Below are 236462 nucleotides of genomic sequence, written 5' to 3' on the forward strand. Positions count from 1 at the left end.
CCAGAAACAACATCCACTTGGTGGAAATGCCAAGGGTTTGGATGTGGAATAAGAATTCAGGAGGGGATAATGGGGGAAAATGTGGTGGGGAAAACCTGTTTTGTTATGGCTCCTGTCTGGGTAGGGACAGACAAGGCAAAAATAATGAACATTACTGCCGTAGAGAAGATGATGCATCCGGGATGGTGCAGGCCCCTCCGAGAGCTGACCTGGTCTCGCTGCAGCTACACAGAAAGCCTGTTGACAATTCTTATCAAGCTCTTCCAGGGATGGAGCTGCCTTCTTTTTAAGACAATGGAGGTCAAGGAGGCCAGGCGAGGGATGTTTGATTCCTTGCCATCCAAACAACCCTTGTCAACTCTTTGGCTCCGCTTCCTGCCTCCCAAATTCTTGGCACAGACAGAAGGTGAAACCTGTGAGAAATACCTTACCTTGGAGAGAGAGCTGGAGGCTGATGTGGCTGCGAGAGGCTAAGATAGACCGGGGTGGAGGACCTGTCAGCCTAGGACCACATGTGGCCAATCTGGCCTTGTGGGCTTCATCAATGGCCGCTCCTCTTTCGCTATCCCACCATCATGGAGCAGTGTCCTTAGTTTTTGCATGGAGTTCTCCCACCCATTCCAAAAGGTCTAGTTCCTGGCACTGCTGATGCCCAGCCAGACACTTCTGCTGTTCATTTGGTACTTCTGGTACATGTAAGCACTTCTGATGCATATGATATAAATTGAGCATTTCTGATGTGCATTGGCAACTTCCTTCTGTTGCATGGGGCACTTCTGATGTTCTTCTTTCCCTTCTCAGTACTTCCTCACACCCTGTCATGACCATGTTTGAATACTTCAGGTCTTCTGCCCACAGCTATGGCCAACTCCAACACCTTCCTGATAGCCCCACTTTCTGCAACAGACTCTGCTGTACCTCCACAGCAGGAATTGTTCTCTGCAGGGAGACAAAGACACCAGATAAGGCAGCCCCACTGATCTTTGCTTCCTCTGTTGATAACAGAGTGCTCCGGGCTGCACACAAGCAATACCAGCACCACCAGTGACTCCCCAGGGAAAGGTACAATTATTATTTGCTAACACCATTAATAATTTTTGCAGTAAGACTAGGAATGGGAAGGACGGCTATGAAAGAACTAGACAAGATCCTAAAGTTCAAAGATATCATAGAATCATAAAGTTGGAAGAGACCCTAAGGACAATCCAGTCCAGTCCTATTCTATCATGCAGGAAGACACACTCAAAGCACTCTCAAGAGATGGCCATCCAGCCTCTGTTTAAAAGCCTCCAAAGGAGGAGACTCCACCACAATCCAAGGCAGTGTCTTCCACAGCAAACAGCTCTTACCATCAGGAATGTTTAGGTGGAATCTCTTTTCTTGTAGTTTGAATCCATTGCTCCATATCCTGGTCTCTGGAGCAGTATATAAAACTGAATGCTAAAGTTATGATTGCCCAAGCCATCATATTCCTCATCACCATGTATGGATGTGAGAGCTAGACACTGAAAAAGGCTGATAGAAAGCAAATCAACTCATCTGAGATGTGGTGCTGGAGAAGAGTGCTGAAGATACAGTGGACAGCCAGAAAGACATACAAATGGGTCCTTGTGTAGATCAAACCTGAACTATCCCTAGAAGATATGATGATGAAAGAGAAGCTGTTTTACTTTGGCCACATCATGAGAAGACAATAATGCTAAAAAATGTAGAAGAAAGTAGAAAGAGTGGAAGACAACATGCCATATGGTTAGACTCAGAGAGGTCACTGGCCTGAACCTGTAGGTCCTGAGCAGAGCGGTTGATGATAGGAGGTTTTGGAGTTGTCTTATTCACAAGGTCACCATGAATTGAAGTCAACTCAAAGGCAGTTAATAAGAACATCAAGAAGGGCCATTCTTGGGGCTGAGTGTCATGCCAGCCAGGACAGGGTGGTGCCCTGCCCTTCTGCACTGTCCCATCTCGTGCCCCAAAATGCAGAGACATGGTACTGGAATCCCTTGGGGGATATATAGAAATATTGGCTGGAATTCAGTACTGCAGTTATTGATGCATAATCTAGAGTTATGGCCCTGTAGTTTCTTCATATCCACAAAGCCAATTGTGGCATTATTGCCATGATTGTAAAGGTCCCCCAGTCTTGCTATAATGGGCACCAGCCATTGTGAACGATGGAGATCTGTCAATTGTGGTGCAGCACACTGGTATGCCACTCCTGCTGGAGATCTTTGGTGTGAGGAGGAATTGCCACAGTAATTCTTGCTTCTGATCGTTGCACTGGGGGTTGCTGGTAATGCCAACTTGCTGTGTACCAATTGAAGGAGAACAGACCTCTGTCGCCCACAGCTGCTGATGCCTAGTGAAGGAGGATAGGAGGGTTCAGACCAGGAGACACCACTTAGTTAACTACTTAGTTAAGTACAACTGAGTAACTATGTAGCTGATCTAGGATCTTTGATCTAGGTCCCTCTTTGTTCTGACCCATTTATCACAGCAGATAGCATGTTCAATGTTTGTGAAATTCAATCTGCAGGAACTTTGGGTTGTTTGCATAAGATCGTCTGTCATTTCCAATGAGGAATGTAATCAAGGAATGTAATTAACAGTTGTAAATCAAGAAGGAAGCTCTCTTCCTCACCTATGGATTAAAACATAGGGTGTATATCTGCATGATCCTCCCACATCTGTGGAAAGGAGCTCTCAGGGCTCTGAGCCCAGCTTGGAAAAGGGACATTTCTAAACTAGGATTGAAGGTGGTATTATTATTATTATTATTATTATTATTATTATTATTATTATTTTAGATTTGGAAGGGACCCTAAGGGCCATGCAGTCCAACCGCCTTCTGCCATGCAGGAATACAAAATCAAAGCTCTCTTTGCAAATGGCTTTCCAACCTCCAGAGAAGCAACTCTGACAAGCTTTGAAACATCTGTCCCCAAACCCAATGGGCAACATGCTGAGTTACTTGTTTTAAGACTACAACTCCCAAGACCCCCCACCCAACCATGCTCTCTGGGGCACTTGGAGAGTTGTAATCCAAAACATCACTTCTTCAAGCCAACCATGCTGAGTGGGGTGAGGAATCCTGGGAATTGCAGTCCAAGAAATCAACATTTTCCAAGCTTTGAAACATCCTTGAGGGCAGCAGGCTATCTGAACAGGACTCAAAGCCGGCCGTATGTGACACACAGAGAACTCTACCTCTGCTCTCCATCCCTCAGCATCCACTGCCTGAGGCACCTGCCTCACCCCATTAATGATAGGACAGGCCCAGTGCCTGTTTGCCTTTGAAACCCAGCCCCAAGCGGAAGAAAGAACTCTAAAATTGCCTTTGTTTTAAATCACAAAATTTATCCCAATAGAAGTGTCTGCAGTTTAGAAATGGGGAGTGAAGTCTGGACATGAACTCCTGTGATATATACATTGTGTGATGTTGATTATTTGTCGGCTATTTTCTCCCTTGTAACGGGTTGACTAATCAGGCTTAAGGTGTGGCACTCAGACCTGTATTTTAATGGATGGAGGCTTGCCCCAAAGTGGCATGAGGAGGCACAGCCATATTTGTGTATGTATGTGCGTCACCTTGTCTGTGGATGACCCAAGATGGAGGGTGGCATCCTGTTAGTGGCATAAGTAAGTGTGTTTGCACATGTGGCTGCCTCTTTCTGAATGGGCACAGAGGCATTGTCTAATTCCTCACGGTCCAAACTCAAATCTGTGGGATTTGTAGCCAGAGCTCTCTAGCGGAGACAGATAAATAACTCACAAAACTACAGATCCCAGACTTCCCTAGCATGGTGCCATGGCAGATAAAGCAGTGTCAAACGGCATTATTTTTGCAGTGTGGTTGCACCCCTCATCCCCAGTGAGTGAGCATATTAGTGTCTTTGGAGCAGAAGGCTGGAGCAAGAATAGGGTACCTTTTGCGTGTGCAGTATGTGTGTGTCTTTGTGTGCAAAGAGGAGGGGGAAGAGAGGGAGAGGGAGGGAAAGAAGGAGGGAGACACTCCTGAGGCATTCGCTCAGCTTGTGTTGCAACAATGATGGAGGCCAAGTTTCTACTCGCCCTTTTTTTCCAGCTCAGGGGCTCGATGGGGGAAGATAAAGCATCAAGGTGGGATGGCCGGGCAAGTCCCAACACTCCTGCCCAGTGCCTGGTGCCAGGAGCCGAGCGTGAGAAAATACCAGGATGGGGCAGCTCACAGATGTATCAACATGACTGACATTTTAATGGCCACGCAAGGAACTGGGGTGGGGTGAGCAGGCGACTGTTGTTTTTAATTTCCCCCTCTCCTTATTTTCTTCTTCATCCATCCATCCATCCAGTTTCCAAACTGACATGCCCTCTGTGGAAAGAGGTCTTGTCACACCTTTGGAACTAACTGGAAGAAAGAAGTTGGCAGCATGAGCTTTTGTAGGCTTCAGTCTACTTGCTCAGATGCATTTGGTGGCACGGAAAGCCAGGGACAGACCTATAAGTGTGCTAGGTGTGTGAGAATGTCAATTCAAATTCAAAATACTTTGTGTATGGAAATAAAGTGGCAAGTTTAGTTCGTGGGGATTTGCCTCACTTCATCGCAATTGAAACTGATCACAATAGGATCGGAACTGGTTTCAAATGGGAACAAGAGCCATATAACCCGATCAGCAATTCGATTTAAATCATAGTGGGAACGCAGCCTCCATGTGAAAAGATCTGCAGTCCAAATGTTGGGAACTACAGCTATAATTTAGTGGGGACTCCCTTTTATTGAAAGTTTCTAAACCAATGCCACATGGCCACCTGCCATGGATGCTTTTGCTGTGGATTTCCCTGCTTTGGACTGGGTGGCCTTTTGGGAGTCCTTCCAGCGCTGTAATTTCTAGTGTCTACGATAACATTAAAAAGAGCAGCTTGCATTAAAACAATGTTTGTTTTTGCATACTTTGCTTAACAGCAACATTTTAAAGGAATGCCCTGTGTTTAAAAATAACAAGCACATCAGACTTATATGTGTCCATTCTAATTTCCTGCAAAATAGTAAGAGAAGGGGAACATGGGATCATGTGGGGGGAATGTGGGGCCGGGAGGGACTCATTATCTAAGGCATTCACCATGGCATCCCAACAATGTAGGATTATAGTTGGCTTCAAATGAAAACAGATGTTATTTAAAACTATTTCTAATACTTGTATGATCCCATTAGCGTCCCATGCAAGAGACGAGTTGGCTGAGTGTCAGTAATTCTGCAACACCAATGGTCTCCCAGATTGGATCACTCCTTGCTTGAAAAACCAAGCTATTGGAAAATATGTGGTCAAAAGGGTTGAAATGTATATTATTTTATGAGCTTAATGAGAATTTTTATAAACCGATGCATCGTAGGTATATGATGTCAGAGAAATTGGTTGGAATGTATAAAGGGGAATTGAGCGTATGTTGGAAATGTGAACAATATGAAGGAACATTTTACCATATGTAGTGAAAAAGCTAAAACAAATAACAGAATTCAAACACACATCATTGATGCAGACTTTGCAGAAAAAACCTAAATGACTTGGGAACATTTGGGTTTGATCATCAGAAAGAATAGGCTGTTGAAAGAAACGCATATGTTCTAGTTTTGGAGAGAGAGAGAGAGGTATGAATACATACACATAACTACCAGAAGGAAGATCGGAAGTGGTGGAGTCTCCTACTTTGGAGGTTTTTAAACCAAGGCTGGATGGCCGTCTGTTAGGAGTGCTGTAATTGTGTCTTCTGCATGGCAGAATGGGGTTGGAATGGATGGCCCTTGGAGTCTCTTCCATGAATTCTAGCTCTTATTTACTAATGCATGCAAGATTGGATCCCAAGACATCTCTGAACCCAATAGAAAGATGTACTAGAAAATGCTGCTCTGAAGGTTTTCCTGATGGCACAAGTAGCCCAAGAGGGCCGCACTATTTTGCAGGAAAGGACACTGAGGGAGGCAGGAACTATGTGCTAACAAAATAAAATACATAAATTTCATTTTCATTCCACCATCTGGGAACTACATTTTCTCACTGTGTTTTGGCAGGCCTTTTCTCTGGGCCACTGACCTTGGGTGAAGCATCCTCTGCAGAATTTCCTGCTGGGGTTGTTTTTCTTTTTGGTCAGAAAGCAGACACAGATCTAACGCTAACTCAGGGATGCGGATCCTAAACTGACTTACAGACACAGATCTAAAACTGACTTAACAGACAGACGCAGTACACAGACTAGGCAGATTAAAGGACAAAAAACACAAAAGGGTCTCCCAATAGGTAGCCATCCAGCTTCTGTTTAAAAACCTCCAAAGAAGGAGAGTCCATCACTCTCCAATGTCAAACAGCTCTGTCAGAAAGTTCTTCCTAATGTTTAAGTGACACAACAAATTACAAGTCCCAGGATCCCGTAAGATGAAGCCATGACAGTTGAACCGGTATCAAACTCCATTAATTTGGACATGTGGCAGCAGTTTAGGTCTATTTCTTCAGATGCATCTGACGAAGTAAACCAAGGCTATGAAAGTTTATGTTACAACCTCTTCCACTCAGTTAGTCTCAAAGATGCTATGAGATCCCATTGCATACTGATCATTGAGTGAGTGAGATAAGGTTTAACTTTCAGGGACAATTGATGGTCATGCTGGCTAGACATTATGGGAATCGTAGTGCAAAATGTCTCTCCCCCCAACTCTGGGTTAGGGCAGCATCTAGTTTAGAGTCAGTGGTTTGAGTATTGGCCTACAACTCTGGAGACCAGGGTTCAATTCCCAGCCCAGCCATGAAACCCACTGGGGTCACACTTTCTCAGCCCAAGGGGAAGCCATCACCAAACCTCCTCTGAAGAAATCTTGCCAAGAAAACCCCACAATAGGTTCACTTTAGGTTCGCCGTGAGTCAAAAATGACCTGAAGGCGCCGTACGACAATCACCACCACCACAACTGGTTTGAAACGGCACTGTTTGGATTTCCTGCTATGTCCATCCTGTATCTCCTCTCTCCCTGTTTATTTTGCTTAATGACCCTTCTTGATGAAGAATTCTAAAGAATCCAACATTTCCTCTTTACTGGCTGAGGCTTAGTTATTGCTCCTAAAGTCATTGCTCAACACTTGGATTTCTCTCTCTCTCTCCCTTTGCAAAAAGCAAAGTCTTTTCTATTCCGACAGGCATCTGATGAGTGATTACATAAGATCCATCGTACACAATGTCCTGGATATTGCTAATTGGTTTGAGTGTGTTTTAATGATGTATGTTTTAACCTGTTATTTAAATTTGTGTTTTAACGTGTATATTTTGTAGATTTTAAACATTTTTTTTTAATTGTTGTAAGTTGCTTTGAGTCTCAGTGGTTTGAGTGTTGGACTATGACTCTGGAGACTGGGCTTCCATTCCTGTTTGGCCATGAAACTCACCTGGTGACCTTTAGCAAATCACATGCTCTCAGCCTCAGGGAAAGTGATGGCAAACCTCCGCTGAACAAATCTTAAGTCTTTTCTGACTTATGTCGACCCTAAGGCAAACCTATCATGGGGTTTTTGTGGCAAGAGTTGTTTCGAGGAGGTTTGCCATTGCCTTCCCCTGAGGCTGAGAAAGTGTGACTTGCTCAAAATCACCCAATGGGTTTCATGGCTGAGTGGGGAATCAAACCTTGGTCTCTAGAGTCATAGTCCAACATTCAAATCACGACACCACCCTGGTTCTCACAAAAGCTGTGCCTTTGGGGACGCAGCTCAGGAATTTTGTTGAACAGCATGCAATGTCCAGATATTGCTGAAGCTCAGCACCTTTCAGATCAAGACCTATAATGGGGTTTTCATGGCAAGAGTTGTTAAGGCAATGTTTGCCATTGCCTTCCCCTGAGACTGAAAGCGTGTGACTCGGCCAAGGTCCCCAGTGGGCTTCATAGCTGAGCAAGGAATCAAACCCTGGTTTCCAGAGTCATAGTCCAATACTCAAACCACTACGCATGCTGTCTCTCACATTAGTGTAACCGATGGATATTGAGGTGGGCTTGGGACGGGGTGCATTTATGATCATGACAATGGTTTGTTGTTGTGTGTCTTTGTTTCCAGCTAAGGTGAACCTATCATTGGGCTTCCTTGGCAAGATTTGTTTAGTGGGGTCAGGAGGCAGTTCGTCTTTGCCTCTCTTTTAGGTTGAAAGAAAGTGAGTTGCCCAAAGTCAGCTAGTGGGTTTCCATGGCTGAGCTGGGATTCAAACACATCTCTGAAAGCTGTTGTATGTGCCTCTCTCCTTACCAGCTATTGTTGAGAGCCTAGCAAAGAGTTATGCCCGGGCATGTCCCTTGAGAAGGTTGCTCTTGCTGGCAACTGTGCAGAAAATGAAAATTTTGCCCCACTGAACCAAAGGGAACCAAACCAAGGGAGCCAAATCAGGAGTAGCATCTGGTGACTTTCCATGCCAGGGGTTTTCTAAATCCACACTGGGGCCTCATTCCCACTACGTTTTAAACCGGTTCACAAATTGGTTTGAAGCGGTTTAAATGACCCTGGTTCACACTTGAACCAAAAGCAATTTGGAGGGGGGGGTGTGCTAGGCCCATTTAACCCGTGTCTTTTTGACACTGATTTTTTCTGCGTCTTTTTGGATAAATAAATTCTGCACAAATGTGAACCAGATGCAGATCGGAATCGATTTAAATTAGCCCTATGGCCAGCTGGAGTGGCTCCATTTTGAATCGATTCATTCGACAATGTGAACCACAAGTGGGTTGTTTTATTTTATTCCTCAGCAAGAAAATGCAATTGGGGTAAATGCAGTGCAAACCACGCTCCACTGTTGAATCGATCCATCGATTCGGACTGCAAACCGCTTTTTTGAAGCATGCCACCTCTTCCTGAGAATGGGATTTTTGTGCATATTCCACAACCGTGGTCCAGGGTCGGGGATGAAATCATCCGTCTTTGGTGTTCCTTCTCTCCATATAGAAAAGCTCTTCAGGAGGCACCTGCACCCAAAGAATGAATTCATCTATGAATGTAAAAATTAAAATAAGGATCCCTGGCTGTAAGCCAGAGCATTTGTTTGGATCCACGAGCCAGCTCTTCTCCAGCAGGAAGAAAGGGCCATGCGTGGCGTCGGTTTGCCTCGCGAGGGACTCGTGCCCTCTGCAAGGCTCCAAACTGGCTCTACAGCCTTTTGCCAGGCACCCTTCCCACCGCCACCCCACTGACCCCACCCCTACCCCAGGGCCTGTATTCCCAAGCATGTCACACATTTCTCTCTCAGCTGACACAACTGGCGTGCGTCTTAGCCCAGGGGCTGAGAGAGCAATGGGCGGCATGGGTGAAGAGGAGGGAAGAAGATGTCCCTTACAGGAGATGCATATCTAGTGAAAGAGGCACATGCCAGGTTCCAGAAAGTAAGGCTAATGGCCCATGCAAAATGCCTATGGCCCAGGTCTCACCAAGCCAAGCTGGGCTTCTTTTTGCATGGGAAGTCATGGTGTCCAGATATCCTCCCCCCCCCCCCCCCCAGACATCTCCTACATACATGTCTGTGCCTGGCTTCCACTCCACCAGATGCATCTGAGGAAGCAGACTGAAATCTACAAAATCTCGTGCTTCCAGTTCCTTTCTTTCAGTTAGCCTCAAAGGTGCTACAAGATCTCTCTATGTACTGATTCTACAAACTAACATGGCTGTATCTTTGATTTCAATCTTCAGTCCTGGAGGAATTCCAAAATGTCCTCCCTTAGGAGCATGACTAAGAAGCATGAACTGACATTTACATGAGTGTCTTGACCTTTTTATCGAATGTCCTACATTTTGCGGTGCCTTGTCCCCCTGGGAGGTTAGGACATACCATCACCCTGCAGGATGTTCTTGGGCCAGACTTGCAAAGACTGGGCTTCAACCATCCCTGGGTGAGCGATGGCACGCTCTTCAACTTTTTCCAAGTAAAAAGTGAGAAAGTTGCATTGTTGTTGTTGTTGTTGTGTGCCTTCAAGTCACTTCTGACTTATGGCAACCCTAAGGTGAACCGATCACAAGGTTTTCTGGGGCTGAGAGTATGTGACTTACCCAAGGTCAACCAACCAGTTTCCGTTGCTGAACAGGGAATCGAATTCTGGTCTCCAGAATCATAGCCCAGTGCTCACACCACTACGCCATGCAGGATCCTCGAATCTTGCATACCCTCTCCAATATTTCACAGGTCAAAACCAGGAGAGGGGTGGCCAAGCAACATTAGTGCATGGTCAAGATGGCGAAAATTATGAATGAGCAAGTGCACACAAGTGAGGAGGAGCAGATGTAGTTATCTTTTGCCTGAGCCGACTGGGAAGAACAAGGCTGCATCACTTCCTTTCCTCTGTAAACTGCTGAGTTAACTCCTTTTGTACTTTGAACATAGTTTGCAGCAATTGAAACAAACTGAGGACGAAGGTCAAAAGTTGGAGAAAGAGAGAAGAACTGGAACATTTTAAAAGTAGCTGAAAAAGATGCCAAACTGGGACTGTTGGAGGTTGTGCATGTTGGCTGAAAAAACATCTCCTGCACAAAAAACAGCATTTTCTGTACAGAAAATAATATTTCTAGGGAGAAATTTTATTCCCTGTGTCGAAAAAGCTGTTTCCTGATCAAACAATGCTCCAGTTAGGGACTCTCTCTGCCCAAAATTTGCAAGGGAGTCGTTTACAAAGAAAATGGCATTTTCTGTACAGAAAATGGTACTTCTACACAGGTATATTGTTTTCTGTGCAGAAAAGGCTGTTCTGTGCACAGAAAACACAATTTTCTGCACAAAACAACCACATGTGAATTTTGCACAGAGTATGTGCCGAATTGCAAACCGTTCGATACTGCTTTAACTATCACGGAATCCTTGGATTTGTAGTTTGTTGTGGCACCAGAGTTCTTGGACAGAGAACATCTCACTAAGCTACAAATCCCAGAACTCTATAGCATTGCACCATGGCAGTTAAAGCTATGTCAAACTGCTTTATTTCTGCAGTAAGACACAATCATCAATCTGATCAGCTTCTGTTCCTGAACCGCTCCATCTTGTCCATAACAATATAACTCAGGTTGGCCCTGAAGGTAAGGTGGAAGCAATGGTGAGCCCCCCGTTCCAAATAAGAAAGATGTTGCATCATTCTCCTCCACAAACGGTTCTTCAGGCCTCGACCTGCTGGGTTTTTGAATCTCACGAGTATTTGATTACTCGAGGGAAGCAAACAAGGAGAAATTAAACGTAAATACGAAGGTGTAGGGGCATGTTGGAATGACTCATAACTTGCTGGTGTATGAGCCTGTTTAGAGCTCACCTTTGCACCTGTTCTGACACAGCAAACTGATCTCTCTCTGTTGTGTTGTGCGGTGTTGTGTTTAGCTGCACAACATTTTGGTGGTATGCTTACCTGTTGGGTTTCTTGAATGATGGGGATGAAAAACCCATGGTTGCTTATAGCCCAGGATGGTTTCACATGGTTCCAAGGAATGCCTCAGTGGAAACGTGATGGTAACTTTAACCCTAGCGCTACCCCGTGTGTGTGTCCATTATGTGCCTTCAGGTCACTTCTGACTTATGGTGACTCTAAGGCAAGCCTATTATGGGTTTTTCTTGGCATGATTTGTTCAGAGGAGGTCTTGCCATTGCCTTCTTCTGAGGCTGAGAGAGTGTGACTTGCCCAAGGTCACCCAGTGGGTTTCATGGCCAAGGAGGAATTGAACCTTGGTCTCCAAAGTCATAGTCCAATGCTCAATCCACTACACTAATGTATGGCAAGCCCATCATAATGGGTTTCTTGGCCTGATTTAAGCAGAAGTTTGCCATTGCCTTTCTCTAAGACTGAGAGAGTGTGACTTGCTCATGATCACCCAGTGGATTTCCATGGCTGAGTCCTGGTTTCCCAGGGTGCAACTGTGTTGTGTGCCTTCAAGTCATTTCCAACTTATGGAAATCCTATCATGGGGTTTTCTTGGCAAGATTTCTTATGAGGAGGCTTGCCATTGACTTTCCCTGAGACTGAGAGAATGCGACTTGCCCTAGGTTACCCAGTGGGTTTCATGGCCAAGCGAGAATCGAACCCATTGTGCCAGATGTTATCATATTACTATGTTTCATGTTCTGCTTTCCCCCCAAAACTTGGACACAGACCACATCTGCACTACAGAAATAATGCACTTTGACACCGCTTGAACTGCCTTGGCTCTATCCTATGGAATCTTAGAATTTGTAGTTTGTGGCACCAACAAAGAAGGCAACGTATCTTACCAAACTACAAATCCCAGCAATCCAGAGCATGGAGCCATGGTAGTGAAAGTGGTGTCAAACTGTATTACCTCTGCTGTGCAGCTGCAGCCTAATAGACTCCATTCCCTTTTTGCTTTGCCCTTTTTGGAGTGTACTTGAAGACCAGCGCTTAAGGCCTCGAGGATCTTTCACGATAAGCTGGAAAGGGAAGGAGGGAAGGGGTATGGAGCAGGAATGGGCCCCACTTCTACTTTCCTTGCCCCTGAGGTAAAATTCTCAGACCTGGGAAATGACAGCGAATTGTTCACCTGCCGAAGGAAGGTGCCAGGTTCCCACAGGATCCCGAACGAGAGGAATCGGAGCCAAGTTTCTCGGCACGAAGATTTGTGGCTTCGGGGCATCTTTGGTACGTTGGAGGGCGTGGGTGGTAGTCGGGGTATGTGTATATATGTGTGTGTGTCTTACTTCCCTTTCATTCAAAAAAAGTGAAAAATAATAATTATTATAATTAAAAAGAAATCCAGGTGAGCTGCAGCCAAAGAACATTTTCCCAAATCATTTGCTGGGCTTGCGTCAGATGGTGTGATTAGATAAATGTGTCTTCCCCCATAGCAGCCCCCTAGAAGAGGCTTGGTTTCCCCCCCATGGCAAGAAAGGGCTTTAAAAAGCTAGCCAGTAGGTTGCTGTTGTTACTTGACTTCAAGCCGACTCCAACGTATGGCAAGCCTGTTGTAATGGGTTTCTTGGTGTGATTTAGCCAGAGGTTTGGCATTGCCTTCCTCTAAGACTGAGAGAGTGTGACTTGGCCATGATCACCCAGTTGATTTCCATGGCTGAGTCCAGGGTGCATCTCTCTCTCTCTGTGTTATGTGCCTTCAAGTCGTTTCTGACTTATGGCGACCCTATCATGCCATTGCCTTCCCCTGAGGCTGAGAGCATGTGAATTGCCCTAGGTCACACAGTGGGTTTTGTGGCCGAGATGGGAATGGAAGCCTGATCTCCAGAGTCGTATACCAACATTCAAACCACTGCTCCATGCAATGAATCCCAGGTGCTGTAGGCTATGTTTCAGATGAAGAAACTGTCAAAACCACCTCTTGAGTATTCCCTGCCTAAGAAAACCCTAGGAAATTCATAAGGTTACCATATGTCAACAGGTGACTTGGAGGTGCATACACACCCAAGGCACCAGATTCCATCTGGTCTTGGAAGCTAAGCAGAGCCAACCCTGGTCAGTTGGAGCCCTGGTGGCGCTGTAGTTAAATGCTTGTACTGCAGCCACTCACTTACTAACCACAAGGTTGTGAGTTCAATACCAGCCAAGTGCTCCGGGTCAACTCAGTTTTGAATCCTTCCATACGTGACTAAAATAAGTACCCAGCTTGTTGGGAGCAATTAGTCTACACTTTGTAAACCGCTTAGTACATTGGTAAGCGGTATAGAGATGTACTTGCTATTGATATATCATCACTTGGATGGGAGACCAGCAATGAATATCAGCTACTGTAGGCTACATTTCAGAAGAAGAACTTGGCAAATCCACTTTTTGAATATTCCTTGCTTAAGAAAATCCTGTGAAATTCACAGGGTCACCATAATTGGACAGGCAACTTGAAGACACGTGCAAACACATGGGAATCTGGAGGTGTTAACCCTCTTGGAGGGTGGTGGACATTGCCCACCCCTGCTATAAAGCATGGCAGTGACTAGTGTCTCCCATGCCAGCGGGGCACTGAATCTGCTCCAGGTTCTAACATTTTTAAAGGAGGCACGCAAGAGTCAACCTGACATAGTGGTTGGAGTATTAGACTACAACTCTGGAGACCAGGGTTCGATTTCCAGCTCAACCATGAAACCCACTGGATGACCTACGACAGGTCACACTCTCTCAACCTCAGAGGATGGCAATGGCAAACCTCCTCTGAAGAACTCTTGCCAAGAATATCCCTGTTTTCCTCTGCAGAACTTCTCAAAATGATGGCAGGAACTGAAGGTGCATCTCTTCTTGTCACCATTTTGAGAGTGATTGAAGGATAAAACAGAAGCGTTTGGAGCTAAGGCAGAGTTCTGGGGGCTTGTGAGTTTTGTAAGTTTTAATTCATTTGGCGAGGATTTCTGAATGGTTGTTGGCAAAAAAAAATGCAAAACTGGGGTCTTTGGAGGATTTCTGGGAGACCTCAAAGGCTACAAAGTGGAATCCAGGGCCTACATGTGGCCCATCACTCATACCTTGCCCAGCCCTGCTGTAAACTGATACCTGTTTCACAATCATTCCTGTCATCCTCCTGGCATGAGACTCCCTGATACTGTCTATGTATGAGAGATACCCAAATTTTTCCAGCTGACTGGCCAACCTAGTGATGTAACGCCTTTTGCCAATTCCAAACATTTCAAACCTCTCCAAGCAGCTCTACCTGGGCAAACTTGTTGTACCACCAACAAATTGTTGCTTGAACTCTGGTGCAGGTGGAGGTGCTGTTGCTTCATGGTAGAGGCTTCTTTGCCTTCCTTTTGGGGCTGCTGAGATCTCCCACAAAGGACATTTTGAGAGGGGGGGAAGAACCGTCTGCTCCAGACAACATGGAAAAGATTGCAACATTGGTCGAGGTCAGACTTTCCCCTCTGTTTTCTGCAGACACTGATAATAGCTTAGCATTGAATCATAGAAAAATATTAGAATCATAGAGCTGGAAGAGACCCCAAGGGCCATCCAGTTCAATCTCTGCCATGCAGGAAGACACATTCAAAACATTCCTGACAGATGACCATCCAGCCTCTGTATAAAAACCTCCAACGAAGAAGACTCCACCACATTGGCCTGTTACAGACTGCCAAAATAAAGCTGCTTCGGGTCTCTTTGGAGGTATGCTATTTAAATGATGTATGGGTCCTAAGAGTCCGGAGGTCGCACCAAAGCCACACTCCATTCCTAAGCACTGGAGTGCAGCTTTGGTGCAGCTTCCGGATCCTTAGGATGCATGCATCATTTAAACAGCATACCTCTAAAGAGACCCGAAGCAGCTTTATTTTGGCAGTCTGTAACAGGCCAAAGCAAGGCAGTGTATTCCACTGTCAAATACCTCTTACTGTTGTGAAGTACTTTCTAAAGCTTAGATGGAATCTCTTTTCCTGTAGTTTGAATCCATTGCTCCCTGTCCTAATCTCTGGAGCAGCAGAAAGCAAGCGTCCTCCATCTTCAATATGACATTCCTTCAGATACTTAAACATGACTATCATGTCACCACATAGCCTTCTCTTCTACAGGCTAAGCATACTCAGCTCCCTATGCCTCTCCTCATAGGACTTGGTGGTTTCCAGACCTTTCACCACTTTGGTTGCTCTCTTCTGAACATGCTCCAGCTTGTCAATATCCTTCTCGAATTGTGGTGACCAGAACTGGACACAATATTCCAGGTGAGGTCTGACCAAAGAAGAGCAGAGGGTTGTGCCTTTGGACAGCAATAGTCTACTCCATAGGAGAACTTCTTCCCCATAAAGCTCAGGCCCAAGTTACCTGAAGGGCGATATTTTTCCCATTTGACCGCTGCAGGTTTTATGATCTTCTGGAGAGGCCCTTCTTTCAGTCCCACAAGCTTCAGTGCCACCTCTCATGGGAACAGAAAAGAGGATGAAGGCTGCCAGATCTCAGGGCTTGGCCCTGAGTCTCCAGTGTTCATGGGTCATCTCTGGGCATGTGATGAAAATACAGATTCTCCAGTGTTGGTGGGTTCTGCTCCAAGAAAGCAAAACTCCAGCCCAGCTAGTAGCTCAGCAGCTTGCTACCATTTGCAAGGCATAAATGATTTGCTACTGCAGCTTGCTAAGATTCACGAAGGGGCCTAGATACTGTATTTACTTAGTTGTACTTTCCTCCCAGTCATTGCTGGGCTAGGACTCACTTTCCACTCTGCTCTACATCCAACTTCTGCCTAGAAGCAAATTAGCTGTATTCAATGATTAAAACACTAACAAGAAATGACTATTCCTTTGGATGTGGATTTGGCCGGGCGTTAGGTTCTGCATTTGGCTGTGCAGCTGGTTGCACAATCTTGCTGCTCCACACAACAAAAGTGTCCCTCCGCGTGCAGAGGTTTATACTATACCAACGTAGGATCTGTCTGTAAATGATGGGCCCACGACAGGATGTATTTTTATTTTCATCTATTAATGAAAAGTCTCACGTGACCCAGCCGGCGTTCCCTTTTGTGGGGAGTCAGGCACGCTGGAGAGCTTAGTTACCTAATCCAAAGGTGTGTCTGATTCTCCTTCTTTCTTTCTTAACCGAAGGGAAAGTCAATAGTTTATTACAGAGCCCTTGAATCAGTGCTCTCTCAGCCGTGCCATGTTGACTCAACAGTCCACATCATTTTCACTCCAAATGTCTTTATTTGTCTCTTTCTCTTTCCTGCTTCGTTTCGCTCTGGCACTGGGGAGGTTTTTTTTTTTGGGGGGGGGGGCAAACCTTCAAACCGTTCCCACACCTCTCCCACTCATGAATCATTTCAGGAGTCACTCCTTTCCTGACTTCTGATCCAAGCTGCTTCCAAAGGGGAAAAAGGGGGAAAGTGATAACTCTGAGGTCTGCTTCCCCATGAGCTCTTAATTTTAGATTTCTTTTTGGTGTGAAACAGCTTGGCTGGAAATAGACAATCTCTACAACTTACCCCACCCTGATCTACACATGCACACAAACACTGAGGATTAAAACACATGTCTATGGATTTTGATTTCTTTGAACAGCTTGGAAATGTTACTTTTTTTGACCCGGTGGTGTCACTAGGGTTGGTGTCACCCAGTGGAGTACCAGCTCCAGTGCGGTCCACACCCCCAGCACCCTCCTAGTGATGCCACTGGTGTCACCCAGTGCGGGTGCCCAGAAAGGACTGCTGGGAGGTGGCAAGGAAAGCAGTGGGAAGCGGATGGAAGGGGCATGTGCTCGCCCCTCTTTCTCTGGTGCCTTGGCTCCCTTGGCCAAAAGAACCAGGGCAGTGGAGAAGCCAGGAGAAATATGTGCCCACCTCAGCTTAAAGGGCCACAGAAGTGGAGAAGATGAATTCTATGATTCTAAATGCCCAGTTCACATCAGAAGTATCTGTTATGTATTGGAGCACTCTTCCCATGTCTTGGATGTGCACCTTTGCAATTTACTATCAGGGTTCTCTTTCATTTCTGCAATTGGATATCGTGACTGAATTGAAACAGAATTACAGAGCGCCCTTGGCATACGCGCCCTCACTGTATGCAGTTTTAAGCTTACGTGGATGGCAAGGGATGAGGGACAAAATGGTGCATGCGTCAGAGGCAGGAGCATGCCGCCATTCAACTCAATGGGACTCCAGCATACGTGAAATTTGCCTTATGCGGGGGGGGGGGGGGAATCCAGAATGGATCCCTTGTGTATGGCAAGGGCAGACTGTACATTCTATGATCCCTCTCCTTTTCACATAACGTTGTCACTCATTTGTTGCTGATCTGTTGCTGATCTGTCACTATACCATTATTATTGCACAATTTCACATTAACAAGAGATACCTGTCAATGCGAAATTTCAGGGTAATACCAGTATAGCAATGGATCAGCGACATATGAGTGATGACGGCATGCGAAAAGCAGAAGAATCGTACGTTATAATTCCACTTCAGTTCCATTACTAGCACCTTGTACAGTAATCTCCTTGGTTGTGAATTTGTAAAGTCATGAAACACGGACTGCAATGTAAGATCTCAGCCATTATTAAATTATTAGTTATTTGCATTTCTATCATGCTTTTCCTCCAACAAGTAGAAGATGGTGTGAACTGCTCTTTTCCTCCCTCTTTCGGCATTATGACAACAGCCCTGTGAGGTTGGTCAGGCTGAAAGAAAACAACTCACCCAACATTACTCAATAAGTATATTTGTGTAATAATTGCTGTACCGTGGCATTAGGTGGCACTGCAGTGTGGTGCATAGGGGTTGTTGTGACTCTCATGCAACATTAAACAGTCTGTTTTTTGTTTTGTTTTACAGTACTTTACTATTTTAGTGTACTTTTAAATTGCCTGAAAACAAAGGTTCTCCAGGCAGTGTGTACAAAACATGAAGGAACTCTATAAGATAACCAAGTGACACTGTAAAATCAAGATAAAACCAGTTGTCAACAACCAAACAACAAAAAGAAAACAGCGCAACAGATGTAATAAAAGTTAAACCAACTGCAAAACAGAAAAGTGAAATGATATGATACACATGGGGAAAGTGAGATTGAATCTGACCCTCTTGGGTTCACAATCTGGTCCTCCGGTGTTCACAAAATGTCCCACCTTTGTGTGATACGATAGTTTGGTGGCTTCCCAACTTCCCAAACACCTAGAATATGACATAAGTTACTTTTTCCAGCCAGAAAAATCAAGAGATTGCATTTTAAAAGTAACTTTTAAAAAGTAACTTTGCAACCTGTGGTCTCGGTGGTCTAGGACTAGCAGCTGCACCAACAGACCCGGGATGTTGCCTAGGCTCGTCTCGTGACAAATCCGTGACCCTGACAAGCCTTTTGCAACATTTTTTGGTTTGCGTAATATCTTTTGCAATCCGAGACACAAACAACAACCTTCTCCCCTCAAATGGCGACAATGCTGGTTTTGACAGCAGAGTTATATGAAAGCGAGAGAGATGCGGAGGGAGAGAAAAACCACAATTTCCCCTTTTCGTCACAGGAGGCTTGTGCGATCAAGAAACATATTTTTAGTTTTTGTCAACTGGACGGAAGACGGACAGAGCTCCAATGGGGCAAATACTGGCGGCAGGGGCATCACTACAGGGGTGCGGAGGTATAAACCATACAAATGACAACCTAATGGGTTGCTCCCCAATATCTTCCTTTTGGCAGAAGTGGGCAATGGCATTTGCCTGCATCCCTTTCAAACCCTGGAGCTCAATGGAAGAGAATGTATGAGTGGGCAGAGAAAGGAAAGGCCTCGGGTTTTTAAAATCGCTTTTACTCTTTTTAAATTTTCTTTAAAAACATCACATCTTCCCAAATTTTCACTCAGATCACACGAAACCCTATACCGTATATACTCATGTATGAGTCTAGAAATGTTGGTAAAAAAATGGACCCAAAATCCCTGGGTCAACTTATCCATGGGTCAATAAATTCCCGGCCACCAAAAGAAAGGAAATCCAACTTCTGGCCCAACCTCACTATAGCCACTGTTTATTGTTATTTGTGAATTTTAAGTATGTTTTAATTTTAATCTGTTTAATTGTATTTTAAGAGGGTTGGGTAGGAATGATGGTTTGGGGATGTATATTTTAATGCTGTAAGCTGCCCTGAATGCGTTTCGTAGAGGGGCGGGATATAAATAATTTATAATTGTTGTTGTTGTTGTTGTTGTTGTTGTTGTTGTAAGTACTGTATGCTAACTCTTATCAAAAAGGAAAGCATTCCCTTCACTGACAAAAGGGACCGCACCAAGTGATGCCAACCCTAGTGATGCCACTGGCTGAGGGTCTTCCACTGTCCAGATCCTGTATTCAAGCCACTACACCAAGCTGGAAAAGTAGGGTTCCTGAATCTCAGAGCATGGTCCCACTTCGCCAGTCAGGACAAGAGGAATGAATCTCAGGGTGAGAATGCTGCCTTGAAAGATGTGTGTGTGTGTGTGTTTCTCACTGGTTAGGCTTGGTGGTTTTTCTTTGAATAGCTTACTTTGTGTGTCTGTTGTATGAACACTGGCCATAAACAAAACTGTTGACAAAACAAAATGTCCTGGCAATAAAAGAGGCAGTTAACATATGATAAGCATCTGTTATCTGATACAAAAAGCAAAAGTTAACAGTGTGGTTTGCCTCTGCAATAGTAAAACAATAGCTGGAATCCTGTTGGCGTCTTTGTTGTTGTTGTTCTTAATTGCCTTCAGTTAATGGAAGACTGCCAAGTTGCCTTGATCAGCTCTTGCAACCTCAGTGCTCACTACAATTCCCACCTTTCTATAGCATTGAGCCATGGCAATTAAAATGGTATCAAGCTGGATTATTTCTGCAGTTTGGATGCAGCTCTTGACGGAGTCTATCCACCTGGTACATAATGCACCTTACCAAGCATTATTGTCTTTTATAATGAATCATGCCCTTTCATGTGTCCAAAGTACAGCAGCCTCAGTTTAGTCATCTTGGCTTCTAGGGAGAGTTCAGGCATGATTCATCTATTGGATCCAGGAATCGTTTATTGGTCGCACTGGCACTGTGTGGTCCACATTTGAATTGAGTTGGCTTTCTTCCTATCAGCTTTCTTCATTCTGTAGCTTTCACAATCTTACGTAGACATCAAAAATATGATGGCAGGGACAATCCTGACTTTGGTATTCAATGACATATTTAAACGTAAAGATCTTGTCTAGTTCCTTCATAGCCTCCTTCCTTCCTTTGTAGCCCTTCCAAGTCTTGCGGCTTTATCACACAAGGATAGAAAAGTGGAATTGTAGCAGAATAGTTGGCCTGTACTTGTCACACAATGTCATGCCTTAAAGTCACCATAAGTCAGAAGTGACCTGAAGGCACAGAACAGTCCCCATTCACACTATAAAATAACCTGGTTTGGAAACCGGGTTATTTCTCTGTCATTCAGACTTGCACCAATGGTACTCAGTGCAGTTGGGAGAGGCAACTGAAAAGCCCATTTAAACTGGTGCATTGGGCACTGGATCCCTTAGCGGTTCTTTTTTTAAGAACCGCAACAATCCGCATCTCCGATAATGTGAGTAAGCTCTTGGATCGATTCGGATTGCGCAGCCACTGTTAAGGAAATGGAGGTGCCTCCCATTTGATCCAGAACCGTGGTGAATGGGAACTTCGGACCAGATTTTAAATGCCACTGAGATATTTGCTGCCTTAAAATATAATGGGAATGGTGAATTGATTTTGAATAGATTCACAGATGCAAATCTCTCCGTGTAAAAATGTACGTATGACTGACCCCAACAACAATGTCTAAACACTGTTTCTGTGAAAGTGAACATTTTGTGTGTTTGTGACTGCTTAGCGATGGCTGAAGCTATTGCATGGGTACGATTGTCAGAAGAAGCTTTTTTCAAACACTTGGCATCTTCATCTCCTTAACGGCTGTAGCATCTTGGCAGTGTGCCCCTTCTCCTTTCAGACTCCCCACTATCTCTACAAGTTGCTGCCCATAAACTGGAGAGAACTAAGGTCTGATATCAGTTTATTGCTGACAGATGCCACTGATGTTGTTTTCTTTTCAACAAAGAATTGTGGCCTGGAACTCACCAATCGCCAGCCAGCGATATTTGAAAAGAACCAATGGAGAGCCGAACCTGTTTCTCTGTGTTGCCTGGATGAGTAACTTACCTCTGCAACAGGTTTAGTCTTGCTACTCTGAGCTCCCTTGCACTATCTTATGAGATGAGAGAACAGGGCAGGGATGCCATGCCTGACTATAAAAACAGAACGCTTGCCAACTTACCCGCCTCCATGCAGCCAGCCAGCCTGGGTGGGCGGGTAGATGCAATCCAAATGAGCAAAGAGTGATGCTTTCATATATATATATATATATATATATATATATATATATTAAAGTGCCAAATGGATACGTGCCGACCGGTTTGCCAACACACACCTTGCCTGCCGCTATCATTTCCAGGCCCTTTAAATGGGCACGTGATGCATGCTATTAAAGATAATTGTTTTGCAGAAGGGTGTTGCCTCCCAAAAGAAATAGAAAAGGCAGGTGCTCCTCTCCCACAGGTAGAAAAATTGAGGAACTTATGTTCAGGGGAAAGGTGACGACGAGTTGAACCCAGGCCAGAAATGGAGGCAAATCTTTTTTTTTTTCCCCTCCTTCCTTTTTTGCAAGAGAGATAAGAAGAAGGGAACCAGTTGCTTTCCCCGAGGGAGAGAATAGCTATGATGATGACCTCTGAAGGGACAAGGTTTAGACTCTCTGGGCACACCTTGAAAACCTGAGCTAGAAACCAAGTTGACTGACTGGCCACCCCTTTCACCCCCAGCACTTGCCCTCTGGAGTACCTAATGCAATGTCCATCATTTAGGTTTGCCAGGTGTCCCTTATTATAAGGCCTAGCAAGTGTCCCTTATTATAAGAGATGTCCCTATTTGAGGGCTAGAAGGCTTACTGGAAGGTATACCTTATTATAATAGGCCTTCAAATAAGGAACCAGCCTAATAGCATGTTCATGTCCTACCTAATAGCAATGAGAATATGCAAGAGAGTCGGCAATAGAGGAAGATTCACTCCCTCAGTTCATTCCCAGACCCCATATCTTTTTGCAGCTGCAGACTACCAAACAAATTCAACAGCCACAACAAAAATACCCTTATCTGAAGCCTGGAAAACTTGTCCCTTATAGACCTTATCATAAGCCTTAGTATCCCTTGTCATATGGGGTTTCTCTTATTTGAAAGCCTGAAAGCTTGTCCCTTATAGGTCCGGCTGCTGTCTATTTTTATATAGGATGTACTTTATTTGAGGAGAGGAAATCTTATCACTTATAGGACTTGCAGGTGGTTCTTATTATAAGGGATGTCCCGTATTTGAATATCAGAATGCTTGTCCTTTGTAAAGCTGTTAGATGTCCTTTATTTTATACGTTTACAGACACAAACAGACAAACACACATTTTTCAGAACCAAAAATTAACTTTTGGAAGCTTGTTCCTGTCTGTCTTCTTTCTGGCAATCTATTTGGTCTTTGGAGGATCCCTCAGCCCAGAATTGGGTACAGTTCTAGGCCTCCCCAAAACATCTTTAGTACCAAACATATTACAAATGTTACTACTATAAGATTTATTGGTGGCAGATAAGACAGCAGATGATACGCAGGGGAGAAGCATGTCAGCCTTTTTGCTCTTGTGGTCCAGACTCTTGCATCCTTTGTTGTTTATTACAAATCCTAGGAAGGCCATGACCAACCTCCTTTGAACAAATTGCCAAGAAAACCCCATGATAAATTTGCCTTAAGGTTGCCGTGAGTCAGAAATGACTTGAAGGCACACAGTGACAACAACAAGAAGGATTGGTAGGTGTGCTCCGTTATATGTGCCTTGTGATATTGGTTGTAAATGGGTACTTTTCCTCCCCCCCTCTTTTCTCTTTTTGTGCCTAGCTTGCATTTCGAGTTCACAGTCACCTTCGTGCTGTGAAATCAGAAAGGAGATTCTGTTCCAGAACTGGAAACTGTCAAGAACAGGAAGGAAATACTGACAAAGAAAAACTACAAAGCACAAATGAGAAGTGCAGTTCCCCAGCTCTTGGGAGCAGACTGAGTTGGAGAGTGCACTGGTTTTTAAAGAGCAAATGATTTCATCCCCACCCCTTAAAAAGAAAACATTAAACAATTGTGGAGAAGGCTGGCATTTTCATTGCTGTTATGGTGGGAGGTAAAGGGTGGGATGGGGAAAGGCTATACAAAAGGTAAAGAGTGCCAGACTGTCACTCTGTTTGCTATCAGTTTGATAAGAATTAGATTTAGAAAACTTAATACAATCTACTATATGGTGTTGGTGTTGTTTGCCTTGGGGTTGCCAGGAGTTGGTTCCAACTTATGGTGACCCTAAGGCCACAGGGTTTTCTTGACATGTTTCTTCAGAGGGGCTTTGCCATTGGCATCCTCAGAGGCTGAGAAAGTGTGACTTGCCCAAGGTCATCCAATGGGTTTTTTACGCTTGAGCGGGAAATTGAACTCTGATCTCCAAAGTTGTAGTCCAACACTGAAACCGCTACACCATACTGACTTTAAATGTCATGGCCTCATCCTATGGAATCCGGGAATTGTAGCGTATTGTGGCACCAGAGCTCTCTGAGATAGAAAGCTAAATATCTCACCAAACTACAAATCTCAGAATTCCACGGGATTGAGCCATGGTAGTTAAAGCTACTGTCACACTGGATTACTTCTGCAGTGCAGATGCAGTCCTAGTTAAGTACTGGATAGAGTATACTGGCCCAGAAGAGTAGCCCCCACTTTCTTGTCTCTCACTGGGACAGTCTCTGGAAGCTGGAGTAGGGCAGGGAGAGGTGTGAAAACTCAGGATTTTCAATAAGGTTGACACTTGCTCTCCCCAGTCCATGAAGCAAACTGGGATGTAGCTTTTGGATGCCTCTTAATCAGCTGTTCTGTTTTGCGTTTGCATGTGTTCTGCAAGAGGATGCAAAATGCTCCCTCGGGGCAGTGTGGTGATGGAAGTCGTGCGTCTATAAAAAGTCATGCATCGGCTGTGGTCTGAGACATGTGCATGCCCACCCCCACACCCATCACACTGGTTGAGCCACTTTAAACCTGATTCATCCTTGAATAAGAAGAGACCTGCTAGAGCCGAGCAAGAAACACCCAGGACTTGTATCACACCTGCCTGCTCTCCTGCCACAATTGCAATAGTTTAAGAATGGAAGCAGACCGGTTTGGCGTAATTTCTTATCATATTTTCCTCCATGATAGTGCTTTGTTGATCCATGGTCTTGTAATCTGTTTTCCACACTGCCAGATGCCACTTTCCTGGAAGAAGGATGGAAACGAGTGATCACGGTTGCCAACTGCCTCCCAATGCTGACTGGTGTGTGAATATATGCACAGCAGCCATCTTTGGGAAGGTTTTGGCGACCGCGGTCATTGCGAGGGAAAGGAGGAGGGGGAAAGGAACAGAATCATGGACATTCACACCACATGATGGCCTGAGAAGCCGAACTGCAGCAGAAAGGACCTATCGTACAAAGGCAGTGCTGGAATAGCAGTGAGACTGAGAGCCTATTGACAGGTTTTGCCCATCAATGAAAAGGTGCGCTACATTAATGAATGAAATGCAAGGCAGCAGGAAGATGGATATGATGTCATCACATGGCTGGCTAAAGATGGTTTTATCCTATTAAAATTCTGCTTTTTACCCCTGCATGGTAAAGTCCCCACCCATCCCTAGCATCCTGACACCAACTGAGGGCAGCCAGAATCTTCTAGGAAGCCCAGAATCCAGTGCCAGGCCATGACATTCGCTGCTTCCTTCTTTGCAAATATTAGTCTGTGGCCTCCACACCAGAGCTCAGGAAAGTCCTTGCTTTGGACCGTAACTCCCAGAATCTTCCAGTGGGTATAGTGGTTGGGGGATACTGGGAGCTGCAGTTCAAAACACATGAACAATTTCCCCAAGCTCTGGCTTTGAGATATAACAGCTTGGAGTGATGACTGGTTCAAGTGAAAATTTGGTAAAATGTGATGTTTGAAAAAGTTAAAATATTTTTTAATATTTCTAAAAAAATTAAAAACCTGGGGGCTTTGTTTTCTCTTCCCACTGAGCCTCACTCCACTCATATCATCTCTTCAGCATTTCAAAGGGATGCAGGTGAATGCCACAGACTGTTTCTGCCAAAAGGCAGATGTTTGGGGAGCAGTGGTGTCACCCCCTTAAGGGGTTCACCTGGTGCGGTCCGCCCTCCCCACGCACCCCTAGTGATGTACCTGACTACTACGATTGTGTTAGGGTTGCCATAAGTCAGAAACATCTTAAAGGCACGCAACAACAGCAACTCAGATGTGGGATCTGAGTCCCTGACTTTCCCTCTGTCCATTCAAAACAGCCACGCAGAATTAGGGCTGTGGCTTGTCTGATGACTATAAATAGCCCCATGGATAAATAAGTGTGTAGGCGTAAATGCCTCCATTTATATAATCCCAAGAAGGGGGAGATAGAATGAGGGATAGAAGGAAAGATAGAGAGAGAAGCCAATGTCCAACATATGGCACACACTTCCTGATGGAAGCGATCCAGGACAGCAGAATACTGTCCCTTTTGAGAAGCCATCAGGATGCGTTCATAATCAAAACCTTGTCTTCGTGGCTTGGCAAAGATAATGGGTGGTCATATCTTTTTTTTTTTTGGTAGGGCGCTCACATCTGTTCTAGTTCAATCACCTTCCTTCACGGGAGCGACGGGATGCCATTTCCTCAGTGACTGCCAAAGAAAAGCCTCCACCCACTGCCTTCACGTTCCCACCAGAATCAGCTTCTTCCTGCGGAAAATGCGCAATCTTCTTAAAACGTTCAGGGCTGGAATCCCGTCAGAGTCTTACGCATGCGTATGTTCTCCTACAGAAGCAGTTGGCCATTTTTGTTTCACACGGTATATGGCCACATTTGGTTTGAGATCGTGGGAGTGGAGTTGCATGTGCTGCTCCATGAACACATATGGCAGATTGCACACAGAGAGGCATTGTACATGGATGGGCATAACCCATGGAGGTCCACCGCACATTGTGCATGGTGTGCTTTCACTTTTGGTTGTGCATTCAGTTCCACAGCTGATATCTAGCGACTTTATCACATGACCCTCGGTCGCACCTTGGTCTAGTTGCAATCCCTTTTTAAAAAAGAGAGAGGGGGAGAACAGAATCATAGAGTTGGAAGAGACCTCAAGGGTCATCAAATCCATGCAAACAAAGAAACAAAATGCTCCCAACAGATGGCTATCCATCCTCTGTTTAAAAACATGCAAAGAAGGAGACTCCACCACTCTCCAAGGCAATCTATTCCACATTTGAACCTTTTATCATCACACCTCTCTTAAATAACACAAGGGGTCATTTGGTGCCATTGATGGTCCTGTGCATCTTGATCTTTGCCCTTTTGGGGCTTTATTTCTGGATGCACCCCAAGAGGTATCCATCTTTCTGAAAAACAGCTATAAACTAGACTCATTAGTTTTCGTTTCTCTGATTCAGGTTTCCAACATTCAGGAATTCAGAGATGATGGTCCTCCAGGTATTTTGGGCTTCAGCTTTCAGAAGCCTCAGCCATCTCGGCCAATAGTTTGGGATTCTAGGAGCCAACGTCCAAAACATTTGGAAGGCCAGAGTTTGGGAATCACTGATTTACATCATCCGAGGAACTCCTGAGAGAGACCAAGTCATATCTGGCAAAGCCAGTGGTGAAGGGCTGGAATTTCCCCAGCATCCCTCACCCCTCCATGGATCACTTTTACCTCCTTCCTCCCTTGGAAGGGGACAAAATGAAGAGCTGGATGTGAGACTGATTTGAGCATTTCCCAAAGGCAGCCCACCCCCCTCTTTTGTGGCTGGGAGGATGAGGGTATGGATAGCAGTGACAAATCCTTGTTTCAATTAGAGAATTGGAACATGCGGTTTCCCACAGTGCCTTTGGGGCGGAGGGAGGTGGGTTGCTCAGCAAGAGGCTGTCTGGGATTTCTCAGGCCTGAGCAGATGGAGGAAGGACAGGCGGGAAGTTCAGTCGGATAGACCTCCAGTGGGCCATATCAATGGCAACCCTCGGAGGAAGTGCCTCGAAACGGGCCCAGAGCTCTCTCTGGAGAAAGGCAGGCCGGAAAAGAAGAGGCGTCGAGAAGCCAGAGTGGGAGGGCTGCAAGCCAGGCAGGCCAAAGGCAGAGAAAGGCCAGGCTTTTCACATTCCACAGGGGCGTTCTTAGAATCATAGATTCCTAGAGTTGGAAGAGACCCCAAGGGCCATCTAGTTCAACCCCGTTCTGCCATGCGGGAACACAGAATCAAAGCATCCCCGACAGATGGCCATCCAGCCTCCGTTTTAAAACCTCCAAAGGAGGAGACTCCACCACTCTCCGGGGGAATGTGTTCTACTGTTGAACAGCTCTTACTGTCCGGAAGTTCTTCCTAATATTTTGGTGGACTCTCTTTTCCTGTTGCTTGCATCCAATGCTTTGGGTCTTATTCTCTGGAGCAGCAAAACTCAAGCTTCCTCCATCCTCAATATGTTACCCCTTCAAATATTTAAATAGGGCTATCATTTCACCTCTTAACCTTCTTTTCTCCAGGCTAAATGTACCCAAATGCACCCAAAGAAAAAGGGCGGGCAAACTTATGAAAGAAATGCAAACACAGCAAATATAATTCTACATCTGAATGATCTTTACAGCGCTATACAATGCTAGATAATTGGAGTTTTCAGGGGGGGAAAATCACTGGAGAGGTATAGCTATTGTGGTGGGGCATCATCCACCATCAGATGTTGTTACTCTTCTGGACTACAGCTCCCAGAATTGCTTGCAGTTCAGACTTGAAAGGAACTGTCCAAAGTGCTTAGGACTTTGGGGGAATAACATTCAGCACCTTCGCTAATTTTTTGAGAGGTTTGGCTAAAACCTGCTAGTCAATCGTTCAAGCGAGCAGCAATGCAGCCTTGGCCACCCAGGTTTTTTTTAACTGGCCTTATAAGAAGATGAATATTTTGCACTGCTTGTTTCAGCTGCTGGGAGATGGTTGAGTTGACAGGCCACTGACACAAAGGCTGCATCTGCACTGCAGAAATAATGCAACTTGACACCGCTTTAACAGCCATGGGCTCCATCCTATGGAATTTTAGGATTTGTAGTTAGTTGTGGCACCGGAACTCTCTTGACACAGAAAGCTAAAGATCTCACAAAATTGCAAATCCAAGAATTCCATCACATCGAGTCATGGTAGTTGTAAAGTGTCGTCAAACTGCATTAATTCTGCAGTGTAGATGCAGCTGCAACTCCCAAATTTACATTGGGCTCCTCCTCCGCTCAGCCTGACTTTGCTCATATGTTCTTTCAATCCCCCAGGCTCAATCCCACTCTCCTTTCAGAAAGAGTCCCTCCTAAGGGACCAGAGCTAGGAGGATGGAGGTGTTGATTCAGCTGCAGCGTTTGTATCTCCTGCGTTGGGTTGTATTTTTCTTGTTTAAAGGTGCCTGGGAAAGGAAATGATTGCGAGGGAGCCGATCTTGATGGCTCCAGCCAGCCACCGCTTCTGGAAGATTACAAACCCATGAACCACGTGTCCCCCTTCAGCCAGGAGAAAGTTACTCTAGTGGCTGACAAGTCCCTTTGAAATCAGGGAGAGGCCTTTAAAAATTGTACCCACCTATCCGGAGAGTTCAACAGATAGTCATTACCAAGTCTAAAAGTCTATTTTTTTTTTTAAAGGAATAAGTAATGCAGTAGGCAGAGCTGGAGCTACGCAAGGAAGGAAGTTGTGGGTCTCCATCCTCTACACCAGTGGTTCCCAAACTTTAGTACTCCAGCTGTTTTGGACTTCAGCTCCCAGGAGCCCCAGCTACCTTGGCCAACAGTAAGGAATTCTAGAAGCTGGAGTGAAAAACACCTGGAAGAACCAAGTTTGGGAATCATTGCTCTACAGCATGCCTTCACACATTTCACACACGTGCTCAAGCATCATCGGAATGTGGTCAAGATAGCAAAAGCTATGAATGAGGAAGAACACCCAAGTTAAAAGAGGCTGCAGCGGTTTGCTTTTGCCTGAGCCCATTGGGAAGGGCACGATTCCAGCCTTCCTCTCCTCTCTGCCCTGCAGAGTTATTTGAATGCAGATTATCTTTGCACTTTGAACTCCGTTTGCATCAGCACAGGAATTAATGAATGAAGACACATGAGATCAGCTGTGTTCAAGGGAGTATGGAAGTATGCATTCAGTAGCAATGATATAAGCTAAATAAGTAAATACATCCCACCTTGGGTCACCTTGATTCTTCTATTACAGTGGAAAATCTGCAAATAATATATATATATATACACACACATATATATATAATTTTTTACTTCTCTAGGAATCTTTAGGTCCTCCTGCACAGTCTGCCAGAAGATGACCACAGAATTGTGCTGGAGGAGCTACAGATGCCTAGATAAGTGTTCTCTGTAGTAATCTCTAGTGTCACATTGGATGGCAGTTGAGCACAAAGTCACACTGGAAGATCTAAAGATTCCTAGAGAGAATATTAATTACAATCCGCGAATAACCAAATCTGCAGAAGTCAAAGCCGCAAAGGTGAAGGGCCGAGTGGCCGACTCTATTTCAGTTTCATCATTGTCTGGGTTGAATCTGTGTAGATCTTCCATGCTCATTATTTTTGTTTTTCTTTATGTTGATCAGTAAGCCTGCCTTTGCACTTTCTTCTATGATCTTTCTTAGTAGTTGATTCTACCATTCTATAAATGTACCGTTCCATTCTGTGTCATCATCCGATCTCAAGCCCCCACATTCTAGAGTGTGGAAAAGAGACTCTTCCTCACTGAAAAGAGGAGGCAGAGAAGACCCTTGGTCCCAGAAAGCTCTCAGCCACATCTCCACTGTGGTTTGTTTGACCTCTGCTCTTTCAGTCGAGCAGCTCTGGCACAGATCCATCATCTGCCCCAGGCTTGCTCCCTTGCTCCTGATTCTCAGCCCTCTTAGGGCTGCCTTGCCACCTGTGATTCCTTTGGTGGTATTTATTTGCTCAAGCCGCTGTTTCACTCCTACATCAAAGCTCCCATTCGCCTCGACACTCCGGAACTGTTTACTCAAGCAATGGAGGTAAACAGTGATTTTGGAGAAAGCCCTGGGAAGTTTAGAGATTAAACAAGACAAGCAGCCGTCCCAGTTGCCATTCCTTCCTCCTCCTCTTATGGACATAGAGCTGTCTGAGAGTATTTCCCATCCTTCTCCCATGCTGTCAGCCACAGCTGAGTCTCTGTGTAAAGCCAGGAATGTTCCCCACCACCAGAGGTTAAAGCACAACAAAGTTGTAACACATGCTCTCTTCCAAACTTCTCCAGAGTTAAAGCAGGGGAGGGGGGAAAAGCAGGCCAGGGCTCCACTGAACACAGTTCCAGCACAAGTCAAGGTGCTGATGCAGAATACTGGCCCTAGTTTCTAAGTGGTGATCAGTATGCATCTCTGATACCTTCAGGACTGTATTATCACAGCCTTTTGCAAAATACAATTGGCAGACTGTATGCCACATCAATGATATTCTTCCGCAGTGTTTGATTGCAAGAAATGTTTGTTTAAAAGAAACAACCACTGAGTTTTTCGCCACAGATTGGGACTTGTACACCCACCTCTCCACGCCAATTTGGATTCCATGGGGGAGACTGGATACACTGCCTCTGGCCTCCTGTATCGCCCAATGACAGCATCCAGACTTCCTCCATCTTGTGGCTATCAGTATGATGCCATGACAAGGTCTTCCTGCAAACATGTTGTCACAATGGATGCCTATCGCTGGTACAGAATGGAATTTTAAGGGCTCTGATATGCAGTTTCCTCTGGGAGACTCGAATCCAACAGTGACTTCAGGGGTTCAGAAGGGGGTGGACAACACAAAAGGAGCATTTGTTTCCAACATGCTTCCTAAAGGTTTGGCAAAGCACAAAACGAAGGAACCGCTGAATGACACCAGGGTCTCATGTTTTAACGGAAGGCTTTTTCTCCATGAATGCATTTCGTCCCTGGCCTTTTAAAGTCTCCCTTTTGCTCCGTGATCCTGTCGTGTTTAATGGTTTAATCTCTTGACTCCTTCAAGGAACAGCCAAAAACCTCCCTAAATCCCATTTCGCAGATGAAAACTGGGACACATGTGGCTAAGCAACCTCCGAGTACGGTCAAGATGACAGAAGTTATTAATTAAAATACATTTTATTTTACTGACCTATAAATTCACATAATTACTAAACAACATAACATACAAACCTGTTTACATGTAAAACATACTCCCACCACCCACTACACCTAACACCCAACTACCGCAACACAACCCACCTTGGGACATTTTAAAATGACTTCCCATTTGCTATCTTTTGCTTTAATTTGCCCCTTTGTTACACTTCTTCTTGCAATATACCTCTACACCTAAGTAAATATAGACTATTTATAATTCAAAACCTACAAATGCTGTCAATCCTTCTGTTTCTTGCAAATACTCAAAATGGATTCCATTCTTGTATAAACTTGTCTATTGATTTATCTTTAAGTAGCAAAGTTAACGTATCTATCTCTGCTAGTTCAAATATTTTCACAGTCCAGTCCTGAGTCATAGATGGCACAAGTTATTACTGAGGAAGAATAGACATTCTAGGAAATGCTGCAACAGTTTGCTTTTGCCTGAATCTATAGCATAAGTTTTGGTAGGCTTGGTCTGCTTCCTCAGATGCATGGAGTGAACTGCCTGCAGCAGCGATTCTGAGACTCTGGCCTTCCAGATGTTTTGGAATGGATCCCAGAATCCCAGACCATTGGCCAAGATGGCTGAGGCTTCTGGAAGCTGAAGTCCAAACTACCTGGAAGACCAGAGTTTGGGAATTGCTGGCCTACAGCATTTGAGAAAGTAGACCAAGGGGCTGTATAGACAGACGGCAAGATGCCGCCCCTTTTCACCCCAGATTGGGGCCGTGGCAACCGCATGCTGCGGCCTCCGAAGGGAGCAAAAAGAAGCCTCAAAAAGTGGGTTCTTTTTGCGTCCTGGAAGGGACGTCATAGGTGCAGCGGCACACTCTCCTGATGCCCCTTCTGCGTTGCGCCATTTGGGTGCTGTGCTGGAGGTACGTCATCATGGTGCATGCCATGTAGAAGGGTGCATGCCAAAATGGCGCCCGGCAGCACCATTAGTGCTGGGAGCATGTGGATGTTCAGCCCTCACCCGCCCACAGGCCACCACAAAGTACTGGTCTGTATAGCCCCCAAGTCTACAAAAGCTTGTTCTACAACTCCTTTTGCACAGTTAATTTCAAAGGTGCTGCAGGATTCCTTCCCATACTGATATTCAACAGTAACACAGTTGTGTCTCTGAATTATACAGCTGTTACAGGTACAAGCGACCTCTCCAGTTTTCAGTCTGGCAACCATATTTATAATTCAAAACCTAATTCAAAACATCTCCTTGCTTTTCTGGAGCCTCAACATTAATTACAAGCGCAATTCAGTGTGCTGTTTCAATTAATTTGCGTGTGCGCTTGTGCGTGTGTCGACGACTGCCTTTGAGTTTTGGAAACACCCGTCTCATTAGGGGGAACTTTGCTCGGGGCAACCATTCCAGTGATTCAGGCAGCCAAGTGGCTGACACCAAGCCTGGCTTCCTCTCTCCTTCCCTCTTCCACCCACTCCATGCTCCAAGCTATACCTGCGCGTGTTGAGAGATGCTCTGATGGGGCCGGGAGCCCATCGGCAGGTGTTCCTTCCAGGTTCCACCTGTTTACTCATCGCTCCCTCCAAGAACACACTGCCTGGAGCCACAGACTTGGAAGCATAATGGTGGGAACCTTCTCCTCGCTGCGATTCCACAGTGCTCCCGGGATACGTCTGGGCAGATGCTGGCTGGCGAAGAATATTTGCCCTCCGGAGGACTTGTGGGTTTCAAAGCAACAGCCCCGAGAGAGAGAGAGAGAGAGAGAGAGAGAGTGGGCCAGATTTGGGAAGTGCTGGCTCATGCTGCCACCTGCCTACATGCTTGGGGCAGTTGTTGGAGGACTTTGCAACAAGTCCGGAGATCATTTGGGCAGGGAGTGTGGGATGTGGGGGGAAAATGCATCACTCCCTTGGTAGGGAAAGCCCAGAGGGGTGGAAAAAAGAGAAAATATCCAAGTTTATCCCTTGCCTTGGGTGCTGTAGTTGAGCTTGGGAAACTGAGGCCCAAAACCTCACACCTCCACAGTCTTAATGTGTGGCCTCCATTGTATTCCTCTTTGCCAGGTGTTCAAAACAGCAATAACATTCATGGAACAGCAACATTCATGTCAAGCAGAATTGAAAGTCAACAAGTAGTTATTAATAAGTCTGCATTCTGTCTAAATATCACATGAAAGTATTGATTTTAGTTATCACACCCATGTGTCTCTGTCAAATTTTCCTATTGGGCATATCCATAAATTACACGATGCCCACATTTCTGTCTTTATGGAGAGCCTATGCCCATACCCAGATTATGGGATGGCCTGCCGGATGAGATCCGTCATATTGCCATCCTAAATAGCTTTAAGAAAGCCGTTAAGACGGATCCCTTCCAGCAGGCCTTTCCTGAATAAATTCCCAGCCACCAAAAGAAAGGAAATCCAGCTTTGATTCGACTTCGCTATAGCCGCTGTTTATAGTTATTTGTGATTTTTAAGTATGTTTTAATTTTAATCTGTTTAATTGTATTTTAAGGAGGGTGAATGGGAATGATGGTTTGTGTATGTATATTTTAATGTTGTAAGCTGCCCCGACTGCATTTTGAAGAGGGATGGGACATAAATAAATTTTATTATTATTATTATTAAATCTCAGAATTCCATAGCATGGAGCCATGACATTTAAAGCAGTGTCAAATTGCATTAATTCTGCAGTGTGGCAGCAGCCTTAGTTAAGGGCACAAGTATATCCCAATAAACTATGGGCCCATACAGACAGGCCAAAATAAAGCTGCTTCAGGTCACATTGGAGGTATGTGTTTAAATGATGCATGCGTCCTAAGAGACCTGAAGCTGTGCCAAAGCTGTGGTCCAGTCCTTAGGACTGTAACATGGCTTTGACATGGCTTCTGGCCCCTTAGGACACATGCATCATTTAAACAGCATACCTCCATGTGACCTGAAGCAGCTTTATTTTGGCCTGTCTATATGCTCTCAACTTCAGTGGAAGGCAATGGCAAACCTTATTTGCCAAATCTTATTCATTTTTAATGGAATTTATATTCCACCTTTGTCCCAAAATGGGATTCAAGGCGGCTTGCCAAGAAAATCCCATGGTAGGTTTGCCTTTGGCTCACCATAAGTTGGAAATGACTTGAAGATACATAAAGAACAACTACAATGGCCACAGCATTTTTGGGGAGTGAAGGAAAATTTCATTGGGGCAAATTCATTTTGGGGGGTGCAACGATTTCCTTTTATTCCCCCCAGATACATCCATGTCCACCCCTCCTAACACAGACATGTTTGATCCTGGTCACTCATAAAGGAGAAGAAAAGGAGAAGGCTGAGTTTAATTGCCTCCTGGTCTTCCAGAATATAATAACCTAGATTTGGATTTAATGAAGTTAGCTGAGCCCTTTTTGGCTGGCTAATTGGCTGGGCAACAGGCTGGCAGCATCTTCATCCCGCAAGCCAAAGAAAGAAGACAACGGCGGCAGGAGAAGACAGACAATGGTTGCTTTTGTGTCTCTTCTCTGGCTGCTGAGGCTGTGAATAGGATGCACTCCCACAACCGTGGCTTGTTGGTTTCTTTGTTTAAAAATATTTGGATCTCTCATTTCAGCCTATGCCAAGAGCAGCTTACAAAGACCAACTCCCACGATTTAACTGGAATACCACTACCACCGAGCTGGCATGGTTTGGCTCTGCAGTACAGAGTTCAAATCCTTGCTTGGGTGTGGAAACTCAAATTATGGTGACCCAAAGGCTTCATGGGCTTTTCTTGGCAAGACTGTTCAGAGGGGGTTTGCTATTGCCATCCCTATAAGGTCTTCCCTATCTGAGCAGTGATTTGAACTCTGGTCTTCAGAACCTTCTAATGTTCAATCCACTACACCAGGCTGCCTCTCCTGCTTGTTTTATACTGTTCTAAATTAGTGGTGTTTATTCAGATTTTTTTAAGACCAAGGAGGGTTTTTTTTGAAAGCTATATTTGTTTTAATTTATGCTGTAAGCTGCCTTGGTTCCCATGTGGGAAGAAAAGAGGATCATTCATCCAGTGCTTCCACAATGTTTTTACAAGCTGAACGTCAGGAATGACATGTTGTAAATGTCAATGCATGCAGGCGGAAATGTCACTACATTTAGTGGAGTTTAGGAATTCAGAAGGACGCCATCCAGAGGAATGTAGTCATGCTCCATAACCTTAACTGTGTGGTTATACTGGTGGTTTGCTTCCTTCCTTGCTTGGATGTCTTGCATGTTTGTGTCTCATGATGGCATTTTTAGCCAAAGCAGTTTCAGCTAGTGTTCGCGGGGCAGAACTTTAAAGGAATTACCAAAGATGCTGAATCTTATTTTGGGGAGTGGAGTTCAACACTTTGGACAGCTCTCTTAAAGTCTGGATTGAAATCCAGAACAGTTTCACGGCTGCACAGATGTGGAAGCCATTCACTGAGGCCTGAACAAACAGGCCAAAATAAAGCTGCTTCGGATCACTTTGGAGGTATGCTGTTTAAATGACACAGACATCTTAAGAGGCCAGAAGCTGCGCCAAAGCTATGCCGCAGTTCTTAGGACTGGAGTGTGGCTTTGGCATGGCTTCCTAACTCTTAGGACACATGCATCATTTAAACAGCATACCTCTCTAAAGTCACCCAAAGCAGCTTTATTTTGGCCTGTCTGTTTGGGGCCTGAGTTTTTTAAAACAGAGGTTGAAATACCATCTATCAGCGAGGTGCTTTAGTAGAGGATTCCTTCACCAGCAGAGGGTTAAACTGGATAATCTTCAGTGTTCCTCCTACTCCATGATTCAATGGCCCTAAATCAAAAACAGTCCTTCACTGGCCAAGACCTTGGAGAGGTCCTTGCCTGAGTTAATGGACAAGACTGAGATGGGTGGACTAAGGGCCTGAATCCCAGAGCTTGGTAGGGGGAGTTTCCTTTGGCTTATAACAAGGAAAACATGGGATGGCAGGGGGGATCCAGCAGAACCTTTAAGACTTTGGAGGTATGGCTGTTTAAATGACACATGCATCTTAAGAGGCCAGAAGCTGCGCTCCAGTCCTTAGGACTGGAGTGTGGCTTTGGCTGTCATTCGACCTTTTAGGACGCATGCATCATTTAAACAGCATATCTCCATAGTGACCCAAAGCAGTTTTATTTTGGTCTGTCTGTTCAGGCCCTAACTGATCTATTTTAGCATGAGTTTTCATGGCTATCAATCCACCTCTTCAGATGCCCTGATAGAGTGATCTAGTGAGATTAAATATTAAAGTGACATTAGAGTAAGACAAGAAAAGAGATTCCACCTAAACATTAGTGAGAACTTCTTTACTGTAAGACTGCCATCAGGAAATCAGAAGGAGACTAGGAATGGGAAGGGCAGCTATGAAAGAACTAAGCAAGATCCTAAAAGTTATAACTCTGAACATTAAAATGAGGATAGTCCAAGCTATCACATTCCCCATCACCAGGTATGGATGTGAAAGTTGGACAGTGAAGGAAGCCAAAAGAAGGAAAATCAAGTCATTTGAGATGCTGTGCTGGAGAAGAGTGCTGAAGATACTACAGATGCCCAAAAAGATGAACAAATGAGTCATTGAACGGATCAAGCCTGAACTCTCCTTGGAAGTTGAGGCTGTCGCACTTTGGCCACAACACAAGAAAAGACAATGATGCTGGGAAAGATAGAGGGCAGTAGAAAGAGAGGAAGATCACATGCCAGATGGATAGATTCATACAGGGAGGTGATGGGCCTAAGACTACAGGATCTGAGCTGAACAGTTGAGGACAGGGAATCTTGGAGATGTTTCATTGACAGGGTTGCCATGAGTTGAAGTCAACTCGAGGACACCTAACAACAACAAACTACTTTTGTACTCTGAATTAATTTCGCAGCTGCTAGAGTGCAAACAGCTTTTGAACTTTGATCTCAGTTTGCAGCAATGGAAATAAGCTGAGGACAAAAGGGGGAAAGTGGGAGGAGGAGAGAGAAACCGAGACTTGTTAAAAGCAGCTGAAGAAGTGAGAGGACAGAGGATCCATCGGGGCTGTCCAACTCCCAGCATCCCGCAACTAGTGAGACCATGCTGGCTGGAGATCTTGCAACCTGAAAAGGTCCTGCCCAGTTCTAGGGTGCTATGAAAGAAAAGGGGAAATGGAAAGAGCTTCTTCTGCATGAACCGCACCCTTCCTATTTTCAAAGATGTCTTTCGTTTTCACTAGCTGGAGAAGAGGACAACAAAGGCACTCCGCCCTGGCTGCACTGCTGCCGGCTAAGGCTGCTTCAAGAAAAAAGCCCTCATTGTCTTCCACAAATGTCAGCTGTGGGGAGGTGCCGCCAAAGTGAGCCCTCGGGCCATGTGGCTGGATGGGCAAGCGCCACTAAAGCAGGCGGCGGTGGAACGCCACACGAAGGAATGCAGCCAGGCCCAGGCGGGCAGCAAGCTGGTCTTGTGAGAGTCGCACTATGCCGGCCGCCAGCCGGGCTCCTGACTTTGGGGCAGAACCTGGGAGTTAATTTTCAAAATGATAGCTGGTGTTCTACATCGGACTTGCCAGTGTAGCATAATGGTTTGAGTGTTGGGCTATGACTCTGGAGACCTGGGTTCAAGTCCCAGCTCAGCCATGAATCTGACCTTGCGCAACTCAACCTCAGGGAAGGCAATGGCAAACCTCCTCTGAATAAACCATGCCAAGAAAACCCCATGATAGGTTTGCCTTAGGGTTGTCATAGGTCAGAAATGACTTTAAGTCACAAAATGACAACAACAACAACAACAACAACAAATTCTACATCAACTAGTTAGTTAAGGACCCAAGTATATCTCCATTAACAAAACAGAATATGGCTGCCACCACACTACAGAATGAATGCTGTCATGGCTCCATCCTATGGAAGCATGGGATTTGTAGTTTGTTGTGGCAACAGAGGTGTCTCACATAAAAAAGCTAAATAGCTCACAAAACTACAAATCTCAGAATTCCCTAGCATCCAGCCATGGCAGTTAAAGTGGTGTAAAACTGCATTCATTCTGCAATGTAGATGCAGTCTTTTTTCTTGGGCCTCATGTCTTTAACGGACAATTTGGCAACAAAGGCAGGAGTAACATTGAAAGGGTAGGGATGGATTCTTCCACCACCAGAAGGAATTGCAGTTCAGCATGTTTCAGCAAGTTTCTTTTTATTGGAAACTAACAATATGCACATGTCAAAAGAGACAACCTGGGGTGTATCCACACTGGGGAAGTAGGAAGGAGGGAGTTGAAAGGAGATGTTGCTTTCTTGCCCTCCTTGCCAAGTGAAATAAATCATTATAGATTGTAATGGATGGCTTCCATGTAAACGGAGAGGAGAATCCACTCTACATTTTAGACTGAACCTAAAAGGAGCTGTCCACCATGCTGAACTCAAATAGATTCTGCAGTCTGGGTGGCGAATTGAAAATCTGGATTAAGACCCAAAGTGGATTCGCTGACATAGTTGCCATTGGTACCCATTTGTTACTTTGTTTGAAAACATGGAGAGAGGGACCAGTGGGACAGGATGGCAAGTGCTGAGCTCATTATAGGGAACAGCTATGCTAACTGGGGGATTTCTAGTTTGAAAAAAGTAACAGATAAGATTCTATATCACGGTTTATGTTTCATAAAAATGCAAGAATGCAACAAAATCCTGTTAGTGAATTGCAAAGATACATGTCTGGGCACTGGCAAGCATGTTCCTATGTGTATTGTGTGCTTCTGAAGTTCATTAGGTCCTCTTGATGCACATGATGTACTTCTGGTGTGTATTGGGCACTTCAGATGTGTATCAGGCATTTCTTTATTATTTTTATTATTTATTTCTGATGTGCATCGGATACTTCTGATGTCCATTGGGCACATCTGATGTCCACTAGCAACATCTGATGTGCATTGGGCACTTCTGGTGAACAGCAGGCACTTGAATACTGGACACTTCGAGTGCACGCTGGACACTCCTGTTGTATTCTGGTACTTCCTAGACAGTGTCTTGATGTGCATCAGGAATCCCCCAATGTGCTTCATTGCCCATTGCACATTGCAACTGAGAAAATAGACCTATTCCGTGAAAGCTTATGCTACAACTTCTTTACCTCGGTTAGTCTCAAAGGTGCTACAAGATCTCATTGCATTATGGATGCATCATGTGCATCAAGAGGACCTCATCGGGACCATGATGCATCACTCACTCCACTGGCTACTACTGCACAATGGATGGCTGTTTACTGTTACATAACAGCAGTCTCTGGGTGAACGCAGACATTGCAAGATGACTCAGTTCTACTCCTCTCACACTTATGTCCCTTGTGTATGTTGTGTGCCATCAAGTCATTTCCGACTTATGGCGACTCTAAGGCGAATCTACCATGGAGTTTTCTTGACAATATTTGTTCAGAGGAGGTTTGCCATTGCCTTACTCTGAGGCTGAGAAAGTGTGACTTGCCCAAAATCACCCAATGGGTTTCATGGCTGAATGGGGAATCAAACCCTGGTCTCTAGAGTCATACTCCAACATTCAAATCACTATATCACACTGGTTCTCACAAAAGCTGTGCCTTTGAGGACAAAGGACCCGAACAGACAGGCCAAAACAAAGCTGCTTTGGGTCACTTTGGAGGTATGCTGTTTCAATGACACACGCATCTTAAGAGGCCAGAAGCTGCGCCAAAGCTGCGCTCCAGTCGTGTGGCTTTGGCGTGGCTTCCAGCCTCTTCGGACACATGCATCATTTAAACAGTATACAGTGGAACCTCGCCATACGCGCGCTCGCCATACGCGGCCTTGAGCATATGCGCTCAAGCCGCGGCGCGCACGCGGGGCGGAAGGGGCGGCGCATCCCATTCAATTGAATGGGCGCCTGCCTGCGCCGCCGCACACGAGCCCCATTGTTTACAATGGGGCTCGAGCATAGGCGGAAATCGCCATATGCGGCGGGATCCGGAACGGATCCCCCGCGTATGGCGAGGTTCCACTGTACCTCCAAAGTGACCTGAAGCAGCTTTATTTTGGTCTCTCAGGCCTGTTACAGACTGCCAAAATAAAGCTGCTTCGGGTCTCTCTGGAGGTATGCTGTTTAAATGATGCATGCATCCTAAGAATCCGGAAGCTGCACCAAAGCTGCACTCCGGTGCTTAGGAATGGAGTGTGGCTTTGGTGCGACCTCCGGACTCTTAGGACCCATGCATCATTTAAATAGCATACCTCCAAAGAGACCCGAAGCAGCTTTATTTTGGCAGTCTGTAACAGGCCTCTGTTTGGGCCCATAGTTCAGGAATTTTGTTGGACACCATGCGATGTCCAGATATTGCTGAAGCTCAGCACCTTTCAGATCAAGATCTCAGGCAAGACACTTGCTGGCTGGTCAAAGTTGTCCTTGGCTGGTGGCACACTTATCATAAGGTTTTCTAGGCAAGATTTCTTCAGGGTAAATTGCCATGGCCTTTCTTCTGTAAGATTACGACGCTTGAAGTTTACAAGCCCACATTGCCGCCTTTCCCAGTGAGTTGCCTCTGAGCTTCCCACCATCCGCTGGGGAGGAATTGAGGATGTTGTTAACAAAATCCTCTTCTATGTGTTGTTCTTCCTCCCTCTCTCACTTACATGCCAATGGCATGTCTGTTTCCTGTCATTTGAAGTCTGCCAGGCATCAGTGGTAGAGACTAGTACCAAGGGTTATTGGGCATTCTGTCCCGCTGCAAGTAGGTGACACCTGGGAGGTGTGAAAGGCCCCCTTAGAAAGTTGGCCAGGAAGTCTAAAAGACAAAGGAGAGAAAGACTCGGACACTTCTCAACTTCCAGAGCCACGATGGGGGATGGATTCTTCCAAATGGAGTTGCCATGTTGAAGCGCTCAGAGAATTATTTTTACAAACTGTTTGCTTAACAAATCCAATAACATATTGTTTGACGGTATTTGGATCTGATGTTATTGGATTTGCTCTATGGCCAACACGACTATCCCTAGATGTTTTTATTTTATTACTTAACAATATGTAAAGAGATCTTGTAGCACCATTGAGACTAACTGAAAGAAAAGAGTTGGCAGCGTGAGCTTTCGTAGACTTAAATCTACTTCTTCAGATGCATTTAGTCTACAAAAGCTCATGCTGCCAACTTCTTTCTTTCAGTTAGTCTCAAAATCTGACCCTCCTCATTCTTCCAGACATATGGCAGTTCCCTCACACTTTCCAACATTTCATAGTTAAAAACTGGGACACTTGTGGCCAAGCAACTTCAGAGTTTGGCCACAATAGAGGATGTTATGAGGAAGAACACATAAACTAGGAGAGACTGCAGCCGTTTGCTTTTGCCTGAACCTTCCGGGAAGGGCAAGACTCCATTCCCTCATCTCCTCTTTCTCTCTCTCTCTGCTGAGTGAATTGAGTGCAAACTACTTTTGTATTTTGAGCTCAGTTTGCAGTAACTGAAGTTAAGCAGAGGACAAAGTGGGGAAATAGAAGACGAGGGAAATTTTAAGTGCAACCAAAAATGTGAAATGACAGAGGACTAGTGAGGCCTGTCCCTGGCAAATCTGGACAGTTGGGGGCTGTATGAATCACTGGATCATAGTTCCCACCCCCACCTTTTTCACATGATCCCCCCAACACACCCCACATCCCAGTGAGAATCTGTGATGCATGCAACAGAGAGCCATAGAACAAGTGCTCCAGGTTAATTTATGGCTAGTCTCCCCCTCTGGAGAAAGAAAACAAGGAGGAAATCCCTTCTGGTCCACAGTTGTGAAATGAAACAAAACACAGCATCTTGTTTGTTTCCTGGTTTAATTGTGTGGGGCGGCGAAAGGGGGCAGGGTTGGGAAAGAATGGGACAAGAGAGGTTTCCCTGGGTTAACTCTTTCTGGCCTTGTCTCCCTTTCCTGTAATAGGAGGACCTCAGCATGGAGGCGAAGTGCCTTGGCGCCCGCTCCTTCTCCTCCCTTTCCTGATTTATGTCCAATATGAAAACCTTGAGGGTGGGTCATAAATAAAGTCCATTGGCATGGGAAGTCTGGGAACCAGGAAGCCAGTCCCTATACCCTTCCCTCCTCCCCCATCATCCAACAAGACTCTTATGGGAAGGAAGAGTCAAGAGGAGGAATTCAAATCCTCCCTCTGCAAGAGAGAGCAAAAACAGAAAAACTGTCCCCAGTGGTCTTCTCAAAACTGTCCAGATGTGGTTTGCCAGTTGTCATCACTCCCAGCAAACAGGACCAGGGTCCATGCTGAGTAGGGATTATGGAAGCTGTGATCAAACACACCCAGAGCATGCCGGGTTGAGGAAGAGTTTGCAAACCGTTCCCAGTGAAGTCCAAGTCAGACATACAGGGGCGTGAATGCATTTTAGCTTCTGCTGAAGTACTTCCCAGCCAAGGAGTCCTATCCCCGGCCCAAAAGTAGCTTTTGCAAGCTCTGATAATTAGGAGCTGCTAGTTACTTGCAATTAATTACTTTTTTGCAACAACTAAGGGGTAATTCATGGGGTGTGGTGGCTTAGTTCTTAAGATGCCAGTTCTGATGATGGGAAGATTGGAACGTTGGCAGTTCGAGGCCTAGGTGCTGCATGATGAGGTGAGCTCCTGCCACTAGCCCCAGCTTCCACCAACCTAGCAGTTCGAAAGCATGCAAATGCAAGTAGATAGATAGGTACCACTTCTCAGTGGGAAGGTAACAGCGTTCGGTGCAGTCATGCTGGCCACATGACCACCAGAGCAATCCTCAGACAACGCTGGCTCTTTGGCTTAGAAACGGAGATGAGTATTGCCCCCTACAGTCAATTACGACTAGATATTCATGTCAAGGGATTACCTTTACCTTGAAGGGATAATTAGTAGGATCAGCATGGTGTTGTGGTTTGAGTGTTGAACTATGACTCTGGAGACCAGGGTTCAAGTCAACGCTCAGCCATGGAAACCTACTGGGTGATCTTACGCAAATCACATTTTCTTAACCTCAGAGGATGGCAATGGCAAGCTCCCTCTGGAGAAACTTGCCAAGAAGCCCCTGTGATAAGGTGACCATAAATCAGAAATGACTTGAAGACACACACCTACAGCAAACAGCAGCACAACTGCCTATTGCGCACGAGTGCCCACTGCACATTTGGTTGTGTATTCAATTCCATATTTGGTGTTTTAATCCAGTTGTGCAGCACTGCCATTCAACATAAAGTCTGGGCTGGACAATTATGGTGTCCCTTTGCTTGCAGAGATTTACACTTCACAACCCAGTGGTTGTGACTAAATGGACCAAACCAAAATGGTTCCCTGAGAGTCTGGAAAAACAATGTTTTGTACTATGATGCCTAGACTCCCCTGCTTAGCATACCTACTGATCAGGCTGGCTGAAGGATAACCTTCCCAAAGTCTGTGTTTCCTTGTGGTGTGGGGATCTTCCAACATTTCGCAGATGAAAATTGGGACATGTGGGGCCAAGCAACCCGAGTGTGGTAAAGATGCCAAAAATAATTAATGAGGAAGAACACACAAGCTAGGAAATGCTGCAGCAGTTTGCTTTTGCCTGGGCTGACTTGGAAGAGGAAGACTCTACACCTTCCTCTCTTCTTCCTTACTGCTGAGCAAATTGAGTGTCAAATACTTTTGCATTTTGAACTCAGTTTGCTGCAGCTGAAATAAGCTGAGGAGAAAGGGGTGAGAGGAAGAGAGAGAAACTGGGACATTTTAAAAGCAGCTGAAAATGGAATGAGAAAGGATTAATCAGGCTTGTCCCTGTCAAACTGGGACAGTTGGGAGATATGGCGCAGTTTCATTTCAGGGTGTCCCCTTGGTGTTTTCCGAGAGGCCCTTTGAGGGTTGACCAGGAGCCTTTCAAACTCCCCTAGCAAAATGCCTACAGTTAAAGAAGCACCCTTTTGTTCTGCCCTTCAAAGGGGCTTTGAGAAGTTTTATCTGTTGGGCAGCGAATGCAAGAGGAGGAGAAGGGAGGCCTCTGGGTTGGCAGCGACTCCAAGAGGTTTGGTGACAGAGAGGGAACAGCGAGAGGCAGCCCAGCCAGGCAGGAAGGTGGTTCATGCCTCCCGGTCATGTGAAACAGGAGCCGAACCATCAGATAAGCCTCTCCATAATAGACAAAGATCGTTCCAGGCATTCCTTCTGCAGATAGAGAAGTCCTTAGAAAGCTACAAGAGTCAGAGAGAATTTTAGAAGCCAGCTCGGATTGCAACATACACAGTGCTTCTGCTCCCAGACAAGACTGCTTGCTACACGTAAAACAGCAATGGGAATTATGTAGCTCTCCAGATGTTGACTGGCCACAATGTCTAGTAGTTCCAGCCAACGTGGCTTATGGTGAGGAATGTTGGGAGTTGCAGTCCCAAACAGTGGCCTCACTAGGTTTGGTGTCACTCCAGTATGGTTACTCACACTATTACCCCCAAACTTGGAGCCACCAGACCAATGGTTCCTCAGGAGTAGATTGGGCCACTATGAAACTTGCAAAGAGGTCTACACTCGTCCCTTCACATTTCCGGATTTGGCTTTTGTGGATTCAATTATCCACAGATTTTAATATGTGCTCTCTAGGAATATCTAGATCCTCCAGTGAAACTCTATGGCCAACTTGAACCAAAAGTTGCACCGAAGGACCTAGAGGTTCCTAGAGAGAACACTCCACTAGACATCAGTAGCTCCTCCAGTGCAGTTCTATGGTCAATGTCTGGCAGATGTTGAGCACAGAGTTGCATCAGAGGAGCTAGAGATTCCTAGAGAGGTGTTCTCTTAGGTAAAAACATAGTGTTTTGTTATTTGCAGTTTTCCCCACATTCACAGGGGTCCTGTGCCACTAACTAGGGGCATTCCCTCAGCCTCAGAGGAAGGCAATGGTAAGCCTCCTCATAATACATGAGGCCAAATGACAGGGTCATCGTAAGTTAGAATCAAATGGAAAGCACCTACCAATAGTTAAGTAGTTCTCATCACTTACCTTATTTTTTTTTTTTTAATGTAGCAATATCGGCATTCATCTGTCAATCTGGTTACGTCCATGAGTAACCCTTGGATAATGCAGCCATTGAGCGCAAGCCTATCTCATAGGTATAAAATGACAGAAGACACCATCCATGAAGTCTGAGACTTCACAAGATCTCAAAGCCAACTAAGTCATCTGAAGCCCTCAGAGGAACGTCACTGCGGTGCACTGTCTGCTCGTGTTAGAAACCGATGTCTCAGTTCCTCTTATTTTGCTGGCAAGGGTTTGGATGAAGGTCATGTCCTCTTCCACCCTTTGAAATTGTTGGGAACCCTGCCACAGGCCACAGTGAAGCAATGACATACCCTCCAACATTTGACAGTCGGATACTGGGACTCGAGTGATCAAACAACATCAGTGTGGCCAAGGTGGCAAAATTTATTAATGAGGTTTTTGATTTGGGATGTTTAATTTGGAAAGGGACTCAGGATTCTCTTCTACAGAGCTCTGCCCATTAGTTATTCAACTCCAAGAAGCACTGGCCATTATGGGCAATGGCCAAGGATTCTGAAAGTTGAGGTCCAAAACACCTAGATGACCAAAGTTGAGAATCAGTGTGTGCTCTGTTATCACAATTCATGAAGAATATTGACAAGCTGATGTGTGTCCAGAGGAGAGTGAGCAAAATGGTGAAAGGTCTGGAAACCATCAAGCCCTATGAGGAGAGACCTGCGGAGCTGGGTATATTAGGTCTGGAACGGAGAAGGTTAAGAAATAAGATGATGGCCATGTTTAAATATTTGAAGGGATACCATATTGAGGATGGAGCACACTTGTTTTCTGTTGCTACAGAGACTAGGACAAGGAGCAATGGATTTAAGGTACAGAAAAAAAGATTCCACCTAAACATTAGGAGGAACATTCTGATGGTAAGAGCTATTTCACAGTGGAAGACGCTGCTTTGGACTGTGGCAGAGTCTCTTTCTTTGGAGGGTTTTAAACCAAGGCTGGATGGCCATCTGTTGGGAATGCTTTGATTGTGTATTCTTGCATGGCAGGGGTTGGACTGGATGACCCTTTGGGTCCAACTCTATGATGCTAGGATTCTAGTTTACTCTATGATACTAAGGTTCAAGTTAACTGTCCTATACTACAGTTTCCAAGGTACCCAGAGAAGAGTGTGACTGAGGAACAAGTCAGGGTAATCAGCACCAGAGGTTTCCAAGTCTCTCACTAAACTGTAGCTTGAAGCCAGAGTGCTTCAAGTGGTATTAAATTTCTACAACTGTGCAGCATAGGTGCAGTCCTTCTCCCTTCAAGCATGGTGGGAAATGCTCTCTCACTTCACTTAATCCCAAAGAATCTCTCGGCTTCCAAGTACAGTTGGCTTGTGTATGCAGGATGGACAGAGGTCCCCAGCGGCAACAAATTATTGGAATCTGTGACATAAATTCATTGAATCATAGAATCTTAGAGTTTGAAGGGACCACAAGGGTCATCCGATCCAACCCCCTGTGATGCAGGAATACACAACCAAAGCATTTCTCAGAAATGCTCATCCAACCTCTGTTTTAAAAGTCTGTTCTGCTGTCAAACACTTCTTACAGTAAAGACAGTCTTCCTAAAGTTTTAACATTAATTTAAAAGCAGCCCTACTGTGTGTGCTGTAAGACATGTGTGCTTAGTTTCCTATTTGTCTTTGCCGTGTGCCTTCATGTTGTTTCTGACTTATGGTGACCCTAAAGCAAACCCTGTCATGGGGTTTTGGGGGCAAGATTTGTTCAGAGGAGATTTGCCATGGCCTTCCTCTGAATCCGAGAGAGTGTGAGTTTCATGGCCAAACCCCGGTCCCCAGAGTCCTAGTCCAACACTCAAACCACTCCTCAAGTTCATCTTCTCCTGTCTCACATTGCATTAGCTTTCTGAAATAAATTTTGGCTGTCTGTATCTATGATGCTGACAAACCTGTTCCCCTAATTGAAAGGCATTTCTGGGGTTGGAGGGGGAAGGCATGGAGCAGCTGGAGCACATTCCAAATGGGGACCAATGGAAGACACATGGAAGATCTAGAGGTCAACACAGAGCAGGCGCCACATCCTACAGCCTGGGCTCAAATGTCTGCAAATTTAGCTGGGCCAACCCAGCTGCCGATGGCATCAATTAATGGGGATCTATAGCACATGCACGCCCTCTTTGTGATCTGGTGCCACCATGAAGCAAAACAGCTGCTGCATTGAGTGGGAACTGGAAGATAGCATTTGGCCAGGTCAGGTTTGAGGCAGCTGATGTGCCTTCCATCATCCAAGGTTAGAGCGAAGGATCTTCTGGTTCCAGTACTGAACCTACATTCTCCCACAGACTTAAATGTCGGGTAAGAAATCTTCAGGATTGACTAGTATGAGGTTGGAGATCAATTACTGGTGGGTAAGTGATAGAGAGGAAGAAGGTGTGGGGAAACACTATGATTTCCACTTTAACTGCTACGGCTACATCCTATGAAATCCTGGGACTTCCAGTTTAGGCCAGGGCATTCAGTCAGAGCACTCCAGTGCTTTCCCAAATTTTAAACTCTAGGATTTCATTGGATGGAAACATGCAAGTTGGTAGAATAATAGCACAATATAGTAATTGTCTAATATGAATGGGCCGAAAGAGAGACAGAGGACAATATCACAGTACTGTATACTGTTACAGTGCTATTAGTCCACTGGAAATGGTATGGCTGCCTCTTGTGGAATCCTGGGATTTGTAGTTTAGGGAGAGGCACTTAGAATTCTCAGCCATTAGCACACTCCTGACATAAGCAACACGCAGCGACATCTGTATAGTGCGTGTCGCTTATGTCATCATGGCGGCAACCATGTGGACGGGATGCTGCCATGATGCCGCTGCCGTCACATGCTAGGGTTCCGGAGCGTGTGGATGCTGCACGCTCCAGAACCCTAGTATCATTTGCAGCACGCTGCATTTGGCCCGTCTGTCCCAGGCCTAAATGGATACAATAGGTAGGTAGGTAGGTAGGTAGGTAGGTAGGTAGGTAGAGAGAGAGAGAGAGAGAGAGAGAGAGAGGACCTATGACAGCCCTATGGATGAGACATCTCCAGGCCCCCCTGGAGCTCTCACATCCATACATGGAAATAAGGAATACAATGGCTTCTATGATTCTGACTTTTGTGCTGAGTTGTACGTCTTTGCATTTTAGGATCTTTTCTAGCTCTTTCAGGTGGATAGGCTTAGTCAAAGAAGCCATGGTTGGCCTGGGTTTGCAAGACCTGAGCAGGGCTGTTGATAACAGGGTGTCTCGTGCATAAGGTTGTCCTAAGTTAAAATTGACTTGATGGCAATTAGCAGCAATAATAAAGGTATCACCTTAATGTGTTTGGTTTGGATTATCCTATATATAACTGAACTGGATTTAAATTAGATCCTCTGCTTTGCATGGAATGGGATTTCCCCACATTCAGCGTGTTCCCAAATGCTCACTGTGATCCAAATGCATGTCGGATGATGAGATGGAACTTAAGCCTCCTCCTCGTCCTCCCACTCATTTGACTGAATGCTGTGGGTGAAAGTGGGCACTGAACCAAGCTATGAATTTCCTTCCAACAGTGACCCAGGGCAGGAGCCAGAGTCGATAGGTGTAAATTGGAGCAAGTGTTCCAATTTGTAGAGCAGCCACGGACTGTAACAGATGACTGGGAATAAAGTATTTCAGGAATGTCTTTTGAACACAATAATCTTTGGGAAGCTAGTGCCCAAGGTCAACACAAACTGGTTTCGTTAATCCTTGCTGAGCCTGCATTTTTAACTTTCTTTTGCCTGTGTGTATGCTATTCTCTCTCTCTCTCATACACACCATGCCTACCAGTGTTTCTCATATGAAGACAGGGATACCCATGGCCACGAAATATCAGTGTGTGGTCAAGATGGCCAAAGTTGTTAATGAGGAAGAGAGCTGCAGCAGTTTGCTTTCGGATGGCTAGAGTAAAGACTGGAGATGGTCCTTGTCTCTTTAAGGGTTGTGTAGGCAAGACAGTGTGGCATAGTAGTGTGAATGTTGGATTATGACTCTGGAGACCAGAGTTCGATTCCCAGCTCAGCCATGAAATCCACTGGGTGATCTTGGGCAAGACACATGCTCTCAGCCTCAGGGGAAGGCAAGGGCAAACCTCCTCTGAACAACCCCTGCCAAGAAAACCCCGTGATAGGTTTGCCTTGTTGTTGCTGCATGCCTTTGAGTCATTTCTGACTTATGGCGCACCTAAGGTGAACCTATGATGGGGTTCTCCAAGATTTGCTCAAAGAAGGTTTGCCATAGCCTTCCTCTGGGGCTGAGGGAGTGTGACTTGCCCAAGGTCTCCCAGTGAGTTTTATGGCCAAATTGGGGATCAAACTATGGTCTCCAGGGTTGTAGTCTAAAACCCAAAGCACTATCCTATCCTGGCTCTCAGAGACTAGAACACAAAACAATGGATTCAAATAAATTGGACATGACTTGAAGGCACATAACAACAACAACAACAAGGCATGTTTTCACTCTGGTAAACCTAGTTTGCTTTTGTCCACATCTACAGGGAAGGGTAAGATTTTCCTTCTCTTCCCTCTGCTTAGTTAACTGAGTGCGAACTACTTTTGTACTTGAGCTCAGTTTGCAGCAACTGAAATACAAAGGGGAGAAGGTGGGAGAAGGACAGAGAAACTGTGATGTTGCTGGTGCAGTTGTTGAATTTTAAAAGTATTATTACAAAGAATGGAGCAAGCCAGAAAGGATAAAGAAGGAAAATAATAGATAGTGACATGAGATGGGGAAGGTGATGGAATCTGCAAGGCAGTAAGGTAGATCTACATTGTCAGAATAATGCAACTTTAAGTACTGTAGCTCCATCCTATGGAATCCTGGGTTTCGGACTTTTGCAAGTCCTTTAGCCTTCATTGCCAAAAATGCTGGTGCCTCACCAAACTACAGATCTCGGGATCCATGGCAGTTAAAGTGCTTTCAAACTTCATAATTTTTACAATTTAGCTGCACCCCAAGAAGGAATTTATAGTTTGTTGTGGCACCAGCACGCTCTGACAGAGGCGGCCAAATATCTCACAAAACTGCAGATCCCAGAATCTGACAGCATTGAGCCATGGCAGTTAAAGCAGTATCAAAGTGCATTCGTTTGCAGTGCAGGTGCAGCCATGCTTGTGACCTGGGAGAAGCAGGTGAGCTCTTCAGGAGTTTACTATCAAGGTTAGGCAAGCAGGCTTGCAGCTGGATGGAACAAGCAATGCCACTCTCTCGCCTACTACCCGCACACACACCCAGGAATCTGTGCCAGTTTCGGTGGGTGCCACTTATGAGGCACTGCTGAGCAATGTTAACTCTTCCCCTTTCTTGAACCGTTCAGCTACACAAAGCAACACCTACTAACCTTCCCGTGGCAGGATTTAAAAACAAAACAAAACAACAGCATGGAGTGACATCTGGGATATTATCTGATTCCAGTGGTTAGCAGCAGAATTAGTACTGTGGTTAGGGAGAAGGTTGGAGTTAAGATTTCACTTTTGTCCTGCTGTCGTGCATGTTTTAAGTGGCCTTGGGTACCATCTAGACATGGAGGGGCTAGGATAGAACAGAATGAAATAGATTAGAATACAGACAGGCCAAAATAAAGCTGCTTCGGGTCACTTTGGAGGTATGCTGTTTAAATGATGCATGTGTCCTAAGAGTCTGGAAGCCATGCCAAAGCCACGCTCCAGTCCTAAGCAGCTTTGGTACAGCTTCTGCCCTCTTAAGATGCATGGGTCATTTAAACAGCATACCTCCAAAGTGACCCGAAGCTGCTTTATTTTGGCCTGTCTGTACAGGCCTCCAAATTAAAAGAAAGACCATTCCAGCTGAACAATAGGAGGAATGTCATACCTTCACATTGTTCCAGTTTGGCAGACACAGTCCCAATTAATCCTCTGTCATTCCAGTTTCTCAACTGCTTTAAAATGGTCCAGTTTCTTTGTCGTCCTCCTCCTTTGTCCTCAGCTTACTTCCATTGCTGCAAACTAAGTTCAAAATGCAAAACTAGTTTGCAGTCAATTAACTCAGCAGGGGAGAGGAAAGACAAGGAGGCAAAGGAGCTTGTCACATTTTTAAATAAGCTGATTTACCTCTTCCGTTTTAAAGTTGAATGCGGGATGCAGCCGGGAGCTTCCCGATTTTGAAAATCAGCCATCTGAGTGTGGCTTCTAGCCAGGTTTTAGGTGGGATGCAGCTGGGTGGCGGTATCGGTGGCATTTTCTGTTTAATAATACCTGGCTGCATCTCGCATTCAATTTTAAAATGGAAGAGGTAAGTCATCTTATGTAAAACTGGGATAAGTTTCATAATCGCACCCATCTCAGACAGATCAGGCAAAAGCAAACTGCTGCAGCTTCTTCTCACTTGTCTGGTCCTCTTCATTTATAACTTTTCCCACCTTGACCATACTCTGAAGTTGCTTGGCTACATGTGTCCCTGTTTTCATCTGTGAAGTGTCAGTGAGCATGGAAACTGATATGAAAGAGCTCTTTGAAAGTGGAATCGTTTCTCTCTGGAAGTGGCAGGTGTTCCTTTGTTTGAAGGTTTTAAAGAGAGGTTGGACAGCCACTTCCCAGTAGTGTATTCCTAAGCTAGCAAGGGGTTAGACTAACTGGCCCTTGGGATTCCCATACAACTCTGTGATTCAAATTTTATAGAATGTTTCATTACATTTTAACAACAAACGTTTTGTAGGTTTGTTACTTCGGTTTTTAAGTCCTGCGCCTCTTTTAATTTGGTAAGCCACCTTGAATCCTTGTTCTGACACTAAATAAATAAATCAAATGAACAGAAATACATTTTTAAAAAAGTAATGCAACGCTAGGGTCTGTTCCAAACTTTTTTCTCTCCCTTTGTCTCTCTCTGCCTCTGCACTTCCTTCATCCTAAGAGTCAACCAAGCTCAGTCATTTCATAATTGGATTATGCAGCCTTCATTCCAACCTCCAGGTCAGGAGTTTTAATCTTGTCAGAAGTATAAAAGTCAAATGGGCGGGAAAAAAATAGAGGTGGGAGAGGAAACTGTCTTTTCCCGCCCACCACTTCCATGCAGACAACAGACTTCTCCTACTCAAATGCCCATACCTCCCCATCCTCCATCTAACCATGATGGGAAGGAAAGGAATCAATGGTTATTACCCATCTTGTGTAATCCTTATGATCATAAGTTGCTCCCTTCTTCACATGCACATCCTAGAGTTGCTGTTTTGCTTGGAGAGGATGCCAGGACCTGAACAGAAGAAAAAAAGAAAGGCAGGAAAGAAGTTGAAAGAAGCGAACATCACTGAACTGTTGCAGAACTTCTACACAGCTGGTTGTAGTGGTGTTGTGCCTTCAAATCGTTTCTGATTTATAGCAACCCTAGAGCCAATGTGGCGTAGTGGTTTCAGCATTGGACTGCAGCTACGGAGACCAGAGTTTGATTCCATGAAACCGACTGGGTCACCTTGGGCAAGTCTCATACTCTCAACCTTAAGGGAAGACAATGGCAAACCTCCTCTGAACAAATCTTGCCAAGAAAACCCCATGACAAGTTTGCCTTAGGGTCACCATAAGTGTCCACCGCCCTCCGAGGCAATATCTTCCACTGTTTTTTGTGGGTTTTTCGGGCTATGTGGCCGTGTTCTAGAAGAGTTTCTTCCTGACGTTTTGCCAGCTTCTGTGGCTGGCGTCTTCAGAGAATGTTGGCATAGAAGAGAGCTGGATACATATATACTGTAAGGAGAGCTGGATATATTATCCAGCTCTCTTCTATGCCAACATTCTCTGAAGATGCCAGCCACAGAAGCTGGCGAAACGTCAGGAATAAACTCTTCTAGAACATGACCACAGAGCCTGAAAAATCCACAAAAAACTATGGATGCCGGGCATGAAAGCCTTCGACTTCACAATATCTTCCACTGTCAAACAGGACATTCTTCCTAAGTCAAGATGACTGAACTGAGACTGTCATACTGTGGACATTTCATGAAAGGACATTGCTCACCAGAAAAGACAATAATGCTTGGTAAAGTAGAAGTCAATAGGAAAATAGGAAGACCACATTACAGATGGATAGACTCAATCCAGGAAGCCACAGCTGCTGTCCTGAGTTTGCAAAATCTGAGGAGGCAGCTGATAACAAGGTGACTTGGAGGTCTCTCATTCATAGGGTTACCATAAGTTCATGTCAGCATTATGCCAGTTAACAATTATGGCTAGATTTGTGGCAGGAAGTAGATGCAAAATGCATTACACTGGCACTTATTTTTTTAATCTAAACTTTTTTGTGGGGCGCTGCACAAACTACAATTGCCCCTCCAAGTCTACGGACTTGAGATCTGCAGACTTGAAAATCCGTGGAGGGGTGACCGCCATTAACGCCAATGGGGCATGTGCCCCATTCAAGCCAATGGGGCTTGAATATGCGCAAGTTTTGGAACTTTGGAGGGGGGTCCAGAATGGATCCCCCACAAGTTCCAAGTGCTAACTGTATTTCATTTTACAAAAAGAGTTGTGATTTGGATGACTTCTCAAAATAAAGACACAGACCCAGGTAATAAAACCACTTTTCCTTGAGATGTTGTCCTGGGCTCCTATTTTCTCTTGGACAATTGCAGTGTGGTTTGTTTGTTCGCCCCTTTCCTGTTTATTGTCTCTTCCAACAAATGGACTTTGATGTCATTTTCTTTCTTTCTTTTCCTCTGAGTGGGTTTCCTGTCTTGAGATAGCAGGGATTTAAATATCCACACACACAAACACTTGGATCTGTACAGATTCAGACTCCTCCAGACAATTCAAAGGGTTGGAGGGTGAATGAATCCACTCTGAATTTCAATCCAAACTTTAAAGTAATGACTTTAGTATCAGTTTAAGAGTCATAGCTCCATCCTATGGAGTTCTGGGATGTGTAATTTTATCATGAAGTATTTAGTTTGGCATGATGTACATACAGTACTTAGCATTCTCTGCCAGAAGGCTCAAATGCCATAGTTCAGGAAAAAGCACCAGAAAATGCTAAGTACTTCATCAACTTATAAATACCATAGCTTCAAAATCATGGGCATTAAACTTTTACACAGTGAGGCCTCATTCCCACTACCTTTTAAACTGGATCGCAAATCGGTTTGAACCAGTTTAAATGACCATGGTTTGCACTTGAACCATGCGCTAGACCCATTTCACCTCTATCTTTTTGAAGTTGATTTTTTCCGTGTCTTTTTGGATAAATCGATTCTGCGCAAGTGGGAACCAGATGCGGATCGGAATCGATTTAAATTTGCCCTTCAGCTGACTGGAGCAGGTCCATTTTGAATCGATTCATTCATGAATGTGAATCACAAGTGGGTTATTTTATAGGGGGAAAAATGTGATTGGGGCAAATGCAGTGTCAACCACACTATCGAATCGATCCATTGATTCAGATTGCAAACCGATTTATTTGTAAGTGGGATTGTGACCTGAGACTACAGCCTGACTCCAGGCTCTAGTGACCGCTGCTTCAAATGAGGAGGTTCCCCATGAAATCTGGTGAGATCTGGGAGACACATTGACACATCTGACACCACATGTCTTCCTTCTCTTCCCTTTCTCCATTTCTCATGGCCCTAGGCTCCATGCGCTTGACTCTGTTGAGCTAATTTGATAATGCAGCAGGGCTGACTGGGGAGGAAGGGAGGAGAAGGAGTTTGACTGTTGTGCTTGGCTCCCATCCAGCGTTAGTCCTCCTGCTCTTAGGAGACGTCAGGGTCAGGCCCAGCGGCTGGGAAACTTTACTCCTCTAAGCCAGTCCCTTTTTCACAGAGGGAAGATGGAGAGGGGGGAAGGGTAGTAGTAGCATCCTCACCATTGCAAAACGTGTTTTTCTTTTTCTTTCCCCCTCTTTCCTTTGTGGAAGGGAAGAAAAGAAGTATGCACTGATGTTGCATGCTAGGAAAACTAAACTTCCCCTTAAAGTAAGGGTCCAAGCATGGGCCAAGGGGGCTTCGAAGGCCTGGCCACCCAACTCCTACAATCCTGGCATCCTTGTGATGGTCAGCCGAGACAAACTCCATGCCTTCACTGCAGTGGCAAACCTCCTCTGAACCAATCTTGCCAAGCAAACCCCATGATAGGTTCACCTTAGGGCTGCCGTAAGTTGGATACAACTTGAAGGCACAAAACAACAATAATTTAGTGCTTTACTGCCCCACAAAAACACAAACCCCAGGATGCTGCCATGACAGTTAAAGTGCAATCATCCCACTATAACTGTGTAGTCATCACAAAGCAGCTTACCATTCATCTCCAGGGTTCCCCATCATGCAGATGAAGGCCCTTGCTCTCTCTTTTCTCCTCCCCATGCTTTTCATAGCAGAATCCAAGGAAAGACTTCCCCTGCACAAATCGAGATCAGTTGAATTCCTGCCTTTGTGTATTCCTGGGGTGTCACCTATTGTGTATCCAAGTTCCTGGGGAAATCCTTCAACTGGGAAACAAACAAGGCCTATTCTTGCAAGGCAAGGCTATCAGCAAATACAGGCCATAACTAAATAGGACCAGGACCTCCACTTCCAGAGGCAGTGTACCTTGGGATGCTGTCTTCATTGTAATTATTCTGCGCATCTAGTCAGCTTCTGCCATAAAGTGAAGACTTTAACCAATGAGATTTTGTTTGGATCTGATCAGGTGAAATGTTTCACAGATTCTTGTTAAAATCTGCTTTTGAGATATACTAAAGAAAATGCTAATAGGAACAGTCCACATTGCAGTTTCTTTTAACCGCACCAATATTTACAATTAGAATCATAGAGCTGGAAGGGACCCCAAGGGCCATCCAGTCCAAGCCCATTCTGCTATGGAGGAAGACATAATCCAAGCACCCTCAACAGAAGCCATTGCTCCGGGTCCTATTCTCCGGAGCAGCAGAAAACAAGCTTGCTCCATCCTCAATATGACAACCCTTCAAATATTTAAACAAGGCTATCATACCACCTCTTATCCATCTCTTCTCCTGGCTAAACATACCCAAGTTCCTAAGTTTATCCTCATCGAGGCATGGTTTCCAGACCCTTCGCCATTTTGGTTGCTCTCCTCTGGACCCGCTCCAGCTTCTCAACGTCCTTTTTGAATTGTGCCAAGAACTAGACACAGGATTCCTGGTGAGGAGTGTGGTTTGTTACACACGGAACGATCTTTGCAACATTCATTAAAAAAAAGTAATTAAAAGTAGCTGTTTATTCAGTCTTGAGGAACAAAAATCCAAAAATTCTAATTATAATGACAGCAAATTATCCATGGCAGCTAGGGACTTCCATGTCAGTAGGTCAGTGAATACATTCCAAGTCTGAATTTTAAATTAGCTATCCTTGGAAAGAATAATAAAATCTCAGAGTTGGAGGAGACCACCAAGGCGATTTAGTTTCAATTCCATCTCAGCAGACTAAATTCTTATTTGGTGGGGTTTGTGCCCCCATTTTGCCCCCGAGCTGCACCCGTCCTCAGAAGCAATCTTTGGAAATATTACTTTTTTCTGGACTACATCTGAGTCAGGATTCTGGGAGTCATAGTCACCCTTCACACACACACAAAATGAATTTGGATATATTCACAGATGCCAATCCAATAGCAGAGAGATGGGCAGAGTTAATGGTTTAATGACACACTCCATATATTAATATACAAGGCATCACAGCTGCATATATAACAAAAGGAATGTCTTCAGAGATAGTTTTGACACCAAGGGAACTGACTTTTGATAACCAGATGTGTTGCTTACATGTGTCAGTACGAACATACTATTTTAAAGATTACCTCCAGCCACTCGAAGGACCTTTATCATCTGATCCTTTGACGATTTATAGCCAGGTTCTCAATCTGCATCTTTCTGTATCCTGTTTCCTTCTCCCTCAGTTCCACAACTGTGCTTTGAAACCTGTGGCTTTACAAGAATAACATCTTAAGAATTGGAAGTAACCATCAAGGCCATCTAGTTCAACCCTCTGCTCTACAGGAATACACAGCTAATGCACTCCTGAAAGATATCCATCCAACCTCTGCTTAAAGACCTTTCAACATGGAGAGTTTGACACCTGTCATTTAATTTAGGCTAAAACACAGAGGGAACTCATGGCCTAACTGAAATGGTAACCACCAGTCGCCACTATTAAACATGTCTGGAGTGGGCTTGGAATGAACTTAATTTCTTTTAAAAATAGGACTAAAATAAAAGGAATGACAATAAAGTAGGAGCAACAAATTTGATTTAGGCTCAGGTTTCCATGGACTGCACTTTTCTAAAGCGTAGATGCACCCTTAGTCCGTTTGAATCTCAAACTCTGGGGTGCTCAAGTTCACTTAGCAATTGCTTATTCTCCCTTAGCATCATTCAGGGAAAAGGGTGGGTAACAAGGAAGGGAATGATATTTGGAGCTCAGGACTAGAATAGCTATTGAGTCAAATCAGGGAGAGACAGGAACATAAAACAAAATTTATAAAGGGGAAGGGAACGTTTAGCCCTAAAGATGTTTTACAGTTCACTTCCAGTAACCAAGGTGAAGAGACGATGGGAGTTGCACTCCAGAACCTCGGGAGGGCTAAAGGTTCCCTACCACAAGTCAGTGACAAGGCTCCTCCAAATGATGGAAAAGGCAAGAGGTATCTGGCATGCCAAGGGTGGCAGAGAGTGCCAGTGTGGTGTAGAGGTTTGAGTGTTAGATTACGACTCTGGAGATGGGTTTGATTCCCAGCTCATCCATGCAACCCGCTGGGTGATCTTGGACAAGTCTCATGCTCTCAGCCTCAAGGGAAGGCAATGGCAAACCTCCTCTGAACAAATCTTGTAAAAAAACAACAACACTCCACAATAAGTTTGCCTTAGGGTCGCCATAAGTTGGAAACAACTTGAAGGCACAAAACAACAACTTCCATAGACTGCAGCCCACTTAATAAGATTCTCTTCTGTAGTACAAAATAATCCATGAAGAATGGATGCTAAAAGAACCAGAACCTCCATTTTCATGGACAGTGTATCTTGGAGTGTTCTCTTCACTATGTCCATGCTCAGAGCATCTAGTCAACTTATGCCATAAAGAGAAGACTTTGCCAGATGGGCTTTTGTTCTGATCTGGCCAGGCAGAACTTGGTACAGATTCTTATGAAAATTTGCTTTTAAGAAAGATGGGGGAAAGGAACAATTCACACTGCAGTTGCCTCTCGGCAGCACGAAACATCATACACAGAGAGAATAATTCGGTTGTGTTTGCAGCCTTCTAGGGATGAGTTCATCATTCTTTCTTCCTGAGGCAAGGCTGGGAATTGAGAAAGAGGCCGTTGAAGATTCTCCTGCCCCGACACGTAGGGTAAGCAGTCATGCTTATGACTTCTTTCTTCTTTTTTTGGCTCCTTAGCTCACTGTTGCCATCAATGGATTTTTGATTGTGTGTTGTCTTATAAAGTGCCCAATCCTGCAACTCTTTCACACCCTGATCTTCGGTCTCCGCCAATGAATGGGTTTCAGGCAGTTCAGGGTAAAAAGCAAAACGTCACGTGGGCATCCATCTCTCTCCCCTGCACTCACGGCACATCACTGTATCCGATGAACATGAGCTTGCATTCAATCTAGGAATAGAGGCGTCACTAGTGGGGTGCAAGGAGTGAGCGTGATGCCACTGTTCCCCAACATCTGCCTTTTGGCAGAAAAAGGCTGTGGTATTCACTGGCATCCCTTCAAAATAATGAAGAGATGGTGTGAGTGGAGTGAGACTCAGTGGAATGAAAAAGGAGAAGCCTGCAATTGTAACCATGTAACTCTGCATTCAAGTTGTTTCTGACTTATGGCAACCCTAAGGAGACACTATTATGGAGCTTTCTTGGCATGGTTTGTTCAGAGGTGGTTTGCCATTGCCATCCTCTGAGGATGAGATAGTGTGACTTGCCCTAGGTCACCCAGTGGGTTTCCATGGCCAAGCTAGGATTCAAACGCTGGTCTTCAGAGCCATAGTCCAACACTCAAACCACTGCATGCACTTTCAGGGACGTATGGGAGATATGATTTATGAGTAATGTTGGTACAAAAACCATTTCTAAGGATTCTGTATTGTGTGCTGTGTGAGGAGGTCAATGAGTTACCACACTGGATGACACCAATCCTGTTGATGCCACTGTGTAGGAACACCATAAAATAGCATTAGCATCAATCAAACTTCTGGTAGCCAAAGGAGGCATTTTTATACATAAAATCCAGAGCCATGTTGATGAATTATACCTGAAAAAAGTCATTTCTTTATGGGAATGTAAAAAGCTGAAGAATGAGCCATTCAGAATGCTTCTGCATGGAGACATGCAGTTGGGGACAGAGTACACCAGTGTGCATAGTACTTGCAGAAGAAAGTATCCTTTGTTGCGTATCTTCACACATTAGGATTTTAACTAGTTCCTTCATGGCTGCCCTTCCCATTCCTAGTCCCATTCCTAGTCTTTTTAGTTCTCAACTGCATGGCCTCCAACATTTCATAGATAAAACCAGGGACATATGGGGCCGAGCAACAGTTCAAAGTGTGGTCAAGATGGCAGAAGTTATCAATGAGGAAGAAGTTAGGGGAGGCAGAAGGCATTTGCTTTTGCCTGAGCCTCTTGGGAATGACGAGATTCTGCCCCATTCTCTTCTTTCTCCCCTTTCCTGAACTCCTTGAGCCGAAACCACTTTTGCACTTTGAACTTAATTTGCAGTAACTGATGTAAGCTAGGGACAAAGGGAGGAGGAGGAGAGAGAAACTGGAACATTATAAAAGCAACTGAAAAAGTGGGACAATGGAGTATTAATCAGGACTGTCCCCACTAAACTGGGACATTTGGAGGGTATGAGGCTAACAACTGAATTTAGAACACTTTAAAAGCAGAGGGAAGGAAGTATTGCTCCCCTGGCCAGCCTATTATAGGCCAAATAAAGCTTTTGGGCTACTTTGGAATTGTGCTGTTTAAATGATGTATGCATCCTAAGAGGCCGGAAGCCACACCAAAGTCACACTCCAGTCCTAAAGATCGGAGCACAGCTTTGGTGCGGCTTCTGGCCTTTTAAGAAGCATGTGCCGTTTAAACAGTATATCTCCAAAGTGGCCTGAAGCAGCTTTATTTTGGCTTGTCTGTTCAGACCCAATGTCTCCTCTTGTCAGTAGCCAGTTCACTGCCAAAAGCCATCCTAAATAAAATGCTTTCCCCCCCCCCCCTCTGCCAGTGGAAGGAAGAACCACAAGGAAGGGGTGGCCTACCATCCCTCAGAAGGGAGTTCCATAGCTTGGGGGCAACCAAGAGAAGATCTTGATGTTTGTCTCCTCTGGCAACACAATTTCCACCGACGCTGATAACGCTAACATCCTGGCAACAAACAAGACGGTTAATGAATTATCTTATCACACCACATGTGTCAACCGCTTTACTTTATTTCCAGGGTGTTTGTGCCACTGCCCACTACTTTCTCAGCGCTAAGTGTTAACAATATAATTGTCATTTGCCCACACCCAGATTTGCTCCTCTTCTCCCAATTCACAGATATGTATAAAAACTCTTAACATGGAGTATGGGTCAGTTTTTGCCTCTGGGACCCCCATTTCTGAGTGCGCATAGACCACCAATGATGTTAAATAGCACAAAGGGGCCCCTCCAAAATCTTGAAAAGGTGAACTGCTGCGTCTGGAGATTTCCAAGTGAGCGATTCATCCCTTTTCTTGGGTCTGTAAAGTCTGGAGTGGTTGAGGGCCACAGAAAGAAAAAATATAGAAGCCATATGGGGTTTTAGGGCCCACTCTTTCTCATTCCTGCTCTTACATGTCACACATTTGTGGAAGTAGACTGTGATCCCTGGAAGCAGACTCAAGTCATTTTAGTGACTTGAGTTGGATTCAACTTGGCAATAAATGATGCAGTGAGTCGAGGTCTTGACTCGACTTGTGACTTGTATATTTTTAGCGACCGATTTGCTGGTGCCATTCACTTCTAACATCAGCGAGACTCACCCCTAGAGCGTGGGGCCCATTTCTTTGAGAATAACAGCAAATGGATTGGGCAATAGGCTTGAGGTGGAAGGATTCTTCTAAAGCAGGGACAAGCCGCCAAGCTGTCAGTGGCTCAGGGACTGGCACTGGTCTTCTTTATTTCTATTCTACGTGTGTGTATTTGTTTGACTGTGTGCCTTCAAGTCACCTTCTGATTTATGGCAGGATTCTACAGGATGGGGCCATGGCACTTAAAGCAGTATTGAATTGCTATAATTGCCTAGTGTGGATGCATCTTCAACTGTAAGGCAGCTTTGTATAGATGCTGTTATGCATGGGCAGCGGTGAGGTAAAAGCACTCTACATATGCTCTCTTATGGATCCCTTGCAGTGCAATTTCACATTGGAGAATTGCCAGTCCTCCCCATATCAAAGTTTAATTTGGGCTCCTCACTCCAAGTCGGTCTCAGAATCCAGTCAGATGCTCAGCTCTTCAGCCACGCCGCCACCCTGATCCCCCCTTCAAGACACTAGGCCCCTCATTAGAATAAGGCAAGCTTTATTAAGAGATAACACGTGTTTTCAATGCTGTTTCGATGAACAGCAACCACAGGGGAGAAACAGCCCTGTCCTCTTGCAGCTCATCATATGACTGTGCATTCCAGATGAACAAGTCAGCTTTTAAACAAGAAGAAAAACATCTCCTCCTTACTCCTCTCCTCCTTCTCTTCCTCTTCAAAAACATTTTAAAATGATGCTAAACAAATGGGACCTTGAGCAGATCAAGCCTGAACTTTCCCTGGAATACTAAGATGATTAAATTGAGGCTGTCATACTTTGGCCACATCATGAGAAGGCAGGACTCACCAGAAAAGAAAACAAGGTTAGGAAAGGTAGAAAGCCGGAGAAAGAGAAGAAGACCGCAAGCCAGAGGGAGAGCATGAACCTGAATCTCCAAAACTTAAGCAGAGCGGTGGAAGATGCAAGATGTTTCATCCAGGGTTGCCATGAGTTGAAGTTGACTCGAGGGCAGCTAACAACAACAGCAAATGGTGCTTTAAAAAGTACTATCATATCAGAATAGGAGACCAGGCCAGCTGGATCTCAGACTAAAGATGGATCTGCACTGCAGATATAATACAGTTTCATGCCTTTCCAGTTGGACATCAGGCAGCTTTAAGTGCCATGGCTCCATGCTAATGAATCCTGAGACCTGTAGTTTATTGCAGCACCAGAGCTCTCTGAGAGAGAAAGCCAAGTATCTCAGAGAACCACAAATCCCCGGACTGCATAGCAATGAACCATGGCAGTTAAAGCAGTCTCAAACTGCATTATTTCTGCAGTGTAGATGCAGCCTAAGGGTTCCTCTAACTGAGAGCTTGAAGAAGTTGGTTTTGGCAGGGAATACAACCAATGGTGGTTGGTGACTGCCATGTGAGGACTATGGAGAATCCACTTTGGGTATTAGACTGAACTTTGGCCACATTTGCACTGCAGAATAAGCCATTTTGACACCACTTTAACCGCCATGCTCAATGCTATGAAATCATGGGATTTGGGATTGTGTGAGCTATTTGGCCTTTTCTGTAATAGAGCTCTGGTGCCATTACAGAATGTTTCCCAGAGTTCCATAGCATGGAGTCATGGGGCTTAAAGTGGGGTCAAACTGGATTATTTCTTTGTGGATTATTTGTGAATGCAGCTTTAGAGGAGCTATCCAAGGACTGAATCCAACCTCCCCATCAGGTCCAGCAGTTTTGACAGCTCCTTTAAAGAGTGGATTAACCGCACCTCTCAAATAGAAGTCAGAAAGTAGCACTGACTATAACTCTGAGAATCACCAAGCCAGAATCATAAGACTGTAGTCCAGCCAATTATGAAAATATCCAGTTGGGTGAAGGATGACTTTAGTTCAAAGACTGGAGACTGTATCAGATTCAATGGCCCATTTTTGCCTCCTGGGACCCAGGGCCAGAAACCACAGGTAGAAATGCAAGGTACTACTCTTGTTACCATAGCTCCACTAGCTGCTGATCAGTTTCGAAGCACAATTCAGTGCTGGCTTTGACCTGTGAAGCCCCATATGGCTCAGTTCCAGGTTATTTGAAGGGTCCTATGACAGGTGTTGCAGGCTATATTTGAGTGGAAGGGACTGGCAAAGCTACCTCTGAGTATTTCTTGCCTTAGGACCCAAACAAAATAAAGCTGCTTTGGGTCATTTTGGAGGTATGTTGTTTAAATGACACATGCATCTTAAGAGGCTGTGCAAAAGCTGCACTCCAGTTCTTAGGATTGAAGTGTGGCTATGGCACAGCTTCCGGCCTCTTAGGACGCATGCAGCATTTAAGCAGCCTACCTCCAAAGTGAACCGAAGCAGCTTTATTTTGGCCCAAAGAAAATCTTATGAAATGGATGAGGTTGCTATAGGTTGACAGACTTGAGAGCACATACATGGCTATGGAGTCCTGGGATTCGTAGTTTGTTGTGGCCCCAGAGCTCTCTGACAGAGAAGGAAAAACGTCTCACCAAAGGACCAATACCAGAATCCCACAGCACTGAGCCAGGGCAGTTAAAGCAGTGTCAAACTGGATTATTTCTGCAGTAGACCACAGTCTGATTGAGTCACTTGCAACTCATAGGTCACTCCAACTTGCAACTCCTGAGCATTATTTCTGCAGTGCAGATGCAGCCTCTGTTTGTTTAATGTGCCGCAAGCCTAGGAAAAAGGTGAAGATGATGATGATGGTGGTGGTTATCATTATCATTATCATTATTATTATTATTTAAAAACCACCCCATCTGTCAAAGCCACACAGCCTGTGTGAGTTTTCTTTAGTCACAGCAGAGGCTTGCTTGTACAGGACTAACAGTAAAAAGTCCATGGGTCATCGTTCTCAAAACCCTCGCTGACTATCAAGGCTTCGGTCAGCCCAGCAGCCGGACAAAGAATGCAAAACATAAACCCTAGTAGGAAAAGCAAGAAAGATCAAGTTTGACAGGCGCCTTTGTGTGTGAGTGCGCGTGTGTGTGCGCGTGCGTGTTTGGGGTTCCCCCCTTTTTTTCGGCGCACGGAGCAAAAATATCGACCGCGGCGATACAAGAGATGAAAGCCACTCGGAGGGAACGTCGGTGCACTTTCTGCGGTGGAACCGCCGCACATGGTGGCGTCGTGTCGAACACGCATTTGCTGGCGCAAGAAAAATACGGCTGGTTTTATTTAAATAGCCAGGAGCAAAATTCTCGCTAAACCAACTTTCCCACGCTGGGAAAGTCTTCTCGGCTTGCAAAATTGTTTTTGGCAATTTTTCCCCCCTGTTCCCTGAGCTGTCAGGGCAAAATATATAAGCATGCTGGTTTCACTTAGATAGAAGGGTGGTTGGTTTTTTTTATTTTCCAGGCCCTGGGGACATGAAAATAATTTACAGATGTGTGTTACCTGTTTATATTTGCATTAAGTTTTCCTTAGCGAACATAATATTTCCTAGCTTGCAGGAGGGGAAAAAATCCCACGGAGGTTTAGGGTTTTTTTCCCTTCCTTATCCGTTTTATTTTAACTTGCAATCCGCCCCTCCCCAAATCCAAGCCCCAAACTTAAGACATGTTTAAATATGTTCAGGCAGAGAGAGGTTTAAAAGAACAGCTAATCGCGTGGAGATTTGCCAAGGCTTCCATTAAGACAGACTTAACCATCGTTTATTTTTAAATGCCTCAAGTCCTGCTGCTTTAAACCCAAAACGTCTACTCAAAAGAGTCCTTTTTTAAAACGACGGCCCAGTGCCCCGTATCATTTAAGATATTCTGTTTTGTGAAAGTATTTCTCTCAATAGGATCTTTTAAATAGAAAAAAGAAAAAGAGTACACATTTACTGTAAAAGAAGAATAGCGTCTCTATGTCCAAAATCCCATGATTTTGTCAAAATGTGCCTTTTGGTAAACTAATGGAATAAAATTGGGAGTTTAACTGCTTAGGTTTCGGAGCAGGTCTATATTTTCCCATAACATTTCTAAGGCATTTCTCATCTATTTCCTTTTTGCGGAGAGCTCTTGTAGCACCTTTGAGACTAACTGAAAGAAAGAAGTTGACAGCATGAGCTTTTAAAGACTTCAGTCCACTTCCTCAGATGCTTTTGGAAGCAGGCTTAAGTCTACGAAAGCTCATGCTGCCAACTTTTTTCTTTCAGTTAGTCTCAGAGGTGCTACAAGATACTGATTCTACATATCTTTGAATTCTACCACTTTTTCCTTGTAAAATATAATAGCTCCCCTACAACAACAAGAACAACAACAACAAATGCAAAATGTATTTGTATAGGAACGTCTCCTTGGTACAACTTAAGCGCTCTGTTTGTCCAGTTTGAAAAAGTACTGCGTTCTCCTAACTTGGAAGAACATGTCCGGGCAAAAATCTGAAAGGTATTTTAACAGCGGGAGATTGGAGACGGTTGAATTTGTAAAATAACCAAGAATCCCAGTACGTCTCTGTAAATGTGCATCATGCATACATATGTCTGAAACAATGAATAAGATTTGGAGGAGCCTATGAGAGCTAGCATGGCGTAACAGTTTGAGCGTTGGACTGTGACTCTGAAGACCTGAGTTTGGATCCTGGCTCAGCCATGCAAAGCCACTGACCTCAGGCAAGTCACACTTTCTCAGCCTCAGGGGAAGGTAAAGGCAAACCCCCTATGAATAAATCTTTCCAAGAAAGTCCTTAAGGTCTCTATGGCCTGTTACAGACTGCCAAAATAAAGCTGCTTTGGGTCTCTTTGGAGGTATGCTGTTAAAATGATGCATGCACCCTAAGAATCTGGAAGCTGCACCAAAGCTGCACTCCAGTGCTTAGGAATGGAGTGTGGCTTTGGCGTGACCTCCGGACTCTTAGGATCCATGCATCATTTAAATAGCATACCTCCAAAGAGACATGAAGGAGCTTTATTTTGGCAGTCTGTAACAGGCCTATAAGTTGGCAACAACTTGAAGGTACACAACAGCAACTAATAGAGATTTTAAATGATGCACACAGTCTGAACACCAATTATTAAATGCACTGGATTTTGTCCTTATGGTAACTTCAACAGTGTTTCCTTTACTGCTGTGTTCTTAAATACCAGCATATACTATATTCCCTAAAGGTATCAAATACCATTTGATTTTGGAAACTAAGCAAGATCAGCACTGATGCATATTTGGATGGCAGCTCACCAATGAATACCAGGGGCTGTCAGGCGTATTTCAGAGGAAGGAACTGGCAAAACCACTTCGTTGAGACTTCCTTGCCTAAGAAAACCCTATGAAATATATGGGGTCACCATAAGTTGATAAGCATCCTCTGAGGCTGAGAGAGTGTGACCTCTGATGCTGGGAAGCTGGGAACAAGATATAGATCCAAAACATGCTGCAGAAATGATCCACTTTGGGATGACTTTAGCTGCCCAGGCTCAATTCTAGCGAATTCTGGGAATTATAGTTTTGTGAAGCATTTAGCCTTCTCTATCAGAGAGCTCTGGTGCTACAATAAACTACAATTTGCAGGATGCCCAAGCACTGAGCCAGGGCAGTTAAAGCGGTCTCAAACTGGATTACTTCCGCAGTGTGTTTTGGACCATAGAACAAGAAATGATCAGAAAAGCATGGATAAGACATGGTTGAGAAAGGCAAGGGAAATACAGCCTCCCTGTGCCTTGTGGGCCCTTTATCTTTCATCCATCCCCTCCTTTAAGGAGGAATGGGAAGACTTCATGCTTGTGGGATCTGGTTTTGGTTTTTATTTGAATCCTGAAGGCTACTCACTGGAGTCAGGAACAAGATGGTGTCTCTGGGAGATGGCAGGCCTTCTTCCAAATGGCAAAAATGAGCCAACAGCCTCCAGGGGCAAATGTTTGGGAGCAGCTGCAATAACAGTCCATTTGCTGTTATTTTTGAGTCTCTGGATCAACCTATTTCACAAGAGGACAGAATTGTGTCTGCCACACAGCCGGTCCTGACCCCTAACCTCTAACCCAGGTCCCCTTTCACACTTTGCAAGCCCTCATGGGTTGCATCCGCACTGCAGAAGTAATCCAGTTGGACACCACTTTACCTGTCCTGGTTCAATGCTATGGAATTGTGCAAACTAGTTTAGCTTCCACTGTCAGAAAGCTCTGGTGCCACGGCAAACTACAAATCCCAGAATCCCATAGAATGGAGCTGTGGTAGTTAAAGTGGTGTCATCAAGTGGATTATTTAGCCAGTGTGGATGCATCACAGGACAGAATTGCTTTGACATAGAGAATGAATATCTGGGTTAGAGCCATCCATTTTTCATTCTATGGTCACTAAAGATGAAGCGGAGTCCCCAAAACAACAAATCCCATGCTTCTGTAGGGTCAGCAAAAAATATAAGGTTGAAACTGAGATGCTTTTACATTTCTCTCCTTCACTGAGGCTGCATCTGCACTGCAGAAATAACCCATCACTTTAACTGCCATGGTTCAAGGCTATGAAATTCTTCGAACTGTAGTTTGTCATGGCACCATAACTCTGATAGGGAAGGCTAAACAGCTCAGAAAGCTACAAATCCTCGAATTCCACAGTTTTGAGCCCTGGCGGTTAAAGTGGTGTTGAACTGAATTATTTCTGCAGTGCAGATGCAGCTGAGTGTGCAATCTTCACGCTCGGAGCTGTTCTAGCTGCAGGTGCCATGCTATAAAATCCAGCTCTGGGTTGGTTCATTTCTTCTTGCTGTAAGAGAGTGGAACTTGAGGAGCTTGTAGACTTTTAACATGAGGAGAAGGGCTCAATCTGCACTGCAGAAATAATGCAGTTTGACACTACATTTCTGACATACAATGGTAATACTGTAAGGGGAGAAAATCATCATCATCATCATCATCATCATCATCATCATCATCATCATCATTGTCTCTGGCAAGCCTGGATCTGCATTATCTCTAAGGCTCAGTGTTCCTCATCTGTGAAATGGGGGCAATGAGGGGCATAACTGAAGGTGGAGGAATCGTATAATTGATGGAAAAGACACAAAACATGAACAAGTCCTTTCAAAGGAAAAACCCACAAGGATTACAGGTAATTATGCCAACTTCTAAGACCTCTAAGATCTGGAGACCAAAGATGATCCTCCCCTGATGTTTTTCTCTGTGAAAATCTGGGATGAAGGGGACAAAGAATCCTATAGTTTGGGAAGCTAGTTTGGGATTTGTAGTTTGTTGAGGCACCAGAGTTCTCTGACAGAGAAGTCTAAACAGCTCATGAAACTACAAATCCCACAATCCCATAGCACTGAGCCAGGGCTGTTAAGTCAGTGTCCACCAAGTGCAGACTGAGGTCAAGCTGGCCGTTTTTAGGCCTGGTGTCCATGGATGCTTAAATCCGCAGATGGCAAACCCGCGGATAGCGAGGTCCCATGGCACATTGGTACTTAGTATGTTGTGAGTTCAATCCCAGGCAGGGCTCCAGGGTCCACTCAGCCTTCGGTCAAAGGAGTGCCCAGTATGTTGGGGGCAATTGGCTTACACACATTGTCAACCGCTATTCGCTGTTAAGCGGAATAGAAATATAAAAGCTATTGCTAGTGCGCCTTTTAGAAAAGGTGCAAGGCCAGGTGCGTTCAGAGGGGCGCATGCGCATTGAAGTGAAGGAGTGGAAGAGCCCAGCCTCCCCCTGCCTCCTCCTTTTTTCATTCAGAGGCACCAAAAGTCATGCACAGACACACTCCCTCCCTCCCTCCCCAAACTTTGTTGAGGCGAGAGCGAGTGAGAGAGAAAGAGAGAAAGAAAGAAATGAAAAATGTTTCCTTTTCTCCTGTCTTTCTGAGAGGGAAAGGAGAAGAGGAGGAGGAACAGATTGAGAGACAGAAAGAGGGAGAGAAAGAGAGAAAGTTGCTTTTCCTTCTCTTTCTGAGAGGGAAGGCAGTGGAGGAGGAGGAGGAACAGAGTGAGAGACCGAAAAAGAGAAAGAAGAGATTAAGAGAGAGAGAGAGAGAGAACAGAGGGAAGGGAGAAGAGGAAGAAAAAAGAGGGGGGGATTAGATTGAGAGACAGAAAGAGAGAAGGAAATAAGCTTCACTGTCCTCTCTTTCTCAGAGGGAAGAAAGAAGAAGAGGAGGAGAAGGAGGAGGAGAAGTGGAGGAGGAGGAACAGAGGGAAAGAAAGAAAGAAAGAAAGAAAGAAAGAAAGAAAGAAAGAAAGAAAGAAAGAAAGTGTCCCTTTCCTGTGTTTCTGAGAGGGAAGAGAGAAGAGGAGGAGAGGAACAGACTGAGAGACAAACTTTCTTTTCAAGTTCCTTTCCCCCTCTCTTTCTCAGAGGGAAGGGAGAGGAGGAGAATAGGAGGAACAACAGGAGAAGGGGAGGAGAAGAAAAGAAAGAGGAGGAGAGAAGCAGCAGAGGAGGCGGTGGCCAAGGAGGAGGCAGAGGGAGGGAGGCTCTTTTTGCCTTTCCTCCAAAGGCCGGGCGGGGAGTCCTCCTGACGAGGGGAGCCAGGGAGAGAGAGAAGGGGCTGCCTTCGTCCTGGCCTTCCTGGCTCTTCTTCTCCTCCTTCTCCCTCCTCCGCTGGGCTCTTTCCCCTTCCCTCCTTCCTCCCAGAAAGAAAGAAGTTTCTCCTGAGGCGAAGAGGTGCCTCCCTGGGTCTCCCTTCCTGAGGGAAAAGTTGGGGGAGTTTGTACTGAAAGGGAGGGAAGGAAGGAAGGAAGGAAGGAAGGAAGGAAGGAAGGAAGGAAGGAAGGAAGGAGAGCAGCCTGAGGAGGAGGAGGAGGAGGAGGAGGAGGGATGCGGCCCCTCGGCCTCCGGCGCTGCGGCTGCTCCTTGGACGGCTTCTCGCTTCTGCTCCTCTCGGTGCTGCCCAGCCTCCTTCGAGGTATGTGTCGAGGGTCGGCATGGAGGGCCTTTGGGCTCTCAGAGAGGTGCAGGATTTGAACTCAGGGCCCGAGGTTTCGACCCTTGGAAGCTGGACTCTTGGCCAACTTTGGCCCTTGTCTTCTGGGAGCTGGAGGAGCCCCCCCCCCCAAAAAAAAAGTTTGGGAAGCGGTGATCTCCAGGGATCTGTGGGATGTGTAGTTTTGCGTGGCCTTGGGATTTGTAGTTTTGCGTGGCGGCCCATTTCTTGGAGCAGGCCGAGAAGGGGCCTCTCCATCCTTTGGGAAGGATGCTCTTGGACGCCACTTTCAGAGCTGGACAGATCTTGGGATTGGTAGTTTTCCAAGGCCTTTCGCTTTCCCTCTTAGCCAAAAGTAAAACAAGGTTCTTCTTAATGTTCTAGGGGCAAACTTTCTTTGGTTGCAACTCTTTCATAGTTCGTTGGTTAGTTTGCTAAGGTACGTCTGCAGGCTAAAAGCAATGAGGTTTAACCCCGGTTTTAGTGCTGGGATGGATAGTTTTCCAAGGTCTCTCCGCCTTCTCTCCAAGGCTGACCAACAGCTCTTATGGTGGGGGGATGTTCTTCCTAAAGAGGAGGTAGACTGTCTTTGTTGTTGTTGTTGCTCTTTCATAAGTCTTTGGTTCATGTTCTAAGGTGCATCTACACACTGTGGGAATAATCCAGTTTGATGCCACTTTCAGTGATGTACAAGTCCTGGGAGTTGTAGTTTTGCCAGGCGTTCACCTTCCTTCTAAGGCAATCTGCAGTGGCCCAACTACACTTTCAGTAAAAAGGTTCTTCCTAATATTTAGGTAGACTCTTTTCTTGCAACTGGTTCATAGTCCATTGCTTCATGTTCTGGGATGCATCCACACACTCTGGAATTAATGCAGTTTGACACCACTTTCAGTGCTGTTGCTCCATCCTCTGGGATCTTGGGATTTGTAGTTTCACAAGGTCTTTCGCCTCCTCTGCCAAAGCGTCCGGGTGCCTTGCTAAACTACAAATCCCACGCATCTGAGGAAGTAGGCAAGTCTCCAAAAGCTAGTGCTGCCTATTTCTTTCCTTCAGTTTAGTCTCAAAGGTGCTGCAGGATCCCTCTGCGTACAAATGGCATGGCCATTAAAGTGGTGTCAAACTGCATTATTTCTGCGGTGTAGACGCCCCTCCATGTGCAACAGCAAGTGATTTCAATTACTATTGGCTTGGATTATGGGTCCCAGCTGGAGAAAGTGTCTTTTTGGGGGGGCTAGAGTTCCCAGCATTTGGTACTAAAGTCCAAGAAAGAGAAGGTGGAAGAAACAGGACCTTTTCCCCATCTCTGGTTTAGATCCACCTGGTTGAGATCCTACTCAATCCATTCTCCTTGGAGAGTTTTGACCAAGTTTTCATGAAGTTTACCTGCAAGTAAAGTGAGCCTCCAGGTGCAGGAGTAGACTACCAGTGGTGCCAAGGAGGAAGACCAGGATTCGAACTCAAGGCAGATGTGTCTTTTAAAACCTCTTGCCTCATTGTGGTCTCACATTTGTCCTCTGCTTGGAAACAGAAGCCTTGGGCTTTTGTTCTGACCCGGCCTGGGCTTTGGTAACCAACCGTTCCCCTTAAAGGAAGCAAGGCAACACAGTTGTTTTTTCCTCTCCTTCCTTCCTTTGTGTATGTGTGTGTGTCTCTCTTCTGTGTGTTTTCCTTCCTTCTTTTCTTCCAAAGGTGCTTTGGTTAGTTAAGTGAAACTCATCCGACCGGATCAACTACTTCAGCTCTTTTAGGTTTGGAAGGATTTAAGGGCCCTGGAGGAGAAAGCACTGGAAGGAGATAAACTCTTAGGCTCTCCAAAGGAAGCCACCAAAGCTTGGGGAGGAAAGTTGCTTTTCTAGACTACAACTTTTCAGGCAATGTGGCTGGTGGGAAAGGAAAAGATCTCCCCTTCCCAAAATAGCAAACCTCTGGGTCTAAGAGGAACGCTTTAGCTCACCCTCGACAGGGAAAGTCTGTGCAAACACTAAACACGGCAGTCGCTGAGCATGCAAGTGTGCAAAAAGATTCTCACCAAGACGCATTGCTTAAGTTTAATTCCCTCAAAGGGACCGCCGTCCCTTTTTTTTGGAGCGTGTTGCAAACTCTCCTTCTTTGGTCAACTTGTATGTGCAACTTTGCAACCTGTGAAATAACCAGCTATTGTCTGGCCTGGCAACTTTGTATTTGGAGAGAGAGAGAGAGAAAGAAAGAAAGAAAGAAAGAAAGAAAGAAAGAAAACTTTTATTTGCCAACGGAAATTGCATTTGTCCTTGGTAGCAGGATTTTTTCTTCTTTCCTTTTTGTTCCCCTAAAAAAAATAATATCTATTTTGTGAACATGCGTCAGATTTCCTGTATTCTCAGCCTCTCTTTCACCTCCCTCTTCCTTTTTTTTGGCTAAAATAATCTTGTTATTCACTGAGGGTGGATGTCAGATGTTGCCTGCTCACACTTGATCTGTAGATCTTGGAGGAAACAGTTCAGTGGAAAATTGAACAGAACCTTAAAGTCAAGTGTTTAAAGTTTGAATCCTTTGCTTCCTTTGCGCTTGTCTCCTGCGTCCTTTTCCTGGGTGCACCTTGGTCTTCTTTCGGAGTTACTGTATATACTCATGTATAAGTCTAGACATTTTAGACCCCAAAAGGTAATACAGGGCCCGAACAGACAGGCCAAAATAAAGCTGCTTCGGGTCACTTTGGAAGTGTGCTGTTTAAATGACGCATGTGTCCTAAGAGGCTGGAAGCCATGCTCCAGTTCTACGGACTGGAGCTCAGCTTTGGTGCAGATTCTGATCTCTTAAGATGCGTGTGTCATTTAAACAGCATACCTCCAAAGTGACTCAAAGCAGCTTTATTTTGGTCTGTTGGGGCCCACAGTTTTACTCTGGGTGCAAAGAAAGCTTGCCTGAGAGTGTTGTTGAGCAGCGACTTGCGTTGTGTAAGTTGCATTGCAAATCAAGGTGCACTCACTGGCTGAACAGGGTTGTAAACAAAAGCATGCGTTCCACAGCTCTCCCTCACCTTAATTCACTTCTTTCGCACTCTGAAGCCAGGCTTGGAGTGTGTGTATGTGTGTGCCTGTGTACACACTGAGGTGAGGCATATAATCCTTTAGGGTGTATGAGTTGATGTGCGCTCATCTAGCCTGCAGGCAAAAGAAAAAGGAGGAGAAAACACAACCACGCAGACCAGTTTCAGGTTTCTCTGTGGCACGTGCTGCTGTGAAGGGACGGAAAATATCCATCCATCTGCCTCTTAACTCTGCTTCTTTCTTATCTTCCCATGAGAGGAACTAGAGCAGTGATTCCCAAACTTTGGTCCTCCAGGTGTTTTGGACTTCAACGTCCAGAAGCCCAAGGCAGCTTGGCCAACAGTCAGGAATTCTGGGAGTTGAAGTCCAAAACCTCTGGAGGATCAAAGTTTGGGAACTACTGAGCTAGAGGATAATAGAGGATGCAGTGCAGATGTAGCCTAGATCTGTGCTACTCAAAGTGGCCCAGTGTCCACTCTGGGAAAGAATGTGGAAGGAAGGAAGGATTGTAGCCAGTGGGCATAAATATGGTGCTGGTACCTGGCACACTGAGGAAAAAAGTTGGTCCCACCACATCAGATAGGCCTGATCTCTGGGTCACCTTGAAGTAGTGTTGAAATAAATGGCTGGACTAATGCAGAGTGGCTTGTTGGATTTAGAGCTAGGTGGTATTGGATTCAAATCCTGACTTGAACCACCTGATTTGACATTTTCACAGGATTTGTAACACCCAAGAAATGGTGTTTGTCAGCAAAAAATATTAAACAGTGTTAAACTATTACATATTTTTATTTAGTTCAGTGTGTCACAGATGAACCTTAGGCTCCCTGCAAGCAGCTGGTGGTGGTGATACGTATTGTATCCCTTCTTAAGGTAAGCTTAGTCTGAGAGGTAGTGACTTGGTAAAGGTTACCCAGGGATGCGGAAACAGCTATTTGGGCCCAGGCTACTTTATCCACCTGCAGCTTCTGCATACTATCTTCCTTTACTCAGGCCTGTTGGAGAGATTTTTTTATACCTGTTGAATTCCACAGATCAGGAGAAAACAGCCCCAGGTGCATGAAGATTCACTGAGAGATAAGAGTTCCATTTTGCTACCCAGGACATGATAAGACATAGGACATGGGATAGATGCTTCACTCAGTGTTGTTAAAGAATACAAAACCTTTAACAACACAAAAACGGCAAAATTATTACTTTCCTGGGCCTCCCTCCCTCCCTCCCTCTCTCTCTCTCCCCTCATCTCCACTCTATTGTGATATCCTATACAAAATGTATATTGCATTGTACTTCTGCTGGACTATGGACAGATGCTAAAAGAGAAACAGCTTGCAGTCGACTCTCTGTGGAAGAAGGGAACACTGTTAGCTTGTCTGGGACTCAACTGACACACAAGACCCAGCTGAGGATGAGTCAAAAGAGAGGTTCTAAAGGGAAGACAAAGCCAGAGGAGAGGAGGAGTAAAGAATTGAGAGCAAACTGTTAACACCTGGAAGAAGAGACTGAGGCTGCATCTGCACTGCAAAATCAGTGCAGTTTGTCACTGCTTTAACTGCCAAGGCTCAGTGCGATGGGATTCTGAGATTGTGAGATATTTAGCTTTCTCTGCCAGAGAGCTCTGGTGATGCAGCAAACTACAGATCCCAGGGTTCCATAGAAGGGAGGCATGGCAGTTAAAGTGGTGTCAAACTGCATTGATTCTGCAGTATGAAAGGAGCAGAGAAGATGGTGTATGGAAGCCTAAAGAGGACTAATTGCAGGAGAAGATCTGAGTATTTAAACCCAGGAGTAGAGATGTTGTGGGCAAAGAGGGAGACCTATTTGAGAGGCTGATGAAGGAACAGCCTACTCAAAGGAAGTGTTTGCAAGATTAATTATATTACATATACTGTACTGTATCACATGTTTACCCACCCAGTGAGTCTAGTTCAGTGTACCAGCCCCCATTAATCTCCTACACATTATTTTATAGAATCATAGAGTTGGAAAAGACCACAAGGGCCATCTAGTTCAATCCCCTGCCATGCAGGAACACAGTATCAAAGCACCCCTGACATATGGCCATCCAGCCTCTGATTTTGAATCCATTGCTCCAGGTCCTGTTGATTGGAGCAGCAGAAAACAAGCTTGCTCCAGCATCAATATGGCACCCTTTCAAATATTTAAACAGGGCTCAACAACCTTGTAAGGTAGTTCAGGCTGAGAAAAAGAAGACCAGGTTTACCCAGTGGGATTAGAAAGTGATTTGGATTAAATCCAACCTGAGTTTCCCTCCTCTTTGTACATGTACAGCAAAGCCCAGCGATGGCCAAGGGCACCCAAACTGTGCAGGGCCAGAGGTGAGTTTTATTAGTTGACTTGCAGGCATTGCAAACCAGTTTAGAGAAACCGAAAGAATCTGATTTCAGCCCTCTCAAAATCCATGTGGGTTGTTGCAGCAGGGGCCCATGCCGTTGCCGAAACCAGCCACCTTCTTAGTCATAATGCCAAAAAGTCATTCTGGGCTCTGCCTTCCGGGAACAGAGAAGGAACCCCCTTTCTTGCATGTACTTTTTGTGCAAGGGTCATGTCTGCTTTCGCTTTGCGTTTTCTTTCTGAGCGAGACACTTCCAGCCACACTGATAAGTCTCCTCTTTTTTTGGTCTCCTAAGTCGCCCAGTGGTTAGGAGGCCTAGATCAGGTTTTTGTGCGTTTGCAGGAGCATGCTTGCTTTGGGCTGATTCAACCAAGAGCAGGCAGGTATTGAGTATCAAGGAACCGGGATTCAGGCCCGCATGTCAGCCTTGCAGTAAATACAGGCAAAGCAAAAGAGGTATCATTATTGAGTTTTGACAATGGGCAGCTCTGATTCCCCTCCTTTGTTTTGGGTGGGCAAGGGAGCTCTGCTCTGCAGCTGTTGCTCTTTCCCACGAACGAAGAGGGGGGCAAACGTGGTGGTTCCTTTACAAGTCTCTCTTATCCCCTTCTGTAGGACTCCTGTTGCAGACCAGCCCCTCTCTCTTTTATTTATTTATTTTTTTAAAACCATGAATATCTGAACAGCCAGACAGTTCAAGAATAGCTCTGTGTATGTGTGTCCATGCATACACACCACACTCTGTGTGTGTCAGAGGGACAGGCTCAAACAAGTGCATAAAAGCCAGATCTTGTTTCACTGAAGAGCCTGCAGAATAGCTTTTGTTAGACACTATCCGGCTTGGTATGCAAGCCTGATCTTATCGGACGCTCGCCCAGGCCTTGGAAAAGTTACTTCTTGGACTGAAACTCCCAGAATACACCCAGCTACTGTTTCCATGTTGGGTAAGGGATTCTGGGAGTTGTTGCCCCCCAAATTTACTCTTCCCCAGCTTTGCATGTTGGAAGCAGTTGCTGAGGACTCAGGCTGCATTTGCACTGCAGAAATAATGCAGTTTGACACTGCTTTAACTGCCCTGGCTCCATCCTATAGAATCTGGGTATTTGTAGTTTGTTGTGGCACCAGAAGGCTAAATATCTCACAAAGCTACAAACCCCAGAATTCCATAGCATTGAGCCATGGCGGTTAAAGTTGTGTCAGACTGCTTTATTTCTGTAGTGCAGATGACATCTTAGTGCATTGCCTTGCTTTGCTGAGTTTGGAACTGATGTTGGTGTTGCATCTCCCTTTGAGACAAAACCATAGCCTTTCCTCCCTCTATTCCCTTCTCCCAATAACACTGCCAGCATGTTGCTGCCATGTTACTCAGAGGGGCACAGAGGCTGAACTGAATCCCACTCATTGAGAGAATGTACATTATGAATATGTCTAGCATTATTTTGTTTCTGTTCTTGCAACAGCTATAACTGTGTAAATGGAGAAGGGATAATGATTTGCCCAGTGAGATCTCTTCATGGCTGTAAGAATGGGTGCATGAGGAGACATAAGCTCCAGGTTCTAATGTCCAGCCTTCATCAAACTTCACATTATGACTCTAGTCCGTGAAAGTGCCTCACAAAATTTAGTTTGTTAAGACTTCAAGAGGCTGCCACACGTCCTCATAATGTCACTCAGCAGTGGCTTTTAAAACATGACCGTCAACTCTTCCCCCCAGTTTAACAAGTGTTTCCATAATGTGTTGCCTAGAGGCAATCCTTCCTCATCACTGATGATCATCTGAAGATGTATTTAAATGCTGCTGATGTTATTATACAGAGACACTGCTATATGCTATCTTAGTTTATGGCAACATACAAATTGCTCCAAGAGCTGTGCAGGAGACTGAATCTAGTTGGCTTCTTATATTGTGCATTAGGAGCTACTGTGACTTCTGTTTAATTTGCCCTTTCATTTTAGAAAGGTTAGAGCTCTTCCTGTTTTGCATGACAGTTTGTAGGAACCAGCATGGCATGTTCAGCTGGAAGTTCTGCAAAACATTAAGAAAGTGTCAGGATTACTTGGATGCTAGGTGCATGGGATCTTGAGGTTTTTCCCTGGATTGTCATTACGACTTGCATTGTGAATCAATTGCAGTTGCTTTGTATTCGTAAAATACAGGTATGCATAGTTAAGAGAGTCAGTGTGGCGTAGTGGTTTGAGCGTTGGACTATGACTCTGGAGACCAGGGTTCGATTCCCAGCTTGATCCTGAATCCCACTGGGTAACTTTGGACAAGTCACATGCCTTGGTTACCACAGATGGAAAGAATGGATGCCAAAATGTCAGCCTCAAAACACACACACGCGCACACACACACAGAGAGAGAGCATTTTTGCTGTGCCCCTCAAATGCTTCTGACAACTTTGGAGATGTGATCAGTGAAACAGGAATACACTTGGCACAGAAAAGGATTGGGGAGAGAGAAGGATTAATTGCAGGATTGATTTGACTGTTATTTTGGGTTGAATCTTCCATAACCCCTTATTTGCTATATTGAAGTGTCCTGTTAGACCAAAATATTGGAAGGTCAAAGTTTTCCCAACCCTACTGTACACTTGGGATTTCCTTGATGTGTGTTTGCATTTTATATGTACAAAATAAATGGAACAAAAAATGTTAGGTGAGTGGAGTCTACCAGCAATCTAGCCACTGAATGGCAAGTTTATGGAGTTGGGGATCACACACCATATAGCTTATCTCTTCCTCCCTCCACCAGTTTAGTGTTTTCAAGTTCTCTGGAGTAATGCTATTCTCTCGTTGCAGGTTTCCGATGTACTCAGTCTTCCGAATCCTGCTTGAATGGAGGAAAGTGCGAATCCTTTCTCAATGGAACAGGGGTGTGCATGTAAGTATAAAAATACATCTGATGGAAGTGTCCACTTGATTGTTTTCATATGCATGAACAGGTGGAATTTGAGCTAAAACAAGCTTCTCCAACTGTTTTTGCCTATTTGTTTTAGCATGAGGAGATGGGCTATTAGCCATTTGGCTGAGGCAAGGGTTGCTCTCTCAGTTTTTTCTGTGATGATCAGTTGATCAAAAGGTTAGATTTTTCTGCTTGGGATAGATTGGAAGAAGAAACATCTGCAACACTTTCCAAATCTAAAATCAGCTCAAAACAGACTACTGTTTTGAGAAAGAGGTTTGGAGCCTTTTGTTGGATACATGAATCTTTGGTAACAGTTTTCCTTGTACTGTAGAATCATGATTGGTTGATGTTTGCTAGCATTTTACAAAAGGTGCTCATGTTTGCAGACATATGGGAGACATGTGAGTTGGAACCTGTGATTCCATGGTGTATTCCACCCAAATCTGGGAGAATCTGTGCCTTATGTTTACTATATAACATACAGAGACTGTATAGTATCACGGTTACACAGTATAAATGGCCACATGTGGAGGTTCCCATTGATTGTGCTGCACCTTGTGTTGAGTGATACACATCTGCCTGCACTGTGGCACTACATGGGCAATTCCACTTTCATGATCGTAAGCTGAATACAGACATGGGGCATTTGTCAGAAGTGTCCAACTCCTTCTGTAGCAGAATTTAACACATACATAAGACACCAACAGGGTTCTGACCAAAGCATTAAGCTGTGAAGCCATTTGAGATGATGATGTGAAAATGAAGTTAGTTTTCTGGAATCTTACGAAGGTCTACTTGGATTCAAGATGCAGTTCAGTAAACATTTGCTGGGTAGCTTTCTTCCGGTCTCCTCTCTGAAATAGGAATACCATGGTGAGCCTTAAAGAAACCCATTAAGACAAACCAGGTCCAGTCTTCTTTTTAACTGAACTATAAGTTCAGTGATTGTCCTACTATAGTTTTACTTACGCATGACCACAAGTGTGATGGACTCATGCTGTACAAGAAGATACTGAGTCCAGGGATAAAAAAATATTCCCAGGAAGAGCAACAGGACATATCTGAACTTAAAGCAAAGGTGAGGAGCATCAAGCCAAATCCATACCTTCTGTCATCTCTGCTGGGCCTCTGCCCTCCCATAGATATCCATCCCTCTTTACCTATGGCACTGTTATTTGTGGTATTCCCATATTTCTTTATTGGCTTTTCCCTTTGCAAAAGGTTGAAACATTCCTCTTAGTCCCCACCTCTTTTGCCATGACTGGAATGCTGTGCCTCTAAGAAACTGAATTAGACACCTAGGAGTGAATGAGGTTTCTGGGCTGGATGCAGAAGGTTTGGTCCTGGTACCAAACTTCACTAAGGTTTTGAAGAAAGACTTCTTGATTTCCTCTAAAGCAGTGCTACTCAAAATGTGGAGCGGTGCTGGTCTGTGAGTTATTGTTGTCAAACTGTGGTGAGTTTCCAAGAAAGAAGGAAACACTTGTGGTCAGTGACCACAAATATGGTGCTGGTCCTGGATACATTGGAGGAGAAATCTTGCTGGCCTTTCACATCAGATAGTTTAAGAAGCACTGCTCTAAAGTGAGTAAGTGAGTACATTGCTTTGTGCTGTGATGCCTGATGTGGTCTTAATTTAGCCTCTCAATTTCCTTCATGCAACTCTTGGGGAGAACAGGGGACCGACACAGACCAAAGGACTGGCCCATAACTAAAGACAGCAAGTGGCAAGAAATGCAGAATACTTTATCCCACTTTGACCAAACACTAAACATATTAAAGTTTATGTTACAAATTTGTTTCTCAGAATTAGTCTCAAAGATGCTACAAGATCTGTATACTGATACAGACCAACATGGGAATTTCTTTGTATATAGCTCCTAACTACTGAGATATTTGAATGGAGAGATAGCAAGTCTCACTGAGGAGGTGTAGGTAGTCAGAACATGAACGTAGGTGTGCTTTTGTGGCTATGGAAATGGGCAGGTGTGACGTTCATACAATTTTGTTGCATTCTGAAATTGTCATACTTGAGTTCCTCAGTTGCATCTTCAGCAACAAAGAAGAGGAGGGAAAGAAATTAGATGAAGAGATATGTTTTATAGATTTACTTTAGCGAGTCCTTCAGAAGCAACAGTGGAACGTCATAGTGGTCTCACCAACAGATGTATGCCAAAACTTCATATCCTCTATTTTTCTCTTGTCTTAGGGCCAAAACATACTGCAGAAATAATCCATCTTGAGACCACTTTACCTGCCCTGGCTCAATGCTAGGGAATTTTGGGAACTGTAGTTTTGTGAGACATTTAGTCAGTGCTCTGGTGCCACAACAAACTACAGTTCCCAAAATTCCCTGTCACTGAGCCTGGGCATTTAAAGTGGTCTCAAGATGGATTATTTCTGCAGTCTGTTTTGGCCCTTACTCTGATAGATTGTTGCTGTGTGCTTTCGGGTCATTTGTGCTCTAAGGTGTCTCTATCATGGGGTTGTCTTGGCAAGATTTGTTCAAATGGGATTTGCTTTTGCCTTCCTCTGAAGCTGAGATGGCCTGAGTTGCCCAAGGTTAACCAGTGGGTTTCTATGGATGAGTGGGCATTTGAACCCTGGTTTCACAGCACTCAAAACTACTGCCCCATGCTGGTACTTATTTTAGCAAATGTATATTAATTAGTAATAATAAATTTACTGTAAGTAAAATGGTAGCACAAAGCATTCCATCACCACCACCTGAATCATCAGGCTATTTAGACGGACAGAACATAAAACATATTTATTAAAATCTTAAACTCCTATGAATGGAAATATGCAGTAGGCATTTAATATTGTAAGTTTTTGATCTGCGGTCAGAGTTGGTACATTTCTTCCAACTTTGACTCCCACCCCAAATTGCTTTCTACTGCCAACTACGCAGCCCTGGTTTGAGAGTCTTTAAACTCTCTAGATTGAGGAAAGTCATGGTGCCACTCTATTCTGCTTTGGTCGGACCTCACCTAGAATACTGTGTCCAGTTCTGGACACCACAATTCAAGAGGGAGATTGGCAAGCTGGATGGTGACCAAAACGATGAAACATCTAGAGAACCATGGAGCAGTTTAGGAATCTGGGTATGTTTAGCCTGGGGGAAGAGACGATTAAGGGATGCCATGATAGTCATGTTTAAATATTTGAAAAGGTGTCATATTGATGGAGCAAACTTGTTTGCTGCAGCTCCAGAGTACAGGATCTGGAGCAGTGGATTCAAACTACCGGAAAAGAGATTCCATCTAAACATTAGGAAGAACGCCCTGGAACAGTAAAAATGGAAAAGGCTGCCTTGGAGGGTTATGGAGTCTCCTTCTTTTAAACTAAGGCTGGATGACTTTTCTGTTGGAGTGCTTTGGTTGAGAGTTCCTGCATGGCAGGGGGTTGGATTGGATAGCCCTGGTGGTCTCTTCAAACTCTAGGATTCTGCGAAACTTAAACCTCATAGTTACCTGAAGTTCATAGAATCATAGAAGTGTAGAGTTGGAAGATACCCCAAGGGCCATCTAGTCCAACCCCATTCTGCCATGCAGGAACTCTCAATCAAAACATACCCGACAGATGGCCATCCATCCTTAGTTTAAAGACTTCCAAGTTGTTTGCCAAACAATGAACAGCAAACAAGTGGCCTGAATAATCTGGGTCACCCATGCACTTTCTTTTCTTTATAACTTTTTCTATAAAAGAAATATGACATTAGTTAAGTCCCCCTGTTCCATATCTGTCTTCATAGGCGTAAGCACCAGGGTGTTCAGAGGAAGATAACTTGCAAGTGAGTGGCATTGGAGGGAAGGTTTTCCAGTCCACCTGTTTGCAGCAAATGTGAAAAGAGCCACTCTTAAAGAGGCCCTTGTGACGCAGCCCTACAGACATTTCTAATCCCAACTGTTGAATGGGGGATTTTTTCAGTGCGGTTGGCGAAACAGAGAAGGAGGGGGGTGCGGAAGACTGTGTGCTAGTGTGTCTGCTTCACTTCTTTCATTTTGCCCCCATTTGGCATTTTTTTTTCTGTTTGCCTCCAGGGTTGGGGGGTTGGAGAGAGGGAGAAACCTTCAACAAATTAATCGGGCACATGAGCAATTTATTGGACAAAAGCTAGGCTCCTTTGTGAGACACTAATGAATGCACGCCACAATTTTTCCCCTTTCACCCCCTCCTCTCTCTCTCTCTCTCTCTCTCTTTTTTGCCCGCAGAAGCCTTATGGACGCTTGACGCTCTAAATCTTGTTTTCTTTCATTCAGAGAATGACAGCTGGGATTCGGTCGAGATTCAGCAGCTATTGTTGAAGAAGGCAGATTAATGCTATGTGACTAATCATGGAGGGCTTCCCAGAATGCATAACTTACTCCTCTTGCCCTGGTTCTCTCCGTATCCCTCCCCCCTTTTGCACACACCCTTCTTTTCTCTCTCTCTCTCTCTCTCTCCTGGTCATTCTTTCTCTCACTCTTTCTTGTTCTAAAAAGCTCTCTTGTGTCCTCCTGATTTACATTGGATGTACAGATGGCAGTGGAATCTAATTAGGGTTGATGCGTGTGAGCTCTGTCCCAAGGAGAAGAGGAGGAGGAGGAGGGAACGGCAAGGGGCTTTGGCTTGTATGGTGAGGTGTGCGTGTGTGTGCATTGGAGTGTTGGTGGGAAAAGAAGCCTTCCGTGTCTGGAAGAAGTCCTTTGCGGTTAGGGATTCCCTTCTGGTTTTACCAAGCTGGCTTGGAAATCTTAGGAGCCCATCTGTTAGTCATTCAGGGAGTTAAGACTGGTAGGGTAGAAACATCCAAGATCATAAAACCATAAAGATGGAAGAGATCACAAGGGCAGTCCATTCCAACCCCCTGCCTTGCAGGAACACACAAGGTCTTCCACATCAGATAGTTTAAGAAGCACTGCTCTAAAGTGAGCAAGTGAGTACATTGCCATCCAGCCTCTGTTTAAAAACCTCCAAAGAAGGAGACTCCACCACACTCCTCAGGCAACATTTTCAACTGTTGAACAGCTCTTACCATCAGGAAGTTCTTCCTAATGGAGCGTGGATCCATTATTCTGTGTCCTTGCCTCTGGAGCAGCAGGAAAGAAGCTTGCTCCATCTTCAGTGTGATTTCAAATATTTGAGCCAGAACTGGAACTAGACGTGACATATTATCACTTCTAGTTTGCTGCTAATGCACCACTGCAGCCTGCTGGGAAATGGGGGGGGTAATATTGGCCCCCCACTCCCCATAGAGTTGCCAGTACCTGTCCTAAAAGCAGAATTGAGCTTCTGGAAACAATGTATATGAGGATTCTTTGCTGTTATGCTCAATCCATGCATAAAATGCACTTCTTTGTAGCAGCTTTTGCATGGTTTGCAGTGATCCAAAACTCATGCTGTATGCTACTGCTTGGTCACATTTACCTTCAGCAGGAGACATTTGCTTCTGTGCCCTAGAAGGGCCTTTCCTTGGAATGTTATGCATGCTGTGTTTGTGAGCTCAGCCTGGGCACAGCATTTATAAGGCAAGATTGTCTTCCAGCACAATAGCATGTAATGGCAGGACAAAATGTCCAAGGTTGCCGATTCGATCTGAGAAATGTCAGACTGGACATTAGAACTTGGATGAGCTTTTCTAGAGGTGGCATAGTTGTGTGTTTTTTTTAAGTTTCCATACAATTAATGCTATCTTAGAAGCATGAAACTGTAGTATTTTGGTTTATTGAAAATCTCGTTTCTGGTTTCAAAAGGACAAAACAGGCCAATGAGTTGCTTTCCTGTTCACCTTTAGTGACCAGAAATTGCACACAGGTCAGTCTTAGGGGAAACTTTGCAAAACTTTTAGGTAGTATGCCTGTCCCACCTTTACAGATATGTTTATCATATGTGGCCTAAAAAAAAGAAAATAACTACAGTTGCCCCTCCGTTTGTGCGGACTTCAGATTCGTGACCCCCTACTTACTTGTGAGGAGCAAACGGAGGGGGTTTGAATATCTGCAAGCCTAGTTGCATAGAACCAATTCTTTCTCTACAGAGGATCAAGCAAGTGGCTGCTGACAAGCCTGGATCTGACCCAACATAGCAGCTTGGCTGATCAATCTGTGTTATGTCAACCTTGCAAACATATCCTCGCAAACACTCTGGTGTTAAAAGCTAGATAGCAGAGTAACTTACATTTTATATTCCATATGGCATAAATTAAAAAAAATGAAGACTTGAGATTTGGTAAGGATGGTTTTATGCCAGCCATCGCTGATGGTGGCTTCAGTTTTAATATCAATGTGGTTTCTATGGTGGTGAGTGGTTAACTGCTGCTTTGCAGAAATGAGAGCCCTCTCTTGAGATCTAAATATCTCCCCCCCCCCTTTCATATCAGATGAAAAGCTTTCTGTAAGGATCATATAGTCCTTGCAATGATAGGTGCTAATTAAACTTTGGCATGGTAGTGTTTTGGGGTTGGCACCCCCACCACAGATGAAAAGGGGGCTGGTTTGTTTATTTGTTTGTTTTAAGTTGTGGGGACTTGAGATGCCACTTTCCCAGGAACGCCCTTACCCATTCGGTTAGTTAGAAACAGATGGTGGTTATCCAGCATGGGATGACAACTTGGTGTGTTGTACAGTTTATCCTTCTTTGTGTAGGATTCTTTGTAACTTTGGCTTCATGTCCTGTGTGCGATTCAGCCTTGGAGCAAAGCAACCTGGTTACCTGCCCTGCACCTTGCGTGATCGAGAGAATTGGCAGTCAATTTGTTACAGGAGTGAGGGATGTAAAGATTGAATCACAGAAGCATAGAGTTGAAAGAGACCACAATGCTCCATCCTCTTCAATCCTGGGCTTTGTAGTTTTACAATATATTTAGCCTTCTCTGCCAAAGAGTGCTGGTTCCTCACTAAACTATAAATCCCAGGATTCTGTAGGATGGAGCTATGGCAATGGTGTGAAACTGCATTGTCTCTACAGTGTAGATGCAACCTCAGCCACCTCTATGGACAGTTTTGGATTGTAGAGTATTTCAGATTTTGGAATTCCAGACAAGGTATACTTGACCTGTAGTCAGAGGTTTTCACTACTACTTTCCTTAATAGGTAGAACTGATAAGTCAGGTGTGTTTCAAGGCCCAACCCCTGAGATCTAGGGTCGCCCTTTTGAGGGTGATCCTGGTGACGTTGTTAACATGATACATTAAGCACTAACATAATTGCTCAGGACATATCATTCATGTAATAAACCTCAAGTCTAACTGTTTTCTGGAGCTCCAGGGAGTGAGCCCTGGAGCAGTGGTTTCAAACTACAGGAAAAGAGATTCCACCTCAACACTAGGAAAAACTTCCTGACAGTAAGAGCTGTTCAGCAGTGGAAGATGCTGCCTCAGAGTGTGTGGTGTCTCTTTCTTCGGAGGTTTTTAAACAGAGGCTGAATGGACATTTGTTGGGAGTGCTTTGTGTATTCCTGCATGGCAGAATGGGGTTGGACTGGATGCCCTTGGGGTCTCTTCCAACTCTGTGACTCTATGAATGGGTAAATATTTCTGTAGGACTCTGCCGCTAGGCAGATTGGTTCTGGATCCCTTGTTAGTGGTGGCAGAAGAGAGTTCATTTGTATTAATAACCTTGTTAGATACTTTTTTGCATTCACTTTGCAGTTTGAAGCAAGACAAAGAGGTGAAGACTGGGAATGGATTAAGTGAATTTTTCTTTGTTCAATCCTCAGGGCTATTGGGGGTGGCAGGTGGATCACACTTGTACAGTTTGGTTTTCATTGTTTGCTTCTGCACTGCATGAACCTGCTTCCATCTTCCTTCAGCCTAAGCCAAGGAGTTCAGTTCAGTTCAGTTCATCTTAATTATGGTCATAGACTAGTACATAAGCCAGGGAAAGAGGTGCACCCAAACTCAGGCTTCCCATATGTCCAGCAGCAGGGAATTTGATTGCAGTCCAGTGGATACTCTGGGTAGCATTACTTGTGTAGGTTCTCAGAATGAGTTGTGAGGGAAATGGCTGGATCCCATCAGCAAAAGGACCGCTAAGCACCACCTGCTGCATCATTTACCACCAGTAAAGCTTATCTTAGAGCATTTAAATGTGTGTCAGTATTTGGCGCTGAAAGAACTCTTGGGGAGGTCTGGAACTACACCCAGTTCTGGAACAAAACAACTTCTGTGTTTGGAAATTCAGTTATTCAAGCTGTGGGGTTGAATAGAAATAGTGCGTGCGGGGAGGGAACACTTTCCCCAGCTCGCGTTTTTTAACACCTTTGCTAACACTGCTTTGAAGAACACATGGGGATTTAGTCCAACCAAAATGAGTTTTCCAAGCTCTGTTTTGAACTGAAAACAGTCTCTAGTAGCTGTGGAAGGCTGTCACAAGTATTTCCAAGACAGTGCTCTCACTCTACATTTCTTTTCCCTCACCCTGAGGACTGGAAAACAGGGTCCATGTCCTCAAATCTCAGAGCCTTACTTCTCAGCTAACTCTTTTTATTTGACCTAGAAGGAGGCTTGCTTTTCTTCTCCTTCTTTTTCTTTAAAAGCCTCTCTAACAGTCTGTGCCACATTAATGAGATTCGGAAGTGTTGCCATCCAGACCAAAAGGCTTTCCTTGCTTCCTTAGTCTCAGGTTCGCGTTGGGGAAAGTATCCAGGAACAGAGTACAGAGGCAAAAGACTTGAGGCTGAAAGCATCTTGTGGTCGAACCTTAGAAATCTTTGAGGTTGGACTTATTTGTTGTTTGTTTGTTCTTTTCCCAAGCTTCCTGCTGAATAACTGGGATCATTCAGCTCTTGAGTCTATTGTTAGCCTCCTTTAAGGGACGGAAGTCTTCCTCTTTAATATTTTCCCCTCATAGTTTAACCTGCTGCTGTTTCCATGAAATAATACCAAAGGGGTGAGGGAGAGAATAAGGGCTCTCACTGGACAGGAAAAGGGTGCGGCATTAAAATAGCCGGAGGAAGTCTGTAACCTAAGGAACAGCTTAGTGGGAGCCCACTGTGTTGGGTCCTCTTGAAGGAATATGTGGGTTGCCAGGTTCTTGGAAGGAACATCAGTTTGAGCATGGTGTCAGGAAACCCTTAAAGTTAAATAAATAGGCCTAAAACAGACGGTGCTTTTGGAGATGCTGGGATACTTGCTGCCTGGAAGTTTGGCTTATTCAGATGTTCTCCACCAAGTCAATGCAATATTATTCAGATGTTCTCTATCAAGTCATTGCAATAATCTTGACCAAATCCAGTGTCCTTAACATTGTTTCTTCCATGCACATTGCTGTAGTTTGCAGGCTTCCTACTCTGAGGGTTCCCTCTCGGTTGCAGAAAATTCTCTAAGGCTGTCATGAACTTCCAGATTCCCCTTTCAACTTTTCCTGAGCCACCAAAAAGGTGGTTCCTTGAACATTCATCAAAGCAAGCAAATGTCGACACTTTTGAAGTAGGGGTTCTTAGAATAAGATTTAGTGGAACTCCCACCCTAAGCATTACTGTCTGGGACTGTGGTGGGGTTTTTTTTTAGTGTGTTATGAAGACATCACAACTGGAGTCAAATACTTTTCTCAAAAGTAGTCATCCTGAATGATATCACATGCAAGAGGTGTGTCTAAATTTACTTGCTCCTTGGCTAAGTGGTTTGGTGATCTAAACTGCGTATTTTCCCTCGCTTGCTGGCTGGTCCTTTCAGCAGGACTGGACCCAGAACCTTTGGCTTGCAACAAAATGCAAATTGATCGCAGCTCTGATGCTGCTGGGGTACCAGAGTGCCATCTGCCTGTCACCTGGGGGCCGAGTGACCTTTTCGGTGAACCAGGGCTAAACCACAAGGACAGATGTCTCCCCTCTGGCTTCCCCAAACTGTAGCTCTCTTGAAGGTTTTTTGTGCCTCTCTGGTTTTGCAGTGGGAGGAAATGTTCTGTGGTGGCTGAGAGAGAGAGAAAGAGAGAGAGAGAACTTCTGCTATGTAACCAAACTAAAAGGGAACTTGGTAATCCTGTAGATAAGGACCTGCCATCATCTCTTGGTGTTAAGAGAAGCTTTTTATAGCTAGACTTAATGGCAGTCAGATTGAACAGAAATGTGACGTAGTAGTTTGAGCATTGGTTTACAACTCTGGAGACCAGGGTTTGATTGCCATGAAACCACACTGGGTGACCTTGGGCAAGTCACACACTCTCAGCCTCAGAGGAAGGCAATGCAAACCTCCTCTGAACAAACCTTGCCAAGAAAACCCCATAATGGCTTAGCGTTAGGGATGCCATAAGCTGGAAATGACTTGAAGGCACACAACACAGAGACACAATGGCAGTCAGATTGGATGGAAACACTCTTGCCCTGTTGTTGAGTGGTCAAGCTGTTTCTCTTCACCCACACTCCACACCCCAAACTCTCAAGACTGAACGTTGATCCCCAAGTTTGATCCTGAAGTTGCTCTTTCCAACAACCAGCTGGAAAATCCAGTTCAGTCAGTGCTGTGAAAAGGGAACCCACGATCCAAGTCCTTGCATGACCTCAATGGTGACTTTGCAAGAGCCTCTGGGGTGCGCTCCTGGTTTGTATGGAGCTTCTACTTGGCCACAGTTGCAAACAACAACAAAAGCACTAACATGACCACCTTGAGCTGGCTGGGTTGACTAGAGTTGTTCCTATCAGAACTGCAGCATGGCAACTAATCCTCAATTGGGTTATTCTGATCTATCACTTGAAGTACTGGCAGGTTGTGCTGCAACATGCACCATCTGTTTCCATTGACAGGGGTGGCCTAGGAGTGAAGAGAATGAACAACATCTGGAAGACCACACTTCTTTCCACCCCACTCTTTACAATATTTTACAGGGGATTTGCTATTGCATTCTGCTGAGACTGAGAGTGTGTGACTTGCCCAAGGTCTGAGGAGTCTAGGGTGGAGCTTGTTTGGAGCATGGCAAACTTTGTTATCCATCAACCCAAATATGTGTTGTGGATTGAATGTTGGACTAGGAATCTGAAGCCCCATCATCCATGGAAAACCACTGGGTGACCATGGGCAAGTCAGAGAAAGGCAACGGCAAAGGCAAACTCCTCTGATCAAATGTTTGCTTGCAAAACCCTATGAGATGGTCTCCATAAGTCTTGTGAGAGCCCAAATGACACAGTGGTTTAAGTATTGGATTAAGCCTCTGGGAGACCAGGGTTTGAATCTTTGCTTGGCCATTGAAACCCAGTGGGTCACCTTGGGCAAGTCACACTCTCCCAGCCTCAGTGAAAGGCAGTGACAAACCTCCTCTGAAATCAATCTTGCCAAGAACACCAGTTGCCATGGCCAACAGCATAAAAGAAACCAAACAGTGGTATATGCTTGTCTTAATTAATGAGCATTTAATATGATCAGGGCCCTTTTGAACCAGGGTTGTTCAGCATCCCTTTGCCTGCGTTTTCCTTGGGATGGTTCGAGGGTGGACTTTTCCTACCCCTGTAAACATTTGACTCACATTTTCTTTCTTCCTCCCCTGAGCAAAGCGCACTTTTTTTAGATGGCCACCCACTTTGTGGGAAGGAACAGATTTGCGTTTTGTTTTGTCCACAGACTAATGCATCGACTTGTTCGGTCCATTTGCTCATGTTATGGGTTGTCCTCTCCCTCAGGCTACGATGCTGAAAAGTACCTTTCTTGTTGGGTGTGTGTTACTTTTGTTGCTTTCAAGAAACAAACAAACCCTTAAGGTGGTAAGCAAATGATATACGACCTAAAGATGTCTAAAGTTGAGTTAGTGTGCAAAGGGATCTTGCAGCACCAGTGAGACTGACTGTGAAAGAACTTGGAGCATAAGCTTTCCGCTTCCTCAGATGCAAAGACGGGTTAAATATACTTGACTTTAATTATTTTTAAAGGTTAGCAAGAAAATGTTAGTGGTGGTACTAACACTACATTTCTTTTTAAATATAGCATCGTTCTCATCTAAAGGTGAGCCAATGTGGTATAGTGGTTTAATGTTCGTCTAAGACTTGGGGAGACCAGGGTTTCAGTCTCTGCTTGGTTTTGGAAACCCTCTAAGTGATCTTGGGCAAGTCACGCTCTCTCAGCCTGAGAGGGAGGTAATGACAAACCCTCTCTGCCAAGAAAACTCCATGATAGGATTGCCTTAAGGTCACCATAAGTTTGAAATGACTTGAAGGGACCCAACAACCACAATCTGCAAGTATAAATTCATCACAGGTAACTGCATTACTTCTAATTGTTACTTCCAAGCTTTGGCAACCATGACCAATTGTAGCTCTCCGCTAAGGGCCTCATGTCTGATGTTTGAAGCTAAGCAGGGCCAGCACTGGTTAGTACTTGGATGGGAGACTTCCAATGAATACCAGGTGGCGGAGGCTATATTTCAGAGGAGGGAACTGGCAAAACCACCTCTGATTATTCCTTGCCTAGGAAAACCCTATGATAGTCATGGGATCGCCATAAGTCGACAGGTGACTTTAAGGCACACATACATAAATGCTAAGAGATATATACACTTGCCAACTCATAGTCATTCTGTTCTGACTCCATATGTTCCTAAACATGTGATGTATGAATAAACACAATGAACTGCCTAAAGCAGTACTCTTTTCCATGCAGAAGTAGTTTATCTGCATCCCAGGACTGTTGGCATTGCTACTTTAATCCTGCACCCCCATGATTCAACTGGTGTTTCTGGATCTTTTTGGCAGACTGCAGCAGAAGAGAACTTCTCCTTGAGGTGCAACAGTGAAAACATTTTGCAAAGCAGTTACCCAAGGTGTTGCAGCAAAAGCATTACAGAGCATTGTGACGCCACAAAGGCTAACAGATTTATTATGGCATTTCTTTTAATCCTCTATAGCCTGATTCATCATGGGTATGTAGTCCAGAATTTCAGGTCTTACAATTGGTTGGGGAGAGGTTCATAAGTCAGTGAGGTCAGAGGGAACATAAAATGCTGAAAGTACTAAACACAGACAATTAAATGCAAAAACCGTGGTTGACTAAAGCATAAATTGGACGCTACATATCCAGAGCTAAATAGCCAGCTAAGCAGCTTGCCTTTTATTTGTGTTATTTTTTTACTTATGGCAACCTTAAGGCAAATTGAGTACAAGGTATTCTTGGCAACCCCCAGCTTAGTGTAGTGGTTTGAATGTTGGACTAGGGCTCTGGAGGCCAGGGTTTGAATCTTTCCTTTGCCTACTTGGTGACTTTGGGTAAGTCATACTTTTTCAGCCTCAGAAGAAGGAAAAGGCAAAAACTGCCTCAGACCAAGCCTTGCCAAGAAAGCCCTATGAGATAGATTGACCCTTAGGTTCGCAATGAATCGGAAATGATTCGAAGGCACACAATGAAAACATTCTTGGCATGATTTCTCCAGAGGAGGTTTGTCGTTCCCTTCCTCTTGAGGCTATGAGAGTATGATTTGCTGAAGATCAAGTGGGGATTCCAGGGATGGCCTCTCAGAGTCCTAATTCAGCAGGCTAACTGTCTTCTACTACTACTACTACTACTACTACTACTACTACTACTACTACTTAAAGCTTTCATTGACATGTTGGGCTCTTGTTCAGTAATCTTGGGTGATTTTCTTGGGAGTGAAGCAAAGAACAGTAGCAGGATGAGTCTACCTTTTAGTCAGATGTTGCCCCCCAAAATTAAGTGAGTCAGGCTTCTATCATTGCGTAGAGAGATCTTGTAGCACCTATGAGACTTAGCTGAAGGAAAGAAGTGGGCTGCATGAGCTTTCGTAAACTAAAGTCTACTTCCTCAGGCTTCTATCGTGTAATGTGTCCTTGCCATGTCTGGAAATGATGCTCATTTCTATATCTGACATCTTGTGCTGGAGATTTGAATTGGCACTCTTTGAATCTGAGTATAATCTTCAGTGTTCAGGGCCTCCTAAAGGCACCTTTTCCTGCAATCATTTGTATCAGTGACCATCCAGGCATGTGGCGTAGAAGTGGAAACTCTTGTAAAGCCATCTCCAGAATGTATGTCAATCTCCCCAGTGGGTTTCTGAGCAGCTTCGTTTTGGCTCTTGCTCTCTCTTTGCAACTGCGTGTGGAATTTGGCTCCTGTCAAATTTCAAAAGAATTGACACCCTTTTGAGAATCCAGCAGCCCTTGTTTCTCTTCCCTAGGCAGGGGAATGTATTTGGGAGCAGGGGGTGAGAGCTCTGCTTTGTGGCCTTGTCACCTTTTGCTGCTAGCAGCCGTTGAACGTTTGCCATGTGCAGCTGTCTTTGGCATGGTCTGCATTTCTTTAAAGTTTGCGTATGCATCTTTTAGGGCTCTGTGGATTTGGCTTTAAAAACAATACACTCAAAACCATTATGTACCAAGAAAAACTGGTTTGTGCAACTTACGTATCTGACTTTTATTTATTTTTTCTCCTCCTGCATGAGGGTGATCCATCACTTCACATCACCTTTTTGATCTATAATCCCAAACCTGTTTTTATGGTCCTGTTATGGCCAGCCTCCCTGAGCAGGGATTTGAAGCATGGTCTCCAGAGTCATAGTCCAGTGCTCAAACCACTAGACCACGCTGGCTCTAGTACAGAAACTAAAACCTGGCTAAAATGTGTCTCTGTTCTCCACTCCCACATCCCTATCCCTGCTCTATCTGATGGAGAGGATTGGCTTGAGAAAGTGATTGTCCAAAGTCACTGATGGATATGGGAGAATTTGCATTCAGGCCTCTGTTTGTGCCCCAGAAGGATTGACAATCCAACTCAAGCAAGTTTGACGTGATATAGTTCTGTTTATTCTGTAGACCATAGGGGGAAGGAGATGTTGATATACATTTTAGGGTGTTAGTTTAGGTGTTGGACCAAGACCCTGGAGACCAGGGGTCAAAACCCACTGGGTGACCTTGGGCAAATCAAACTCTCCCAGCCTTAGAGCGAGGCAATGGCAAACCTTTTCTAGACAAATCTTGCCAAGAAAAGCCTATGATAGGGTTGCCATAAGTCAGAAATGATTCAAAGAACTACAACATACTCTAAGTGCAAGTATGCACCAGGCACACATGCTACACTTTTTAAAAAATCTCATTCATTGCATTCTGGTTTTTGCAGCATTGCTCTGGAATTGCCCACCTGCTTCCAAGCGTATCTTTGGAACCATGAGTGCTTGAAATGCATTTGACTTTTGACTTTCCCTATTCCTTCTCTCTCTCTTTTGGTTAATTAAAGGAAGCTGGTGTTCTGAGGAAGTGGGGGTGGAGTCCACACCCTTCTTTATTCCACTCCCTTTGATGTTTTCTGCTTCACAAGAATCCTGAACCTAAATCCAGTTACCATTTCCAACTAAACATGACTGTATGTATCAGTGGGATTTACACAGGTCTTGTTGAGATATCCATTCCATATTGCAACGAGCCATCCTGTCGGACTAAAAATAGAAAGCATGTGTGTATGTGCGTGTGTATGCCTTCAAGTCACCTGTTGACTTATGGCAACCCCATTAATTTCCTAGGGTTTTCTTAAGCAAGGAATAGTCAGAGGTGGGTTGTGATTGCTTTCCTCTGAAATGTAGCCTACAGTACCTGGTATTCCTTGATGATCTTCCATCCAAGTACTAACCATGGTAGACCTGCTTAGTTTCCCAGATCAGTTGGGATCTGGGACCTTCATGTTATCTAGGCTAAATGGGAATTGTGCATTCCACCAGAAAATATCAAACTACAGCTCCAATATAGGATAGCCAGTGGTGAGGGATTCTGAGAATTGGATTGTAAAAGCTTCTGAGGGTAGGGGTTGGAAAAGAAACAAAGGGCCCAAACAGACAGGCCAAAATAAAGCTGCTTTGGGTCACTTTGAAGGTATACCTAAGAGGCCGGAAGCCGCGCCAAAGCTGCGCTCCAGTCCTAACAGCATACCTCCAAAGTGACCCGAACCAGCTTTATTTTGGCCTGTCTGTTCAGGGCGATAGAAATAAAAAAACAGGCATCTGGTCATAATCAAGGAGCATGTGAAACCCACAAAATCCACCTTCAGCAAAGGAAGAAAACTGTGTCAGATTGGCTGGGACTAAAACCTCCCAGAAGACATAGCTGAGGAGTCCTGGATGAGAGAGATCCTTGGCATTTAAGGAATTGGAGGAACTGGGAGTCCAGCGCCAAAAAGGAAAAGCATGAGAAAACTGGAACAGAATAAGGAAACCCTGGAAAAGGAGGCTTAAGGGAAAGGGTAGAGGTGGCGACAGAGAACTGAGGCACAAAGGGACTAATCGGAGGTGGGGGGAGTTTTGAAGGAACTTCACAATTAGGTTGCATCCTCTTGGAAGAGGAAGAGAAAAGATTGTGTTCAGAATTCAGGGTGTTTGAAGGAAGTTGGACAACATTAACCAGCGGTAGGAGCAGCCATCAACAATGGGTGCTGGAGACAGAGAGCTGAGGAAGGGCGAAAGGAATGTGCAGGGCCCCTGTGGAGTTCAGCTTTATCCCTAGCAATGAGAGGTTTTTGCTGCTAATGGCAGGATGGATGTGGGCTGGGAACTGGGAAATGTGGACCAGTCAGTATGACTCTTCATGTCAATTGCTGGGAGGGTGGAGACAGAAGCAGCACACATCTTGCTGGCAGATGTTCGACGTTCAATGGGCTGGCTCATTGTGTGAACACAGTGTTGGACTAGATGCAGCGATTCCTAAACTCTGGCCTTCCAGGTGTTTTGGACGCCAGCTTCCAGAATCTCAGACTATTGGACAAGATGGCTGAGGTTTCTGGAAGCTGAAGTCCAAAACACCTGCAAAACAAGAATTTGGGACTCACTATACTGGAGATCCTCTGGTCTGATTGAACAGGACTCTTATGGAGAGGATGCTAAGGGTGGTCACTAACTGAACTCCAGAAGGAGGGACTGTGGCCCACTCTGTCTTTCTTTGTAGCTGCCGAACTTTGGCTAAAGAGTCTTTGTTTAGAATTTGTATCCATCCTCAGTGCAGTTGTAGGGAGAAACATCCTTTCAAGAGTTGTGAGACAAGAGGACAAAATATGTTGGAAGACCATTAGTGTTTACAGTCCTTTGTGTTAGAACGCAGCCACATAAATCTTTATAGCCTTTTAATAATGTTATTAAAATGTTAAAACACAGGGGGCCCTTGGTATTCACTGGGATTTGGTTGCAGGACCTCCCATGGATACCAAAATCTGTGGATGCTCAAATCCCATTGTGTACAATGGCAAAATAAAATGGTGTTCCTTATAGAAAATGGCAAAGTAAAAGCTTGCTTTTTATAATTTTTTGGGGGGCAGACATATTTTCAAACCATGGACGGTTGAATCCATGGATGCAGAACCAATGGATACAGAAGATCGACTGTAATTTTTAAAAATGAATTGTGCACCTATTTGTAATGGAGGGAAGGATGAAGGTAGAAGGGGAGAGAGATCGATTTGTGACTTAATATGACCCAGTCGGCTCAAGTGACTCCTTCATCCTGCCTTCCCCCCACCCCACCTCTTCTGTTTGTCTAAAGCTAAAGTTGGAATGCAGCTAAAGCCAAAGTTAAGGAAACTTAAAAGCAATTAATTCCTCGAGCTATTTGTTTAAAAGGACACTGTTGGATGGCCTGGGAAGGTGGTAGTAGGGAGGTGGGTTTTAATGGGGAAGTTTCATGCTTGGTTTATTGTTAAGAATTTGTATGCACATTAATCAATGACTCCCTAACAGGGTTTTCTCTGTGCATGCTGGAAAGTCATTATCCTATATCTCTCAACCCCCATGGTACTCTTCCACCTCCAAGTGCTCCGATCCACTCACTCCAAATGGGTCATTTTGAGGATTGTTTCAGCAAACAAGACCTGCTTCTCTTTAAAATGATGCTGAAATAGTATTTCTTCCTCTACTGCCAATTCTAAGCCATGTGTAGCTCATGAGGAGGCGTATCTGGGCCCATGCACAGTTTAGGAAGGGAAAGGTTTCCTTCTGGTAACAGTCATTCACTTTTGTAATCAGGGATGTGTTTGTAGAATAGCCTCAGATTACAGAGCCCCTAACCCCTAAAGATAGTGCTTTCTCCCTAAGAAGCTTGCAATATAAATTTTGACAAAGGACAAGGAGGAAAGTTATTTGTGTGTAGTTTTGGTCTAAGGGCCCTTTCATAGCACACAAAGTGCTGTGATTCCACTTCAACTTCTATGGCTGCATGCTGTGGGATGCTGGAATTTGTAGTTTGGTGAGGTACTATAACTCTTTGGCTGAGAATGCTAAATCCCCCCCGTCCCCAAACTGCAAATTCCGGGATTTCATAGGATGATACCATGGGCAGTTAAAGTACAGACTTTGTAAAAAGGAGCTTCTCTGTCTTTTTTAAACTGTGGTATGCCTGTACTTCAGTTTGTGTCTTGGAAAAGCAATATTGGTAGGCATTATTTGGAGACATAGCCAATTTAGTCTGGAAAATATCAGTAGGCAAAGGGATCTCATAGCACCTTTGAGACTAACTGGGTGAAAGAAGTTGTAGCATGTGCATTTGTAGACTTGGTGTACTTCTTCAGATGCACCAGTTAACTCCACAGACCAATATTTCAAGGGTGTTAGCTTTCCTTGAGTAGAGAGGAAAAAAGAGGAACAAGCACCTTCCTTGCCACCCCATAGCTGCTGGATTAGCAAGATGACCGATGGTGTGCAATGGCCTCGGAGGAAGGAAGCTGGATTGGGAGAGTCCAAAGGCCACCTCTCTCACACAGCCGCCTCTCTTAAAACACTGGACCACAGGCCTCCCAAGTCAAAAGGCAGGGTGACAGACGGCCTTTTAGCAGCGCCTGCTGTTCCTCATAAAAGGTGGGTTTCTCAGAGACGCTGGAAGAATGCTGCAGGGTAGAGACTCCTCCATTGTCTGGGGTCAGTCAATAAGGCCTCATGTTGACACTTGGGCTTTTGCCGGTGGAACGCAGAGCCGGGGCTGTGTTTCATTGGTTAAATTTGGGAGTGGCTGGCAGTATCCAGGCCCAGTGGGAATATTTTATCCGCTCCTGCATTTTGATGTGTCTCACTCCATTCTAGGACGTGGCGACACTCTTTTTGTGTTGCCTCTGACCAACCAAAAGTTCTTTCAGCAGCTTCTGAGAAACTCAGGAGTAGGAGGAGTGTGGGGGGGGGGGGGGTTGGTTCTCAATTTTAGATGTTTGCATTATTATTATTATTATTATTGGGGTTCAAAGAGTCTGCTTTCCTATTGCAAATGCTATCATTGGTTCTAAGCTTGGTGTTCCATCTGACTCATTTGCTGGTGAAAGATTTGGCATGGTTATTAAACCAGTGTGGAAAAGATGGTTCGGTTTCTTGGAGAAACATCTTCAGGCTTTGTGCCAAATATTCACGATTGGCAAGGCAGTCTCTTTCTACTAAAAGAAAAGCTTCCTCAGTATCCTGCAGTCTGAGAGAGCTGCTGCATTTCTGATGTGCCCAACTGCATGGAAAAGATGTTCATAGCACACTCCTGCAAAAGCTGGAAGTTAACACCCACATTGCCACATAAACAGAACAGAGTGCAACCCAGACCTCTGCTTCTGTAGTTCAGATTCCAAACTGGTATGGCTTCTTTAGCTACAGAGGAGAAAGAAGTGTGAAGCTTCTTTAGCCAGATACGTATTTAAGTACAGCAGCATTCACCTTCTGCCTCTCTCTCCATTGGGCTTTGAACCTTGACAGGAAGTTTTTCTCACTGAGGTTCTCAAATTATTCCTTGAAGCATGTGAACTTGTTCATATTGGCCACATCTGTCCAGAAGAGTAAGCCAGGATTTTGGACTGATGCATGCAGTTTCCTTGTTTTAGTGTACCATCTGAAGGTGAGACTCCTTGGGAGTTTTGCAAATCAAGAGCAAACTCTGGTTTACAAGCCTGGCTTGGAAAGGGAGCAAGAAGCCATGCTAAGCAAGCCATTTCAAATTTGCCTGGCTGTTGGGGGTTCAACTTTTTGTTTAATTGCCCCCTTTACATTTTTATTAACACAGACTATAATAAGATGGAAAACTGTGCAGGAAAAAGCATAGGGTTAAATCCAACATAATGCTGTTATGGTTCCTCCTCCCCATGCAGCCCTTTCTTGCATGGAAACACTGCTCTAAAGGAATTCTTGGCCCTCTTGAGTATGAGGTTTTTGGAAGGGTGTTTGGGGGGCCGCAATGGAAAAGGGAATTTGCATCCTCACACTCACTTTTGCTGGATTGCTGTTGTTCCTTTAAACAGTGTTGAGTGCTGGATGCAGCCCATTATGTGCATTGTTAATAGTAAGACACTTAAAAACAACATATTTTCTTTTATTTTCTTTTTGAGGAGTGGATGCAGGTGTCCCCTTCACAGCTTTCCAATTGGCAAAGCAGTGGTTCTGTTGTGAAAGGAACTTTGTGGATGATCCGTTGACCAGCAGCTCTCCCTCCTATTCAGACATAGTTGGAGATGTGATTCTTTATCCATCAGTAGTATTGTATTCTTTGTTGGCCAACATCTGCCTACACAACAACGCTGAGTTTTCCCTTCCACACACGTTTTCCTCTTTGGGAGAAGAGGAATGATACCAGGTTGCACACAGACTAAAAAAATACAAATAAAAAAGTGAACCATAAGTAGCTGTGTTAGACTCCGCTCTTACAAAATAATAAAATGGAAGGAGCAGCGATCTGGCAGCTTGCATAACTGGTACTGCTTAATTGTTTTCCCTTGCTGGCATCCTGTAGTGTTTAATAAACTTGCCTCTCTAAGTCTAATGGATTTAATTTAACATTGTTGTCAGGCAATAGTTGAAGCATTTATATTGGGTGGATTGATGTGGCTTACTGAAGGGGGGGGGAGGTGAGTATCCATTATCATTTGCCCTCCCATTTTGATACTGGGAAATTGAAGTTCGTGATGGGAAAGTGGTCAACTTGCCAGTGGGGCATTCGCCACTTTTGCAAATACCTTGTTTCATAACATTAATTAGTAGCACAAAGAGTGCAAGTCAACTTGGGCAGCTAGGATGACTATTATACTAATCAAATCACATTTCTACGTTCTAATTAACTTTTTGAAAACGGCTGGCTCATCCTGACAAGTTCATATGTTTACATTCCCAGCTCTCAAGCTGCAAAAGAAGAGCCAGTGTGCAGTGTAGCGATTTGAGTGCTGGGCTGTGATTTGGAAGATCTGGGTTCTGGATTCCAGGGAGCCATTAAACTTTTTGGGTGTTCTAGGTCTAGTCATTGTGCAAATAGATATACCATGGAGAGGAGAGCCATGTAAACTGTCTGGAACGCCTTAGTGAAAAGACTGGATGCAGTAAACAATTACAGTCAGCCCTCTATCTATCTATCTATCTATCTATCTATCTATCTATCTATCTATCTATGCCATTATATTTAATGAGACTTGGGCACCATGGATTTTGTTATAAACAGGGGGTCCTGGAACCAGAACCAGCAGATCTAAAGGGCCCACAATATGTTCAGCATTTTCTGTGCCCCCTTACTTTTAGATCAAAATAACAGAAGAGAATTGTGTGGTACAGTCCTAATTTGGTCATCGTGGTAAGTCATGTTTGTAGGGAATCCTGGCTTATTAATATTGAACAATGTCATTGTCCAACTCTGTTTGATTACTCTGGCTTTGCTTCTCCTGCAAACAAGAGCAGCTAAACAAACTGCAGACAGAAGGTTCCTGGAGCTTTTTTGCAACTTCCAAAGCAGCTACCCTGGCTTGGTGTCTCCTCTCTCATGCATAAGTCATAAGTCATGGTTTGTTTTCTAGTGCTGTCCTTCTGTAGGAGTGCAGTAGGACCTTCTAGCAGACAGTACCCATGTCCTTCACGAAACTACAATTTCCAAGATTCTGCAAGATGGAGCCATTGCAGTTAAAATAGAATTAAATGCCTACTATTGTCACTCTGGTACTAGGATTTACAATTCCCTCTCTAGCAGGATGGGCTTGCTTTTGTGACATGTACTTTGGAACTCAAAGGGGATAGCTCCACTTCTTTATTACAGCACATGTGCACCCACACACACTTTTGCTGTTGCAGTAATGGGATTCTTGTGGAGTTCTGCTGAAGTTATCGGAGGTAATTTATGGTGAGTGACAACCTTTTTGATTGGTGCCGTAAAAATGCTTGCCAGGGAGTGTTGCAGGAAACTTACAACATTGCAGAAAACCAGCGGGTTTAGCATGGTGTCTGACTCCCAAGTATGCAGAAAGCCATCCTCTTTTAATCTTTAAGCCAAAGAGTGGTGCCAAACTTTCTCCTGGGGACACTTTGCAAGGAGGCAGGAAGCAAGAGAGGCACTTTTTCCTTATTGACTTTTCAATCAGGGCTTTAAACTTTGAGCCTCTGAATTCCCTGGAGATGAATCAATCATTAAACTCTAGAGATAGGAGGCCGGGTGGCTGGTCCATAAAACAGCACCTGGAGTAGGGAAAGGCACATCGTAATCTCCAACAGGTGATAATTTATAATCAGAAGGACCGAGAAATTGGGGGACAGGGCAGCTGTCAAGTTGTGGATCTACCTGGGAGCATTTCCAGTTGTCAAAACAGCAGGGGCAAGGGTGGGGACTAACTCCTGGGCCCTGTTTAATTAATGCAGAAGCAGGGGGCCTAATTAAAAGACCATGACCTTGTTTTTCCCAGACTTTCCCATGCGTGCATTTACCAGCAAGAGGAGAGGGAAGGCTGCTGGCAGGGCCATTATGATTCCAACGGACCACGGTTAAGTGGGAGCTGTTACTGAGTGATGGAGATGCACATCCTACTTGTGACAACATGGAGGACCTTTAGTAAATGATATCCTAGTGGTTTCTTTAGGCCAGCTTCGGGGGAGGTACCAGTTTCACACATAGAGTGTTATAGAATCATAGAATCGGAAGAGACCACAAGGGCCATCCAGTCCAACCCCCTGCCATGCAGAAACTCTAAATCAAAGCATACCTGACAGCTTAAAGACCTCCAAGGAAGGAGACTCCACTACACTCCGAGCAAGTTTGTTCTACTGTTGAACAGTCCTTACTGTCAGGAAGTTCCTCCTAATGTTGAGCTGGAATCTCTTTTCCTGTAGATTGCATCCGTTGTTCCAGTTCCTGTACTCTGGAGCAGCAGAAAATAAGCTTGCTCCATCCTCAATCTGTCATCCCTTCAAATATTTAAATAGGGCTATCATATCACCTCTTAACCTTCTCTTCTCCAGGCTAAACATCCCCAGGTCATAGAATCATAGAATCATAGAATCATAGAATCGTAGAGTTGGAAGAGACCACTAGGGCCATCCAGTCCAACCCCCTGCCATGCAGGAAATCCAAATCAAAGCATCCCTGACAGATGGCCATCCAGCCTCTGTTTAAAGACCTCCAAGGAAGGAGACTCTATCACCTTCCGAGGAAGTGCATTCCACTGCCCAACAGCCCTTACTGTCAGGAAGTTCCTCCTAATGTTCAGGTGGAATCTCTTTTCCTGTAGCTTGCATCCATTGTTCCGGGTCCTGTTCTCTGGAGCAGCAGAAAACAAGCTTGCTCCCTCCTCAATATGACATCCTTTCAAATATTTAAACAGGGCTATCATATCACCTCTTAACCTTTTTTTCTCCAGGTCCCTAAGTCGTTCCTCATAGAGCATGCTTTCCAGACCTGTGTCTGCTTGACACAAGCTGAAAGTGTCGGTCTTGGGAAATGACCAAGACTGGCTAATGATTACCAAACTCTGGCTTCCCAGAATCCCAGACCATTAGTCAAGATAGTTGAGGGTTCTGGGAGCTGAAGTCCAAAACACCTGCAGGACTAGAGTTTGGGCATCACTGGGCTAATGGTTTCCACGTTGCTGGGGCAGAGAATCCATTTTGGTTCAGACTTTAAAATGCCGTCCAGGGTGCTGAACCACGTCTCCACCAAGAGATGTTAAACTCCATGAATTGCTCCTTTAAAGGGCAGGTTAAACCTGGAGCAGTGCCACTGCCCCACTGATATGGAAGGCATTACCTGCCACTATGACTTCACATTCCCCAGAACTCTCCAGGGGCTGGTGGCCAATGTCTCAGACCAGGACCAATACAGGAACTGCCATTTTATGTAGTGGTGGGATAGGCCAACTTCCTGATCAGAAAAGCAGCCTCCAAACCCACTCCTGCTTCCAGATTAAGAACCCAATAATCTAGGCCCATCTAACCTTGGTTTTGAGGACACCCATGAGGTGAGGAATCTGCTGTATATGTTCTTTGGAGGTAGTCTGTGTTTGGAAGTCCAAGTGTACCACATTCAGGAGACTTTCCCCAAAGCTTTCATTGGTTTTTGTACAAAACTGATTGGCAACAATGGGTCGCAAAGGGTTCAGGCAGGATTATTTCCTCCTCCTCCTCCTCTTACTACTACTACAGCAGGGCATTGTTATGCACTGGGGTTTAGTTCCAGGACCCCCCTTTTGATACCAAAATCCATGGATGCTCAAGTCCTATTATATACAGTGGCATAATAAAATGGTGTCCCTTATATAAAATTGTGAAATCCAAGCCATGGATGGTTGAATCCATGAATGCAGGATCTATGCATAAGGAGGGCACAATGATGAAACCACTTAAAAATGCACCAGAATGGGAAAAAAGAAGTAGAGCCATATCCCATCCCATTGAGAAGGACTTTTAAGATGCTGCAAAATCATTCTGAAAATCTCTTCTGGTTCTGAACAATGTAACGTCAATTTGTGTAGCAAAGAATAGATCTTTGCTACTATAGGTGGTGGTTGTGGAAAGTGCAGTACAGATCAACTAGAGGCTGAAGCAGATGGAAAGGTAATAACAGAAATTCTCCAACATAGACATATCTAGTTGGGTACCCATTAGGGAAACTCGGCTGCTTTCTTCTTGGTCAAGGGAAATGCACCACCATGAAACTGACAAGGATGTTCAGGCACACAAACAGATTCACGAAACAAGTGTCCAAGGATAACTTTATGTTTTTGCTGCCTATTTGACAAACGTCTCCCTCTGGCTTTTGTTCTGTTGCTTCACGATTTTCCACTATTCTAAGGCTTTTCTGCTATTCTACCAGCAACAGGTTTTGTCTTTCCTACCCTCTCCCTCTATAGAAATTCCGTCTCCAAACACATCCCAAGGCAGATGTTTTGCTGACCTTTCACCCAAGATTAATTCAGAAGGTTTGCCGTTTCCTTTCAGAGCCGCCAGCTACCATCTGCCGCCTCAGGACAGATGCCATGCACACAGATTGCAACTCCTTCACTTTCTTCTGACCCCTCCACAATCCTTCCCACCAAAAAGCCCCTCCATCCCTTATTACTAAGGATAAAATCACTCCAGTTTGGATGCAAGAATCAAAGAGGCCCATCATGGGGCATGATAAAGTTTGAATGCAGGAGCAAAATCCATCTGGGGGAATGTTTTTTTGCAATGCTTCCAGATTCTTCTTTGCTAAAAAACTAAATCTTTGCAAACCACTGAGTTGTCCCTGAGAGGTGGTTTTGCCAGTTCCTTCCTCTGGAATAAAGCCTACACCACTTGCTCATCTTTGGTGGTCTTGCATCCAAGTACTAACCAGGGCTGACCCTACTTAGCTTCCAAAACCAGTCTTTAGGGGTTTTCTTGGTGAGATTTGTTCAAGGGGAGTTTACCATTGCCTAGAGCTGAGAGAGTATGTCTTGCCCAAGGTCAGCCACTGGGCTTTCTTGGTTGAGTGGAGATGCGCACCGTGATTTCCAGAGTCATAATCCAATGCTCAAACCACTGCATCATGCTGGCTGGCTGGCTCTCAGTGTAAAAGTCCTGTGAGGTTTTTCTCACCTCTAATATAAGGAGACGGTTTAAATGCATCTGTAATCTTTCTTGGCTCAAATGTGCAATATTAAATGAAGTAATTTATGGAATAATAAAGATGGTTTTCAGGAACAGAGTTTGTTTCTTTTAGGGAGAAATCAGCTGGGGTTTTAAAAGCACAAGAAAGAGGTACAACCCCAGGGTTTTTTGGCTGCATATGACATTTCAACAGTGCAAGTTCTGAGTCATTAGTTTTTCTTTCGTTCTTTCTTTCTTTCTTTCTTTCTTTCTTTCTTTCTTTCTTTCTCTTCTTGATTAGAGGTGGGGGCAGATTCAGAGTAGTAATGATTTGCATCTCCAGAACAGAGTGTCTAGGGTTATATCTCTTCCTTATCTCTTCTCCATTAATAGTTCTCTCCTGAAATTCAGGGTGTTTTTTGCAGATAACCAACAACATTTATTTCCCCAAATCCATTCTATAGCTACTTTCGGGATTACCACAAGTCACCATGCTGTCTGGGTGGTTCTTGGAGTTGCATTGTAGTATTTAGTAATTCTCAGACTTTGGTCATGCAAAGCTTTTGGTTTTGGACTTTATCGCCCAGAATCTTTGATCGCTGGTCAAACCAGCTTGGATTTCCAGGAGCTGAACTTCAAAATGACCAAAAGGTTGAGAAACCAGTGCTTTAGAACACGTCTTTACATTAGAATGACTGCTACTGCATCCCTCCTCTTTTAGGCCTTTACAAGAATAGGTTCATCTTATGCGAACCCTGCAGGTGAATTTAATTTGCTTGTTTCTGATCTTCTCACAGAATTTGGAAGTTCTTTGGTGCAGATTTTCAATTTTTGAGTTTAGTCATAGACCTCTATGATGACTTATATTTGTTGTTGTTCTGTGGCCTCATATTGTGATCCTATCATGGGTTTTTCTTGGCAAGATTTGTTCAGAGGAGATTTACCATTGCCTTCCCTGAGGCTGAGAGAGTATAACTTTCTGAAGGTCAACCAGTGGATTTCATGGCAAAACTGGGAATCGAACCCTGGTTTCCAGAGTCATAGTCCTACACTCAAACCACTACATCATGCTGGCTCTCCATTGTAACTTAGGGCAAACACAATGATAGTTGGACTATGATTCTGGAGAACAGGGTTTCAGTCCCCACTTGGCCATGAAAACCCACTGGATGTACAAATCCCAAGTTTCCATAACAATGGGTCATGGCCATTAAAGTGGTGTCAAACTGGAATGTTTCTGTAGCGCAGATGCATCCTATGCCCCTTCTTACAAGAACAGCCATCTGGAGTTCAGCATCCTTGCTGGGCAGGAGGGTGCTGCTTGCATTTCTAAACTGCACACTACCAATTTGCCTGCCAGCCAAGTTTGGAGGAAGCATAAACATGCCACCCACTGCTGCAGCCCTGGAAGATTTCTGCTGAGTTTCTTAGCAAAGGAGTTTGTCACACAGGAGGAATTTCTCTTCGTTTCGAATGAAAAGAAAGTGGAGCCAGAACGCATTCATGTGAATTTGCTAGTTCAGCGAATTTACATGAATTCGAATTGCGTTCGAACTGACTTTCCATTGTCCGAAATTGCGTGTGGTAGTCTATCACGCAATAACGTGAAACCCCATGATTGTGTTCGGACTGACTTCCCATTGCCGAAATTGTGTGTGGTAGTCTATCACGCAATAACATGAAACCCCATGATTGCGTTCGGACTGACCTCCCATTGCCGAAATTGTGTGTGGTAGTCTATCACGCAATAACGTGAAACCCCATGATTGCATTCGGATTGACTTCCCATTGCCAGAAATCGCGTGTGGTAGTCGATCATGCAATAACGGTTAAACCCCATGATTCGCATTGCCATTGGATTATACTTCCAATTTCCCTTGTCTGATAACGTCCAAAGGCTACTTAGCAGTTGTGAAAGTGGAAGCATAGTAAGAAGCCTTCCCTGCATCCGCAACACAAGCACATATACAAATACAGGCACACCTCACTTAACTAAGGCACGTTACAGACGGGCCCATAGAGGCACCGTTGTTATGTGCGAGGGGCGGTGCTTCCTGACGCACCTTGCCCCTCGCGCGTAACGAGTGCGTCAAAATGGCAGCACCCTATACAGATGGGCGCCGCCATTTTGACGTCGTGGATGCATAGCGTCCAGACGTCGCGCAGTGGAAGTGACGCTGCGAGTGTGCACCTTGCGGCGCCACTTCCAGGCCACAGAAAGAAGCGCCATTTTGGCGCTTCTTTCTTTCTGCACCCGGGAACTGTGCGGTTTGGCTGCTGCGGTTCCCGGACGCAGCAACCGGCAGTGGTTCAAGGCCGCCCGTTTTGGGTGGTCTGTAACGCACCAAAGCCTCTGACGAAGCTTCTTTTAACAAAATATGCTTATGTTAATTAACCCAGCCCCTCTTTTCCTCCCTGTCCTCTTTCTAAATGAAATTATATTTAGCAGCATCAATGTTGGGAGAAAGGTGACAGAAGGCTAGAGAAACATACATTTATCTAGATATTTAGTTATAGCAGGACAGAATTGCCTATGAGAAAACTGGGATTAATTCTTTCTTATAAGAACTGTGGACACAGTAAATGTATTTGTAAATGTTATACTTGTATATTGTATTGTCGATATTTTGATACAGTCTTTAACAGTCATTTTTTAATTTTTACTTCTAATGTGTTACTGTACTGTTTGGTTATTAATGAGAGCCAGCATGGTGCAGCGATTTGAGCAGTGGACTCGGGCTCTAGAAACAAGGGTTCAAATCCCCATCCAGCCATAGAAACCCACTGGTTAATCTTGGATGTGCCACACACTCTCAGCTCCAGAAAAACCCATGATAGGGTGGCCTTAGGGTTGCCATAAGTCAGACAGACTCACACTGGAGGACCTAGAGATTCCTTGAAAGACCATATTAATCAAATCTGTGAATAATCAAATCCACAAAAGTCAAAGCTGCAAATGTGGAGGGCCAACTGCATTTATTTTTCTTGTGACTCTATATGTATATGGTTGCCTAACAATAGTACAATAGGAAATTGAAAAAAAGGGGAGTCTGGAGGGATTGAGGCTCATAATCAAATCCCTTGGAGGGGCCTCATGCCTCTTGTAGGACTTGGCTGCAGAAAGGAAAGCAGCAAGGGAACTTTGTGTATTAAAACTCAGTTGCCAGCTTCGCAAGGAGCCAGAATGCCTTTACTCCAACACATTGGTGCCTCTTGTAGGAGCAACAGGTTGGTTTCCAAAGCCGCCAGCTGAATTCCCAGAGAGAGAGAGAGAGGAGACCAGCCACTGCTGCCTCCCCCCATCTTTCTGTCCTCCTTCCCTCCCTTCTTTTTCAGCGTTGGCCTTCCAAAGCGTATTGGCGGAGAGGCGGCAAGGCAGCTGCTGCCCTCTAATTAACATGCACACCTGCTCTCTCCAACCTTTTGTCTGCCCAGCAGATGCCCTGATTTTGTTGTTATGCCCAATTTTTTTTTTAATTTCCTTTTCACTGGGTCTGGATCATGCCATCTCATTAACTCAAAATGTACCTCCCAACCTCAGCAGATTCTCATACAAGCACCCAACAATGGGAATGGCCTTAGAAAAAAAGGAAGGAAAGAAAGACAAGAAAGGGCAAGATCTTTCTCTCTCTCCCCCCCCCCCCCATTTCTCGTTCTTTCCATCTTTGTCCTTTGAAAGGGGAGAGATTTGAAAGTATCTCTTCCAAGTCTGCCAACTTTAATGCCCAGCTCTTCTCCTCTGCCATTTACTCCTCTTAGTTACACCACAGGGTGTGTTTTGTTCTTGCTCTGATTGATTTCATCTGAACTGTTCTCCATTTCGCATTTCACTGCTGTTGCCTTCAGAAATGTTGGACACAGACCACCCAGAGTCAGACGACTTGGAAGTCCGTGGACGATTTCACTGGTTGATATGCATTCAGGTTGTCTCTGGCTATTAAAATAAAAACAATTTGGGCATCTCTGTTCTGGAGATATGTTGGGTGTGTACAAGATGTTGTGTTACTACTTAGGATACTGAGTTTGCAAGAGGTTAGCTGCCATATCAAAGACGCACTCGGTGTAAGTATGCAAAGGGATCTTGCAGCACCTTTGAGACTAAGGGCCAGTTACATGATTAAAATGCTCCTTATTCCAGTCAAATAGATTGTAATCTGGCAACATGTGATTCATAGGAGTTTGGGCTACTTGTGGCTGGTGTGTATGTGTATGTATGAAAAACTTCTTGAACTCCATGGAAAAAGGCTTCACGGTTTTGAACAGCGTTTCCACAAAAATGCATTATCTATTGTAGATGTGAATTTTTGCAGGAAAGTGAAGATAATTAAGATTTAGTGCGGATGTATGAAAATAAGCACCAACTGGCATAATACACTTTATGGGTAGAATAGCCCCAACTGAGAGAAAGAAGCTGGTAGCATAAGTTTTCGTGGACTCATAGATCCTCAGATTCACTATGTGTAAGATAGGTTTTCTTAACCTGGTTTGCTTCCAGATGGTTATGGATTATAATACCCACCATGCCTGGTTCTTGGACATACTGGCTGGTGCTGATGGGAATTGTAATCTCTAGATGGCATTGGGTTGGGAAGGCTCTTTTAAGAATTCCCTGAACTGCCACAGGGAAGGATAATGGGATCTCCCACAACAGGCAGGCAGGGACCTGCATGAGAAGATGCAAACTGTGGAGATGCACCGTGAGTATACCTCTGCATGAGGTATACTCAAGGAGGGGTGGGTATCCAGTGATGCTTAAGTAGTTGTAGTAGCAGTGTGCCTTCAAACTGTTTCTGACTTTTGGTGACCCTACGGCAAGCCTATCACACAGTTTTCTTGACAATATTGGTTCAGAGGCAGGTTTGCCATTGCCTTCCTCTGATGCTGAGATGTATGACTTGCTCAAAGTCACCTAGTGGGTTTCCATGGCTGAGTATTGATTTGAACCCCAGTCTCCAGAATTCAATAATCAAACCACTACCTCAGAGTAACAGATGGAAGACGGATGCTAGTCTCTTCCTCCCTCTAAGAGGAGAACATACCAAGCATTTCCCACCAAGGGCAGATCTTCAAGGAGTGTCTGGGAGAAGGTGCATGGGGAAAAGGTATTTGAGAAGTGAGGGAAGGTGATACTGTAAAGGGCTAATCTTGGTACTGTTTTAGTGAGGTGGTTGCCATGCACAGGTTACTGGGTGGGAGTAAAGGGCAGATTACATGAAATGTGGCCACCATGCTGCTTTAAAACTTATGCTAGCCTTATCTCCCAAAACCAGGTGAGTTGAGATTCTGAATGCAAAAAGACCCTTGGGGCAGCTGCCTCACTTAAGATTCAGCACCTGCTGCGGTGTTCAGATGGCTTTAAAAGATGAGTGTAAATGGATGCAGAAAACCAGGAGTTTTATCGCAGTCAAGTTGGAAAAATAAGTCCTGCAGGCTGCATGCCCCCCCAAAGGTACTCTGAGAGCCATCATCCCCCTCCCAGTCATTCTTTTTTTCCACTCCTGAAAGCCGCCTGCAACATTGGTTTTACAATACAGTGGTGAAATCATAGATAGTTTTGCCTTGCACTTCTCAAACTACAGCGTTCCTTCTTCTCTCTGAACAAATTAAATGCAGGGAAGAAGCGTGAAAGAGGAGTTGATGCAGACATGCTTCTTTGCGGTGAATGCCAAATCTGCAACCTGGTGGCTTTCTAAACTTGATGACAAAAGTGAAATAATAATGGGAAGAGGGAGAGAAGGAAGTGAAAAGGAGAGTGAGGACAGAGCTTTTCCAGAATGCATACAGCTATGCCAAAAAAGCCCTTGTTGTCATCATCATCAAAGGGATTTCCAGAGGCAACCTTTGTCAGCACCTTGCCAGTGCAAACTCACCTGTCTGCCTCCCTTGTTTTTGTTCTTCAATGCCCTAAATGGCCCATCATTTTCTGCCTTTGAACTCAGATTGTTCACCTTACCTGCCTCCAAAAAAAAGGCAGAATTACTGTACCCAACACACTGGGTTCAGTGTTTTCCACTCTACATATTATGTTTGACAAGTTCAGCGGTAGGAAACATACAACCCTTGTTGGACTGCAAGTCCCATCAAACCAAGCCAGTATAGCCAATGATGAGGAACACTGGAACTGACAATCCAGGAGTGCATAGTTCCCACTCCTGCCCTAGCAATAGCCTGGCCTTAAATAAGAAGCAAGTGCTCTATCCTGAAGCCAGGACTGTTCATTTAAACAGAGGCTGGGTTGCACAGTTCACTGAGCATCATATCAGACTCATGCTGAAGACTGGATGGAAGGTGCCCCTACCTGTTGGGGAAACCTTGTCTCTGTACCTAACCCAGCTTTTAAAAAGAACAAAATCTGGGGCTTTTCAATCATTCTTTCCAAAAGGCACTATTCATATGCATTTTGTAGGTTTAGAGAATGATCACACACAGCAGTGTTTCTTACTCTGTGGCCGACTCTGTGCACGCTTTACACACTGTCCACTTGTTTTAGAAAATATGTATGTGTGTGTGAGAACGAGGGAGAGGGAGACAAAAAGAAAGAGTGTGTCAGATACTATCTTTTTCTTTGGTATTCTTTCTTTCTCTCCTTTTTTTTAATGAGCCAGTTGGCTCAAACCCATTTGGTGTTCTAGTAACAGATGGCCAGAGCTGGTGGCCATTTGACGGATGGATAGATAGATGTGTTGTTGCAAGGATATGCCCTTAAACAAAAAGAATGGGGGGGGGGGGAATAAAAGGTTCTCATGCTGAGATAAGAATTTAGCATGGGCTTTTTGCTTGGGAGTTAGACTGACCCTGCCCTTTTACTGTTGATAGTAGAGGGGAGTTTTATCTTTCAGGGAAGGATGGAACAGTTGTTTTGGAGAGTTATACACACAAGGAGACTTAAGGATACCTCTAAGACTTTGCTGTTGAAGTGAGCCCATTTTAGGATTGATTGGGAATTGAACTGCTCCTGACTGTTTTTGAAAATATTACCAAAATCCATGTGCAAAACATAATTGCAGTAATAACCAGGGTAGGGTGGAGTATCAATTATGAGAAAAGTCTCCTTTGAATGTGGCCAAATGTTCCCTACCTCTTTCTGCTAACACCAGAACTCATGGTTGTCCTGCAATAAGTTAGTAGCCATACTTCTGTACATGTTTTGTAGTTGTGCAAGTTCCCCTGCAGAAGTGGCTGGGCATTTTTGTCTGATTGAGTTCAAGGTTGTGTGGAAGAAGAACTGTTCATGAAGTGCCATTGTACCTCAATGCACATTGTGCATTGGAACTGTGTTCATTTGACTGCTCATTTGATTCTATGCTTGGTGTCTTGGTTCTCTTGTGTTATGTTGCCATTCAACACAAAGATTACATAGCACAGTTACTGCATCACTCGGCATGCAGAGATTTATGCTATACAGTTCTGATTAGCATCTTGGCCGCTGGGTAAAAAAATTTGGGGAGATAAGTGTGCAACTTACATAATTGGTGGCCACAGAATGTCTTTGATTTCTGTAAAGACTGTTCTAATGAGAGTCTGCAAAATTGACCATAACAGAAGTGAATGATTCAGACTACAACTCCCATCATCCCCAGGCATCATTGCTCTTAGCTAGGCAGGCCGATCCACTCCTTTTTTTCCACTTTATGTGTGGAACCCTTTCCTCTCTATACACCCCATTGCATTTTGATATTAGGGTTCGTTCTGGAGAGCCGAAAGGTACACAAGTGGAAGACCTGCCTCATATTATTGGACAAATTACATTAACAGGCCTACAACAAAATGTTCTGTCTTCTGCTCTCATCCCCAAACTTATCTCTGCTTCCATTGTCCCCCAGCATATCACTGAACAGTGATATGCTTCCATAGTACCCAAAATAATTCCTTAACCTGCCATAGGGAAGGATATTATGATCTCCCACAACAGACAAGCAGGGACCTGCATGAGAAGATGCAAACTGTGGAAATAAAGGCTCCATGGGTGGGACTTTTCACACATTGTATTATCAACAAGCCTGTAACAGAATGTTGCAGCTGCATCTAGATTGCTAGTGAGTCTAGCTTTGCATGAGTTCTCAAGCAGAGGTGTGCATCCATGTACGTTGTTGCTGTGCTTTCCAGGTTTTTTCTGACTTATGGCGAGCCTAAGGTAAACCTATCATAGGGGTTTCTTGGCATGATTTGTTCAGAGGGGGGTTTCCCTTTGCTTTCCTCTGAGGCTGAGAGAGTGTTGGATTACTTTACAAGGTGGTTGTGCAGAACACAAACTGTAGGTTAAGCCCTTTTGGAAAAGTGGTGCATAAATACATTTTGTTTCCTGAGCAGTTTTTTTGCCAGAGCCTGAGTTCATGGATGTTGTAGAGATGTCCTTTAAACCTCATACTGATGTTTATTCCCCCATTTTTTTCCCTCCTCAGATGCCCCAACTCCTTCACTGGCAACCGGTGCCAACTGCGAAATCCCTGTCTCAGTTCCCCATGCAAGAATGGCGGTACATGCAATGTAGCTATTCGTGGCAACACCGCCGATTACACCTGTGAATGCCCCTTGGGATACACAGATAAGCTGTGCCTTACCCCTGTGGAGAACGCTTGCCTCAGCAGCCCATGTCGCAATGGAGGAACCTGCGAGCTTCTCACACTGACGGAGTATAAATGCCGCTGCCCTCCAGGGTGGTCAGGTAAGGAAGTGTGCCTCACCTGGTTCCTCTCAGAATCACTGAGTGTTCAAACAGGCTCCATCTCCTATGTGACAGCCCTTCAGATATGTAGACATGGCTAGCGTGTCATCTCTCAGTCGTCTCTTCTCCAAGATAAACGTACTCAACTCCTTAAGTTGTACCCTATACAACATAAGTTTCCAGAATTTTGATCATCTTGGTCTCCCCTCTCGGGACACATTCCAGCTTCTTGAACTTTGGTACCCAGAACTGGAAACAGTATTCCAGATGAGGTCTGACTAAAGCAGAACAGAGGGACACTACTGCTTCCCTTTATCTGGACACTGGGTTCTTATTAATGCAGCCTAGAATTGCATTGACTCTTTTGGCTGGCATATCACACTGTTGACTCATGTTTAGCTTGTGGTCTAGTCATTCGCAAGTGTCAATGACTGATATTGCAGGATTTTGTTCTGCATTTGTAGGCATTGACAACTGTCAGCTACTAAGCCAAACCTATTCCCAAATCAATTGGACCATCCTAGAGACCCCCCCCCCCAAAAAAAAAAAAAAAGAAAGAACATGGATGAAAAGCACCTCTAATCATCTTAGTGGTTCATTTAAAGAATGGAGACATGGATCTTTGGATATATTTTGTTAGGAGCATGGGAAATCCTGAACCAGGGATTTGAGGGAAGCAGAGCAGGGGTTTGGCTTGTGTTACCCTTGCCTAGCTGAGGAACTGAGAGATACATGGAAGGGCTAGTTACTTTGGCCCAGTTCTTTTAAAAGGATTGAGCCAAACCAGTATTCATGTTTCGGTTAGGTATATAAAATGTCCCTGGTCATAAAGTCATTCCTTGTCTCAAGAGATCATACAGCAAAATTCAACACTGAAATCAGGTCAAGAGAGGTGATCAAACACATATATTCGGGATCCAATTCTGGCATCTCAACCACATCCCTACCTTAAGCCTGTTCTTTGTGACTGTGTGTTTTTCATTAATGAGCGATATTCCCTATGTTTTTCCTCCAGGCAAGACGTGCCAACAAGCAGACCCTTGTGCCTCCAACCCCTGTGCCAATGGTGGCCAGTGTGTGCCTTTTGACTCAGACTATGTCTGCAAATGTACCTCAGGATTCCACGGTGCCACCTGCAAGGAAGACCTCAATGAGTGCAGCCGCACCCCGCCCATCTGCAAGAACGGTGGGACATGCATCAATGAAATCGGCTCCTACCAGTGTCATTGCAAGCAGGCATATACGGGCCACAACTGTGAACATCTCTACATGCCTTGCAACCCTTCCCCTTGCCAAAATGGGGGCACCTGCCGCCAGACTGGGGACACCACTTATGAATGCACCTGCCTTCCAGGTATGGAAGCCCTTTATTTCTCATGTCACATTTTGCTTTTTGCTTTTCTCTTGGGCTCTTGGCCTGTGTCATATCTTTCCATGTACTCTGAAAACTTATACATGGAAGCAACTAAGAAACAGTGCAGACTTTATGGTCATGCCTGAAATTTCTATTGCAGATCAGGGGTGTGGGAAAAGTGAGAACATTGCGCCCCCCCCCCCCCAATAATACTTCTGTTCCCTCCCTCTCCCAATGAAATTTTTTTTCAGTTCCCAAATGTTTAGCACTGCAGTGACTTAAAACTTCAGTTGAACTTTTAGAAATACAGTTTAGGCATCCAAAGAAGAGGGGCAAGCAGAAAGACATGTATTGCTTAAAAGATAGGTGGTTTTGGAAAGGTGGCTGTGGAAACATGGTATCAGAGTCTCCAGGTGGCTCATAGCCCTTGGACCATCATTCTGGAGGCAGTAGTTCCTCCAGATATCTTGGGACATCTTCCAGGCACCATGGCCACTGAGTTGAAGCCCATCAAGATCTAAAGGGCCAAAGGATGAAGACTGACCATGTGAGGAAGGCACACTTCCTTTTGCCCATAATTGCATCAGAAGGTCAACATGAAGACATCTGTTTGTGTAACTTGTAACCTTAGGCCTCTACTCTACTTGCTTGATTAACACCAAGACCAGAAGCAGAGCTTGGAGAAGTTCATTGTTTTACTACAAGCCCCCAGTTTCCCCAGTTAACAGAGGCTGTTCTGGGAATTATCCAAAAAGAGAGAATTTTCCAAGCTCTCACTAGAAATAAAGGCAGATGTCCTCACCATCCTCCTCTTTCAACCCGGCTACCATTTATTCTTTTTTCTTGCATCCACACTTGGATTCTGCAGAAGTATTTTCCTTCAATAGCTGCCCCCCCCCCCCCCCACATGTGGTCCTTGTGTTGTAAGAAGACTGCTCAGTACTGTTCAGCATGTTTCCTCTTCAGCAACCAAGATGCACGTAGCATATTCTACCATGTGCCTGAAGGTTCGGAAAGGTCATTTCTCACAGTAGAAGGCATGGGTGCATGTGGTATGTTGGCTCCTTTTTCAAAACAGTGTCCCCATTTTATCTTTCTTTATTTTTTATAATTTTCCATGTCAACTGCCAGCTAATCTTATCTAAGGCCTCCCATCAAGCGGCAGAGTTGAAAGCACTTGTGACTTAGCAACTGATTAATCACTTGGACAGGCGAAAAAAGGCCATTGCATTAGTTGAACTCTAGATTGGCTTGTTTGAAAAAGAAGAGGAGGAAGAGACTAGAGTCCTCCTACTTTCACTGACTTAAACGTTTGACAATAACAAATGACAGATTTTTGCATTTCATCTCAGAGGTTGTCTCCGCGCTCCCAGGTAAAGACTTGGGTGCAACCTAAAACCTGCACAGCACCCCACAAAGACTAATTTAATTGTCTTCTCCCTCTTCCAAACAGTGGTTAAATGGAGCCAGGATTTATAGTGCCAAAGTCCAGGTATTTGATGAACTTTTTGATGCTGTGAAAGACAGGAGCTTAGTGCCAGAGGAAAAGGGGGACTTCCTTGGTGATTATACTTAGAAGATATTAGGGTGCAAAGAGGCCTGGCAGTTGCAGGAAAGTATAAAGCCCACTTCCCTTAGGTGATTCAGAGCTTTGGAAAGTTACTTTTTGGGACTACAACGTCCCAAAACCTTCCCAACTAGCATTGCTTTCCTTTGACTTGTTAAGAAGTTTTCTAATTTGAAAGAAGGTTGGTATCATATTGATACATCACTGTGAAAGTCTGTTACTCCATTTTCAACAGCAAAGGAATAGATTGTGTTAGTAGCCAAGTGAGCTAGGAATTTCTGAAGTTGTAATCCAAACAAATAACTTTTCCCAGCTCACCTTCAAGGCCGAGCCTCTTCATACTTCTGTTGGCATTGAAGGAGACTCAAGTGAAACCGAGTTAACACTGGGGAGTTTAAGGCTAATATATTTAACTGTTTTAGATAAGCAGTTTACACATCTTATTATCCATTCTAAGTCCTGGGAAGGCTGCTTGTGATAGGATTGTTCACTGTAAACATCCAATGCAAGGCTCTTCAGGCTGAGCCCAGCCTATTGATCATAGATGGAGACCCAACAACTTGCATTTTACTGCCAGTCTAGGGCTAGAAAGAAATGATTAAGAACAGAAAGGAAGGGAACAGGGAGGGATGGCCACCAGAAACAGCCAAAAGACTGTGTTCAGATTTTTCACTGTGAAGCTTGAGGAGCAGATAACAGCTGTTCCTTTTCTCCTCTATGCTCCCAAGGACTAGAAATAAGACTATCACTGTCCGATCATCCTTCCACATTTGGGTCTAGATTGTGCGACAGCACGCTCCCTTCTCACCAGTAGTGCTGTTGTGACACTTTTCCCCCTCTACTGAGCAATTGCATCAATTTGGCATTTCTAATCAGCTATTCTATCTGCACTCATTAGAAGTTTTTGTTTCCAAGAAGCTGTGAGCACATGAGTTGCATTTCCTTGCTCAACCTCTGTGAAGGGTTTCTTCCACCTGGTTGCTGCTTCCTGCAGCAAAAGAGAAGGGGGAGAGGTGTTGAAAACTTGCAAACTAAAGTCAGACAGCTGTTGCTTTACTTTTGGATGTGCACAGATGTGTGTCAAATTGGCAGGCTTTGCGGAAGCTGCTTCTACTGCTGTTCCTTGTTCACTTGTAAATAAATAGCTTTCACCCCAAGTTGAGGACAAATAATGACAACTGGGAGAGAAAAAACACAGGAGCAGAGAAGGAGGGAAAAGAAAGAAGTTAAGGAATTGGTAGGGGGTCCTGGATGAAATGAGCTCCTGCTAAACCTTTCCTTATTTATTATTATCTCAAACGTTTTCTGTCCTGCTCCAAAAAGGTCTCCAGAATGGCATGCATACAGTCAGACAGAGATCATCCCTATTGTCTGTAGACTTGTAATCTTAAAAAGACAGGGCATAAAAGGAAAGAGTGATGAGGAAGAGAAGAGGAGCAAGGAGCAAGTGTTTCTTTTCCTCTTTCAGTGGGAAAGGGGAGAAGGTCTGAGCTTGCTACTGTCCTGCCTTGTTGAAGTCTTCAGTAAGTCACCAAGGGCTTATCTACATGGGCAATTTACCCTGTAGATAAGCCCTTGGTCCTTACATAATGCTTTGTCCTTACATAATGCAGGGCCAAACCCACAAATCTGTCTGGATTGTCTTCACAACATCCACACCTAGTTTAGGGCTTCTTCCCCTTAACCCACATTTTAAAAACTCACTTTTTGCTGCAGCTTTTCCTCTCTCTTCATAGTAACAGAGGTGAATGCCTTTTCAGTCCTGGTTTCTGGGAACTGCTTGGCATAGCCACTGTGGGTGCAAGTTGCTCTGATATCAGAACAAGAAACTTGGTGTCAATAATGTGGCTGGGTATCTCATTCTGACCCCAGCAGTGGTGCCAGGTGATGAATGAGGGCTGTGTGAGAAGGCAGCTGCCCATCATTGGCTGCAAGAGCCAAAAACCCAGATCAGATCAGGGGCAAATTTGGAGAAACTTCAGGGCCAGAATACTCTCGGCTGGCAAACCCTGGGACCAAAATGTCTGGGCTCTCAATTTGGCCCTCTGGGACAACCTAGAAGACTGTATCCTCTTCATCATGACACTGTTCTTTAGTGGCTTTCGTACAGTTATTTTTCAAAAGTTGAAATAAAATATAATTTTAATCACCTAAGATCAGTGTGTAAGGGATCTTGTATAGCGCCTTTGAGAACTATGTGAAAGAAGTTATAGCATAAGCTTTTATACACTTGGTCCACTTCCTCAGATGCAGGTCATCAGAGTCTACTTGCATCTCATGTCTCAAAGGTGCTCCAATATCCCTTTGCATACTGATCCAGACTGCTTACGACTGCTTTGCATACTGATCCAACTGCAAAATAATCTGACAGGTCATTTTGCAGTTGGATCAGAGCAATTCAAAACAACTACTAGGAGCCACAAAATGGCTCTAAGTGATTCCTGCAGCCCACGGGCCTCATTTTGCCCACCCCAGTGTGTACCGAAGTGGGAATGGTACAGCCCTCTCGGTGTTGTTGGATTGCCTTGAGCTCTAGCCAGCACAGCTAATGATGAGGAAAGCTGGGAGCTGTAGTCCATCAACAACATCTGTATGATTCCCACCCTGGTGTGTACAAAAATAAATGGACTGAAAAGGTCTGATTCAGTATGATGCAGCTTCCCAACACCATTTCAGTGTCTGCCCTTGTGCAGAAATATCAAAAATGATTGCAATTTGTGGAGTCTACATTGCACACACCCCTTCCTTTCTGTAGAGTGACTTCCTTCCATTTTTTGGTACCACTTCCGGCTCGGCCGGATGGGAACTGAAATGTTGAGCCTCTTGGGTTGGAACCGCCCTGGCTCTAGGATATGCTTCATATGCCTCTGTGTGCATGTTTTATACAAAGTTAGTGTTGCACAGCTCCTCTCTCGAAAGTATAAACAGGTATTCCAGATCAAAGACTTAGTGGGAGTCTTAAGGATGTGAAGAGCATGGAACCTATGAAAAGATTCATAGGTGGTGAAGGGAGACCAGCCACTTGGTTAGAAATGTTTATATCCTAACAGGTTTTTTTTTTCTTGATGTGGTTTGTAAAAAAAGGGTTCATAATGAAAGCAAAATTAAGCAGAAATGATATGAACACCTGCAAGTTGAGCTGCAGCTAGCTGCTTATATATACCCTCTGCTTGCTGTGGTTAATTTCTTGAAAAGTGACTGTGGTCAAGCAGAGTCTGAAAGCTGACCTGGCAAAGTGCCCTCTCTTCTGGAAGCCCATCTTACAATATGAAGCCTTTACCTCTGATGTTTGTGTATTTGCTCAGTGGTGAGTGAAAGGGAATCTGAACATGTACAGGAGAGGACTTTCATCTATTTTTATGATGCAAACCAGAGCCTCAGTACTGAAAGCAGACTCCAGATAGGTGGTGTGTGTGTGTATTCATGTGTGCTGTTGCATAGTGGTGCAGATTCAGTCGTGATATCTGCCCTGTGTTGGAATACTATGCAAAGCTGGTACATGGCAACTTTGCAAACATTGCTGGTGAAGATGTTTAGCCATCACAGCAGAGGAACAGCAAACCATCAGATATCAGGCTGCATGTGTTTTACACTATTTAAAACTAATAAAAACAATCTTGAATTTGGTTTCTGCAGTCTGGTTTCTGATGGTTTGCTATTCCTCTGCTGTGATGGCTAAACATCGTCACCAGTGCTATTTGCAAAACTATCATGTACCACCTTTGCATGGTATTCCATTTTGTGTTCTTTGACATACTCAAGATGTGCTCTATACCTTACAAACAGCAACAGAGCTTTGGACAGTTGCATTTATTTTTGTTCTACATCACCCAGAATCTCCCTGCCACTCCTTTAAAAAAAATAGGAAGGAGCAATAACCCTGGGACAGGTGATATTATTTGCTGCACTTTTCATCAGTATTCAAAGCATTTCAACAACTGGAGAGTGAGAGAGACAGAATGCTTTGCTGGGGTGGCATTTCATTAGGGGTTTCCGAGGCAAGAGCCAACCAACTATCTTTAGGTTTTGCATGCCTTTGTGTTCTCATCTGGATCTAGTAGAGGAATGAAAATGAGTCTAGACAGAGGATCAGAGCAACCGTTAGTCAGAGCAATCATTTAAAGCAAACTAAATGAATTGGGAAATTTAAGGGTTTGCAAGGTTTCTCCTTCTTAGGTTTCTTTCATTTTCTAGTTTTTGGAATTTTGGATGAGAAAGCACAAGTAATTTGTATGTATGTACTGATTTGAATGGCCTAGATGCCTTAAAGGAATCAGATCTCTTCTGAACTTGGAAGCTAACCAGGGTTAGGTATGGTTAGTACTTGAGTGGGAGACTACTAAGGTGCTGTAGGCTATACTTTAGTGGAAGACAAGAGCCAACCACTTCAGAGTATTTCTTGCCTAAGAAAACCCTTTGATATTTATGGTGTTGCAACATACCAATAGGCAACTTGAAGGCACATACACATATACACACTGTACATGATATAGCCCATCTAGCTCTGTATTGCATACACTGACTATACACAGAGGATCTCTAATGTTTCCTAGCCCTACTTGGGAATGCCAGGGATTTCACCTGGAACCGTTTGCATACAAAATCTGCCACAATAATAAAAAAAACAAATGCTAGTACTGGTGCCAATAAAAATTAATTCATCCTCAGAAAGGAAAAAGACTCTGATTAAGTCCAAGGTTTGATGGACTTAAAATGTCTTATAATATACAAAGAGACCATCAAGGAAGAGGCTACTTCCTTGCTTGAAGTGGAAAAGGGAGTAGTAGAGGTGTGTTTTTTTAAACTCTGCTCTTTCGTCAGTTGTAGCTATTGGCCATGACATCCTTTTCTATTTTTAACCACCAGTTAAAATTCTGGAAAGGCTGGATCTATACAAAATAGGACATTCAGTACTGGCACAGCACACAAACACAAGCCCAGTCTTGCAGTTCTCTCTCGCTGTAGTATCCAGGACAGCCTCATCTCTGGCAATGTGTATTCCTCACCACTATAAATAATGCTCAGAAAGAGCAAGACATGCAGAATACACAGATGAATTTGTGGAATGAACTGGGGAATTTAATGCTTCTCAACTGGCCCTTTTTGCACCACTTTCTTGCTCCCTGAAGCAGCTTGGATTCAAACACTTTCAAACTTAGGAAAAAGTTTGCACAAGCATTTTTTTTAACAAAGGAGAAAGTGGACAACTAGCCAGTTTCATGCCAGATCTTCACTGTGGGCAAACATATTTTCCTCACATCAGGTCTGAGCATAGAAAATTATTACTGGACACTTCTATTTTGAGACCAATACGTGCTGTGTGGGCCTGGGCTTGCTATTTTTGTTCCCATCATTGGGATGACAACAAATGGCTTAATGCATGTCCTTTCTTTCCCTTCTTCCATGTCTGTGCCACACTCACTTCCCACCTGGAAGGTTTTGCTGGTCAGAATTGTGAGAAAAACATTGATGATTGCCCAGGAAACGGCTGCAAGAACGGAGGAACCTGTGTTGATGGGGTGAACACCTACAACTGTCAGTGCTTGCCTGAATGGACAGGTAATGCATAAATGCCAAGATTTTGGGTAGAGGTGGCAAGGTTGGTGGTGAGGCTAGACCTAGAGGCTGATAAGGGGGCAATTAAATTGAAGACTGAACAAACCTAATTGCTCCTCAGGAATCTCCAAAATGCTGCTCTCCTCACTTTACAGCAGGGGTAAATCTACACATAGAAATAATGCAGTTTCACACCACTTTAAGTGCCATGGCTCCATCAGACTGAATTCTGGGATTTGTAATTTCATGAGGCACCAGAACACTTTGGTAGAAAAGACTAAAGACCTTGTAAAACTGTAAATCCCAGGATCCCATAGGATGGAGCTACAGAACATAAAAAGCTACAGCTCTTTTAGACTCTGCATGCATTTTAGACTCTGCATTTTAGACTCTGATTGGGCAGCAGGATCTTGACAAAATTTCTTTTTATTCCTCCCTCCTCCATCCTTTCCTTAGGCCAGTACTGCACTGAGGATGTGGATGAGTGCCAACTCATTCCCAACGCTTGCCAAAATGGGGGCACCTGCCACAACACCCATGGCGGCTACAACTGTGTCTGTGTCAATGGCTGGACCGGCGAGGACTGTAGTGAAAACATCGATGACTGTGCCAGCGCTGCCTGCTTCACAGGAGCCACCTGCCATGACCGCGTGGCCTCCTTCTACTGCGAATGCCCACATGGACGGACAGGTGTGAACGGGAGGGAAGGGTGGCAGGGAGATATTAGTCAAGGAGAAGAGTACAGCCTAGCAGAGGAGCTTGTGTTTAATAAAGATCAAGGAGGGGGAATGTCTTTCAGTTCATCTCCACTGTCCAGATTTAGTTTCAGAGCAGTTCTTAGGGAGTGCGCATACTGGGCTTGGTCTGGGACCAAAGGGATGGAATCCAAAAGACCAGCATATTTCAGCTTAAAGCTCTTCTTGCCAGTAACTAACCTTTAGGAAAGCCATTTTGACCTTTAAGAATTGAAGGGGGGGGGGGGTAGATGGAAAAACCAGGAACACCTTAAATGATGATGTTTGGGGAAAATTGGTGTGGCCATCCAAGGATCCCAAAGGGCTGGATTGGGACCACAGTCTAGAGCATAGGTAGGTGCCCCATTTTCCTGTTGATCCTTGGAATCAGACTAACTGACTTGAGACATTTGACAGAAGTGACATATTGAGAGAGAAAAGGGCATTTGTTTTAAGGAGTCCTCTCTAAGCAGTATTGTCTTATCTCCCAACAGGTTTGCTCTGCCACCTTAGTGACGCTTGCATCAGTAACCCCTGCAATGAAGGCTCTAACTGCGACACCAACCCTGTTACTGGCAAAGCCATTTGCACCTGCCCAACAGGCTACACTGGACCTGCTTGCAACCAGGATATGGATGAATGTGCACTGGGTAAGTGACCAAACTTTAGTAGCCAGGGAATAACCAGGAATAGATGCTGTATTGAGGAGGAAGAGGGACTGGGAAATTTGATATCTTGATCAGGAGTTTGTCTCATATAGAAACTAAAACCGAGTAAGGAACAGAGGTTGAAGGCAAATAGAAAGAAACAGGCAGACAGCAATTTACAGGAAGTTTCTGATGCTGTCCATAGACAACAGTACTTACAAACAAAGAACCAGTGATGGAAAGGTTCTTATTTAAAGAAAGAATCCCACATTTCTGCTTTGGTTTTGGTGCCATTAATTACCCTTTTATTAACAGGAGTGCAGTGGGTCTTCAAACATAGCTTAGGCACTGAATAGACAGGTGGCCTTGAGTTTGTGAGATCCATGACTTGGGGGTTTAGACCAGCCTGCCTTCATCCTCCTTCCTATTAATCTGCTGTTGTTGAGAATCAGCTGTAGGAAACTACCGAGGGAGTCATGGAAAGGGATAGAGAGAGAGAGAGTGATACATCTCGTATTTCTTCTGCGTGCCCACTCAGGGTTTTTTGGTGGTTTTTTGTCCTTGCAAGATGTCTGAAACTTTGGCTGGATAAGGTTCTTGCAGCCTTTGATTTTTAGTGGGAAGGCTGGAAGTGAAAGAATAAAACAATACATTACCAAATCTGTTCTTTGGTAGCCTCCCGCCTTTGCTTTTCTGTTAAAAAGAAAGCAAAGCCACTGATAAATTAGGCATATCTGCCCCCAACTAAAGCTTCTAACTGGGTCTAATAGTGATGAGAACAATTGAATGTAATTGTCCCCTTTGTCTGTTTAATTCATTAGGTGCCAACCCTTGTGAGCATGCTGGGAAGTGCATCAACACAGAGGGGTCATTCCATTGCCAGTGTCAGCAAGGCTACTCCGGTCCTCGCTGTGAAATTGATGTGAATGAGTGCTCCTCTAACCCTTGCCAGAACGATGCCACCTGTTTAGACCAGATTGGAGTCTTCCATTGCATTTGCATGCCAGGTAAGCCAGCAGAATGTTGCAGATTGGAAGAGGGGAGCCACTTTCTGCACAAGGGTTGGATTCCGTTTCAGGAAAGTTTTTGAGGGCCTCCTTTCCTGCAGCAGAGAGAGCCAAAGACAAAAAGGTGTGTAGCCAAAAAGATCAGCATATTTTAGTTTAAAGCTCTTACTGCTGATAACTAAGGCTTAGGGGAGGCATTTTTAACCCTTTAGAATGAGGAAAAATCCCATGCAAAAGGTTGGAAATCATCAAATGGTGGTATCATGGGGAAAGAGAATTAATAGTCTGAAGAAATTCAGGATTGGAAGGGACAGGCTCCCCACTTCTGTCCCATAGCATTGGATTGGGGGTGACATGTAAGATCCAGCATGGTGTAATGTTGCTTTAGGATTCCAGGAAGCCAGGATTCAAATACCTGCTCAGCCATGTATCCCCACTCCAGGTGACCTTGTGCCAGTTCTGTTCTCACAACCTCAGGGAAGGCAGTGGCAAACCATATCTGAATAAATCATGCCAAGAAAACCTCATGAAGCAACTTGGAAGCAAACAACAATAACAATAAAGAGCAGACCAAGCCTAGAAGTCAAAATGACTATGAGAATAAATAAATATGTGGCAAAACACTCTGCTTCAAGGGTTTTGAACTCGGGCAAAAGTGGAGATAACATAAGCCACAAACAGACACTTGTCTGTTGCCGAAGAGGTGAAGCTTAAATTTATGGCCTGGGGAGGAAGGAAAGTTGGAACAGAAGGCATCTGTGCAAATGCAGGTTACCTGTGAATGGATAATGGGTTTGAACACCTTCTTTAATAGTGAACTCAGAAATGAAGCCAAAACTGGAGCTGCCAAGAAACTACAAGAAAAGGGATTGGCTTGTTTGGAGGAATGCCAGTTTTTGCAGAAATTCAGAATATCTCTTAAAAGGTGGAACATGAAGGAGGTCTGTTGCCATTTGCTGTTGTGTGCCTTCAAGTCAGTTTTTACTTATGGTGAGCCTAAGATGAACCTATCAATGGTTTTCTGGGGCTGAGAGGGTGTGACTCACCCAAGGTCACCCAGCTGGTTTCCATTGCCGAACAGGGAATTGAACCCTGATCTCCAGAGTCATAGTCCTATGCTCAAACCACTACACCACACTGGCTCTCCTCACCCCAGTACAATATCCTAATGAAGACTGTCTGTGCTTAGTAGCTTCCAGTGGTTCAATTGAAATTGGAAAATAATACTGGGAAGCCAGAGCAGAGCAGGATGGTGATGTTGGTGGAAAGGGGACTAGTTAGAACCCAGTGGGGAGGACTTCTGTTGGAAAATAAATAAGGCCAGGCTGAAACATTCTTTGCAGCTCTCTCTCATATTGCAGAATGGGTTGTGTGTGGGCTAAGCCACAACCAGTATCATGTCCTCCTTATATGAGAGGAAGTGGCTACCGAGACAAGTGGGGTCCCATTTTGCAACTGGTTTCAAGAGACAGTCTGCTTCTGCAAGTTGCTGTATTTTTCCTACGAAGGGAAAGATTATTGTTGTTTTTATTGTTGTGTGCCTTCAAGTCATTTCCACCTTATAGTGACCCTAAAGTGAACCTATCACAGGGTTTTCTGGGGCTGAGAGTGTATGACTCTGCCATGGTCACACAGTGCACTTCCATGACCAAACAAGGAATTGAACCCTGATCTCCAGAATCATAGTCTAGTGCTCAAACTACTACACCACACTACCTCTCTACCTGGGGCTTACCTTCTTTTTTTATTTCCCATGCAGGCTATGAGGGTGTTTACTGTGAAATCAACACGGACGAATGTGCCAGCAGCCCCTGCCTCCACAACGGGAACTGCATAGACAAAATCAACGAGTTCGCTTGCGAGTGCCCCATAGGTACTAATGGGAGGAGGAAGCAGGGGGAATTGATTATTTTGCCTTCAGCTCAAAGTCTTTGTAGTAGAAAAAGAGCTGAAATTAATCCACCACCCAGAGGCTATGCTAGGCTGATGGATTTAAACCTAGTCGAAGTAGGCAGCTCAAGGGAAATAACCTGTGCTTTGCATTATATCTTCTGCTTTTGGCAACTTAGAGGAGAAGTGTGTTTGTGTGTATTTGTGAGTGTGTGTCTTTAGGGTGGGGGAGATTAAAATTTCAAATATGAGGGTCTTAATTTTAGAGGAAGGGCTGCCATTGCTACTGACCATGCTGGCTAAAGGAAACTTCCATGTTCAGGGATAGTCTATCTCTTGTTAACACATGCTGCAAGAAAACAACAAAGCAGAGTTGGCCATTATTTTTGTCCTGGCCACCAGCTTTCCTTTCCTAGAAACAGGACACTGCTCTAGATGGGAGTTCTAGAGAGCTTTGGAATGTTACTCTTTGGATTATAACTGCCAGAATCCCCTTGTAGGTTAGATCTTTTCTCCAGATCCCATTCCTAACACTGTCTGGAACAGTGGCAACACTGACAATTGGTGTCTTTTTGAGGCTTCTCCACTTGTTGTGAGCTTGTAGCAAATTTATGTGAGCCATAGAAGAAGGCCTTCTTCAATAATGGGGTCCATCAAGAAGTCATAGGATCATAGAGTCTTAAGAGTTTGAAAGGACCACATGGATCTTCTAGTCCAACTCCCTGCCTTGCAGGAATGCACACCTAAAGTGCTCCTGAAAAATGCTCATCTAACTCTGATTCAAATACCTCTGAAGAAGGCAAGCCTACCAGTTTCTGGGCAATTCATCCCACTGTCAGACAGCTCTTACATCCAGAAGTTCTTTTTAATGTTTAGTAGATGGGATCTTTTTTCTTGTCATATGAATCCACTGGTTTGTATTCAAGCCTCTGGAACAGCAGAAAACAAGCCCACTCCGTCTTCTACATTACATTCTGTCAGATATTTCAAGATTTAGACATTTCAAGATAGTTATCCTTCTCATGTGTCGGGCTACAGCTTGAATCACTCCCATTATCAGTGATGCTGGCTGGGGGTGCATACAGCTGTAAGCCAACATATTTGGATATTATACCCAGCTCACCCCCACACTGGGGCAGATGCTCTGTGTTGTTTTTGGCAAAGGCAGGGTAAGGTGTAGATCATGGCTAGGTGTCTGGCGAGGGCATAGGGACCAATTCTAACCCAGATGAAAACAAAACTGGAACCAAACATTTCTCACTTCCAGGTTGTTTTGTTACTTTGCTTGCTTGCTGCATTCATTTGGGATTCTTTTTTGTCCTTCTTCACTTTGAGCCTTTGGACAACGTTTGGGTGGTTGTTTTTTGTTTTTTTAAGTTCCACAGGCCACACTTTTCTCACCCCTGGAATACGAGGTTTCTATTCTACTGATAAAAAGGGCCACTTCCCCCCATCTCTCTTAGGCATACCCTATGTCTCAAGACGATCCTTCCACCCCACCTCTTTTCTGGCATTAAGAGACCTTGAAGCCAAATTCTGCCTCCCCTTCATCTGAATATGAGAGAGAGAAAGAGAGAGGATCGATTTAAATAATTCCAACAACAAGCTTTGCAACTTGAAAAGGGCCCCCCAGCTTGGGAACCGTCATGGGATGGGGCAAGAGGAAGGCTGGGTATATTCAAATAAGGTGTTGGAAGTCCATGGGGGTAAGGCAAGTGAATGGGTGAAATCTGGCTAATCCGTGAAATAGTCCGTCCCCCCCACCCCACCCCAAACCCTCGCTCTGGAAGTTGAGAAGCCAGGCTAGAGATGCAAATAAGATGTTCTCAGAGCCGGTCCCTCATGGGTCACTATGGCTCATTCAGAACCCCAGGCATCTGTCTCCATGGTGATGGAGAACAAAGTGGGGAGGGCTTGCTTTGGTCCAAGAAGAAACTTGTTGGATAGAGTCCAGTACCTCCCCCCCATGTGAAGAGTACATCCATGCATTAATGTAGAATGGTATTCTGTAGCTCACAGTAGCCAGCAAAAAAGGGATTAGGACCCCGCCACCCTTAGATTTGCATTGGAAAAAGTTCTAACTGTAATCATCATTGCACAGTTATAGCAGTTTGATCCCAATGTGTTTGCCATGCATCTGTCCTACAGTATCCTAGGATCTGTGGTTTAGTGAAGGACTTAATAATTCTCTCCAAGTGGGTTCTGGTCTATTCTCCTAAACTACAGATCACAGTGCGGTAGAATTCAAAGATATAGCCATGTTAGTCTGTAAAATCGGAATGTGAAGAGATCCTGTAGCGCCTTTGAAACTAACTGATAAAGAAGTTGGCAGCATGAGCTTTCAGAAACTTCAGTCCACTTCCTCAGATGCATTTGCAAATGCAAACTTCCAAATGCACCTGAAGAAGTAGACTGAAGTCTAAGAAGGCTTGCGCTGCTAATTTCTTTCAGTTAATCTCAAAGGTGCTACAAGATCTCTTTACGTAGAGATCACAAGGTACTTCATGGAAAACTAAATCACATATATTTGCACTGTGCTAGTAGAGCAATTTGATACTATTTTAACTTTCATTGCGCTATTCAATAAAATCCTGGGATTCATTGTTTGGTACAGGACAGAATTCTGTGCTGAAGAGCTTTAGCTTGCTGAACTATAACTCCCAAGGTATCTTGAGAAGAGAGACTGAGGATGAAATAAGGGTAATTTGGGAACTGCAGTTCAGGAGAGTAAACCAAGCAGCTCTTGCAGAGAACTCTCTCATAAAGCTGGATTCCATAGGCTGGAGCTATGATAGTCAAGGTGGGATTAATGTGCTGTAATTGTGTGGTATGGACACATTGTGTGTGTGTTGGGGCAGGATCCTATATTTTTCAACTTCTTTGTACATCCTGATACAAGGACAAGTGAAGGGAGCCAAGGATAAATTGGTGAGTGTGTGTGCAAGCAAATGGACTAGAGTAGAGGTATTGTGCTGCACCGTGACATGCTTCCCAGAGCTAAGCTACCAAATGTATAATAAGTAAGGGAAGGCGGGTGGAAGCGAAGAGGCACAGTTGGCCATCACTTCCATACCAGGCAATGAGCCAAGTAGAGCAACTGAAAAGGAGGCTGTGCAACATGGATCTATGGCATGCTTTTTAAAGTCTCTACAAAAGACTTCCAGAGAAGTCTGGGGAGCTGGGGGGGGGGGGGATTGAGGAGACACATAGTGTGCCTAGTTAGTTTGTATTTTACATTTGTGGGAAGTTTTGTTTTTGAGGCATGGCTGGGAGAGGGATGGGGTGGTTGTCCTATTTTCCATATATTTTTGAGGGCAGGGGAATCATAATAGCTATTGCCCTTCCCAAGCAATGCAGACCAAGAAATACATTACAGAACTTATCAAGGAGTGGACAGCAAAAAAAGTTAATCCATTTATAGAATTACGCACTTAATCATCCATCCCAAGCTGGCATTTTATCCTTTTGCCGAGACGTTTTGTAGGAGAGAAGTTAGGAAGTTTACAGTGACAACTTGGAAATGGTCTGTGTAATAATATTTCACAGAAAAGACATGAGAGGCTTGCTTGGTTTTATTGTCATCTCTCCTCCCACTATGTATGTTGTCAGACACAATATTTCCCTACTTCTTGGCTGCCTACAGTTTACTTGTGTTAGTCACTTTTGGCTTAAATGGAGGAGGAAAAATAACCCAGCTCTTACAAAGCTTTTATTTCCAGTTTGGGTGGTAGAATTCAAAGACACAGCCATGCTAGTCTGAAAAATCAGTATGCCAAAGGATCTTGCAGCAACTTTGAGACTAACTGAAAGAAAGTGCTACAAGCTCCTTTGGCATGCTGTTAACTTTTGGGGGGACTACAATTTCCAGAATTCTCCAGCATACTGATTGGACTTACCCAAAGATTATCTTTTCCTAAGGTCTAACTCGGAGGAGTTATCATACTTGCTCTAGGTGATGAATGAGTTGAGCAGCCCTTTACGCTCCTGGTTTCATATCTGGAGTGGTTGTTGGTATTTGGCAGAAACGGGAAGGGAGCTCATAGTCACTGGACAGGCCTTAGTGCTGAGAGGAGGGGGGCCATTCTGGGCCAGTGGCCAGAGCCTGAGAGTCCTTGAGCCAAAATCTCTTCTCCTCCCCGCACCCGCCTTTGTTCCCTTGCAGGCTTTAACGGTCACTTGTGCCAGTATGACATTGATGAATGCGCCAGCACACCATGCAAGAATGGAGCCAAATGCATTGATGGCCCCAACGCCTACATGTGTGAATGCACTGAAGGTAATCGGGAGTCTTTTTGGAGGAAGTGTATTGTCTCTCTGATGACTAAAGAAGGGTTTTTTTTACCCCATAATGGAGCAAGATCTTGAGCTTATATGGCCAATGTGTCAAGTGATCTCCTGCTAGGGCAGGAGAGGGATGTCCTATCTTGGGGAGGTTGAGTGTTCCACTGGTAAAAATGTGGGGCCATTTCTGCCATGGTGACTTCAGCAGCCATGCTGCTGTGCCTTCCTTGCCACTCAAACAGAACCGGAGTATTGCTCTGCCTTGTCTTTGAATCCATGCCCAGAAGGGCACTACCTGAGTCACAGGTCCCTGATAAGACTGAGGGAGCCCAGTGCTGCTCTGTATCTTTTAACCTGCCATACAGATTTCAGAATGTGTCCCAAATATATCCAATGCCAGCATGTAGGCAACTACACTAGGATTTGACCCTAAGGTCCTGGATAGCTAAATTTGGCTTAGTGGGTCATCAACAGTAGCAGTTTAAGCTAAAAACAGTGAACCCTATGCCTAGCCTTGTTGGTGCAATTCCAAGGGCTCTTACACAACAAAATATTTGTATAGTGTGCCCATTTCCTGCCCCCTTTTTTCCTCTGTCTATCTCCGGCTGCATAGAGTTCCTGACACATAGAGATGACTTCCTCCATCTTGGCTAAAAACCAAAATGGCCTCTCTCTGTGAGGCGCCTCTGTGTGTTGCCATCTTCCCCCTCTCCTCAGGCCCCTCGCCTCTGCAAAAGGAAGAAAGCGGGAACAATTTTTAAAGAGAAAAATGAAAAATGTTGCCACCGCGGCCACCCCCCTCTCAGCCACCGCTACCCGAGGCACGGGGTTGTGTGCGCTCGCTGAGTGAAACTCAAGTAGCATTTGGACAAAACCGACGCCGTAAGCCCTGAGCAACAAACAGTGGGGCTTTTGTGGAGTTGCTCCCGCCAGAAATCTTCCAGCTGAACAGTCTCTAATGAGCGTCTTGGTCGGGCTGGAGCGCTGATGAAAAGCTGTGATGTGGATTTCATGGGGTGGGGAGGTGTATGTGTGCACAGTCAAAGCCGTACTTTGTCTTCCTTTTGGAAAAAAAAGAGCCCCTCTCCCTTGCTTCCCCTCTTCTTTGTCCTTCTCCCTCTGGCCCTGCACTTCTCAGTCGTTGGAGGACGGGGGAGATAATGGGGCATGGCTATTATCCCCCCACAGCACAGCAGCGGCACACAGCCATCCGTCCCGACCCCTCCCTGGCCTTTTGGATTCCACGTCCAGCCTATCCGAGCCGCATGCAGACGAAAGAGCAGAGAGAAGAGGCCAGCTTTGGCCTCCTGTGAAAGGAAGGGGGTGGCAGGAAATAAAGAAAGGGTTTGTTTGTTAGAGGGGAGTCATTGTATTCTTTCAGGGACAAAGCCAAGCTCTTTTCAATCCCGACGGTAGTTTCTTCTTAGAGCGTTCAGACACCAGCTCTCCATGCTTACCCCTCTTTTCTCCATCACTCCCTTCATCAACCCAATCCCAATTCTTTGCCACTCCAGTAGAGCATTTGCTACCAATGCCTTCTCAGAGTTTTTGCAGGGAAGTTTCCAAGTTTGAGCCAGAACTGTTCCTGGCAGGGCAGTTTTCAGGTTTGATCCAGAGTTAGTCTCCTTTGCAGGGCAGTTTTCAAGTTTGTTCCACAGCTGGCCTTCTTTGCAGGGCAGTTTTCAACTTTGATCCAGAGTTGGTCTCCTTTGCAGAACAGTTTTCAAGTTTGATCCAGAGTTAGTCTCCTTCGCAGAACAGTTTTCAAGTTTGATCCAGAGTTAGTCTCCTTTGCAGAACAGTTTTCAAGTTTGAGCCAAAGTTGGTCTCCTTTGCAGAACAGTTTTCAAGTTTGATCCAGAGTTGGTCTCCTTTGCAGAACAGTTTTCAAGTTTGATCCAGAGTTAGTCTCCTTTGGAGAACAGTTTTCAAGTTTGATCCAGAGTTAGTCTCCTTTGCAGAACAGTTTTCAAGTTTGATCCACAGCTGGCCTCCTTTGCAGAACAGTTTTCAAGTTTGAGCCAAAGTTGGTCTCCTTTCCAGGGCAGTTTTCAATTTTGATCCAGAGTTGGTCTCCTTTCCAGGGCAGTTTTCAATTTTGATCCAGAGTTGGTCTCCTACCCTTCTCTGGGAGTCAGGGTGCATCTACTGTTGAAATAGCACACTTTGACACGACTTTAAGTGTTTGTAGCTCCATGCTATGGAATTCTAGGGTTTGTAGTTGAATTACATCTCTCAGCCCTTGCCAGCAAAGCTAGTGGGGTTTTCATTTTGCTCCTCCCAGCAAAAGATATTTCCAGTATCGCTCAGTTCAAGGTACAGTCAGCCCTATGAATCAATGGATTTTTTTATCCACAGTTGGAAAATATTTTTAAAATTTATACATTCCAAAAAGCAAACATTCGTTTTGCCATTATATATAAAGGACACCATTTCACTATCTCATTCTATTTAATGGGACTTGAGCATCCACAGATTTTGTTATCCACAAGGGGTTCTGGAACCAAACCCCAGTGGATACCACCATACAGTATTAAAATTTAAGATTGCTAAAGAGAGAACTGTTCCCTAAAATAAGTTCTGTAACCCACACTCCACCCACTTTCAGTATGCCCCATTCCTTACTGGTTTCTCTGAGAAATTCAACCCTCACCATGAAAAATGTGCACCCCACCCCACCCCACCCCACCCCCATATACACTAAGTTCCCTTTGATCTCTTGATGTGCGTAACACAGTGCTGAATTCATTGCAGGAACATAGGAAAGCTGCCTTATACTGAGTCAGGCATTGATCTGTCTCTCCCACTGACAGTCAATTGTCTGCTAGAATTTTAAATGTGAGGGTCTTTCCCACTCCTATCTGCAGATACCAAAGATTGCTCCATAAAGCATATGTTTTACATTTGAGCTATGGTGCTTGCTTTCAAACACAACTGGTTTCCCACCATGGTAATCCAGATGCAAAGTTAGCAGGCCCTTTCCCCAGATTATGTTACTGTCATTCATTTCAGCTTTAATAAAAAAGAGAAAAGCAAGATATAATTTTTTAAAATAAATTAATAGTTTCTAGCTCTATTGTACTGTCAGTGGCACTTTCTATCTACTTGTAGGAGTAAAGAAAAGAAGGATTAGATAACTGCTAGGGTATCTGTTGGCTAGTAGTTCTTGGGCTCCCTTGGCTGATCCAGCATTGTCCGTTGTCATTCTTGTTCTGCAGCAAGGCTGAACCATGGAAATGATTACCATGATTTTTCTATGCCTTGCTACGCTTCTGATGTTTGATATGTATTCAACTCTAGGTTTTTCTGGTCCGCACTGTGAGACCGATATTGATGAATGTAACCCAGACCCATGCCATTATGGGACCTGCCAGGATGGCATTGCCACCTTCACATGCCTCTGTGAGCCTGGCTATACCGGCCACCGCTGTGACATTAATATCAATGAGTGCCAAAGTCAGCCATGCAAAAATGGAGGAACTTGCCAAGACAGGAACAATGCTTACAATTGCCTCTGCCTCAAAGGAACAACAGGTAAGGATTGCTCAAACTTCCTACCCAAGGAAGCTGTAGGACAGCAGCTTTGCCTATACGTTTTTGGCCACCTATGGATCCAGAAATCAAGTCCAAGGAGGTGTTTGTAAAAGTCTAAGTGAGAAAATGCCCAAAACAAGAACATAGTTAGATATGCCATGTAAAATAAATTCTGGGATCTGTAAAAATGTCCCTGGTTGCATAAACTTTGATTCTGCACAATCTGATTGTGGTCTTGCTAGCCATCAATTACTCAAGAGATTGGTCAGGGCACTGAAATTTTGTCTCCTCAACTCCTGGAAACTTTGTTTTCTTAATACTCTGACAGTTGATACATAACTTCCTACCATGTATTTGCATCTGAAGTGCTAGAAACAGGAATAAAAGCTTACTATCATAGAATCATAGAATTGGTGGAGACTCCAAGGGCTGTCCAGTCCAACCCACTGCCATACAGGAATTACACAGTCAAAGGACTCCCGAAAGATAATTTTGATGAAACTGTTTTCTGTGACCACTATTCTTATTTGTGTTGTTTTACTTGCACCTCCAAAAAACTGCAGCATAAACATACTGCAGCCATTTGGAGAGGAAGACAACGACAGGTTGTTTGTCTTCAGCCTTTTTGTTTTGAATGATTTGTTTTGGAATGAAACTAATTCCAAAATCTGTTCATTATTATTTGGGAAAAGGCTCTTTGGGGCAGGGAGCAGAAAGAAGAGCCTCCCCCCAAATAAGCCCACCTTGAGTGTCATTGGATTCATGCATGCTTTCTATCCCTTGCTTGTTTTTTAATCTTTGCTTCTTCTTCCTTTTGGAAGGACCCAATTGTGAAATCAACCTGGACGACTGTGCCAGTAACCCTTGTGACTATGGCAAATGCATAGACAAAATCAATGGCTACGAATGCGCATGTGAGCCAGGATACACAGGTAAGAAAGCAATGGGGAGGACAGCCTGGGAATGACAAACTGCAGTCTGGAAGATGGGCTATGCTGACAAGCAAAGATTCCTGTGAAACTCAGGGAGATTGAAACCATTGCCATACTTCTGATTCCTTTCTAACAGGGAGAATGTGTAACGTTAACATTGACGAGTGTGCCAGCAACCCTTGCCACAATGGTGGTACCTGCAGGGATAACATCAATGGCTTCACATGTGTCTGCCCAGAAGGCTACCATGATACCACGTGCCTTTCAGAAGTGAATGAATGCAACAGCAACCCTTGCATTCATGGGAGGTGCAACGATGGACTGAATGGGTAAGTCTCTGGAAGTTGTAAGCTGGTGACAGGGGAGGGAGAGAATCTGGGGTTTAGTTTCTCAAGCCAGACCAGAGTTTAGTAGAAGAATGCCAAAGGGACCTTCTAACCTGGTTCAGTCTAGGGGAAAGGGTGGCATTAAGTTCATGTCCCAAACAAGCCCAGAGAAACTGCCCCCATTTTTACACTTGTAGCACTGTGCTTTCTGCTCCATGCATTCATATGGTTTTTAAAAGGTGAAAGGCCTTCTCTGTTGGTGGTTTTAACTATTTCTGTAAAGAGATTAGGTGAGCTCCCAGTGTCGGGCGTTCCTGCCATCCTCTACAGATCTACTGTATATGCCCACACATTGGGTGATTATTTTCTTGGTGTGGTAACATTGCAAGTTAGTTACCCTAGTTTTAACGAGTTGCTTTTAATGGCTTTTAAAAATTCTGTTGTTCCTAAATGGTGGGGTTTATTCTATCCGTTTTTATTGTCAACTGCTTTGAGAACTGCATAGAAAGAGCATATCGTTTGCATGCAAAAGGTTCCAGGTTCAGTACTGAGATGGTGCTAAGAAAAACTACACTCCTATAAGATTAAACCAAGGATAATCAACTGCAGGGAGTGGGGGCATTTTACGCTCCGGGTTCCTCCAGGGACTGTTTGGTCTGCCAAAAATTAAAAACAACCACAAAACAAAAGCAGAAGTGTCTGGATGTCTATTTCTTTTCTTTTTAAAAAAAGGTTAAAAAGGTTAAACAATGCAGGGGAGGGATGTAATCCATTAGAAAAGTGAATTGCTCCTCAAGTCATGACATGCATATTTTTCTGTTTCTTAACAAAAGGTACATATGTGATTGTGACCCAGGCTGGAGTGGGACCAACTGCGACATCAACAACAACGAATGCGAATCTAACCCTTGCATGAATGGCGGCACCTGTAAGGATATGGTCAGTGGCTACATCTGCACCTGTCGAGAAGGATTCAGCGGTAAGCGCTTTGAGAGACATGGATCCTTTCTAAGCCATAGTAATCACACAGACTAAGAAGCTTGACTGATCCACGCGACTTTTAAAAATACCATTACATGAATTCCTAGCATCACCAGTTTCAAAAATCCTGGAAGGCTGATGTGGGAATGAACTCTACTTCATCCTCTAGACAGGACAGAGTTATATGGGCCTGAAGGGTTGACACTGTGGTTCACCTTCTTTCTAGGTCCCAACTGTCAGACGAACATCAATGAATGTGCTTCCAACCCGTGCCTCAACCAAGGAACCTGCATTGATGATGTGGCTCGGTACCAATGCAATTGCCTTCCACCTTACACTGGTAAGAGAACAGCACCAGATTCTTGGTTCAAAGAATGCAGCTTCCATCCTGAGTTAATGAATGAAATGCAAGCAAGATGCCTGAGAGGGGTTGTGAAGGAACAGATTGTGTTCCTTGTTTCTTCCTGTTGTTGGAAACAGAACGGAACCCTGGCTTGTGGTTTTTATATACAGAATGCTGAAGGCCACAGAAATGACATTAGGTATTCCTTTTCTCTATCTGTCTCATCTCATATGCACACATACACACAACACATGTGTACATGCACAGGTGTATTCACAAGTACAGTGCTTTGCTTGCTCTATCATGGGGCATTTCATTCCTTCCTTTTGAAACTACAAAACCCAGAATGCTTTTATTGACACTTAGTGAATGTTGCTCCCTGACATTTTGGCCACCATAAATGTTAAGAGGGGCTTACCATAAAGTAGGAAAAAAGCTTTCCAGAATGTAGGATTTTGTGCCCTTCATCCCAGATTTTCACAGAGGAACATTAGGGGAGGATAAACTTTGGTGTCCAGAGCCAGCATTTTGAAGTAACAAGTGAACATAATTACTTATAATGAATTGTGGTTTGGTTTGTTTGCTTATTAACTTATTTTAATGCAGAAGGGCAAAGTTATGTTTCAAGGTAGTAAGTAGGAATGAAGTTACTTTATTGGTGTAATAAGTAGCATTTTCTAGAATGTATTGGATTTACAGATTGAGTCTCCCTTATCTGAAAAGTTTGGGGCTAGAGGTGTTTTGGATTTTGGATTTTGGAATGCCTGTATTTGCATTTACTTACATAATGAGAAATCTTGGAGATGGGAGCCAAGTCTAAACACAAAAGTCATTTATGGTTCATTGGCTCCTTAAGCACATAGCCTGAAGTTGATTTTATACAAGATTTTAAAATAGTTTTGTGCATGAAATAAAGTTTGTGCTTATTGAACCATCAGAAAACAAAGGCATCGCTATCTCAACACCCATGAGAAAGTTGGAATACTTTTTGGATTTTGAATTCTGGATAAAGGAGACTCAACCGTGAAAGGGCATTTGAAAAGACTTTTCATACACCTGCCCCAAGTGACAACCAATGCAATAAGTTAACACAAATTATCCTCCGTTTTTAACAGTATAGCTCTCCCTTTCCAAAACTACAACAAATAATGGGAATAGATAACTTTTTAAAGAATAACTTTCCAGGTTCCAACTGGAAAAGGGGTTCTTCTTCCGCCCTGTTTCCCAGCACTGTTGTTTTAGAAAACACTCTTGAATAAACCGGTTCTTCTTCTTCTTTTGGACCTGTTCCTCTTTTGCAAATAACTGTTTGCCCCCTCGACTGCTCTTTTGGAAAAATGTACGTCGGATCACCTGCATAACAGGCCGAAAGTTTCACAGGGGTAGGAATTTCTGCTGAGGCAATTCCTCTCTGCCAGTTTCCTGCTTCCTCTTGCTACACAAAATGGCAACCTGTGCACAATTGGAGGAAGCTGTGACTTCTTTCCTGCCTTCGCTGGTTGCGTTGGAAACAGACCGGGAAAGTGGTGTGTGTGTGTGGGTCAGAGTTGTAGGTACTGAAAAACAGAAAAGGCATTTAGGTGATAACTGGCTGACAAGGAAGATAACATTATGCACAGAATAGTGGTTTTGTAAACAGGAAAAACTTCTGTACAAAGGGGCAGAGAGTGGGGAAGAGCAGCAGAAGTTAAGCCGCACTTTCATCTTTCAAAAAATGTCTTTTCCTCCCTCTTTCTCTCTCTCTTTCTCTCTCTTTGGTCAACCTCATTAATTCTAAAATGTAAGCATGCAACCTTGCCTTTTCAGAAAACTTTGCCTTTCCAAAAACGATCCTCTTGGCATAGAAAAGTTTCTTCTCCCCCAAAAGGAAATGTTTTGGAAAGAATCCAAGGTGGCCCAAGCCACTTCCAGAAAGAGGAAAAGATGCAAAAGAAATAGGGTGGGGAAGGGAGGAAGGTCCGCTTGCTATACATAATCCAAAAGGCTATTATGAAATCTGTTGTAGAGTAGGTTGGACTTTTTTCTCCTCCCCGCACAGACCAACAGAGGAAAGGTTACACCATGGTTACACACACATAGGAGCATCACTAGGCATGCAGGGGTGGGGTGTAGCATTTGCCTTCATTTCTTTGAAATGCTGGCGCTCAGTGGAAGAGATGGTATGAATGAGGCAAGGCTCAGTGGAAGGAGAAAGGAGAGGCGTCAGGGTTTTTAAAGCAATTAAAAAAAATTAAAATGTAAATTTTAATTTTTTAATTATTTTTAAATTCTCTCTAGCAATGTCACATCTTACCAAAATTTCACTTTAAACACATTTATGTACATGTAAATAAATTTAGGCTGTGCATATGATACATTTGGCCCTCCTTATCCACAAATTTTTTTAATCCACGGATTCAAGTATCCAAAACTTCTTGGGTAGCAGGATAAACACGAAAGTAGGCACAGAGACATATCCATTCCATGTGCTGGGTTCCTGCTGCCGTTTTGGCCACAACCAAATGTCTGAGCTCTTTGATTTTGTCTTTTGAATTACAGGACCCACCTGTAGGGAGGTCTTGGCACCTTGTGCAGACGGCCCCTGTAAGAATGGGGGCGAGTGCAGAGAGTCAGAGGACTACGAAAGCTTCTTGTGTGCATGCCCTTCAGGTTGGCAAGGTAGGATGTTCTTCCACGGCTTCTATAACAGGGACGGGCAACTTCTTGAGGGACAGGAGTCAATCCCACCCACCCTTTTCCCCATCAAGCCCAAATACCTCCACATCCTCTGTAGTCCTTGTTAAAATGGCAAGAGGAGGCTATGCCATGTCACTTGCTGTTGCCAGTTTGAGAAGGACTGCAGAGAAAAATGGAAGCTTTCGCATGGGTTCTGGAATGCTGATGGGTTTGTGTATCTTCGGGCATTTTGGCGGGCATTCCTGTGCTTTTGTGCAAAAATTGCCTAAGACTTGTGCAAACGTGAAATTGAAGGGTTTCACGGCTGGCATCCATAGATTAAGATTATTGGTTTGGGCTAGTTAACTATTTGACTTGCTCCATGTTCCATCATGGTTATTCTTTAAAAACTGCCATTATCGTTCATTTGGACCTGCACTATTAATGTTCAGCAGGTATATGGTATGTATAGATTGAAATGACTCTGGGTCTCAGCTTCAAATATTGTCAGTCTCAATCTCTCTGCACCCCTTTCCAAAAAAACCCTCAATGCAACCAAGAAACAAGTGTCAGTTTTTCCCCCTTGACTCCAAGTAAAGACACATTTTGCGGGTTCCAGATATCACACTCTCCCACTGCAGTTGATTGATTTATTGCATCAAGCGACAACCACTAACTAGGTCCTGGTTCACCCAGGATACACCTGGCTTCCTGCAGACCTTTTGTTCTGTGGTTAGCAGTTAAATTTCCCTGTATTTTTTTCCCTTTTCAAATAGTCTTTGCTCATAATAGCTCCCTGCAAATTATTTCCCTATCCCAGAGGTAAAATAACTTTCTGAATATTGTTGGACTGCAACTCTCATCAAGCTTAGGCAACACAGCTAGTGTTGAGGGATGATAGGAGTTGCATCCCAACAATACCATGAGGGCCACAAGATGTCAATCACTATCATATTGTCTGCTCATTTTTTATGTTTTAATCTGTGTTGTCTGCCTATGGCTTTTAATCTTGAATGTGATATGTTTCCTCTGCTATTTTAAAATGTGCTCTGTGTGTTTAAATGTCATTATTATCTGCACTGAGAATAACTTAAATTTGGGCGAGAAATGTTTGAAAAAATGACTAGGAAAAGAAATATGATAAAAGGCAGATGACACAGAGAGGAATTTTTGCACATTGGCAAGTAAGATTTGTTCAAATGTACTTCTCAGGGCAAACCTGTGAGATTGACATCAACGAATGTGTGAAGAATCCCTGTTGGAATGGCGCCACTTGTCAGAATACAAATGGAAGCTACCGATGCGTCTGTAGACCTGGCTTCACCGGCCACAGCTGTGAAATGGACATTGATGACTGCCAGCCCAGTAAGTGCTCAAAGCGGGAATAGAAATACTGGGTTGCTGTGCTAGATTTAGATATTGCAAAGTAGCTCCTTGCCACAAAAAGCAAATGGACACTGTACAGAGCAGAGGAATCATGTGGGTCCTTCAGAGTCTGTTTGATGGCAATTCTCAGCAGCCCTTTGCCAGTATAGTCAAGGATCAGGAATTCTGGGAGTTGCGGTCCAGCAATAACTGAAGGGCTGTACAATTCCCAGCCTTGAATAGAAGAGGTTTAACTCTGCATTAAACATGAACTTGGGTTTGCACCTCCAGGCAGCAGATCATATTTTAGTAGTTCTCAACCAGTGGTACCACAGTGTTATGCTGTTGTTATTCATACAGCATCATCAGTGTACATGGCCCTTTACAAAAATAAAGCAATAAAATAGACAGGCATGGCAAACATGTACAATCTAACTCAACACTTCTTAACCAATGTTCCCTGGAACTCATTTTCTGCAAGAGGTTGGTAAGAATTCCATGAGAGATAGAATAATTTTTTACAGCAGGCCCTTGCTATTCACTGGGGTTTGATTTTAGTCCCTCACCAAATCTCAGGGTTACTTTGGAGGGTACCATGATAATGTAACTGGGATCAGACTGGTGTAGTGTAGACGCAGTCCAGGAAGGCATAAAAATACTCTTTTACAGTACCAATAAGGCAAATGTCTTACTACCTTTGGAGAGGTCCAGCTTGCTCCAGAAATCCATACAGGGCTTTATTTCCCAGGTGTTGTGTCAATCTTGAATGCAAGCCCACCTTAAAGCCCTCTTCCCTCTCTCCCTCCAGATCCATGCCACAATGGTGGCTCCTGCTCCGATGGCATCAACACCTTTTTCTGTGACTGCCTAGCTGGCTTTCAGGGCCCCAAGTGTGAGGAAGATATTGACGAATGTGCCAGCAACCCCTGCAAGAATGGAGCCAACTGTACAGACTGTGTCAATAGCTACACTTGTACCTGCCCTTCCGGCTTCAGCGGGATCCACTGTGAGCACAACACACCAGACTGCACAGAAAGGTAAGCCTCAACCTGAAAGAGATTGGACTAGTTGAAACGCATTTGGATGTAATTCGGGCTCTCTGTACACGCGTAGGTATGTGTGTGCACACTCTTGGTTAAAGAGAAGCAAAGTTCTGTGCTATTGTCTGTTTAAATTATGTTATTTGCAAAAGTTAACTTGTTTTTGCAGAACTTATTCAGCTTCTGAGAATGGGGCAAGGGAGTTATTACTCCAGTGCAGGGATGACCCTACCCACAAGGCACCCAGAATGGAGACTTCTTCTCAATATTCTTGGTCCTTGTGCAAGGAACTGATTTTTCCTCTTTTGCCCCCTCCTTCCTCAGCTCCTGCTTCAATGGTGGGACCTGCGTGGATGGCATCAATACATTCACCTGTGTGTGCCCCCCGGGCTTCACAGGCATCTACTGTGAGCATGATATCAATGAGTGTGACTCCAAGCCTTGTTTTAATGGTGGCACTTGCCAGGACAGCTATGGGACATACAAGTGCACTTGTCCTCAGGGCTACACAGGACTCAATTGCCAGGTAAGGGAAGGACAACCTGGTGGCTGACAGTTCTTTCCATGCTACAGTTCTGCACATAACCTCTTAATCCAAAATATGCTCAATTTTTCCCTCTCATTAGTTTGACTTTCCATTTTACATTACAAGTTGATTCTCCCTTATTCAGAATTCCGAAATCCAAAATATTCCAAAAAACTTTTCTTATCTGACTTGGTTTTTTAAAATTATTTTCTTGTCTTTCTTCCCATAAGAAGCTTTTGTATGCTTTCCCCTGTGTCCACAGAACCTTGTGCGTTGGTGTGACTCTTCCCCATGCAAAAACAGAGGGAAGTGCTGGCAGATCGCTAACCTGTATCGGTGCGAATGCACCAGCGGCTGGACAGGCCTCTACTGCGATGTTCCCAATGTCTCTTGTGATGTGGCTGCTCAGCAACAAGGTGGGTCCCAATCTGGCTTTCACAGTTTCCTTGCTTATTCTAGGCTGGCCCATCTCCAGAGGATGAGTGATGCTTGGGCAGGGAGGTGGAAAGAGTTAAATCTGTGTTCCAGAGTCATTTATGAAATCCAGACTAGGGGCAATGTCTGTATGTGATATCCCAATCCTGACTGAGGATGAGTGGTCTCAGAACTGGAGTCTTGGCTGCCTCTTGCAGATGCCAGCTGTTGAACATTTAACAAACCTTGGCCAACTTCTCGGTCAAGTAAATGTGCCAGGAGCAAAAACTTTGGAAAGTTACTTTTGGAAACTACATTTCCCAGATTCCCCTAGCAAGTGTGGGCATTGGCCATCTTTTGAACTGCAGCTGCTCAAATTTCCCCAATGCCTGTGCTATATAAGTTTATTTCTGTGGTAACTGTTGGATTCTGTATGTTATAGTCCCCAGAAGTAAACTTTAGAAACTCTGTTCAGGAGGCCAACCCCTGAATATTTGTACCAGATCTGAAGCTTCATATAACCTGCCATTTTATTTATTTGTTTCCCATAATTAGGTGTTCTCAGTTCTGGTTGTGAAAAGCTTTATTACAAATCCAGGCTCATTTCTTTCTTACTATGTTGCAAATGTGCATGCTCCCATACACAGGATCCCTGTTACTCATATTTGATACTCATATCTCTCTTTGGTCCTTGCAGGTGTTGATGTAGCCCACCTCTGTCGGAACTCAGGCATCTGCATGGATAGAGGCAACACTCACTTCTGCCACTGTCAGGCTGGCTACACAGGCAGTTACTGTGAAGAGCAAGTGGATGAATGCTCCCCAAACCCATGTCAGAATGGGGCCACGTGCACCGACTATCTGGGAGGTTATTCATGTGAGGTATGGTGGTTGCATATAAGAGTGGTCAGACCTAGGGCTTGTCGTCTACATTACCTATTAAACCCCAAATTCCCCCTAGGCTGCCTGTGTGCTGCTTACATTATGCAGCCCTCAAATCCAAAACCAGGTCTGGGCTGTTAACATAATCTCTGGACCCGATTTGAGGTCTCCACCCCTTGTACTGCATTAAAAATACTTACATTTTGTTCCATGTTTTTTGCAATGATAGCTAACTTTTCACTCATGGTCCCTGCAAGATGTCTGGCACTGCCACTGTAGGCACAAGTCACCCTGAGATCAGGACAAGGTGCCCAGCATTGATGCCATGGCTGGGCACCATGTTCTGACCTCAGCAGCTGTGCCGGGCAACAAATAGGGACAGCATGAGAGGACAGTTGCCTCTTGTTGCTGGGAAGAAACCCACAAGATAAGGGATGAATTCAGGGAAAATTGGGCGCCAGAATACTCCAGAAGCAGCTCAGAGTATTCTGACAAGAGCAGATGGGTCCCAAGGGAAACAGAGCAGGCAAACTTATACAAGTGACTTTTCATTTCAAAGATTTTTGGGCTTGCCCAAATAAACACCAGTTATTTGATAGAGCTGGAGCAAGGATGTGGAGGTGGGCAGTGTGCTGTAAGATGGTAAGATTGTGGAAGGAGGAAAGGATGAGTGGCCATAGAACTCCCCCTTTCATCTTCAGGAGAAGGAAGAAGCAATGTCAGTGGCACCTTGAATGCCAGATTCTTGAGAGCAGTGGTGGGCAAATTGTGGCCTGGGTCTGAATGTACACACACACACACAACACAGATGTGGTTTTGTGACCCTTCCAGGCTGTTCCCTTTCTGAAGGGTGAAATTGCCTCTCCTTTGAAGCCTCCAAGCAGTTTACTTTCTAAATAGGTTGCAGACCCCCTCTGCACTGTGTAGGATTTAAGAAATACCAAAGCCATACAAGGACTTCTGCCCACTTTTGGCCACTTTGGTGGTGGTGTTAGTGGGATTGTTTCTTGCCATTTTAGGCAGTCTGAGAAAACTGGGCCAAGGGCCCACTTACACTGCTTTGTAGAAACCCTACAAAGAGAGGTACAGCTTCCTGTCTCTTTTCAGTCTTTTGGCTGGATCTGTAAACAGAGGACAGTCTGGCTCCTACGTTTATTATGCAGCAGATAGAGACAAACCCTTTGCAAGAAGGTCCGTTCTGTTTCTCAGGCGTTTCTCCATGGAGGACTTCAATGCAAGCCAAATCCTCCTGTAGTATAATGACCAAATTGCAACTAGGAGTTTATCTTTGCCTTGATTTAATTGCAGTCAGATTGCCTTGAGTGTTACAGTTCTTATTCTGTGGAGCCGCGTAATCACTTGAAGGCAAACAACAAAGACAAATCAGTCACAAGAATTTTCGTGTGTATTCAGATATGGATTGGTTTCCTTGCAAGCCTTGTGGCGATCACGTTAAAGCCAGACCGATATGTTTGAGCATAACATAGACTGCAATAGAAAAACTTTGGGTATATTCCACTTTGCAGATATAGACTTACTGTAGCTGACATTATTTTTTTGTTTGTTTGTTTCTGTTTCTTAGGTATTTGGTTTCTTTTGTTGCCTGTAATTTTTATTTTCATTATGCGGCTCATTCCTTGATGGATATTCATATGAAAACGCTGTGTAGATGTGCAGTTATATATTCAGGAAAAAATATAGTGAAACTTTTATATATATATATATATATATATACACACACACACACACACACACACACACACACACACACCCATATACCATTTTAAAAAAAGTATATGCTTCAGAGTATACCATCCTCCAAAGCTTGCTTGCTAATTCCCTCTATATGTGCAGCTTCTTCTTATAAATGCTAAACAAATAATCCCCTAGAGATACTGATCTCTTGCTTCTCTCATAGATCAGTTATATGTACTCTGTGCAAGAGCAGAAATTGCATATGTTTATCTGTTTGTATTACATGTGTGTTGCTATTTAAACATTTTTATTGTAAAGTTGCCTTGTAAGAATTTGCTATAAAAGAGAGGGTAGAATTAGAAGACTCGGGGAAGTTACTTTTCGGATTATAACTGCCATCCTTCCAGCATAGATACTGGCCAGTGTTACAGTCCAAGAAAGAGCTCTAGAAATAAATTGTTGTTGTTGTTGTTGTAATGAAACCTATACTGTCCTTTTCTAGTGTGTTGCTGGCTATCATGGAGTGAATTGCTCAGAGGAGATCAACGAATGCCTATCCCATCCCTGTCAAAATGGCGGAACTTGTATTGATCTCATCAATACCTACAAATGCTCCTGTCCCCGAGGAACTCAAGGTAAATAAATGAAGCTTAGCTGGGCAGAGAGCCCAAGAGCGGAGGTGTCTGGGATAGGGATGTTGCTTTTTGTGGCATATAACCCAGGAACAGGGGGAGATTCTGCAGTTGGTCAGTTGGTCTTGTTTCCAGAGAGGAAGAGCTAATTACAGCTTTGAAATCATCTGGAGGACTGAAGGCTGAGAACTACTAGTCTAGATACAATGGTTCCCAAACTTTGGTCCTCCAGATGTTTTGGATTTCAGTGTCCATAATTCATGGCTGTTGGCCAAGTTGGTTGGGGCTTCTGGAAGCCAAAGTCCAAAACACCTGGAGGAATCACTGAGGGATATCAATGCAGGCATATCAGTGCAATTTCTTGGCCATGTGGTCAAAAGGCAATAGAAGACAGATGGCAACATTTCAACTCCATTAGCAGCAGAAACGTAATTTGGGTTGCTGCATCTGGAGGTCTGCAGGTATGAGGTGGGGAAGGGGACTGGGAAGGAAAGCAGAGATCTTCCTGTAGGTAGTATGAAGGAGATGTCACTTTATGAAGTCCAAGAGAGCTATGCCATGGGACCTCTTCGGGATGTTTTCAGCACGGAAGGACAGTGAGAGTCTGTCTCCATCTAGTGGTAAAAGTTTGGCCAGAAAGATCTTACTAATTTGTCAACTAGGAATTCCATTGCCTTAAGACATAGCAGTTAAAGTGGTATCAAACTGCATTATTTCTGCAGTCTAGATGCAGCTTGCATGGGGACCAGGGCCCAATATTTTCCCCCAGGCCCCTTTCCCCCAGGTGATAAACCTCAAAATAAGCTCAAACACCTCCATTTTTTTCTGCAGTACCTCTCAAAATGGTGATAGGAAGTGACATTTGGTCATTTTGTGACCAAAGGTATCTGGGCATAGTATTGAGGCTCTGAGGTGCTTGTGTGGGTGGACAGGGCATTTTCATGTGTTCCCATGCATTTTCAGTGCTTTCTTTTTGGTTTGGAGCAATAAGAGAAGTGTATTTGTAGCTATCTTTCATTTCATTTTACTGATAAAGGCTGTATAGCCCTAGAATTTGTCCTCATGTACATTCAAGTGATTTCTGACTTTTGGCAACTCTAAGTCCATAGAGTTTTCTGGGGCAGAGAGAGTTGACTTGCCAAAGATCACCCAGTGGGTTTTCATGGCCAAATGGGGTATCCAACCCTAATCTCCAGAGTCATAGTCCAACACTCAAAACACTACACAGAATGGGGAAAGTGTATGGCCCATGAGACCTGTCTGTAACCTTCCCTTCTCCCAACTGCAGGGGTGCACTGTGAGATCAACGTGGACGACTGCAGTCCTTCTTCCGATCCCAACACTTTGACCCCAAAGTGTTTCAACAATGGCAAATGCATTGACCGGGTGGGTGGCTACAGCTGCCTTTGCTTGCCAGGCTTTGTTGGGGAGCGCTGTGAAGGGGACGTGAACGAGTGCCTCTCCAACCCTTGCGACATGCGAGGGACCCAGAACTGTGTGCAGCGCGTTAATGACTATGAGTGCGAGTGCCGTCCAGGCTACACTGGTGAGTACCATGGCCCTCATTACTCATATCTTCCTACAAGGCAGGGGTTTGGTCTGGATGGCCCTTGTTATGGGGAGAAAGCAAGGGGGTTTCCAGATTGTACAATCCAAGCTCGTTGCCCACTGTTCTTAGTTGGGCAGCTTAAGCCAAAAATTGTCTCAGATTTAAAGCATTAGTGCAGGGGTTCCCAACCTCTTTGACTCACAGAGCCCTTATTTTTATGGTGGAGTCCCTAAGAGGACCGTATGTCTTACAAGTGAATGGTGTTTAGTAGTATATATAATAATATATTCTTATTCTCTAATTTCATTCAATCTTTATTTCTTTCATTTTACTGGAGCTGCTGTGGAGCACCTGGGAAGTGCACATGAAACCCTAAGTGCTCCTTGGAGCACAAGTTGGGAACCCCTACATTACTTTATTCTCCTAGCTATAAATTAATATTTGGAATTTAATAATAAGAATAAGAATAAGAATAAGAATAGGATTTATTTATATACTGCCCAGTCACTGGGAATCCAAGCGGTTTACAACAGAGGGGATAATAATTGTCACTCTTTTACATTTGGAGGCCTCTGATAATGTGAGCTACTAAATACATATAGCCCTGTTTCCAAGTCTTATATAAGTCTTCACCTTTGTATAATATTAATTGTTGGTGTGTGCCTTCAAGTCATTTCTCACTCATGGCAACCCTAAGGTGAACCTATAATGAAGTTTTTTGGGGCTGAAACAGTATGACTCACCCAATGTCACCCAGTGGATTTCTGTAGCCAAGCTGGGAATTGAACCCTGGTATCCAGAGTTGTAGTCCAAAACTCAAGCCACTACACCACCCTGGCTCTTCGTATAACAAGGATGAGCAAATGTATGTGAGGAGCAGGAGATGGAGGCCTTTTCCCTTTAGGCTCCGTGACACAGTGTCAGGTGTTACATCCCAGAGTCACTGAATGTGGCATACAGTTTCAGTTTTCTGCTGAAAACATTTGGTTTTCTTTAACTTGAGATGGGTATTTTTGGAAGAGTCAAGGGGAGCATTGGTATATCCTGGGGGACCTCAAGGGCCAGCTCTTGGTATAACAGGATCCAGGATGTGAAATCTGCCCTAATTTGTGGCACTGAAAGAGAGGAGAGATGTAAAGTGTTATCAAGCCAAAACTCCACCTTGATGTGGCTCCAGAAATGTTCACAGGGCAGCCTCACAAGGCCATTGTTACACCCTAAGCTTCTTTCTTTTCGCCGACAGGACGGCGATGCGAGACCGTTGTGGATGGCTGTCGCAACAAGCCCTGCAAGAACGGTGGGACCTGCGCAGTTGCCAGCAACACACAGCATGGCTACATCTGCAGATGTCCACCTGTAAGGATGGGGCTTTTGGTGTTGTTGGGGGTTGTGGTGGGGCAAAGGATAGCAAGAATGCAAGAGGAAGGTTAGGCTGCTGCTAAACTAATTTGTATTCCCTTTATCAACTCCATTCAACACTCCTCAGTAAGGAGAAATGTGACAGAGGTGTTTGAAAACTAGGCATAATGTGGAAACTTGTAGAGAGGACGTTCTTCTCCCTTGATATTAAAGGCGAATGGTGGGAGATAAACCAGGCAAGATAACGTATTGTTGACCAGAAGATCACCCAAAAAGAAAGAAGTTCTATTGTGTTCCCTTTCTTTGACGGTCTTTCAACAGAGACTGGATGGCCATCTTTTTGGAGTGCTTTAATTAAATATATTCCTACATTATAGTGGGATGGATTACATGGCCTTTGCAGTCCCTTCCAATTTTGCAGATGCCCTAAAAAGCTCTAAAACACCCCACTGTTTTGGAGTGTTCACCTTGAACATTGAACCCATCCCCAAAGACTAGAAAGTGGCTTATAATTCATGTGGCAGAAAGGGCTTTTAATTGGATTGACTTTATCTTTTGCATTATGTTCTACCTGCATTTGGTACAGCAGGCCTGCCATATTGGCAGGCTAGCCATCTGTGGACTTGAATGTCCACAGATTGCCCTGACCCATCAATATCAATGGTGATGCATGGACAGTAATAGGGCTTGAGCATGCTTGTTTTTTCTGGAACCAAATCCTCCACGAATGGGAAAGACACAGTGTATTGTTATATCTTTGGTGTTTTTAACAGAAGTGTTGTTTAATTGTTGTTTTTCAAAACTTCTGCACAAATAATTTCTAACTGCACCTTGTTTTTGATTGGATGCAAACTACCTTGGATCCTACAGAAGGAGAGAAGTGAGATATAAAATGAGTAAATAAATGAATAATAAAATTCTTTCATTCTCAGGGCTGGGACGGTGCCACATGTGAGAATGACTTGCGCAGCTGTGGAACCCTGCGGTGCCTGAATGGTGGGACATGTATTTCCCTCCAGAAGAGCTCTAAGTGCATGTGCACTCCAGGCTTCACGGGTCCAGAGTGCCAGTTCCCTTCCAACAGTCCTTGCCACTCCAGCCCCTGCTACAACCGGGGCACCTGCCAGTTCTCCAAGGAGCCTCCCCATTATCGATGCATCTGTCCCACCAATTTCAATGGGCTCAACTGCCACTTCCTGGACTATAGCTTCCCTGGGGGCATCGGCCGGGACATCCCCCCACCTCCCTTGGAGGAGAAGTGTGAGATCCCTGGTTGCCCCAGTCATGCTGGCAACAAGATATGCGATGCCAAGTGCAACAACCATGCCTGCGGCTGGGACGGAGGGGACTGCTCACTCAACTTCAATGACCCCTGGAAGAACTGCTCTCAGTCCCTGCAGTGTTGGAAATACTTCAATGATGGGAAGTGTGACGCTCAGTGCAACAACACCGGGTGCCTTTTTGATGGCTTCGATTGCCAGAAGGTCGAAGGGCAATGCAAGTAAGTCCCTGCTGCCTCTACATTGCTGCACTTGGGTGAAAAGCAAACACTGGGCATAATTTGCATGTATTCACTCAGTTTTTTTCCTTTACTTTCTGTGGCTTAAGGCTGTCATGTTCTCAAGGTGGTTCTGGTCCTATTTGAGAGAAAGGAAGAAAATAAATAAGAGTGATTGTAGAAAAAGATGGGAATGCTTAGTGGGGGAAATGGTGTAGAGATGGTGCTCCTTATAGGAATACTCTTGAGCTAGTACCATAGTGCAGTATGACGAAGAAGCCACATTACAACTTCTTCTTCTTGTTAATTGCCATCAAGTTCACTTCAACTTACAGCAACCTATGAATGAGAGACCTCCAAGTCTCCCTGTAATCAGCTACCTTCCCTGCTCAGGTCTTGCAAATTCAGGGGAGCCATGGCTTCTTTGATTGAGTCTCTTCCTCTGTAGTGCAGTTTTTATCTTTTCCTATTGCCTTCCATTTTACCAAGTATTTCTGTCTTTTCCAATGAGTACAGTGGGCCCGAGAGCCGGTGTGATGGTTTGATAATTGGAGTATGACTCTGGAGACCCAGGGTTTGATTCCCAGCTTGGCCATGAAAGCCACTGGATGATCTTGGGCAAATCACACTCTCTCAGTTCAAGGGAAGGCAAAAGCAAACCCTCTCTGAACAAATCTTGCCAAGAAAACCCCATTATAGGTTTGCTTTAGGGTCCCCATAAGTCGTAAATGACTTGAAGGCACACAGCAGCAAACAGTGGGCCCCCACTGTATTGATGGGCTAGCTGTCTGAGGGTTCAAGCGCCCGCAGTTGCACCTGCAGATTGCCAGACCTCATCTTTTTAGCAGTCCATGGTATCTGTAGAACTGTCTTCTAACATACCTTTCATATTGAAGGTTGCAGACACCTGTTGTGATTGTTTCCCTTCCTCTTTCTCTCCCCACTTGCTTAGCCCTCTGTACGACCAGTACTGCAAGGACCACTTTTCCGATGGACACTGCGATCAAGGATGTAACAATGCTGAGTGTGAATGGGATGGTCTGGATTGTGCTAACAACGTGCCTGAGAAGCTTGCAGATGGAACCCTGGTAGTGGTGGTGCTGACCACTCCAGAGATCCTGAAGAACAATTCCTTCAACTTCCTGCGGGAACTCAGCCGCATCCTACACACCAACGTGGTCTTTAAAAAGAATGACAAGGGTGAATACATGATCTTCCCCTATTATGGGAATCCAGAGGAACTGAAGAAGCACCATATCAAGAGGTCAGCTGACAGCTGGCCAGATGTGTCCGATGTGGTCTTGAGAATGAAGGCATCTCTCTACTCAAGGGTCAGCGGAAGGCAAAGAAGAGAGCTGGGCCAGTTGGACGTCTGCGGGTAAGAGAAATTCCTAGGCCTTGCTGGAAAAACTAGCCTCTTGTCCAGTAGGAACAGCAGCAGTAGTTATTCCACACAGCCTGCCCCTTATCCACCTCGGCTGTTTGCTCCATTTTACTTGTCTTAGGCCTTAGGAGCCAATTGTACAGGATACATCTGGAGAGCCTTTTTTCTTGTTCATTCTCAAGCAGTGGAGGACTGATGGAGTTAAAGAGCTTTTCCCCTGTGTCTAGGTTTGGGACAAAGGTGGCTAAGAAAGGAACCCATAGAGTCAGAGGTCCCCATGGAGTCCAAAGTGGTAGGACCCTGAGTTGGCAATTTACTAGTTTCTTGCCTAGTATATAGAGTAGGCCTCTGAATTGCTAGTCATCTGGAGTGGGTGATGCATGAGAAACAAGGTTTTCCATTCCATCAATGTCAGGACAGATCACTCCCATCTTTTTCCTTCTCCTTCCTTATCTTGCAGATCCATCGTTCATCTGGAGATTGACAACCGGCAATGCATCCAGTCCTCTTCTCAGTGTTTCCAAAGTGCCACTGATGTTGCAGCTTTCCTGGGTGCTTTGGCCTCCCTTGGCAACCTGGACATTCCCTACAAAATCGAAGCCGTGAGGAGTACGTTCAACATGCCAAACTGTAGAATAGTAGTGTTGGGGGACCCCCAAGGGAAATTGTATCCCAGTTCCTGTCATTACTTACTAACTTAATAATTACATTAATTTCATTAATGGCACATCTATTTCATATCTAAAACATACATATCTAAAAGGATCACATGTTCATTTAAGATTATTAAAATCATGTGACTCCTAATTCATTGGCTGTTTATCAACATACTTATTGCCTCTATTTAAAAGGAACATTCAAAGAGAACGTGTTGAATAGATTCTACTTGAGTGATAAATTTTGAAACAAATGAAGGATGCTAAAAAAATGACTAAGTACCAAAATGTGACACTAAAGAAAATAGTCTGTTTATCCCTTCCCTTATATATTTGCCCTGATGAAACCTTTGAAAATAATAGCATGTAATAATAGTATTAGCCAGATTTGCTTAGGACCTCTTATGTTAAATAGAAAAGGAAGAGAATCCTTGGAATCTGAAGTCAAATGGATTCTCCAGTTTTTGTGGACTGGAACTCACTTCCATCTGACACAATTGTTTTTCCCTTCATATGTGTGTGTGTGTGAGAGATGCACATACAGACACACATAGTATTTGTACAAGGTACAAAAATATACACATATCCTGAGCATACAGAAAATATTGAAAATCGTGATGCCCAATGCCAAAATGTGCTAGGGATAAGGGTTTGTGATGTCTGTATTTAACAATATCATAACCATATCACAAAAACCAATTGAATATCTCTTTAAAAAAGAAAACATCGTCCCATTGATCTTTCAAAAAGCGTCTTCTCACTCTGTGCATACTTCAGAATCATTACCGCTGGAAAGAAAAAGTAGGCGGTGCGGGGGACAAACCTCACAACCCGAACCTTGTAATCGATCAGTGACATGCGATGTGTTGAAGTTTGCATCTTCCAAATCCCCCCTCAATCCTTTTGACTTAACAGCTCAATGCGAAGGCAATGATTTGAAGTTGGCTAATCCTTTTTCCCTTAAAGGAAGGAAAGCTGTCTTCCCTAGTGCAGCAACAACAGAACAAGCGGAGAGTTTGCAATTCTGATGAATCGTGTAGAAAATGACTTCCTCCTCCTCCTCCTCCCTTTTTCCTCTCCTTCCAGAGGGCTTTGGAGGAATTTGGGAGAGGGGGCGAGGAAGGGAGGGGTGCAAAAGAATGAGACGATGAGCTGGACAGAAGGGTTATTAACTAATTTTGCTTCATTTGCTCTCTATCTCTGCCTTGATATGCTGCTTTAATTCCATGTGCTTCTCCTGGCACACACCCTGACCTTTTCTCCCCCATATTTTTAGGTGAAACAACCAAGCCCCCGAATCCCAACCCGTGGTATCCTATGTATGTGTTGGTGCCGGCTTTCTTCATCCTCCTCTTCATCGGTGTCGGAGTATTGGCCTCTCGCAAGCGGCGGAGAGAACATGGGCAGCTCTGGTTCCCTGAGGGTTTCAAAGTGACAGAGTCAAGCAAGAAGAAGCGCCGGGAACCGCTAGGGGAGGATTCCGTGGGGCTGAAGTGAGTAATCCCTTTGCTTAACCTGGGAAGGGCCCCAGAGGACAGCTCCCGATGCTCGCTGGGTGGGTAGGTGGAAGGGAGGGCAGTTTTATGCCTCTTCCTCCCTTGGCTTGCATAGAGCCCATTTAAAACTGAAAATAAAAACCATCAATTATCTTAGATTACTTTGCACATCTCACCTGTGGTGTATTGTTGTTGCATTGGGTGGAAAACACAGCCACAAGTAAGCTTGTTGCAAGCTTTCGAAGCTCCGCGGGCTTCTTCGAAAACTCGCAACAAGTATATTGTGCATTTCGGTTGGCCAATAAAGGTATCACTGATGGATTTTTGTTTGCATTTGTTAAATGGCCAACACAGCTATGCCTGAATGTTTTCCACAAGTAAGCTGTGAGAGTACCTAAGAGGAAATGATGTAGTAATCTTCTCAATTAGTTAGTTTCCTACCTGCCTTTTTGGACTAGCAGGGCACAGTCCCAAGGCCTGGGGAGTTCACAAGACATGTAGCCTGGTTGCATCACATAAAAAGCACACAGAAGACAGTTGTTGTTGGTTTTTTGTAAAAAAAGCTTTTATGGCATGAGTTTTATGAGCCACATGGATTAAAGGGGGAAATTGGCTTTGGGTTTTTGAAGGGATATTCTGTGACTCATTTCACAGACCTACTACTCTTTATGGATAGGTTGGGAGCTGGTGCATCTCCAGGCTGTACCTGAACTTAGAGTATGTCCAGATAGGAGCCAGCAGAGAATGAGTGGTTCAGAGAAGCAAATATCTGCCAATTCCCATCTGGAACCCACTTTTAATGTACATCTCCCCCTCTTCTCTCCAGACATTCCTTTCTCGCTATAGGAAGACCTAATGTAAAGCAGGGCTCCTGTGCTTTTAGTTGCTGTTTTGCAAGGAGATTCTGGAAAGTGCCACTTTTTTCTCTCTCCCACCGCACCCTTTGCAGGAGAGGTTGTATCTGACTGAATTCCTTCTTGCACAAAGGTGTTAAAAGTACAGCTAAAGTTTTAATCTCACCCTTCTCTTGCATTCCTTCATAGCTCTGGGGGAAGGTACATTTAGTCTGAAGTACATCTGACACACTGAGTACTTGTGGTGCAGAGAATGTCTGGGTTGACTTGAGTTTGCCTTAGATTTTACTTCATTCTGTCCCTATATCATAAGGCTGGACTGTTAAGATCAAAACAGAACTCAGTATCCCCCCCCCCCCCCCTTGTAAGTTCATAATATTGCTTGAGAGGATCCAGGCAATGTTTCATGTGCATTTCTTTCTCTCTTGCCTACAAGCAAGGCACTGTAGGTTTTAAAAGAAACTACCTGGATGCTTTTTCCAAATAATTCTGACAGGACATCTTGAGGCAGGTGTCCAGATACCTTGCGTTCACTGGGAGATATGACAGTGACAAGGACACTTTTAAAATCCTAAATGTGTTTCACGTAGCTTTGAGTGGGGTGATAAAATTTACAGTTTGTTGATCACTTCTAGCAGCAGACCTAATGGCTGTTCCTCTTTCTTCTTTTTATCCCTGCCCCTGCAAACCTCCTCCTACTATAAAGACCCTTGAAGAATGCTTCTAATGGCACCCTGATGGATGACAACCAGAATGAATGGGGAGATGAAGAGACGCTAGACACCAAGAAGTTCAGGGTAAACCAATAGGAAAGGCTTGTCCCACCTGTTCAGGGTGTTGTTCCAAGTGGGTGCGGGAGGAAAGAGTGCAGCTTGGACCGATGAAGTGAGCTGTCAGGGGAAGGTAGGTATCTTGTGGTGTTCTGGATGGCTCCTTGTTCTTTTCCAGGTGGAGGAGCAGGCCATGCTGCCAGACATGGATGATCAGACTGACCACAGGCAGTGGACACAGCAGCACCTGGATGCAGCTGACCTACGGATTTCTTCCATGGCACCAACCCCTCCCCAAGGTGAAATCGATGCTGACTGTATGGATGTCAACGTCCGAGGACCAGGTAGGAGGCAAACCATCTAATCAATCTCTTTCTCCTTTTGTTTTTCTGTGGTTGGGGGGAGAAAGCTAGGAGGTGGAGGTAGTATAATAGCATCAAGGGTCCAAATCATTGTATTTCCCATCACTGTGTATAGATGTGAGAGCTGGACAGTGAAGAAAATCATTAGAAAGAAAATCAACTCATTTGAGATGTGGTGCTGGAGAAGAGTTCTAAAGATACCACAGACAGCCAAAAAGGAAACATAGAACAGATCAAACCTGGAAGCCAGGCTGGCTAAACTGAGGCTGTCGTACTTTGGACACATCGTGAGAAAAAATGAATCATTAGAAAAACAATTATGCCAGGAACGGTGGAAGGCAATAGAAAAAACGGAAGGCCACATATTAAATGGATAGATTCAATCTAGGAATCCATGGCCCTGAGGCTATAGGCCTGAGCAGAAAAGCTGAAGACAGGGAGGCTTGGAAATAGGTAAATGCAGAAGAAAATGACCAGAACTTTCTCACCTTTTATCAACAACATACAACTTGTAATGAAGCTGGTATGATCATATCTCTGCACTGCAGAGCTGGTGACACACTGAGAGAAGAATGTCTCGTCAACGCCTTCCTAGGCTCCATCTGCACTGCATAAATGATGCAATTTGGTACTACTTTAACTGCCATAGTGCTATGGCATCCTGGGATTTGTAGTTGTAGTTTCTTGCACCAGAGTTCTGTGACAGAGAAGGCTAAATATCTCACAAGACTATCAGCCTCTGAATTCTATAGCATTGAGCCATGGCAGTTAAAGCAGTGTCAAGCTGCATTAATTCTGCAGTGCAGATGCAGCCCTAATCACTTACCGGGTAGGGCATCTTCTTACCTCACTGGTTCATCTTTGCACTACAGTTGTGACTGGATGGTGGCTTGTCAAAGCCTTCTGCATATCAAAGAGCAACTGTTGTTACCGAGAAAGCAGGGAAGGAAAAGGATTAGCAGCATCAGACTCCACATAGCTTCAATATCTTATAAACACATTCAGGTGCATAATAGGAGGGATGCGTTTCTACCTGGCAGAGCAATTGGTGAGCTTCCCTTGTGTCTTTGTAGATGGATTCACTCCACTGATGATCGCTTCATGCAGTGGAGGAGGGCTGGAGACTGGCAACAGTGAAGAGGAGGAAGATGCTCCCGCAGTCATCTCAGATTTCATCTACCAAGGAGCCAACTTGCACAATCAGACCGACCGCACAGGAGAGACAGCACTCCACTTGGCTGCCCGCTATTCCCGCTCAGATGCTGCCAAGAGGCTACTGGAAGCCAGTGCTGATGCCAACATCCAGGACCACATGGGGAAGACTCCACTCCATGCTGCTGTATCAGCAGATGCTCAGGGTGTCTTTCAGGTAAGGACAGTTCATTTTGGCCTCACATCACGGTGCTGCTGGTTAGCTCTCCTTCTTAGCTTATCCTGCAGAAGCATGAGTGAGCCTGCTGCTCAAACTTCTGCCATTCCATTCCATCTTTTATTGATACTTTGATTTTTAACTACTGTATATGCTAGGCTATAAGTCGACCTCATGTATAACTCAAGGGCAGGTTATAGATTTTGATATGAGTTATGAGTAAAACTTAGGAACATGGAACAAAGAATCTAAAGGATGAAAGAAAGGAAAGCAATGTCAAAGAATGTACAAAATTCCAGCAGGCATAACCGTTTGTGCTCACCAAAAGACCTGCATGATTTAGAAAGTTGCCTGCCTACCAGTGGAAGGAGAATAGAGAGGAAATCCCCCCAACCTTCCCTTTTAAGGGACTTCAGAAGCAGAAATATACAAGTCTTTTCACTTGGAGTGACTAAGAGACCCCTATTCCTTCTCTTTTTGTATTGGACAGATCCTGATCAGGAACAGAGCCACTGATCTCGATGCCCGCATGCATGACGGGACGACGCCTCTCATCCTTGCTGCCCGTTTGGCTGTGGAAGGCATGCTGGAAGATCTCATAAGCTGCCATGCAGACGTCAACGCAGTCGATGACTTAGGTACCAACACAACCAAAGCATTCTGGGAAAGTGGGCATAAATGCTGATAAATGGGTAGGTGAGGGCCACCTTCTGTGTTAACACTTGCCTCTTTTGTCCCCAGGTAAATCAGCACTCCACTGGGCTGCTGCTGTGAATAATGTAGAGGCAGCTATAGTGTTACTGAAGAATGGGGCAAATAAAGACATGCAAAACAACAAGGTAAGATGAGCTAACAGTTTGCCTCATAAGGGGCCTGTATCCTGCTGGAGATGGGCAGGATATGTGGCTTATTTAGGACATCTCCAATACTTGGCAGGTTCCATACAGTCATGCAAATGCTATTGATCCAGCATACTTAAATAGGCCTTCTTGAGCCATGTATCCCCCCACCATCTAGTCACAGACATCTTTCCTTTTTTGGACTGGGAGGGGTTTGCCAAAAAAGTAACTTGTATAAGCTCTGAGCTCTTCTTCCCCACAAGACTGCCAGCATCATTTATGTGGCTAAGAGTCAGCAATGAGGGAGAACTGCAGTTACTTGTAAATAAGATGGAATTGAAGAATGACTTTTAAAATAGATTAATTAAAAGACTAATAATACTAAAGTCTAGTCCAGCAGGCATTCTGCTATCCTGAATTCTTTCACCTGTGGAAACAATTCTGCCAATTGATCTTTTTCATACCTTTCTAATTCTGCAAGCCAGAGTTAGGTAGTAACAACTTATATGTAATGTAGTTACCTGTAATTCTATATTTTTTGTCTTTTGTTAACATGGGTGTAAGAAAGCCACGTTTCAAAAATAACATAATTAATAGACATAATTAAACAATATTAAACATAATTAACGTTGCCAGTTTTTCAAAACAGCAATTAGGGATGGTCAGAGTTCATAAGATGCAGCATTGACAGCCAGACAGTAGAGTTTGTGTTCTAATTGATTTTGGTCAGCGATATGTTTCTCTGTATGATGTACACATTTCTGTCTTTATGAAGGGCCCACATCCCTCCACATCCATACAGGATCTTCTGGAATCTTTTTCAGTAAAAGGAACAGCATTCAACCCCTCAAATAAGGGACATCCCTTATAATAAGGGACACTTTTCACTTGCAATCAGAAACAAACACTTAGAACCTCAAATAAGGGACCTCCTTTAACATAAGGGGGACTTGCAAGCCCTATCAGGGACAAACTTGCTGGCTCTCAAATAGAGGATATCACATATTAATAAGGGACACCTAGCAACCCTAAATTGAATCAAAGTTCAATGTAACATTTTACAGTCTAATATCCATGTAAAAGAGTCACATTTCAGAAATAATACGATGAGTGGATCAAAGTTGAGCATAACGCGCAATGTTTTTTTCCTAATGGATTTCAAAAGTGTTTTAAGAGATTTCAGAGGAATTTATCAAATGTTATTAAAGGTAACAAGTAACTCTAAGAGCAACACCATGACCGTTGCTCCCTACTGTTATGAACAATGGGAACAAATTGCATTTAGCAATTCAACTTTACAAGCACTGCCCCCATTGGGGTGCAATTCAGCTGCATAGTCCGGCTGTTGTAATGAAAGAGCTAAGCCACTTTTTTCTTTCTCCTCCTTCTGTGGTTTTAGGAAGAGACTCCTTTATTCCTGGCCGCCAGGGAAGGGAGCTACGAGACAGCCAAGGTCCTCCTGGACAACTTTGCCAACCGGGACATCACCGACCACATGGACCGCCTACCCCGCGACATTGCCCAGGAGCGCATGCACCACGACATTGTGCGCCTCCTGGATGAGTACAACCTGGTGCGGAGCCCACCCTTGCACAATGGGCTGGGGGCTCCTACCCTCTCGCCTCCCCTCTGCTCTCCCAGCAGTTACATCGGCAGCCTGAAGCCCGCCCTTCAGAACAAGAAAGCCAGGAAGCCAAGCACCAAGGGGATGAACTGCAATGGGAAGGAGTCCAAGGACATCAAAGCCCGCCGGAAGAAATCTCAAGAAAGCAAGGGGTGCCTGCTGGACAGCTCCAGTGTCCTCTCGCCAGTCGACTCCCTGGAGTCGCCACATGGGTACCTGTCAGATGTTGCCTCCCCTCCCTTGATGACCTCTCCCTTCCAGCCATCTCCCTCAATGCCTCTCAACCACCTGCCTGGCATGCCTGATGCCCACCTGAGCATGAACCACCTCAACTTGGTTGGCAAGCAAGATCTGGCCATGGTGACCAACCGGATGCAGCCGTTTGACCCGGTGCCTCCACGCCTCACCCATTTGCCTGTCTCCAGCCCTAACACCGTCATGGCTGCTGGCGGCGCCCCATTGAGTTTCACTGTGAGCAGCGCCCCGGGCCTAAACGGACAATGCGACTGGCTGACCAGGCTGCAGAACGGCATGGTGCAAAACCAGTACAATCCTCTGAGGAGCAATGGCTTACAGCCTGGCGTTCACCCCCAGAGCCAAGCCCCGCTGCAGCATGGCCTGCTGACCTCTTTGCACAACGGCTTGCCCACCACCACCTTGTCTCAGATGATGAGCTACCAGGCCCTCTCGAATGGCCGCCTGTCTGCTAACTCCCAGCCCCACCTTCTACAGGCTCAGCAGCTGCAGCAGATGCAGCAGCAACAGCAGCAGCAGCAAAGCATGCAGCAACAGCAACAACAGCAGCAACAGCCTGCCCTCAATAGCAGCACAAACCCAGTGCCCCAAGTTGCTCCAAACTTATTCGGGAATGAGTTGACCCAGCCCGACCTGCAGCAAGTGAGCAACGGCGCTTTGTCAGCCCATGCCATCTTGTCTCAAGATACCCAAGTCCTGACCACCTCCCTGCCATCTTCCCTCACCCAGCCCATGACGACCACCCAGTTCCTCACCCCACCTTCTCAGCACAGCTATTCCTCCCCCTTGGACCATACTCCCAGCCACCAGCAGCAGGTAACTGACCATCCCTTCTTAACACCTTCCCCGGAGTCGCCAGACCAGTGGTCAAGCTCCTCTCCTCATTCCAACCTCTCAGATTGGTCAGAAGGCATCTCCAGTCCTCCGACAAGCATGCAGTCGCAAATGGGACACATCCCAGAAGCCTTCAAGTAAAGGAGGAATCATCTCAAACAAGACCTTCCGACAACCGGAGTCTTGGAAGGCTTTCTCTAGCAGAGAGAAACTGTGGCGGGACTGGAGTAATCTTTTGTTTTTTAAAGAAAGAAATTATTTTTACATAAGTGGAAAATACAATGTTTGCTTTTTCTTTCTTTCTTTCTTTTTCCCCCCTAGTATTTATTTATGTACTTTTTTTATTTTACATTAAAAACACTGCCTTTTTTGTTTTGTTTTGTTTTTAATTTATAAGTTCTGTTCTGAATTTGGTGGGATGTGTTTGCTGTGGTCCAAGATATTTTAAAGTCTATATAAATGGGGTTTGATTGTTTGGTTTCTCCTTTTTAAAGGAAATCTCTCTCTCTTTTTTTTTTAAAAGAAAAAAAACCTTTTATATTATGATGTTATTATGTAGAGAGGTTTTCTTCTGTAAAGCTATAAGCAAAGATCCATGATTATAAAAAATGACATTTATTTATTGAACAGGAACTTTTTTCTTCCTGTTCGTTTATTGTTTTTAAAAAGAAAAGTCTGGAAAGTTGGGGAGGGGGTCTTCAAATTGTTGCGTGTTTTACCTGTTTGGGGGGGAAAATATGATAATTTAAATATGAGTTTGGATTTTTTTTTTGTTTAAAAAAGTGCTTTAAAATATTTACTTGGATGATGATGAGCAGAATAGGGGAACATTTTAGCGTTCCAGCCATGAATCTTTGTTTAAAAGTTTCAGTATTACATAGTTTTTACACCTTATTATTAGGATTTTGTTTTTGTTTTTGCATGCTAGCCAGTCTAGTTCTTTTATTTATTGTGAAATGCTGCCTATGATCAAAAAATCAGGATCATGGTTCTAAGCTGCAAAGGAAATCCATATGCTTCCTCACCTTCCTCCAGCCCACTGCCAAGACTTAACGCCCAGCCTATTGCAAATGCACAACATCACAAGGAAGGCCTACAAAGGTTTTGGGGGTAGAAGGAAAAAAACTTGGCTTCATCTTCATGGTTTTGGGTTCATTTAGTTTCAAGCTGTTGCAATAATTGCAATGATTTTAAAATACCCAGGGTCTTAGTTATGGCTTTAAAGATTTCCATCCTTTGGTGTGAGGATGAGCAAGAATGACTTCCTTAAGATACAGAGGTCTGTGTATGGATACAAAGATTACCTTACAGTACACAAATACCCCTTGCATGTTTTCTCTCCTTCTCTCACACACACACATATTTGGCATCCCCTTGGAGTCATGTGTCCATACTGGAGGGCATATTTTGCCCTTGGTTGGCAGAAGCGGGTTCTTAGTAGCCAGTACTTCCCTTTGTTCCCTGCGGGAACCGAAGCCAACCATTCACTTCAGTGGGAGAGTGTGACAGAGGATTGTCCTCTGAGATAATATGGTGCAGCTTCAGTTGTTGTCGTTGCTGCGTGCCCTCAAGTAGTTTCTGACTTATGGCAATTCTAAGGTGCCATGTTTTAATTGGCACCTGTCATGGGGTTTTCTTGGCAAGGTTTGCTTAGAAGGGTTTTTGCCAGCGCCTTCCTCTGAGGCTAAGAAAGTGTGACTTGCCCAATGTTTCCATGGTTGAGTGGGGATTTGAACCCTGATCTCCACAGGGCTTGGTTGGCTCAAGAGATATAGGGGCTGTAATCCAATGCATCAACTAGGGATGAGAATGGGGATGCTGGGAACTAGAGAGAAAGAAGAAGGGTGCAAATCTGTGCATTTTACTACAGAGATGTGCAATTTCTGTTTACATGGCGGTAGTTCCAACCCTTCTTTCCGCTTGCCACACATGCCCTTCTTCCAAAGACCAGGACGTTGCTCTTAAAGCCAAGGATTACAACGGTCCCCCTTTTCTCCCCTTTCCTTGAGTCTCTGCAGTGAGCTTCAGACTGGAGGAGGTGATGGGAACTGGTTGCCTTGAATGCCTTAACTGGCTGCAAAGAACAACTGAGTCTCCCAAATGTCTCTTGTCAGAGATGGGGAAGGAGCCGGCCGGCGGTGGTATGGTTGGAAGGAACCATCTTGGATGTAGCTTGGATGTGAACAAGCAAAAGTTCACCCGGAGCTGCAAATCTGGCTTGCATCTCAAATGCACGATTGGGACGCAGTAAGGAATCTCTGGATCTTATTCAGAAGATGCAACCAGTTGTCTTCCCCCTTTAAAAAAAAGAAATCAGTGTTCATTTTCAGGAGAGGCACATCATGTTCATTATGGATGTCGGCTCGCGGAAAGGCAGGCAGGGGAGGCGGGAATGGACCTTTTGTAAAATAAATATATATAGTATAAGCCTATGGCAAAGCTAATGTTCTGTACATAACGATAAAAGTGTGGATTTTGTTTAAAAAATCTAAATGGTAAAAGACAGAAAGCCAAACATTGCGCTGGTCGGTGGCAGAAAACAGGATCCCAAAAGGTGTGACACAATGAAATGAAATGGAAGAGAGCTCTATGAAAAGGGGCTGCCATTTCCCTTATGAATTGGTTCACTTCACTGGCGTTTTGCTTGCTAGTACAGCTGTAGTAAGATGGATGTTTCCTTTGGAGTAAGCCCCGTTTGGGGTTTGCAGGTGCGCTAACTTCTGAGTAAACCTGGACAATGTCATAAGTAAGAATGATTCCTGCAAAGTACAGAATTGAAGGGAGGCAGCTAAGCAAAGCATGACAGCATCCTGTATCTTTGTCGCACTCGGATTATGTACCGTGTGTATCTTGTGAGAATACCTTGACACCTTTTGCAAGGGGGTCTTTTGTCTCTTGTTGCACCTCTTGGGAAACAGCAATCTTGGGGCATCCCTAAAAAACGCAAGCGGATTTTGGACACCTTCCGGTGTTAAAACCTTTTATGTTTTATAAACTAGAATGTAGTTTATATGTGGGGGACTATGGGAGATTTTTGTAAAACAACAACAACAACAACCTTCTCTAATAAGTTCAAGCAAAATCGTAGTTTTGGGGGGAAATATGATGTATTTTGTTTGGTTTTTTGTTTAACTGATTTGCAATAAAATGTGCCTCTGGGCATCTAGAATTTTACTAAACGTTGAACGTGGTCTTCCTTCCTTCCTTCCTTCCTTCCTTCCTTCCTTCCTTCCTTCCTTTCTTTTCTTGTGTCTTATTGGAGGATTGAGGGGATCTTTAATAAAACTTATATCGTTGTTATACACAACGCAACAGCAAACATGATTACACACATGTGTGTATACATGACTAAAAACCTACCATACAAGAACTACAAAACAACAATCCTAACACTCTGACTTTCTTCACTGCAAACCGATGGTTATATTATCCTATTACTAGACTGATTTTCAATGCTTAATATACAAGGCTTCTGTGATATATATATATATATATGTGTGTGTGGTATATGTGTTGTTTTACACAACCCAGGACTGACAACTGACCCCGGTAACAACGCATCTAAGGAATAAAGCCATTCTCTAGTCTTTTTAGGGTTCTGTCAAGGTTTTCATGCCCTATGAGGAAGGGCTTAGGGAGCTGGGGATGTTTAGGTGTTAAGGGGTGACATGATAGCCCTGTTTAAATAGTTGAAGGGGTGTCATGTTGAGGAGGGAGCAAGCTTGTTTTCTGCTGCTCCAGAGAAAAGGACATAAAGCAATGGATGCAAGCTGCAGGAAAAGAGATTCCAGCTCAACATTAGGAGGAACCTCCTGAGAGTAAGGGCTGTTCTACAGTGGAACACACTCCCTCAATGGAGGATGATGGAGTCTCCTTCCCTGCAGGTCTTTAAGCAGAGGCTGGGTGGCCATCTGTCAGGGATGCTGTGATTGAGAGTTCCTGCATGGCAGAATGGGGTTGGACTCAAAGGGCCCGCCTTGGGGTCTCTTCCAATTCTATGATTCTATGATTCCTAAGTCTACCTTCTAAGGCTTTCCCTGTACACGCTGCGCGGTGACGTCACACTTTCCACTTCTCGCGCGCGTCTAACATTTCCTAACTCTATGTTCAAAAATCTCCCCCCTTCGCTCTTTAAAGAGCTGCGCGGTGACGTCACATTTGCGACTCCCAGTGTGCCTCTAACATTTCCTAAGTCTATGTCCAAAAGCCTTTCCCGTTTCGCTCTTAAAGGATCTGCGAGAGCTGCGCGGTGGCGTCGCGCCTGCGACTCCCCGTGTGCCTCTAAGATTTTCCTAAGTCTATGTCCCAACGCCTTCTGAGAGCTGCGCGGTGACGTCACACGTTCGGCCTGACTCCCATTCCTCTGAAGTCTTTTCGAGAGTGTCCTTTCGCCTGTCACCAGCTGCGTGCGTGCGTGATGGCGTCACGCGCACGGGGACGGACGTGACACGTCGGCTCTGGAGCCGGATGTTCCAAGATGGCGGCGGAGGCTGCTGCTGCTGTTCCTGTTGCTGTGTCTCCGGTGCTCTTTACGGCCGGAGGAAGCGTCGCAGGCGGTTGCCGGAGCTGAGGAGAGAAAGGGCGGAGAAGGTGGGCTCCGGGGGCGGAGAGGAGGACCGGGCGGGGTGGCACTGAAGGGGAGCCGGGGACGGCTAGGCCTCGCCTGGAGGAGGAAGGGAAGCGAAGGGGAGAAGTGGGAAGAGAGCCTCCAGAGTCAGGAGCAGTCTATCTCTGTGGGGGGCACTCCTGGGCCAAGAGGCTGGGAAGGGAGCCTCCATAGCCAGGCACAGTCTACCTCGAGGTAAAGAGTTGGCCAGTTATAATACGCACCGAATTCAAATACGGAGTACTGCACTTAGGGCAGAAAAAGCGGGATGCATAGAGATAGCATTGGGGGGGGGGCACCTGTCTCAAGGAGACTTCTCCATGTGAAAGGGATCTGGGAGTCCAATAGACCACAAGCTGAACATAAGTCAGTGCTGTGATGCAGCAGCTAACAAGGCCAATGCGATCCTAGGCTGCATCAATAGAAGTCTAGGGTCTAGATCAAGGGAAGTCATAGTGCCACTCTATTCTGCTCTGGTCAGGCCCCACCTGGAATAATCCTGTGTCCAGTTGTGGGAAACACAATTCAAAAAGGACATGAAGAAACTGGAGCCATGTGTCCAAAGGAGGGCAACTAAAATGGTGAAGGATCTGGAAGCCATGCCCTATGAGGAACAACTTAGGGAGCTGGAGAAGAGAAGGTTAAGAGGGGATATGATAGCCCTGTTTAAATATTGGAAGGGTGTCACACTGAGGAGGGAACAAGCTTGTTTTCTGTTGTTCTAGAGAACAGGACACAAAGCAGTGGATGCAAACTACAGAGAAAGAAGCTCCAGCTCAACATTAGGAGGAACTCCCTGACAGTCAGGGCTGTCTGACAGTGGAACACACTCCTTCCTCAGACCAAAGCAGAATACAGTGGCAACGTAGCTCCAGCCTATGCAATCCCATGATTGGTAGTTTTACAAGGCCTTTTTGCCTTGTCTGCCAAAGAGTGCTTGTGTCTCAAAAACCTACAAATGCCAGGACCCTGTAAGATGAAGCCGTGGGGTTTTACACAGGAGTGGCTCCAAGATATATTTGCACAGAATATAAGATAGCAAAGCGCAGTTAGGGTGGAACATCAGCATTACGAGACATGGCCAGGAACATGGATATTCTGCAGCTTCTCTTGGCTTTAGGCTTCTTATGTCGATATTGTTCAGTTCAGAAGATTTGGGGGGGAGTTGATGTTGGAGCTGATGATTAAAAAATAGTTCTCAAGGCGGTTAATGAACATTAAAACCAAACTAAAATAGTCCACAACAAGTTGCACAATGAAACCATTGAGTTTATTACTTACATCTTTCTCAGGGCATTGGGACTTAGGAGTTTCATAGCTATCTAGCCAAGCTGGAAAGCACCAATCCAATCCAATACTGGTATCAGCAACTGATAACAACAGCCTTGCTTTTGTAAAGAGCTTTAGCACAGTGGCCCTGAGGCGGCTCCCATAAGTCCTGCCTTACTTCTCTTACTTGTTCCAACACTTCCTTCACTTCGCTGCCTTATTCACAGTCAGGCAAAGGAGTCGGTTGGCGTAATGGTATCCTCTGAATCGAACTGCTGTGGCTTTTCTCACTTTGAATTATAACCGCGTGGGCTCAGTATGTGTGTCACGTTTTAATACCGTTTTACTGAACCGTGCGCTTGAACTGCTACTGTGTAAATAATACAAACCGTTCATTTCAAGCAGTCATTCTTTGAAAGGGATGCAAATGGTTGCTTTTCAAGTCTTGTTCACTTTGAAATACAGTTGGAAGGGTGTTGAAATGTGTAAAGAAAGGAGAATCTGAGCATCAAAGCCCGCCTAGTTGCGTTACCTGAAAGAAGCATAGTACATAAAAGAGTGCTTCTATTTCCCAAACTAGAACTGGGGGAGGTGACGGAGAGCACTTAGTTCAGCTCTGTCTCACTGCATGAGACCAAGAACTAGAGTGTTCCCCACACACAGCTTGATGTATTTCCTTTATGTACTCTTTTCTATAGGCAGCTTTCACTCTTTGAATTAGTGCAATTAAACGCATGTGGCAGAAAGTGACAGATGAAACTAGGCAACAGTTCATATGTCCCTGATGTGGGATAGAAATTTTCCCTCTGTTATATTCCTCCCCAGAAGTGTTCCTTCTTTTAGAAATACATTCCAAAACGTCAGTTAGGCTTATAAAGAATGAACATAATACAACTCATAGCGGACTATTAGCATAGTAGACCATTAGCATGGAGTTTATTACTTACATCTGGATGCAGTGTCGCTCACATCTAAAGCCAATGTTATCATTAACTTTTTCAGGTGGCTTTCTCTAGGATGCACATATATATATATATATATAAAACTCTTCAAGTATGTTAAAATTAGCATTTTTAAAGGACATTTCTGTATATTCTCATCCCACCCAGAAAATAGCTGTGTTGGCCATTTGGCAAATCCAAACAAAAACCCACCAAACAGTGATACCTTTGTTGGCCAACTGAAATGCACAATGTACTTGTTGCAGAGCTTCGAAAGCTTGCAACAAGTATATTGTGCATTTTGGTTGGCTGATAAAGGTATCACTTTTTGGTGGGTTTTTGTTTGAATTCACCCCATCCAGGTAAACCTTTACATTTTTTTTTTTACAAGAGCAATACCATACCACAAGTATGGCAAACATATTTGTTTAATCCTAAATCAAGGCAACAATTTTGTGAATAAAAGTTACAGCATAGAAAGTAACCCTAGGATGGTATATAACTGAGGGAAGAAACAGTGAGTTTGTGACCCATAGAACTTCCTACTGCTGGGGAAATAACAGCCAGTGTTGTCATTTCCAGTTGAGGGCCAACTTTGCCCACTGTGTTTCATTGACCTGGACATCATGCTGTGCACATAGAGTTCTGAAGGAATGAATGCTGGACGTCCACTTCCTTTTGTACAGTTAGGCTGTGCTAATCCTGTACATTCTGCTATAATATTGTAGGATCCTGTTCCTTCTGTTGTTCAGGCCAAGATAGTAACTGTGTCTGAAACCATCCTAAGCCTAGAATCTAATCACAGAAATGACCTGGGCTTGCTGCTCCTCAGGCATGGGATACTAGAAGTCCATATAGTAGTTATGATGATCTGATCTACTGTTACTATTATGTGTGTCACCATATGTGGGAGCTAGATGCAACATACAGATCTACATATGAAACTCATGAAAGTATGTTTCTAGCATCTCTATGGAGTGAAGGGGATGTTGTAGTAAACATTTCATGGCTTATAATTTTTTACACTAAGACCAGCCGTTTGCCAAAATGCAGCATTATGGTTTCCATTTCTTCTGCTAGGTAGCTCTCATTCACCTTAAAGGTCTACTCTGACACGCTGGGAAATCCTCTTAAGCCTGAGGAAGTGGGCACAGGAGAGGTGGGTGGGCAGGAATCTCAGTTCCACTTGCATTGGATACCAAAGTATGTTGTTTGATCTTGGCTGTAATTCCTGGCAGTGCTTAGCTTGCGCTTTTAATGAACCGAGAAGGGTCTAATCCTGGGTTTGTATTCTTCTTTGCAGTGCAGTTGAAGGCAAGCTGGTCCCACACCATTGGCTGATTATTCTGTAACTGACTTGACCAGAGGTTTGTGATGCAGCCTCCACCACAGACAGTCCCCCCAGGGGCGGGGGCCCCTCCTCCTCTTGGAACACCACGGAACATGTACTGGCGCAATGGTCCCTTTGCTCGGCGGGCAAATGCACCTGTCTCTACAACAGCTGGGCCTGTGCGACCTGTGACAGACCCCTTTGCCTTTGGCATGCAGGCACCACAAGGCTCTCCATTAGTCAACACAGCCAAAGGCGACGCACCAGTTATGCAAAGTTTTCCTCCAGTGGCATTTCCTCCCACTCCTGTTACTCATCCGCCCCATCTGCCCGCTGGGGACAATTCTCATGGACTGAACCCATCTTTACCAGCACCCATCTCTCAATCTGGGGCAAATAGCACATTTTCAAGTCCAGCAGCCCCTTCATTGTATCCAGGACATGTTACTAACAGTGTGGAAATGAATCCAAATGTTGAACGCAGCACATGCAACCCCATGGGGCCATCAGATTCCATGGGGATTGCTTTAGAAAATTCTGCTCGTGGGCAGCAGGGTCTAGCTTCTGTGCCAGCCAGGCCACCCAGTAGTCAAGAGATTAGTAGGAACCCAAGCAACCCTATTTCAGTACCAACATCAGCGTCTTTCTTTCCCCCTGCGCAGCAAACAGTGCCTCAATGGATGCCTGCCCAAGGCACCTTTCAGCCTCAAGGTCCTCCTTACTCGCCCTACCCAGAACCACCTCCCCAGAATGCTCTTTATGCTGTTACTCAGTCTTCTGTTGGCATTTCCCAACCAGGTCCCCACATGGATACACATCAAAGTACCCCACAGCAACCTCCTGCTGTCCAAAACACCACCCAGGCACCCTTGATGTTTGGTGATGCTCCCCACAACTCTGCTTGGCAGAATGCAGGAGGAGCCAGCCCCTGGCCAGCTCAGCCTCCACAGGAGCACTTTTATTTGCAACCCCTCGATGCTAGCTACTCCCCACCTGTCCATCCAGCCACTCAGGAAAACAGTCGGCCAGCCCAGCCTCAAGGCACACCCGAAGGGGCAAGTGGGCAACACCCAAACAGTGCAGATTCAGGGACAGTTTCAATGTTTTTCAAAGGTGATGAGGCTGAGAATGAGGAGATCCTTTCATCAGAAAGGAGCGATGAAGCTGGCAAAGCTAGCATTGATGCTTTTCAGCAGACAATGGGACACACGTATTACCAGCCACTTCATTCTGTTCACCAGATCCCAACCCCCCCTTTTCCTGCTGCTCAGCCTAACTTAGTTCTGCCAGCTGAGACCCTACAAAAGGAAGTGGATTTCCAGCATTCCTTTAGAAATTTGTGTGCACAGCATGATGTCCATGTCAGTGAAAACACAGTGGGCAAAGCTGGTCCTGTGGTCACTAGTGGCCATGTTGGCTCACAATATGAAAATGTCGAAAACCAGGAGTGCATTCAAAATCAGGAGGTTTTGCCAAGTGAACCACCCACCCAGAGCTGTTCGTCCCCAGACACAGTGTCTGATCCAAACAGGTATGCCTCACTGGTGGGACCTTTACTTCCAAAGAACACAGTTGTGAGCCATATGGAAGGAGGACCAAATCTGGAAGCCCCCGATTTATTACTTCGTCCCGGACGTCCTGATAGTGTCTCTTCCAACTACAGTAACTTGAGCCACAGGAGCATTTCCAATTCATCTCGGCCACAAGAGCTGGGCACTTTCATCCAGCAAGAAAGTGGAAAACCTGAAGAAGAGACTTCCAGAGGCTTCTTTAAGCAGATTGACTCCTCACCTTTGGTGGGAGGAGAGGCAACCGAACAGAATCCCGGGAAGAATTATTGTGGCAGTCTCTCTCAGGCCCCAACACCGAGTCCCCCCAAACCCACAGGAGTGTTTCAGACGAGCGCCAATAGTTCGTTTGAGCCAGTCAGATCCCATGGATCAAGCATCAAACATGTGGAGGCTGACCAGGCAAAGATGGTAGTGGAGCGGAGAGAGAATCGCCTAAACCAAATGGGTAGCAAAAAAAGCCCAGCCACACCAGTCGCCTCGCCAGGTAATCTTGAGCAGCCTCCCGATAACTTGGAAACTCTCTTCATGCCTCAGTCCCACCCCTTGCCTCTTACTGTGGCTGGCAGTGGGGGAAGTGCATCACTGCCTGTTGCTGGGTCTCTGACGGAGAACGTGCAGTTGGCTTCTGATAAAAGACCTTCAGCCAGGACTCAAGGAGGAATTAAGAAATGTGAGAGTCCAGCCACGACCCTTTGGGCCCACAATGAGTTGCCCAGTTTCGGGGGCAATGTACTCCTTGCCCCAGCTGCACCTGCAGTGTATGTTCCAGCCAAGCAGACCGTTCAGGTGGTTCAGCCCCCTGAAGAAGGGTTGTCTGGACCACATCAGAGTGAGCCAGCCTCTGTTCTTCTCACACCATCACAGGCTGGAAGCGTTCCTTCCGAAAACCTGGAAAATCCTCCCAAAATAGGAGATGAGGAGGCCCTTCGCTCTCAGGCAAGCTCAGGTTATGCAAGCCTCCTTTCCTCCCCACCTACGGAAGCCCTGCAGAACCAGCCCGTCTTGATTGCCCAGCCTAATCAAAGCTGTAGCTTGGCCCAACCAGTGAATTTCTCTCTTGCAAATCAACTCAACAAGCATGAAAGTAATCATTTGGCAAAAGATACCACACTTAGCAGTAAGCCTTTATTGGGCATGCAGAATAGCGGAAACCCTTCTGGTGAAAACGTCCTGTTCCCTGGAGTACAGCTTGGATTGTCTGGTCACTCCCCAGCTGCCTCTCTGTCCAATAACTTTTCACAGGGTCCTCTGCATGCTTCTGAAACTACCTTGAATAAATCAGCAAATTTGCTAGTGCAGCCTGCTGCTCAGGGGCCCCTCAACCTGTCTCCAGAAAACCAAAAGACCCCGAGTTTGGAAGGAGGGTTCACCCCTGAATTAACTAGCAAGCTTGGGGCTACCAGTGGCCTGTCAGGCACTCCTAACGTGATGTTGGCTGGTGTGTCGGCTGGAGGGGCTAATAATCGTAGTAAGGCTAAGAATGGTTCAAACAGCCAGGAGTTTTCTCAAGCGCTTGATTTTACCATAGCCAAGACTTTGGAACAAAACAGTATGGATGGCTGTACTCAGTTGCTTTCTACTAGCCGAATGTTTGGGCAGCCACCTGACCAGGCTAGTCAGGGGGTGTCTGAGGCTCGGAACCAACAGCATTTCTACCAGCAGGTCACAAGAGACATGCAATCTCAGGTGCCATCAGGCAATGCTACCCCCTTGCAGCAGCAAGCACAGACAGCTCTAGCATCTCAGGCGGCAACCTCTCCACAGTCTCTGGCACCCTCAAATCACCAGCCGCCCCCTGGCAGTAGTTCTGCCCAGGCCCTAAGCCAAAAACATGTCCCAGCAGCCCCCCTGGAAAGGAGTACAGCCCCAACAACAGCAAGCTACAGCCAGGTGACTCCAAATAACAAGCAGGCATCATCAGGCCAGCCTTCAATTGCTGCCCCTCTTGGCAGCCTTCCTCCATCATCAACAGTTGGTGCCAGCCAGCCTGCTCATCCCCCTTCTCAGCAAGAACCACAACACCCGCAGCCTCCTCAGACACCTCAGAATGCTTTTGGTGTGCCACCAAACCCTTACTACTACTATGGGCAACCTTATGAATCCTATCCATCTGCATATCATCCACCATATCCTCCCATGGATCCACGAACAGCTCACCTCTACTACCAGGTAAAGTGGAGGAGAACTTGATCTCCTTGCCCAGCTATTTTACCCCTCTGTAGCATCAACAGTTGTAACCTGTAGGTTGGGGTGGGAAGGTGGGCTGTTGTTGTGTGCCGTTGTTGTTGTTGTGTACCTTCCAAGTCATTTCAAATGAAATCATGCAATGAAAAGAAGGATGGAGGAGGCAGTGTTTCTGCCCAAGAGCTGAAACCAGTATCAAAGAAGTCCTTCAAAGGGTGCATTCACAATGGTAGGTGAGACCAAATGAAAAAGGGTAGGACCAAAAATACCAGCTGATTTAGCAGCCTTAGGAGAGGAATTTCAAACTTTTACAGTCAAAGGGGGGCAGGGGGACTATAAAAGCTGGGAAACCACAGAATGACAGAGTTATGGAGGAGGTGGCCTGGCCATTTAGGGAACTTGAGGATGGATGGATTCAGCTAGAGATCTCCCATTCCTGAGCTAAAATGACCCATCCAACCCTGGTTTCTGATTGAGCAAGGGTAATAAGAGTTTGGAGACATCTTTTCCCTTTTTTCTCTGATTGTATAAACAGCCCTGTTGCAGAGTTGGCACACAGCGTATTTATGGATCAGTGCAGAAGGGAACTTTGTCTTGGGGTGAAGGTTCAGCTTGAGATGCCCTTCGATGTCTGTTGTTAGCACTTTAGTTCCAGAACTGCGGAAAAAAATGGCCTGAGTTTGTGCATGAATTAGCTGGTTAACATTAAATTGTTTTAATTCATCCTCTGCCAGTAGGGCCATACTAGAATCAAAATAGCCTCAGTAAGTGAAGAATTGAATAAACCCTCTAATAACTAATCAGTGATGAATGGCTAAGTATGCAGTACTGTGTGCATTGTTACTCAAGAGAAAGTTCAATGAGGCCTGCACTCTTACTTGGGTAATCTTGTCAGTTGACCCATTAGACTTTATAGCCACATCTTTGTAACTGTGAAGGGATATTTTCAGAAACAACCAGTGCAGACATTTGTTGTTGCTTGAAGTGTTAGGGATTTTGTTGAATTAACCATTTGTAAAACACAACTGAGAGAAAAGGCTGTTGTACACCTTGATTGGATGAACCTTAATTCTTGAACTTGGCATTGGAGTAATTGAACCCTCTTGCCTCTAGGAGGATGTATATGGCCGATATGACCCATCATCCTACCAATATGATAGCACCACAGCCTATGGGGATCCCGGGAATTACCGCTACATGGAACCTGAGCGTCCCAGCTCTAGAGCAAGCCATACCTCTGACAGACCTCCATCAAGGTAGTTGTTTTTCAGATACTTCTTCTGGAAGCATTGTGTACTCCTTGTAAAAGGCATTTTTACAACCCCTCTGTGCCATCTGGCATTTTTTGAGGGACAAAGAACTCTGTCAAAAACTCATTGATCCCATCGCATTAGATTTTTGGCCTGATCTACTCTATATAAGTTCCTGGTTTGTTTGTCTTCCATACTGTTGGCTTCTGTTAGATGCTGCCTAAATGTTACCACTAACAGCCATGAGGTGTAGAAATGTTTTGCTTGTAGAAATGAAACTGGATGTCTCAGGCATTCAAATACCAATAGCAACAATGCTACATTACATGTAACATTTTTCTGGCTGGAGCAACCAAAAGATAAGTGACTCTAGCTTTAGAGAATGAGTAAGTGCTTTTTTGAAAGTCCCTAAACATTAAGAGGAAAACGTGGAACTAGAAATCAGCCATTTAAAACAATCAGTAAACAGCTTCGAGTAGTATGACATTGCTCTGTCCCCCTTCCCTATTTCTGCTGGTTTTATCTCTGTTTAAAATGAACCTCCTTTTCCAGGCAAGGCTATCCTGATGATTATTACAACACCAAAGGCGGATGGAGTGATTACTACGCAAATTATTATGGTTATGATTACAGAGGTATGGTCTATCCATCAGTCTTCTTTTCATTGCTAGCAAAACATATTTTTGCAGGAATTGATTAATCTAATAAATTAAAGTTGCCACAGTAAGTCTCCTTTACCCCTCTTCCCCATGCTACTAGCATTTGAATTAACTCTTGAGAGCCAGTGTAGTGTAGTGGTTTGAGCTTTGGATTATGACTCTGGAGAACAGGTTTCACATTCCTGCTGAGCCATGAAACCCATTGGGTGACTCTAGGCAGGTCACACATTCAGCCTCAGCGGATGGCAATGGCAAACTTTCTCTGAAGAAACTTGCCAAGTAAACCCTGTGATGGGTTCGCATTTGGGCCGCCATTAGTCAGAAATGACTTGGAAGGCACACAACAACAGCAACAAATTATAATATTTGTACACATAGAAGGTTTGAAGAAACAGTGTAGTTCCCAGACATAAGGTTTAGTTGGAGAAGGCCCTGGCAGATGCTGACTGGCATCCAGCTAGTGGCATAAGTCAGCCTTATGCCTACGCATATTTCTTTTTGGTGAAGGTGGGAGTTGGTACCCTCCACTCTTTGCATAGTCCTCCTGGACTAGCAGTGTGCTGCAATGCCACCACAGACTTTCTGTGTTTGGAGAGACTGGTAGGGAATTGGAGAAGCATCTAACTGTGTTCTTGTAGCCAGATGTAAAATGATTATAACATCTGCTGAGACTTTTGGAGCAGACCTCACTGGAGGATATAATAATTTCCCATCACACTACGGACACATAACCAGACAATTGATTTTCCACTGCTCTCACCATACACGGAATAGCTGAGAGGCAGGCAGTGGCTGAAGCAATGAGGGTAGGTCTGGTGGGCAGTGAATGGCCACCTGTAGCGTAGTTTTGCTTGCAGAACTGCTACACTATGCTATACAGTATTTTGGCCAGTGTCTGTTACCTCTAGTAACTCCATGCTGTCTTAAGTGGTGGTGTCAGCTAACTGTGTTTCTCTTTGGGATCTGCCATGCTTCATTGATTTAGAAAACGTTAAGATTTATGGCTGGAGTTCCGTTGGGGCACTAACTGTTTTGGAGTACTGTTGTACTTTCTCAGAGGCTTGCATTACTGTGGGCCCTAGAGCAGTGAATGCTTTAGTGCTCACGTAGCCCTCTCTCTCCCTTTTGACTTGGTGACTGGGGGAACTAAGAGACCGTTGAACCATGGGTAAGGTCAAGATCATTGTGTAATTGATTGTGCAACTGTGGGACCCAGTGTAACTATACTGGTAAACAGTGTGCTGAAAGTGTACAAGATCTTAGCTGGAAAATCTTAAATCAACAAATTTAGAGTGGCAATTGCCGATGCCTAGGGGAAACAATTAAGCCTTAGTATGGCGCATTATTTCCATAGATAAAAATAACAATTATATACGCATGGGAAGACAAATAGACAGGAGTGTTATAAAAATACAAGTGTTATCAGATGATAAAATACAAGATAACACATGCCTGTTTGTCTTGCTGAAATTGTTTTAATGTTATTGTGTGTTTTTTTTTTTTAAAAAAAGAAAGAAACCTTGAGCTGAAAGGTTGTCTTTGTTTTGAAATTCTTGGATTGCATTCTTAGGCACACTTAGGAGTAAACCTAGTTGGAGTTCTTCAGCACCTTGCTTGTCAGAATAAAAAGGTGGAGTGTGAATGTTCAAATTAAGTCTGTCGGACATAGTACCCAGTATCTATGCATAGGATATGTGTGTGGGGGATCTGTTTGAGAGACAGAGCTTTTCAGAGAGTGAGGATCATTTCTTGTATTGCAAAATCTATCCTGACCTCATTAGTTTTCAGAAGGGAGAATCTGATGCTACGTTTTAATTGCAGCCAAAATTATCTCAAGGTCATACAAATTGCACACAGTACAGTGGTAGGGATGGTGACATTCATATTACAGTGCATGAACAGAGAGTGGCTGGAATCTTTTGGGGAGATTACACTAGTATAAAACTAGTTACACAGGTCTCTGTCCTTTCACAGAGGTTGCGAAGTGGGTCTCTTGTGTGCCCAGTCATTTTACAAATGCATGTGCAGTCCGCATTCATTTTTCTTGGTGGGTAAGGGGCTAATGGACTGTTGTTCCATGGGTACAAGGTGAGGGCTGTTGAGTTGGTATGCCAAAACTTTGACTCCAGCTCCTCTGTGTTTCTACTGCCTAACTCCTTCATGAATGGTAAATGTATATTAATTAGTAGTAACAAATTTACTGTACTAAAATGATAGCACAAGGCATTTCATCACTACTACATGAATCATCAGCCTACTTAGACTAATAGAGCATAAAGTATTTTATTTGATTAAAATTTCCTGAACAAGAAAACTTTCCTGAATTCTTGTAAAGGTAAATAAGCAATCATTCAGTCATTTAAAGGGTTTTAACAGAAACTTGTACCCCAAAACTCAATAATATGTAATATTAAGACTAGCAGAACATAATATACAAGCTGTCCTTTACTTTCATGCTTTGTATAATCACCAAAACCTTCCTATAAATTTATACACTGCTCTGCTATGTGTGGTAAACCTAAGAGATTATATTTTTATTTTGAAGTTAAAGTCAGTATGTTTCTACTGACTCCACCCAAAGTTGCCTATGGGTCAGACTCAAACTTCACAGCCCTATCAAGACTGTGACATCTGTTAAACAATCATTTGTGAATCTGAGAATTCAAAACACAGCTATGCCAGAATATGTTTACATTAAAAATGTATAGGATTCTGTCCTGTGTGTGCTTGTGGGGAAGGTGTGGACTCTTGTTCCCGAAAAAGGCATTCAGAGCTGCTAAGGTGACTTCTTGTCTTGTCATCCTTTTAAGACCCTAGTCGCGGTGACCGCTATCCCTCAGCATATGATGCCCGGTATCGTGATGCTAGGGCCTACGACCAGCGGTATTGGTACGACACAGAACACAATCCCTACCAAAAGAGAGAGCCCTATCCATATGGAAACAGGTTTGTAAACAACTGGGCATTCATGGGATTAAAATTGTTTTTGCAAGGTTGGTTTTAGTAATTTCACTCATTTGAAAAGCAAATTCCTATGCAGGACGTAACACTGAGGGGGAGAATCCTTATTGGGTTTTTTTAATACAAATATAAAGTGGTAATATTTTAGTGTCTATGTGCTGAACAGCAGCTTAGCTAAACAGCTGGCTTAAGTGTAATATTTTGTATGTGCCAATCATACCCTTCCACGTGGTGGCTTAAGTTTCCAAGACTGAAAAAGGTCACATGTAATGCTAAACCGTAGTTTAGTGCTGTGTGCACAAACAGAAAGGGCGGTTGAAAGGGCTTTGACTGTGTCTTCCTGCATGGCATATTGAGCTTGGACTGGATGTCCCTTCAAGTCTCTTCCAACTCTAGGATTCTACATATGTATCACCCCATGGCAAATCCCATAGGGCTGGATGTGGCCTCAGGGAAGGCTTGAATCCCCCTGCCCTTTTTTGATTTAAAGTTATGTTTGAATGTGACATGGACCTGTTATCTGGGTGGCACACTGTGGTTGACCCATATCTTGTCAGGCTCTTTTATAAACAACTTGAGTTTTTGTGTACTGCCTAAAACTAAAGTATTTGCAAAACCTGCTTAATTCTTGTAGGATAAATGTGGAGTTTATGTTAATGGAAGGTAATACTGATGATGGTGATCCTACTTCTTGTGCCTTTTTTTAAAAAAAACATCTACCCTATAGTCATGACCGATATGAAGATCACTGGCGATATGACCCTCGCTTCGCTGGTAGCTTCGACGACGATCTGGAGCCTCGAGGAGATCCCTATGGAGATGACTTCGACAGGCGTAGCGTCCACAGTGAGCATTCTGGCCACAGTCTGCATAGTTCTCACAGCATCCACAGCCGCCACAGCAGTTTCAGCTCTCGGTCTCAGCAAGTAAGGATCTCCTTTCTTGCTCTTGAAGGTGGCCAGAAATCATGAGCCCCAATGCTGTGATGCCTATATCTGAACTGGGCCTAACTAGTGAGGCTGATATTTTTCTTCATTTAATGTAATCCACTCTAGAGCCAGCTTTATCGAAGTAATCATGACTTGACAGCCAACGCCTATGATGCACACCACCAGCCGGCCTCACTCCGTACCCAGTATTCTTGTGATGGATATCCTCAATATATGAACCCACCCACTTTGGCAGATTATAACCACTCAGCCCAGACTGCTTGGCCAACAGCAGAAGAACAAGGTATTGCCTCAAATACTAACAGTGGAGAGGCTAGCAATTGCTACCCAGGAGCTGTTGTTTCTGTTTCCTTGGAGATTTCTCAACCATATGGCTTTACAGGATCTGATTTTCTAGCTTTAATGGTAGAACCCTCATCCTGGCAATGTTTGTTTGTTTTTTAACTAGACCTCTCAAAATGTCTCTGAGAATTTGGGAGTATGGAGTTTTGTTGTTATTTAAAGTCACTTTTTCAAGCTCTGGCAAAGCCACTTCATGTACCTGCAGGTTATTTTGCAAGAGGAAATTTTCATGAAATCTGTGGGGAATTGCTCAGAAAATTTTTCATTTTTCAAGATGGCAAAACACATCAGAAAGCTTTGGGGAGCGCTAGAACTTGATTTATAAACAATTTCTTGAAGTGCAATGTAACTGTTTTGTGTTCAATTATTGGGGGGAAAAAGGGGGGGGACAAAAATGTAAAACATCCTGGAAGGCAGTTTGGAAATGTGGATGAAGGTCTAAGTCGAGTTCAGCAACTGCCTTTTGCATCTGGTGTTTGTAGGACCCAAAGCTAAGGGAGGCAGTCATAAGACAGTTACCTCTCAGTCTTTAATTTTCTGTCTGATTCTAGCCTGGTGCACTTTTTCTTTCCCCATTATAGTCCCTTCAAGGCCTCTGACACCTGAGAAGTTCTCAGTTCCTCATGTATGTGCACGATTTGGTCCTGGAGGCTACCTCATAAAGGCACTACCAAACCTGCCTTCGGAGGGACAACCTGCGTTGGTTGAGATTCACAGCATGGAGGTGAGTGAGAGAAACTAAGGACAATATCACACTACACTGTTAGAGTGTTGTGTTCCACTTTAACTACTATGGCTGCCTCCTGTGGAATTCTGGGGTTTGTAGTTTCCTATATGGCACTCGTTTGACCTGTTCTATGATTCTGTGAATCCTTTGGCTGATAATTCTAAATGCCAATGTAGTGTGAAATTATTCTAAGGCATTCAGCATCTTTCTCCTCCAGGCACAAAATGTGTGTCATACCATTGCAAGTCAAAGACATGGAAGTTAAGGCTAGTGTCCTTGCCATTTAAGCACAGAATTACTCAAAACATACCTGTAAGGCAGCGACTCTTAAGCACAGTAGTTGGGAAATAATAGCTTTTGCAGTTCAAGGTTGAAATTCTCCTCTTGTCTTCCCTCACAGATGATAATGCACTATTCCTCGGAGCAGGAGGAAATGAGAGTGTTTCCTGGCCCTCTCACCAAGTAGGTTTGCTGGATGGAACAACTCACATTTTATCACACTGGTGTCTCTTAATCTGTATCTACTATGCATTATCTTCTCCAAGCCAATGTAGGCATGGTAAATTGTCAGTGCTAAAGAAATTAAGAGCCTCATGGTGGGTATTACCACTATTACTGGTGAGTCAAATTGATTTTGTCCTTGATCATGGAGGACTATCATTTCTTGGTTTTATTGCTGTTTTCCACTGTCAGTCATATAAGTGCACTGTTGTGAATGACTGAGACATTAAGTAATAACAATAAAAGATTAAATCTGGAGGTGCAGAAGGGAGAGAAACAGTTTTCAAAGGATTCAAAGTGGTAACTGTGTTAATCTCCTTTAGTGTAAAAAGATATTTAAAAAATATAATGGGTACAATGGGCCCTTGGTATCGGCCGGGGTTTGGTTCCAGGACTCTCTGTGAATACCAAAACCCATGGATGCTCAAGTTCCATTAAATACAGTGGCATGGTAAAATGGTGTTTCTTATATAAAATGGCAAAATCAAGGTTTGCTTTTTGGAATTTATATATTTTTAAAATATTTTCAAGTGTATGCTTGAATCCCTGGATAAAGAATATGTGGAAACGGAGAACTGATTGCAATAGCTTTAATACTGACTGGGAAGAAGAGATTAATAGCTTAAGCATTTGTAGACCTGGTCTGCTTTATCAGAGGCATGGAGTGGAGCCTCTGTGGATAGTTCTCAGTAGCTTTAATCAGCATGGCCCATAGTTAAGGCTGAGTTAAAATCCAAACTGTTAGGACAACCAAAAGTTAAGACCCATTGCCTAAGCGGCAAACACTTATTTGGTTCTTAGTGTCTGTGCTTAGCTTGTTGCAACTAGACATGACCCCATCATCATTTTCCTGCTTGCATTTCTGATGCCAACAGTTGGGCAACAGCTCTCAGAGCCATTGAGAATCCATACTCCAGTTCTCCCCCTCAAGTACTTCTTTCTTTTCTTCTTCCAGAGACGATACTCACAAAGTGGATGTTATTAATTTTGCCCAGAACAAAGCCACTCGATGCTCTCAAGATGATGCTCTGCTTGACAAGGAGTCTGCCCGCCTGCTCTGGGACTTCGTTGTTCTCCTGTGCAGACAGAATGGGGTATGCATACTCAGTGTTCTCCTAAACCTTCTTCCCTTGTGAAATCCCTTCTAATATCCCACAGATTAATCCTCCTGCTCTCTGATATCAGCTTATCTAGGTCACATTGTATTCAAATACAGAAGCACAATGTTGGCAGAAAATGAGGTGCGGAGTGGCATAGATAGCGGATGAATTGAAAGTCTCAGTACCCTTGCAGGGTGAACAATTGCAAGGATCAGTACAATGAAATCCTGCATGGAGACCTGATGATTCGTGTGTGTGTGTGCGTGCGCGCGCACCTTCAAGTCACTTGTCAACTTATGGAGACCCCAAGAATTTCATAGAGTTTTCTTAAGCCAGGGGTACTCAAAAGATGGTTTTGCCAGTTCTTTCCTCTTAAATTTAGCCTCCAGCAACTGGTATTTGGTTGGTCTTTCATCCAAGTACTAACTACGGCAGGTCCTGCTTAGCTTCTAAGGTCATATGAGATTTGATGCCTTTAGGGTATTTAGGCCTACAGCTCCATAATTAAGATGCAAAGACCTTTGTGAATAAAAGGTTTAATGCCACACACTGGTTGTTTACTGTAGAGAAATTCCACCCTAGAAAAAGATCAGCAGATTTCCTGGACATGCTATCTGCTGTGGATGAGGGCAGTGTCACAAAAACAGCTCCCTCTGCTCTCAACCTCCAGCAGTGCCTCACTAGTAGCTGCTGGTCAGAGAGAATTCCTCTTTAAATTTCACCTCACCCCATTGACCAATTCTGAGGACAGTTTCTGACTGTGGAGGCACTCAGGCTGCTCCTGGTACATCAGAGGTCAGAAACAGATGCTGGATGTCCATCTCTCGGGAGTGCTTAGATTGTGTATTCCTGCATGGCAGAATGGGGTGGGACTGGATGGCCCTTAGGTCTCTTCCAACTCTGTGAATCTCTGTGGCTCTCTAGATGTTGTTGAATGGCACTTTCTTTTCTTACCATTGCCTAGGCTGGCTAAGGTTGCTGGGAATTGAAGAATTGTTAGCATTTTATCACCCCTATGATATATAGTTTTTCCCCTCCCCTGGTTCATGGGATACAATATTCTGGATCAAAACTCATAAAAAAGAAAGTCCCAATGTCCCTTTTGTTTGTAGACAGTGGTGGGCACCGATATTGCTGAGCTTCTTCTACGAGATCATAAAACAGTGTGGCTCCCCGGAAAGTCACCCAATGAAGCAAACCTGATTGACTTCACCAATGAGGCTGTGGAGCAGGTGGAGGAGTCCGGGGAAGCTCAGCTGTCCTTCCTCACAGACAGCCTCATCGCCACCATCGACAGCCTAGAGAAAGAGACAGAGCGATTCCGAGAGCTGCTGCTTTACGGCCGCAAGAAGGTGAAGATTTTTTGCTTTGTACATTTGGGTTACTTCAAAGAGGCCAAGAATATTTCCCCACCCATGGGCTACAGTGTTGCTCCCACTGTGACCAGGAGTGGTGATGGTGCTGACAATGATGATTTATATATTATTTATATAGTACCATAATTGTACATGGCACTTTACAAGTAAAAGAACAGCAAAAATACAGCCAACCTCACCAAAGGGATATAGTTTTTTTAAAAAAACATTCTTCCCTCTCTCTCCTCCCTAGGGGAAGAGAACAGTAATATACAAACATATAACCAGAGAGTATAATTGTAAAACAAATTAGCCAGATAGAAATACAAAAACAAACAAACATTCTTAGGCTGGCAAATTTTCTCCTCTTCCACTAGGATGCTCTGGAGTCTGCCATGAAACACGGTCTCTGGGGCCATGCCTTGTTACTTGCCAGTAAGATGGACAGCAGGACTCATGCCAGAGTGATGACAAGGTAATACTCCTTGATGCATCTTTCTGTAGTCAATCTCTTTAGTGCTGGTTCATCCAGCTCTTCAGCTGCCCTAAATTCCAATTCTGGGGAAAAAGGCAGGCTATATGTCAAATATTAGAGCAAGCTGCATATGGAAACAGCTACCTGTATTTATTCTTGCCGGTAGAGAGCCAATGTTCACTGAATCTGCTGGCCTTCAGGGGTGAGGTGGCTACAGAGGGTTCAAGGGGTAATTTTTCTGGACTGGTTCAGGTCTGGAAATGCACAAACATTACGAAAAAGTAACTTATGATTTAAAAAAACAACAACTTTAGTTTGCAGTGTGTGGAGCTGTGCCCTCTTCTGTCTCAAAACCATGACTCTTGAGGCCTCCAAAAATGAGGAGGGGGGAAATCCCCTCAAATTTTTTGGGATGTTAACTGCCATCAAGTCAACTTTGACTCATGACCACCCTATGAATTGGAGAGCTCCATGTCAACCTATTATCAACAGCCCTGCTCAGTTTTTGCAAAGTCAGGGCCATGGCTCTTTTGATTGAGTTTATCCACCTGTAATGTGGTCTTCTTTTTTTCTTACTGCCTTCTACCTTACCAAGCATTATTTTCTTTTTTGGTGAGTCATGTCTTCTCATGATATGTCCCAAAGTAAAGCAGTCTCACTTAAGGCATCTTGGCTTCTAGGGGAAGAGTTCAGGCTTGATTTGCTCTAGGACCCATTCCTTTGTCTTTTTTGTAGTCCATGGTATCCATAGAACTCTTTTCCACATTTCAAATGAATAGATTTTCTTCCAGTCAGTTTTCCTCACTCTCCAGCTTTCTTAGCCATACATAGAAATGGGAACCATGATGGCATGGACCATCCTAACTTTGGTATTCAAAGGCCCTATACAAACAGCCAAAATAAAGCTGCTTCGAGTCACATTGGAGGTATGGTGTTTCAATGAAGCATGAGTCCTAAGAGTCTGGAAGCTGCACCAAAGCTGCACGCCAGTCCTTAGGACTGGAGCATGGCTTTGGTGTGGCTTCTGGACTCTTAGGACGCATGTATCATTGAGACACCATACCTCCAATGTGACTCGAAGCAGCTTTATTTTGGCTGTCTGTATCAGGCCAAAGATATATTTACACTTCAGGGTTGTCAGGTTGTGGGGAGCTCAAATCTCACTCTGAAAAGACCTGACACAGGTTTCTCCTTGGAACTGGGAGCTGTTCTGTTTTATGTTGATGTTGTCTTCTTAGATTTTTGATGCTTGGTGTTGTCTCTTTAGATTTGCTAACAGCCTTCCGATAAATGATCCACTGCAGACTGTTTACCAGCTCATGTCTGGGAGGATGCCAGCAGCATCCACGGTGAGTTCCAAACCCCAGTTGCCAAGGAAGCTCCTTTGTGTGGTTGCTGGCTGAACCAGGTGCAGTTCCTCATGGGAGCTGGTGCTGTTTCTTCCATGCACATACCTCCAGAGGAAAATGCAAGAGCCTCTTCTGCAGTTTGTGAATTTCTTTCCATTTTATTCCTTGCCCTTTCCCAATGGTTCACCAATATCAGCCTCTTCCCATTTTCCTCTAGTGCTGTGGTGATGAGAAATGGGGGGACTGGAGACCCCATCTGGCAATGGTCCTGTCCAACCTGACTAATAACATGGACGTAGAGACGAGGACGATCATCACCATGGGCGACACACTTGGTAACCCATTGAGGCAATGTTGGAGAACATGGGATGGAGAGGGGGAGGATGAATAGACATGCTCTTGAACCCAGGTGGGCTTAACTGGGATTTTAGCTGGGTTTGTTAAAAATTTCCAGAAACCCATGCTAGATAACTGTAGGAATGTGGGCAAATTGTCTTTTTAATAATAGTTTGTAAGTTACTATACACAAAAAGAGGCAACCAGAGAAGGAGACAGTAGAATCACAGCCTACTTGTCTAAAAATGTTTGAGACACGAGAACTAGATAGCTATATGACAGGGTAGTTTGGCTGTAGTGCCATACTGAATGGAATTTCAGAGAGGCAGGCAACATATTCTTGGGTCTTTCACCATATTTTTCTTATCCTACCTACATGTATCAGATCTTCAGGAGTTGTCTTGGTATTCTGATTTCATTTGTAGACCTGTTCACCAAATGAACATTTCATTTGTCTAATGTTGTTGCTGTTAATACTGCATAGTTTCTTTCATTTACCTGGCAAAAGCTTGTGGGCATTTGAGATGGGCCAATTTGAACTATCCATAAATCAAAGGAAGAGGTTAAAAGGTATTTCTGCAAGTGCACACATCTTTCTCTCAGCTTCATTTTTCCTGGGCAGAAGACCACCAGGACAGTTCTTCAAAGAGAGAGTCAGCAATGCACGTGCCAATGGAATAATCGGTCACCAAAACAGAAAGCCAGTTACATTTAGTAGAAGCTGTAGATGCTGTGCCACCTCTTTAGATCTTGCAGATCCTAAGGGGCTGGGCCGTTGTAGTGTTCCTTGTCAGTTGTGATTTCTTAAGGTACACCCTTGTTTTATGTTCTCTTCAAGCCTCAAAAGGCCTTTTGGATGCTGCTCACTTTTGCTACCTGATGGCTCAGGTTGGATTTGGAGTTTACACAAAGAAGACGACCAAGTTGGTGCTGATTGGCTCAAATCACAGGTGAGTGGGGAGATGGGTCACTGACAAAACTACTTTCCTTGGACCGGATCTTTGCTTCAATCACCATCTATTACTCCCACAGACTTTTTGAGGTCTAATCTGCACTGCAGAAATAACACAGTTTGACACTGCTTTAACTGGTATGGCTCAGTGCTGTGGAATTCTGGGATTGGTAGTTTTGTGAGATATTCTCTGTCACAATGGTCTGAAGACATAACAAAATACAGATCCTAGAATGTCATAGGATGGAGGCAGCATCAAGGCAAAAGAAAACAGTGGCAATAAAATTAATGGTGGTGTACACCGAGGGGTGTACGATAGGTTTGTGTTCTGCCCTTTCTCTGCCACAGTGTCTCCTCCTCATCTAAATGATCCTTAAGCAATACACCAGGATGTAAATTATGTGGCCTTGGGGGCTTCCATGTGGTCCAAATGTGGACTGCCACAGTCCTCTCATCTACATTTATTTGTTTATTTTTTCCTGCCATAATATGGTAAGATGCATCCCTGGAAGCCTCCAAGGAGCATGCTTTTAGGGGTACTTTGTACTCCTGTTTGGCTCATAAATTGTCTTTTATTCTCCTCCCATTAAAAAATGCAATGTGATCTGACCACCCATGAAAAGAGTCCTGGTGGCACAGTGGTTAAATGTCGGTCCTGCAGCCACAAGGTTGTGAGTTCAATCTCAGGGCTCCAAGGTTGACTCAACCTTCCATCATTTTGTAGGCCGGTAAAATGAGTTTGTTGGGGGCAATTTACTTACAGATTTTAAACTGCCTAGAGAGTGATGAGTTCACTATTAATTGGTATCGAAATGAAAATGCTCTTGCTATTCATTATTCATGGTGGAAGATATTTGCTTCTCATTTGAAGAATATACCTTTTTCCATTTTTTTTTTTTGTTCCCTTAGCTTACCTTTTCAAAGGTTTGCCACCAATGAAGCTATCCAAAGGACAGAAGCTTATGAATACGCACAGTCACTAGGGACTCAGCCGTGCTGTTTGCCCAACTTTCAGGTTTGCCTTTCTCTCTTCCTGTTTAGTCAACATTGACTCAAGGTTTCTGGGTTTCAGAATTCTCAGCCATGAATCCTCTCAAACTTTGCAGGTTTTCAAGTTCATCTACGCTTGCCGACTGGCTGAGATGGGACTTGCCGCACAGGCGTTCCATTACTGTGAAGTGATTGCCAAAGCTGTCCTGAAAAACCCCAGCTATTATTCCCCTGTTTTGATCAGCCAGGTGATCCAGGTATGGTATGCTGTACAGTTGCAATTCAGCAGTGTTTCTTTCTTTGAGCAGCAAAAGTTGTTACCTTCCCCCTTGTGCTCTGTGTGACTGGGGGTGGGGTTTGGCAGGTACTGCTGAAAACAACACAGTTATGTTTCACTTTGTGAACACTAAGACTGCATTTACATTGTGTTATTATTGAAGCTGATACCACTTTCACTGCCATGGCTCCATCCTGTGGAATCTTGGGATTTGTAGTTTGGTGAGGTATTTGGAATTTCTTGCTCAGGAGCTCTACTCTATTCCTCTGATCAGTAGCACTAGAGCTCTTTAGGAGAGAATTCTAGGTTAATCACTGAGAATATCGAACTGCAGATCGAAGGATTCCATAGGATGAAGTCATAAGTAGAATCAAACTGTTTTAACAGCATAGCTCTGAGTCTTTACAGAGAGACAAGATAGAAAAAGAGTGGAAGAATTGCAGAAATGTTGATTTATTTATCTTTTCCCACTCTTTTCCCACTTTCATTTATTTGCTTCACAGATGTCCTCTCAGTTGCGGCTCTTTGACCCGCAGATCAAAGAGAAACCAGAGCAGGAATTCTTCACTGAGCCCAGTTGGTTAGTACAACTTCGGAACTTAGATGGACAAATTAAGGTGAGTGCATCATCCTTCTAACCCAGGAATGGGCAACTGTGAGAGGCTAAGGGGTTCTAGACCATAGCTGTGTGATCTCCTCCATCACATTTGTTCAGAAGTCAGTCCTTGTTTTTTCAGTGAGATTAATTTCCAAGTGAATAAATTCAAGATTGCAACCCAAGAGCCTTTCTTTAAAAAGCAACTGGGGGGAGGGCAAAACATACAACAGAAATAATCCAGTTTGAGACTGCTTTAACTACCTGTTTTATTGCTAGGGAATTCTGGGAACTGTAGTTTGTTGTGGCTCTACATCTCTCTGACAGAGAAGGCTAAATGTCTCACAAAACTACATGTCCCAGAATGTTGTAGCACTTAGCCAGGTTTCAGTCTCAGACTGGATAAATTCTGCAGTGTGTTTTTGCCTTTGGAAACATTTACAGTGAAGACTGTCTTCCTTGCCCACTTAACATATCTTGTGCAAAACTCACACACTGGGTTACTCCTTCCAAAAATAAGGTTGTATTCAGATTCCACCTGATGAAAACAGTAGCTGGCCATCTTCCCTGGTGACTTCAGTGGTTCCATCCAAAATCCTAGTCCATTCTTAAGGATAACCAGCCTTGTGATTCAGACACTTTCTTTCTGGGGGAGGATAGAGGAGGGAGTGGGTAACGCAAAGCCCTCCAAATGTTATCTCATTGCAACTTCCAGCATCGCTAGTGGCATGGAATTCTGGCAGTTTCAGTTTGTCAACATTTGAAGAGCCATGCGTTGCCCACTACTGGACTAGAAGGATCTCAGTCCTCTTATGCTCATTTCATACTTGTTGCAAGAGGATAAAATTAGAGCTAAAGAGGAGACATGTTTCTACAGCAGCAGAATATTAGGCAGAAGTTGAGCTGGACTGAGAGACCACACAACAGTAGGAAACTGCTTCTTACCAGACCAGATTACATGTCTGTCATTTTGTTCTGACTGGGTCAGAGTCTTGGGCAATTGAGAGATTTTCCCTATCAACTCCTCCGTGGTCGTCTTTAAACGGAGATATTGGAGATTGACCCTGGGACTGTGTGTCTGCAAAACGGGACTTCTACCACTAAATGATGTCCCCTCCCCATATTCTGGCCAGGGCTAATGGTGCCGGTGTTCCCCAGCTCCACACGTTAACATAGGTATTGATGGGCATATAAAGTGGTCAATGCATAAATAAGTCACTGAATAATCTACTATTTTTGTCCTCCCCACCTGATTCCAGGAAGGCTCTCTAGCTTACAGCGCAGGCAGATCCACACCCCAGCAGTATGCATGCAGTACGCCAAGCTCAGAACTGGACCGCATCAGTCAGAGTGAAGGAATAGGACCTGGCCAGGATATGAGTTCTGGCCCTGACAACCCACTCCTAGCCTCTTTGCTTCCTAATACGACACACCCCATACAGGGGGTCCAGCTGATGCCTTCAGGTGAGTATTCCGCATGAAAATCAGAACATCAGGACTCTGGGACCGACAGGGACACTTGCCCCAGGTGACAGAATGGGAACATGCAAAATCTCTGTTCTCAGGAAGTTTCCACACTAGTTTGATTTGGAAAGGTTTCTGTGCACTGTGTTTTGTTTAATAACAAAAACAGTTGTCTGAATGAAGAGCACAGGATGTAAGAAAGCTCCTCATTGCTCATTCCTGAAAAAGATGGTGGGCTTGACTCAATGACAAATTGCATTAGTAGTCTCTTTGGACCATTTTTCATCATACAGGCCAGACATACTTGGTGTGTCAACAAAGAGATAGTGGAAGGATGAAATTTCTTTGGTTATTCAAGGATCATCCTGGACCTAGGGTGGGGAAGGTCTTTTACCCTAAGGCCAGAATTCAATTTCAGACAAATTTTTAGAGGCCACAATCCAGTAGTGAGGAGGGTTGAAGTCAGAAGTAGTGAGGCCAAAAGCACCAGCTCAGTTTAGTTTTTATTTCTGGTAAGTGAACCTCAGGAATGTCTAAGAATTGAGAGGAAAGCCTGTACAAAAGATGGGAAACCTGCAGATAATGGTTTTATGGGGAAAGAGGGTGAGCCCAGCTTGGGAATGGAATTCTTCACTACGTTTCATCTCAGAGGAAGGAATGAGTAATTTTAACAATTTCCTTCCCACTGTGAGAAAGTCTTCAAAATGTTTGCTATTCAGGACATTCTTCACAGTATTTGGAGGTTTTGCACAGAAAACAGTATTTTCTGCATAGGAAATACACAGAAAGAAAATGTTGTTTTCTAGGCAGATCAACCATGTATGAATTTTGCACAGAATAAATGTTCAGTTACAGCGTTTTCTTTGCAGGAAATTATATTTCTGCATAGACATATTGTCCAGAATCCTCTCTAGTGAATCCCAGTCCAACCCCACATATCCCCACTTACCATTAAGCAGCTGCTGTGATTGACGGGGGTCTGCTCCTCTGTCTCAGGAAGCACTTAACTAACATTCTTATCCCTTCCACAAGCAATCTCCATTGTGACAGGCAGAAATAGGGTTCCTACCACAATTCCCTCTTGCAACAGAGATTGCTCACATAAATGGTCATAGCACCATCAGCTTCCTGATCGACGGAAACAGATCTCCTTTGCAGTGGCTGCTGACCAGTAAATGGGGATTGGGGGACTTTCATGGTCCCTATGTGTCCCCTAAACAAGGAGATGTGTAGGAATCATGAATATGAAACCATCACAAATGTATATCTCTCAGTTATCCATTCATAACTTCCCAGTAGGATTCTGGCCATTATTTTCTGGAAAGGATATGCTGTTTTCTGCACAAATACCCACATGCAAATTTTGTGCACAATAAGTTGCGAACTGCACAACTTCTTGCGAATCCAGGATTCCTTTCATCAGGGTTTCTCCACACTCCAGAAACATGTTTTTTAGTGTTTCTCAAATATTTTCAAATAGTCTTTCCATTGTTAAGAAATTTAGCCACAGGGCATAAGGCTCATCACCTCTAAGCTTCTTGTTATTGATTATAAACACCTTGAAAAGAGAGAGAGATTTATATTTATATATTTCCATCCTTTCTGGAGCTCCTCAAACCATTCTGGACAGCTCAACTGCCATGGCTCCATCTTCCCAACAAGAGACTTTCAACAATGTTCCGTTCTACTCCATGCCTCCTTCCGGTGCGGGGTCAGGACCTGGGCTGGGACCTGGCTTTTCAGGCTCCTTTGCTGCTGAACAGAGCCCAATGTACCCAGGAATGATGGTGCCCCCAGCAGGCTTACCACCTCAAGCCAGTGAGCTGCAGCTGCAGGAACAGGTCAACCAGGAAACAGGTATGTCTTTTGGCCCAGAAGATGGGTGACTGGGGAAGACAATGTGGCTTTGCTGCCTAAAAGCTAACCCCTGACAAAGAAACTTAGGGCCAGCTACATACCAACAGAACCTGTCCCCTGTATGTGTCGTGCATTCTCACACATGATTTGGAGAGAATGTTGCTTATGGTTTGTTACATTTGCACACACTATCACTTAAGATAGTATGCAGGAAAGTGTTCTTGGTGGTTAATCTTTTTTAGGAGTCTTTAGGAATCTCAGCAGTTTGAAAAAGCACTGAAAGACTTCATTGATGGTTTCGGCCCCTTCTGGCTGGGAAGTCATATTCTTGCTCTGAGTTTCAGGATTACATTGTAGCTTATTCTGGGTCTAAACAGCTGTAAAAAAATTTGGGAATATCCCCTCCCCCATTTTCCAGTACTGCCCCAAATCCTCATAGGATATAGCTCTCCATTTTTCTGAAGCAAAACATGACCAAATTATCACTTCTCTTTTTGAAATAAGGCTATTTCTGGCCAGACAAGCTGGGGGCTTCTGGGCAGGGGAACCGATTTCTCATTTTGGGGCATCTTGTTTTGTTTTGTTTTGTTGATGAGGAACGTTAAGGGCTGTACTGAAGGGATTGGTGGGCTGCAGGCAATCCACAAACTGCACAGTTAACACCCCTGCCATTGCTACATTGCCTTCCTTTAGCAGGAAAACACTCCTTGGGTCTCACTGAACATTTGTCCATCCAGCCCTTTTCTCGGGATAGCACCTTCAGGGCTATAGCAAAGAAAAATCTGGGACCTCCCAGCTTTGTGTTGTCCTCCCACTTCCATTGGGGAGCCATATTCCCTCTTGTCATTCTCCTATTTCTAGAATTTGCCCTGCTCTCCCTTCGGTCAGTTTCCAGGCTGAGCAGCAAAGCTGCCATGTTCCACTTCCTACATGCCCACCTGGCCATGCTGCCACTGATTCTGACTCTTTTGATTGTTTGCCTCCAGGATTCTCCGCAGCCCCCTTCCCTTCAACTCCAGTTTCTCCCTGCAGACAAAGTGAGAGTCACCTGTAGAGTGACAGCAGGCCTTGTTCTTGCTTCTGGGTTTATCCTGTAGAGCTTTCAGGTCTTTGACTCCCCAGACTGCAACTGGGATTGGACTGTTTCTTGAGCAGTCGAGCCAAGTAGCTCCATGCTGCTTTAGAATAATCATTCTGATCACCCTAGATCAGATGGGATGAATAGCTGCACATCTCACACTAAATTGAATGATTATTATTGTTTTGATCTGTTGTGTCAAGTGGGTGTTGAAATCAGACTTGTTAGAACTGTATACGAAAAGGCAATACAGATATGAAACAGTAAGGAAATTTTATGCATGAGGAGACTTGAGAACAAAACTGGAGGGTGTTTGGGAGAAGGAGGCTGAGATTAAGAAAATCTGGATAGGTGTGAAGAAACTGGAAGTAGTCACCTCTCTTCTAATCTATACCGGAACATTTCATTTGAACAAAAAACCTTACTTGCTTGTGCTTTTCATATATCTCAGCTATGCAGGCTGCCCCTCGGGAGTCTCCAGGTTGGAAGCCTGTACCAGGGCCCAGAGAAGATGACTTCTATGGCAAGATGGCAAGCATGGTATCAGCCTAATTCTTTCCACTTTCGTGGCCCTTATTTTGCCAACACCCCCATCCCATGTCTGTTTGGAAGCTTTCCTGTGGTGCCTTGCTTAGCAGCATCTTAGCACCTTGCCTATTGGCTCCGTTTTGGAATGTGCTGCAATCTCCATCCCACTGTATGTTGTGCACAGAGTAGTCTGAGAATATTGAATGAATCTGTACTGCAGGTTGAAACGCAACGCAGGAAGCAAGTATGTTGGGTGGGTAGGTCCCCTTCACTGGTCCATTGGAAGCAGAGGGTCATTCCTTGATCTTTTTTCCTCCATGGGGAAATTTGTGCAAGTCCTACTGATTTCTTTTTAAAAGACACTAACCAAATTAAATCTGCAGCTGAAAGTAGTTGTATAGGGCTTGTCTCAGTCTCCCCCCCCCCCCCCCCACACACACACATTTTTTAATAGTTGGCTTAGCTGCTTGTTTATGTACTTGGCTTTGTATTTATCCAGGGCCCGGGCCGACGATCCAGAACTACCTCTCAGTCTTCAGCCCATATGGTATGCCACAAAGTAGACTCACTCTCACTCAGTCTCTTCTTTTACATACCATCCTTTTTCTTCTTAATAACTTGCATCTTGATTCCCTTGTTTTCTTGCCCTGCCCTTTCTCTCCCTGCCTTGGGCATCAGTCAGAAATATCACTGCTTGGAGCCAAAAAAAGTAACCCCACTTTCTTGTACTGTGTCAGGGCTTTGGACAGCGGTCTCGGACCACCTCAGAATCCTCTGTGCATTCGGTGGGACGTGAGAGACGGAACTCGGCAGCAAAGCAGCCCTCTCCGCCCCCGCCATCAATCCCAGAAGGGAAAGAAACCAAAAAAGAAACCAAAAAGGAAACAGCGCCACGGAAGGTAGGTTAGAGGTGTCTGTAGAAATGTTTCCATGTAAACCCATGTCTCTAATTTGCACAGAAGTACAGAATATAACATTTATGTGCGGAAGAATATTATTTTCAGTGTAGAAAACCTGTTTGCTGTGCAGTAATTCTCTTTTCTGTGCAAAATCCCAGCACTTGAGAAACCTATTTTTGGGGCCATTTTTAAAACATTTCTAACTATTGTTTCCATTCTGAGTGTGCTCAGACCAGACGCTCCTGTAGTTCAACTTTCTGTTCATTACTGCATTCAATTGATTGCCTATGAGAAGCTTACAAGCAGGATATGAGCAAACTACTCCTTCCATCTTTCATTCCTTTAGCAATTGATATACAGAGGCATACTGTTTATGAAATAAGAAACCAACTGAGATAGAAATGACTTTTTGCTTTCCATCTGCACCAAGCAGAAGAGAGGGGGGATAAAACAAGGCTAGTGATGTCTTTGTTTTTAGAGCGGTGCGACGTGGTTTGGCTGGCTGATGGGCAAAAGCAAGAATGAAGCTCACCTCCCTGACGACAAGAACAAATCGGTAAGAACACTAATTCATGGCTCTTGGCTCATGTGCTAAATGCTTCACCTTAAGATGCTGAGATTCACACCCCTCTTTCAAGCACTGCTTGACTGTTAAGCTGTTTAACTGCTCGACGCATGAAACACTCTTTGTAACCTCACAATGTTTCATTTGTCTAGATTGTTTGGGATGAGAAGAAACAGCGGTGGGTCAATTTAGATGAACCAGAAGAAGAGGTAAGAGCCAAGTTCAGGTTTTATCTTGCACTGTTCAATCTGTTGAGCCATTCATTTTTTATTTATATCTGGAATGTGTAGCTGTGCACACATTCTTCTTTCCAGGATGCTTTTTAGAAAGTCCCATTCATCACCCATAACCATCTTCCACTTTCAGTTTTGTAGTTCCAGCCTATCCACTCTTACTGTTTCTCTTTCTGTGTCTCTCTTTTGTAATTTTATTTATTGTGAAGCAATATAAAACTTTATAAACATAACATTGTATAAGTGTTCTGCTTCATAACAGTAAAACCATAATGATCAGAACACAACAAAATATACAAATACATACTGAGATATTATTATATCCCTCTCAATAAAAGATTCAATTATATATAGCTGTGTGTTCTCTTTTCTAATAACTAAATTCTGTCACAGAAGAAATTGGGGTTAGCTCATTTCTTTTTCTGTTCTTCTCAGCTAGAAAGCAGATACTCAAAAGAACATTAAATGGGGAGGGATTTGTAAGATGATAAATCTTTGTTTGCAAACATGATAAACGACGATAAGGTTTTTAAACAGAGGCTGGATGGCTATTTGTCAGGAGTGCTTTGAGTGTGTCTTCTTGCGTGGCAGAATGGTGTTGGACTGGATGGCCTTGGGCTCTCTTCCAACTCTATGATTCTATGAAAATGTTATTACCTTTATTATCTTTGTTATTATTTTCGGATTGTACGTTTAGCATATAGAGCTATTTCTCACACTCTTTGTAGCAAACCTTGAAAGGATAGTTTCATTTAAGTGGAGCCAGTGCTGTGCAGTTTCCATCCTAGCAGCACTTAGGAGATGAGAAACAAGAGCTTTATTTGTGATGTTCTTTTTGCCATTATGAAAAGTAGCAATAAGTTCCCTTTAAAGCACACTTCTTGGTTTAGCAACCCTGACAAGTAATGCAAAATACTGTACCGCTCTCCCTCTGTCTCTACAGCACCAGTGCTCCCAAAATAATTTTGACTCAATATTTTATGATGACTTATGATCCATGAAGTCCAATTCAAACTGCAGTAAGAAAATTAAAAAACAAAACCCAAACCTGGTTCCTAAGGGAACCCTGATCCAAGGGCCCACTGTTCTTTTCTTCCAGAGCAAGCCACCACCTCCGCCTCCTACGGGGTTCCCACAAGTTCCTCAGGCAGCTCCCACTGGTCCAGGAGGTCCTCCCAATGCTTCAGTCAATATGTTCTCCAGGAGAGCAGGTACCTACACTATTTGGTGGGAGCCTATTGAAAACAGCTGTAACTGCCTTGTCATGAGTGGGTCATCTGTCCGTTCAGCCCAGCACTGTCCCTTTTGATAAGCAGTGGGTTGTTTTTTGTTTTGATTTTGGGTGATTTAAACCTATATGGAATGAACCTGAGAGCTTCTGACTATTAAGCATGTGCTTCACTGCAAATCTACTGTGCTTTCCTATGAAGGAGTCTTAGTTTGCTGTTGCCTGTCTTTCCCTCCACCGACCCAGGGATCTGTCTATTAAGCGAGCTTGAAAACCTTGGGGGAGGGGGAGTCTGGACATTGTAGTCATAAAGTAACTTTTTCAGGTTACAGTAGTATGCCCTCCATCTCATTGTGATTTCCCCCATCCTTTCCTGCTTGTGTCTTTTCAGCTGGAAGCAAAGCTCGCTACGTTGACATCCTGAACCCAAGCAGAGCGAAGTCTCCTGGGACTGCCCCTGCACCTTCTGAACTCTTTGCTCCGTTGGCCCCAATGCCCATTCCTGCAAACATGTTCGTACCAAACTCAGGTGAGTAAATGGGGCAAGGAGAGAGCAGGTAACAGGGAAAAGGCTGGCCTCCCAACAGCTTTCTTTTAGTGTTTTCTCTGTTTTCCTTTTGCTGCAGTTTTTGTTTTGTTTTGTTTTTTGGTAAGATGAAATTGGTGGGCAGGTTTCCAATATGTCATAAATGTTTGTTGTTCTGTTCAGATCACTTGTTTAAAGAAAACAGACCTGTAGGATTTCTTCATTGAACTGAAATTGTTGCTGTTGTTGTGTGTGCCTTCAAGTTGTTTTCAACTTATATACTTCATCTTTGTGAAGTACTGTGGCTGTAAGTGGGCAAAGCTTGTCTTGTCTGCTCATCTTGTGGTCTGCTCTTGCAGTTGCAGAAGATCAGCAGCCTCTGGAAGGTGGCGTGGCCGAAGAGCAGATGACCCCAGGAAATGAACGTAACCCTGAAATGGCTGCAGAGCATCCAGTAAGTTTTAATTGGCATGTTCTCGTGACCAAGAGAGGTGCAAAAGAGGAGACTCTCAAGTGTAGCCATTGTGTGAAATTTAGGAGAGAGGGTTACATGTGCTTTTTCTAAGCCTAGTTGCTAAGGCCAAGGGGAGCAAAGGAGGGAATAGCAGCTGAGAGAAAGCAAAAGAGGAAATGATGTCCCTTTGTGGTTAAGGGGAAGAGAAGGGGTCATGGATTTGGATATACAGTCAACCCTCCATATCCACAGATGCTTTATCTGTGGATTCAACCATCCACAGGTTGAAAATATTTCAAAAAGATATAAATTCCAAAAAGTAGACTTCATTTTACTATTTTATATGAAGGACACTGCTTGTACTGAATGCGACTGGAGCATTCACGGATTTTGATGTTCACGAGCGGGTCCTGGAACCAAACCACAGTGGATACCAAGGGCCCACTGTATGTCTGTGTATGATTGAATGAAAGAATGTGGTGGTATGGATTATAAGCAAATATTGTCTTTATGTGTGACAATTGAATGAATGAAACAATGGTGGTAACAGTCATGTTAGATTTCTTTATTTAATCCACGGGTGGATAAAGTGCCACACTCCAGTACAGGTTTTGCAGCCTTATCGCCTCTCAGCTATTTTTTTCCCCAAGCAAAAAGGGTGTGTTTCTTCTACTGGATGTTGCTGAGGTCTCTGGGTCTCAGTTATGACTTGAATTGAAGTACTCCCGCTGCAGCGTCTCTCTTTTTAAATGATAACTTGCATACTTCCACTTACATACAAAATTTAATTTTTAAAATCATCTCCTTAGCTCTTCCTTGAGTCCTTGGTCCTCTTGTCCTTTGATTTATTCTTCTGCCTAATTGCTGCTCTGTTTCTTTCCTTCAGTACTTAAATTCTGACACATTTCCACCTGGCTCTGAGCTCTCTCAGTCCAACCCAGAGGGCTCCCAGTCCGGTGAGGTACGTTTACCTGTCTGCGTCTGCGGGTGGAAATGGTTGGAGTTTGTGGTGGAATATTTGGTACATTTAGATCATAGCTACCTTTACATTTGAAATAGGAGGCAGTGGGTTCAAGCAGTGGGTAGCCACTGGAAAGGGGTCCACTTCAGAATCAGCAATAGGCCAGAATTGAAATGGATGCTTATCCAATAGTTAGTATTTTGTGAAGTGGGAGCCATGTGTAAAATAAATTAAAACATTAACCGGCTTGTTCAAGAAAAGTTGTCATGCTGTGTAGCTTTCTATTGTTGTTGTTAACAAGAAAAAGGTTTCCTCTGTGCATGAGTCTGAGTGATTGTGTTAAATGCCATGAAAATACTAAACTTGATACAACTTGTATGCAGGCATTGTCTCTAGCTGCACCATAGGTTCTTTACAACCCAGAAAGTTCTTCAGTTTTTAAGCTAACTTGCATTTTGTAATTCATACCATTTAACCTTTGGCGCCAGGAGATGTTTTGTTTTTCTCTTCGTTTTAATGAGATAGGATAACTGAGAGCTTGAGGCAGTGGCCTGCATGATGACTTTTGATTCCGTTTTTTGTATGTGTTGTGTGTTTTTTTTGCTATTTTGTAGCTTTCGCGCTCTAGTTCAATGAGTTCATTATCACGTGAAGTAAGCCAGCATTTTAACCAGGTACATTTGGCTGGCTGTTCTCACTTACATTGGCTATCCTTATTTTACTTCTCCTTCCTCCCCTCTCCATTTTTTTCCCTTTCACATTTACTCAGTAGTTTCTCTAATACCACCTCAGTTCATCTTCTCCCACCTGTATTGTATGGAACTAACACAACAACATGAAGATGAAGTGCTCCTTCTATGAAGGACTGCCTACTTGTCAATATTTCAGAGATGAAAATAGGACACATGGAGTCAGGCAACTTCAGAATGTGGTCAAGGTGGCCAAAGTTACTAACAGGGAAGAAGAGACAAGCTAGGAGATACTGCAGCAGGTTGCTTTTGCCTGAGCCAAGGGCAAAACTGTGTCCCTTCCTCTCCTCTTTCCCCTGCTGAGTTTATTTTGGTGCCAAGTACTTCATTTTAGTCACAACAAAAATCCACCAAACAGTGATATCTTTATCGGGCCAACCAAAATGCACATTAAACATGTTGAAAGTTTTAGATGCTTCACTGGCTTCTTCATCAGGCAAAGTGTTACAAACCAAACAGGAAAAAAAGTTGAACATAGGCCTGCATTTTGATGTTTCTCTTCTTACTTAAGATGGTATGGAGGGGCAAATCTTGCAGGCTGGCACCTCCTGCTTTTGGCCATGTGTGGTAACTGGGAGATTCTCAAAGTCCAGGAAGTTTAACTTTAGTTTTCCGCAGTTTGAAGTAAGATGAAGGATAAGGGGAGAAAGTGGGAAGAGGGAGAAACCTGAGACATTTAAAAAGCAGCTGAGAAAGTGGGATAACAGAGAAATAATTCAGATTGACCCTGCCAAATTGGGCCATTTGGAGGGTATGGTTCTGCGATGCTCAGTTCTGCAGCGCTAGATTATGCCTCAAAGACATAGCTGGGACTCTTTCGTTTTAAATTGGGTGCCAGATAAATACAGTGGCGTTAGATGGAGCAAAAAGGCTGTCTGGTTGAATTCAGTTTAGGGCACAGTATGTCCGTGACAGGAATGAGTGTATAGGGAGAGTAAATGCCATAAGCCCACCAGACGTGCTGCATACTCCAGTGGAAAGGGAAGTGATAAGGTTTTCTGCCAAGAAAGGCAAAAATCTTCTTCCATTTTCAAATATTGTGATTATGTATATTTATTTGAAGCTCACCCCCTTTCTGGGGCATCTTGAAGGCCTGTTATGGACCTTCTTTCCTGTAGCTTCCCTGTTATGAAATATCCTCACCTGAGAGGTCCAATAGCCATATATTTTTAGTCTTTTAAATTATTTGCATTGTTAGCTATTGTCTTAAATTGATGTTATTGTACACCACTGTGAGATCCTCAGATATAGGGCAAGAGATAGACAAGACAGTTGTGCCAGCAGTTGTGCTTTCTCAGAAATCGCGTAAGCACTGTCCTTACTGCAACCAGTTATGCTGCAAAGCCATACCTCATAGCCCCTGTCTCTCTTACACACACTTTTGATTTGGTGGATGGGGAATGCTGGATCCTTGCATAATGTGTGAACCAAAAGCCATGTTGTGCAACTTGTCTCCAGTGTAACAATGCTAGCATATGTCTGCACCATGCTAGACATGTATGGCATCTTGGTCTCCGTCCTGAAAACAGTAAAAATACATTCGTCTTTCTCCCAGCCCTTGTAAGAAGGAATCATGTGCTTCATCTTTACATAACTTTCACCTTACAAGGGGCTTCCTTAATACACTGAAGCCCAGCAAACAGGTTCTCCAGCAAGGCATGAGGCTTACTAACCCAGGCAATGAGTGATCCTTTTTGGGCAGCTGGCACAGATAACCCGTTTTGCTCTTTTTCTCGCATGCCAAAGGGGCTTCTTCCCCCGTTCCTGCCCCACCTGCCTGCCCCAATCAAGCTTATTCAGGTTTATGCATGTGCCTTTGTTTTGTAACCTGCATTGCGGCTGCTGTCGTCGATGGTAATGCGGGAACTTCCCAAAGTGTTGGAGACACATGGACTTTCTTTTCCCCTTTTTGTTTTTTGCATCCGTGTGTGATAGTCTGCTGCTCTGCACTTACCTGGGACACCAGTGTTGTTGTGCTTTTATCAGATATACAAAATGAGCTTGATAAGCAGCATCTCTTTCTTTGTATCTCACTCATGGAAATTTCTCTCCATTTTTAGGCTCCTGTGGGAGGACCCCCAACAGGCACAGTCCAGTTTTACAACCCCTCCCAGTTTGCACAGGTAATGGGATTTATCCCTGTAATTTCCCTAGAGATCCTCCTTTTTACCTCTCTGTTACGTATGGGAGGACACAGTGCTTCAAGAATGGCACCCAATAATGTATTTATTGAGCTCCTCAGAGTGGTAGCTCATGGACCAGTGCTGGTCCATGAGACAGCCATTGATGCTGGTCCTTGGTGAATTTCCATGAAAGATAGAAATAGTCATAGCCAATGGACACAAATATGGTATTGGTCCCTGGCACACTGTGGCAAAAGAATTACCAGTCTCTCCCATCTTGGGAGGCACTACTCTAAATCTCACCTCACCCATGAACTTGCTGGGAATGTTCTTTTTATATACCATGCCTCTCATTGTTGGGAATTTGAGTTGGCACAGAATTTCAGAAATTCTGCTTTTTGAGTTTGTTACATATTAAATCTCTAGCCATATAGAAATATTTTGCTCCACTAACAGCAAAAGTAGGATAATCTTAGGCTCTGGTGCTGAATCCAATCCTGTTTGGGGCTAAATCCAGCCTCTGGGATTCCCCAGTTAGCTATGACTGTTTTCTCATGTTACAGCCATTTATTGGTTTCCCAGCTTTGTACAGGTTTCTTTGCCGTCCTAAAAGGTTGAAAATAGACTCAATTACTGTCAATGGCAGCTTTTAAATTAAGCTGTATCAAGGTTTTTGGTCATAATCCTTTTGCCTTAGGTCCTGCTCAGCACAGGAATGTGACCCCTGACAACTTCTCAGGAATTGAATTGAGCCCTTTGTCTGATAAAGGTTCCTTGTCCTTGTTTTTATGATGTTAGGATGTTTGTTTAGGATGCGGGGATTGTTTTGGGTTCCTTTTGCATTGGTTAAAAAACTGGATTCAAACATGTTGTGTTTTGTTTTTCAGTCTGCTGCAGGTCCAGGAACCGCAAGACCCAGCAGAATTGGATTGAGAAAATACCCCACCTTAAAATAGCATCCAGCCACCTTATTATCTGAGCTTTTATATATGGATTTACAAAGACTTACTCAAGATCCCATGGTGCACAGGACCCATCCTCTCCCACACCGGAGAGGGGCATCAGTTTGCATAGGTTTTCTTCTGAGGCTCTGGCCTACATAGATTACCAAGGGCACCCCATTTTGTAAAAGCTGGCTGCAGAGTTTCGTAACTTTGGGGAAAACTGGAGAGGGATGAACCACCAGGAGTGAAATGACTTCCGTTCTTTCCTGGAATCTTAACAGGAAAAAAGGGGCTGTTTTTCCCCCTTTAGCTGACTTGACTACACTTTGGATACTCTTCAGTGGTTTGTGTAAGAAAGGGGTCTTTCCCAATATTTAGGGAATCCATGTCACCTTTTAACATTACAGTTTGTGGCCTTACAGGGATTGGGGCACAGTTTTTATGCATATAAACCATCAGCTGGCTTGACTGCTTATCTGAAGCATTAGGACATTGGCCGGGATTGTCTTCATATGTGAAGTCTCCCATTCCCCCAAGAATCGCTTGGGGAGGGAAACATAGCTCATCCAAATAAACCGACATATAATGAAAGGAAGGGAGGGGGGGGGGGAGAAACAAAACTGTGATTTGTAATCTAAGACTTAATTGGAAGTGGATTTTCTTTCGTATGTACGTAGTCTGTGTTTAGGGTCCCTGTAAAGCAAAACTGTATAGTTGAAAACAGAAGCTCTTTGTATAGTAGGCGGTGCTGTTCTGATGATTCTTCTGGAAGTGCAATATGGCTCCTTTTCTTAGACCCTGTCAAGCGCTTGATTTTAACAGCTCAAAGGGGCTTTGTGTTTGCTTTTCTTTAAAATGTAGTGTGGAAATCTGTTTCCACTCTCCCATCTTGAAGCTTCCTCCGTCGTCCAAACGGCTGAGGTCTTAAATATCTAACCGCCTCACCGTTAATTAAATTAAAGTAGATTTGGAGTCAGCAAGCCTTTCCTGTGGTGCGCGTGAAATTGTTTTTCGGTTTGGTTCAGGGAATTCCAGGAGTCTTTGAAGGAGACGATCATGGTCACATCCACTTTAAGCCTGGAGATGAACTAATTTATGTCTTGGGGTACAGTTTGCTGAGGCAAAGCCAGTTCAGTCCATGGCCACCAGTGTAGCTTATGGCTATTAAAAACATGTTAATGTGGATTTATTAATGTTGCCCATTTGTGGAGTCGTCCATGCATCTGAGATCTGGAAAGCCTTAAAACTTAACACTACTACCAAGGGATTTTATTCAGGAGGAATTGTTCTCCATTGACAGTCAGGAGCCTGGACTTGTCCTGACCGACGTGACGGTTTCTTTTATCACCAAACCCTTTCGGATAGCTTGGTGTCTTTCCCTTTACACAGAGCTGTGTCTCCGAATCTCCCTTCTCTCCGTATAGACTGCCAAAACCTCTCTCGGTTCAAGAAGGTTTCCTCACCCCCAAGAGCCACTCTCTCTGTCCTAAATGTTAGAATCGACACTGTACATTCTTAAATAAAATATTTTGCGCTCTGGAGCACTTTTTCACATTTTACTTGGCTTGTGGTTATTGGGGGAGCCAGGGGTTTGTGGAAGAAGGCGGCAACGTTTCTGTAGGTTCTGGGTTCTCAAAACCTTTATTCCAAATAGGGTTGCCATAATTCTCTGCTAAAAACCGGGACAAAATGTAGGACAAAACTGAGACCAAAATAAAGGACATTTAAGAAAAATGGAGGACCTTAAATGTGAAAAACCGGTGATGGTTTTTGAGGGCCATGCCTCTGTTGAGAGCTAAGGAAGACTTATATTTTGAGCTTAGAAAAGTTACTTTTGTTTTTTAAAAATGTTTTTTTTAATTATTTTTATTGAATCTTAAAATAACAACAGAGAGAAAAATAGTTTGCAGTACTATGATTTTGGGTACAGGCCAAACATATACTCTTCCCATAGTATACAAAGCAATAAGTATTTACTTGCTTATGTACACAAACATTAGACCTACAAATTCCCAAAGAAGAAGAAGAAAAATATTTTTTAATCATTAACTACTGCTATTATTATTATTATTATTATTATTATTATTATTATTATTATTATTATTATTATTTGGGGGCTATGTGTCCATGCTGAGCGCTGGGGAGGGAGTTACACTTGGGACCACAACTCCCATTATCCCTTGATAGTGGATGTGGGTTTGGGAAGTTGTGCCAAAAAAACCCCAAAAAGTGAGGGGGGAGTCCTTTTGTAACTTTATATTTCAGCCATGAAAACCCAGTCACACTCTCTCAGCCTCAGAGGAGAACAATGGCAAACCTCCCTCTGAAGAAACTTCATTAAATGGTTTCTTGAGGGCACTTCAACTCCCAGAATCCCCAGCCATCTTGGCCAATAGCCAGGCATTCTGGGAGATGAAGTCCACAAAAAAACATCTGGACTGGAACGACTCCATACGTCGTTAATGAAAGCACACAACAACAAAAATGTACACAAAATGACATATGTGTGTGTCTGTCTATCTCTTGGTCAAAAATGTGGAAGGCCTAGATGGAGATGGAGAAATTACCTCAGAGACCGGCGCCTCTGGGGTAATTTCTCCGTTTCTGGCCATGGCTGCTACCGAGGCGCCTTCTTTCTCCACGGTTTTAGAAAGAAGCGGCGGTTTAGCCGTTGGGAGGAGGAGCCGCTGCGCCGCCAACCACCGAGCCAAGGCCCGCCCTGAAGCCGGGGGAGGCGGCCCTGAGGGGCTACGCGAGCGCCCGGCTTTAGCCTAGTACTAGGCCGCGGCCTCTCATTTCGCCCTTTCCCTCCATCTCCTCACAGGCCAAGATTAGCCTCTGCCTCTTTCGTTTTAGTCCCTTTTGCCTCCTGCTTTTATAAGATTTCGAAGGCCTTTGTTTTTGTTTTATTATTATTTATTAAATCAAACGGAATTCTTCCGACGCGCGTCGCCCGCCTCAACACAACAGCCCTGCGAGGTAGGCTTAGGAGGCCTTGCTTGAGGGGGAGGGAGTTCAAGGCTGGAGGGAGATTTGGGAGGAGAGCGAAGTTTCTGTGGGGAAATAAATTAATGATGATGATGATAATAATATCTGTTCTCTAGTATTGCAATAACAATAACACGTGTTTAAAACAAACGATTTATGAAGCTAAAAAGTATTAAACATGATAAATATGAACAACAGCCCTGCAAGGCAGGCTTGGGAGTCATTAAGGGAGGTCTTTTGTCCTCCAAAGGGCAAGTTTGGAAGGGAAATTTGGGAGGAGAGCAAGGTTTCTGTGAGATAACAATAACAATAATAATAATCTATTATCTATTCTTGTAATAAGAATAACAATAATCTTTGTTGTTGTTGTTATTTATCATCATGTACATTCTTCCCATAGAGAGAGAGAGAGAGAGAGAGAGAGAGAGAGAGAGAGAGAGACATCTATGTGTTTAAAATAAACCATTTATGAAGCTAAAAGGCATTAAACGTGACAAATATTAAAGAACAACAGCCCTGCAAGGAAGGCTTGGGAGTCATTAAGGGCAAGTTTAGGGGGGAGATTTAGGAGAAGAGTGGTTTTTTTAATGTGCTGCATCCACATTGCAGAATTGATGCAGTTTGACACCACTTTAACCGCCGTGTCTCCCTGCTATGGCATCCTGGGATTTGTATTTTTGTGATCCATTTAGGCTTGTCTGTCATTAAAAATGGCCCTTGCCTTTGTGATGCTCCTTGTTTTGAACCCTGGCTCAGTGGATTTGGGGCTGCCTTGCAATAAAGGCATATTAACCCCTGCTGTTTGTTGCATTATTTTTCCTTTATTAACACAGGCTTTTTTTGTTCTTGTTCTGCAGATGGGGAATGGAGGCTAAGCAAAGGCATCGACAAAGAAACTAAAGCTTGAAACCAGCTCCAAGATCCAGATTTATTACTTTATTTTCTGAACACTGGAATGCACTGAATTGCCTCCCTCACATCTCTCAACCTGAGTAATGTCAGAGAACACAGAAGGAGGTTTGTATATTGAATGGGCCGGCTCACTTTTGTTTGCTTGTAGCTATGGAATTTGATGGCTTTTCTGCCTCGGAAACTTATTAGTGCGACTGAGTCATAGTAGGGTGTTTTAGGAGTAAAGACACTGTCATTGCCTATATATGCTGTTCTGCACAGTAGCAACAGCGAAGCCGAAGTGCATGTGTTCTCTTTAATCCCACAATAGATAAGATTCTTGTGGGCTGCTGATCCTCAAAGCTCACTTGGCTCTTCCTAGCATGAAACAGGACAGGAGGAAACAAAGACTGGGTCTTTTTGGGTGACCAGGCTAACAGGAGTGATTTATATTTCTCATTGAGTGTCCAACCCAGGCTTTTGTTTGCTCATAATGATATTGCTATAAGACACATAGCTTGTTTTCTGCTGCTTCAGAGACTAGAACATGGAACAATGCATGCAAGCTACAGGAAAAGAGATTCCACCTAAACATTAGGAGGAACATCCCAACAGTAAGAGCTGTTTGTGGAAGACACTCCCTCAGAGATTTTGGTGGAGTCTCCTTCTTTGGAGGTCTTTAAACAGAGGCTGGATGACCACCTGTCAGGGATGCTTTGATTGTGAATTCCTGCATGGCAGGGGGTTGGACTGAATGACCTCTATAATTCTATGATATTGCAGCCAATTACTGATTGAGGAAAAGCCCTGCTACCAGCCTCAATTCACTGGGTTATATTACCTGGTTCTGAGACATGCTGTCAAAAGTGTCAGAGATTGTAGGTGCCCTGACACTCTCCATTTCTAGACACAATTCAAACTTCTGGTCTCAAGTTTTAAACCCCTGAACCTATTGAGAACAAAGTACATTCAGGACTGCTTCTGCACTCATGAACACATGTCTTAATGTTTTGTGAGGCCATTCTTAGGAAGCGAAAACAGGAAATGTCCGGCAGAGGACTTTTTCAGCACTGATAACCAGATGACTTGCCTGGCATCATCAATCAGCCCACTTCTGTCTTTTCCGATTTTCTGTTTAGGTTGGTTTCCTTAACCCACTATGTTACTGATTTCATAGCATCATAGAACCCTAGAGTTGGAAGAGATTTCAAGGGTCATCCAATCTACACACCCCCCGCCATGCAGGAATACACAATCAAAGAAGGATACTCCGCCACACTCTCAATGTGTTTCATTAAAGTAAATAGGCAAATAGATTTTTATACATGTTTATATTCAGTCCCTCTAAGAGCATATGTTCCCAGCAATGCTTACAAGATAAATAGAATGCAATGTAAAATTTATTGTAAAATATGCAAAATTAAAACAACCACTGAAACAGAAATAGTTCCCGCCCCAGCTGCCTGAAAATTAACACACCAAATTTATGAACTATCTTAAAAGCTTGGGAAATCTGTATTTTGGCCTGGCACCTAGGTTGTGGTAACAAGGATGGCACCAGGATAAGAAAAGGTGTTTGAAAGAAGTGGTGTTCCCATAGAAAAGGCTCTCTCTGTGGCTGCCACCCACCATATTTTAGCCTTCCTAAAGAAAGATTTGGGGCAACAATTTCAGTGACAGGAAAATTGATCTAGAAGAAGACTGTCTTAAGAAGTTCCAGTATCCCAAGCCATTGTGTTCCTTCCAGACTACAGTGTTTTCATGCGTATCTTCTCCTGCATTTCCAACCTGTAGGTAAAAACATACCCTATTCTCAGTAAGAGTGAGAAAGAAGTTGGTAGGATAAGGTGTTCATAGACTTCAGTCTACTTCAAATGGATCTGAAGTCTATGAAAGCTTCTTTCTTTCTCTCAGACTGAAAGTGCTGCAATACCCCTCTGTATACTGATCTAGACTAACACAGCAATGTCTTTGAATTCCAGTAAGAGAGTGTGATTCTTTTTCTTCCTTGCAGTTGGACCACCTGATGGATTCTCCAAGAAGACAATGGAGCCAAACCAGAGCACTGAGGTTAAAGGTCTCCAAAACTTATCGCCGCAGGGAATTGGCTGCACTGCAGGGGAGGCAGGGGACAGTGGTGACCACCTCTCCAAGGCCCAGAAAGACATCAAGCATTCCCTTTTCAATGACACTTTAAGATTCCTCCCAGAAAAATTCCAAACCTGTACAAATTTTAAATCATTTACCCCAACGCCTCCTCGGAAACCAAGGCTTGAGCGGACTTCATCACTCGATGAGCTGATCTTCCGGCGGAGAAGATTCTTCAGGATGAGCCAAGACAGCTTGATAGATCTCACCAAGATGGGCTCCTCTAATGGCTCCCTCGAGGACAGGAGTCTTGTCAGGCAACAGATAGTCTCCAGTGGAAACTGCCATCATAATCAGGAATCTCCCCTCAGCTTACATAGGGACTCCAAGACTCCCAACACTGTGCAGGCCAAGTTAAACCTTTCAGACTCACACGGCAGGTTATCCAAAGTTGTGCCCAACCAGCCTCCACCCCCTTTGGAACTGGATGGCTCCTTCCCTTCGCTGAGGACGACTAATAGGATCGACCCGGATTGTGCAGATTACAGGCTTTGTTCCCAGACCTTCTTTCCGAGAGCAGGCAGCAGCTGGAGTGACACCCAACTACACAGCCGAGGGATGGTTTGCGACAACTGCTCCTCAGTCTCCATGAAGTCCTCGTTCAGCCTGCTGACCCCTATCCGTGTTAGGGATGTGCGAAACAGGTATGTTCTGTGTAGTACCAGGCCATTAATATTTACATGTTGACCTCATGGGGGGTATTGGTTATAATATAGACTAGCAGTTCTAAATGTTAGTGGCCAGATGGTATTGGACTTCGTACCAGAAGCCCTAACCAGCAAGACCAGTGTTTGAAGATTCTTGAAGTCTTCCAAAATATCTTGAGGACCAGAGTTTGAGAATCACTGGCTTAGAGGCCTTGTGATAGTATGCCTCCAATCTTGTCTGTAGGATAGATGAGGGAGGTTCCTAGAATTGGAAAATCTAAAGATGGTAGTGCATGTGCTGGTAACATCAGGGCTGAACATCTGCAATGCACTGTGCATTGGGTTATATCTTTGCCACATTCAGAAACGTCAGTTAGTTCAAAACATTATAGCCAGATTGCTTACTGGCACATCTAGGAGTAATCATATTACACAGATATTAAAATTACTATACTGGCTGCCAGTTAGTGTCCAGGCAAGATACAATGTGTTGGCTGTTACCTTTAAAGTCATGATTTGAGTCTTGTTTACAACAGTAATTCCAGAAGTGCCAGTGTGGTATAGTGGTTTGAGCACTGAATGGTGACTCTGGAGACCAGGGTTTAAATGGAACCCCACTTTGTGACATTGGGCAAGTCATACTCTCTCAGCCTTAGAGGAAGGCAAAGGCAAACCCCCTCTGAACAAATCTTAGGAACAAAACCACATTATAGGATTTCCATAAGTTAGAAATGACTTGAAGGCACACAACAACGACAAATGCCAGAAGAACATCCTTATAATGTCCTTAATAGCTGTCTCACATTTCAGGTGGCTAGCTTTCACAGTCTTCGGGCTGTGATGCACTTAAAATAGACACACACTTGCACATTTTGATATAATTATTTGTTATTAGCTGCCTTGAATGCTGTTATAGAAAATAAATAAATAAATAAATAAATAAATAAATAAATAAATAATATTTTAAACATAGATTGTTCTGTTTCCACAGAAGTTATTTGGAAGGCAGCCTTCTTGCAAGCGGTGCATTGCTGGGAGCAGAAGAGCTGAACCGATATTTTCCTGATCGGAACATTGGCATCTTTGTAGCCACCTGGAACATGCAGGGCCAAAAGGTGAGGGGAGCAGGAATCTGATAGCTTTGTCTAATGTTAAGCCCTTGTACGCCTCAAGAAGTCAGGGAGAAAAAGAAAATGCACAGCTTGGCAGTTCTAGGGCTCTGAAATTGCTGACTTTGCTCCAGAGCTGCTCTGGAGGCTTCACAGAAAATAATAGGAACTAGGAAAAAGCAAAGCAAAACAAAAGGACAGCTCAGATCTCAACTCTGCTCCCTCCTCTCATAGCATACAGACTATAGAGAGATAGTCACCTATGCTTTTGTGGCTTGTAAAGTTTTATTGAAAACATTTGCCCTGTATCTGAGAGGCATGACATATCTGTTGCAGACATTCCCCAGAGGTGTCACATTCTGATCCTGGTTTTCTGTTTGCATTTTCTGTTTGTTTTATATTGTATTCAGACTATGTGGGAAGTTTGAACAAAGGGTCATATATGTCTTTTTTTTTAGCTGAAGGAAATGTTCCGGCTTTGGGAGGGAAAGAACAAAGATAAATAAAATACACTTCATTGTATTAACACTAAGTTGTGGTGAACATGTTGGCAGTGATTCCAAAATCCATGTGTACCTCATCCATTCCCCTAAACCAAGATCCCCTCCAGTTTTAGGTTTGTCAGTAGGGTGAATCCTTCACTCAAGCCTAACAGGTCTGACTATGGGAAGAAACATCAAGATAATCTCAGTTTGCACTTCAGAGGAAGACTTTCTCTCAGCCCCGCCACCATCACAGACTCATTTAGTAGGCTAAATACTACTAGGATAGTAGTAGTAGTATAGTAGTAGGATAGAATAGCATAAATGCAAGAGATTTCTCAGTGGCTGCTCCCACTCTTTAGAACCTGCCATGGAAGGCTAGGCTGGCCCTCTCCTTGCTTTCCTTTCTCTGGCTGGCAAAGACTTTTTCAAACAGGTTTTTAATATATAGTCATTGTCAGGGAGGCTTTTATACAGTGTGTGTTTATGTTTTTCTATATGAATATTATATAGTGTGTGTGTGTATTACTTTTGTATGTTTAATGTAAATTTATACAGTTTTAGCATGATGATTTTAATTGTTTTAAAATGTTTATCGTAAAGTTTTTTAACCATTTTACCTGTGAGCCACCTTGGATCCCTTTCCAGGAGAAAGACGGGGATATTTTTTTTAATGTAGGAGGGAAGAATTAGCAAATCCTGCAATTTGCCTCCCCAACACACACAGTGCATGGAATTTTGTGTTAGAGATGCATCTAGAACTGAGATCCTTGGATACAAGTCAGAATAGAAATGTTTTAATTCATAATAAACTGTACTAAAACTGCCATCTGTTTTGATGCAAGTGTCATGGCATGTGTGTCGGCTATGTACAGGAAGGCAGAAGCAGCAGCATTCCTTTAATCCCACCATAATATCTGTGCATGGATTAAAGCTGCTAATCTTCTGAGCTGTGGGAGAAAACGTCAGGCTAGTCGTGAAGTATTCCAGCCTAGATGGGGCTCATTGCTCATCTCGGCTAGCATGGTGAACATACAGATTCTCTGATCCAAATGCCCTCCTTCACTTGGATTTTCTTCCCTCTCTTCCTTCCCTCTCAAATTGGGTGGGCAAAGTGGGGCCCATTCAGCCCTCCAATTTTCCCAAGTGTGTTTTGTTTTCATTGAAAAATCTGCCCATACACCATGGGATGAGGATTAATTTGCTATGTTTTGGAGTGCTCCTGGTCTGTTTTAGGCTGAGGGAGGACCCATTACCAAAGCCAGAAGCAGTTTCCAGTCAATCCATGTTCATGGGGTGGGAAAGCCTCTGCTTGGCCTAAAACAGAACAAGGAGATCCGGCCCCAAATGTGGCATATCCCCCTCCCCCCAGTCCCCTGGAAGGTGTGTGGAGGACTCCCACTTTAAAAAATGAGTCCAAAGAGGTGTGGCAGAAATCCTAGACCTGGAGAGATCACCCAACCTTATTCTAAATGTTTGCCTATTATCTGAAGAAATCTTCCTTTTCTTTCAGGAGCTCCCTGAGGTTCTTGACGACTTCCTTTTGCCAACAGAGCCTGACTATGCCCAGGACATGTATGTGATAGGAATCCAAGAAGGCTGCCCAGACAGGTATTGGGGGAATGGATACTTCCTCCTGGCTGTACAAACAGACTGTCTGCTTTAGCTTTGTAACTCTCATCTACTAGGTTTCCAGTAAACATCAATCACCTGGTCGTTTGGGCCAAAGTTTATTGTAGACTTTTGGCAAGTACAAGTATCTTTCTCTAGGAATGATCTGAGGGTTATATGGTGCTGCCCCTGGGGTTAGCAGGACATCCCCATCTCCATCATCAGCCATTAGTGGCAGCAACTGAAGACAGGAGCTCCTTAGAATTTGGAAGGAAGATTAAGATATGCTTGAGGCCCTAAACTATGACAGATTTAGGAGATCTTATGTAGGAAGGAATGAGCAAGAGGATTATGATGTTTTTGTTCACTTCGTTTTACTTTGCTAGGCGAGAATGGGAGATTCGTTTGCAGGAGACATTGGGTCCCCATTATGTCATGTTCTACACAGCTGCCCACGGTGTACTTTACATGGCTGTCTTCCTGAGAAGAGACCTCATCTGGTTCTGCTCAGGTACTTGTTGCCAATTAGACCTTTTACATTGCTTTTAAGTCATTAATCAATTAAGTAGCCATACATGTACAGATCAGTAAAAGTGAATTTTGCCCCATTTTGAAGGAATGTGAAAATAATGTAAAGAAACCTAATATTTAAGTAACCAAACGTCGTAGTAGTTTTTTCAGCAAAAATTTCCAAAGCCTAATATTTAACCATAGCACTTGACAGAGCCCCCATTGATCACCACAGAAATTAATTTCCAGATCTCTGAGGTGCTGTTTGACAACTATTCTTTCTCTTTCTCTGTCCTCCCAGAAGTTGAATTTGCCACAGTGACAACTCGCATTGTATCCCAAATCAAAACCAAAGGTGCCCTAGGAGTTTGCTTCACTTTCTTTGGCACTTCGTTCCTTTTTATCACATCCCATTTCACATGTAAGTATTTCACTGGGTACTGGTAATATATGGGCTGGTGAGCAGATGTGGTACGCCTGTCTCAAGTCTTCATACTGCTCCCATCCTTCTGTTGTTGAAAAGCAATGTTCTGAGTCCTTTGAAAGTGTGTGCAGTTGAAGAATTTTTCTTAACCTATTCGATAGGATTCTGACTGGTGCTTGGGTCTTTCTTTGGCATTGCTGTTTATATCTACCGCATGGACTTTGCCCTGTTTCACTCAGCGCTTCACTTTTAGGCCACTGAGAAAGTGTTGGGCTGTGGGCCAGAGTTTCAAGACAGCCTCTGTTTCCCCCTTTCCAATGCAGAAATCTCTTACCTCCTCTCCAATGGAAGCTGCCATGGAACCTTGTCCCTAGTTGCTTGTCTTTTTGAGCAGTTGCACTGAGCTATTTGTTTGTTTATCACCTCAACCCATCCTGATCGGATTCACAACACAAACAGACTAAAACGATTCTTAAAAACAAAGACAAAACAGTTTTCTTTAAAAACACAATTAAAATATACCCCAAAGCCAAACTTTGGTTTAAGGACCAAAGACCATATAGGACAGCGTAGTCTTGGCTGCGAAACTGGAATTTCAGAAGGGAAGGATTTCCATAGTCAAAGTGTTTCTACAGAGAAGGTCCTGCCTTTTGTGGAGTGGGGGGACATGCTATAAGACCACTGAGAGTCTCAAACTCCAGACAGGCTTGTACAGGAAGAAGTGGTCTTTTGGATATCTTGGCCCCAACCTATTTAAGACTTTGCATGTCAAAACCAGCATCTTAAACTGAGCTTGGACCAGAAACTGCTAGTGTCCCCCAGTGCCATATCAGCAAAACAGTGCAGAAGGATGTCATAGTTGATGATCCTAAATGCTGCTACGAAGGCCAGCAGAACCAGCAAAAACAGGCTCCCATATCCAGTTTCTGAGATAGGTCATCTACCAAAGTGGTTAATGCTGTTTCTGTACCATAATTACCTTGTTTGTTTCCTTTTCAGCTGGAGATGGCAAAGTGTATGAGAGGGTGCTGGATTACAACAAAACCATCCAGGCTCTTGCACTGCCCAAAAACATTCCAGATACCAATCCCTATCGCTCAAGCTCCTGTGAGTAATTTACTTATTTATTGAATGTATACCCTTCCTTACTGTCGGGATAGGATCCAAGGCAGCTTAGAAGCTAGAAGTGCTGTGTTCTCATAGGAATTATTTGATAGGAAGTGATATGGTATGTTATTGTTATTACTGTTTGTGTGTGTGTGTGTGTGTAATATGTATAATCTAAAATATATACTTTTCTAAATTATATATCATTTGTGTATAACATGAAAACTTAGATATAAAATATGAGGAGTGGCAAATGCTAAGGAACCATTTTCTTTCACTCCTGCCCATCAGAATATATTCATATTAACTTGTACAGTGGATGCTCTGTAGTGTCTGGCTGGTGATCTGCAGATTTGACCACCAGATGATTGCTGTGCCCCATATTATTCAACTATGCATTCATGCGCACATTACTGCCACCCACACTACTGGGTGCAACATCTGTGTTTTTTGCCATCTGAAGGGGAGCCTGGAACCAAAATCGCTTGAATGGGAAGGGTCCACTGTATATCTTGATAGATTTTTATTTTGCCCTACCTCCAAGTTGCTCAGAGGAGTGGAAATGAGGTAGTTCTATTTTTTTACTGCTAGCAACCATATTAAGTAGGTTTCGGTTGAGAGAGAAGTGTGATTGAACAATCAGTAATTTTTTAGCCAAATTCAGTATGTTTACAATTTGGACAAAGATAGTATATTTTCAAAGAATGCTCTCAAATGCACATCACAAGAGGATAGTTGGTCCTTGTCTGAAAGGTGTAAGATCTTTATTTGTGGAAACTAGGGTCTATGACACCCGCACTGAACTCTATTCCCTCATAATTTGGTGATGGAGTAGCTGCTGCCTTTTAAACTTCAGCAAACACTTATTACTTCAGTCCAGAAACTCCCCAGTTGCTGTACTCTTTCCCTTTGTTTGGCCTTGCAGCTGATGTCACTACCCGATTTGACAATGTTTTCTGGTTTGGAGATTTTAATTTCCGTCTAAATGAGAATCGGGAGGCAGTGGAACAAATTCTCAACCAAGGGGCAGAAACAGAATTCTCTAAGCTGCTACAGCATGACCAGTTGATTAAGGAAATGAACAAGGGTGAGTACAGTCTTCTTGCTGAACTTTGATATATGTCGACCAGAAAAGAAACAGGGCTGGATTGGCTAATCCATGACCCCAGTTATCTGAGGCAAGCCATTAAGCTTGATATAAACACAAGAGCAGTAAAGATGTGGAGAAAGTAGGCCTCTGACTGGTTTTAAATGACACCGAAGACTATGTAGCTAATTTTTAAAAATCACTTCACGTTGTTGTTGTTGTTGTTGTTGTTATTGTTGTTAAATAAACATATCTGTTTGCAGTCCCAGTGAGCGAACACATTGAATCATTATTTTATTCAGCTATAAACTTGCTATATAAGTAAACTTTGTTTGTTTGTTGAGGATTTTCTTTTGTTTTGTTCTGAATAGGCCACTGCACAACCATTAGCAGGGTAGGATTTGGTGACAGAACATTAGCAGGTTAAAAAATTGACCCACTATCTTATCTCCTCTCATAGGTTCGATATTTAAGGGGTTCCAAGAAGCACCAATCTTTTTCCGCCCTTCATATAAGTTTGATCTTGGGCAAGATACTTATGACTCTACCTCCAAACAGAGGATACCTTCATACACGGTAAGTACTTGGAAGTGAGCAACAAACAAGTATTCCACCTAGGAATGCATGCTCTGTGGAAGGCTGCCCCAAGTCCCAGAGTCCCTCCACCCAGCAAGCCTAATGTTCAGTTGTTCAGTGGAGAAGCAGCATTGTGAGGTGTAGGAAGCACATTTGATGCCTAAAAAGGATTGACATTATACTTAGAACTGGCATTTGAGCACTGTAGAGTTTGTAATCACCTTTTCAGAAAACGCTATGCAGTCAGAGTTAATGTTTGTCTTAGAGGTTTTTTGCAAGCTTGCTCCCCCTTCCTCTTGCTGTCACTCTTTCAGGATCTCCAAGAGGAGATCTGTAAACCACAGGTCCAACTAGTGACAGGTTTAAGGTTTCTATCCTGTTCTGTGATAAGGCATAGAAGTAGTGCCAGAGGGTCTGGAAACCAAGCCCTATGAGGAACGCCTTAGGGAGCTGGAGAAAAGAAGGTTAAGAGGTGATATGATAGCCCTGTTTAAATATTTGAAGGGATGTCATATTGAGGAGGGAGCAAGCTTGTTTTCTGCTGCTCCAGAGACTAGGACCCGGAGCAATGGATGCAAGATGCAGGAAAAGAGATTCCAGCTTAACATTAGGAGGAACTTCCTGACAGTAAGGGCTGTCCGACAATGGAACACACTTCTCCCTCGGAGTGTAGTGGAGTCTCCCTCCTTGGAGGTCTTCAAACGGAGGCTGGATGGCCATCTGTCGGGGATGCTTTGATCTGGGTTTCCTGCGTGGCAGGGGGTTGGACTGGATGGCCCTTGCGGTCTCTTCCAACTCTATTATTCTATGATTCTATGGTTGAGCCATAGCAGTAGCAAGTACATTTCTATCCCGCTTACTGATGTACTAAGCAATTTACAAAGTGTAAGCTAATTGCCCCCAACAAGCTGGGTACTCATTGAGGATATAAAACGTGGTTTAGTTCTATGTGTATCTGTTGCTTTGCCTGGTTCAAAGAGTGTATGCTGTATGTTCATGCATATGCTATGTGTCTCTTGTCCTGTTTGGACTTGGCACAATGTTCCATTTCTACTGTAAACTTTCATAATTCAGTTAGGGTTGTGGGTGGAAGTCCCTAAAAACACCTGCCACTCACCTGCAGTGGGAGCACTCTTCTAATTACAGAGGCAGGGCACAAAAGGGTCCTTCCCAGGGCATATCTTCTCAAAGACTGAAAGTCGTGCCTCCCCAGAAAGAATGGGAGGAGCCATCTCTCTAAGACTAGGGATCCCCCTGAACAAGAGAAGCCTTTCTATTTCTTGCTTCAGTCTGAATTGTGCTGTTCTCCATTTCTTTCTACTGGTAACTTAGTCATATATCCCTCCCCCTTCATCTTCTCAGGATCGAGTAATATACCGAAGCCGTCACAAGGATGATATTCATGCTGTGAAATACTCTTCTTGTCTTGGGATCAAAACGTCAGACCATCGACCTGTCTATGGGCTTTTTCGTGTCAAAGTCAGGCCTGGGAGAGACAAGTTAGTATTTCCTTCACAGTTGTATTTAAGGCATGACATGTGGGGTGGTAATATTTGCAAGGCAGTTTATTTGTACTTTGGACTTGTTGGATAAATCAAGATTTCAGAAGAATGTCCCTCTAGACAGTAAGGAGCCATTCAGTGCTAACCAGACTGGTGGACAGGGCATTTCAGGTTGACCCAGGTCTTGCTGCTGGATCCTCAGAAAGAAGATATTTGGGCAAATCTGGTGACATGCCAGGCAAAAGAGCATCCCAAGTTTCCCACCCAAAGAGTGTTTGGGGAGAGCCTGAATTTGTGTGGGATTATGTTGTGTTGCTGAGATCCTGTAGGCAGAGAACAACATGGAGTAAGAACCATATGAAGCAGGTGTTAATGTTAAACAACATTAAATGTGCCAGACTATGGAAGAGGGCTATTCTTAAGCTGTTGAGAACTGTGACAAGATTCTGGGAAATTGCTGTAATGCAGATAATTACAGGTTATATAATACCAAGCATGGATGAAAACCAGAATATTAAATTCAACAGTTAGTGGCCTGCCTTTATTAATTTTTGAAAAGCACGCTTTCAAGAGGTACAGTTCAGCAAATATGATGACTGAAGTGAGGATATTTTCTAACGAGGTAAATTCATTTCCTTTTCTTTTTTTAATTACATGTCTGAATGTTATTTTGATGGTAAAAATTTAAGAGCAGAGACAAAAAAAAGTTACTGAAACATTTGTTCTTTAATTTAGATAGATAGATAGATAGATAGATAGATAGATAGATAGATAGATAGATAGATAGATGATCCACTGATCAAACATTCCGTAGTTTACAAGATGACTGATGCTTCTGTTATGAGGAGCACTCTGACATGTTGTATACCTTCAAGTCATGTTTTTACTTGTGGCAACCATAACATGAACCTGTCACAGGTTTCTCAGCAAGATTCAGAGGTGTTTTGCCTTTGCCTTTCTCTGAGGCTGACAGTGTGTGACTTGCTCAAAGGTCACCCAGTGGATTTCCATGGCTGAATTGGTACCCAGACTCATAGTCCAATATTCATACCACTATACCACACTTTTTACACACACTCACTCAGCCACACATATGTATCTATATTTGGGGGGGGACAGTTTTTTGTGGGAGTGGGTGAAGCCCTCCAAAGATTTTCTGGGGGGTAATGCAGCCCCCTACCCTTCCACTGTTTCCCACCCCTGCATTATATGTGTGTGCATGTGCATATGTGTGCATGTACCAGATGTATAGCCTGTGAAAATGGAGTGTCTGCACTTCACCTTGTAGCACCTATCTTATTGCTACTACCTTGTCTTTTGCAGTATCCCACTGGCTGCGGGACTGTTTGACCGTGAGCTATATTTAATTGGCATCAAGAGACGGATCACAAGGGAACTTCAGAAAAAGCAGGCTTTGAAGAACCAGAAAACCAGCACTGTCTGTTCTGTTTCCTGACTTTCAAAAAAACAAAACACCAAATGGGGATTTCTGCGGCAGACCTAAGACAGACTTGAGAGAGGGGCAAATGGAAGAGTGCCAGTGCCTGCTGTTTGCAGCCTGTGCAATGAGACCTTCAGAGTCATCTTGGCAGTGCTCCAGCCTTACTGAAAATGGGAGAAGGTGTCCTGAAATTGGAGATTCCTGGCTATTTGAATGGGTTCAACCACAAGGACGGATTTGTCGGTGAGCAACTGTCTTGTCCCATGTGGCATACCTCCTGAGATACTGGTGCTTCCTGAAAATGCTTGCTTGAATTAAGTGTGCTGCATACTACTATACAAAAATGTTTGGGCATCTTCTATATTTAAAGCCATGCAGACATTTGGAAGATACCTCTTGAGACCATCTTGGGTTAAAGGGAAGTTCTCCTGCAACACTTGATACTTGTTTCATTCCCCTTTTGTCCTTTTTACCAGTAGGCTGTTTAAGCATAAACAACTGAGTTTTAATTCAGTACCTCAAAGCAGCCTGGTTGTTTTTTTTATAGCGCAACTCAAGAAGAAATGCTTTGATAGCTGATTGCAGCCAACACTTGGAAAACTGGTTACATCTCAAACCTCTTTCCAATCAGAGCAAACCAACTTCGATTTGGGATTATTTCCCAATCTTTTTTTTAAACTGTCAATTCACTACTTGAAGAGACAAAATACAAACTGGTTTAATTTGACAATGGATCTGTGCATGTCTCTTTCTCAATGGCTGCAAAAATCAATAATCTATAAAGGGCAGCATTAAATTTTGGCTTCTGCCAGTGGCCTGAAAAACAGTGTTACAGGAGTTTTCATGTTTGGCTTTGCCTTTTTTCCTCATTTAGTCACCTGTTACCTGGATCCATTTGTGTCCCAAACATCTTTAAACTGATAAAAGAGCCATATTCTTAAAGCTTCAGGTGTACCAAGTTCTTTCTCCAGTTATACTTTTATGTTGTACAGAGAGACCATCCATTCCTTCATGCAGTTTTCCCTAAATTCTTCTATTACCAATGGAAACCTGGCCATTCAAATTTGCAATGACTTCCAGTGGGGATGTATTAAATTCTGCCATTAGAATGAATAATGTAAAAAAGAAGCATCATTTAATTGGGTTCCATTGTGGAATCAGTGCTTGATAATAAACTCCTGTATTTTGCAGGATGCTTAATTTTAATATTACTTCTCAGGATACTTCATTTGATGTCTTTTGGCACATTCTTATGGATCCACTTATGGATATTGCTCCAAAGTTACAAGATTCTTTTCCTGCTCTTACAGTGCACTATTACTGTCAAAGTACTAGATGAGGAAGTGTTAACCAAGGTGTCATCAGTGCCACTATACTTTTAAAGGTGGGTGGAGAGATGGGACTTTGAAGCTTAGAGAGATAGCAAAAAGTAGGCATAGCTAAAGTCAACTGAACAATTAAATCTCTGCCCGATTATCAAATACACTACTGCCTTTCTTAAAACCCAAGTTGAAAGCTGTGGCCCTTCAGATGTTTTTGGCATACAAGTTCCACCACCCCTAGCACAGCCAATGGTGAAGAATGATGGAACAGTTGCCCATTCCTACGCCGCATGAAATACTGTACTGTTACAGACTGGCTTCTGGATACATCAAGGTGCACATCCCTGCTTTAGGACAATAAGAAGTTTGTCTATTTGCAAGGAAAGGTGGGAATGGGCCCAGGTTTGATTCTCAACACCTAGTCAAGAGTCAAGCAGAAAGTCTGGGAAAGACCTTTGAAAAGGAGAGCTACTTTTCTTGCAAGAATACAGCATATAGGCATAGATGTCAAACAAAGCAACCATGTTAAAGCTCTAATTGTTCTGGATCTTGGATCAACGAAAGCCTTGTGGTGCCTTGAATAGATTGTCAGTTGCATCTGAAAAGAGCAGAGGCGTCCACAGTAATCTTTTAGATTGTAATCCTATATACATCTTACCTGAGTCTCATTGAACCGAAAGGTGTTAATTTATGAGTCAACATGTACAGGAGTATGCTGTTAGTCTTTGAACTAACATTATGGCTATATTTGCTGCAGCAGTGTAATCTAGACCTAGATCTTAATCACAACCCTTGTGGACCAAGGAAAGGCTGGTTTATTGCCCATGTTTCAAGGCTAGACTTTGGAGGTCTAACTGGAAGTCAAAACATCCTCACTGAACACATGATCTGTTAACTCTTTATTTGTATTCTCTATCATGGAGTGCAACTGTTGGGCAAGGTGTTGCAGTTTATGTAAACACTAATCAACATGAACACAGATTTAGATAACAGAACAAGCTGTTTCTCCATGGTAGCTTTTCCAGCTGAGGCAATCAACCTTACTGGCAAGTGGTTTCTTTTAAATTATGTTTTATGAAGTCTAAGGAGTCTTCTGCAGAAGAAAAGTTTATTTCCAGGGGTGAATGTCCTCAGACAGACATGCCAGAAGCGCTCTGTTGAAGGCCCAAAGACGCCACTCTTGCACACAAATAGAAGTTTTGCCAAGAGAATCCTAATCCTGGCAAGAGACTCATGCAGTGTCATTTGCAGCAGTTTTAACGAAAAAGCCGATAGATCCTTGGAAGTCGTCCATCCTTACTGGCGAGGGCAGCCTGGATGTGTTCGTAACTGGGCAGCTCTGTCAAGTCCCCCAGTGCAGCAATGGCTGGCTTGTTTCTCAGCATCTTCATCACCACCCTCCTGATGTCATCTGCACTCACTTTGCCTACAGAAGAGGGAAAGAAACGTTATTTTGATTGCCACATCCTTGTCCCTTTAGAGGCTCAGTTTATGCAGAATTTGGCACAGAGAAACTAGACAACTAGAATTGTCTTTTGTAGAAATAAATTGTTGAGGAAAGGGATAGCGGATAAAAAAAGTTTGAGGCTTCTGTGAGCCACCTTGGGTCCTCTTCTGGAAGAAAGGCGACATGCAGCAGTGTGAAAGGAGGCAAAAGAAGCCAGTGAATAGCTCTGAAGCAAAGCAGGAAAAGGAAGAGGCAACAGTCCAGCTGAAGAGTCAAACAGATGCATTATGAAATGGATCTGAAATTTCATCAGATGCTTTGGACATCTGGGCAGGTGTAGCAAAAGAGTGAAACAGCCACAGCAATGGTGGTCTTGGGTAAAATAAAACTGATGATCTAAAAACTGTCTTTCCATCAGAAGGCTGGCTCTAACCAAGAGACAGGCAGGAAAGTGGAGTAGGTTTACTTACCGATCAGGACACAGAGCTCATGAGGGAGTTTCCTCATGCCTGTCGCCAACACCTGCCTCCCAACATCCTCGAAGATAACTGGCCGAGACTCTAGGTTCATCATTAGCATGGACTGTAGCTGCGTCTTGGCTCGCTCCAGTTCAACCTGGAGGAAAAGATAAAGGTGACCTCAGCCCCAAGAGTGGCTTAGATTCCCCACCTTAGCAATATAGTCTAAGCTGGCCACAGAGATGGCTTACTTGAAGGCATCAGGCTATATATATACCGGAAAGACAAGACATCTTGTCCTACAGTTAGTAACCAATGTGGCTGTACCAGCTCTGAGGAAGACACCTAGAAGTCCCATAGGATGCTAACCTCCTCACAGGCAGAACTACTGGGGATGGTCTGATGTTCCAGATTTATAAGGATAAGGAATACCTTCTAGAATTGAAGAATTAGGGAACGGCTTACCTCTCCCACTGCTCCCGACATTAAAATGAATTCCCGAGTAATGATTTCCACCATTTCTCTAACCTGCAAATAAAATAAAAAGAGACGTAAGTGCAGGCAGAATAACACCAGTGTGGCCGGTAAATGAAATTCCATTTAATCAACAGCTGTTTTCATGCAGATGCAGTAAAATGGAGAATCTTAACAAGAAAAGATCTAGTTTGTGCAGTAAGAAGAGGAAAGGAAAGGGTCCAACCATACCATATTGATAGATTAGGGCACTGGGAAAGCCTGAAAAGCTCAGAGCCTGGAAAAATGACTTTTTCTTTGAGAACAACTAAACAGCCATTTCAGATTTGTAGGCCAAAAGCTATTTTTCCAAGCACTAGGAGACCTTAAAATTAGTAATATAATATGTCCTAGCCATCAAATGATAACAATCCATTCATTTAAATGCCATGAATACAGAGGATACAGGTATACTTCAGTTAACAAGTAAATGTGTTCCTAGGCATTGCTTTAACAAAATTTGGTACCACAGCCAGCCATTGGCTGGAGCAGAATCCATTTTTTCACAGCCTTACTGAAGACATGCTGCTACAACCAGCAAAAGTTTGTGTTTCTTCAGCTCTCCTTCACCATCCTCCCTATGATAATGATGCTTAAAAACTCTCCAGCTAGACAGAGGACAAGGATAAGGGAGGCAGGGCAGATGCAAAAAGACATGGTGGGTGTCTTATTCAGAGGCTTGTTAACCAAAGTATGCATGTATATGGATGATTATGGTGGATTTCTTTTATTTATACATTGGATTTACATCCTCTTAAATATGAAGCTCAAGGCAGATCAAAGTGATAACTGAAACATAAAACAAGATAAAATGTTGACAAGAGCCCTATTTAAGGCAATTAAAACTGCTTAAAAGGCATTGTTTGTTAACTCAGCTGGTAGCAAGCTTCATCCAGCAGCTCATCAATTGCAAATGATTTCTGTAAGTTTAAAAGGAATACAGAACAAACAAACTGCTGGACAAATTTCAGGAAGGCACCCACCTGCCTGGGGTCTGCACTGGCATGGATGCAAAGGAGACCTGTGTCCTCATAGCTGTGGTGGTATGCTGTTGCATTATACATCCAGTGGTGTCTGGGGAAAAACAAATACAGTGATGGAGAAGCTAAGTGAAGATAGCTTCCCCAGGTACCTTTGTGCTATGGAACAAAAATCTAGGGGTGCCTTTTGTGCAATTCCTCTTAAAGACAAGTGAGTGTCATCCAGGGGCCAGAACATGAATTCCACCAAGGACTGCGGCATTGCATACATCCAAGAATGGCTGCAGATTTTGCTGTTGCCATCACCACTGGATTTCAGCACTTAAAAGCAAGGGACTCACCGATTGAGCACATTGAGATACAACCGGGTGAACATGCCTTTGCCGGGTCCTCCAGCAGAAAAAGATCCACCTCCACCCATCATCATGTTTAATACTGCAAAGGGAATAAAGTCTTCCTCCTAGATGAGACAAAAAAATGCTGGTTCACTCAGCTATACAAAGGGCACAGAGCAGCCAGGACTCCTCAGTGGTCACTACTTACCAGAAATGAACAGCTTTCTAGTCCGATCATGATGTGGGTCAATTCTGGGATCGGAGTGGGTCCCAAACTCACATCTGACATGTCTTTTTCAAGCTGCAAGGAGGCAGAAAGTAATAATAGATTTGGGACCATTTTTTTCCCTGTACCTGTTTGGCAGACCAGAAGAGCACATTTCAGTGCCGCTGAACTGACGCAACATTACTTCTGGCTGCCATTTGGGGGATTATAGTCACCACTATACCCCCAAGCCTTTCCTCTATAAATACCTTCAAGCACATCATGGGATTATTTGGAGCAAAGACAGAACAGTGGTCTAGGAAGGCAGTCCATTTTTTGTTGCTTACCTTGAGAATCCCTCCTGTGTACTGGGCAATGGACTTGTCTAAATCAGGGGCCTTTCCGCTCCCCCATACCGGCTCAGCTCCAAGGAGGTACTTTCTGGCACACTCTACTAGTTGCTCATGTTCGATCCCAACACCAGCCAACACCATCCTGTTGGGGGTGTAGTAATTCCTCAGGTATGAATGAAGGACTTTCTGGTCAATTTTGTCTACATTTTCTGCTGGGCAGAACCTGTTCAGTCCAACCGTGTTTTCTTTGTAAGCTGCCTGTCCAAGAGAAGAACAAACTGTTTGGGAGTCCTGAAACTTGGGATTTTCAGTTCAAGCTCTCACTTTCAGTCTCAAGAACGTGTTCTTGAAGCAAATTAAAATTGGAACCTGGGTAGGGAAACCCACCGCGTGAATCATCTCTGTGAGAAGAGGCTCTGGATCGGGTCTCATGTTCAGGTCCTCCAGCTCAAAGCGAACTGCCATGCGAGTCATCTCAATCTCTTCATCTGCCCCAAGAGAAAAAGCCAAAAATGAGTATCAGAAAATCCAGCTACCCAGAGTATCGAGGCCATGATGGCACAAGAGCATCTGCCTGAGTCAATCTGGCATGGAAAAGGGAAAAGAAAACCCTCCCCAGACTCCAAATGATCACCACGATCATCTGAATCGCCAACAGGCAAAACTGGACACATGTCTATGACTTTCCGCTCTCCTGTGTAAATTATGCTGATGTTTCACTGTCAAAATAAAAACTGTAGAGCACTCAGAGTGTCCCAAATGCTACCTCACCTGACAATCTGGGTTGCAGCACCACATCTGACAGCAAACTGACCATTGTGTCCAGCCCTCTGGCCTCTGCAGAAACCGCATACATTGTGGTATCCCTGGAAAAGTTAACAACTTGGGTTTCACAACCAGCTTGGGACAACTGAAAAACTTCCTATAGCCACATTTTATGAATTGTTAACTCACCCACCCCCTTCTTAATCTAGTCTTAAACTAGGCATGCAGAAAGAGGATCAAGGAAGCCATATTCAAGGGAAAAGTGAAATATTGCTTTCATATGTGGGACAAGAAACTTTGTACCATAGAAACAATAAGCCCCTGCCCCAAAGCAAATCAAGATGGTCTACAAGGGAGGCAAAATGGCCGAGTGCCAATATTCATGGCTTATCTAGATGGGGGGGGGGGGGGGGGAGAAAAGACCATGAAAAGAAAAAATGAACATGTATTGGCAGGGTAAAGATCGGTCCCATTCGTTCAAGAAAAACTCCACTTTAGATGCCCATACACCTCTCCTTCCTGATTCCTAAGAGTGATGCTCTCAACAGACAGTGGTTAAATAAACCAACGTACCTTGATGCCTGACAATCGCAGATGCCACCATGCTTTTCCAGAGTAAGAAGGATCTCATCCTTGCTGCCAAACTGAGCTGTAGACTAAGCAGAAGAAGAGAAGGGGGAAAGGGGTATCGACTTTGATATTAGGTCTGGGATAGGAAAGGGGCCACATTGGTGGCCCTTGGAGCCCCCTGACTCTCATTTTTAAGAAGCCCAATGTGATTTTGGGGTGATTTTCACCTGTAAAGCACACCAAAAGTCTCCAAAACGTGTACTAACTGAGAAAGAAGCCTTCATCCCTAACCCCTTTCAAAAAGCCCTTGCCCCCAATCCCCTGTCTCTCTTCCAGAATGAGCCATTTTAATCCTGGTTGCCATTTTGGAAGCAAACAGAGGGAAGCAGGCATTTTGGCATTGGAGAGGGAGACAGGTTACAGGGTGGGAAACTGGCCCCTAACCCCATGGAATTGCCCAGCTAATGTTCATTCCTGTGTCTAGATGTGAACAGATGGACCTTGACAGATCAGAATAGAGAGAGGAAGCAAGGTACCCCCCCCACAAAGGACTTAAAGGAGGCCCACAGACCTCTTGACCACTGTCCTGCTATGGCTCACAGGCTTTTGCAACATTTGTTCTACAATACCATCTTTTTGTTGCTTTTGGAGACGTTTCTGACCCTTCGCAGCAGCAGATACAAGTTCAAACGCACCACTTTCACCCGCTTTACTTACGGAAAAAGCCAGCTTTTCCAGAAAGTGTGAAATGCCACCGGGATACTTCGCTTCATATCTTGACCCCGAGTTGATAAGGACTGTCGGTAAAAGGCAGGGAAAGAGAGAAGGAAATGTCATTGTGTGTTTCCGAACCCTCCAAAATGGAGCTTTCACTTATATCAATATGAGGCTGGGCAGAACAGAGAAATAGTATCTGCCTAATGTCATACTGTATAGGGCTTTTGTGTTGTTGGCTAGCACAAGGTTTCTTTTTGTTGTTGTTAACTGCCCTTGAGTTGATCTGGACCCACGGAAACCTCATGGATGAGACATCCCCAAGACCCCCCATCCTCCATTACTCTGCTTAGTTCTTGTACATTCATACTCATGATCTCCTTAATGGAGTCGATCCATCTAGTAGCAGTCTTCCTCTCTTTCTGCTTCCCTCCACCTTCCCTACCATTACTGTTTCTCCCAATGAGCCGTGTCTGTTCATGATGTGACCAAAGAACGTCAGCCTCAGTTTTATCCTCTTGGCTTCTATGGTTTGATCCTGTTCTAGGGCCCATTTTGGCCGTCCATAGCACCCCATAGTGCTCTTCTCCAGCGCCTCATCTCAAATGAATTGATGCTCTCGCATCATTACGTGGTAACAAGGAACACAGTGGCTTGTACAGTTGTCACTTTCATGCTCTGTTGTACATCTTTGCTCTTTAATACTCTGTATATATCATCTGCCACCATTCAGAGGGAGATCTCCCCAGCCGCAAAAAGGCGTGACTTACTCCCAACGGTGCAGAACTGTCCGAACTTGTTTTGCGAAGCCACCCGGAGTCCGTTCTCGAGGGTGGTCACTTTGGTTTCGAACCCCTCCTGGCCGTCGACCGTGGCGAAGACCGGTTTGGGCACCCCAGGGAGGGGGGCCGTCAGGGGGATGTTGGGGTAGGCTCCCCCGCTGCTGTATTTCCGGTAGGCAACCAGTCCAAACCTGGAACACAAGCGTTGTTATATTAAGCCATTCGAGAATATTGACTTCGGGACCACTTACACAGTTAAAGCGTGCGAAGAAGGGATCTTGTAACGTCTTTGAGACTAAGTTTGACGGTGAGTTCCTGCATGGCAGAAGGGGTTGGACTGGATCAGGGCCCTTGCGGTCTCTTCCAATTCTACAATTCTATGATAACCTTTAAGTTGTATTTTATTCTGTTTTAATACTGTAATAAACAGTTTAAACCAGTGGCTCCCAAACTCTGGACCTCCAGGTTTTGAGGACTACAGCTCCCAGAATCCCCTGCCAGCTTGGTCAGGGATTCTAGGGGCTGGTGTACAAAACAAATGGAGGACCAAAGTTGGGGGGAAATCACTGGTTTCAATATGGGATATTTCATATAGCTACCACTAAGGTTTGGGTTTCCCAAGGCCTTAAAATAACAACTGGAAGGGTTCCTCCAAGGTTACAAAGGCGGAGAAAGGCTGCTCTAACCCCTAGGCGCTGCTTCCCCCTTTTCCTCTTCGGGGAGAATTCTGAGGGAAGCAAGTTCTCCCTCCTCCCCCCTCCCTTCCTGGGACAAGAAAAAGGGGCGGAGCTTAGGAGCCCCCCGCGCGACGCAGAACCCAGTCTCACCTCCGCGCTGAGCCCCAGCCGCCCCTCCGGACCACGTTCGCCGCCATTTTGGAAACTTCTCCCGGCAATGGACGGGAAGGCAGGTTTTGATTGGTCGGCTCCGCAGAGGCGGTGTTGATTGGCTGCCACTAAGCCCCTCCCCTTTGTGGGCGGAACTTTGCTAGGGAGGGAAAGAGGTAGGGAGAGTTTGTGGCCAACCATCATTTCCGGCTCCCATGTAGCTCCAATTTAGGTTTGCTCCTCTGCACTGCAGAAATAATCCAGTTTGATACTGCTTTAGCCGCCATGGCTCCAGGCGATGGAATTCTGGGATTTTTTTTAGCTTTGTGAGGCATTTAGCCTTCTCTGTCAGAGAGTTCTGGCGCCACAGCAAACTACAAATGCCCAGGATTCCATAGGATGTAAATGTGTGTGTGTGCCTATATATATATACACACACACACATATTTATACACATACATATTATATACACACACATATATATATATATATATATATATATGCACACATACATTATATACGCACATAATCATATATATACATATATATATATATATATATATATGATTGATTGTGTGTCTTTGTGAACAAGACTCACAAGTTCAGTCCAGAATTGCTCTTGCGACTCTTCACCTTTTCCTAGCTCTGTGGGCCAGCCTGAGGGAGGCAGCTCCGATTGGCCAGGCGGTCTGCGTGACGTCACTCGTGGGCGGAGCCAATGGTTGCCTGATCCTCTCCCCTGAGGAAAGGCCGCTCAGTCCGGCCGGGAGAGCGCCGTGGCCGGCTGCGAGGAGGCAGGGCCTGGCTACTCCAGGCTCCATGGCCGGACGGAGCCGCCTCAAGATGGGCTCCTCGGGGGCTCCAGCGGTTCCTGGAGGCCTCCAGAGTCCTTGGGGGGACGCTGCTGGTGAGGGAGGACTGACTGACTGACTGACTGACTGTGCCTCTGGGCATGTACAGAGCGCATTCTCCCGTTGAAGCAAGGGAAGGGGAGAGTCAGCATTTAAGGAGTTGGAATTCTATTTAGTTTCCTATCCTGTTACGCTCTGGCAGCCCTATAATACACAGTATAATAATACAACCCTATATGATCTCTATGCCTATAATAATTCATGGCTGCATCCACACTGGAGAGAGAACCCAGTTTGGCAGCGCTTCAACTCCTTTTTCTGGCTCAAAGGCTGTGGAATCCTGGGAGCCGGAGCTCTGCTGATCGTCAAGGGCTAACTCTATAGCTTTTATAACTGTGTTTCATTTTTAGGTACTCTACTCCTAATGCACTTGTTTTACAGTTATATGACATCCATACGGTCCTATATATACATGACGCATGTGTCCTAAGAGTCCAGAAGCCGCTCCAAAGCCATGCTCCAGTCCTAAGGACTGGAGCGCAGTTTTGGCGCAGCTTCTGGCCTCTTAAGACACGTGTCCCATTTAAACAGCATACCTGCAAAGTGACATGAAGCAGCTTTATCTTGGCCTGTCTGTTCTGGCCCTAGGGCTCTGCGCTTAGGCCTTCTCCACCTCTGCTCTTAACCCCACCGCTCTCCTTTTGTCTTTCCCTCTAGTCGGACCGCCTGCCAGTCCTGGGGAAGAGTCCAATCCTTTTTCCTTCAAGGAGTTTGTGCGGAGTAAGAACCAGAACTCGGGAGCGGCTGCCGTGCGTGGAGCCAAGAACGGAAGCAGCGTTTCCCCTGAACTGGGGGCAGGCAGCAGCGCCAGCCCCAAGGTAAGACCTGAAGAAAGTGATGGGAAGACCTCTCAGCACCAACAGTCAATGAGGTGGCTTCTTGTATTTGTTCCTCCTCAAACTGGTCTTTGCTGTATAGTCGTCCCTCTGTATCCACAGATCCTGCATCCATGGATTCAACCATCCACAGCCTGAAAATAGTGGCTTTACAGAGATTTGAAGTCTTCGAGCCCCAACAGAGAGGCCAAAATAAAGCTGCTTTGGGTCACTTTGGAGGTATGCTGTTTAAATGACACATGCACATTAAGAGGCCAGAAGCTGCGCCAAAGCTGCGCTCCAGTCCTTAGCTGCCGGACTCTTAGGACACACGCATCATTTAAACAGCATACCTCCAAAGTGACCCGCAGCAGCTTCATTTTGGCCTGTCTGTTCGGGCCCTTTATCTTTTGTTGTTGTTATAATGTGGTTGAATGAGGAGGATATAAGACCGTCCGTTATTAAAAGCGTTAACACCAGCATGTTATGCTTTGCATGTTGTTCAGTAATTACACTGTTCTAAGCTCTCCTTAAGACATAGGTCCAAAACACACTGCAGAAATAATCCAGTTTGAGATGGCTATAACTGCCCTGGCTCAGCGCTAGGCAATCCTGGGAATCCTGGGAATGGTGGTTTTGTGAGACATCTAGCCTTCTCTGTCAGAGAGCTCTGGTGCCACAATAAACTACAATTCCCAGGATTCCCTAGCACTGAGCCAGGGCAGTTAAAGTGGTCTTTTTTCTGCAGTGTGTTCACTGTTCAGGCCTCCCTGCATTTACGTTCTCTCTGACCTCCCTGCCTACAATCTCATCTCAAACTCCGTGTGTGTTTTGTATCTATATTGGTGTCCAGAGGCTTTGGGAGTTTGGTAGATTCAAACGCAAGACAACTTGCATAGAATAAGATAGAATACACGTATAGAGGGTTGGGGTGTCAGGTGTCCCTTATTATAAGGGATGGCCCTCATTTGAGAGCTGGAGACATTTTCCTTTTATATAAACAAGATGCCAAAAATCCCATAAACCCTTCATAAGGGCAAATGTGTGCACCGTGCAGTTTATGAACATGGACATACGTTCATTTTTCAGAAAGATACACGGCAATGTTAATTGAAATCAGTACTTTCATGCAGTACTTAGGTTGAACACAAACGTGTTAATGCTGCTCCCTGCATGTCATGAATTTTGGCTGCCCCTTATTGATGTTTTAAAAGTCCAACAACACTAGTGTCTGTGGCGGAATCATTCTGGGTAACACTCCATGTATCTGATAAAACGGGCTACAGTCCATGAAAGATGATACTGCCATCAATTTGTAAGTTTTCAAGGTGCCACAGCACTATTTGTTCTTTCAAAACAACAAAAAGTGTTGTGCCACCTTTAAGACTTTTAAGCCATTTACTTCGGCATAGTTTTTTATGATTACCATCCACTTCCTCATATATGTGGAGCTTGATTGTAGGAGCTCAGCGAAATGTACACATTGTGTGTAGTTGGGAGTGGCATCAGAGCAAAACTGGATGAAGAAGGTGACAGCAAACATTCTGGCAATGCATACTGAATTTAACATGTGATGAACATCTGTTATCCCATGTCTGTCTACTCAGCAGTTTATTACCTTTAAAGCAATACAACTCAAGAGAAAGTGTTTTGTCTTGTTTTGCCAAAACCAGAATTTCCTGTTGCGTTTGTCAAAGGTGCATCCCATAGGGCTATGGAGGTGGCATCCATCGACTAGAGCTCCAACACCTCTATTTTTCTTCTTTTCAACTCCAGCTCCTTAATAAATGGCAAAGTCATAATCAAAACTGACAACTTTATTGTAGTAGCATGGTAGCGCAAGGCATTTCAGTATCTTTATTTGATTAAAATTTCAGAACAATAAAGCTTTCTCGTATTCCTATGAAAGTAGATATGCCACAAATGAGGCATTTAGTATTCTTAGGTTTTTACTGACTCCAACTCCTGCCAAAATTGCTCCTGACTCCAACTCCATGACTCCTATAGCCTTATTTATATACATCGCCCTGTTCACGTAAGCAGTCTGTTAATGTGTGTAGTGTACTAAGAAGGCATTGTCTTGATGTAGACCTTTAGCAATAGACTGGAACATGTGGCTGGGTCCCAATTGTCCCTCAGAATCCCTCTCTGTTCTTGATATTCGTTGTGTTTCTAACTCTAGGAATCTTCCCAGTTTACCTCGCTGTTGGATGACAACTCCTTATCTCCCAATTCCTCGAGACTGAGGTTGGACTTCCAGGAGCCGTTTTTCTCTGACCCAACTGTGACGCCCTCCTTGCTGGAAGATGAGGATGACGATGACTGGAGCAGCAGTTACCAACCGTCAGCAATTGAAGATGCCCTCTTGGCCGGGACTCCTGACACCTCTCTGAGTAGCACCGTTGACTCTTTTTATGGCAATCCTTCTGATCCATTAGTGCTCCAGAGCTTTTCTCCATGGCAGCTGGGAGGGACAGACTCTCTTCTGGGTCCCCCTCTTGGGAAAGGGGACCAGAGCTCACCTGTCGCGGGAACAGCTGGAGGAGAGGGCTTTTGCCCACCGCTGCAACTGAGTTATGAAGAAGTGAGGAGCTAAGAGTTTGGGGTGTATTCTTTTTGGAATTTATTCCTAACGCACTTTCCTTCCTCGCTTCCTTCTGAAAGTGTCACCTAAGAAAACAAGTCTGCTCACCCTCCAAGCTGCTTCTGGTTGTGGTTGGTAGCTCTCCTTTTGCCAGTGTAGAGTCTCCAGTCTACTGCTGGAATCCAACATCCCCTCAGCATAGTATAAAATATCCATGTGTGGAGATAACACTGCACATACCGTGCAACCCCCGTGCAAAACAGCAGCATTTTGCAACACATGTTAGTGCCATTACACAAAGCACAACCACAATATAAGAGATGCTATTGCAATGTACAGTGTGCGATTGCAATACACAACCTCAGTACACAATTCACAGTGTGCAAAGACAAGGCAGAAAGGAACATGCTGTCTGCTCGACTCTATTTTTGCTGCTATGTTTTTGACTTCTAAGCACATCCAGACAATTTCACTTGATCTGTGCACCTCTGGATGCAGAACTGGGGTTTTTCTTGGCAAAGATTTTGGATCCTTACCATTTCTTCTTTCATTATTTTTGTCATCTGAATGCTCTCTGCCTGTGCTTTAATTCAGTCTTGTCTGAACTGTTCTGCTATGAATGCAAGGCGACCTTTTGCTAAACGAAACCTCTTCTTATCTTTTGTAGTTAAAACAAGAAAATTCCAAGTTAAGAAGTAAAGTCAGCCATATTCAAGCCGTTTCTGAAACACAAGCAGAGAGGTGTGTAACCTGCGCTTTCAGCAAAGTATCCCCCCAAAACAGCTGATGTAAACATTGGAAACTTGTTTAGCATTCTTACTGGCTGCACTTTCTAATCAGTTGATCACTTAAATGTTACTTGGGCATTTTTATATAAACTGTTGATTTTTAATACACCTTTAAAATGCCACCTTGAAGGAAACCTCCTCGCTTGTCCCTAAGAAAAAGGAGGATTGGCTCTTTTAAGATTTCTCTTTTAAAGGAGCTCACTCTTATTTCACATGTGGACAGATAAGAGGCATTCACTGTTCTGTCCCTGTGGGAATGCCTCTTAAAAGAGGCAATCTTCCTTATTTTCTTGTTTGACCCATATATGAAGGAATGCATCTTAACAGAGGCACTCTGCCTTATTGTGGAAGAAAGACTCTTCCAACATGCTTCTTAAAAGAAGTGTTCACACACAAGAAAAGTGCCTCTATGACTGGTATGCATCATATAAAAACAAAGATCTTGCTTCTGAAATAGTGGGACACACCCAAATGTGCAAATTTAGTTAGCGCATGAGATAAGAGTCCATCCTTGTGCGGCTTATATCCAGACAGTCAGTCTTGTAGTTTAACATTTAATCTGCTTTCGGTCCCAAGCTGAAGCATAAAACAACTTTAATTAACTTGAAGCTCTGCTTTTCATTACTATTTGGTGGCTTTCAACCATTTAAAAAAAGTAGAAGTTTTTTTTTAAAAAAAAACTTAATATAAATGCTTTTAAAAAATTAAACCACAATTCTGTTTTAAAACAGAAGTTAAACAAGAGTTTAAAAAACACAGACACAACACACCCCATTAAAACTCCATCTGCCGCAACTAGTTAAAAACCAAACGATTCCTTAAGTAAAAAGGCTGGCCGAAAGATAGCAGGGAGGGGCCCAACCGAACCTCATGAAGAAGGGAATTGTACTACTTGGGGGCAGCCACTGAGAAGGCTCTCTTCTGTATCCTCACCAAATTTGTCTGTGACAGTGGTAGGACCGAGAGAAAGCCCATCCCCACATATCTTAAATCTCTGGCGGACTGATATAGTGAAGTCTCAAAGTGCTTTGTTGATCCAATCACAATACATAGGGTGACTGGGGTAGGGAATGAAGGCCAGCACTTATTCCTCATTCACTTTTGCTCTCTTCAACTAGACTCAAGCAGCTTGAAAGGACACTAGAGGAGAACAAACGCAAGGAAGCAAAAGAGGCCCACGACCTGGAGGCCATGGTCCAGCAGGTGGAAGAGAACCTCCAGTTGATGACGGTGTGTATGTCTCTATCTCTGGCATACTAAGGGAATAAAAGGAGTAGCCTGGATGTATTCTTGTAACTGGAGCATTGGCTTCTTTCCGGTGTCCTGTCCTCTCAATAATGCATAGCTTTCAAGATTAATTCTCTGATACTCTCAACTCAAGTGTTGTGATGAGAAGGAAGCAAATTCTTCCCCCTCTTTCTCCTCCCCAAAAAAGTAATTTGTTGTCATTGCTCCTTCGAGTGCTTAAATGGTAATCTGATTAAATCGCTCATTATTTTTTCCATCGCCGTGTGTCAGTGGCAACAACAAACCACAAACTCTTACACTTAACAGAATTGCATTAAACTCGGCAATATACTTGTCTGTTTCAAAATCCCCTTTCAAAGTAGCTAGAAACTCTTACACTAACAAAGTGACTCAGATCCTACTCCTTTTAGATGTAACTTCATGGTACCTAAAAATCCGTTCAGCTGCCTTGTTCTGTTCTCACAGCTGCATAATGATAATTGTTTTTGCTGCTTTCTGTTCCAGAAACGAGCCATGAAAGCAGAAAGTAGTGCCATCAAACTCAAGCAGGAAAACGCACTTCTTCAGGTACGTTGGGAGGAGTCCTTTGTTCCAGCTCTTTAAACACACAGAGACACTACTAAGGAGTTAGAAAGGCTAATGAGTTGTGTAGCATTTGAGGGAGTCTGGAGGGGAGGGTGGGGAGTTTTGCCCAGTTGTCTGGATCTGATCCGAAGTGATGTTCGCAGCAGATGGGTTTTCCCAAAAGCGTAGGGTTTACACAGCAAACATTTTAGACGAAGTGGCAGATCTCTAATCATTTGCTCTGAAGCTGGGATCTAAATCCCAGGACCATGATTAACTTTCAAAAGGTCCACCATCCTGAATTTAGAAGTAAATCCCAGAGGACTCAGCAGGGTTGGCTACAGGTGCTGTCATCTATAGCATTCAAAACTAATAAAGGCTGAGTCTCCCTTACCCAAAATGTTTGGGACCAGAAGTGTTTTGGATTTTGGAATATTTGCACGTATAATTTTGTGCATGAAACAAAGTTTGTGTACATTGAACCATCAGGGAGCAAAGATATCACTACTTCAGCCATCTATGTGTGTGGATAGTCCAAGGATCCTGGATCCTTGGACTACCTTTTCTGCTCTCTGGGATCCAGAAAGTCCTTTGATTTGGCATCTTGGGGCTTTTTGTCCACAAAACAATCTCTTCTGTTGTTGGGTTTCTGATGTAACAAATGTTTCCCTGCTTGCCTAAAGGTTCAGGTGGAGAACTACCGGTTGGAAAACGAAGCCCTGAAGGCCGGCCACTTAGCAAACCTGGCTGCGGTGAAACAAAATGCGGACGTTGCCCTGCAGAATCTTCTGGTGGTCTTAACGAAATCTAGAGTATCCATCAAGTATGTTTGGAATCCATCAGAACAAAATACATGGTGATGAGCCAAAGGGAATATAACAGCTGTGATCTAGTTTTAATTTACGCACTTCATTATGTGTCATTACGCATTTATCCTTTCAGTGGGCAGACCTCATTGAAGTCAATAGGATTTTGGGGGTGGGCTCTCCATCTTTCGAGGTCTTTAAAGAGAGATTGGATGGGCATCTTTCAGTAGCGCTTTCGCTGTGTGCATTGCACAGCAATAGATGGCCGTTGTTGTCCCTTTTTGACATTATAGGCTTCCATGTTTCAGCTGACTCCCTTCTTTAAGCGATCCAGAGTGATGGAAAACAGGGTTTAGGATGTACAAAATGTCTATCTGAATCCCTGCATAAGGTCTGGTTTAGTTGCTAAAGAAATTAAGAGCACGTCCCTTTCTCTCTGATACTCTGGCCTGTTACAGACTGCCAAAATAAAGCTGCTTCGTGTCTCTTTGGAGGTATGCTATTTAAATGATGCATGGGTCCTAAGAGTCCGGAGGTCGCGCCAAAGCCACACTCCATTCCTAAGCACTGGAGTGCAGCTTTGGTGCAGCTTCCGGATTCTTAGGATGCATGCATCATTTAAACAGCATACCTCCAAAGAGACCCGAAGCAGCTTTATTTTGGCAGTCTGTAACAGGCCTCTATCTGTGTTTTTCTTTCCAGGCAATTGCTTTCTGGTGCGGAAGAACTGCAGATTGTTGCAGAGCTCCTAAAGTCGATAGACAAAATCTCCGAGTTACAGCAAGATTCTCCATAGAAAACACTACATGAGGTTTTGGACAAAGACACTTCGGAAGTCAGAATCTGAAAGACGCTAATAGGTGTAAATATGTGACCCGCGGGCTGCATCCACACTGGAGGGATAACCCGGTTTGGCACCGCTTTAAAGCGGTGCCAAACCGGGTTATTCCTCCAGTGTGGATGCAGCCCTGGATATTCCATTCTCACAGCTTGTTAATACAATGCAGAGGTACTGAAATCCTTTTCCATTTGGTTTGGGGCTGACTAGCCGTCTAAATAGATTCTGCTTGAGACGTCAAAGGTCTAATGAAATGTCTATTTGTTACTTATCCTAGACAATGTCCTTGCAATGCAAGCCTGGCTCCTCACCTAAATTGTGACACGTCTGCATCCTAACCTCACTGCCTCCTATAATACTTATCCCCCAACTTTATTGCTCTGCGAACAAAGACGAGAGAAGTATTTTATATCACTTTTTGTACAGCAAAGTATTAAAGGTTTAACACTTTCTGAAGGTGTCTTTTTTAAAAACTCTTCCAGGTTTTATATTATTATTATTGAATTGAAATGGGAAGCGTGTCTGGTTTGGGTCTTAGGTTTTTTTCTTGGATCCTTTCGTATCTTCCAATTGATGTTGGTCAAAGCAAAGGAGCAATTCGCCCTGTGTTTCCTTTATATTTTTAAACCCAGGTTTCAAAGAAAGCTTGCCAAATTGTATGTAGAAGGATCTTGTGGCGCCTTTGAGATTAGCTTCACGACCGTGTTAGTCTCAGAGGTGATCCAAGATCGCTCTACGTCCTGATTCTACAGATTAAAATGGCTGTCTCTTTGAATTCTCATAGAATCATAGAGTTGGAAGAGATGCCAAGGGACACCCAGTCCATCCCATCCTGCCATGCAGGAACTCTCAATCAAACCATCCCCATTGACAGATGGCCATCCAGCCTCTGTTTAAAGGCCTCCAAGGAAGGAGACTCCACCACTCTGAAGAAGTGTGTTCCAGTCAAACAGTGCTTTCTGTCAGGAAGTTCCTAATGTTGAGCTGGAATCTCTTTTCCTGCAGCTTGCATCCATTGCTCCATTGGGTCCTAGTCTCTGGAGCATCAGAAAACAAGCTTGCTCCCTCCTCAGTATGACATCTCTTCAAATATTTAAACAGGGCTACCATATCTTAACCTTCTCTTCTTCAGGCTAAACATCCCCAGCTCCCCAGTCGTTCCTCATAGGGCTTCATGGTTTCCAGACCCTTCACTATTTTAGTCTCCCTCCTTTGGACACATGGCTCCAGTTTCTCAAGGTCCTTTTTGGATTGTGGTGCCCAGAACTGGACACAATATTCCAGGTGGGGCCTGACCAGAGAGAATAGAGGGGCACTATTCCTTCCCTTGATCTAGACACTATATTTCTATTGATGCAGCCTAGAATCGCATTGGCCTTGTTAGGCGCCGCATCGCACTGTTGGCTCATGTTCAACTTGTGGTCCCCTTGGACTCCCTGTAGTTTCATTCAGCCCGGTGTCCCCCATAACCCTATATCTCCGCATTCCATTTTCC

At 44.2% G+C, this 236462-nt stretch overlaps 5 protein-coding genes across 9 annotated transcripts; 4 read left to right on the plus strand and 1 right to left on the minus strand.

Moving 5' to 3' along the window:
- The first annotated feature begins 70296 nt into the window (after positions 1 to 70296).
- Positions 70297 to 163452, plus strand: NOTCH1 (notch receptor 1). Its single transcript, XM_089535116.1, has 34 exons — positions 70297 to 70407; positions 78610 to 78691; positions 112818 to 113080; positions 114096 to 114434; positions 121438 to 121560; positions 122014 to 122247; positions 122786 to 122941; positions 123760 to 123945; positions 125705 to 125818; positions 129998 to 130111; positions 133417 to 133650; positions 134472 to 134582; positions 134719 to 134911; positions 135742 to 135887; positions 136116 to 136229; positions 138771 to 138890; positions 140100 to 140252; positions 141061 to 141289; positions 141617 to 141818; positions 142081 to 142234; positions 142930 to 143114; positions 145312 to 145444; positions 146730 to 146987; positions 148234 to 148346; positions 149282 to 149850; positions 150800 to 151225; positions 151692 to 151840; positions 153164 to 153380; positions 154944 to 155034; positions 155186 to 155351; positions 156443 to 156738; positions 157229 to 157376; positions 157480 to 157577; positions 158977 to 163452. The coding sequence occupies exons 1-34, from the start codon at positions 70320 to 70322 to the stop codon at positions 160429 to 160431; spliced, it is 7659 nt and encodes a 2552-aa protein (XP_089391242.1). The 5' UTR covers positions 70297 to 70319; the 3' UTR covers positions 160432 to 163452.
- A 1311-nt stretch (positions 163453 to 164763) lies between these two features.
- Positions 164764 to 202178, plus strand: SEC16A (SEC16 homolog A, endoplasmic reticulum export factor). 5 transcript variants are annotated; one of them, XM_089535117.1, is made up of 32 exons: positions 164764 to 164880; positions 168410 to 172176; positions 173305 to 173447; positions 173994 to 174076; positions 176911 to 177046; positions 177789 to 177987; positions 178117 to 178294; positions 178935 to 179077; positions 179481 to 179542; positions 180537 to 180675; positions 181794 to 182033; positions 182414 to 182511; positions 183779 to 183860; positions 184078 to 184195; positions 185035 to 185146; positions 186058 to 186163; positions 186255 to 186395; positions 186919 to 187032; positions 188270 to 188474; positions 190083 to 190331; positions 191861 to 191949; positions 192437 to 192484; positions 192675 to 192836; positions 193315 to 193392; positions 193554 to 193610; positions 194734 to 194845; positions 195254 to 195391; positions 195748 to 195842; positions 196729 to 196803; positions 197418 to 197477; positions 199613 to 199675; positions 200563 to 202178. In XM_089535117.1, the coding sequence occupies exons 2-32, from the start codon at positions 168481 to 168483 to the stop codon at positions 200629 to 200631; spliced, it is 7290 nt and encodes a 2429-aa protein (XP_089391243.1). In that variant the 5' UTR covers positions 164764 to 164880; positions 168410 to 168480; the 3' UTR covers positions 200632 to 202178. The 5 variants fall into 5 exon arrangements, with proteins under 5 accessions (XP_089391243.1, XP_089391244.1, XP_089391246.1 ...); XM_089535118.1 differs by having other exon boundaries at positions 168415 to 172176; XM_089535120.1 differs by lacking the exon at positions 197418 to 197477.
- A 770-nt stretch (positions 202179 to 202948) lies between these two features.
- LOC149308120 (phosphatidylinositol polyphosphate 5-phosphatase type IV-like) lies at positions 202949 to 217658 on the plus strand. Its single transcript, XM_089535122.1, has 12 exons — positions 202949 to 203598; positions 204465 to 204624; positions 206513 to 207290; positions 208285 to 208408; positions 210398 to 210495; positions 210882 to 211006; positions 211307 to 211426; positions 212429 to 212536; positions 213462 to 213623; positions 214084 to 214199; positions 215562 to 215698; positions 217025 to 217658. The coding sequence occupies exons 2-12, from the start codon at positions 204603 to 204605 to the stop codon at positions 217155 to 217157; spliced, it is 1923 nt and encodes a 640-aa protein (XP_089391248.1). The 5' UTR covers positions 202949 to 203598; positions 204465 to 204602; the 3' UTR covers positions 217158 to 217658.
- Positions 217659 to 219324: 1666 nt separating this feature from the next.
- PMPCA (peptidase, mitochondrial processing subunit alpha) lies at positions 219325 to 226473 on the minus strand. The gene is made up of 13 exons (XM_089535123.1): positions 226414 to 226473; positions 225575 to 225777; positions 224808 to 224887; positions 224094 to 224176; positions 223527 to 223621; positions 223143 to 223243; positions 222750 to 223013; positions 222406 to 222498; positions 222204 to 222322; positions 221866 to 221956; positions 220835 to 220897; positions 220382 to 220526; positions 219325 to 219890 (listed from the first exon to the last, which is right to left on the minus strand). The coding sequence occupies exons 1-13, from the start codon at positions 226458 to 226460 to the stop codon at positions 219721 to 219723; spliced, it is 1554 nt and encodes a 517-aa protein (XP_089391249.1). The 5' UTR covers positions 226461 to 226473; the 3' UTR covers positions 219325 to 219720.
- Positions 226474 to 227143: 670 nt separating this feature from the next.
- ENTR1 (endosome associated trafficking regulator 1) lies at positions 227144 to 235000 on the plus strand. Its single transcript, XM_089537022.1, has 8 exons — positions 227144 to 227320; positions 227982 to 228142; positions 230322 to 230723; positions 231391 to 231464; positions 232630 to 232741; positions 233264 to 233326; positions 234007 to 234146; positions 234832 to 235000. The coding sequence occupies exons 1-8, from the start codon at positions 227233 to 227235 to the stop codon at positions 234923 to 234925; spliced, it is 1134 nt and encodes a 377-aa protein (XP_089393148.1). The 5' UTR covers positions 227144 to 227232; the 3' UTR covers positions 234926 to 235000.
- Positions 235001 to 236462: the final 1462 nt, after the last annotated feature.

Source organism: Sceloporus occidentalis, unplaced genomic scaffold (assembly GCF_023333645.1).
Source record: "Sceloporus occidentalis isolate IW3139 unplaced genomic scaffold, rSceOcc1.0.p SCAF_8, whole genome shotgun sequence".
NCBI classification, from domain to species: Eukaryota; Metazoa; Chordata; class Lepidosauria; order Squamata; family Phrynosomatidae; genus Sceloporus; species Sceloporus occidentalis.

Bases quoted from the DNA above. Each gene is read 5' to 3' on its own strand.
- PMPCA (XM_089535123.1), bottom strand. From the start codon at position 226,460: ATGGCGGCGAACGTGGTCCGGAGGGGCGGCTGGGGCTCAGCGCGGAG. The intron at 223,244-223,526 runs GTGAGGTAGCAT...CTCTTGGGGCAG, and splicing joins GCTGCAACCCAGATTGTCAG to ATGAAGAGATTGAGATGACT. The intron at 222,499-222,749 runs GTAAGCAACAAA...GCCTCCTTGCAG, and splicing joins ACACAGGAGGGATTCTCAAG to CTTGAAAAAGACATGTCAGA.
- LOC149308120 (XM_089535122.1), top strand. From the start codon at position 204,603: ATGTCAGAGAACACAGAAGGAG. The intron at 211,007-211,306 runs GTACTTGTTGCC...CTGTCCTCCCAG, and splicing joins CCTCATCTGGTTCTGCTCAG to AAGTTGAATTTGCCACAGTG. The intron at 212,537-213,461 runs GTGAGTAATTTA...TTGGCCTTGCAG, and splicing joins TCCCTATCGCTCAAGCTCCT to CTGATGTCACTACCCGATTT.
- SEC16A (XM_089535117.1), top strand. From the start codon at position 168,481: ATGCAGCCTCCACCACAGACAGTCCCCCCAGGGGCGGGGGCCCCTCCT. The intron at 180,676-181,793 runs GTATGCATACTC...TTTTGTTTGTAG, and splicing joins TCCTGTGCAGACAGAATGGG to ACAGTGGTGGGCACCGATAT. The intron at 195,392-195,747 runs GTGAGTAAATGG...CTGCTCTTGCAG, and splicing joins CATGTTCGTACCAAACTCAG to TTGCAGAAGATCAGCAGCCT.
- NOTCH1 (XM_089535116.1), top strand. From the start codon at position 70,320: ATGCGGCCCCTCGGCCTCCGGCGCTGCGGCTGCTCCTTGGACGGCTTC. The intron at 123,946-125,704 runs GTAAGCCAGCAG...TTTCCCATGCAG, and splicing joins CCATTGCATTTGCATGCCAG to GCTATGAGGGTGTTTACTGT. The intron at 141,290-141,616 runs GTAAGCCTCAAC...CTCCTTCCTCAG, and splicing joins ACACCAGACTGCACAGAAAG to CTCCTGCTTCAATGGTGGGA.
- ENTR1 (XM_089537022.1), top strand. From the start codon at position 227,233: ATGGCCGGACGGAGCCGCCTCAAGATGGGCTCCTCGGGGGCTCCAGCG. The intron at 231,465-232,629 runs GTGTGTAACCTG...CTCTTCAACTAG, and splicing joins TCTGAAACACAAGCAGAGAG to ACTCAAGCAGCTTGAAAGGA. The intron at 233,327-234,006 runs GTACGTTGGGAG...GCTTGCCTAAAG, and splicing joins AGGAAAACGCACTTCTTCAG to GTTCAGGTGGAGAACTACCG.